Source organism: Astatotilapia calliptera, chromosome 5 (assembly GCF_900246225.1).
Source record: "Astatotilapia calliptera chromosome 5, fAstCal1.2, whole genome shotgun sequence".
In the NCBI taxonomy this organism is placed as follows: domain Eukaryota; kingdom Metazoa; phylum Chordata; class Actinopteri; order Cichliformes; family Cichlidae; genus Astatotilapia; species Astatotilapia calliptera.
The window spans coordinates 31,330,833-31,619,190 of NC_039306.1; the positions used below are offsets into that span (position 1 = coordinate 31,330,833).

At 42.5% G+C, this 288,358-nt stretch overlaps 5 protein-coding genes across 13 annotated transcripts; 2 read left to right on the plus strand and 3 right to left on the minus strand.

The window, feature by feature from the left end:
- Positions 1-3,008: 3,008 nt before the first annotated feature.
- Positions 3,009-21,855, minus strand: rybpb (RING1 and YY1 binding protein b). Its single transcript, XM_026168904.1, has 5 exons — positions 21,652-21,855; positions 20,915-21,040; positions 5,393-5,698; positions 5,206-5,304; positions 3,009-4,873 (listed from the first exon to the last, which is right to left on the minus strand). The coding sequence occupies exons 1-5, from the start codon at positions 21,675-21,677 to the stop codon at positions 4,624-4,626; spliced, it is 807 nt and encodes a 268-aa protein (XP_026024689.1). The 5' UTR covers positions 21,678-21,855; the 3' UTR covers positions 3,009-4,623.
- Positions 21,856-49,733: 27,878 nt separating this feature from the next.
- On the minus strand, positions 49,734-96,483 carry shq1 (SHQ1, H/ACA ribonucleoprotein assembly factor). 7 transcript variants are annotated; one of them, XM_026168910.1, is made up of 13 exons: positions 96,426-96,483; positions 94,160-94,326; positions 93,961-94,025; positions 89,305-89,433; positions 89,028-89,188; positions 88,841-88,953; positions 88,655-88,752; positions 82,103-82,260; positions 81,923-82,009; positions 81,551-81,604; positions 68,957-69,080; positions 60,836-60,956; positions 49,734-50,945 (listed from the first exon to the last, which is right to left on the minus strand). In XM_026168910.1, the coding sequence occupies exons 2-13, from the start codon at positions 94,300-94,302 to the stop codon at positions 50,303-50,305; spliced, it is 1,896 nt and encodes a 631-aa protein (XP_026024695.1). In that variant the 5' UTR covers positions 94,303-94,326; positions 96,426-96,483; the 3' UTR covers positions 49,734-50,302. The 7 variants fall into 7 exon arrangements, with proteins under 7 accessions (XP_026024695.1, XP_026024697.1, XP_026024691.1 ...); XM_026168912.1 differs by having other exon boundaries at positions 94,160-94,321; positions 96,426-96,447; XM_026168906.1 differs by lacking the exon at positions 96,426-96,483 and adding an exon at positions 95,228-95,287 and having other exon boundaries at positions 94,160-94,321.
- Positions 96,177-113,856, plus strand: gxylt2 (glucoside xylosyltransferase 2). Its single transcript, XM_026168913.1, has 7 exons — positions 96,177-96,657; positions 104,659-104,857; positions 105,842-105,973; positions 108,216-108,467; positions 108,796-108,919; positions 109,739-109,911; positions 112,659-113,856. The coding sequence occupies exons 1-7, from the start codon at positions 96,371-96,373 to the stop codon at positions 112,833-112,835; spliced, it is 1,344 nt and encodes a 447-aa protein (XP_026024698.1). The 5' UTR covers positions 96,177-96,370; the 3' UTR covers positions 112,836-113,856.
- A 3,667-nt stretch (positions 113,857-117,523) lies between these two features.
- On the plus strand, positions 117,524-125,395 carry ppp4r2b (protein phosphatase 4, regulatory subunit 2b). Its single transcript, XM_026168915.1, has 9 exons — positions 117,524-117,695; positions 118,335-118,416; positions 120,211-120,381; positions 121,342-121,435; positions 121,517-121,554; positions 121,667-121,741; positions 121,831-121,971; positions 122,056-122,357; positions 123,953-125,395. The coding sequence occupies exons 1-9, from the start codon at positions 117,662-117,664 to the stop codon at positions 124,321-124,323; spliced, it is 1,308 nt and encodes a 435-aa protein (XP_026024700.1). The 5' UTR covers positions 117,524-117,661; the 3' UTR covers positions 124,324-125,395.
- A 16,237-nt stretch (positions 125,396-141,632) lies between these two features.
- On the minus strand, positions 141,633-240,378 carry pdzrn3b (PDZ domain containing RING finger 3b). Of its 3 annotated transcripts, XM_026168916.1 has the most exons (10): positions 239,500-240,378; positions 232,639-232,725; positions 230,679-230,786; positions 147,888-148,141; positions 146,633-146,717; positions 145,028-145,126; positions 144,875-144,937; positions 144,670-144,771; positions 144,365-144,481; positions 141,633-144,004 (listed from the first exon to the last, which is right to left on the minus strand). In XM_026168916.1, the coding sequence occupies exons 1-10, from the start codon at positions 240,211-240,213 to the stop codon at positions 142,499-142,501; spliced, it is 3,135 nt and encodes a 1,044-aa protein (XP_026024701.1). In that variant the 5' UTR covers positions 240,214-240,378; the 3' UTR covers positions 141,633-142,498. The 3 variants fall into 3 exon arrangements, with proteins under 3 accessions (XP_026024701.1, XP_026024702.1, XP_026024703.1); XM_026168917.1 differs by lacking the exon at positions 232,639-232,725; XM_026168918.1 differs by lacking the exons at positions 230,679-230,786; positions 232,639-232,725; positions 239,500-240,378 and adding an exon at positions 162,533-163,868.
- Positions 240,379-288,358: the final 47,980 nt, after the last annotated feature.

A 288,358-nucleotide genomic window follows, 5' to 3' on the forward strand; every position in this document is an offset into this window, starting at 1 on the left:
TATTTTGAAATAAATAACTTTAAGGAACTACTAGAGGTCAAGATTTCACAAGCGTGACCGTTTTCAGGACTGGTTGGTTGCCACAACAAATTTAGCCCAATCGCAGACTATAAAAAGAAGTCTGCAACAATCCCAGAATCTCATTAGAGCATCTGCAGATAACTCCTACAGCTGATCTTGGTGGTGATTCATCTACAGTCACAAAGATATTTTTACAGAGTTCAACCACATGAGAGGTGCGCTTAAAAAAGAAAACACAGAAAAGAAACTGAGAAAAAAAACAGATTTGAAGTGAAAACAGCGGTGCATGCTTGAAAATCGTCAGACATATCGCAACTGGTAGGGAGGCACCTACAAGTTACTGCTGTGAACTGGGGCAGAGTTACAAGCTTCTGAAGCCAAGGGTGTATTTTATTTTTCAAATATCACATCATTTGATGTTTTTGACAAAGCAGTAGGTGCGATCAAAACGTTTTAGGATCATCTTCATAAAAATCAAGAACCTAGACTGAAATATATCGGCCCGGTCTCACAGTCAGGGTCACCTTCATGGGCACGTCCAGACGAATTCCAGCACCGCTGCTATTTTTAGGTCTTTTCCTGGAAGAACCGTTTTACCACCACAAACTGCAAACTTGTACAGAGAGGGAATATAAGGTGTGTGCTTAAAACCCACTCGAGTTTCATGTGGAGTTCATGGAAGCGCTGGTCTCCAGTTACGCATGAGCAGTTTTCAGTTTCCAAGCCAGAAGGCAGCACCATCACGTGAGGATGGAGACCAGGAGAATATTTGCGTGTATGTGTTGTATGAAATCATCCCTCAGGCCAAGACTATCAAGCAGATTTCTGCTGTAATGTCCTGAAGCATTTAAGGAAGAACATGGGGTGCGCGTCATTGAGGCAGTGTGTGAGTGCATTGGAGTTTCTTGGCCACACCACTGCTACGTTCGCTCTCCTCCTGCTGGACTTGCCAGATTTGCCTCCCTGCAACTTTGTCTGCTTCTTGAAGATAAAAGGAAGCTGGAGGATTCTGAGGCAACGGAGGCGACACAGTGCAGAGGAACAAGTTAACAAGGAAGACGCTGGCTTTCCACAGGCACATCTAAAGATAGCACCAGCACTGAAAACGATGATCTTTAATGGCAGACTGGCCAATGTTTAAGTTTGGTATGGTTAATGACTTTTAGGCTTTTCTCACATTTAAAAATGTGTTCAAAGAGCCAACATTTTTTTTTTTGTCCTTTCTCAAGAAATTCCAATCAACTCGATATTGCCACTCTTCAGAGTTTGTAGAGTGCTTTGTTCCCGTCACGTGAACAAACTAAGATCTGCTGACGTTTGCTCAAACGTGCATGAAAGGTTTTTTTTTTAATGTCCAGTAAGTAAAAAAACTGAATAATCACTAGATCAGTAAGTAATGTAATGAAATCTGATTACTGACTTAAGGAAAAGCAATGTCGTGCATTTGCTGTAACATAAGCACTGCAACGTGACTACAATGCTTTGTAACCCCGAACACTATACAAAGGACACAGAACAGCCAGAAAATAGATAACTTTAACAATTTTATTTGTGAAAAACTACAAGCAAAATTCATAAATAGACATTTCTATTTGAAGCAGAGGAAAATGATCGGGTTAGCCTATAAGCGCAAAGTCGTGCACATGCCAGAAACATGTATTAGTTCAACATTATAAGCTAGACAAGGAGCTGTGATCTGCTGAAAATGCTGAGTACATTTCCACACCAGGAACATAATGTGACCATTTCACAAGGGAAAACAATGACACATCAGCTATAAGTTTAAAAAAAAGAAAAGAAAGAAAGAAAAGAAGAAAGAAAAAACTAAAACTGGATTAAACAAAGAATGGATTATTGTTCTCTCCCTACTTTTTTTTTTTTTTAATTTTTCTTTTAAACAGAGCAATAACTTTAAAAGCATTGTACAAGACATCGTTATAGGAAGAAATGAGTTTGTATAATACACGTAATTGGAATTCACGGTTAAGCTTATACAGTCAGTAAACAAGCATTCTATATTTGGGTCTGACAAACAAAGCTAAAAAATGTAACCATCTTTACACAGTAAATTAAGGTTACTGGTCGCACACAAGAACAGAACTGCTTGCGCGGGAAGGAAACAGGAAACAAAAAAAAAATACTTCAGCTCCAATGCCAGTATTCATAGTGTTTGCTTTTGCACCTTTTTAAAATTCTATATACAAGCAATAATTCATATACTCAGCAAATGGCCCATTTGTCAATAATTTAACCATGAATCCTTTCTGTTGGGAGTACTCAGTCAAAGTGAATGTGGTTGCAGATAAGGCAGGTGAAAAGATGGCTTTTTAGGCCCATTTCTAACCGATTGCATTACAAAGCAGGGTTTCATTCTCTGTAAAAATTGGACAAAACATTTCCCCTCTGACCAGCAGTCCCACTCTTTTTTTAAAGTTCTATTCACATTGCTTTTCCTCACTTTGAACACTGATTCCATATTTGAATGCAATAAAGTACATAATTACATATTAACCATCGCTCAGAAGCAGAAAAAAATAAACACATCTCCTGGACTGACAACACACATGATTATCATCCCTACGTGTGACTCTGGAAAGCGTTTGAGTGTACACAGATCAAATCCTGCCCCTCACTTCCTAGGAGGGTTTTTTAGTTTTGGGGTGGAGGGGGGGTAAAGGAGGGGACGGTTACCTCTCGTAACCTGGCTTTTAGTTGCTCTGGGAGCGGCTCAGTTTGTGAGCTGGGGCCTCCGTTAGGGGAGCTGCATGTACAATGGTAGTCCAGCAGAGCGAAGAGGGGCTCGCTAAGGCCAAAGTCTTAAGACCCAGAGCTCTTCCCACGCCCACACTGCTTCTCACTGTGTGCACGACGAGGCAACATCCACCACTGCGTGTGGAGCTGTGGTTTTCCCTCGACTCCGCTCACAGCATGATGACCTCTGCCCCAATTTAGCCACGCACAAAGATGAGTGGACAATAAGAACACCATTTACATGGATTATATTAGTCTTTATTTAAACTGTTATTCATCTCACACATTAGATAATTGCATTTCAAATTGTTATTCATCTGTCTATGTATCATGTCATTATGAAATTCCTTTGGTCCTTCAATAAATAAAACTAAGATATCATATACACATTTATTCTTTATACAATTTCATACAGTTAAAAGGAAATTATGTTGGTCTAGTATCAGCTAAGGTGAACGTGAATTAAAACCCTTAAATAAGCCTTGCTGCATTAAAATTGAAAGAACAATTGTCTTCTATTTAACTACTGCAATATTGTTTTGCCTTCAATGACAGGAGTCTTAAATTAATACAAATAAAAACAAGTCAATTGAATTGTCAGTCTTTGTAAATTGTTCTCGTCTCTGCACTCTGTTTTCTGGGTGGACTTCAGGACCACAAAAAAAGAAAAGAAAGAAGGTGGAGGAGGAAAAATAAAATAAAATCGACTCACAACAGCTTGACACAACAGGTCTATTTTTACAGCTCGATATGGTTTTACCAAGTGGAACTGCTTTTAACCATCATTCAGTCACAACAGAAAATGCTCTGGCTCCTCACCAGCTGAGAGGACAGCTCTGCCTGCAGCCAGAAAACTCAATATTTAAGTACCAAATGCAGAAAAATATTGACAGCTTTTAGTGTTTTACACAACAGCCTACACTGTACAGTTAAAGACATAAGATACTGTATAAGAGATCTGCTATAGCATACTAAATCATAGACAATCTAGTTGAAAAAGTCAGGTGTCTGAACTTTAGGTGACCTTCTTCTGATGCACAATGACCTGTACAGAAAAAGTAGACGGACCTGGAGGTCCCGACAGTGTTCAGCGAGACAGTGTTGTTGAGAAAAGTGAATGAGAATTTGATTCATCAGCACTTTGTCACATTGAGCGAATGGGCAATCCCAGATCTGCAAAACCGCTTCACAGTGTATCTAGCACCAGTGTGTGTATGTGTGTGAGTGTATATGTGTGTAGTATCTGACGTGTGTGTGTGTGTTGTCCTATTGTTTTCAGACTGTAGTAAAAACACTGAAGGAACGATCGATCTGCAGAGCTACACAGCAAAGCTTCAACATAAAAAGGAGAATATCAAAGTATACAGGTGCAACAGGTAATAAATAAAGGTAATAATAGTTTTAAAGTTATTAAAAAAAGTGGTGGTTATTGTGCCCAGCGGAGAATTCTTCTTTACAAAAACAAAACAAAACAAACAAACAAAAAAAAGTTGACTTGGCCTCACATCCACGTACAAATATAAAACAATACATACAAGTGTCTGGATGCTACTGGGGAGGGGGCTGAGGGGAAGGAATGAGGGTGTTATTCCGTGTAGGCCACCTCTCCTCGCCTGTGCCACAGGTGTAACCACGAGGGATATTCGCCAAGCGGGGGGCGCTTGTTTTCCGTAAAAGATGGCACCTCACTGTTCCTCTTAGCATCCAGGGGAGATCGTGGAATGAAGGCGGGTCGGCGATGGGAAAAGGTGAAATCCCTCCCCCTGTGGGATCCATAGTGTCCAGAAACATGGGGAAAGGGGGGAGCGGTGCAAGGGTGGGTCATAGGTGGTGGAGGATGGCAGCGGGACCTCAGAACGATTCGTCATGCCCCACAGAGAGATCCCCTTTTGGGGTGGAGGCGCGTGACGAGCCCTTGTCCATGCTCTCGGAACCGGAGCTCTGGTGCTGCTGTTCGGAGCCCGCGCTGGATGTGACGGTGGATGAAGATGTGGAGGAGGAGCGGGTCTTCTCCTTAAAGTCTGTTATGATCACCGTGACGTTCCCTACGGTGATAGCCAACTGCTGGGCAGTACTCCGGTCAATGTTCTTCAGTTTGGGCCTGAGGAGAAGAGAAGGAGAAAAACTAAATATTAGTAGTCACAATTGCCAACTACAACATGTGCATCTCAGCAACAACAATGGGAGGCTTCCAGCACTGTGGGGGTGGTTACACTAAATTGCTCAATTCATCGGGTGACACATGCACAGTCAGAACAAGTGCATCAAAAGAAAGAGTGGGCGTTTAGTGTAAAAGATCATTTGTGAATCAGCTGAGCTTTCCCACTAACCTTGTGCTAGATGAGTTTCTCTGACCAGAACTACTGCATAGTCATACAAGTTAAACCACGTGCTCTGTGAAACACATGCAGAGCAGGGGAGTGGGCTACGCACCTGGAAATGTGAGAGTTCTTGTTGGTCTTGGTTGCTGATTTGCCAGACTGTATGCTGTGTTTGTCACTGGGTGAACTCTGATGGCTGTCAGATTTGGGTCTGGAGGAAAACAAACGCACACAAGTGAGGATTGATATCAGCACCACTGCAGGCATGCAGAAACATGCGCTGTGATTCGTACGCTGACCTGGTCTTTTTGCTGCTGGGCTTCTTCGTCAGAGCTGGGCTGATCTCCTTCTCTCTGTCGGGTTTGTCTTTGATTGGCTGCTCCTTGTCGCTCTTTTCCTTCTCAGGAGTGTCTCCCTCTGGCCTCACTCTCTCTGGACGTTCGACCTGTGGGCGTCCTTCTCCGTTGGCTCGCTCTCCTTCACCCTCCGGGCGCTCCTTGTCTATGCGCTCGCTCCTCTCTCTCCGCTCCTTCTTGGGTGGGGGAGGCATCGGGTATTGCTGAGCCACCTGCTGGGCAACCAGCTGGGAGTTGATCCGGGGTTTCCTGTGGAGGAGATCCAAGGCACAAACATGGATTAGCCTTGTAGTAGAGCTGTGAACTGACTTTGGCCACAGACCAACGTGGTCATGCTACAGCTGACGAAGAGAAGCGACTGAACGTGGAGGTCAGCGGGGGGGAAGGCTTGTTGCTCCCAGCTGCTGCACAGGCAGGTTTGTGCAGCCGCTTCCTGGCGGAGCAGCTCTATTTTAGGACTAATCTCATTAGCTCACGGTCATAATAAAATGAATGCACAGGATCACAAGGTGGGACATTTGCAGCACGTCACTTAGGTCCTCTAATCTGATTACTGTAGGGTTGGCCCAATTTGTCACAGATTGAGATTCAGCTGGACGTGGTATTGCTGCTCCCTCTCAGTGAGCTCACCAGCAACCACAGAGCCCTTTTTTTTATAACTCATTTGAAAACACAAATAATCACAAACCGCAATCTGACTGAGCATTCTTATTCAGCAGAGACAATAAACGCAAGGAAGATAAATGTCACAAGCAACTTCTAATTAACCAGAGAGGGAGGTTCACATAAAACAATTTGTTCCTGAAAACATCTTTTCTGTGGTCTCACGCCACAGAACTGCTGAATAGGGAAGTTGTGAGGTAACCCAAAGTCGGAGGGACTGAGCCAAAACACACACCTGCTGCATGATGAACATCAGCTGACAGCATCTGGGGGGGGGGGGGGGGGTACTCGGGGGAGAGGGAAAGATGCCTGTAGTCTTCCAGAGACTCAGCAGAGACCAAACCGCAGCCAGCAACATGGATAATCACAAGCCAGCACTGGGCAAGCGTGGTGAGGAGTAAACCACAAGTACGATCACACACACACAAACATGCACTCGAAAAGCTTAGCGTGCAAACAAACAGCCGGGCACAGCTTAATGGCTGCTCAGGGGCCCTTTCAACAGGAACAAGTTCTACTAGTTAGATGTGTATACCCAACCTTTCCAAAACCATTTCTAATCTTGGCAGGAAGTTTCTTTCTTTCTTTCTTCTTTTTTTGCAACAATACTCCAGCAGAGCAGAAGGCAGCCCTCATCCCTTGACCTCTGACTGCTTTAGTAAACCTGTGGTCACGGAGTGAGGCTTGAAAGTTGTAGAAACTCTGCTGGTCCAAGTATCAGTCCAGACAAACAAGGGTTACTGCTGGAAAATGAAGCTGTAGTGTGTCAGACTGTTTTAAGTGGCTTGCAGTAGAGAGTGGTTTTCAGACAGCAGCTTAAGTGGCAGGCCTCAGTGTTTCAATTTAGCAACATCATATTGCCACTCCTGTTACTCTTGTTTCTGCACTTAAATCCTCGCACATCTTTCACAATTGAATCTCCGCTCTCCAAGTCTCCCAACCTTTTAGTGGCCCGCTGCTTATAAACTCAGAGCTGTGTCCATCTTTTCTGTTTTTTTTCTGCTGATTCGCTCCCAATCCTCAACTGCTCCATCAAGCTCGTTTATTCTCCTCCTGCTGTGAACTATTACAGAGTGAGAAGGAGAGGGTGGGGACCCGCAGCTGATCAGAAGACAATCAATTGGGGTATAATAGAGCATCATGTTGTAATGCTTGCACTACATTTCAATCAATACAGCAGCTGTGCTGAATGCTGATGAGCCCTGGGCTGCTGATCCAGGATCCATTAGCTGCTGTGGTTCTCTGGAGCCCGTTTTCTTTCCCCTCCTACCTGCTGCCCCTGTGTGTGGCCTCGTTTTGGGAGTGTTCTGTGGGTGAAAATTAAAGCTGGGAGAAATCTCATCTTTATAATTGCCAACCCTATCCTATTCCCATCAAAGAGATCCCAATTCCACTTTAATTTGGAGTAATTACTTCCTGTGCTGAGTATGAGAGGTCCTAATTGGAAAAGCCAAACTAAACTCAGCAAAGCTTTTAAATACAAAGTGATGAATTTAGTAACTACAGTAATGGACTGGATGTTGTGTGTCACATCTCCAAGGAGATAAAGCGTAATGTTCGATGACATTAACATGAATTCCTGACATAGGATTTTCCTTGTCCTGTCTCGATGGTTCTCTCTATGGGAATTCAACAGATCTCTGGACCTCATTCAGTATCATCATCATGCTGGAAATATGCACAGCTAACAAAATATGAGAACGTATTGAAGGTTTTAAATCTACTTCTTTAACCCACCGCCACGAGTAAACAGACAGGATCCAACAGGACCAGATATCATTCTTTGTGGCAGCCAGTGCTGTGAGTCAAGGAGGTGGTGAATGAGTGAGTGACTGATAAGCCCATTGCAGAATTGATGCCCTGGTCAGAGCTTGAGATTTGTGTCGACAGCACTGGTGGCAGCAGAAGCCGTCCTGCTGGTTAGCCGGTGATTCAGTGCCAGCTGTAAGTCAGCCATGAGCTGTTGCTGGCATGACAGAGCCACTGCTCTCTTTACCCCATTATTTATTCACTGACCATACATCGTGACTTTGCACACTGCTGCTCTGTGGCTCATTAACACGCCGCTCTGCATGACACTACGGTGTGTGCTACTGGATTTCATGAAATAATAGAGGCCCTGAAAAAGTCTCCTGCTTAAAAACCATTACGGTTCATTACTGAATTATTCCACATTGTTGAACATGGGAGTGTACTAATTAAACTACAACACCGCTAAAATTACTTTTACAAGTGAATATCCAAATCAAATAAGAAGCATCTATATAGCACAAAGGAAAATGGATACTGGGAGTAGGACCAAAAGTAAACCCCAGGGTCCAATTGCAGAAATTGCTCCAACCTCCCACTGCTGCCAATATATTCCTGGTAAAGTGTGTGTGTGTGTGTGTGTGTGTGTGTGTGTGTAGGTGTCAAGTGTGTAAAGCCTGCTGTTGAATCATTTCCCACTGTGAGGGCTTACAGCATATTACCTCCCCTTCACACAACAATAGGCTGTGATTGACAGCTCTTCCCATGCTTGTCTCCAAATTTCACAGACCGGGGGGGAGGGAGGAATGGGGAGCCTCCCTCTACGGGATGCCCTGAAATAACTATCATCATGCTTAAAAGCTCCTAATTCAGTCAGACTGACACCCATAGTTAGACTGCTCCACTCAGCCTGAACTGTCACAGAGGCAGACACACCTCTGCTCAGCTGGTGCTCTCACTGGTCAGAAGCAGCCGATACTTGCCAGCCAGGAGCAAAAGCTGAGGCTGCTATTTCAGAGGCAACTCTTTCTACAGAAACTAAAAACAATGAGCCTGAGCACTTCACAGAGAGAGACTAATGAAGAGAGGGAATGAGCGATGGAGAGTGCGATATACAGACGGACACAGAGAGTGAGAGAGAGAAGGAGGAAAGCCCTCATTAACACAGCTCTTTTATTTGAAGTGCTGTGGAGGACAAGCAATTATTTCCTGCCAAACTGAGTGAAAGCAGCGGCAGACAGCTGAGCGAAGAGGAGAGAGAGAGTGAGACAACTAAGAGACAACAGAGTTCTTTGGCCAAGGCCAGCCCGCTAAAGAGCCAGGCTATTAAACGTCACCCACTCCCTCATTCAGATATCAGCGCAGCAACAATGGGGGCTTCCTTTTCTTCAGTGATCTACAAAGTTGTTCTGCAACTTGAATCCTGCATACATTCATGGCCAACCTGAGTTTCTCCACTCACAGCTGAAAGACTAGAGAGCCTCAGCCTGGAGCACATGTTTCAGATCCTGCATCTGAGAAGGTCACGGGCTTTTAACATCTCGATCAATGGAAATCACACCTTATTTTTAAGTAATCGATTGTCCCACTCTGTTAACCTCATTATTCTAAATGATTCACAAACACAATTAAGAGGCTGATATTTGCTACACGTTAAATCATATTATTCTAGTTATTTTATACATAAATGATAATAGACCCAGAACTAACAAGATGTCGAATGCACATCTTTATGTGCTTTTATAAAAATAAAAACTACATCAACTGGTTATCCCAGCACTATAACCACAGAGTAATAACCAACAGGCTTCATGTCCTGAGCAACAAATTCCACTAATCATCCTGTGACATCACCTTCACGTTTTGATGGGAGAGGAGGCTTCGAACTAGTATGGTTTGAGGATAGCTGCTGCAGCCAAAGCATATTCAAATATGCAAATTACAGGATGTTCACACTCAAAGTAGATGAGTTAGTATTAGAGCTGGGCGATATGAGATTTTTTCATATCACGATATGTTTTTTTCATTTCAGGCGATAACGATATCTATCACGATATAAGCCAAATAACTATATTTGTAAGATTTAAATGTGCCGTTGCTCACAAGTAAAATGTGAAATAATCAGCAGCTTGTTTTTATTTAAATATTTATTTCCCATAATAAGTTCAACAGGGTAGATGTACTTAAGGAACATGAGACTTTTTCAGATAAATAAAGGCAAATATTGCAAACTTCAAAAGAAAGGCAGCCGCTAAAGCGTTTAAGTTTCAAAATAGAACAAACGAAACAGACTAAATTGTCAATTCCACTTAGAAACAAAGTATTAATTCTAAAAATAAATCTTAGTTTGTTTTACAGAAGAATAGACAAAACTGACTAACTTTTGTCAATATCAAATAAACTGAGAACTAAAAGGAAATTCTCAATCTCTCCTTGTTGTATAGCTGAGCTTTTCAAACAGTTTTAACAGTTACTTTAGTCTGACAAAAGCCGAATGACGAATTAGCGCTTTCAGTCAGAGACTGAGGCTACGTCCACACGTACACGGGTATTTTTGAAAACGGAGATTTTCCGTTTTCGTTTTAAAAAAATAATCCCGTTCACACGTAAAGGCAGAAATGAAGGAAAACGCTGCTATGAACATGCCAAAGCAGCAGGTGGCGCTAGATTCCTAACCGTGCAGAAATATTGGCCAATCAGAAGTCTAGAAGCCTCGGTGGGAAAAAGTAAACAAAGCTGGGGCATAGAAGCAGAACCGAGTCGTATGTGTGGAGGGACAGTAACTGTGTGTATATGTAAGCATTTAAACACTGCAGAGAGTAGAATTAACAGTATTGTAGAAATTCATTTCACCGAAACAATAACGTGGCGCACAGTGTGACGCATGCACCAGTTCATTGTATTTCCAGACTTGCTTTCGGCACAATTTACAGTGCACGCTACTCTGTTTTTTGTCAGACTTGAAATAGCCGAAATACCTTCACACTACGGAACTTCTATGGCTCTTCCGTTCGACAATCTCTCCGGCATTGGAACCGTCATCTGTTTTCTCTTCGGTCACGCTCGGTTGATTTTTCTAGTCGGTACACTCATTTCCTCCATTACGCGCTGGCTCCATTACCCGCTGGCTGCTTCCCAAACAAACACACGTGCGGCTTGGCACTTGTGCTGTACGTAACAAGTCACGCGACGTGAAGTTGCGGCTGTGATTGGTTCGGCTCTGCGCTACTTAATTTGGATCGGCCGACCTTTTTTTTTTTTTTTTTTTTTTTTTTAAAGAGGACAAGAGCGGCGAGGTCTATCGCGATAGCTTAATTTCTCTATCGAGTAAAAGTTATATCGCGATAGATATCGTTATCGTTCTATCGCCCAGCTCTAGTTAGTATACAGGTTTCTGATGATATGACTGTAGCATGCAAATTGCTTGCAAAGTTTTATTCATTAGTTTATTTTTTTTTTTTTTAGACAACCCCTTTTAACAAAATGCAGCCACACTGACAGGAGAAAAAAAAGTTTTGTGCTCCTCCCAAAATGAAAAGTAACACAATCATCCTGCAAGGCTCCATCCATTTTATTCTTGTGAAAATGAGAAGGACAACTGTCTGACTAATAACAGCTTATGACAGCATACTGCCAAGTAATCAACCCCAAGACCTGGAAATTATAGCCCTACTGATGCTCTACATGCACACATATTTCTCAGCAGTTCCTTTATGCTTGGATCTTTCTGTAGACTCAGTGTTTGCCACCCCTGACTAGAGTAAGCACAGGCCAAGAGGTGACAGTGCTGCCATGAATGTGGTTACTATAAGATGGTGATTTGTCTGCACAGTTTCTCAGTCTGTTGTTTAATGCTCGTCAGTCTCTCTAGACTTTCTATGACAAGCAGCTCATGGGACCTGCCTACTAAACTGTTTGGTCTAACTGCTAATAAGATTTTCTCTGAAATGATGCGTAAAGTGGTATCTTCATGTCTAAGGTGATAAGGTGAAAAAAAGTCATAATTCCTGTGGATTGCATGTTATTCATCTATAGCACATCCCACCATTATATTTAAGGAAAGTTAAAGCAAATTCAAACATAAAATCTATCAGCAAGATTTTTTTTATTTTAATGAACTGTCACTTTGTTTGGCTGGAAAGAATTTACTTTAACTAGCAAATAATTCCTTCAGGCAAAAAAGAAAAAAAAAAACATTTACAAAAATGTGTAATAAATAAGTAAAAGTACAGGGCGACAGCTTCAGATTTCAGAACAAAACCCAAAGACGTTCACTGCTTAGCACTTATTAAAGTCACCTCATGCTTTATAGTGTTCTTGTTCCGCACAGCTGCCCCCATTGAGCACTGCATGGTACCACATGAACCAGAACCCAACCTGCTACAGGTTAAGACGGGAACTGCAACTCACAGCAAATCTTTCAGAGGTTCTGAAGCAGTGAAGTTTTCAGTAACCAGACGGAGACCGACTGAAGAGGCAGCTGACTAAACACTGATCAGAAAATCTATGCAATCACTAAAAATGGCATTTTCAGTCTAAATAATCACAAGATCTGTCACCAATTGCAAAATATGTAGTTTTCCTTAGTTGCTGTAGTAAATCCAACTGTTGGATCACGCATCCCTGGAAGGCTATTCCAGTGAAGTTTCACAAAGAACGTGACTTTTGACCTTACAGATTTATCAAAAACATGACAGTATCATTTATCAGCAGAAACTGGAAGTGGGCGGCACCTCCCTGCCTGCGAGTACAAGTGAACCTTGGTGCCAAGAACACCTCTCTCAAGGCGTTTCTGAGATATTGCATTGACAAGAATGATCAGCAACCTGAAAAATAATGCCTTCAGCTCACGACACTCTTGCATAAATATGTGAAAGTGGGACACTGAATATAATTTGATTCCTTTTAATATAGCTTCATAGCCCACCATGGTAAAGAATGTGTGAGAAACACTGGCCTTAACTGACCCAAATACAGTACGTACCTTATTTAATGTGAATTTAAATTGAGAAATTACATATACAAATTCCACTGAAGTGCAGAGCTTAGGCTCCCAGTGATGAAATTTTGCACCTGAAGAGACTGGAGCAGTGCTGTCACCTCCAGCCATCCATGGGTAAAGTAATGTGTGTAAGTGAGTGTGCTGCAGAGGCCGAAGCACCTCAAGAAGAGCCTGGGGCTATAGCACTTCTCAAATCATTCTCACTGCCCACCAGAAGCATTAAGCATTCAGCCCTTCATCTGCTCCTTCCACTCAGGATTTTGAGGGCTTAATGTTCGAATCACTTCTTCACTTCTTGTCTCTACCACAAACATCTTAAGAAAAAGCAAGCAGCCAGAAATAGTATTTTTCCCAGTGGTAGCTACCATATAATGCCATATCATGTCAGTTAAACTACAGGCTGCAAACAATCACAAGGAACTCTGATTCAACAACCCACTTGTTTTTCAGTCAGCTTTGACTTGACTCTAGCTTGTGTGTGTGTACACAAGCAAGTGTTCAGATTTGAACATGACTGAATACAGTGAATACCTGTTTTTATTCAGTTTACTTAAAACTACTTTTCAGTTCAACTACTTTCACACTTTGTGTTGGCACATAAAGCATAACTAGTTTTGTTTGATTATATTAGAAAAATAAACACAGAGAAGACAATAAAAAGGGAGGAATAAAACGTTCCTGCAGAACACTGTGATAACTGTTAATAACATGAACACACAAAGAACTGCCCAACATTATTTAGCTAGTGCAATGATATTTTACAGCCTGCAGCTACAATCTGAAATTACACGAAGAGCAGTAGATATGAAATGTTAATTATTGATAGTTAAGCTGGAACATACAGACTTTGCAAACAAATTCTACACAACCCATTAATCTAAATTTTAAAAGCCTCTGATTCACAACTAGGAGATAAATTAGCACAAAGGCCCAATTAGACATGCATTAAGAATAAGGCTGCCTGTTTTTGGCAAAAAAAACATAAATGGTATGATATAGCACAATTTTTCATAAACTTAAAATTCAGGCAGTTACTGATGTTTAAACAATTCTCTAAATATAATTAAAATGAAAAGTAAATGAATGGATTATGGTTGCAGAGAGCTTTAGTCCTGGATTAGCAGGTCTTTTTGACAGTAAAGAGCATCTCCTAAGGGCAACTGCCTATCCCACCCAATCTGCTTCTGTTATGGGGAGTCTTGAGGGTAAAGACAGGAATGATGAGAATCCCAGGCTACAAAAGGCTTGTGTTCCTCAGGAGACCTGCACTGTAGCCATGGGGCAAGAGAAAGAGATGAGCCGGCAGCCAACTGCTGCGCACCGCTTAAACTGGACTGCATGAGAGACCCTGAGCGATCCAGACACAAAGACAGCTGCAGGCAGCTACAAATCCTTCCTCGGGTTCAGCTACGAAACCCTGAGAGTTTTACTTCCTCTAGACTCATCTTGTTAACTTTCAGTCAGCCTGACTCAAGCTGTAAATAGAGTACGTTTAGGCTTTTAAGTAGGGGGCAAAGTACACCTCTGTGAAGGAAAGGCATGCACTTGATTTATAACAAGGAAAAAATCAAAAGAGCTTTGCAGAAGAAGAAAATCTGTTACTTGGAAAATCAGAGCAACAGATCAGCGTTTTTTTTTCTAGTTTCTTTTAAATTTAATCTATAGCTTAAATTAAAATCAGATTTCTCACCTTACTGAAAACTTTAAAAGTGTCCTGTATTTTCTTTTGCTATAAATACCTGAAGATTTGCTGTTTTCTGTGTATATACACACATATATATGTGTACACACAGTGAAACAAAGAATGCTTTTATTGTGGGTCTGGTCTCAGTTTCAGAACCACAGACATTACCCCCCTAGTTTCTATGAATTAAAAAAATAATCTACTCATGGTCCTCTGTGGATTTGCCACTGTGTTTCTATCAAATTTTATTAGGTGTTCTATATAGACATTGGGTTTCTTGAAAGCACTGACACCTTCATCCTCATACAACAATAGAACAACAAGAAATGACATTCTGAGAAGAATTCACTGAAATCACTCCAAGATGTCTCAACTTTTCTCCAACAAGTGTTTTGCACCATGCTGACTGCTGTGGGCATGGCATTTCTGCTTCTCCCAACAGCCCAAAGAGAGTCTGTATACCTTTATGTGTGTTTTAAAAGATAATATAATGGACAAATTTAAAGCACAGAAGTCTAATATGTGCAAATAATGCTTTATCTTCACTTTAACTAGCCTTTCCATGACTGACCTTTCAGGCTATGAACAGCGAGGCATCAAGCAGACTGACAGCAAGACATTGCAAAAGCACTGAGCACATATGAGCTTCCTCCATCAGCAGCACTGTCACATTACCCTGTATCACTCATTTGTTTTCCTCTCCACCACCTCTCAATCATTCTCTCTTTGCTCTTTTCCCCACTTCCTCGTCACTTTCTCCTCGTCCATTATCCCCCTCCCATCCTCTATAAATCCTGCAGCCTTTAACTACGTCTCTTCCTCACCTCACCTCTCTTCTGTTGCTTTGCCACGACTGTTACCCGTCAACTGGATCACTGTATCATTACTGCTGTCCTATCATATTCTTACCCATTCACTTTAGAGAAAACACAGCCTGGTTTGGAATTTCCTGAGGAAAAAAAAAATCACTGCGCTGCCAAAGGGGACACAACACCTTCACAGCAGGCTTGTGTTCTCCTTGTGTTCTACAAAGGGAACAACAGTTATCAAGCAAACAAAAACAAGATGTGAGGGAAACCCGACATCAAGAGGGCAAAGGTTCTGCCAAGCACGGCAGCCAGGACTCTTTCTGCAGGATTTATTATGCACTATAACCCGTGGCTTGGCAAGACCAAACAATCAACAAGATCAAACCACTAGTAAGGCAGTCGATTCTTAATTCGCTCTCAAACTCGTAAAATTTTGCTGTTCTCTTCCCATGGATGAATAGTGGTGCTAGTGGAAATGGAATAGGCTGTCCAGTCTTTCCCTCCCTGGGTAATGATGCGCTTCACTCTACTTTATCCCCCGGAGACTCTTGGCTCAGTGAGCACATCCCCCTTACAGCCAAACCCCCTCTCTCTTAATACACACACATAAATGTCCAGACATAACGCTCCCCTTCTGTCCCTTTACTGGTCCATTTCTCTCCTGTCCTCTCCTTCTCCTTACTTACACTTAACAACTCCCCCTCTCTTTGTCCTCACATGCTTTCATTCCTGTATTTTCAGAGGACTCCTCGCTCCCTCACTGTCACAGTCATTTGCGTGCCTCGTCTTTTTCCTGAATGGGAGGAGCCCCTGGATTCAACAGCTCTCTCAACATTTCTCCGTTTTGTCAGATTGCCAAATTGGCTATTGTATTTAATCACTCACACTGCCAAATCCCATGAAGTAATTAAGAACTTTTAAATCCGGCAATTAACATGTAAAGATTAGGGCTACCCGCTCATGCTCAGGGCTTTGGTGCAGATGCTGATAATGCTGGATAAGCAAAAGCAGTTTCCTCTGAGTGGGGGCTGCAGTGGGGGCTTGTGCGAGGGAGTGCGGATATAAATTGAGCGCCCTCTTATGTAATTCCATTATTCCAGACAATCTGCCTTAATGTGACAGTGCGAAAATCCACGCTTTATAATAACCATTTCGTCATAGCATAAGACAGACAAAACACACACAGAGACACATGCAAACGCACTGACATAATTATACTATGTGTGTATAACATATACATATACAAACACTGATGGACTTTCCTCATTTTTTAACCCTATATTAAGATTTTAGAGCTAGATATCATTTATATTCCAGCCACTCTGAATCTCCTTGAGGACAATAACTGAGAACATTTGACTTAAATGCAGCATGTTTGCAACAGTCATAAGACACAAGACGAGGTAACATGAAATGCAGCTGACTGGAGAGAATTAGCTTGTTTTCACTTAGAGCCTCACTTGTAAATGTGTGTGTGGGGGTGTGTCATATTTTTAGCTAAATCAAATTAAAAGAAAACAGGAGTGTTCAAAAGAGTTTACATTTTAGGCTAAATACCTGGCTACTAGACTCAAAGATATGTTTTACTTGGAACGCATCACAAAGGATGAAATTTTTAATTACAGTGCTATACTTTCTTTACTTTCATGCTTTAACTTGTCCATCTGCAGTCGCTGCGTTTTAACTAGACTTAACCCAAGTTGAATATTTTCTTTTAAAATGATTCATTAGAGTTTGAGAATTAACTTGTAAGACCTTTGAAAACTACTTTTAAAGGTTCAGGTTCTGCCGCCTTGCTTGAGTCTACGCATCAAATAAGCTGCACATTTGCATTTAAGCTTTTTTAAACCAAAACGCAGTACTGCATTTTGCTTACGTGTCAGAGACACCCATTTATCCTGTTTTATACAAAGCAGAGATGAAAGCTGCTTGAAATGGTTGACTACAGAGTGGAGATAACAGCGCAGCAGTCAGAGACTGAGGTACCTCAAGACTTCCTGTGATCTCCACCATCAATCAACTTTAGAGGGCTCCTAATGGTTTCTCTCTAGGCCCCGGGGCTGCCAGAGGTTCATACCAAACACAACCACAAAGCAAACTGATGCACAGCAACACAGTGTCACATTCACACAGTGATCAGGTTCAGATGCCAGAAACATTTAAATATGATAGCGGCCACCACAAGGGATGCTAATGCAAGACCTACTCCAATTACCAAAGGAGCGGGCACTGAATGCAGAGGCTGAACACCCGGGCTGTTTGGACTTGTAGATTAGCAGAAGGTCAGGTGCAAAAGCAGGGGTGCTTTTTGTTTAAGAGTCAAGAGTGGCAGAGGGTACATTTAGCCTACTTGGGTATCATGTTTCAACACTGAGCTGAACTGGGTCAACAGGTTCGAGTACTCGACTGGGGAAGACGGGGCCTCTCCCTGCATGCTGATGCCACAGTCTTGCTCTTGTTAATGCACATTTTTGTCTCCATTAGCATGAATCACAGGTGAATATCTCACAGCTAACTACGTTTCCTTTCGCTGTCAGGGGACAAAGTGTGATTCAGGTCACCATCTCCAAATCTGCAAGACCCATGTCACTTGCGTGTCTCCCATCAACACCAGAGGGGTGTATAACGAAACATGATTGACACGGCCAGGATTTTTTGTATTAGCCGGTTCAACGAAACCGTAAAACCACATGTGCAATAACATGTATCACAACAGTGACTAATAACTTTGTTAACCCAGGCACTCTTCTTCACTGTCTGTGGGTGCTCACATTAATGGGGCTGTCTTATGCGTCATTTACTCGTCCACAGAAGTAACACAAAATGGATCAACTATGCGTATTTAACAGATTTATAATGAATAGCCTACACCCCCCCCCCCCAAAAAAAAAAGGCAAAAGCCAAGCCAACACTGGTACTGCAAGTAAGGAAAGAAGGCAACAGAGCAGAAAAAAATATTAATACGTAAATATATTTATATCTTCACTCAGTGCACTGTCAGTGCTGGATTTTAATTTGTGATTTGACAGCTGCACATTAGAGCTCTGACACTTTCAAACTGACACATTTAAACATCAGTGCATTCAGCTCTAACACGGTCTTATAGCTGAATGTTAAGAGATGTAGAAATCACTAAGGTTTTTTTTTTTTGCCAGATTGTAGCTAAATAATTTAAAGTGATTTATAAATCCTGCTGATAAATAGCCTATAAACAAACTGATTAATTTCTAATCTGTGTTTTATGAGCTGTAATTCCTGCAGTGTAAAATGGACTTGGCAGCAAATTAAAAATCTACGTAAACACATATATTATCTCTGAATTTTACACTGAAACTCTGAATATAACCTGCATTGGACCAGGTTGCATGCTCAGCATAAGTTGCTATGGTGATCTAAGCAGGCAAAAGGAGAAACACGTGCATGACACTGAAAACTCCCAACATCGATACTGCTTTGTAGTACAGCCCTCTGGTGTCTGGCTTCGTGCACACTGTGAGGATAGGATGCATCAAATTCAACAGAATGAATTTTTCTGATACTGGATTCCCAGACCCCCCAGACTCAATACGTAACTAGGAAATAGATACTTTGTTAGCTGGTTACTACCTGTTGTACCCAAACATATTCAATAACAGAGAGTTTTGTGACTGACCAGATGTTGATGGCCAGGACACAGAAAAGGAACTCTATATCGTGGAAGGAGTGAAAAGAACCAGCTTATGCACAATCACCCTGCGCAGAACAAGCTTTTTCAAACTTGCTTTAAAACACAATCATGTCACACTGACTGAATAAATCAATACCCAGCTTCGCTCATCTTGTAGCAAACACAAACCGGCGATCCAAATCAAACTTCAGCAGCGAGGAGCTCTAATTAGCAAACACGTGTGTCCTCATGCATAAACACACATCCAAAGTAGAGCCCCAGATAAAAGCAGCAAGACAAACATCCACACACAGCCTTAAGTGTAAATCATTTAGCTGAGAGCATTTTGCTTCGTCCCGAGCTTTGCCGGAATACATCAAACAGTGAAGAAAAAGATGGCTAATTAGTACTCATTAGAATAAGAGGCAGCCCCACAACTACACAGCTGCATTAATCAAAGGTTAACTATTCAGATCAAACAGGAATGTGTGACAACCACACCGATGATGTCATGCGCTTTACCAAATAGAGAAAACTGGACTGTTGCCAAAGCTTGGTAAATGGGGATGGAACAGGAAGGCTATGACACACTCGTCTCCGCTTCCTGCTTTCATACAGCGTGCTCAGCCTACATCATCAGCTGTGGTCTTAAACTACACGCTGCTGGGAAAAAAAAGATCAGGGGGGAGGGGAGACTTACAATTAAGATCGGGCTCAATCTTTTGGATTCTCAGCAAACCAGTCTAGTGTTTTCTCCCCATATGTGCCAGGAGTGTCAGACAAGCCGCTTATGGTAAACCACAGCTGTAAAGGTTAGAATGCGAGGGAACTTGTCAACAAACCCACAAATGACTCATCTGTCTCTCCATTACCACCATGCGACTGGTGACATTAGCACACAAACACAGGTCACGGCACACGCAACTTATCACCAAAAACATTCCCCAGAACAGAAAGAGTAGGCGTGAGTATACACAAAAACGAAAGGGAATCCCGTCAAGAAATTCAAGTTACACAATGATTTCATCTCAGTTTCCCATAAAACAATGCCTTCTGCTGACATCACAGATTTTATTCTGAGTTAAACTTAGGGGAAATGTCTGGAACAGTCACACAAACCCGTTACTATAAATGTTGACATTCATCTAGAGCAATATCTGAGAGCAGATTAAGGAGAAATAAAACAAGTTTGACTTCTGGTTAATAATTTACATGTTTTAGACTGACAAATATGATTTTCAAGACACAAGGCCATGCTTTGAAATCAGAGTGCCTTAAACTACTTGGCACAGGCAGTAAAAAAAAGTCTGTTAAGACTTTTGAAATGCCAAAAATTCATGTTTAGTTTGCATCCAAACGCCAATCATAACCACAAAAATAAACTTCCCATCAGTCTCAGGCTCAATAAATCCGACTGTATGAGTGTTAAATGACAATCTGCAATCCTACAGGTAGGTGAAAGGCGCGCAGACACATTCACCTTGTTTGACTCGATGGGGGGTTAACAAGGGAAAAAAAACAAAATACAGCTCCTTCGATGTTGTGGATGCATCGTAGCTGTACAGCTATCATCAAGGACGGTCCCTCTTCCCCACCCCACCCCCTTTGGCTAGTGAAGCACGCAGCCTACCTAGACGGATGCATTAAAAAAAAAACGCGAAATACAATGTTTAGCACGCATAAGACGAGAAACTACAGATAATCCAGACAGCAGCGGGATGTGTTTGCAAAGACTGTCCATCAACAAGTCCCCATTCACTCACGGACAAATAGGCTGTCGATCAAAGTTGTCATTCCCATAAATTGCGATGCAATGCTGCTGCAGCCAGGCAAGGCAAGGCAAGGGGGGGAGGAGGGGGAGACGAGACGCTCAGACGAGTGGGAGAGCGAGGGAGAACGAGAGCTACGTTACCTTGTGGATGTGCCCTTCCTCACATCGCAGATGCTGCATTTGAAAGCCTCGGCGGTGTTCCTGAAGGTACAGACGCTACAGTCCCAGTAGCCGTCATCAGCGGTTTGTTTGGCTTGTCTTTTTGGCCTTACAAACGACACAAATGTTAAGGTCAAGTTAGTTTCTGAAATACCACAGATATAATTCACGAATAAACAAGAAAGGGGATTGTGACAAACAGAGCGCGTTGTGTAATAAACGAGCTCCTCAGCAAAGCCCGGGGCATGGTGGTGTTGTCATTAATATTGGGTTCGAGTCCCGGCAGTTAGAGCTCCTTGGTTCATAAATCTCCACAGCGGCGGAGCGAGCGACTATCCACAACGTCCGATTGAATCGCCAGCTAGGCTAGCGGGCAGGCAAGCACTGCTAAAAATTTCGGCATCGAAGCTTAGCATGTCGGCTAACAAAACCAATATCAAATAATGCCCATTTCGACATTGACCCTGCAAAAGGCTTCGTCGAGACGCAAGAGCGTTTCAGGGAATGCCAGGCGTATCCTCGGAAAAAATTCCCTTTGTCTGTTAACTGACTGGGCTGTAAAGCAGCGAGTAGCCGCCATAGTGACTGCACTATTCTAGCTAGCTGTGGCATACCAACTGAAAAAGGGAGAAACGATCCCTGTGTGAGAGAAACGCATCCAAATATCGAGCTCAAAACGCGCAAAACAAGTCGAAATCGACAGCGAGCGGTCGCATTACCTGGTAGGGCTCTTTTTGTCACCCATGGTGAAGAACAGTCCTCGAAAATAAGAAGAAAAAGGGCCTCCTTTAATTGTCAGTGAGTGTAGTATGGTCCTGGTAGAGCCGCTGTTGAAGCTGTTGGCAGACAGGCTCCACTCAGTGCTGGCTCGAGGCACGGCACAGCGACTGACTGCACTTCAGCACGTGACCAGCAAACATCCAATCACATCTTCCATGGGTTTAAAAGTCTGGCTTGGATATTTAGTAGCTATTTTAATAACTACTACAGATATTTGACAGACCGCTCCTTTACCCACACACATACATATCTACAGATTGCAGCGTTGCAGCGCTGATACAGCTTGCAACTCTTGTGATTAAACAAACATACACAGAACTTGTAAAGCGCATTAAAAGCGCTTCAGAAGTTAAATGAGGAAAGAAACAATACAGGGAAACAATAAAGAAACGGAAAGAAACGTTACACTGAAGCTATTCACAGAAAAAAACATATATATACACGACATAGGTTTGCCAAATAGACAAATGTGTGTTTTTTCTTTTTTCTTTTCTTTAATCATGTCAACAATTTGATATTTGCTCCATTTCAATCAGTTTTCACCTTCACCAGGACTGCTTGCTGTTATCTGAATGAAGAAGCCCAGGTACGTGCAGGTGAATCTCCATGGGCACGCAAACATCATCACGTAATTAAGCCCTACACTTAAACTCTATAAAAAGTGTTTTCACATACATTATGTCCACTTAAATGTGCACTGTTTGTCACAAAAAGCAATGCTCTTGCATTTAAAATACATCCACTGTGAATAGCCACATTTGATCATTCAGTCTCATGGACCGTATTACTCCTCATCAGAAAATGCCTAAGTGGGAAAGTTACTGTTTACTCATGCAGGCACAAGTAACTCTCTGGGTCTCCTGACTGATTCTAAACTATACAAAGACACAGAATCCTTATACAAGAGAAACTTTTATCCACTGTACCCTCCTGGCTCTAACAGGCTGCATCCTGGAATGTGCTGGAGCAAGCAGTGCACCTCTTGCGCGCCTCCACTCTGCCCAGGACAAGGCTCTCTGTGGGGGAGGCCAAGCGTGAATCATGTAGGCTCATTAGCTGCTCTCCACGACTCCAGGTCCTATTGTGAATCCCTCGCCTTTTCTGTTTGGAGTGAATATCCATTCCTCCACGTTAGTTTGCCCTCCGCCCAGTGATTACCTCTGCTTAGCTCATAGCATGCTGCTCTAATTGAGCTTCATCACGGTGGCCTACTGATAACTACAATTCAGTCAAAACAACATTACGCATTGCCTCGCTGCTTCTGTAATGAGTTCCTGGAAAAAAACTGGGGTTTTTTTGTTTGTTTGTTTTAACTTGCAAGTTATACACCGCTCACTCGCACAGAGTGTAGTGAGTCGAGTTCATTTGTATTCACTGTATGATTCCTTGGAGCAACGTTTTTCTTTTTTTGGGGGGGAAAGACCACAACATTTGTGCAGGCCCAGCTAATTTATTGATACAACACAGATGAAGAGCATATTAAAGGAGGTGTTTAGGAACAGAACATCTGGCCTGAAGGTGAGAGAAGTGCTCTTATGATGCAGATTCTTCCCTCCCTACCTGAAGGAGATTAGGAATCTGGAGAACTGGTGCCAGAGGAACAACCTCCTTCTAAACGTCAGTAAGACAAAGGAGCTGATAGTGGACTTCAGCACTAAGCAGGAGAGGAACTACCAGACCCCCGTCATCAACGAGTGCCCAGTGGAGAGAGTGGACAGCTTCAAATACCTCGGAGTTCACATCACGCAGGACCTGTCATGGTCCTGTCACATCAACACCGTGGTGAAAAAGGCCCGTCAGCGTCTCTACCACCTCAGACGCTTGAGAGACTTCCAACTGCCCTCCAAGGTGCTCAGGAACTTTTACTCGTGCACCATAGAGAGCATCCTGGCGGGAAACATCTTAACCTGGTTCGGGAACAGCACCATGCAGGACAGACGAGCTCTACAGAGGGTTGTGCGGTCAGCTGAGCGCACCATCCGCTCCGAGCTCCCTGACCTGCACTCAATCTACAGCAGGCGGTGCTGGACCAAGGCCAGGAAGATCGTGAAGGACCTCAGCCATCCCAACAACAGACTGTTCTCTCTGTTGAGGTCAGGAAAGCGATTCCGCTCCCTGAAGACCAACACAGAGAGACTGAGGAGGAGCTTCTTCCCGCAGGCGATACGGTCTCTCAATCACACCATCACACAGTACTGACCCACACATATGGTTCTTACACACACTGGACTTTCTGGACATTGTTTTTGCACAACACTGGTCACTATATTCTTCATTTCCAGTTAATACTTGTACAGCTGCTGTTATTGTGTATATATTTATTTAGATTTAGATTTCTTCATACATTCTTATATAGTTCTATATTGTGTATTTTTTTGTACAGTTATTTTATTTTCAACTTTAATTTATATATTTTATCTTATTCTCCCAGTTAAATTTACCCTTCATTCTAATTTGTGTTGTACAGTTATTTCATTTTTAACCTTAATTTATATTTTATTCCTTCCTAGTTAAATTACCCTTTTTAATTTTGCATATTTATTTCCTATCTTATTCATAGCCTTTCCTTTTTTTGTTTTCTTTAGGTCACGAGCAGTTGTCCAAGCATTTCACTACATATCGTACTGTGTATGACTGTGTACGTGACAAATAAAATTTGAATTTGAATTTGAATTTGAATTTCCCTCATCAACTGCAACCTTAAGCAAGGCGCTTGCATTACTCGCAGACGATTTCACAAAACAAACAGTTAGCCCTCATCCATTATTTATGAGAGGTGAGGAGCCGAGTTTGAACAGCATGGCATTAAGGTGGTGAAACAAATCAGGGGTGAGCTACGCAGAAAGAACTTTGAAGGCATTTTATGATGCCGAGGAGGATGACAGTCATGCCAATCACGCCGGTGCAAAACTGCAAGAAATCTAATTCCACCAGGCTCGAAGAAAGTGCGAATCGCTGTCAGATTGTTGGTTTACCTGCAACTCAGAACTGTTGAGACTCGATCTGACTGCATCCCTCATCTCAAACAAGCACTTTGTTTGAAGCGTGAAGCAGCCTTGAATTCCAATAACTCCAGAGAGCTGCAGAGCGTCTGAGAGTAAAAGATTGGGGTTGTACTGCTTCTAGGCATGAATGTGTAAAATCTGAGTAATGTCGGGTGTTTGGAGGAATCACGGGTTCAGTCTCTGCAGCAGCCAACATGCTCATCAAAAATCATTGCTCTGTGACACAATACACAAAGACACATACACGCCCAAACCCCCAAACAACGATGTCCATATTGAAGAATTCCACACCTCTTTGTTTACCTCTAACACTAAGAGTTCTTGCCATGGCTGAAATCAATGTATTCTCTATGTAAAAAGGTGGAATGATAGGTTATGAAAAAGTCACTTGTAAGATTTGATGTTCTACTTTTTTGATGCAAATACTCATCCTTAAAGTGGACTGAATAGCCACGATAGAAAGATGAGGACATGGGATAGAGGGTTAACAGTGCAGTGACCTGTCCACGGTGTACCCGCTCTTTTACACTATAACAGCTTGGATAGGCTTGAGCCCTGCTAGGATCCTAAACTGGATAAATGGTTAAGAAAACGGATGGATGGATAATGGGCACATTTTTGGACCATCCAAAGGGCAAATGGACTGGTTCTTATATAGCACTTTTCCACCTGAGCACTCAAGAGTATTTTATACAACTCACTCATTCACCTCATTCACCCAAGCACTTTTATCTACACCTAAGTGCTTTCTTTCTAACATTCACACGCATTCACACTCCAGCAAAAGCATCGGAGAGCAACTTGGGGTTCAGTATCTTCAAGGATGCTTTGGCATGCAGACTGGAGCAGCCAGGGAGCAAACCACCAACCTTCTGTTTAGTAGATGTCTCTTGTGCTGTTCACAGCAGTGTAAGAGGTTGTAAAAATGGAAAAAGAAAGAAACAGTTGTGTCAATTATGACCAAAAAAAAGGAAAAAGCTCTGAATCCTGGCTCTTTTCTCACCTATCAGATAGCAGCCAACCGACTTGTTGAAAATGTGGATTTGAGTGTGGTTTAGAAGCTATTCGTCCAACCAGCCATCACTCACGTGAAGCCCAACCCGTTGCCAAACACACTCATCCAGAAAACTCTAGTTTGCACAAACCTGCTGTTCTCGTTTGTCCTTTTTTTTCCCCTCGCCACAGTCGGACCTTAACCCGGTGTTGTGATTGCCTAGCTCTAATCTAATCATCATGCAACAGTTTTCCTTTAACCCTAAAGGTCTCTCCATGTTTGAAGTGAACTACTTTGTACAGTGTGTCATCCGACCGCATCTTAAGAAAAAGATGTTTATAGCTGTTCCAAATGGCTCACAGTCAAAAACAGGGTGAAAACCCTGCTGTCAGAGAGAGTGGTGAGACATGATATGCATTTAAACGGGGATAAAAGCATAAACTGTCAGAAGGTTTTTCTCCTCATAGGCATTCACAATATTCTGCCCATTTGGATATTTGAAAAGTGAAAAACGCTTCAGTTCAAACACCAAAACGGGGGTCAGGGATCTCAGATGTTCCGCTATCCAACAAACACAAGAGGAAAGCCTACGGGACACCAAATAGTAGCTGCTGTGGCCAGATACTGCATATAGAGAGAATAAAAAAACAAACTGGCATGGCTGCAGTAAAACATGTTGAAATCGAATGTAATCCACAGCTTTGCAAAGTGTGTTAGTGGTACCGTTAGGGTGAAGGTGAATGTGTACTATGATGTAATGGTTGGAGCTCTGCATGTCAATTCAAGGCTGGACAAGATATCAGTGCACGAGAGAAAAACAGAACAAGTTCTCACTTGTAAAAGAAATATTGGAGATGAAGTCCTGTTCACTGAATCCTTAGACTATCCTGCGTGTCACGGTGTATTTAAGCTGAAAGATTACACCTTTATTAACAGGACAAAAACAAATCAGATGTCTCCAGGAAACCTGCCCAAAGCTTGAGTAGCAGTAAAACACCATCGCACAACAACTGCAATTGCACTTAGTGAAAAATAAACCTTCTTTTGTCTCAAGCACTTCGGTTTGCATCGAGGATCAGAAACTCCTCTGCAATTTCACCACAGGAGCCCACTGTGCAATTTCAATATGCCACTGAACCGTTTATGTGTGGGCACACAGAAAGACGTGCACGCTGGTGAGAACAGCCACACAGGAAAACACACCAGAAATCAGTTTCTGAAAATCTCTGTATGGGCCATTTCACTCTGTTTACTCATTCCTTGAGAACATTTTGAAAGTGGGAGAAAAGATAAGATTGAGATAGAGGGACAAAGTGGGAGAAATGGCTGATAAAAAAAAAAGGCCATGGGACTGCAGATTAAGGACACCTCTTCTCTTTCTCGCTTTGGCACTGTTCCATTCACATAGAGGAGAAAAGTGACTAATGATCATCTATCACAGAATTCCCTACTAACATTCCTTCAGTCATCCACACCTTGCATCCCTGAAAAGAACTTTATTTTACTCATAATTCAAGAAATTTTATCTAAAAGTTGTTCTCTGTTACCAGTGACTGCTGCCTGATCCACTCTCTGTGTGGGGGAGGGGCCCACATACACACATACGTGTTCAGCTATCGCAGGATGTTCACTTAAATGAAGTTCAAGCCTTTTGTCTTTTCTTTAAACCTAAACTAAACCTAATTCTAGTTTCATAACATCAAATACAAGCTTTAGTAATGAGGTTCTTTACATAGCACTTCTGAAGGGGAAGGAAGTCACAAAGTGTTTTACAACAAATACCAGCCAATGCCAAAAAGCAGAGTGGAACCACACAAACTGAGCCAAATGACACAAAACATAAAAATTATACCCGTCTGACCGGGATGACTTTTAAGCTGCGTTAAGCCTTTTAAAAGAGGAAATTGAGCCAAGGGTGCAAAGAGTGAGTGGCCAGTTTTAGCATTTAAACGGGTCTTTGAAGAGGTGTGAAAATATAGGTTTAGAAAATACATATAGGTTTTTATTAGATTGTGCTTAATTGTTTTTATCCTTGGTTTCCTCTGCTAAAAGTCTCGATGCATGCTCAAGAGAAGGAAATCCCAGGAAATTGATTCTGGTAATCTGGACGTAGCGTTTCAAAGCAACTGAAGAAGAAAAAAGTCCAGTCTCAGTCCGACACTGAAGAAACCACTTAGCTGAGTGACGAAACTTTGCTCCCTGTGAACATCCAGATGACCAGAATCAACTTTCTAGTTCAGTCATGAAGTTTGGACGAGAGGCTCTTGAGAAACCTGCAGTTCACAATCTCCTGCACGATCGCACTTAGAAAAAGTACAAACATGCATGCAGTGAGTGTATGCTTCTGGCGGTATTCTTTTCAAAAAACTAACTTCACGTTTTTTGCACGTGATGCGTTTAGGGCGCACCTGTAAATTGTGGCTATACTAAATTAAGCAGACGTAAACTCTCCAAACAGGCTCTGCACTAGTACATAATCATTTAAGTGATTTAAAGCCTTCTTTCTGCTCCCCACCTCCCTTTAGTGCAGATTCCTTAATGGATATCACCACAAGTCCTCTTCCCACTTTGCCATAACAGCTTTTGGACTCCTGTTGTGTCTGTTCCATTTCCACTATGTTACCACGATTGCATGTAGTTGACCCATCACCTGCAGGCAGTTCCCAGGTGAGTCTTGTTTCTGCTTCTGTATTGTTCTCTCTTTAACTCGCCCCATTTATCAAAATTACCGGCAGCACGGCCGTTGTTATTACTGCTTTTACCCAGATCTGCCGTCTGGTTTTAAAGAGCGCTCGTGCGATGTTAAACAAATTTACTCTTGTAACAGGCGCATAACAGCCCTCCAACAGCTCTCTCAGCGCTCTTCAGTGTAATGCTTGCTTTTCTGCGAGCGCTTTCATGGACTACTAATAAAAAAGAAATAAATTTTGAAAAACACATATAGTGGAAGAACCTCTCCAACATCTTACACGCAAGTGGGGTGAATGAGCACACTAAAGAAAAGTTGAGACTCCTGCTCTCAAGCCAAAAAATTGATGTGTGAGCACATGGTGATAAATCATGTGGAATAAGCTTATCACAGATTTCTTTACAACATTAATCTTCAATCCTTCTGGTTAATGCTCTCTCTTTCTCATACATTCCCATGCACATACTCTCTCCCACCCCTCTCATGCATAGTTATGCACATACTCTGTCTCCCACAATTTCTGTTTATCTCTCTCACACACACACACACACACACAGATGCATGCACACACCCAGACTTGCAGCCCTCTTCATTTCCATCTCCATGCCTGTGCTGAATGGTTGTAGTCTGTGCCCGCTCTTGTGGTTTTTGTGCTTGTTTGTGTGTGTTTATGTGTGCTGATTGTCCGATGGTCAAGCCCCGGCGGGGCTGTGTGGGTTGTGTGGAAGACTCTTGGTTGGGAGGGGCTGGGAAAAAAGGGGAGTGAGAGGGGAGCTGCGGTTGAGGACACTGTTTCCTTCAGTGGTGGAATGTCTTCATGTTCCTGTTTGGAGAGGCTGCTCACAGCTCCCAGAAGTTGGCAGGAAACCACATGCTGCTTACACTGGGGCCGATAAGGAGGAGGAGGAGGAGGAGGAGGAGAAGGAGAGAAGAGGGGAGGAAGAGAAGAAGTGGGGTTGTGATGGGAAGGGAGGGAGGGAAGCAGGGGTGCTTTAGCAAACGTTCAGGAAGGTAGATTATCCCACGAAATGCTGGCAGAACTTCAGCCTTTGTGTGTGTGTGTGTGTGTGTGTGTGTGTGTGTGTGTGTGTGTGTGTGTGTGTGTAGAGGAGAGAATGAGAGTGTGACAAAAAAAAAAGCTCCAGCTCCTTCAGCTCACTCAGCAGTGGAGAGTTTCAATGAATCCGGGGCAGTCTCCACAAAGGGCTGCAGAACAAAAGGCCTGCAAGCTGAGAATGTGCAGCGTGGAGGCACGGCCCAATCTCACGCTTTGTTAACTCTCAAACATAACACTGAATAAAGACTAAGACAGTCACACCTCACTTGTCAATTACCTGCCTGTTGATTAAAAATCTGACAGCTCAACACCTCAGACTGGAGGACACGGCGTCTGGCGGCTGCGCTGCATCCCCTTGAAAGCTTTTTATGAGTTTTACAGCATTGCGTTCATGTCTCAGTCTTCTGATAACTAAAGGCTGAAAAAGATTTGTGCTTAACTTGCAGACATTATCTTTCATAAAGAAGTTATCTATTAAAGAATAACTATGCCCCCCGTCCTTTTGCCTTGACGTGTCTGCTGTAACTTCATCTTGCTTGCCTGTGTGCTAGTTTTTGGTTAAAGAAATGCTTTTCTAAATGTGTAAAAGCAACATGGAAATTATCATTGAGGATAAAGCTTCTAAATTATGACACTATTTTAACCTTCTCCTCACATTTGTTTTTCAAATTAGATTGAAAGAAAAAATACTGAATATAAACTTAAAAATTAGTAATGTATTGGGCTTCTGCAAGAAAATAAAGGTATATATTAAATATTATTATTCTGTTTTACTAATGTATTTATTTGACAAGTGACATGTTAACTCGCAGTCTGTGTTTTGTCATTTTAAAGATATTTTAAGTATTTAGAATAACAGATTATTACTGTGTGCATATAGTTTTATTTGCTGTGTGTTTTTTTCAGTAGCTAATTCTTAGTGTCCCCGGGGACTGCAGTCCTTGCATGTTAAATATGTTGGAAGGATGAGCGTTAATGCTGCAGCTGCCTTTGGGGACAATTTTAATTACTTTCTGTAATTTTCCCTGGTGAATCCAGTCTTAAACAATAATAACACGTCTTGCTTTATTGATTCTTTGTATTTTGTATATAAACCTGAATCAGCACAGGAGCTGGTGAAGTACCTAGAAGCAGGAGCTAGATATCTGAGGAATTTTCATTCATCCATCCATCCATCCATCCATCCATCCATCCATCCATATGTCCATCCATCCATATGTCCATCCATCCATCCATCCATCCAAATTCCAATCAAATTCAGAGTCAAAGAAGTTTTTGAGCTTTGGGCAAGAGGCTAGGAACTCCCTGGGCAGGTCACCAGTTAATTACAGAGATTCAGACAATCACTGATGCCTGCAGCACAGCAAGCTCACTGTGGCCAATTTAGAATTACCAGTTAACCTCACATGCACGTCTTTGGGAGAACATGCAAACTCTACACAGAAACAACCAAGCTGGCCGGCAGATTTGAACCAGGAAGTTTCCTGCTGTGAGGCGACGGCGCCAATCACTGCTCCACCGCGCTGCCTCACAAACTGTTTATATGCCCGTAAAAAAAAATACAGACTTTAAACCTGAAATGTGCCACCACACACTCAGGATTGAAAGCCAAATGCCATTCAGCAGTCTATTAAAAGTAAATCAAATGAAAAAGACTTCATAATTGTCATGCAAAAAGATGGCGACAATTGACAAATGACTGATCGGATAAAAAGGTCTTCATGGGTCATTTCTTCTAGCTTTGCTGTGCAGCCTTTGAGAAAGTAGATGGAGCAAGAAAAATTGCAGAGACATGACTGAGTCCACTCTCTGACCAAGCTTATCAGAGTGTACGACCCTTTATACCCCTACAATACAAGCACATGGGTTGAGCCCTACATGTTCAACCACGGGCTATGGTAATTCCCACAAGTGTGCACATACGCATGATCCAAGGGATTATAAATCACAGGCGCCTGGGAAAGGTTTCAGCTGACTATGGCTGGTGTTTATGGTTTTCTATGACTGACTCCAGCTGTTTGGAAGCGCACAGTGCTCTGGGAGGTGAAGTCAATTTGGCAGATTAGTGTATTGACAGATGGTGAGCCATCCATCCAGCAATCAATATGTTTTATTTTAATCCCTTCAATTGTTTTCTCAAGAATCTGGACACTGAACATCTGTCTCATCAGCCTCCTATTGGATGTTTACAGTACCTGCATCCTCCTGTTACACCTCTTCCATCTCTCTCACCTTTTTTCATCTTTGATTTTCTTTCCTCACCTCTTTGGAACGACTTTTCAGCCACTTTTCCACGCAAAAGCAACACTCTCTCCAGAGTGCAATGGGATACGCTCCCCCTTCGTCAAGTAGGGCAGCCAAATCGAGCAATGAGACAAGACATCCATCACTATGTTATAGGGTGGAGTAAATGACCTTGATGCAGTCTTCACACTCAATTTCAGATACCCTTGGGCTCCATTATGGGGAGATTTAAGCAGGAAAAGCGTGGCCGGCCTTCACATTTGATTCTTATGATACTGGATGTGATAAGTGTGCGATGCAGCGAAAGAGAGAAAGAGCAATATAGGAGGCACAGAAGGTGGGGAGGGTAAGGATTGTAAGGTGGAAAGGGTGAGTCAGCAGGTGATGAAAGGAGCAGAAAATTAAGATGGAGTAACAGGACTCCAGGAGATGAGAGGAGGAGATGGTTGAAAATAGCTGCGGGAGCGAGCAGGTAGGAAGGTGGCTGTGAACGGAAGAGGATAAATTGCTTTTCAAGGACTTTCTAACCCCCCTGAATAAGAGCGCTACCTCAAAAACCAACAGTACTCCACGTGGAGTAGACACAATATAAGGGTAATTTTCAGAGGGGGAGGGGGGGGGGATCTCAAGAGTGATACATCACAGTGGAAGCACATGAGTGATTTCAACTGTGAGTGTAAAAGCCCGGCGCTCTCTTTCTCTGTTTCCGCACTAGCTGGTGGAGAAGAAAGCCAGCCTATGAAAGGGTAAGTATAGTCACACCCCTCCCCCTCTCAGCTGTCTTTACTGCTGGTGGGAGGTGGTGCTGCTGGTGGGGGTATATGCACAGATGAGCGCTCTCCAATGAAAACATGTTATCATGCCACGCAGGAATTCGGTGACATGGTCTCCATTTTGATGGCGCAAACAAAAAAAATCAATAGGGAGCACCCGCTGAGTTTTGATGTAAAATGATTTGGACCGTGCTTTCCCTATAGTTTCACTTTTTGTCCTTTGATTGACTGCGTGTTCCTCCATCCCTTCCTACCAGTCAGGAGCAATGAGCCGCTTTAGTGCGGCAGCCGTGCACGCCGCTCCCCTGAGACTTCATTTGAAAAACACCACCTGCAGCTTTGAGTGGCATCATTAACAAAGGTCAGATGTGCTCACTGTGAAATTATACACACATGAATTTCTCATTGACTTGTTAATACACCTGATTTCCTTGCCCAGGGTGACAGTTTGCCCTTTGCTGTCTGCCAGGGGGGAGAGGTAGTCGAGAGTGCACCACGTGGCTACTGTGGATTTGATTCAATTAAAAGGCTGCTGATAACACTCTGCGCTTGAGTTAATCGTGCATGTAAATAAAACTAACGGCATTAACAAGCCAAGTGGCAAAAACAAATCAATATAGAGAAGATTGTAGTGCTTCAATCCCCATCGGAGTTCTTATCCGCCCTTTAGGAATTGGCTCTGCCTTGTCAGACTAATATTAGCTGTAGATTAAAATAACTAATAACTATCTTACAGTAATGTTTGATGTGAACTGATACACGTTTCTTTATGTGTGCACACTCATTAAATAAATGATACGATTTTACCAAATCCAGGCTAAAACAAACCTGTTCACTGCCGTGCAGCAGACCTCTTCAACTACTTCAACGACTCAATTGTTTGCCTACTATAAGCTATTCTGAATCGCTTGCCGGTGTATTTATTGGTAATACTAATAAAAAACTACAAGATAATACACATTTTAGGAGTTTTAGCTCAACAATCTCTTTGACAACAACAGTAGAAGCACTTTAAATCAGTTTCAGAGAACTGATCAAGACAGAAATACTGGGCCACCTACACTTGACGTCTACAAGATCTTCTCAGCCGTGGATACCCGTGCTGTGAAGTCTCTGGTCCACAGTTTTATGTGCTGATTTTAATGAGGCAGTTTGGAACAAACTTGAGTCAGCAGAGCATTGGCTTCTTTTACAGTCTGTAACTTTACGTGGTCTGCCTTCTTATCTGAGTTCCTAAATGTTTCTACTTTGTAATAATACAACTTCCAGCGGATTGTCGAATAACTGACTTTTTACAACAAATTTCATCCTATTACACTACCATGCTCGAATTCAAAGCTCTAAAGATCGATTCAATCTTTCACAAATGTTCATAAAGTCACATTTCATGGCTAGGTGCTTGATTTTCTACACTTGTGGCTATGGGACTGAGAGAAACTGAATTAAAAGATAACAAGGTGTGGTGTTTACCAGTATATTTGTCCATGTAGCATGTGTTCACTACGTTCTAAACAAGTAAGGCTCATTGTTCAGTTACTCTGTGGGATCCACATGCCTACACGTCTCCCGTTGGCATAAACCTCCTGTGACCAAGGAAGTTATGACTGGATGAAGCCTCACTGAAGAACTGGGCAGCTCAGCTTCGATTCGCTGTTCTTTCTCGAGTTATTGCTTCATGTTGTCAACGTCCAGTGTTGACAACTTGCAGTAGACTTGAGAAGTCTGAACACCCTTTAAAAAAGCTAAACTGTAAGGCCAAAAACCAAAACTGGTAACTCGGTTTCTGAGGCAGCTTCTTGACATTTTGACTCCTGAAATCACACAAGAAATGACTCGGTGAGAGGAAGCTTTGCGTTATTGGCTTTGTCACAGATTTACGTCAAACCTAAATAACTTTTCTTCTGTTCTTCTTCTGTTTGTTTTGTTTTTATTAGAGAAGTTCATTTTGGGGGGAAGAAAATGAGAAATGTTAAATTTACAGGCTCAGAGTAGCAAGCTAGCTAACCAGTACCACCACATTGCAACAAGACTTCTGGTTATATGGAAGCCTTTGGGAAAACAGCCCTTGGCGCCCTTGTACTGTGACCGCTGTAGACATTTTCCTAATAAGTTTATGGCTTTGACTGCTTGCTCCAGGTCATAATGAAGAAAAAATGACATACATTTTGTAAATTATGGTCCTTGGTAGAGTCAGAGAGGAGAGTTATTCAGAGTATGCTTATTGCTGACGACTAGCATCAGTCACAAGAGGTGTCCTCTGTTTCAAAGTAGTTCCCACTTTTTTCTTTTTATACCTTCTTTTAAACCTTCTGTGTCTTAATCGTAGCTTAACATTTGGCTACGGACAAAAAGCCAGTGATGAATTTCAGTGGTTTTCCACTCAACAATCAAACACAATCAATGCCAGCCTCATATTGATGATAGAGATAAGGTGATAGAATCTATCTTATGGGACCTTCACAGTCTAGAAAACCTCCATCATCCAGATCAAAGACTGGACTACAAGGATTCCCACACAGAATAGATTCTCGAGTTTTGTTTCAAGGGGAAAGACATCCATAAGCTTTTTGCACATTTCTGTACATAGCACAAAACATATAGCTTATCACCAGAGAGGTCATTGTGGTAATTCCACATACAGTATCTGTGCATCCCTCTAATGGTCTCACATAACACGAACAATTTGTGGTCATAACATTGTGTGAAGGGCTGTCGCGATGTGAAATGCACCATTAAGATTCAAGCAGCTGTGTCAGATCAGACTTTTACGCTGCCCGCTGCTTTCGTGTACGAGAAGGTTGCAGCTTGTCCTTGTCCACTGAAGCGAGTGTTAGCACAGTGGAAACAGGCCCAGGGCATGCTGCGTGTGCTCCACTCATCCATGTGACTGTAACACATAAAATCCTCCACGGTGCTTCTACTTTTCTGCCCTGTGAGTAAGTGTAAAGCGTGGAGGCTCATGTGGCTGAGATGTAATCGCAGTCTCACGGTGGAACGAGATCTCTGCGTTATCGCCGCGAAGCTTGTGCCGAGCACACGAAGCGTGGCTCGTCCCGCAGACGACACAATCGTCATTTGGATGCAAAGTATGCAATGACATGAGGAAAAATCATTTGATCATTTGAAAGCACAGATATATATACTGCCTTACTGATGTAAGTTAAATCAGACATCTCCTAGCAACTACTCTGAAGGCATCCACCAGTAGGGCTTTATGTCAGGTTAGAGTTCATTAGGGTGAAGATTACGATCTGGCAGGATGACTTTCTTATCAACAAATCCATTGTAAGCTCTGTCAAATAGGAGAGCTGCATGTGTTACAGCACAGAAAGAGAGGTACGGACACTATGCTCCCACTTTCTAAAACTGAATGATGCAACTGGGATGAGGTTTTAGATTCTGTGCTTCTGACATCCTTCCTGTCCAGAGGATGAAATAAAATGTACATGTTGATCCTTTGACTTTTACTCCAGTGTTACAAATGGGTCAAAGCTTTCACTTAACTTAACTTTCACTTGATCTACTGAGCTACGGTCAGCCTGTTCTCACTACAAACCTGTCACACACTGATGCCTGGTTAGGATTCACAATGTAATACAATAATACAATGTTAACAGTGTAAGCTAAAGTGCACTGCTGCTGTTGTCACTGTCACAGAATTTTGACAATCAAGGAAATGGCAAAGATGCTTGTCGCAGATGAGAGATGTTCAACTTATAACACGTGGTTAAAGGTGTGAGGTAGTGCTCTTTTTTGTTTTTGCCCGAGCCTAAAACAAGTACTTGTTGAGCCTAACCGTGTGCTTCTGATGCCTAAAAGTGACGCTAAAGGTTTACTAACCTGAAAGAAATAAGTATAATAAAACATGAAAAAAGGGGGTTATGAAGCGTTCTCACAGATAAGTGAGAATGTGTTGTTCTGGTTGATGGTTTGCCACACGTAAGATCAGCTTTGCATTGTGTTTAGTGCAAGTTAGCAAACAAACAGGTGGTGAACACACTGCAGTGACACTGTGGCATGCTCAGTGTATCGCAGTGCCTACAAACCGCTCTAGATGGCTATTGGCTTGTTTAAACATGTCCTTTGCTGTACTTGGTTGCCTCTGACAAGCTCCTGTTGGTGCCCTGAAAGCCTTTAATCATGTACCAAGTTTCAGCTAAACAACTTCATCTAAACATAAAATCAAAGTGATGGATGGGTGAAGAAACCATCCGTTCAAAGTCTGCAGAGTGTTATGTTTTACTGCACGCTGCTGACACGGTTGAGTCATAATTTTAAAATGGCCAAGTCATAAAGGAAACAGCTTTTCTCGATATTGTTGCTAAGTGATGCTGTCAGGAGAAATGAACCTCCAACACAGTGGCCACACGATATGCTCATAAAGAAGTGCCCACAAGCCAAGCAGCCTACCTGCTTTCTGATAATAATCGTGCTGAACAAACACTAACAAGCTGACACGAGTACAGCGCACTTTCTCCAACAGCCTCTAAATAGAAATCTCACAGTTTGAATGACGAAAAGACGTTTTTTCTTTTTCCACTCAAAACTGTCCAAAATCAGGGTCTGTTCTCAGTTAGAGGCTGTCACGATGCCTTCTGTCACAATCCTGAAACCTCCAGCATACTGGATAAATTTGTCAAGACGTACGTTTCCAAGAACGATCGTGCTAGCAGTAGATTCCCCACTATATGTTGTTCTCCACCTTTCTCCTTCCTTCCCTCAGATAAATACTGAGAATCATCCACTCCCGTGTTTATTCACCGCAGCCTCTTGACCCTTCAGAGTGAAGGAATGCTTCTGGTCGAGTTCAACGCTGAGCACTTATCGAACTCCCCCGCATGTACAGAGAGGAACGTCACACAGGTCTTAAGATCCAAAATAGTGTGGATGGGAGAAATTTCGGTTTTAGTAACACTTAAAGGGTATCGTCCTCTGAGAAACACCTTTGGTGCAAGCAAGCCAGGCTAGCTGTTCCAGCCCTCCTGGCTCTAACGCTGAAAAGCAATAAAAACAAGCGTGTGTCAAACCATTCCTCACCCATTAAATGAGGATAAGTATGTTGACAAGGTAATATTAGCTCATCAGTAGGTCATTCATCAGCTTAATGATTTCATTTGCATAAGTCATTATGTTGTGGTGATTTTGCTGGTTTTTACTGCCATGGAGTTGGCAGCGCACGGTGCCTTTACTTCTGCTCAATAGCAGAAAAGGTCGCCCTGCCGCACTACGCATTTGCATGGATGAGAGAGAGCAGCGGTTTGCTCTAAATAATCAGCATTTGTCGTTAGTTCCACTTGGGGAAGTGACATATTATCTCATATTTGTGGGCTCTTGAGGGAGGTCCTGTTGTCTTCTGATAAGATTCACAGCAGAGTATGCAGTGTGTCCTGATATTACCCCCAGGCTCGGGAGAGGTGTGTGAATGAAAGTGCATGGTTTGTTGGCATCCTAGTAAATCCACGAGTGACGCTAACATCCCACAATACGTGAAGGCTGGAGTCTCCTGAGCTGACAGCGGGGATGAATGGTGGGCGGGTGCCTCATTGATTTTTCTGTTGGTAAGATTAGTGCAGGTTAGCGTTACACACGAGGGCTGGGGTGCATTAAAAAAGGCATATACTTTTAGTTTGAATCCTGCACGCCCATCAGCCTTCCTCTCTGTTCACTGACATCAGAGGCTGGTTGGACCAGGCTGCAAGTAGATGGATTACCAAAAATATACTTTTGAAGTCTTTTGATCAAATAGTGAATGCTAATGTTAGAAAATGTGGGTTGAATTCTCATGTGTCTCATTTAAAATGAGATCCTTTGGGCATGATGCGTTCTCTCTGGCCTTTGCAAAGAGTAAATGTAACAAAATAGGTTAAACAAACATAGACATGATCTCATCCACTGTATATGTTGTATGTATATATATATATATGTTGGATGTAACACTGCATAAAATAATACATTCCCTTAACCACATTACATTTTTTCTAATCCAAGTAAGTAAACAAATAATCAATTCAGTTGCCACATTATGGTTACAACTATGAAAGAAATGAGAAATTAGACAATTAAAAAGGGGAAAAAACTTTAAACATGTCAAGTGTCAACTTTGTCCAGGAAAGAGATAACAGCATTATACTGCTAACACAATACTGGTTAATTGCAAACATCTGCACAGACAGCATGCTAACACAAAGCAGCTTTGAGTGAAGATAAAGCAGAGTGTATGCTGACCGCAGCACGGCAGCCAGAGCCTGAACTTCAACAGGTAACAAAGGCAGCCAGGTTTGCAACACTGTTGCCTCCATTTCTTCTGTAAATGTTTCTCCAGTAGAATCGTACTGTTGATTGTTTCCTTGGGCTGATTTGTTTACTTTGTGTTGTTGTTGTTGTTGTTGTTGTTGTTGTTGTTGTTGTTGTTGTTGTTGTTGTTGTTGTTGTTGTTGTTGTTGGCTTTGTGTTCAAACTGAAACACTTACAGAAAAATCTATGTGTGTCCTCATTACGATAAAAAATTTTAACTTATTTTTAAACTATGAAGCTCAGGGTTTATATTGCCAATTGGTAATTATGTCACAGTGCATTTCAGGTCATATTAGGCAATAAAGTAATATAACAAGTAGTGTAATAAATTACTTTCCCATGGAGTATATAGGCAATAAATACTTATTTTGGGTAATAACCCCAGTGCTGGTTGTCATGTCACCCACTGGTTTCTGGACTTTCATTGTTACTGACATGGCCATGGTGTTTTTTGAACTCTCAAGTGATAACATTTGGATACGAGTAGCAAGCTGGCTGAACAAGTCGCATCCTGTTTGGGTGCAAAACAGATATTATCACAGCTACTTAGGACACTACACTTTTACTTAGCAGTGTTCAGACCTTTCATTTTATGACCTTCATTTAGCAAATGGTCATTGAAAAGCCGATGAGCACCAGCCAGTAAAATCATATATGGGGAAAAGTTCTAACTCTGTCTTGCATGGATGTTGCTTTATGGTGGTTGTGAATAATTAGGTCGTGGAGTTCTTCCTTACTAGACCTACGCTGAGCCCTAGTAAGTAGTTTTTTTCTAAACAGGAATGGTGGTGTGTTTAACACGCTTTGCATGTTGAATCTAAACAGCTTGCGCTTCCTGGTCGTCAATGCCCTGTTAATATGCCATGGTTTCTATAGATGTTATGGATGACTGGGTAACGCAAAGCCACTTGCACCATCTCAATGAACCCCACTGTTAACCTGGAAGACTGTATACTGTTTTCAAATGGGACATGAAACTTTTGGTCTGGTTCTTACTGAAAACTAATGTTCGCTGCATTTGCTTTCTCATTCACTCTTTTGCCATGATAATAAAAATGGAGTAAAAACAAGGGGGTAAACTAGATTGTGCAGCTGCTGTGGAAATTTCAGTTAGAATTTGGTTTACACAAAATATGATGTTGCTTTTGAAGCAGAATTCTGGCATGTGAGGCAGTGCATCTGTATGACATTCATTATGCTTCAAAAGCGTACGTTTGTATGTAGTCTCATCAAAGACATGCATGTTTTGTAGCTGCTCCACATGCCCACATTTGAACGTGGTGCAAAGAGCTCAACATCACAGATAGGTGTGCAGTGGTTCAAAGAGGAGACCCCAAACACAACACACCAGAGGGAGATTAAATACAAAATCAAAAACTTTATTGGCCAAAGGCACAATCAAACACAGTCGGCGAGGCAAACGTGGCAGCCAAAGAGGCAAAAACCAGAAACTGTCCAAAAGTCCAGATTAGCAAAACGCATCAAAAAGTTATCGTCAGAAGAGAGTGAGGAACAAAGTGAGGGTATAAACTAGGAAAATAACAAGGACTCAAACTGAGTTAGTGACTGGATAACTTGATTGCAACAAGTTTGATTTCCAGAGACAACTGACAGAGATACATAATGAACAGTAAAAGGCAAATAAACTGAAAATACTGACTGACTAATAAAAAAAGAAAAGAAAAAATGGTGGAAAAGGCAGAAAGATGAGAATAAAAAACAAACAGTATATAGAGGTATTAGAAAAAGTGCAGGGTTGTGTGGTAGCATTAACATATGGGCCAAAACATGTTACTATATCTATATCTGCATTCATTACTTATAGAAGAAGAAGGTGTAGCTGGTGAATCCATTTCTCTGAGCATTTCTCTGAGCTCTGTAAACCCCACAGTTTAATGAGAAGTGAAGACGAGCCATCGGAGGTACAACCATAAACTCTGCCCCCACAAACATCTGGAACATTCAACTGGAAACTTGGAAACTGGAAACCAGGTCAGTGTGACACAAAACCGGTTTTCTTCACAGGTTTAAGGTCTGCAGTGATGAAGAAGAGTAAAGAACAGTCTTCAAGCAGCACTGGGAACAGTCTAGAGGTGCGAGAGAAGATGATCTTAAAAGGGAAACACCGAGCAACATTGGACAAGTTGAAATCAGGGAGGTTTTGAGTCTTTCAGAACCTTATGATGACACCGTTTATGGATATTTAATACCAGTCCATCCATGTGTGCAAGAAGCCAATGGGAAGTCAGCCAGACTTGGTCATGCATGGGCTTGAGCTTTACGGCCCAAATTTGCAAAGCGTGTTGAACATCTAGGCGCCTCGTGTAGGAAGCTTTGTAAACTCTAGGGTATGTGCCCACGAGCAAGCCATTTGAATGAATTAGAAATTACAGCATAATTGGTTTCTGCTTCTCTTTAATACGTCCATGGAGGCAAAGCAGTCATTCGAACACTTTCAGCCATTCCTCGTGCTGCTGCTCCTCGGGGGTGCAGGCGAAAGGTGACAAAATGTGAAGAATCAAACACACGAGCTTTTCAGAGAAGCTCAACTACTGGTTACTTTTTCACTTCAACAGGCGCACACAATCTCAACATTAATTCCAACGTTGGAAAGAAATGAGGGCAATTTCAGCTGGAGCATGTAGTTAAAGATTTCCAACATGATAGCGATTGTTTTATACTATCACCTTAGCTTTTATATTCTTTGTTAGAAATTCTTAAAATAAAGACGGAGATAATTCTTCATTTCAAACTCCCACAAAACCAATGCAAAACACTCAGCTGCTATCAGATCAAATCTTTCAGCACACTTTCAGAGAGATCAAAGTCCCCACTCAGCACACACACAGGTACTCTATAATCATCCCACGCCATTTGGACTAGCTAAAGGTCATTTACAGCAGACACTCTGCCGGGGTGCAAAGGTCAACAGCCTCCTAGTGTACAAGTAAATGGATCCAAGTAAATGGAGCCTTTATCTTTTTTTAAGTGCTGAATCACTCAGCCTGTAGGTCATTTTAACCACATTATCATTTCTTATCTGATCAGACGCTGTTCCCAGAGTTGACACAGCATTAACGTGCAACACGCATATTCTGTAGCTCAACCGCAGGACAGTCCAGCAAGCTGCCACTCACACAAGTGTAGAAATCTCGTCAGGGCCAAAGCGCCACAGTCTGCAAACCTAATGACACTTTAGTGATGCTCTGCTCTTTGTTAACATGCTTTCTGAAATGTTTTAGCCTCAAATCAAATCGTTTGTGAGAAGCAGCAAAATTTCTCTCCAAGAAAAGTGCAGGCAAGAATGTCTTTTTTAAAGCGTGCAACCCCGACAGTGATTTCCCCCCCACCTAAGCCCCCACTTTTTTTCCTACGTTGATGCCGCGTGTCAACTGGGAGGCACAGCTCGATACCACGACGATGTAATCTACACCTCTCCGTGCCAGAGAAACGCGGCGGGCTGCCGATCCGTGACATGCTGACAGGATCGGCACAGCAGCACATGTGGGTATCTGCTTTCATGCGACACATCCCGGGGGAGGCCAAGTCATTGCGATAGCGGTGAAAGGAAGAGGTGCTGCACAACTGGGTGGGACTGCACATGCTTCGCCTGACATCAGTGTTACAGATATTTGGAACGAGAGCGAATTTAAGATGGGAGAGGATAAGTAAGGAGGCCATAGGCAGAGATGAAGTCCATCACATTTCAGCTATAGTGAGAAAAATGCAAGAGGGCCTACTTTTATGAGTGAATCGTGGTATTAGATACATGAGTGTTTTGAGACAATCATAGAAAACAAACATATACTACAAGTCTTTTCTGTTTCTCCTAATGGGCTGGATTTAAGTACATGAAATAATCCCCTGCACATTTAATATAATCAATATTAACAGGGGTCTTGTTCCGGAGTCTGCCGTGTTTATCTGCGTGAAACACTTTTGCAACCAATTGAATTGAGACCGCCAGTTTTTAATGAACAAAATATACTGTTAGAATGACTAAACTACGTAATGTGTTATGATGCGCTAACGGGGGAGCAGAGCCTGCAGACAGCTAAGGCATACAGCAGCAGACCGAGATGTTCTGTTTTTATGAGCCGGGAACAATGAAGGCTTCAGTTTATATTACTGACAAGCTCTTAGGGTAGTGTTTACCGCAAGTTATTAAAAGCGCAATAATTGAACACAGTGTTCATGATAATTAAAAATTGGAAACGGTAATGTTAACCCTCTGGGAAGGGACCTGCAACAGGAATTCAAGCAGTCCACGCAAAGCCAGTCTGACTGGTAATTCAGTAGAACTAAATCTATGCATTGATTTTACCACACAATTAATGTCGCCATAGGAAACAGCTGTATTATACTGTGAAATATCAATCACTAATCTTCACTAGTTAATAGAGCATGGCTAATATAAGATTTGTAAGGCTGTTACAGATGTTTAGTGATTTAACACATTTCTCTAACAATGGTTATGTGTAGTTATATAAAAAAATCTTGAGGTTGATGCAAGACTACCTATACTTTTGTCTGCAATGTTTTGTAAGAAGAAACTTATCCTGATGATAAAACAATAATTTGACTGACCAAGAAACCTATACGAATGCTGAATTTTCAAGGTATGCTTTAGCTATTGATCCATCCAGGGTACACGCTGGAAAGGTCGCCAGTCCGTAGTTGAACCTGGAAAAAAACTTTGTTTATTAGTTATTAGACTAACATGGATAGCCTACAAGACACACAAAGCTTAAATGAGCATGACTGAGCATGAAGCAGAAGCCTAAAGAAAAAGCAACTTCACAAAAACATTTTAATTAAAGCGAACATATGCTACATCATTGCAGTGGAGATAAGCATCTTGTTTTAACTACCGTTACTGACTCAGGCTTTGTAAGTCTGGAGTTTTATCCTGTGGTTTGGTTGCTTTTCACAAAGAGAAAAATCCAAGTGAACACCAAGCAAACCAAAGTGCGTCACTAGAAACCATGTGAGAATGCCCAGTCCGCTCATTGGCCAGTCTTGGGCTGGAGCAAAAAATATAAATAGGAAGAAGGCACTGTGTTCTGGACTACTGAAGAACATGGAGAACATTTACGCTTATTTCACGGCTCGTTGCTAGTCTGTACTGACCTTTGCACATCTACGGTACCCTGCAGCATCCCAGAATACAAAGCATATGTGTTTAAACCAGGAAGGTGTTTATCTCGAACTTGCAATGCGTACCAGAGTGGAAAATGAGTTTGATTTAAACGGACTAAACATAGCCGGCGTGAAAACACCCTTAGTCTCTCTTTCGCTATGGTCTCTTTTTCTGTGACGGTCCATTTCACTGTGTAACTTTCAGCAGTGAAGCAAGTAGATGTCATATGACTTGACTTGAGAGTCTCTGCTGACATCCACACCCACCTGCCATGGAGCCTATGGCAAAAGCTGACAGTGTATCGTGCTTGCTGTGTGGATTCTGGGAGGTCGGCCAGCTCATTCCTGTTTGCTATTTTATTCCTGCTCAAATGGATCATTTGTCACACGTCACAGTTTGGGTCAAATTCATGTGCGGGTAATGTCACTTGGCTTTAGGGAGTTTTGTTTTCTTGTCTTGCATCTGTGTGATGTCAATAGGAGGCGCTGTCCTTAACGCAGTGATTACACAACGTGAACTGTCAGTCCAGAAGCCCCTCCCACCACGAAGTGGGATGGGTTTAGAGAGAGAACTCCTAATTTAAGCCCCGTCCACCGCGCAGTGGGAGGGACTTAAAGAGAAGTCAAAGCAGCTTCACACTGCAGACGAAAGCGCATCAAATTCGACTTTTTTGACCCTGTGCGACCTATATCCGATCATGCTATGACAGTGTGAACAGCGCAAATCTGGTATTTTCAAATCCGACCCGGGTCACTTTCGTATGTGGTACAGAATCTGATACATATCTGATGTTTTAGAAAGCGACTGCTGTTTGAACGGTCATGTCGCATTAAATCCGTCTTTTACGTCACCGACACAAGACAGACGCCAATTATCAGCGCCCGAGAAGACATTGCGAACGCTTCCTGGCCATCCAGTGTAGATTTTAGTGAAACTGTTGGGAAGACAACGTTGGAGGAATGTGAACATTTTATTTGTACTGTATAATCTGCAGATTGTGACAGAAATCTGTAACTATCCTTTGAAGCACCGCTCCTCTAAAACAGCAATAAGGATCATTATTAGGCCATATGCAAAGAACAAAATAACTTTATAACTTAAAGCAAAATTGGGAAACGTGAAGTCTGAAACAAGTCTTTATATTAAGGGCCATCAGTCAAACAATAGTGTTTGGTCTGGATCTAAACAGAGCGCGTTGTGTGTGACGTCTTCTTTTGCGCATGCAGGCCGCTTTGAGGGTTCACACTAGAGTGCGTTTGCTGTCACATTTTATTTGTAGAGTGAACAAAAAAAAATCAGATTTTGATCAATATTAAATATTCAATTATTCTGAACTGTGAATCATTCATTTTTCAGGCCAAACAGTCTATGCACGTGTTCGCTTGGTGCATGCTAGCAGAGGCACTGGAACCAACGGGGAATTTCTTTTTAAAAAAAGTACCTGAGTGTGTTTCTGTGTTTACATGTAAGCAGAAGCTTTTATCTGTGTCAAGATGTTGTTGCAGGCAATAGCAGGGGAGCTTGTCTCGGAGTACAATCATGAGAAATCTTTGTTCCTCGTCTGTTTGTCAGCGTTCTTATATCCGTGAGGCATTGTTAGCTCGCTCCGCTCTAAAGCGGGACGGGGAAGAAACACGGACATCACAGAGAGGCCAAAGGGCACGTCCTGTGAACAGAGCAAACACCGTCTTGTGGAAGGGGTTTCGACGGTGGGGGTGGGGTTCAGCTCAGAAGTTCTTTTTACCTCATCTCTGGAAGGAAATATCAAAGACCCTCCACCTGTGATCGTTCAATCGACAGCGTATGAAGTGATACACCTGGCTTATTCTGATTTCACATCACTTCTTCGTTTCGGGGAGTCACGAAAGACTTGCTCAACTCCATGAAAGCCGAACCGAGGAGGGGGTCGAAGGCGAACGCATACAGCAGACAAAGCGGGAGAAGACCAGAAAGCAACAGTGTTGGTTTGTTGTTTCCAGCTCCCCTAGCACTTAGACTTTCCCTCAGGCACAGTCTCTCGCTGAAATATTAATCGTGTTTGACAGCTGTTTTAGCTCCGAAAACAAACACAAGACCGAAGCTTGTTTTTTTTGGAAAGCGCAGAGACATATGCACGAGCGTGGACTGGCTCAGATAAGGAACAACTGTTGTGGACAAAAGAAGGAGCAGGCTCGAGACAGCACAATGTGGAAGCAGCCTCATTAGGAATGTGCTGTTGTTTACAAGTGTGAAATTATGACAAGCTGTACTGTCTCTCAGCTGTCATGTCCTTGGGGGGAGCATTGTAATGCAATAAGCGGAGGAGTCGAGCGTTTATGTTCGCGTATCAGCGGGTCGGAGTCGAGCCTCGTGCCTGGCTACTCTTCCAGATAACTCTCCTCTACCTTAACACCTTAACAACATCCCTGCAACCCCAACGCACTTAACAAGGTGGTACAACGATGAGAGGCTTTCTCGCTCTCTCTCACACACACACATACACAAACACGGCTCTGGCGTGGTAGAGGCAATTTGCAGCATTAAGCTGCCTGATAGCACATGTCCACTGAGAGTTAGGGAGTGATTTAACGGACATTGCTCACACCAATTAGAGTGAATCAGCCAGGCAACGCTACTGACGACAAGTGGATGCCGGCGCTGTCAACACACAGCCACACACACACGTACGCTCCCACACACTGCGGAAAGGGGGGTGTTTCAATGTTTCTTTTGTGATTAAGAGCATGAAAATAGCCCATTTAGATAATCCCTCCCTGTCAGCACTGTCAGCCTGAGAGACACATCCCATGCACTCATTCCCTCATTACCATACGCCAGTCATTTTAAGAGGACCGAGCACAAAGCGGGAAGACTCAGCCGAAGGGGAAATGCTTCTCTTGCGGTAGTGTCCGACCGCCGTTCCCGTTCTCGTCGCCTGCCAAGCCTCGGAGCGACACCAGTCAGTATGGAAGGCCACAAACGGGAGAGCTGCGGTGGGCCGGGCGAGACAGAAAGGAGACGGTACACAAAAGGGGTTTCTATTTGCACGCCCGCTGGAGGAGTCATACCCTGAGGAGCACCTGATTCATTTCTTCTAGAGGGCTATTAATCTTTTCAAGCACCAGAATCGCTTTGCCTCTCAGGAGCAGGAGTGGAGATTGAGTTTTCTATTACAATCAACCAGAGGCAGTGTGTCACGGGGAGAGGGGGGCCAGTGACAACACTGTCCTTGGCGCTGCCTTTCCCACATAAAACAAAAAGCAGGGAAGGAATCCCTACCACATTAGTGAGATTATTTTTATATCTGTATTCACAGTAAGGCCAAGCAGGGTCACTGACGACCAGCTGCTCTAGAGCTTCTTTATATAAAATGCCACATGGTTAGTTTAATCTTCACAGATTAAACTGCAAATTAATTCACGTGTTAGCTCTAGTCTTCTACAGAGGGCACCTAGGGTTCTCACACTTACTGTTAGCCTTTGCGTCACTTTTCATGAAATGTCAAGGCATGATGTCAATGTGAGCAGGAACTAAGGTACACGATGGTGCATTTAAGTTCCACATATATCGGAGTTAAGCTCCAAACCTACCTTTGCGACTTCATCCTTAAGGGGTATTCTGGAGAAGAACTTTCAATTTCCTTTCTTGCTCTTGGAAAGATCAGTCCAACATCATATCTGCCCACTAAATATAACGCTACCCCAAATATAACGCCAGGAGATGGTTAAGCATAAAGACTAGAAGCAGGGAGAACAACTACTAAGCTGATGAGTGTGTCAAAAAGGCAGGCATGTTTTTAAGTTAAAGTTAAGACAGGCACTTGATTACTGGGAAGAAAGTCCATGAGCTTGGGAACAGGAGATCAGATGGAGGTTTTGGGAAGCTCCATCTGTACCTGCCCCTGCTGAAGGCTGCAGCAAGAAGACACTGATATTTGCCCCTGCTACATGAGTTTTGCAATCAGAAAATACTTCCTAGTCTAGGCCTCACCCCTGACACCTCCAGCTAAGTGAATCCAGGCAGCCGGCTCCAGAAGATGATGGATTTAACACCAGAGTGTTGTTATTCCCAAGTTCCAACACCTGAGGTATCTGGAACGTGATGTTATCTGCCATCCGTCTTAGACTACGTGAAGGACGAGTCATTCCCAATGATTGCACAGGAAGGGTGTACTCGAGTAAGACATTCAAACTTTTCATTGATGGCTCAATGAACGCAATCACTGGATGGGAAGCACTGGACAGGTCAGTGTGACCCTCTAAAGCTCAGAAACAGAGTGAATAAACAGAAATAGCAACCTCTTCCTTCAAGACTACATCTGTGCGTTAGAATCAGCTCCCACTCCCATTTACTGCTCATGTTCATGTTGGGATAATAATTTAAAGCCTAGCAGGTCTGGACTGTGAACAGATGATTTTTTTTTTTTACTTAAAAAGATAAGTCGAGTGATAAGGGCATGAGAAATGGTGCTTGTGCAAGATCCTCTTACTTAAACTTATACTACTAGCTTTAATAGAGTTACCTTCACTATTAGTCATCGGATGTTACTAATTGGCTCTACACAGACCATCCTAATTAGTCTTGCAGGTTTTTTTAGAGCCCTGCAAGTCAAAGGGCCACACTTACTACACTGGTAAGTGGCTGATTCATCAAATTCAAGTCAAAATAAAGCACACGTGTCACATTAATTATTGCCTTGTTTAATTAATCAGATCCGTTCACTTAACCGCGGCCTAGCCTCTTGAAAAATGTCTGTCGGCCGAGAGTATTAATTGCAAAAAGAACCAACTGAAGTTGCGAGCTCAGCCGCAGGTCTCTCAGTCAGGCTCCAGAACGGCGGCACTAATGGAGGAATACGGAGGCCACTTTAAGATGAAAAATGGCAACAGAGCCCCGTGTCACTTAATCAATATGAAAAAGCCAGTGGGGAGAAGGAAACCACCGCCTGCAGGGGCCACGCGGTCCCAGGTCTCATGTCCCCAGAATGATATGGGGTGTTTAAAATGGGCCCAATTTCACACCGTAACTCATCTCAGTCGCAGTGATGATGGCGCTCGTCCCCAAGGGGGTGGTTGCGAGGGAGGCGATGCCGTCTTGGGAGGTGCTTAACAACAGCATCCATCTCTGTAACATAATACTACAGACAGCTCCAACCAAAGGAGCCACCAGCACCGGTGGCTCTAGAGTTGCCTCCAATCACACTGGATGAGATTCCTCATGAAATCGCCTCGGGCAACGCTGCAGCTGTGCCACATCAGTCACTCTGCTCAGTTATAATCCGAAAGGATCACAAAGCCTGATGAATTCTGCTAACGTGGGTCATTCCTGCATTTTTTCTTCCGCAATTAAACTAATCAAGTCCCACTCGAGGGAAATTTATTTCCACACAAAGAGCGCTAAAGCAGAGAGGACACCGCATGCGGACATCTTCAGGGCTAAGAGTCCGGAGCGTCAGTTAGTCTCCGCTGGCCCTCTGCCCCTCTATCTTGCAGCTCCCTCTGGCCCCAGGGTGCTGTTATCTCTCAAACAAACAGCTCCTGTGCCGCAGCCCCGCTCGCAGACCTCATCTATCTGCATGACATGTGCTTCCCTGTTTGTTTTGTCTCGCCTGTTAGACGCGGCCGATGATATTGAGCTGTGTCGACGGCACTCTTCCGTTCACACCAGATGAATCAATCACTCCGGCGTGCTCCGCTGCCCTGTTTAGTGCAGGCAGAGTCTTTTCCACTTCAATCAATGCCGAGGGTTTAGGAAGAGGTTAGCGCTTTTCCTGCTATTTGTTAGGAAAAGAAAAGATCTCAAAAAGCAGCTCTGGCTGACTGACACACACACACACACAAAGTTTGTCAGTTTCCTGCAGTGTTTTGTTTATTCAAGCCCGACAGGAATATGCAGATTGACTGTGTAAATATGTAAATATACATGGTTAATAGAGACCACTGTTAGCAGATGTCAGCGCACTGAATTGAGCTCGCAGACGCTGTTAAATTCCATGAATAATTAAAAAGAAGCAGAAATTATTCATATAAAATCACACACTATGTTCAGAGAGCACGAATGTATTTGTATAGCAAGTGTGCCGCTTGGATAGTAGACAGATAACAGGCCAAAAACAAAAAAACAAACAAAATAAAAAGTAGGTTCGGCTGCCTGCAACTATCCTAATAAAACAAGATTATTTTGCACGTTTGCAGCGTTAAAGAAGAATTGAGACTTTGCAGTTTTATCATTAACAAAAAACAAACACTGTACAAAAATATTCCTTTAAGAGGGTTAAGACCCTAAAATTACACGACAAAAACAACACGCAGTAATTTCAAAAACAGAAAAGAAATCCTTAAAAGCAAAAACACTTCCTGAAATCATCTGACAAGGAGTTTAAAATGAAATCCTGGAACTTTCAAATTCCTTTCCATCAGCTGATAGAGTCCCCTTCAAGATCATCGGGATCTTGCTGTGTTTGGACAATGAGCAGAGGGTTTCTACAAGGACTCGGCTCTAACAAAGTCCCGCCGCTGCTCCTCCCAGACGTGCCTTCAGTCTCTGTCGCAGCGCTGCTCGGCTGTCTCGCTCCTTTGTGGCTGGAGTCTGGAGAGATTCTCAGCTCCTCCGTCACCCGTTCTCCCAGCACCTGAATCAGCTGTCTGAAGCCTTCTGAGGCTGAGGGAAGGGCATCCTCTCTCCTTTTTTCTGCTGAAAAGCTCGTGGGTGCCTGGGGGGTGGGAGAGACGGAGGCGGAGGGTTGGGGTTCTGGAGGGTTGTCCTTGAACATCTCTCCTCCTCCTCCTCCCTCCTTGGATTCGGTGCAGTCTTCTTCAGCCTCAGATTCCTCGCTCTCACTAGACGACTCGCTGCTGCTGTCACTGGAAGTGCTGCTGCTGTCAGAAGAGCTGCTGCTGTCGTCGCTGGATACGGGAGCCCTCTTGGAAGCTTGCTGCTCCTCTTCGACCGCCACGATCCTCGCAGCGTCCTCTAACTCGTCGATTTCCAGCTCCAAGTCGGTTTTTTGCAGGGTTGCTTTTTCCAACGTTGCTGCCAAGTCTGCCACCTTCTTGGACCTGTGAAGATGAGGAAAAAAAGTAATTAGGAAGGCAGAAAGTTTCAACTCAATACGACACTTACACACAGGGAAGGGAACGGAAAAAAGAGAGAGATCCAACTACCACTTCATCAGTGGTACCTGGGAGAGAGAGCGGCATGACAACTGACTGATCGACTGGCTCTGCGTACTAAAGACATAGCCACAGGATAACCATCTACAAATCTAATACCCATTAACCAAAGCCCATTCTCATATGAATGCTAAGTAGACCGCGATTTGCAGAGGCGACGGGGGCTCAATGAAATATGGAAATATGGATGTTTAATAATGTAGGAAGATGAGCGCTGCTGATACACGAGCCTTGGGATCTTCTCCTCCCTCCCCCAACTGCTGCGCTCTCTGCAAGAGGTGATAAGAGACCGAGAGGGATTACAGAGGGAGGCAGACCCCTCCTATTCCTCCTTCTCTACCTCAGTCCGTGCATGCAAAAAAAATCACATGCACACTTCCACCTATAAATATGAAATGGCTAAGTCAACCGCTGCGTATGGCACGATTAGTCGAGATGAGGTCAATATATCCTGAGTGTTTCGATGCTGGAGAGGAAAAGGAAAAAACAACAACAAAAAACCCCCCGAAACATCCAATAATAATGCTGCAGCTGGAACAAACCAGAACAAACACGAGCGCTTTGTGCATTGTGCGGAAGCAAATCAGCCCTAAGAGGCTAAAGACGGTGGAGTTGTGCTCCCAGTCACACTGCAATACAGTCAATAAAAGCGTGGATAGAGAGAGCGCGCAGGCTGAGGCCCAAACAGCTAAATGTCGCCAAAGATTAAGATGAAGAGAATGCCCTCATAAAGCAATACATTTAACAGAGTTCCCATCCCGCCACTTTAGTTTTATAGTTGCGACTGCTTGAAGAAAGACGCGTTTTTATTGCTGATGAATGTCCTCCTACAAGGCCCCGTTTGTGTAAAGGCATACAATTGTGTGGAGGCCCCAGCCTGCACATTATTCACGCTGGGAAAGCATGCCATGCTGCCAAAAACTTAAGTGGTTGCCATTGGGCTCCCCGGTGCAGTTAGGGCGTGTGTGCCCCCATCCCCTGTCCCTCCTCTCATTGCCATGGTGATTACGAGCTGACCTCTGCGGGTTACTGCGATTCAGACTATGTCCATTCAGGGTGGGAGAAACCATGTGTGTGTGTATGTTTAGAGGGGCTACTCTTTTTCTCACACACGGCTGCTGTTGCTCTCTCTGGCCCAATTAACCCACTGCTGAGCACCAGGATGGCTCCTCATTACCGTGCACTCCTAATGAGCTCCCCATTCTGGTGAGTAAAGTGTTTATGGAAGCAGCATGTAGGGGCTTTGCATTCATTTAGGACCTCAGGTGGAACTATGTTAACAGATCTCATAGTTGTGCTGTAGCATGAGGACACCCGTTCTCGGCACCACGACAGCCAGAAGAGAATCAACTGCAGATTGGTGGGATAAGTGATCCACTTGTTCTCAGCTGCACCTTCCCAGTCCACACTTAGGTAACGTTTAAACTGATTGTTTAAAAACAGAAGTTGTTCTAATTTCAATGGAGTGAAAATCATGGTGGACAGACTCTGAGGGCTGTGATCATTGGTGGATTTCTTGCAGAAGCCCATCCCAGAGTCATTAATGTCAGTGGCTCCAACTTTGAGCCCAGCAATTATGCCCAGCTGGTGCCAGCATGTTGACAAATGTCAAAGTTCAGGAACATTCGAGTGGGGCTTTCGCCAGGTGACAGTCTGGTTGAACATTTCAGCTCGTCTCACGGTCATCTCTGCAATACCTCGCAAAAATCAGTTTGCCAACGTATGCTGAGAGACTCTTCTCATAAACAGAACTTGGCTGCTTAAGAATAGAAGTGGTGTTGGCAATAAGTGTCATTTCAGATCCACAAATCACAAATAAACACAGCCACACCACCCCACATCTCTGTGAGAAGGCACCACATTGCCAGATGTGTCTCAGCTCCACCCACCAGACAGACACACGGACCCACAGCTCTGCCACAGAGAGCAGAGAGACAAGACGGCAGATGTAATGCCATCGTTTTGTTTTTGTGTAGTCTCAACTCGCCTCATCTTCACAGCACCGAGGAGCCGCAGGCAAACTATCAGAAGGGTCTTTTTAGTTCATTAATAAAAGTCCCCGGAATTTCAAGATCCAGGTGCAATTAAAAAAAAAAATCGCTTAAGGAAACCATGGATGACCACCTGTCGTCTTGGAGTTAGCATGTGTAGTTGGAGTTTACAGACATCCACACACAGCCTCGCGTTCACCCTCCGATGATGATGAAATCCGTCACTCAGACCTAAAACACTTGTGGATGCGGATATTGCAACTCGAGCGCAAGACAGCTGCGTGATGATCTTCACTGTCAAGAAAGCTGCATGAAAAGAAAACCCCAGCTAGGAAGTGATCCTACTAAACAAATGTCACCTGTAACATATTAAATGCTTCAGTACCCATTTTAACAAACTTTCAAGGCTGATTGGGTCTAACTCACTAAAGCTGCCATCTACAGACACAGACACGTAGAAAAGTGACGAGCTAGGAGCCAACATGCCAAACTTTAACTGTATTCTTCTGCTGTAACTAATAAATTACTTCAAATGTGAAGCGTCTGACTGAAGTCTGGTTAATGCAATTGAAGATGATTTTCCAGTTTGGGCAGTAGCACATAAACGCACCACACGAGAAGAGCTTCTAAATACATGCAAGCGTTTAGAAAATTGAAAAAAAAAATCAAGACGAGCACCAGAAACTGTTTGTTGTGGGCACTGCTCACTCTAAGTGTACGCTGTCTGAAGCTGTCACTTATGTGTGAACACAGACAACCACTGCATTCTTTGGAAAGCCGAGTTTAAAAGTCACTGTTTTTGTTTTAAACGATCACAAATAACTTAATGTAACCTCATATAATTATGATGATGATGATGATGATGGAGCCTGTTCAGGGTCCCAGGTTCTGCAAAACCGACGTGAGCGCTTCCTGTAGTGAGACTGTGGCAGAGAAGCCTCCTGCAGCACAGCCACTTCAAAGACTGCCCTGTATTCTCTTTCCCCCGTGGGAAGTCATTATTGCGTTAGCGTTGGAGAGGCGCGCTTGTTTTCTCTCCCCTCCCTTGCTCTGTGGTGGGAGAAGCTCGGCCTGCAGTGAACACAAAGGCCCTGTCCAGGAGGGGGGAGGGATAATGTTGTACACAATCCAGTCATTACTATACTGCTGTTGTGGCTTGCCTTCATTAAACTGAGGAGGGGCGCCTTTTTTCAAGGTTGGAAAACTTCTGGCGAGACAAAGACGCCTCCATCTGCCAAAGTCTTTAGATGAGAACGTGAAGGGAGAGAGAGTGTGTGTGTGTCTGTGCGTTGTCTGTGAAAGAGCCGAGCTAAATTACAATCTGACATTTCTTTCATCAGGCTTGTGTTCAGTGAAAGAGCAGCTCATTCAGCGTGTCTGTGCTCTTGAAAACATCTCAGATAAAGCTTGTCCTCAGACGCAGAAATCTGTGTACGGTAATATAAGCACCAGATTTCCTCAGAGTAACTCGCAAACGCATCATTCACCGGCTGAAGGGGGGGATAAAAGCCGACGCTGGGAGACGCGATCCGTCAGTGTGACTGAATGCTGAAACGGTCCGAGGCGCTGTAGCCTCTCCCGTTCCAGAAACGAGAAACACAGATGTATTTATCCGGGGAACCAGTGTTTGAGACCCCAATTACAGCTGCCTGAGGACCCTTGAAACACTGGTAGATGGTTCACACAATTGAGACAGGTGTGGAGGAACTTTTTCTAATTTTTATTTTTGCCTTTTTCTTTCTCTTTGGTCATATAATGGCTTAAAATGCTTATGAAGACAACATATTTACTGCAAGGATGTGAGAAGAGCAGAGCAACAGATGCTGACATCATAAAAAGGTTCCACCGAATTGTATCAACTGGGAACAGAAAATTTCAACCCTAAACACTGGTTGCAACTGCCTGGTAACTATTCCACTGCATTTCATGGCTGGTTGGCGAGTGGTTGCTTGCTTGTGGTTGCTATGTCAAATTGCTTGCAAACAGGTATAAGTTGCTGCCCTGAAAACCCTTTTGTGATTGCCACAGTTGCCCATAGTTGGTAGGAAAGTCACCAACGTTTCTGCAAAAACCAGAAAAAGAGACTGTTTGCCTTCAAAGTAAAAGTTGCACCTTCTGAAACATGTTGGTGTCAGTGGTAAGACAGAACTTTGACTTGCGGTCTCCGTTTCTGGTTTGTGTCTTTCAGATGTTACTCATCAAGAGTCATGCTGGCATCTTCCATGCAAATTACAGCCAACTGTAGCAATCTGCTAACAACTAAAGCAATCACAAGGAGGACAATAGGAATGCTTGCCAGGAATGTGAAAGTATTGATGGTTGGTGTCACAGAGGAGGCAATTTCACCAAGTGTGAGTCAGCAACCACTCAACAGCTGGTCAGGGTATACGCATTTTTCCTCTAACCGACCGTGGTTGCGAGGGTTGGTCTCCATGTCACAGTCTGAGACCAAACATCAGTCGATTAGTGGGAGAGCCCCCAGCGTCCGAGCCCGAAGGTGGTGCATCACATCCCTCAGGTCACGAGTGTGATCAGAAGCATGCTTGTAGTTTCTTTTCCAACATCAATGAAGATTCTGTGCAAATAATCCATTTACATCATGTTCCCAAAACTGAAATTCATATTGGAAAATCATTGGTTTGACACATTCGTGATAGGTGGGAAAGATTCTATCCTGTTCTAAATCCAGCTGGAAAATTATTTCCTGTTCTGACCACTTGGTCAAGAGCACAGGAAGGGATTTAAAAAAAACGAAAAAACGAAAAAACAAAAAACGCAGGATCGTTGGGAGTGGTGTAGTACTGCACAAAGACTCCATCTTGAAAGGGAGATCAGCCAATGATGAAACTATTTTGTGAAGGTTTTGGGGGTTGTCATTAGGGATGGCAATCGAGAACCAGTTCCCAGTAGTTGAATTCCTTGGAGTTGTTGGCCTGCTAACCTATCAATCCAGCTTATTGGCTCCACTTGTACTACTATCAGCTGATTTAATCTGATATGGACATTACATCTATTTTTATTCCACAAGAAGATGACAGCACAATGGTAAAGTAGAAACTGCATCCAGGAACAGGATGCAGAAACAATACACTACTAAAGAAACTTCAGCTCTTTGCAAGCACCTGGATGGACAGCGTGCTAACGCTAAGCTAGCCAAGACCCAAGAGTGACATCAAAGTGGACTGAATGCTGACCAAATCCAGCAGCCAGAGCCTGAACTTCAACAGGTAACAAACTGAGTAACAGTCAGGCTGCAGCCTCCATTTCTGCCTGTTCATGTTTCTAAAATCGAAATCGCCCTGACGATCACTTTAAATAGTCTTTGTGCTGGTTTGCATCTTTGCTTGTACTGTTGGCTTTGTGTTCAGGATACTAAAGGAAAGATCGTGTGTCCTCACTTGGGTAGGGATTTGTGTTGGTGTGTCGGACTGTAGCCTCATGTTAAATGGTGTTAAATATTACTTTTTTTGAGTAATGACACCAAAACTGATCACAACGAAAAGGTTAAATAGCATCAACATGCACAAACATTAGACCGCACAGGATGTAATTAATTTGTCTGTGATCTACTGCTTAGAGATGGTGGTGACTCTTAAAGCGGAACCAGTTAGAATCCATAAGGATTCTCACTGGGTTGTCATGTTCCCAAATCTCAAGAATTAATCTATCACAAGATGCAGATTTAGAAAAAGCATTCTCTTACTCTTTCTTAGTCCTTTGTGGATTTGGTGGCAGATAAAAAGAAGCGTCTCAAGTGACAAGTTTCTATTCCTACATCATCACTTAGGTTTAAAAGGAGGATTTTTAAAAAAAGCTCCAAGTATTGCAGGCTTTAGTTTGGTCTGAGCTCAAAGAAGTTAAAGACCTCACGATTGACTTTGAAACTTTTTGTCAGAATGTTCCAGTTGGATTTACTCTCTACTTTTGGGATTATGGGATCTTTACTACAAATGCTCAGCTCTTTACTTTTTCTCTGCTTTTACTGTCTCCTCACTTACCATCTGACTTGTGTAATCACAAAAAACGTTCAAGTCCTCTACTTCTCCAGCCTGTCTGCTTCATATCCCACTGCTAACATCTCTTTCTAGTATCTCACAATGTGACACAATTCAGTGTTAGACATCCTTTTCTGATACGCCTGTAGAAAAAAAAATACAATAATCAATTGAATTAACTGGAGTGAACACTCCACACGAGGGTTTAGGAAATTATGCAAACACAGTACTCTGTGTTTATGATGAGCTGTGTGTTCCAAGACAAAAATCTGGAGTGGACTCCTGCTGAGAGGAAATCTGTACTACTTATCCCTGTTAGCTGGGAGACATTGGTGTCTTTGTTCTGCCCAGTGGGGCCTCTAAGGATCTCGTTCAGTGATGCGGCTAACGGCAGATAGAGCAGCTCCATTATCTGTTTCAAAGCTTTCAGGACAGCTGTTTGACAGTTGTGTGGTGCTGTCTGCTGGAAGTCCCTTCCCAACAAACATTTGGGTGTCAGATCAGCTGGGAGATTGACACGTGAGCTGTGTTAATGTGAACAGAAAAGCTTTGAGCACAAGTGAAACAAAAACATCTGTAAGGGCCAAAGGCTGAAGGGGAAACCTGGGTAGTATTTGACTTGTGTGTTACAATAACACAGAGTTACGCTGAGGTAAAAACCACCAGTCGTCCTAGGCAGCGTGGGGAGAAAGTGTTGACACTGAGCACAAGGGCACTTTCAAGGTGTTTGACCCACACGCCTCAGCTGACACACTGACCCCACGCTTGACCTCCTTGCCCTGAGACACTTGCAGTTGTTAGAGCTCCAGAAACTCCCCCACCCCACCCGCGGGGGAGCTTTTGTCAGAGCTGCTGACAAATCTCCCCGACGGCTGCCGCCGAGGACACAACGCTGAGGTTGAACAAGGTGAGGGAGGCAGGGCGAGGGAGGCATTGCGAGCGCGTAGAGCCAGCGAGGGGCTGCTCCGCTGTCTAAAAACAAAAGACTGGTCTGAGGAAGGAGAATGCCTACAACTTTATTTTTCGACAGTTGCCCGTTGTTGCTTTTCATGCTTTTCTGTGATGCACTCTCTTTTCTACAGTTGAAAACAACACCCATTGTGTCTCTGAGGACTGCTCACTTCACACCTACCATTCACAATTATTTGAGTCTGTCCATTCAGCTGCTGTGGTGCGAGGCTCGGCCCATCCTTAAGCCGCTTCTTGTCAATTTTCCAGTTTTTGCAGCAATGTGTCAATGTCCATTTCACACATCTCAGAGGCAATTCACACATTTGCTCCACAAAAGAAAAAGACTAAATTTTCTTGCTAATCACTTCATCCTCTCCTCAGACTAACCCTGAAGCGCTTGTATTCTGTATTCTCCGCGTTTTTCTTTTTTTTTGTCCTGCTATAGACTATAATTGACCCAATTAATAAGGGTGGGTGGGTGGCTGCGAGAGAAACCTGTGTGGTAAAAGGAAGCTGCGGCCCTTCTGATTCTCTGAGGTACTGTAACACAACAACAGGCTTATAAAGCTTCGTGTGCGCTGGCTGCCGTGGATCTGTGTTGGCCTGTCTCCAAGCTTTTTGATAAAGGCAGGCAAAACAAAGAGAAAGAAAGTGAGGCGACTCGCTTATTTCCCCCCTCTTTTTTTTCCTGTGCAGTCCAGCAACTCTGCGGGGGTTTTGGCAGCTGAAGACCTTCAAAAGCATACAGTGAAACTAATGGACTGGAGAGGCTGCTGCTCCATTTGAAATAATACTGTCTGCTAACAATTCAGAGATAATTAGGATTGGACGGATGTGTGAGGGCGGATTAAAAACCATACCCAACAAAAGGATGTTTGTGTGTGTTTGTGTGAAATGGTGACCGCTCCAGTGAGGGGAAAAAAAATATAGCCCAAAACAAAACAAAAAAAGTTCCTCATTAATGAAACAACGGGAAGCGCAATTTGCTTTGAGGTTGCACGCTTGATCTCAGCGCAAAGGGGTTCTGCTCCGAGTGTCTGAGAGCGTAGAGGAGAGCGCCTGCCCCGTGGCTTAAATCATGATGAAGTCTTTACGAGGTTGTAAATCTGAGACCGATGTCTCAGCAGTCAGATGAACTTTAGGAGTAGAAACGCATGTGGGACACAGTGAGGAGATTAAATAAATCAACCACCCCCCCTGCAGCCAGCAAACATCCATTAATCGCCGTGTCCATCACGTATAGCTGATCGCATATGCCCCGGCAGCAGCAGCGGAGAGGGAGCGACAGGATACGGGGATTGCACCGGGGGGTGGGGGGTATATAGATTGCATCTCATCTAACCGCCTGGGCTCCCAGAGACGACTCACTTAGCGGAGGATGACAAATCCTGCGCGGGGGAATATCTCGCACTGTGGGAAAACAATGCCTACACGATCTGTCATCAAACCTGTCAGATGATACAAAGGGGGCCGCCACAACAAACCGCATGTATGATAGAGGAGGTTGGTCTGTGGAAATCACCGCTGCCGCCTCGCTCTCCTGCGCTGCTGCTTTGCATTCTGACTGCAGGCTCCTTTTAATATTACACTGCAAACATGGGAACATAGTTTCATAAACCGCGAGAGAAGACTGTATGAGGTTTCTATTGAGTGTGAGCCAGCGCGCTCATACATAAAGAACGACAACAACAAAAATCTGTTCACGCTTGGTTGCTCTCTCAAGTGGCAGGAGGTGATAGAAGTGCTTCTACTGTCTTTTTCACATCATGACAAAAAAAATAAATACTGTACACTTTTATTTAGACAAGAGAAATGTAATGATTCAATCACAGGTCAGTGCTAAGAGATCACGGGGCCAATCCGTTTAATGATCGATGAAGGGTGCAGTGGCAGCCAGCACGTTTGGCCAAGCTGACATTTAGTTCCAAAGTAGAGCAGGGAGGGAAGGGAGGAGGAGCAGTGCTCCGGTGTGCCTCGGAAGAGACTGATCGACTTTCTCTGTGAGTTGACAAGAGCTTCAGAAGCTCCGTGCGCTTACAGACTAAGATCGAGTGCGCGTCTTCTCTCTGCTCTGTGTCTCAAACAGCCCTGAACCCGACTCCTTATTCCTCCCACCCTTTACGAACGCAGCATCCGCTGCATTTTCTATTTCTTTAAAAGAGCAGCATTCAAGACTTGTGCTGGAAAAATGCAGAAATGAGAATGCGAGGAAGGGAGGTAGAGACCGCTAAATCCCTGCAGACCTTTTATCGTGTCTGCATCTGGGCACTGAGCCTACAACATCAGGCGCGCATTTTTCAACTGGGCTTTTTCCAGACGAGCACACCACTTTGCTGAACCTTGGCCAGGAGTAAAACTGAGCTCATTACTCTGTAATGTGCTCGCAGGCTCGCATTTAAAATGTGACTAATTGTTAAATATGAACTAGGCGGGGGGAGGGGAGGAGGAGGAGAGAGCCATCAGACCTGTGGCATTTGGGAAGAAAGTGCAGATCTGGCATCTTTGGGCTTGCAGTTCTAGGAAAAGGTCGCATCCGCCATAGATTGGAGAAGCCCACGCAGACGCGCATGAGCTCCTAAAGGTTTCGTACAGAGTGAATCCGCTGAGTGCAGCTGGCTCTTTTAACACCCACTGATGGTACTTTGACCACATAAACTGCATCTTTCGCAGGCTTGGTCGTGCAATTGGCCCTGCTGTGACAAAATGACACTGAAGCATCGCGGGAGGGGGCAGTCTGAATGGCACAGTGCATGGCTCTGAAGGCAATTCTATCTAGATTGAGGCCTCTGAGGTGTCTGCATGTGTGTGTGAATGGATTTGTGTGTGCTGGTGGACTTACTTGACTCTCTGGATCCAGATGCAGTAGTCTGTGATGTACAGATCGTTCAATATGTATGCCGGCTCGTTCTCTCTGAAGACTCTGTGAATATCCAGCAGGCATTTGAGGACGCAGGCTTTCCCTGGGCACGGCAACACAGCCGGGGTAGGCAAATGGAAAAACAGTGTTATTCGTGCTCACTATTAAGGATGACAATGCACTCCAGCTGCTGGCAGATGCAGCATGTGTCTTAAGGCTTGCAGTTATTGTTCCATACATAAAAGCCAAGATACAGGATCAGAGGGAAATCCCAGCGAGCAGCAGAGTAATTTCATCCATATGGGTTTTTTGTTTTTTAGGAAAAAGAAGTGGTTCATCTGAGACAAAGATGACAACTCTATTTCTGGAGTCTGTCAAATTAATAGTGTTTCTGCTCAAACTCTGTCAAACACTGCTTTGCCTTGATTTATCAAAAATAGCTCTGAATGTTTCTGATGATTTTCCACTTGACATAAATCTTAAGCCTGCCTGTTCTGCTACTGCGCTGCATCCTTATCTGTATCCATTTTGCTTCTGATTTGATGTTACATCAATTAATTAGACGTAGCATGTAAAAGCTGAATTTTTTAGAAATCTGCATCTTGTTGATTTTTCCCCCCTTTTTTCCTCCACAGCGCTCGAAAAACTATTTCTTTCCAAGAAATCCTGCCTGGTCCTAAAGGAGGAGGATCACTTTCTCAAAGTCTTTCTTTGGCAGTTGGCAGTACATTTGGTTTAATTTACATTTCTAACCTTAGAAATGCTATAACTTCCAAAACTGACATTTCTCATACTGAAAACTACAACAAGCCCGAGGGCCTGGGGGGAGGCGGGGTTGCAGGGGGAGACACTGGAGTCGCGTCTATGCAGCTCTTCATGCACACAGCAGATGTGGTCGTTCATTTCCTTCTAATCCTGTTTGTTTCTTATTTTTCTCTCCTAATTTCTTTCATAAAAATCTGTCTTTGCAAAACTTTAGAAATGTCACTGAAAAACAGATATGACACTAAAGCTTATGCTTAATTAGATTTTAAAATTAGGCACAAAAATAATTTATTTGCACTAATGACTTGTGGTGCTTTCATTAACACTGAGCGGCAACAACATTAAAGTTGCAGTGATGCCAGTAGATTCCAGATGCAAGTCCGTAATCCCAGCTATGATGGTCGTTATTGCACAAACAACTCTAAACGCCGTTCATCTGTAATGAGTGTAGGCTGCCAGTGCGCTGTTTATCTCAGCTGGTGTCCACGTCTATTTACTCTGTAAAAGGAGTCCAATATGCATCGATAAATCAGTGAAGCTCGCTCCTGTCTGATGAAAGGTGAGTTGGTGAGAATGAATGAACTGTTGTTTTTGCCCGTGTTAGCCGCTGTAAGCAGAACTGTCTTAAAAGTGGACCTAATATTGTTGGACTCTGATGCTTAGTGCTAATAAGCTCTCATATGTTCTCGTTATTTGAGGGGGGGGAAAAAATCTCATCAGCTGCCATAATGTTAGCTTATAACCAGCTGTTATTGTTATTTGGCCACTGTCAACTGTCCGGAGATGGAGGGTCGCACGTCCAGTCTGCTGACAATAACTGTCACAATACTGTTAATAAACAACAATGTTTATGTATGTTTTTGTACAGTTAGAGCTCTGACTTCAGTTTAGGAGATGAAGCTCGATGTGAGGAAGAGCATGATGTTTTATCCAGATGCCGGTCGTGTTGGCCCTTTTGCCTTTGTGAAGGGGAGCCCTAATCAGATGATATAACAAAAGGCATGTTTTCAGTCTAAAGGTGAAGAGACAAATTAAAACACGTCTCCACAGCATGTGAATGGCTCCTAACTTTCTTCTTTTCCACCTTTGATGTATTACGGATGTGACCGGTCTCTAGCCACATATATAAAAGTCCATCTTGGTCACTGTTCATGAATCCAGGGCAACATGCCGGCTTCACAAACTCTGCATTTTTAATGGTTTAATGTGGTCAGACACCGCAACACACAGTAAAAAAGTTTAATATTGTGGCTGTTCTCTGTGCGTAAATATACTGATTTTTATATTCTTGGTTTATTTTGGGAGGAGACAGAAGAGGAGGTGACTGGATTGAGGTACCCACAAACAATAAGCCAATCAGCAACAAGGAGAGAGATTTAAGTGATTGATTTAATGTTGGAGAGAAGGACTGTGTGTCATTATGACTGCAGAGTTCATCCCAAGAGGCTGCTTTGGAAAAATGTTTGCTCTCATCTATCAAAGCAAGAGCACAGAAGATGTATGTTTACAGCCACCAGAAATATCCACCAGGAAGCCACCAGAGCTGTGTAAGCTGCAAAGTCCCAATATGCAGTTGATGTCTAAGAATAGCAGCACCTCATAGCTCTTTATTTGCCTTCATACACTTAACTGTATAACTATTGCCACAACACATTAAACGTGTTATTTAAATTTAATATAAACTTTTTAAGTGTTCATTTGTTAATGTTAAGCCAATAGGATACCATGTGCTTTATTTAATGCAAATGATAAAACATACAGATGGTGACAGAAAATGTCTACTGTCAAACTATCTACTAAAGAATCTGTACGTTCAGTCCTTATTGACATTTTTGACAGTGTGTTTTGAAATTGTTTTAGAAAAACCATTTCCTCTTTCAACACCCCAACTGCATCACACACAGAACCACAGTGGTTCATCTGGACGTAGAGTTTTCAGTGGGAGAAACGTTTCGTCACTCTAACAAGTGACTTCTTCAGTCTCAGCTGACTGCAGGTTTCCCCAACCTTACAAACAGTCCATTGCATAATGACTGAAACTAGCACCACTGAAGGAACAATGGGATGTGAGGTCAGTTCCTTGATTCCTTCCTTATTTTGCAAATTGCCATGGCCGTTGATTAACAACCACTGATCAAAGACCATGAGTACCATCCACAGTGAGCTGATAGAAAAAGACGTACCTTTAGGCCCCCTCCTCGATTCAGAGACGGTCTTTCCCTTTTCACGTAAATGGCCTCCTTGACTCCCCGCTCAAACCAGCGTTCCTCCCTGTCCAGGATGTGTCCAGACGTTGTTTGGTTTCCCCAATGTATAAGTCATGGCAATCCTCCTGGCACTTAACAGTACCTACATTGCTCTGTTTGTGTCAAGGGATCATTGGCATGGACCATTTTTGGCGGAGTGTGTTTTGGCGTTTGAAAGCCACGCAGTCTTTGGAGAAAATGCGTCTCAACTGTTCCGATACTCCTGACACATAGGGAATCACTAAGGGTTTTCGCTTAGGCAGCAGTTGTCCTTCTCTCCTGGATCCTGACCTCACAGCCCATTGTTTATTCAGTGGACTGGTTTCAGTCATTGTGCAAAGATACTGCTTATAAGGTTGGGGAAACCTGCAGTCAGCTGAGACTGAAGAAGTTGCACGGACGAGTGACGAAATGTTTCTCCCACTGAAAACATCCAGATGAACAGAACCAAATTTTTGGATTTAATTACCTGCATGATTGAGCATGCATCAAGACGATACACTGAATACGTGTGTTATTCTGAAAGGAATTTTCTCCTGAAGCACATAGCTAGTGCTGCAGCACTTATCCTTCAATCAGGCATATAAATAGCCATATGATGTGGCCAACAATCCGCTGAGGGCAAGAGAAAATGCTCCTCTCCACCTCCAGAGAGCTTGTTGGCGTTGTCCAGAGACATTCCAGACCAATCAAAATAAACAGCGTACTCACAGCGAGGAAAACCTTGAACAAACATTTGGTCCTCATTTAAAGCATGGCATTGTATACAGGGAACTGTGGCCTAAGGAAAAAACATAAAAGAATTTTTTTTTCTTTTTTAAAGAAAAAAAAAAAATCAAGGCTTGGATTGTGTGAAGCAAAAAAAAAAAAAGGTCTTGCTTCCAAGATTTGATTTTTTTTTCCAGAGAGAAGCTTTCTAAGTTGTTTGGAGAAAACTGGAGCAAAGGTTGAGTTTAACATACTGATTGTTGGTGAAGGGTTTAGCACAAGTGAGCGAGGCATTTCAATTAGGTATCATTGGGTTATCCAATGAGTGGGGAGGGGGACGCATTCAAAACGTAGAGCAGTAATTCCTTCATGGCTGCAGACTGGGCAGGCATGCAGTGTGGTGGTGGGTGTGAAGTGGACCAAAAACAAAAGCCTGCTGTGTTTTCTAGACACTGCAGCAGCAAAGTAATCTTTTTTTTTTTTTTAAACAGTTTTTATGTTTTTTACATAAACACTTAATGATGTATGTGAGAAACACAACCTCAGCCATCTTTGTCACAGCCTTTTCTGATGAGGAATTTAAAGTATTCTTATTTTCAAATATCTTGAAGGACACTGACAGCCCACAGCATTTTTTTTTAATTTATTGCTTAAAACATGTTGAGTAAAACTTCACAAAGACCAGTAAAACCACTGCATGATAACCTAAAAATGGTCCTCGCCACCTTGTCTTCAACTAAAAACAAAGCAGCTTCATATCTAAAGGAAAATGAGTGCAATTTCAGCACCATGTCTCAGTTTTGTTTTGTTTTTTTGCATTATAAAGAAGCACTAATGTCAAAAGTCAGTGGCAAATTGGTGCAGCACCTTAGCTTAACCACCTTACTCTGGTGTCGTATGGCAGCTACAGAGGATGTCATAGCCAGTACGAAAGTTGAAAAACTAGACTGTGTCGAAAGACTCAGACCTGTGGCTTGGAACAAACACTCATTACATTAAACATTTTAACTTTGCAACACAATGGTTCCCAGTGTATTTTCCGCTGGGAAAGTCCAACAAGTATTCCCTCCTTCTCAGCAATTTTCACACTAAAAAGCCATCCAGTGGTCCCTTATGCAGGTGGATATTTTACTGTGCTGTGAAAAAGTAAAATGACTTAACAAGGGAGGTAATTACTTGCTCCCTAAATAGAGCCAGGTAGATTTGGACATAGGTTTCCCTTTATACAGTCAGAGGAAAAAAATCATTTTAACACTTGCTTAAGTTTTTTGGGTTTGAACAGTGAGAGACAGAACAATAACAAAAAAATCCTGAAAAACGCATTTCAGAAAGTTATAAATTAAGTCACATTTTCATGAAAGAAATTGCACCAACTGTTGTCACCTTCTCACCCAGCTGCTTGGTGATGGTCTTGTAGCCCATTCCAGCCTTGTGTAGGTCCACAATCTTGTCCCTCATATCCTTGGAAAACTCTTTGGTCTTGGCCATGGTGGAGAAATTAATTGCTCCAATGGGCAGCATTCTTTTATACGCATAACAAGTTGTGAAGGCTCCCAATCGCAGCTCGTTGCCTGTATAAGATAGACCTGGGGGCTAGAAGTCCTACTGATTGATGAAAATGCGAATTCATTTATAACTTTCTGAAATGCATTTTTCTGGATTTTTTTGTTATTGTTCTGTCTCTCAATGTTCAAATAAACCAACCATTAAAATGATAGAATGACCATTTCTTTGTCAGTGGGCAAACTTACAGAATCAGCAGGGGTTCAAATAATTTTTCCCTGAATCAAGTCAACATTTAAACACTGCATTTGTAATTACTCAGGGAATCTTTGTCAAATATGAAAATTTGTTTAATTATATGAAAAATGCAAGTGTGACAAGATAAATAAATAAATAATAATAATAATGATGAGGAAGGGGGTAAATACTTTCTCTGTTTGACAGACCTGCCATCATGAGTAACTTGGGGAAAAGGAAATCTACTAAAGGTTCTTTAGCTCATATCAATAACATTTAAATTATATCTTTTTTGCTTTTAACTTTTCAGAGTAAGAGCAGAGGCAACAGGAAAAGCAGCAAAAGCAGCCGGAAGCATTCTGCCTTTGTCAGATTTACCACTAATGATGATATGCTTGAAAGGCTTCATCCTGTGGCAGGTCTAATGTGCTGGGACAATTCATCCCTGATGGCACTTTTCCTCCCACCCCCACAGACACATGTGGATATCCACTTCTTGTGGCTACGTCCACACTACGCTCCGTGTCCACACTGGCGTTTTCAGTCGGTTTTACAGAGTTGTGCGTCCACATTGAAACATCCGTGCGCAAAAGCGAGTGAGAATTAAAGAATTTGAAGAAAAGCTATCTGGAGCATGTACAAACGGATATTCATCAAAATTGAGAGCAATCAAAACAACTGCTGTATAATGCACTCCGCTATCTTTGTTTATTTGGTCACATGACTGCATCACATGACTAAAATGCGTCATCGTTTTAGCAAGTCTGCGTTTTCGAGTGTCCGCACTGCAATGGAACAGCTCCGTTTTGAAATGTATTCGTTTTTGAGAGCGTTTTCAAAACGCTGCGTGTTTCCTTGGGGAAAACGCCGTCTCAGTGTGGACGGGAGGCCAAAACGGAGAGAAAACAATGCGTTGGTGTGGACATAGCCTGAATCTCATCCAATAAAATATCACCCTGGCCTGAATGTAAAATTTCATTACTCAGACCAGAGCGCCTTACTCGACCTAAAACTTGACTTCCACAAATGTAAAACTTTCCCAAGAAATTCCAAAGAAACGTTGGCTGTAAAGGTGCTGTTGTGAATGAACAACACAGGAACATGGCGGACCTTTATCGAAGGACACATCTGACATTTCCTGTACCGCCCTTTCTGTTTGATCACGACAGCAGCACGACAGTGGTGCCCACCTCGACACTTCCTAACTCCGACTGGCTTTCTGCTCTTCTATACCTGCCCGGTGGCTCTTTAGTTACAGCCTCTTAGGAAGCAGGTGGAGGAGCTCCTTGAGAATGCTCACCAAACTGCCAGAAGGTTGTTTAAATATTTACCCCTGGATAACACTTCCTCTGAGGCCTTAATCTGCTCGCTGCCATTAATGGGTTTGTTTTGCTAATATGAATGTTTGCTTGTACAGACAGTTAAATGAAGTACCTCGAAAATGGAACGTGCATTTCCATTCGCCTTATCCTGACAAATTAATTAGTGTCTAAAGTAATGCTGGGAGGAAAGGCAGCCTCACACATGCAACAGAACGAATTACTGTAGTGTTACAGTTGATTAAGGAGAAGCCCTTTTACTTATTCTTCATAATTCTTGTAAATAATGAAGGTTATGAGCCGGGAGGGAACATTATTGCATATTAAAAAATTAAGTCCCATCCCTCCCCCCTCTAAATTTAAACAAATAAACAGACGCTTTGGCTTCTTATTATGCACAGAGTGGAGTTGGAATAAGATGTTCTTTCAGGTGTAAGGAGATGGAACAATTTCCAGGTTTGGGCTCAACAAGAGAAATCTCTGCTCTGAGGTAAAAGACAGAAAGGAAAGAGCGAGTCTAACTGCTGTTTCCCTGGCTCTCCTGATCAACTCATCTTCCTACTTAATGAGGCGAGGAAATGCTAATCTGGGGCTTAAAAGGCCTTTAATTTTCTGTCGTTTGCTAGTGTTAAAATCATCACAAGCTGGATAATCTTAGCCCTCACACATCCTGAGTATGTTTACACTGCTGACTCTCAGCTGTCTGCGGGGGCTTTTGATTTAAAGATTACGTGCAGCTTTGAGATATCAAAGTCAACAGTCCGTTTTCCTCTAATCCACATTTCGCTCCCTGAGGGGGTGGGAGCCCGGCCACTCTCGCTCTCTCGCGTAGCTGGAGGAATATCATTTTCAAACACTCGCTGCTGTCTTCTCATGGGCTACTTTCCATCAGTGGCAGGCTGCTTCTGCTAAACAATACTCCATGCAAAGCACGCTATCAGGCTATCATGCTGGCTATCAGGCTGCCTTTTCAGCAGCACGCACTCTCGATCGAGCAGCATCCTACAGGCTACGGACGCGCAGCAGACTCTGACTGCACACGCTAAAACCCATTTACATATGAAAGCGCTGCTCTGCAGAAACCACGGGGTGGGCAGAATCAATTAACACTAATTAGCCAAGATCCCGTGTTCACAGTGGAAAGAAATTAGAGTTGATTTAGCTTCTAGTTTTAACTCAAAACCACAAAACCCACAAAGAACACTGCAGATCATGTGGCAGATGTCAAAGGGTCACTACCAGTCTGCAGAGGTAATAATGGTCTTTATGAGCTTTTGTGCATATGTGTGCGTGTTGCCGGTGTAGGTCTGGTAAGCGTGTCTCACCTGAATGCAGAATTTTAGCCGTGTCATGAATCGCAAGAGAGACCAACGAAAAGTGTCTGTAGAGCGGGTAGCACAAAACCCTCCGTCCAAATGACACCAGGACCTCTTGCAGGGAGCTGTATGTCTGCAGGAAAGAGAACAAGACATTTGTAAGAGTATCCTGCACAGAGCCAGAGCACAGAAAGGGAAACAAAGATGCAATTGGCTGAAAGAGCTTGAGGTTTTTCCATCCCCTCTTATTCTTAGACTGAACACTGGCCCTTGTTGGTGAGAACTGCAGTTGATGGTTCTGTAATTACTCCTAACAACTACTCATTTATAGAGCTGGCAAAATAGAGGCTTGCAACTCTTAAACACCTCCACAGCCCTGGACTGTTAATTGCTGCCTCTCTTTAATCACTGCTATCACTCTCTGATGTTCTCTGCACTAATGGACATGGCCTGGAGACAGAACGAGAGATTTTTATCCCCCCCCACCCTCAAATTCCCTCGTTTTTTTTCTTTGTGGCTTGTTAAGGATGTATTGCAAGCTTGCAAGTGCATGTCATTGGGGATCATGCTTTCCCTTGGGCTTGTTTAGCAAGAGTGTAAATAAGGTCTGCTGCAGCCGCGGGGGGGGGGGGGGGGGGACTCACAGTCACACCAGCACAGTCGACTGAGGACAAATAAACAGGCAGCAGATGGGGGGTGGGGAGGTGGGATAAGGTGGCAGGGAAAGAGGAATGTTTGGCATAAGCGAGGAAAGAGAGAGCGAGTCAAGTCAGAGCATTAAAAAAAGATAGCAGACAGCAGAATGGAGTGAGGCAGCAGAGCTGTATCAGCAGTGACAGACAGATAGACAGGCAGTCAGAGACGGAGAGTAGAGCTGGGCGATAGAACGATAACAATATGTATCGCGATATAACTTTTACTCGATAGAGAAATTAAGCTATCGCGATAGACCTCGCTGCTCTTGTCCTCTTAAAAAAAAAAAAAAAAAAAAAAAAAAAAAAAAAAGGTCAGCCAATCCAAATTCAGTAGCGCAGAGCCGAACCAATCACAGCCGCAGCGTCACGTCGCGTGACTTGTTACGTACAGCACAAGTGCCAAGCCGCACGTGTGTTTGTTTGGGAAGCAGCCAGCGGGTAATGGAGCCAGCGCGTAATGGAGGAAATGAATGTGCCGACTAGAAAAATCAACCGAGCGTGACCGAAGAGAAAACAGATGATGGTTCCAATGCCGGAGAGATTGTCGAACGGAAGAGCCATAGAAGTTCCGTAGTGTGAAGGTATTTCGGCTATTTCAAGTCTGACAAAAAACAGAGTAGCGTGCACTGTAAATTGTGCCGAAAGCAAGTCTGGAAATACAATAAACTGGTGCATGCGTCACACTGTGCGCCACGTTATTGTTTCGGTGAAATGAATTTCTACAATACTGTTAATTCTACTCTCTGCAGTGTTTAAATGCTTACATATACACACAGTTACTGTCCGTCCACACATACGACTCGGTTCTGCTTCTATGCCCCAGCTTTGTTTACTTTTTCCCACCGAGGCTTCTAGACTTCTGATTGGCCAACATTTCTGCACGGTTAGGAATCTAGCGCCACCTGCTGCTTTGGCATGTTCATAGCAGCGTTTTCCTTCATTTCTGCCTTTATGTGTGGACGGGATTATTTTTTAAAACGAAAACGGAAAATCTCAGTTTTCAAAAATACCCGTGTACGTGTGGACGTAGCCTCAATCTCTGACTGGAAGCGCTAATTCGTCATTCGGCTTTTGTCAGACTAAAGTAACTGTTAAAACTGTTTGAAAAGCTAAGCTATACAACAAGGAGAGATTGAGAATTTCCTTTTTGTTCTCAGTTTATTTGATATTGACAAAAGTTAGTCAGTTTTGTCTGTTCTTCTGTAAAACAAACTAAGATTTATTTTTAGAATTAATACTTTGTTTCTAAGTGGAATTGACAATTTAGTCTGTTTCGTTTGTTCTATTTTGAAACTTAAACGCTTTAGTGGCTGCCTTTTGTGTAGTTTGCAATATTTGCCTTTATTTATCTGAAAAAGTCTCATGTTCCTTAAGTACATCTACCCTGTTGAACTTATTATGGGAAATAAATATTTAAATAAAAACAAGCTGCTGACTATTTCACATTTTACTTGTGAGCAACGGCACATTTAAATCTTACAAATATAGTTATTTGGCTTATATCGTGATAGATATCGTTATCGCCTGAAATGAAAAAAACATATCGTGATATGAAAAAATCTCATATCGCCCAGCTCTAACGGAGAGGAATCCATTGTAGAGCAGAACAGAGCGAGGAAGTGGTGGAGGAGAGGGAGACTGAGTGAGGTGGCCCCTCAATGGGAGCTGACAGCTCTACTGACTGACTGACGAGCAGCAAAGGGCTGTCGTGCAGGTGAAGACTGTTCTGTGCTTCCCTGTCAGCACAACAGGGAAACTACTTCCTCTCAAACCATGGTCTAGGTCTAGGCTCCCAAACGCCTCCAAGAACCCCCACAAGACTTGTTTAGAACTGCATTTTGATCACAAGTGGTAATCATGTGTGCGTGCCTGAAGCCTAATGAGGACGCTCTGGGATCCCGTCACTCACTAAACAGTCAAATGCCCTCTGGGACCCTTTAACCACATGTGCAGTGTAGTGTGTCCCTAGCGTTAATGAAGGATCGTATATTCAAGTGAATCATCTGTTTTGGCAGATGTAGGATAGAAGCATGTTGCCCTAAGTGCGAGACAACTGGCAAGAACAACCCACAGGCCCTATGCGCAATAACAATGACTGAGCAGCTCTCGGGGTGTGTAGCAGCAACTGTCAGTCGAGGTTTAAGCTTGATTTATAGCTGTGTGTGAAGGGATAACAGTGGAGCAGATGTGCACCTCCTCAAAAATGTGACTTTATCTCTGTAGTGTTGGACAACTGAGATAACATCCTTCCACTCTGTAACTTTAAAATAAAGTTGCATTTTTCTTCCCTCCATTGGCAATGTAAGTGACAATTTAGGAGTTCTGATTGTTGATTAGTGGTGGAAAAATTTTAAGAGCTCAAAAGAAAATAATCCAAAGAGCAGCTGGACGATATGAGGAAAATCTAATATGATGATATTTTTTTGGCTATATCGCGATACACGAAATATATCACAACATGTTTAAATAACCTCCCAATCTGGTCATATATATATATATATATATATATATATATATATATATATATATATATATATATATATATATGCTCAGCGCAGTGTGCCAGGTAGAAATTTTCCAGTTGGGAGGGGGTGATTAATGATGCATTAATGTGGGAGAAAATAAAACCTCACAGTGAATTACATGGAGACAGCTTAATACTAGAGATGGCAGATACCACTTTTTTATGTCCGATACCGATACCATAAATTTGGATATCTGCCGATACCGATATCAATCCGATATAGTGTTTTTTTAATCAACAAAACTGTTTTTTAAATATCTTGCTGCATTTTGTATAAGTTCATACTCAAGTTTAAAACAACAACTACACTAAAGCTATTCTGTTATACCTGTATGCAAAAAAAAAAAAATTTCATAGTTCAGCAATACTGATCAATCTAATAAACTTAGACCTACACCATCCTCCCTATTCTGGTATTTTAAAGAGTACTTAGCGTAAATATTAAGCAACCTAACTAATAGGGTTCCAACTCCCAGCAACAACAAAAATAAATAAATAAAAAATAGGGAACCACCCCTCATGATGCTTAATCGACGTGATCAACCTTAATTTGATGCATTGTGAAAAAAAAAATGCACAGAAATCAATTCTTTTTCAAGAAATATTAAATAGATTCAACATCTTTCTTCAACAAAATTGCAGACTGCACAGATGGTACCTTCCCAAAGGAAAAAGTACTATAGCTTACTAGGGTATATTAGACTTAATAGTTACTATATATAATTATTTATTAAAAGCTAGACATTTTAAATGAGAATAAGAAAGAAAAGTATGTCTTTGTGCCCCCTTTTCCCTGTTCATGCCCTATCGGCCCCCCTGGCTAAACTTTGCTAGATCCGCCCCTGCACAGTTACCAGCCGTCAGCTACGTAGAAAAAGATCCTCGAGTAGAAAGTAATATTAAATAAATTGTAACAACAGCTTATCAAGCTTAAACGTGCTGCTGTTGTTCAGCCGCTGGTTTCCTCTTTCTGGTGCAAAGTGGGCCAAAAACAAACTAGAGAGACGGACTCGCGACAGAAAAGCCGATCAGCTGATCATTAAGCAGTTTCATGATTGAAGTAGCAGCCAGAAGAGGCAGTCGCTCCATATATCGTTTGTTAAGCTTAACGCAGGAATGCTTTACAAACATTCAGAGATGGACTTACACACTTGCTTTACTTCTCTCGGGATAACTTTGTCGGAGATGAAATGCCGGGTTGCTAGCGAAGCTCCAAATGCTATCCAGACCACCGACAGGTCCCGCATGCCACAGCCGCTCTATCACGTGATGCATACTGCTCCGACGTGCTAACGTTCTGAGGTGAGTTACGGCGTGTTGCAAGTTTTGTGAGGTGCTTTCGTGATATTTAATGGATCGGATTACATTTTTTATTTTTCTCCGATATCCGATCCAGTAATTTAGGTCAGTATCGGACCGATACCGATACGTAATATCGGATCGGTCCATCTCTACTTAATACTGCCATGGCAATTTATACTCGATGGTTACGGTAAAGCCATTTTGACCATCATATGTGGAAAAACCTGTGATACATCGAGTATTTTTGATATATCGCCCACCTCTAATCCAAAGTACAAACCAACTACAATTTAGTGTGGACTTCAACAACGTTTCAGCAAGAAACAGAGTCCCGTCTTTAAATCTAGTCATGTGTCCTGTTAATGGTGGACAGAAACTAAAATATGCTATTCACTTTGCCCTGAGGGGTGTACTGTGAGGTCAGATTAAGTTTTTTGTGAGCTACGCTGAGTCTGTTAATAGAATGGCTCTCTATTCATCTGGTTAAATCACCACGGTGAGGATATAACCAGGTCGGGACCAGGTTATGTTCTGAGTTTTAGTTAAAACCGTCTTAAAAGTATCCCGTTGTCACAGATTCTTTTATTTACAGCAGGTTTTAAGTGTGTTACAGATTATCTGCAGGGGGAATGTGTTTTATATGTGCAAGCTGTTAAGCCATATCTTACTAAAAAATACTGAGTGAAGTGTCACATTGTTGTGGGACAGCATAAACGTACTCTAATCTGCTGGAACTGCAGTGTATTTTTCCATTATACTTTTTACATTCTTTAGAGATTTTCAATCACCATTTTCTTATCATTGTCATATGATCATACATCATCATAACTTGTCTGAGTGGGCTGCAATTATAGGGACCATTTTTATATAGAGGAAGAGTTATTTTTTTTATGTGAGTGCACACAGAGCCAGAACCAAGGAGCCAGACTTAACATTGATAGCCACTGTTGTGGTACCATTTATCTCCACCTGGGGTTTTAGGATTTGTCAAACCAGCTAATGCAAAGAAAACCTGGCTGTGTAGAACTTATATTATATACCTCTTTGGTGTTGTTGTTTTGTTCTCAAATGTAATGACAAACTTTTAAATTTACTCTCTGTGGCAACAATAAGAAGTGGCTTGTGGGTATTTAGTAAGGCTGGATATTACCACCGATTTCTAAAACTCAATTCTGATTCACAAGGTCCCGATTTGATTCGTTTCAGTTTTGACTCAGACAGTCAGAAATATAATAATTCTGATCATTTCTCACTACATATCCATATTTTTATATCTATGTATAAAAACAAAGCTGACACTGTGAGACTTCATCAGAGGTGTGAGCATCACAGCAGATGTCTTTGTGTCAAAGTAACTGAGGATAAAACATGAAGGAGATTTTCCTGGCCTGGCTTTTTATAGCAGATAACCACCTTAAAAATATTCTGCAGTAGATCAAAAACCATGAATCAACATTACCTGATGCTGCTGAAATGGAGCAGAGCAAAGTTACAAAGGTTTATTAGAGACACAGCCAAGTGTTTTGTAATTTGGCAGAATTTTAAAAAGTTTAAATTTCTTCAGTATTGAACAGCAGAAATTGTTCTCTTTTAAGGAGTAATTTTGTAAAAAAACAAAATGGTGCGGCCAACATAGCTGCACACAACGGTAGACTGGTGCGTAATAAGCAAATAATGCAGAAAACAGATTTTTGATTAGAAACTGCTCTTGACGTACAGAGAGAGCTGTGCAGGAAGTGTGATTTTATCATGGTGGAAACAAAACAGCAAAAGTAAGAGGGAACTAATGAAGATGTTTCTCGAATGTGAAGCGCAGTTTTGATTTTCTTTTGCTGCTGGTTCAGTCAATTTTGGTTGGAGAGAGACAACCTTTCAGCCCTGACGGCATGTCCATGTACATGCCGTGGGGCTTTTTGTGTCCATTTTTATGTCTTTTTGTGAGTTTAACCTGAGATTCTGGTGTTTCTGGCAAAATACATTTGTAAAAAAAATCGATTCAGGATTTACTGAATCGATATCACTTTACGGGGGATAGGTTAATTGAAAAATCTAAATTGCCCATAGGTGTGAATGTGGGTGTACCCCGCCTCTCGCCCTATGACAGCTGGGATAGGCTCCAGCACCCCCCCGCGACCCTGAAAAGGACAAACGGAAGTGAATGGATGGATGGATATCGCTTTATTCAAACCAAAATGCCAAACAAAGCTAACACAATAACAACTGTTGGTAATCTAACTAATAATTTACCAGTCTCGACAAACATTTATTCAATCTACTTCAAACTTGGCTCATGTGTTGCTGAGTGAGAGTGGGCATTTCCCCTAGAGTGTCTTTCTGAGGGCACTGACTGATGAAGCTCTCGCCCCCATATAACAACGTTTAAACCCAACCCTACTTTGAGCCATACAAAGTTTGAAACAACACACCTAAACGGATGCAAAAAAAAAAAAAAAAAAAATTCCAACTTTTTCCAAAAACTTGATCGCTGTGATGATCTAAAAATTCAAACTGGTTCTTGTAAAGTCAACGGAACAGGTTTCCATTGTACTTTTTTTTTGTCTCTAGTTTCCTGTGGCGAGTGACTTCAGTCACTGTTATTTGGAAGAACTGTTGCAAGAAAGCTGCAACCCGCAATCTTCTCGTTATGCACAACAGCCATGTTTTAAACAGGAACAGTCTCAGAAACAGCAGTGCATCCTTCTAGACGTCCCCTTTGGAACACAGTAATGTTATGAGTATCTGCATTTAAAGCATATCTGCAGCTGCAAAGACACTGGTTAGTGTCTCCTTGAACGGGCTCTACTAGTAAAATAGTTGCTGGTTGTTAATAAGAAGCCAGTTCAAGGTTTGTGTTAGCGATGTTGTAATAATGTTGTAATAAACAAATGAACTTCAGCACGGCCCACATCTAAGCCAAACAACCACGATTTGCCGCCTGTTTGCAGTCACACTAATGTTAAGTGCGCTGAAAAAAAGAGTAAGTAGACTTCCCTTTTCCGTGGAATGATCTCTGCCATCTCAGCACAATGGTTTCTTTGCATTTCAGTGAATGAATAAACCTATCACTGAAACTGCAAAGGAATAGTCTCACGTTGAGTAATGAGATGAGGTGAAACAAGGTAGCTGCATGCAGCAATATAAGTATGTCCACAGTCTCTCTGTGTCATTGTTAAGCGCCTTCCTTCACGTGGCACTGGTGTCTAATCTAAAGCTAGTTCAACACACAGACAAGAAACTGGTCCTATAATCATGGGAGGCGTATGTACTAGCAGTTTATTAATATGACCTGAAATGCTTTTTGACTTTCATTTCTTAAAATTTCGAAAAAGCGGGTCACTTATGAAAAGGTGTCAAAGCCAAACTAGCTGTGCCTTCCCCATTTCCTCTTGGCTGCCTTCAGCCACATCCAGTAGCACAGTTTCCAGCAGCACCTACCAAGCCTCAACCAATCCGGTATTGAAATCTCGTTTCAGATGATCCACATGCTTGATTCAGCAAAGATCTCACACCAAATGCCGTTCCTGAAACAACCTCCCCTATTTATCCAGGCACTAGGAGTACACTAACTTGTGTGCACCCATAACTATACCTTCAAAATGACTCCTCACAGAAGAGGCTTTTTGGTCACTTCCACCTCTTCCCATTTGACAATATATTGCACAACAAAATACTTGATCTTGTTCCAAGAAGCGGCGTTAATGTGTAATCTGGATAACAGTGCTGAGTAAAATGTGAAAGCTCTGAAGCAAGCATATCTGTTTCAGGTCAGGATTTACTCAGCAAATCTATGCACACTTCTCAGTGAACCGGTTCCTTTAAACAAGCCAAATGAGTCAAAACCATTTTGCATTTCTCTAATGACTTTATCAGTCTGATCAAGAATCAGTGGTTAACAGAGTATTGTACTATATCATACTTGTGAAGTCTAAACTGCACACAGACAAAGACATCTAGAATTTGCACAATTTCACAGAAATACTTTATATGATAATGTAGCCCAGAAAGCAACATAACTAACTGTGGTGTAACTGCATGACGCAAAATACAGCAAATGGAATTTCTGCCCAAACATGGCCGAGCTGGGTTGTCAGGGACCATGCACCAAGGTTATTATCGTTAACGAAAACTAACGAAATACCGAAAACTAGAAGTGAAAAAACATTTTCGTTAACGGAAATAAAAATAAAATAAAAAAAAGCAAAACTAACTAAAACTGTAATGAGTGTTCACAAAACTAACTAAAATTAACTGAATTTATAGCAAAAATGTGTTTAGTTTTCATTGATGTGTGCGTGTCATACAATAGAGTGAAAATGAAGTTTAGTTTCCAGATTTTTTTTCTTGCCGTGTCTCATTATGCCAGCAGGTGGCAGTACGTTAGTCGAGTCGTCTGTGTCGCTGCTCCGTCCACGCGCAGAATCATGTCAGGAAAAGTCGGGAGAAAGCGCCAGAGTCCAATTTGGGATTACTTTGAATATGACTGTGTTTTGGATAAAGCAAGTGTCTTGTAGTGGAAAGAGACAAATTATGAGGGACATTTCTAAAGGGAAAAAAATCCCACAAACCTTAAAGTGCACTTGAAAAGCTCACACAAGAAGGCTAACCTAGCTTACCTTGAGAAGGTAAGGGAGCACACTCAACCCTCATCCCCAGAAACAGACGCTAACAAGGCAGCGTGATGCATCCCGAGACAACAGGATGGGGATATCTACATAACTGTGTGAGTCAATTGCCTTCAAAAAGTTTATCAATTCACTTGAACCAAAATTACAAACACCTGGTGCTGCAAGAGTTAATAGTCTCATTGGGGCCAAGATATACATTTTATAGTTGCCTGGTATCAATGGTTGTTCATCTGCCTTTATTTATTTATTTGTTTAAAGAACCCATAGGTGGGAATGTGAGTTGTCTGTCTCTGCGTGTTAGCCCTGCGACAGACAGGCGACCTGTGCAGGGTGCAGGGTATGGTAGCTGGAATAGCAACATACCAAGGATAAGCAGAAGAGAATGACTGATATGATGAAACTGGGATTTTGTTACACTTAATTATTGCAAACAACTAAAACTATAACTGAAACTAATCAAAACTAAACTGAAACTAAGGATTTTCAAAAAAAATACAAACTAAACTAGCAAACAATTGGTAAAAACTAATTAAAACTGATATAAAATTGAAAATCTGAAGTCAAAACTAAATAAAAATAAAAACTAATGAAAATTGCAAAGCTATTAAAACCCTGCCATGCACTCACTGCTGTTTTGCGGTGTCAATGTGAAGAGCAAACTTGTCAGAAAACAACAGACTGGATGGAGATTTTCAATTTAGACAACTTAGACTCCTGTGTCTGATGCTGTTCAAACACCCTCTGTACACTAAAGCGATGGTCTCATGGCAGGTTGTGAGAGCAGACAGTAGAAGACAGATCACACACACTCAGAATTTCAGCTGGGAGCGCCTGTTGCTGCTGTAGTAAATGCCTCTGGTTTGACAGATAGATGGAGCCTGGGCCCGCTCTGTTTACTTCAGTGCAAATATCAGTAACGGAAAAGGCAAAAAAAAAAGAAGAAGAAGAAAAGAAAAATCAGCCAGGGTATCAATATATTTACACAAAGTGAAACTTTATATGCAACAGACTCGCAGATGCATTTGACATTCCCCTCAAGAGTCTAATTACTTTTTACCACATCCAGCCTACCCGCCAGACAGTAGCTGCTGCGGAGCTACAAGCCTGAGAGGATAACAAGAGGAGCTAAACTTTTATATTTATTTATGGCGTTCTTAGTTATATCCAAATTGTGTTGTTTCAACAACAGCCTGTGGTTCAATACAGGCACAGCATTTTATTTATTTATTTAATCGTTTTACAAAGACTGCAGAAAATGCCAGACAAGGTTGGCCTGTCACTTCTTTTTTCTTAACACTTGACTTTCCAGGAGGAGGGTTTGCAAGAAAACTTCAATGCCATTATTAACTTACCATGGCGTTACCATAGCGACCAGAGAGCATTATGGGGCAGAGAGGAGGATGTTACTCTCAATGTGGTTGGTGCATTTCAGGAGGACTCTGCTGATAAAAGTTACCAGCGGTCCCCAACCTTTATTGTGCCATGGACCGGTTACACAGTGAATTCACGTTTATTATTATATTTACAAATACCACAGTTTTTGTCTTGGTCGTATCATTTTATTTTGCTGTATTTATCCACGACACCTTAAAGGACCGGTCTATGAAAATATTGTCTGACATTAAACCGGTCCATGGCCCAATGCAGGTTGGGGACCGCTGGTCAAAGACACAGCTACAAATAGCAGCTGAAATAGGGCTGTGCGATATGACCAAAATCTCATATCCCGATATAAGACATCTGTCGTCCCGATAACGATATAAATCACAAAAATGTAACGTTTTCTGTAAATTCTGTGAATCTCGGGCAGCTCGACTTGCGGGAAGTGTTTCCAGCTGCGTGTCATGTACCTGGAGTCGAGTGTTTTAACAGATGCATGAAACAATACATTTTAAGACATAAGTTGTAAAGGCCGCCGTTTTCTTTGTGAGTATTTATTACACGGCGTGCTGCGGGGAAAAGCCTGTTCTAGCGTTTGAGTCTAAGGTTTATTTTTTTAGCACCTGGCGGCTCTTTTTGACTTCTCATCCGTAAATAATCTGCTCTTTCACGTGATTCAGTTTATTTTGAAAAGTCTCAACAGGATCTTGAGCTTTATTGTGAAAGGTTTACATGGAACATAAACAAGCGGACACGCGATGGTGTTACCGTCGTTGTTGCTAATGACAACGCATAAAAACAGGCGCTTGTCCGTCCGTAGTGTGGTTATATTAAATATAAGAGAAAGAGAGAACTTTAAGAAATTAATATAGCCACTACAGTGACCATCAGAACGATGAAAAAATATTGCTGTAAATAGTTTATTTTGCGACACCACGAAACAAACGATAGCGTAAAATGAAACGATAGACGTTTTTATATCGTCATCCAATATATATCGTTATATCGAACAGCCCTAACCTGAAATACAGTTGTGCCATGATTTCTGCCGCTTTGTTCTTGGACTGTGGGCTTACTTGAGTTTTAAAGTAGAATGGGAGTCAGAGCCTTTAGCTTTCAGGCCCCTCTTCTGGTTCTGCTAGTGTGTCTTCCTGTTAAAAGGGAGTTTTTCCTTTCCACTGTCGCCAAGTGCTTGCTCATTTTAGGTGGTCTGATGATTGGGGTTTTCTCTGTATTATTGTCAGGTCTTTACTTACAACATACAGCACCTTGAAGCAACTGTTACTGCTACAGACAGTCGTTGTGTAACAAATGCATGCGGTGCTTCTCGAGGGTGTGGGTAGCATAGAGGCGCAGCGGTTAGCACAACAAAAAAGTACTGGGGTTGAGTCCAGCGGTCGGTTGAAGGTTGCACCGCATACATCTCAAAACCAATCGTTCTGTCTGTGAACACGACAGCTCAAAAGGTTTTGAATGAACTCTGATGCAACTTTGTAGGGGTGCAGAGTGGAGTCATGTTAGCAACCCAACAAAATTTAGCTTACAGCAACCGAGGTCTCCAAGGTCAACTTCATGATTTATTGGTGGGAAATTGACAAAAGGCCTTATAAATCAGAAGTGTGGTGTGGTATCGTCAACATATAGAGCGTGACCTCTGACCTCTCCTTCAAGGTCAAGGTGTGATCTGAAGGTCAAAGTGATAATAACGCTACATAGAGCTATATAAAGCTATTCCTACTGCCATTGTTTGCATTGAGAGCATATAGAGAATGATATACGGGGATTCTACATATCACATTAACCTTTGAGCTCATTTTCAACGTTTCACATCTGCCAACTTCATCAAATATATGAAATGGGTTTCAACAGGCTAAATAAGAAAAGCCCTGCTCTGGTTTTTACTGCACTGCAAACTTCTTAAAGTGCATTTAAAGAAAACAAACAAACAAAGAAAATAAAATGAATACATACAAAATAAATACTGTTCCCTCAAAAATGAATACAGGCCAGAGAGTGAGTTGTCTTGGTGAAGGTTTGCGCTCTTGAAGTGCTTCTTGCTGCGTTATAATTCACTCACCTCCAGCCAGCACAGAGTCCCACTGAGTTTTCTGATAGTCCACGGTGTTTCCACCTCCAGGGAAGAAGAGAGAAACTTGTCATCGGTGCAATAACAGACAGGAAACGCTACAAGAACATCCACTGAAATAAAGTGAAAGCACCACAGCGAAGCAGATGCTCAGAGTTCTGTAAAGAGCAGGTTACGAACCATTGGAAATAAAGTGGGGGGAGGCTCCACATTATAATACCGAGTGGAATTAAAATATTCACCTATGACAGATTTTGTTTTCATAGCTGAGATTTAATTCAACATTAAGGCTGTATCAAATATTTACCACATGGTTTAACAAGGCAATCAGATTTGTTCCTCTCGCCTTGCTGCAGCAGCTACCTTTAGTGAAGTGACACAGGGAGACCTGGACTGAGCTTTAGGATCTGCTGGTAATCTCTTAAGGCTCTGAACAAAATGGAAGGCGGTCTAAAGGATGTGAGGATAGAGGGCTTTGTTATCCAAGGATAAGTGCTGCTCAGGAGGAGTTTCCTCTTCACACATATCTACACACACACTCACATTGTGTTCCCCTTCCGTCGAGCGCACTTCGTAGGTGTAAGCCAGCAGGATGTCCACGAGGCTTAGCCACGCTTGGTAACGAGACGCCTTGTCCAGCAGGTAGGAGCGGTTGGTGAATTTCCTCAGCTGCTCTTTCTCATCATCAGTGAACGGTACAGCTGCACGAGACCAAAGATTAGACAGTCAAAACACACGAAGCAGTCTAGTTTTTAATGCGCAGACAAAAAGAATCCAGCTGTGGGTGTGAGAAGAGGTCACAGTGGTTAGGCTCCTTCTCACAGGTAAGCTCCCTGCAACGTACTGTCAGTAAATGACTTTACAAACAGTCAACAGACACATCATTTAAGAAAGCTCCTCGGCCACAAGTCAAAGACGCAAATTAACGATTTTTCACATCAAATACATACTGAAACCAGCACGCATCGAGGTGAGGCACATAGTCTCACTGCAGGGATAAACAGCTTAATAAAAATAGGTTTAGTGCAGTAAGTCTTTAAGATTATGTCCACACTAAGCCGGATAAATATGAGCTGCATGCCATTTTGCTAACCTCGTGTTGTAGTCGTGTTGAACACACAAAAGAGAGCCTTTGAATTACAATGAGACGTGAGGTAGGGTTAAATATGGACAGATTTGTGACCAATCCTGACGCATTTTAAGAGAAAATAAAATACACACACTACCGCACGTCCGTGATAGACATAGCACGTCGCCGAAATACTGGAGATTACAGTCCAGCTGTGTGTGAGAATATGTCAATGAAAACTAAAACACCCGTCTTATTTATTCTTATTCAGATGATGCTGGATTAGATTTCCATTTTTATTAACCAAAAAAATAAATAAATAAAAATCACAGTGTAGTGTGCCACTCAATAAGATCGGACAGCAAGAGCAAATGATAGTCTTAACAAGCAGGAACCATTGTCCACCTCCTCAAATCCCAGAATCCACACAACAAAACGACTGCATCAAATGGATTTTCCTCTCCCTGTCTTACTACATCCACTGTGTCAGGGCAAGAAAAGTCATAGTCTTCCTACCGCAAACTGATATACAGTTATGTCTCGTTGCATAAACGCTGTGCGCACAATTATAAGGCAAGTAAGCATTTTGACTATATCATCAGTTTCAATGTGTAGCTTCCAAATCCTAACAATATAAACAGCAGTGGCTCGTGGTGTGAATTGGTCAGCTCTAGTTCATGTCCAAGACTGAAACCTTCCCACCACTGACCAAGTTAAGTTAAAATATCAAGACTGCGCCAAGAAATATCTGAAGACAGATTTTTGTAAAGGGTTTTATGGACTGAAGAAATGAGAATCATTCTTGAAAGGCCAGATCAGTATCAGTAACAGGCACAGAGCTCCGCCAGATGCCAGCAAGGTGGAGGTAGGGTACTGGTACATCTTGGTGTCATTAAAATCGACCTTTTGGATTAAAGATCGCCTCAAAATCAGCTCACAAACTACTGCCAGTTTTTAGAAGACACCGTCTTCAAGCAGGTGCAGGAAAAGATCTGAATCTGTCAAGAAGAGAGTGGTTTTTATGGAGGACAATGCTCCATCGCAAAAAGATGAAAGAATAATGACACAGTCCCCTGCCTCACCTCACCTAAAATCCTATCGAGAACTGACAGGCTTTATGAATGGAAGGCTGATGACTGGAAAAAAACAGAAAAAAAAGGGGTGCTATACTGGTCACAGATGTTGTTTTAAATGTTTATTTGTAAATTTAGAGTTTAGAGTCAACGCGGGCGTTCACACCAACCACGTTTTTCCACAGTAAAATAACTATTTTACCTCAAGCACATGGCTAGACGCTGCTCCGGGTCGATCTCTTTCTCTCCGAACGTATTTCTCCACTTCCACAAATGTGGTCCCAACTCTACCAGCAAGAGCTCAGACTGACATCCTGAAATATGCACGAAAGCTTCGACTCCTGGATCAAACGGTGAAATTCTCCATGCTGCTGCTTTCTTGCGACAAATAAATGAATCCAGAATCTCCATTTCTTCCTTTTTTCCTTCGGAAACATCAGGACCAGCTCACGATGGCTTGATGTCGACTTCATTTTTTTCTCATGCATTTTCTGAGGATACATTTTTCGCAAAATTGCAATGCTATATGACAATTTCACATCCAACATATCCAAAATCTCATGTCCTTTCTTTGTGGAATGTAGTTGTAAAATGTAATTTAGTTGCACAATAATTCTAAACACCAATAACTGCCCAACATTCACGTACACACAGATATTCTCTACAAAAGCCAAAACTTTTACTGTCTTAAATAATCAGGTTTGACTTTATGTAACGTTTTGGATTGATCGCGAGCGCTGTAGTTGCTGATAATCAAATTAATCCCCCAAAATACGACATGCCTAATAACTGTGCACAGGTTATACAAGAGAAAAAGAATCTGTCATCTGTGACGGTGTCTTCGGATGAAACCCAGACTGAAGGTTTGCACGCTGTTTTCTCACACACACATTTTGACTGTTGCCCAGTCCATGGCTGTGGCGTGATTGTTGATTAGATTCTGTGTTGAAAAGCAGAAGCAAAATAGGACAAATAGGCCCATATTAAATAAGCTAAATTAGCAGAGCTGATGTTATTAGTACTGTGCGTGTTTCAAAGTGGCTTTGCATTAAGAAAAATTGGAGCTCTGTAACATGAAAATATCTCCAAACCTCAGCTTCCTTTCTCTCTGCAAATTCGCTAACTGTTGTCTTTTGAAAGAGACATCTGCTTAATGGGGATCTGTGGCAAGCCTAATGGGGCGACACAAACAGACTTCAATCCCATTTTAAGCGATCTGCGATCATTCAGTATTGAAAGGCATGCTGAATGTCTGCGGCAACATGCTGTAACTCCAACTCCCCCCACCAAGCAGCTTATTAAACAGCTGAAAGCAATCCCTCTCTCTGCATGAGAAAAAGAGAGTCCCTGCTCCGAGCCCTTGGTGTGCAAGGTGTGTGCTGGCTGGAGCAAATGCACACACACAAACACATTTGATATACACAGACACACACAAACACACACAGACACACACGCACAGGCAGCGCTTCAGAGTGATCTCCTTGGCTGCAGTGGGAACTTGGCTGTGCTGCGAAGGAGATTCCTGCTGCATTACGTCAGGTTTCAGCTCCCTGCAGACACTACCCGAGTCCCTCGTCAGTGTAGCTGCAGAGGGAGAGCTCAGACACAAAGATCTGCGTGCATGTGCGCTTTTAACGTAACCGTACAGGCACCGAGATAAGGGGAGAAGCTATAAATATGAAACACCAAAGTGACTCACTAGCTTAAGTAACAGCTATCTAAGTGAATGCGCATCTGTGTCGCTCAAACACATGCGTGCGTGCAAATGCAAGGATGCGTGAGCACTTGAGGAAAAACAAAGCAGCCTCTCTCTCCTTCAGCACAGACCCAGCAGCTTCATGCTGCTGATATATTTTCTATTAACTCCGCGTACCCGATTTACCCACCGCCACGTTCATTCATCTCCACTACGGAGCCAGTCGATTCTAGTGGGTATTAGCACACAGCCTATGAGGGCCTCTGCTGATTGCAAATTAATTTCTGACCTAAATCCTCCTGTTGGAACGGAAGCCTGGCTCGTCACTGCTCTCTACAGGTCCAGATGGCCGGATGGCATGGAGCAAATATGCCTGGTCAAAATACTGCTGAGGGCTGGAAAATGCTCAGAATCACACAAATGCTAGAGGTCAAAGTTTGACCGTGCATACGAGAGTCGGTTAATTTTGCGCACTCACACTGTGATGATGTCAAAGATCGAATCAAAGGGACATTTAATGATCAGTCTGTTCAGACGTGAGCAGTGTTGCGGCCTAAATCAGCAGAAGACCATCTAAGCTGGTCACAGGTCCGGTTTCTACATCTAGCCATAACAAAGACACAAAGAGTGTCAGGTAGAGAGAGAGGCCAAGCTGTCAGGAGCATTTAAGCTGGACCAGTGCGTTAATACAGGCCTCCAGTGGACAGCTGTGGCCTGTCAGCACGCTGGCCCTGACACTGGAGAGCACAAAGGGGCCGGTTTTCTTGTTTTCTACTTCATTAGCACTTGGGTCCACATCCATCTGTCAGGTGACATATATATATATATATATCAGGCTTAGCAGAAGCGAGGGGGGGGGGGGGGTGTCTAGTAAACCCAGATAGAGGAATTGGAGATCTCCGTTTGAAAAATATGGCAAACAGTTAAAATCATGAGCACGCTTTCAAGATTTGACGGCAAGCTGCTTAAATCTCCTGACTGACGCCATTCTTCACACTCGGCTGAGGCTAATGCTATTCGAGCTGTCAATCAAGCCATTAAGTTTAATTTGGCCCATTTATCTACGCCCAGGCTCCCGACTGAGCCACTCTGTCTTAGAATGCAGAATGAGGAGAGGGAGCCGGCGGAGCTACAGTGAACCGTAATGTTCGTCAGAGGCTAAACTCCAAGATGAGGCTAATGGCTTTTGCCGCGCTGACTGATGGCTGCTCGTCAGCGCTGGTAAAAGCACGGCCGGCAGCACTCCCTCCAGCAATGCTGCTATCTGTTTAATCTAAATCCTCCCTTAAGCGTACAACATCCATTCACTGCACACAGGCTGTAGCTGTGAGCCGCAGTGAAAGGTCTGGAATTAGCAGACTGTTAGTGAGGCTGGATGGCACAATTACACGGTCTCTCAGAGTGCTAGGGTTCACAAGCTATCACTCCCGTGGAAGTGGCTGAACAAAGAGAGGAAACCGGGACCCCTCCGGACAACAAGCAACTCTTCTCAAACTAAATTCATAGACTATTAATGTAAGCAGACGGGAAATGTTGAGAAAGGAGAAAAAAAATGATAGTTTAAATTAGTCAGCAGGCAGCAGACGGATGGAGAGATTAGGGAAAGTCCAAGTTCAATCCTTCATAATGACAAGTGTCTTTCCTGTTCAAGTGCCCCGCGGCACTTTTAGCAGGGAGCACAAGCTGAGGTCTGTCCTTCTGTTAGAAGGGCCCGCTGCAGAGACTTGTGCGTCCTTTAGGATTTCATATACTGTCAGTGTCTGACAAGCTCAGCAGTAACACTCTTTTTCGCCCTGATTCAATCCGCAGAAGTACTGGGGAGACGATTTAAAATACAGCGAATGGGAAAATGATCAGTGAGAGGTTAAACTTATATAATAAACAATGCACGATTGCTCTCTTTATTTTTGAAATGTCATGCCACCTCCTGGTAGCATTCAGTAATTACTTTGCTGCTGTTCCAATAGCTTGATGAATGATCCGCATTCAGGTCACAGAATGTGTGTGACATTGTTTTAAGTAATTGGACATAAAGGATGCAGACTGAGGGCGGTAAAGCATGCACTGCATATGTAAAAATGCAGATGTGAGTTGCTCATGATTAAAAAATGCAGATGTGAGTTGCTCATGATTAAAAAATGCAGATGTGAGTTGCTCATGATTACCTTGCAAACACATTACAGCACACTAAACTACTACAAAACATTGGGTATCAGGTCTGAGTGTTTCTAGATCAGTGATGGAAAGTAACTGAAAACATTAACATGATACTTTCAGTACTTATTTAAAATGCACATGCAGGTTCAGTTTTAAAGTACTCAGATTTTACTATGCAGAGTATTTCAGTTTAATGTTTTTTTACCTTTCCACTCTACTACATCTCCTAGAGCAGGGGTCTCACACTGAGATTCAAACCAGTCTGTGACCTTTAGTCAACATACCTATGGTATCAGTTTCAAACTCCTATGTTCCTCGTTCTTGAGTTATCGCATTCACAAACTTATGCGTCCGCCCGCTCTGCAGGGTGATGACAATACCCCATCAGCATCGTATGGCTGAGTGATAGAAACTGTTAAAACTCCACCTCTGTTCCTTGCCTTAAGATATCTCAAGTATTAAATATATAGTTAAACTTCCGTACAGTGACAAAACTGGGACTTTTACTGGTTTATTTTCCAACTTCGTTTCCTTTCACACCATGTAAAAATGAAATTTGTGACTTTGGACCAATCACAGAAAAATGTCCAATGTGGGCCAATCACAACAGATCTGCAGGATTTGTTAGTGGGATTATTGATCCTGATCCAACTAAAAACTCTGGTTTTGTCATATTTTACAATAAATCTAACATTAAAAAGACAAATGTAAACAAATCTGTGTGGCAGGACTTTCTCTACAGTAGACAAAAAACACTGTGTGTCATCCAGCTACAATCCTGAAACGCTGCTGACACATCGTTATGTATCAGTAAGAACATTTTAACATTTTCCATAACAGTATCATGCCATGTTCTCAAGAGCAAGTCATCTTTCTTTAATACTTTTAAGTGCATTTAGTGAGTAATGCACGTGTTCCTTTACTTTAGTTTGATTCAAAGGCAGGAGATTTACTTGCTGACATGAGTACTTTGTCACCCAATGCTTCTTATTACAGCACGTTTATCTTATTAATTTATGTCTCCTTTTTAGAAACAGCCAAAGCAGAGACTTATCTCAACAACAGTAATTAAACAGATTTAGATGATGACATAAACTCACCAGATTCGCCCTCTTGCTCTGAAGAAGGGCTCAGCTTTGTCCACCATGGCCTAAACTTCAGCAGCCCCTTTATCTCACCATCCTCAAACCAATCAGCCCTGCAATTACACGCAGCTATAACTGAGTAAAAACAGAAGAGGATTAAAGATGCTTTACCTGAGAGGTTTTTAGCCTTGTTAAACTTACAGGTAATGGTCAGTAGAGAAGGCTGATGCTTCTGCCTCCAGCCGAGCCTGCCTCCTCTCTGCTGCTGATGTTCCTTCTGGGTTCTTGATGTCGATCACGTCACTGAGCTCTTTCTGAAGAACATTTACAGCACGGGTGAGTTAAAGTCCAAATCTGTAACGCACCTTCATCTATCCATGGATCTTACCTGCAGTCGGGCAAATACTCCACACCTCTGATTGCCAAAGCCGTATTTCTGCAGGGCTCTCAGCTCTTCCTCAGACTTCTCCGTGTAAATCTCCTGCTCAACTTGCCAATCAAAGTCTTCTTCATCTTCGTCTTCATTATCTCCCACCCTTTCACTGCACTCTTTAGAAATGATAAAAAGCCACCACATTGTAGATTGTATGCCATCTTTTCCACCCGTGTGCACAAACTGAACACTGTCTGGACAAGCGAGGTAAGCAAATGAATAAATGACTTACCAGTACTCACTTCTTCCACCAATGGTTTGGCTGAACGGGAGCCCTTTGGGGCGAGGAGACTTGTTAGCATCTGAAGACCTTCGAAGTGCTCTCCCGGTGTCTCCTTAGGGACCCAAAGAGTGAAAAGACCTATAGCAACATAGCACGTGTAAGAGATCACATGTTTAATGTATTGTGTGTGTCTTTGTCATGAAATGTACTTGAAAATGAAGGCGGGAAGCAGCAATAACACCCCCCAGGAGCCAGAGGCAGACAGAAATAGATCTGAGAGGACTGCACCATCCATGATGCAAGAGGACTGGAGACCTAAGACCACACATCTCTGCGATATCTGTGCACCCATCCCACCAGGAGAAGGAGGGAGGACCTAAAAGGGCGCCAAGAGGTGTTAGTCCCAGAGGCAATGTGCAGCCGACTCCATTAGGGGCCTCCCTCCCTGGTGTGAACAGAGATCAGGGTCCAAGGGCTCCAGGTACCCAAGAACCACCCAATACCCAAAACGCAAAGATGCACCTGCACATACATTGACCTCACGACCCTCCTGGCGAGCAGAGACCCCCCCCCCAGCATCTGGCAGAGTGTGTGAAAGGGGTAGGAAATACGTAGCTTGTTTCAGCTGCTTGAACCGCCGCTGTAGGAAAAAGCACCTACTGTGGGGTATGTACTTGTTAGCATGCCTGAAATACTCACTGAGTAGGGCTCCACAGTCGCAGCAAGCAGACTGTTTTTCCCACCCTGCAGTGGAAAGGCAGCCACTGCCCACACAGTCCAATGTCTCCATACTTTAGATCACAAGAAGTACACAACATCTAAACAGCCTCCAGCCAGACACAAAAACTGTTTTCCAACCGACACTACTCCCTACCCAGGCTGAGAGAGACTGTTCTGTACCTTAATTCAATGTTTTTTTAAGATTTTTCAAAACCTGCAGTTTCCTTTGGGGAAAAAAATAAATCATAATAAGGAATGATTAAAATTGTAGCTATGATTAGCTGACCCGCAAAGCTAGATAATTAGCATTCCTCAAATGAGTATTTACTTGCTTTCCTGCATTTCATAACATTTTAGACTGAGTGTGTGCGACTGCTGATGAGCCAAACAAAGCTGCTTTTAGACTTCACACTGCGCTGGGGTAACTTTTAGATGAGAATTTAGATCACAGACATTTTAAAAGAGACACCACAATAAATATCAGAGAAGATCTTAAGTCCTACATAACAACATGACAAATACCTGATACCATACAGCATCAAATCCAACTCAAATCATGGATTACTGAAGTCAATGATTCCATGCATGTTTCTACAACAAACCATTGCTGATCAACCAGGCCATCTGTCCGCACCGTGCCTCATACTCCAGGAGCTGCTTCACAGAACCGCTATTAAAACTAAATAGGCAACACATGATTGATGATTTGAACGGCTTGGCAACGACGCAGAGATAATCTGATGGTTGCCTAAAGACCTCATAAACTTTCAATACACCCAAGCGTTAGGGCTTTGAAGTGCTTTACAATGGGAGATGACTAATTGCTCGAGTTGCAGGCCTTGCAGAATGGAGAGCCCGGAAGAGGGATCTTAATGATTGCTCATTATAAGTCTAAACAAGGACACTCATTAGCGGAGCTTTATTAGCAGATGTTACAGGCTTATTTGGACGCTGCGTGTTAACTGGGGCCATGCTGACAGACAGGCAACGAGGTGTCAGAGTCCATAAGGCAGATGTCTGCGTAAAGACGGCTTCATTATGACTGATTATGGGCAAGGGAACGTCAAAGACAGACCACAGCGATGGGAAGTAGTCAACATCACACTCATAAGCATTATGATTTGCTCATTAAAGAATTAAAGAAAATCCCACATGAGCTGTCACAGTCAGTGCAACAGAGCTTCCTGCACTCTGTAATCATTATGACATTAAACATGGCTCCAGCATCCATTTAAATGGGATAAAATAACATGACCAGCTAAGGCTAATTTACCATTTATCGAATGACTGAAGCATAAAGGGGAGATGCCCCCGAGGTACAATCGGTGACTGCTACTGGAACTGTGACAGTGCAACATCATCACCAACATCATGTGAAGCAAACACAGCAATAATTTTGTCACAATATGCCATGAAGTCCAAATACAATCAAACATAAACAAAATTGGTTTTCTAAAGTATGAAAAAAATGTTATTTTTGATATCCACTTAACACCCTTCTTCACCCAATCTGGAGTCATTAAAAGGAGATGCAGAGAGGAGAAGGTCAGAGCCTATCCCAGCTGTCACAGCACAAGATGTGAGGTCTGTCTGCTCAGTCATCACAAGGCTAACACAGCGAGGCGGACTCATGGCCACACCTACAGCCACTTTAGACTCACCGACTAAACTAGCATGCATGTCTTTGGGCTGTGGGAGGAAGACTCCACACAGCAAAGTCCCCAGAGAGCCAGCAGGTTTAAAGCAAGAACATTTATACTGTGAATCTCATTTTTTCCACCTAAAAAGATTAACAAGGTAACGTGTGCTGAACACCGAGGTTCGGTTTAAAATCTACAGGAAGTGCCACATTGTCACAGAATCACATGTTCTAAAAGTGATCTAGATCTCAGCTGACAGGAAAAATTGCATATTCATAACGTGTTTAAATGAGGCTTTCTGAGCTCTAATGCATGAAACACCACTGCTCAAGCAATAAAACCAAAACAACATTTTCCTGGGAACATTAAGACAATCACTCCCACGTTTTCCATGTTAAATTAGAACGGTGTCTGTGATTATATGTTGAATCCAGCCTCTTCTTCTGCTCAAATTTCTGAGTTATCCTTAAAAAACAATCACACTAAAGGGGTAAAGCAAATACATGACAGAAGGGTCAAACAATGTGTCAAAACCCCTTAAGTGCGCTCACATTCTGAAGCAGAAACAAAGAAATCACATCCTGAATTAACTACAGACGTCGTGTTACCAACTATGTCTCCAATAAAAAAATCGTAAGACCACTACTTCTGTGTCAAGCTGACCTTGCTGAATGAAAAGCTCCATACTGCCTTATTCTGTCTCCATGTTATCTTTCAGATACATCACACATTTTCTAAAAGTTATCTTTTGTACACGACGTTCTGAATGTATTCTGTGACCATGGCAGACAGATAGCTTGTGTCTACAAATATTCTACGGCTACAATCCCTCTTTGTCAGAAACATGCAGACTGCTGTCATGCTGTCTGTACTTTTGTCTGACCCCTTTGCAAAGGTAAACAAAACTCACACAGACAACCAGGATGTGTGCACCTCAATTTATTTCAGATTTCCACAAGTCTTGATTAGGGTCTAAGGCTCTGTAAGGCCAGTAAATGTAAAGGAAGCATGGCTGTAATAAACTATGTACATACATAATACAGTCTACAACCTTAGCATTTACCAAAAGTACCACTTGTAAGTTGTGTTCACATAGACACCTCAAACAGACATTTCATAGCATGCTGCTGCCACATTTTTGCTTTGATATTTCATTCCCCATGGTGAATATCTTAAAGGTTCAGTAAGTTTTCCTTGGTTTTTTTATACATTGATTCGTGCATTATTACATCTTCCAGCAAACTGATGCCTTTTAATAAACTTAGAAAGAATCCATAAAGCTAACGTGCTGCCCCAACATCTCGCATACAGTGGGCAGGATGGACACCGCCGTTCCATTTAATCGCATTTTATGTATGTAGCTATACACCGGCCACAATCATAGTATGACTCAGAAGTTATTTGTGATCTTTAAATGAAAAGTATCCATTTCAAGCTATACATGACCATTTAACATCTATCTGTGCATATTTTCATCATCTCTTTCTCATCATGTCTCTCTCATTCATCTCTACCAAAGCCTCTTCCTCCTCACCTCAAGCCTCATGTCCTGAACGGAAGTCGGGCTGAAACACATAAAACCGTGCTTATGTATTCCCAATATTACTGCAGTTTTTTTTTTTGTTTTTTTATTGTCAGCAGATTAGACGTGCGACCCTCCTGTCTCCAGACAGCTGACAACAAGCCAGCTAAACAACAACAGCTGGTTATGAGCTAACATTATCCCAGCTAAACTTGGAAAGCAGTTAATTGGTCACAAATAAAATCTGCAGCCTGACAAAGCACCCAAACACACAGCCAGGCTCCTACAAAAAGAAAAACAGGGCCATATAACAAGTGAATATGTGCAACGGGACAGTGACAGGTTCTCCCAAGTACTTGAAACACTCTGTGTATCCCTCCACACAGGGACACTGTGTTTCATACCAGAGGTCTTGTGTCTGAATCGTCATTCAGTCTACGAATCCTCCTCGCAGCTCCTATTCAGTTTCTGGATTATTGGAAATTATGGTATAATTCAGTGGTTAATATCAGCAGGTTAGATGTTTGATACTGAAAAGAAATGTTGCATGTTTTTTTTTTAACAAGAAGCTTTTTTTTTTTTTAAACAATGGAAAAGACAACAGTTGCTTTTTCCCCCTCTTGCCTCATCGAGTGCTGATATTTTATTCATTGCAGAGTGAGAGACATTCACAAGCAGGAACTTTACAAAGGGGGAGGTGGTCCTCTGGTACCCAATTAAAGCAGCTAAAACACCCAAGCAAGCTTTTGATTTGCCTCATACTGTTAATGCCGTGCGACCTACCTTTATCTATGTCGAACTTTGCCTTTTCCCTTCCATCCTCTATAATTCTTCCAGGAAGAGTTAGCCTGAAAATCAAATATTGCGTCCCTTTTAAGTTCAACATTGCGATTAAAAAAACAAACAAACACTCTGAATATTAATTTAGGCGCGGTGTAGGTGGTGCCATTTGAAACAATTAACTGTACATTGCTTAACTCACCTCAGAAAGTAGGGCTTTGCAAAAAACTTTAAATCTGTTCCATCAATGTAAAGGTCAAAGTCTGACGTTCTGGTGTAGGGCACACGGATGCTGAGGATCAGGTGGTCAGGCTCTTGGCTCAGGTCAAACGCAGGCGTTATCATCTTGAATGATGATGTAATACTGCTCTGCAGCATAAATTACAGAAATGACATAAGCGTCAATTTCACTGTATAGGAATGCATGCCCGACCGTGTTAACACGGGGCAGCTGATTATAGCATGCCACCTGGTGGATAACTCTATTAAATGTTGCTGACCACGTGACCAGACCACGTACGTCCCACTGACGGTGAAAACTGTCAACACAGGTCACGTCAAACATAACGGGCAGCTTCTTGTATCTTTAGTAACTTACAAAAGGGGTCTTTATGGTGGCTTAATGCTAGCTTTTAAGTCCTCCTTCATGTTTTCGGTCGCCTAGACGCAGTATCACACCAAACTACGTTAAAGAAATCTGGACATTTAAACTGGTACTGCTTTTTGGCAAACACGTGAGATCTCTACATTTTGCCTTATCATGTTCTTGAAGCTGGAATGAAAAACTTGTCGCCGGTGTGACAGCTGAAATTCATTTCTTAATCATCTGTAAGCAATTCATTAACGTGACATTACCGCAGTCTAAGAGCGAAATTATGAATTGGGTATGTACATACAGTGTATAAACAATAAACATTTTTTTATTCAAAAACTTGTTGTTTATTAGCTTTCTAACTGCCCGAATTTAACCTCACACCATAACAATTACGCGACATTAAGTGGTAGTCAAAGAGGCGAGTGCGGTGTTGATAATCTTTATGCCAAACAATTTTGACAAATTTTTAAACGAAGTTCCGCTCGTGGTTAGCATGCTACTAGCCTGTATAGCAAGCTAACACATGTCTGGGGCTGCTGTAGCACGCAGCAGTACTAGCCGCTACAACACGACTTTTAATCTGCTGTATTTATTGAAAATTGACTTGCAAATACGTTCAAGTAAATCGCTGATACAACGCATGTTGAAAAAAAGTTAACACGCAGCCACACTCACCCCAAATACTGTGACTTATCCCAAAAAGCAGTGCTGGCAGCTCTTTGATGTGGCGTCCATCTTTTACCGTAATACAGAGTTGAAAACGGCAGTTAAAAAGTGCTGATTTTAAAAAATCATTACTGTCAACAGTTGAAATGAAAAATCTAAGGTTTTATCAGAAGATGACATAATCAATTTATTTAAAATCATTTATAACTTATAACTTATATATTAGTAGATATATGCTGAAATTGGGAACAATGAGGACATTTAGCCACTCTTGATACTTTAATTAATATTATTATTTCAAATATTAAAATAAATAATAATAATAAGCAGTTACATTATTATTAAGTGACGCACATGTTTATCTATTTTTCATTCCCTTAATTTTGGACATGATGAAAGCCTCCACTGTAGGTGGTGTGACACAAAGAGAAACACTCCCTTGTCAATGCAAACTTGTAAGTATTCTAGCAGATCATTTTTGTTTGTCCTCTTCTATCCCCAGTCATCTGAAGCACTTTTAGCTAAGCGTGGTTTTAAATACAGGATCTGTGAAACCCAAAGTCAGAGCTGATTTAACTTTCATTAATGGTTTTACATTAAATGTCTATGTAAAATAAATACATAAATAACGAACACAAAGACAAGGATTCTGCCGATCATACACAAGAAAGAGAGCAGCACGAATCTTTAAATTGAATATTTAACCCTCAGTTCTAGTGTAGCACAGCGAGTTAAATTCGCTGAAAATTCGCATCCCCTGAATGAAATTACTCCCATGGCCAAATCAGCAGCTAGTCTGACACCATCGTTAATCTATTGCATTCATTAAGATTTAAGCATAAGCATTAGCATTGCCTTAGGAAGGTAAGCTGTGGCGTAATAAAACAGACAAACATTTCAGATACTTTCGGTCTGGTCGAACTATCGTGTGGCGCTATTACTTCAATCATTACGGCAAGGCTGGGGAAGCCACGCCTCCGCCGTATAATCCTCTATGGACGATGAGAAACAGCACTCCGCTCTCCATCATCATCTGCGGAAAAATGCGAGCGGGGAGCGGTAAGAAAATGTCAGCTCGCGCTGCCCTCCCTCCGCCGCAGACATGAGCGCAGTCCCGACCGCCTCTTCCAACCGCAACAAGTTGCTCTCACCATGCGGATCCACTGCAAAGTAGTTGTGATCGCCGTGTGTTTTGGAGTTTTCTTACTTTTGTACTTTTTGGGGGGCAACGCCGCGGATGATCCGCTGTTGAAAGAAGTTGGAGAGGAGCCGGAGGAGGACAGCAGCTCTTCCCAGTCGCCCTCCCAGCTCGAGCACAACGTTGTTGCAAAGTTTCGGAGGAAATCGCCCGCAGGAGTCGGCGTGCGTCCGGAAGAGCCTCTTAAGGGACGAAAACAGGGGAGACCAATTAGTAGAGGGGCCAGCGTGAATGCAAAGAGGTGAGGAGTGAGGGGGGTGGGGGGTGTTTCCGTTTAAGAGCCGATTTCCTCAAGGCTCTCCCTAAATGAACGTCTCCGCTTTCTCATCCCCATCTTTCCTAGCCTCTGGGAAGTTTCAAAGTGAGGGTGTCGGGTTATAATCGTGCTTTGAGTGAGCCTTATCCTCATCTATCAAACTGCCTACGTTGTGCTCAAGGACGCAGGCTTCACAAAAGCCAGATCTTTTAAGGGACACCCCATCATGCATCTGCTGGGCTGCTTTTCGCTGTTGCAAACATGAGTTTCTCAAGTTTGTGGCTGAAATATGGCCAGAGAGCTTGACTGATGTGGTTAGGTGGAAGTGTTGTCAGTATTTGCAAAGAGGAGATCAAACACAAAGCACAACAGGGTGATGAATTGTCACGTGAGCTCAACATCTCGATCATTTGTGCCTTATTATATGTGAAAGCAGGGCATGGTCTCAGTCCTCTGTTGGTGTTAAAGGGGGTAAAAGGTCACCTTGAAAGACACAAAGTGCACTTCATAAAGGCTGCTACTGTGTACGGAGCAGCTCGGGCTCCCATTTGGTTTCACTTGAACATGAGTCAGACATTATGGGAAGTAGTCTGCTAGAACTATTTACAGAAAAGCTTATCGGGTGTGATTTTTATTTTTGTTCGTTACAAAGAAGCTGCCACAAAGACAGATGACCTGAATAAATCAGCACCGTGGCAGTATCTCAGATATCGGCAGCTGCTATTTGTGTTTAAGATTGAGGGCATTTTGTCTTCCAGCTTTCTAATTTCAGCCTTGCATTTCCTCCTGTCTTGCATGCCAGCTGTGCCATAATGGCCACTATGTGGCCGTGGAGATTACCCACGCTGGCAGGCTGCTGTAATATGTATTCCACTCCATAGCCGTACTCAAGGTTGGGGACACTGTTCGGCAGATAAACGCCATCAAGGCGTTACGCCGTGAAAGGACCTTTGCGTCTTTGCAGAAACCACGCTCCTCCATGTGTGCTGCACGCTGATAAGGAAGATGGGGTGGAAGGGGTCACCGGTGGCCATTAAACAAACACGAACAGGTTGGAAAATGCTCAAGACTGACTGCTGCGATTAGGGGAAGAGCACTGAGCATCTTTGCCAGAACCTCTAAAAAAACAACTTTGTTTTGTCTCATTGCTCAAGCTGAGAGTATCAGACCAGAGGACTGGGAACAATTGGGAGTCGTTTTCAGGTCTGCAGACACACTTTGCAGACTGTAAAGCTCTGATAGTGAATCATAACGACACAAACGGAGAGTTAAGTTAACACTCTCTTTTATTACAACTGTCTGTTCAATCCATGCTTCATAACTTGTATCTCTCCCTTTGTTTGCGAGTCTGAACCGCTGAACAGATTTCCTGTGCAGCTTTCTTATTAGACAAACATGCCTTTTTTTTTTCCTAATCATATAATTTCCTCTTGACACATCACACCGTTTCCTGTGGCCAAAAATAGCGAAGAACGTCCTCTATGTCGCCCCAACCCACACGTACTGGAGGCTATAATGCGTTGTTGTCTTTATCACTTCAAACGCCCAACGCTTGCGAGGTCCACACACCCAAAATGTGAAGTGTTTTTCCTTTTTTTTTTTTTACGATTTTTTAAACAGAGCGTGATTGGTTAATGTGCTCCCCACCCTCAGCTTAATTAAAAACAGAATTAGGGTTTAGGTCCAGGCTCTGTGACTTACGATCCTTACCTGTAACTTTCCCGTTCCGTCACTCTGACGTCTTCATTACCGTCAGCGTGTGTTCCAGATGCTTTGTTGCACTGCGTTAAAGCGTGAATCTGCAGGGTGAGACTGGTGTTGATACTCTGTGTCGAAACAAATCCCCTGCCCTGTCACTTCAGATATAGCTAAGCAGCATTCTTCCCAGTAAAGAAGTCACTGCCTCGCGGTGGCATTATGCATAGCTATAAAAATGTCATCTTGCATGACTGAGCACTCACTCAGCTCGGAGTGGTTTTTGAAATCTCCCTGCTTGCCTGTGCAGCCGACGTGGCTGGAGAGGGTGCTTGTGTGAGCCTCATCGGAGGGAGTTTTGCTTCTCTTTTAGTTTGGCTAACTCACTTTTAAATTGCCAGTAAATGAGTCATTCTGAGGCAGAAAGATAGCGTGGGGCTGGGTAAAATCCCTCATCTGTAAAGAGCTGGGTTTGAAAGTCATAGCTTTGAACTTGACAGCAACAACAAAAATAAAGATAATAAATGATTAATAATAGAAGCATTTACTGAGCACTAAGCTGATTCATTGATCAGCCAAGCTGCAAAAACTTTGATCTACTGGGATGAGTAGGACTCTGATGCCAGATGTTTGCTTTGTATTCGTTTCTGGCAGCTTGACATTATAGGGAAAAAAATCTTTTATACCTTTACACAACTCAATAAAGCTATTTGAAGATGTCACTTTGGGCTCAGGGAGGTGGTGATTGGTGTATTCAACTCATTTTTGGAAGTTTTCGTGTGCACATTCCAGCTTTCACAGAAAGTCCTTTATCTTTTAACGTCAACCCCGCATTTGCATTTATTTTCATGACTGACTACGCTGTTAATCGCATTTACACATGCCAAAGTTAGAAAAATGGATTTTTGTGGTAGTTCCCACTTTCACTTCATTTCCAAAGTGTCTTTGAGCTGCAGGGGTGTATGATACACAGGCAGTCATGGCATAGGAACTTACCATGCTGGTGTTTGATGGTTGTTATCACTGTAAAAGAGGTGTTTGCGTGGTGCTTTTTTGGTTCTTATATACCACTGGTTTCTCTTACTGGTAAAAGTTAAATAAACATTTCATATATGCTTAAAGATCTGGGATGTTCTGATATGAGATGGAGATACCTGCTGTAAAGATCTCACCAAACACTCATTTGCTAAACTCTCCACTAACATCCATCAGCCGTATCACTCTGCTGAAGGAAGCAGCAGCATACCCATGACATATCTATCACTACCACCTCATCTCCTGAAGCTATAGGCCAGGGACAAGATGTGTATTTCCAACGTTTAGTGCAGTGTGGAAAATCTCACCATTAGACGTCCATAGATTACAGAGCGTAGTCGTAGCTACAGTAGGATCACCATTACTCTTTAGTGAGCCCTTTTAGTCTGGAGGAGGTAAAAGGAGTCGAGGAGTCAGCGAAGCTCGCTTCTGTGCACTGACAGATATACTGATGTTGAGGATATCCTCAACGTTTTCTGTCAGTAAGCGCTGGTGTTTTTGTCAGTGTTAGCTGCTGTTAGCTGGCGTTCGTGGGTCTAACATTGCTGGACTTGGAAACTTCAAGAACTCACACAGTATGAGAATGTAATCAAACAGTTGTAATCAAGCTGTTTTTGTTATTTAGCCGACTTAACGTCAGCTGCTCGGAGATGGAACGGTCACATGTCCAATCTGCTGACAATAACTGTCGTTTTCGTGTGTTAGAGCCCCGACTTCAGTTCAGGAGATGAGGCTTGAGGTGAGGAGGAAGAGCGTGACGTTTTATCCAGATGCCAGCCATGTTGTTTCTGTCCTTTGCATTTTGATTTTCAGATGATAAACCATTGGTATGATCCTTCGTATCTTGAGTCTGAAGGTGCAGGCTTGCATTAAAACTTGCCTCCATGCACACAAACGCCTACAAGTTCTGCTCTCTTCCGCCTTTGGTGTTCTACGCATTTGACCTGCATGTAGGCGCGTATATAAAACATGATTAGGCAGAATGGCAGTGTACTTTTAGTACCAGTCCAAAGCAGAGATAAATGGAGAGGGTTGTGTCATGGAGTGCATTTGGCATAAAATCTTAGCTATATCAAACACGTGGTTCATAAAATATGAAGAAGAAGATTCAGTATGGCATGAAATAAGCAACTTACTGTTTACAGACATCAATCCGAGGACCCCAAGTCCTTTTTCAACCACCTTTTGCAACCATCTTGCCATTTTGGTTATTAGACATTTGTGAGGTGGCTTCAGTTTTCAGACCCAGAAGCCGTTTCCTTCTTTTTAACCGTCTATGTGTGGGAATCACATCACAGTCCCAATGTCCCCACTTTTTTTTTTAATCTATTAGAAATGTCCATATTTAGTACCAGTGCATCCTACTGCTGTATAATACTTTGATTTGCATTTGCAATTTAACTTTAGAGAACTTGGTCAAGGTTTGTGGTGGACACAGAAAAGAGGATATGATGATGGCAGCAGTGCGTGCGTGCCGCTCTCTGTTCGGGTTTCTTTGCATCGGCCTCTCTGATGAATCTCTTACTGGGTTTTAGAGTTTGTGAAAGTGAATATCTCCGGCCTGAGTCAGCGCGTTTTGGTCGTTTAAGAACTGCGCATGTTTATTTTAGCACGTTCGGCTCAGCATGCTGATGAATGCAAATGTTCTGAGAGGGCAGCTGAAATGAACACATAAAACCAGATTCTTGTGGCAGCTGCGTCAGTGATTGTTCATGAGTGGTCACATGCGATCTGAGGTTTTCTTCTGTTTTCTCTTGTGCCCCAGCTGAATAACATTCAAGCAAAGAATCCAGCGGATCAGCCCCGAGAAGTAGCTCTGGCACTCTCTGTCGTATAGTCTCAACTTTAATCAGCTGAATTCTGTTTAACCACTTGAGACGGGCTTCTTCAAACCAATGCGAACACATCGGTCAGAAGTCCACCAAACAGAGTTACATTCGGATTAATTAAATGTCTTCAAGGTGTTCTCTGGGACATCGCTTGTACATTTTTCTTTTATCTCTAGAGGCGCTGCCTTTTTCCTCTCCTTGCGTGCTTTGAAAGGGTCGGTGGTGGTGCTTTTGTAGGCGAAGGGTTCCTCTTGTGCCTGCTATGCAGCCGATAAGGAATTCAAGTCCTTTTGTACCTCGTCTGTGCTTTTTGACTGCTTCCAGATGTGAGGAGCGGTGCCATGACACAAACCATTATGTGAGCAGCCCATGCTTAATGTGGCAAACACATTATTAACGTATTTTTTATGTAGGGTTTTTTTTTGTCTTGTCATTCAGGTTTATGCAAAAAAGCCTTTATTTATTTTGCATGACTAAGTGCAACGCGATTGCATCCTTGCAGGGGATAGGGATTGCATTTTTCTGTGGGGAAATGGGTTGTGTGTTCAACAACCTTGACAGAACATCAGCCCCTGAAGCGTGGCGGACAGATTTCTCAGCACCTTCTCGTTCATCCTAATCTGCAGTTCATCATTGTCCCGCACCCATGCAGAAAACGAAGTGTCACGCTTGAGGACTGCCCCGCAACCCACCTGTCGAGTTTCACTCTTCTCCCTTCCTATCCATTTTATGCTAGGCTCCCGCTTGTTTCAGACGCAGAGGAAATGCATGTCTTCTACAACTGTCTTCTCCATTTTGCCTTCCCCAGCTCTCCTCCTCAAAGAAAAAAACAAGCAAAAAAAGCTATATGTTGAAACAAAAGGTTCTTTGTTCTTTTATTCGTGCCAGACTTTTTCCTCTTTGGCTAGGTCAACATTCATGTTGAAGGTATTGTTATCACAAGCGGCCCCATGTAGTGCTTACACAGAAGAAAAATAGATGATGTTGACCTTAACTTTAGGCTGCCCCATTACATAAATGTTTCCCTATCATAGAGCAGGCTAGGCCGCGCTGCTCTGCAGAGAGAGCGCTTAAACCCGATAAAGAACCCCCTTCCCTTTGAACATGGAAGAGCAAAGTCCAGTCGCAGAGGTAGTCGTGTGTGAAGGTGTTTGTTAAATGATATACTGAGGCGCACATGTAACATGACTGAGAAAAATAGTTGACTTTTCATTTCAATAGGAGGATGGCTGCTTGTTATTTTTTTTAAATTCTTCACTTCCTCCTGTTGTCATCCATATAAATCCCAAATGATGTTTTTGTTGTTGAAGTAAGAAGCCGGTACTATTAATACTGACATCCATACAATTGGCAAAAAGAGCTTAAGGCTGAATGCATTTGTTTTTTAACAGATATAATTATTCCCAGTATCACCCAGACGATTTGCACCGACTTTAAAAAGATAACAGCAGGAATAGAAACAAAACACGCTGTAATGAAGGGAAAGTGGAATCACAACCTTTTACTCAATACGCTTGCATCATTCACCTGAACCTAACCTTGCTTAAACGTTATATGGTGTGATGTTATTGCTTAGCTTCTTTTTTAAAGCTTTGATTATTGATTCAGTTCAGTTTGTGGGTATTAATTCATGCACAGCTCTCTTAAAGTCTAGGTCTGTCAGGTTGAGCTCTGGACTTTAACTGGGACATTGCAACACTTTGATTCTTTTCTTTTTCAGCCAGTTGTAGATTTGCTGCTGTGCTTGGGGTCACCGGCCTACTGCATGACCCAATTTCAGTCAAGCTTTAGCTGTCAGATAGTTGGCCTCACATTTGCCTTGATTTGTTCAGTCTTTTGATAAATGTGCTAACATGTTAACCAAGGCCTTTAGTGTCTGAATTTGGGGGTTTTTTGTTGGGGTTTTTTGTATTTTCTCTGAGCCTGGGATGAATTTGCTGAAGTGTGGACTCCTGGAAAGGTTGTGCCATTGTTTTAACACACATCTGAATGTTTGCTCCCAGCAAACTGTCAAAACTTGTGCTTTTATAGAGGCGCTCACCGCGCCATGTATTTGATTAGCAGCACCTGCTAATCAAATGTAAACAACTCCTATGTAAGCAGTGAGGGTATACTTAGTTTTCTTTATAACAGGACTACACAGTACATCTTTTGAAAACGCTGTTTTTCACTTGACTGTGGGTCTCTCAAGTTTTTTTTTTGGTGTGGTTTGTGTGCAGCTAGCTTGGTAGCCATTGAGTCTGGTAGAAAATAAACGGTAATATCTTTAGTAAAAACCTTTTGCTGACTAAATAAATGACAGAATGAATCTAAAAATCTCAAATTGGGTTGATATTTTACATATGCAGTGTTTTGTTGTTGTTGTTTTTTTTTAAATTTGTTTTAAAGTCGGGTTTTGCAAATCTTCTTTGTGAAATATTAGAAAACCACTCTGTTGTTAACAGACCCTATTGTGCCCTGAATATTTAGACATTTTAAAAAATGCTTTTTTCTATAACATAAAGGACATTTTTAAATGCCCAGTGTGGCTAAATCAAACTGCTGAAGCAGCCTTCATGCTAAACACTGGAGCTAAGTGGAGGTGACGCTAAAGCTCGAGGTTAGCATTTTATTTCTGGCATTTGCATATTTCATTGAAAATTTAACATTTTTACTTTAATTTATACAGCACCAAATCACAACAACGTTTGCTTTAAGGCATAAATGTGAATATTATCTTGCTGAACAAAAACCTAGCATCAAATTGTCTTGGTGATGAACTATGTTCTAGCAGTACAATTACGTAGGGTTTATAAGGTTAAAAAAACGTAGAATTATCTTAATAATTATTATCTGTTTATTCACTTATGGGCTTCCCCACCAAGTAAAAAGTAAAAAGTGTCATGCTTAAGTATAATATTATTTTGGGGTATTTTCATAAATGGTGTTCATGGGGATATATGTGTAGTTATAACCAAAAGCCATCAGTTTATGTTGGCTTACAAGAAATATAAATATAGGTGTCAGCTTTCCAAAGACCATATGGGTTGGAGCTCTTGTGGAAGTCTGAAATTATGGCGTCCGTTTCAGTAATTTCATTTTTCTGTGTATGTTTTGGTTCCACTGTGCTGTGGTCCATCTGTTGAGCACAAATTGCTCTTCACAGGCTCTGCAGCTTGCAGGCCAATTTGCTGGCGATGAGTGAGGGGAACAAGGTTTGTGATTGTCAGCACATACACCCCCACCCCGCCCAAACGTGTGGCATTGGCCCATTGAAATCTAAAACGGACAGCTAGGTGGAGGAAAAACTCGACATCCGGCACATCTTTTGTTGCAATTACGGCCAGCTTTTGATCTCGACATAGTAATTTCATTATACTGAGGTGTTATTGTTTTTCTTTTATACAAGACTGCCAGTGCTTCATCTTCTACATTTACTCTTTTCTAGTAAACCACGGAGTAATGTAGCCCGACCTGTAACCAGGCGCACCAAGGCGGAGGACGTCATGCATTTGGCCGTGGTGGCTTGTGGGAACCGTCTGAACGAGACCCTCACCATGGTAAAGTCAGCCCTCCTGTTCAGCTTAAAGAAGATCAAGTTTCACATTTTTGCTGAGGACCCCTTGGCCCTGCAGTTTAAAGAAAGGGTAAGAACCCTGTAATGTGTTTTGAGCCAAAAACCTGTATTTTCAATGCACCTTGCTGTCTGCTTTGCTGTTCAGGATCTTACTCTGATTTTTGAGCTACCACAGCACATGTTAAACACTCCTCCTTTCTTTGTAATAGATGACACCGAGATCACAGCAGTTGTAACTCGGAGCCTCTCTTAGACTCACTCTTGTACCCTTTTATCTCAAGGCCGGGGCGTAATATATCACCGAGACACGCTGCGTTATTCCGCCTCCCCCCGCCTCAAAGTCACCTTTACGGAGGTGCGTTGGCGTGACTTTGATTAGTTCCACTGATACTGTAACTAACAGCCTTTTAACATTGCTTCAATTGATGGGCCACAAATATCAGCAGAAGTACCTTTAAACAGCTTTAAATCTTAATCCTAAAAGCCCCGTGAGCCAGCGTTCCTGTATGCGGTGAATCACTGCCATGTGTTGAAAATTCCCATGAGGGGGGAGTCGTGGTAGCTGAGGCCTGTAATAATGTGACACATATGCCAGAAAGGAGCCACAGGAAAGGTTAGTCTCACCTCCCTTGATCTCTTATGCTCCTCCTGCTTGTGGCGCTCTCTCTGTCTCTCTCGCTCTTCCCAGGGCCAAACTGTTGAACTGGTGATTATGGAGAGATTTAACGCCTAACTGGTCAGATAACGCGAGCTTCAGCAAACCTCGCCATGCTTTAAGATGGTGCCTTCCCTTGTTTAGATTATTGCGTTTTAATAAAATAGCAGCTGGTTGCTGCACGCGTACCAAAAAGAGCCAATCAGCAGCCGGAGACGTGACTTCATTGTTTGAAATGGCCACCTGCACAAGCTGATAAGTCTGTGAAAAAAGCAAAAGGGAGATTAGCTTTCAGTCTAATTGTTGTTTATCCTGACTCTTTCTCACGCAGCCTGCCTTACTCAAAGTCAGTTAGACGCTTTTTTTGGCGTAACACACCGCATGTTGCTTTACTTTCAGCTGAACCAGTGGCCTCGCTCTGTCGCAGCCAAGTTCCAGTACAGAATCTACTCCATCTCCTTCTCGGTGGGAAACGCTGACGAGTGGAAGAAGCTCTTCAAGCCCTGCGCTGCTCAGAGACTCTTCCTCCCCGTAAGCCTGCCACACTTATCTCACCTAATATCCCCACCATGCTTAATGTCATTAGCCGGTGTTAAGAAAAAATGTTAATCCATCTCTTTTCTACTTAAACAATCTTATTACCCTCTTCACTGGATGATTACAGCTAGATACTGGCTTGTTTATTGATGATTTCATACCTTCTCAGCAGCAATTATGTAACAAATAAGAATTCCCCAGAGAACAAATCCAGTAATTCCATCAAGTGAGGCTCATGCCGCCTATTGATTTCCTTTTTCTGACACGGTTCATTGCAGTAACAGTCAGCGTTCTTACCATGTAATGAACATGTGGCAGATCAATAGGTGTTTTTTTTTTTTTTGTCTTGCTGCAAGGCAATCAATAGACATTCACTATTCACTTTATTAGGAACACCTACTGAGCACCTTTCTATTGCCTTGTCAATAATCTGAATTAAATAGAACATGCCTCTTGATTCAGTGTTATCACATATTTCCATATATGTTACAGTTAATGCTGTAGAACTCCCTCATTACTAGAGTCAGACTGTATGGACATAACCGCATCATGTCTCCTGTATTTTGGGAGGTTTGGGGGGGGGGTTAAGGCGTAACTTGCCATATCTGGACTTCACCCACCAACACTGTATAATCCTCTAGTAGGGTTTGCTGGAACACACAGCAAACTGTACTATTTGTCAATTAATTCTGCTCAAATGTACAGTGGCCCTGAGAGGTCAAATGCATTAAAACAAATAGAAAAGGCTGCAAAAAAGGACTCAAAAGCACAGTGGAAGTTCAATATAAAAACCTCACAATTGAAGCAATTTTGGCATACGAAGGATGGCACTGTGACATGCTTAGAATAAGCAGGGGACTCACTGATGTTGTTGGGGAGAAAAAGATGAAGTTTTTTAGCATCTTTCTCTTTATGGACATTTTCTTAAGTTGCAGTCCGTTTGACCGCTCAGGGTCGCCGTGCAAAAAGGTTCAAAAGGCAGCAACATAAAAAACATTGTGGAGAGCTCTGGTTCAAGTCTAACCACAACTACAGCATCTTCTTTAAGCACGTGTCAGTCAAAGCAGCTACATATCTTTACCAGTATCCAAATGGATGAGGTATTTAAAGGAAAAAAAATATTTACAGGTTCTGTGTTTTGTTTCATTTATCCTTCCATGTAAACTCTAGTTTGTACAGATTGGATTGGTGCTGGTTTAATTGTTTTTCCAAGTAACGTTGCTTGACTTCGCAACATTCCTGTAGCAGTGTAATGAAACCCAGATTTCCTCTTGAAGAACTAAAACTTGTGCACTGCATCCTCCACTTTGTTCTTTAGCATTCTTCCTCTGCATCTTCCTGTCAGCTGAGCCAGGAAAAAATAAAGCAGTAGTCTGTTTTGCTGCTACAGAGCAGATACTACAGTATGTTTTGAAGGAAATAGCTATCTTCACGTGTTGGTTGGGATAGTTGGGGTTCATTAATACTGACATTCATTTATATGTGCTGTGCCGTCTGATGATACTGCCTAAGAGAAGCCTGTATAATGTAAACAGAAGTGGTCCTAGCACAGAACCCTGTGGTACTCCATAGTTAACTTCAGTGTTTGAAGAGGACTCTCCATTTACATAAACAAATTGGAGACTATTAGATATACATGATACAAACCACTGCACCGGAGTACCTGTAAGGACCCGAAGTCTTTTTGCAACCGCTCTAACAGTAATTTTCCTCCAGCCCAACTGGACAAACGAACAAACTGTATTATTGTAGGGTCTGTAACTTAAAATATAAAGTGCTTTGAGGCAACTGCTGTTAGCATTTGGTACTATATAAATAAAATTTAATTGAATTTGGGGGTTAATTTTCCCTGTATTCTTTTTTAGTACATATTGATAATGTGTGGCATAAACCAGCGGTCCTCAACCCCTGGGCCATGGACTGGTACTGGTCCATGAGTCGTTTGGTACTGGGCCGCGAGAGTTGAGGCTCAGGTGTGACATTTATGGTTTTCAGGGTTTTTATCAGTTTTTATTGTAATTTTCCGTCGTTTTTATCGTTAACTCGGTTTCCCTGGGTCTTTTCCCGTGTGTTATGAATAAATCTTTTTTTCGGTTTTATTTTGTTGTATTTATCCGCGACACCTTAAAGGCCGGTCCGTGAAAATATTGTCGAACATAAACTGGTCCGTTGGTGCAAAAAAGGTTGGGGACCGCTGGCATAAATATTGTATTTACGTCTAAAATTGTACTTCCAGGTCATCTTGAAGGACGTGGACTCTTTACTCTATGTGGACACTGATGTGCTGTTTCTGCGCCCTATGGATGATATCTGGAATCTACTGAAGTCCTTCAACAGGACGCAGCTGGCAGCGATGGCCCCAGAGCACGAGGTACCCAAGATTGGCTGGTACAGCCGGTTTGCCCGCCACCCTTTCTACGGAGTCACGGGCGTCAACTCTGGTGTCATGCTGATGAATCTCACACGGATCCGCAGCACGCTGTTCAAAGTAAGGTCAAAACAGTACTATTTCCCCACACTCTGATCGGTAGAAAGCTAAAGTGGGCTGCAATTTCCTATTTGCATTCTGAAGGGCTGTTTCCTTGAGCTCAAGTGACAGGCAGAGTGCTATGAGTGGGCTGTGATTAAAGCTTTCCAGATTACCATGACAGCATCACAGACTTCTGCCCTCAGAACTCAATTTAACAGCTCTAATACTGGCAGCAGATTGCACATGGAAGCGGGAATGTAAATGTGCTCCGCCTTTGATGATTTTTTTATTTATTTTTTTTAATGCTCCTCTTAAGCTGTTCTTTTTATTAATCCTTGTATTTCAGAACAGTATGATCCCTACTGGCCTGTCTTGGGAGGATCTTCTTCATCCACTCTACCAGAAATACAAGAACCATATCACCTGGGGAGATCAGGACCTCCTCAATATCATCTTCCACTACAACCCAGGTACAAGCTCCTTTTTCAAGTGTGTGTGTGTGTTTGTCTGTATACATAAGAAATGCATTAATTGCACTATGTTACGTTATGTTTAAGGCCTAATCCAAACTGCTTATCCATGCATATGAGTGCACTTTGAAATACCAGTCTGCAGACAGCCCAAACAACAGCTTCTCACCATCAACATGTTTCCAAAAATTGCATCTTATTTTCACTTTTGCTAAAGTCTGCTTCATGAATCTGGCTGTGTAAACACCAAGGCTGTGGCTGCAGGCGAAAGCAGACTGAGATCCAGCTGCAGCCGCCAGATGTAGGCATCAAATGCTCAGAGCCGTCAGCAGAGCTGGCATCATTCGCATTTGCTCAGAGCCAAATGGAGTGTCTTGTTTTTGTATATTAAGCGCTTTGTGTTCTCTGCTGTCTGAGTATATTCATATATTCATGTTGGTCCATCAGCGTTTTTCTGATCTGTGTTTTTCTTGGTGAGGAAACTTTTTCTCCTGGTAGTAGCGTACATACCAATCAAGGACCTCATGTTCTTTAAGCTAATGCACCACTATTGAGGGTTCAGAACAAATAAGTTAATCAATATTTGTGTTTCTTTTTCTATTGATTTTTATCATGCAATTCAATGATCAGCTCCTCTATTACAGCAGAAGCAGGTTTTTTGTTCTTTGTGCTGACATTAAAACGATCTATTTTGCCAACTCTGTTTATTCTATAATCTTCTGGTATGTCTGGATGCATATTTAGTTTTCCCTTCAAGAAACACATTGATGCAATTACCTGATTAAGAAATAAACCATTTCATCGTTTCCCCCCCTCCAGAGCGTCTATTCATCTTTCCATGCCAGTGGAACTACAGACCTGACCACTGTATGTACGGTAGTAACTGCAAAGGGGCTGAAGAGGAAGGCGTGTCCATCCTCCATGGCAACCGTGGCGTATATCATGATGACAAGCAGCCAGCGTTTAAAGTAGTCTATGATGCAATCCATAATGTGAGTATCCCAGGAGGATCTGAAAGTTATGTGTGACTTATGCTTCTGAGGGAAATCTTAAATTACATTTATCCCTACGCCACAACCTCTTACGTAACGTTATCAGTTCAGTTTTATTTACATAGTGCCAAATCGCAACAGCAGTTGCCTCAATAGGGATGGGTATCGAAAACCGGTTCTTGTTGAGAACTGGTTCCCACTGTTTCAATTCCTTGGAATCGTTTGCCACTTTTAAAAACGATTCCCTTATTGATTCCAGTCGCCCCGAATGACGTCATCACGTTGAGTAGCGTCTTTTACCCAGTAGGAAACACGGCGCCTGAGCGGCACAAACGCTCAAAAGTTTGGTTACACTTTATGAGAAAGGATGACAACAGGGCAACGTGCAATACTTGCAAAGTAGAGATTTCATCAAAGGGAGGAAACACTACGAATATGCAAAAGCATTTGCTCAAAAAACACGCGATTGCTTTCAACGAATGTCGTGTTTTTGATCCGCTCCGGACTAGCGAAGCTCAACCCAGCAGCAGCGGTAGCGTTTCCACGTCCTCTCCCGTTAATACTGCAGGTAACTAATCAATTAGCATTGCATATTATGTTAGCGCGATTTACCTTATTACAAAACCTGCTATTACTGTGCGTTGCATTTAGATAACCATGATGAGAGAGACAGAGTCTGGCTGGCTCAGATGCTGGCAGTTCTCGCTGCAGTCTACTGGTAGCGTCTCCTTTCAGGCCAGGATAGACGAATGTCAACCAGCAGTGTCTAAGTTTGTGGTCAAAGGCTTGCACCCATTTGCCACAGCAGATGCCCCCGATTTCACTTTGGTAAGTGAATGTGTTTAATTGTAGGCAGGGACATTACTGGATATTCTTGTGTAATTGCTACAGAATAATTTATGTTAAACTTTGTTATTGCTACAGGAGAATATTTTTTTTATTATTTTACATATACGTTTTTTTTCCTGGGGACCCTGTGACACCCCATTGAAGAGCCGTAGGCTGTGGATCTCTTAAGATCCCACTGTTGGGTTTGTAAGGCCATGTTACTCCTAAATTTCTATCTTGTTCAAAGAGAAGATATAAAACAAAGTTCTAAGCTAATCGACCTTAGTATTCTCCTTTTTTAAAAATAAGAATCGATAAGAGAATCGATAAGGAATCGAATCGTTAAACAGAATCGAAAATGGAATCGGAATCGTTAAAATCTTATCAATACCCATCCCTATGCCTCAAGGTGCTTTATATTATACAGTAAACACCCTACAATAATACAAAGAAAACCAGAAAAATAAAAAACAACAATCAACAACAACAACAATGACCCCCTGTGAGCAAGAGCTTTAGCAACAGTGGGAAGAAAAAACTCCCTTTTAACAGGAAGACACCTCCAGCAGAATTTGGCTAAGGAAGGAGCGGCCATCTGCCGCGCCCGGTTGGGGTGAGGGGAGGAATAGAATAAAGACACACTGTGGAAGAGAGCCAGAGATGATTAATAACTAATAAATAACTGATAACTAATAAAAAAATTTTTTAGCAGTCTTGTAGGACTGGGACATGTTGGTGTTTTGAAGGAACCTGACGTGCACCTCCTGAGAAATGTAGCTACACATCAGGTTGCAGCATACCACAATGGTTTGAATAGCATGGAAGGTTGTGGTGTGGGGATTAAAAGGAGTTTCCAGTTCCTACATTAGTTAGGATGTTGATTTCACACATATAAATCAAGCTTTACTGACTCAGTATGGCAGTGATGCACAGTGCCCTCTGTTGGAACACTATGTCCAGTAGTAACTGGACATAGTGAATCGCAGGGCTAACACATAGACACAGACAACCATTCGCACTCACATTTACACCTTTGGGCAATTTACACTTTCCAATTAACCTATCCCCACTAACTACATGTCTTTGGACTGTGGGAGGAAGCCAGAGTACCAGGAAAGAACCCATGCAAACTCCACCCCGGCCTGATGGTGGAATTGAACTCAGGACCTTCTTGCTGTGAGGCAACGGTGCTAACCACATGATCCGTCAATATGCGCAGGCAATCAGCTGACCTCATTTTTGGGGCACATAATGTTGCTGAATCTGATCTGAAGCAATGACAGGTCATAGCACTTCCACCACAGGCTCATGTGGGTAGTTGTTGGAAAATACCTCAAATTCATTGGAGCAAAACACACATTCAGGTAGATGCACTTGCTCAGTACAAATTTCCATTGTGCTGCAATAAGGCCTGAAAGCTGTAGCATAGCTTGGCGTCATGATCGGAGGAATACTTGCTTAGCTCTGATAAAGCTGCTAAAATACAGAATGGAAGTCATGCAAATGAAAATGTGTCCCAACAAGCTGCTAAAGGAGCAATTCTACATATAAGTGTGTGTAGACCTGTTTCTGTAGCAGCATTGTTTAGCTCAGAAAAAAAGAACAGCTATGACTATTTATTTTGTGATTTCAAATTCTCTCCCCTTGCACTCATGAAACAATCTGGGTCAGTTTAAAATTAGAATTTGTTTTCTCCGGCAGCAGAGTCGGTTCCCCCCCTGCTCTGCTGAGATAAGCCTCTTAAAGACGAGCAGGGTCGTAATTTATGATTAATACCGAGGCCCGCCCCACCCCTGCCAACCGAATGTGTAAATATCATTTAGCCTATGATATGTTCTAGATCAAACAAAAAAAACCTGCGCAAACGCACAAAACTTTGGGTTTGGAACTGACATGGGCCGATGTCTCCGTCTCTGCAGTTTCCCTTTGAGGACAACATGTTCCAGTCGCTCTTCTACCCCATCCAGACCAAGTTCCTGGAGACGGTCAACACGCTCTGTGGTCGGATTCCCCAAGTCTTCCTCAAGCAGATCGAAAAGACAATGAGGAAGGTGTTTGAGGACAAAGTGGTCCGCCACGTCAGGCCACATAAATAACTGATGGAGAAAGTGGGTGTCCCTGTGGATTCTCAGATGAAACTGGTGGCTCTGCATTTGCAGTGTTCAGCGCATGACACTTTCTGGAATAAGGGTCTCGTGAACATTATGAGCCTCTGGTAATTAGTAATCACCCTATGCATACAGTGCTGGTCAGTGACGTCGCCGAATAAGTTTGCCTTATAACCGTCTTTATTTTGACATCACAAGTGATGTAACGTATAAGAATGTTGGAAAACTAGAAAGTATCAGCTCATCTCAAGTGTGTAAGACAAATTTAAGCCGTGTTTTTGTCAAGATTTGTACAAAGGTGTCTTGTCTTTTTTTACTTTTCTTCTCAAGCATTTGAAGTTCTCCTCCTAACCATTAGGGAGATGTGTATGTGCTACACAGAGTCAACTTTGGACAGCGTTACTACCTTGAAGTAGTAGATTTATAAACCACTCCTCTAAAATTGTGAATGTTTTATCAGCAAATAACTTGAAGTGTGAATCTGTGTAAATGAGTTTGTGGTCTGTTTTGCAGTTGCCAAATGCCGCTGACAGTATTACACACAGCACAGCAGAAGAAATGTAGACTTTTGTGTTGAATACTGAATGTCACAATGCACTTTGACATTAGGACTGGAAGGTTGTTGTTGTTGCACATATGTCTCCATTAGATACAACACGACTCGACTGAAATCAAAACCAAAAGTGCTAGATTTTGGAAAAAAAGGAAGGAAAAAAAAAAAGGTGTCAAACCACAGCAGATCATGTACCGTATGAATATTCATGTCTGACGTTTTCTTTCCTGGCAGAAGAAAATAAGTGCTGTAGATTTGTGTGTTTGAGAGTCTCCGAGCCTGTAATCTGATGTGTGGTGTACGTACCATGTGATCAATGATGAACGCATGGGCTGTATATTTTAAAGTTGCTTTTAAAGGGGTATAAAGCGCCAAATGTATCAAATCATTCAACCTGGAAACTGAATAGCTGTACACTCAGCGTGTGTTTCTTAATAAAACAATGCAATGTCCTGAGTTTACCTTAGCCTCATTTATGCTCATATAGTCTTGATGAAAAGAACGTACCGCATCTGTCAGTTCTGAGGTTTTTACACATCACAACATCATAAAAGGAAAAAAAGTATCTAATTCTGAGCAGGTCTTAAAGTAAGGACAGGAACATGTGACATATCACTCTGTGTTGTTTATTTAACAAAAATGAAGCCAAAAGGCAGAAGCCGTGTGTGGAAAAAATTGAGTAGCAGTAATAACTTCCTGTGCGACTCCGACATCGTTGTGGAGGACTTATGGCCCAGTTTTCATTACAGTGTTGCTTCAGTTCAGAGGTTTGCACACTTCTGTTAATTTCAGTACGTTTCAGGTCTGAACTTTGACTTGGCATTTAAAACACCTTGATTATTTTCTCTTTCAGCCATTCTCTGATCCTGTTCCAGGATCCAGTTTAGGCTAAGCTTCAGTTGTTGGAGATGGTCTTGACTCTGTAATACTTTGGTATGCAGAGGAGTTAACAGTCTGCTCAATGACTGGGACTTCAAAACAACCCCAAATCATCACCCCTCCAACACCATGCTTGAGAGCTGGTATTAGGTGCTTTGTTTGGTGTTTCAGAATCAGAATCAGAATCAGAATACTTTATTGATCCCTGGGGGAAATTATTTTTTGTTACAGTGCTCCATTTTAAACCAACATTAAGACAAGACAGACAATACGCTAACTAAGAATAGTACAATATATACATATATATACATACATACATACATACATAAGTCACTTATAAATAAATATTTGGAAAAGAAACATGTGTAGCTGTAGCAGCAAACAGTGTGTTAAGTGGAGGAGTTGTACGGGGAGATGGCCACAGGCAGGAATGATTTCCTGTGTCGTTCAGTGGTGCTTTTCGGTAATCTCAGTCTCTCACTGAACGAGCTCCTGTGACTGACCAGCATGTCATGGAGTGGGTGGGAGGTGTTATCCAACATTGTCTTTATCTTGGACAGCATCCGCCTCTCCGACACCACCTTGAGGGAGTCCAGCTCCATCCCCACAACATTGCTGGCCTTACGGATCAGTTTATTAAGTCTGTTGGCATCTGCGACCCTCAGCCTGCTCCCCCAGCATGCAACAGCATAGAGGATCGCACTGGCCACCACAGACTCATAGAAAATCCTCAGCATTTTCTGGCAGATGTTGAAGGACCTCAGTTGCCTCAAAAAATAGAGACGACTCTGGCCCTTCCTGTAAAGTGCTGTGGTGTTTTTAGCCCAGTCCAGTTTATTGTCAATGTGTACTCCAAGGTATTTATAGTCCTCCACAATGTCAACACTGACCCCCTGGATTGAAACAGGGGTCAAGTGTTTCCTGGTCTTCCTGAAGTCCACGATCAGTTCCTTGGTCTTTGCCTTCCTTGTGGTCAAAAACCTCCACTTTGGTCTCATCTGTCTAAGAGACAGTGTTCCAGAAGTCTTATAGTTTGTTCAGATACAATCTTCCAAACATCAGCTGTGCTGCCTTGTTTTTCTTTGGGGTTTTTATTATGGAGAGGAGACTTTCTCCTGCCAATCATTCCAAACAAACTCATTGCAGAAAAATTAGAAAAAAAAACTAAACAAGTGTTTTTTTCTAATTGTACTGCAATGAGCTTTGGTATTTAACATGCTAACTGAGGCCTGTAGAGATACAGCTTGGGTTTTTTTAACTTCCTCCAAGCATTGCACATTCTGTTTTGGGGTGAATTTGGGATGTGCACTCAGTGGAAGACTGGCATTTGTAATGAATGTTTTCCACTGGTAAATAATCTTTCTTACAATTATTTGTAAATGGCCCCTTCCAAGACTGATGGAGAGCACCAATTGCTACTATAAGAACATTGCTGATCTCAGACCAGCAAACTGCCAAAACTTATATATAGGTTGCTGATGATCAATGATCAAATGCATTTCATTAGCAGCACCTGGCCACTAGAAAGCAGTAAGGGTGTCCTTAGTTTTTATACAGTGCGTCTACATTTTGGCCTTATTTTTGTTAATAACACGGTATAATAATATGTCATGTGTTGTTGTTCATCTCATTTTAAGACCTATTAAAGACCAGATAGTTTTAATTATGTCCTAATACAAATGTTTGTTGTTGCTTTTTTGTGTGTGTTTGTTTGTTTTCACCATGACTGCATAATAATCAATTGTGTTTTAATATGTTTGAAACAATAAACGGGGATGAATTATATTCTTTAAATGGTGACAGAGAGAGTACAGACGATGGTTACTGAAGATTTGTTTCAACAAGATCAGTAAGTATCTGATGTCAGTATATTTTGATCCAAATATGATAATACAGCCCAATCTTAGCGATTTGAAAGTGAAGCTAACACTCACCTAACTCTCTATCGTGTCTGTCAAACTCAAGGCCCGGAGACCTTTTAACCCACTTATCAGGGCTCCAGAAACCTGAAAAAAGTAGATTGTGATTTGTTGCTTATCATGTGCCTTTTTTCACACTTGAAGGCTATATTGAATATGTAAACAAGCGTCTACACGATGAAATATCTTTTTTCTTTTCTTTTTTAAAAGGCAGTTTCTCTTAAGAGTTGAGATGCCATGTCTGGGCCCTTAACAAATATGTAAAGAAATAAAGATTATTTTGTTTTTACATGAGGATATATTTCTTTACCTCCCATACTTTGTAAATGGTAACTGGTATTCTTGAATAAATCATATAATGGTAAGCAATATGTTGAAAATTATTTACAGAGGCCATTGTGTGCATAGACCAATTGGATGTAGGAAGAATATATGAGACAATAAACAATATTATCAAGGATTTCTTAAATTATGGACTTTTTCTCAGTCAGAGTATTGTTTCAAACCTTCCAGTGACTTATGAATCAGTAATCATCCAAGACCTCCCAGAATATGCAAAACATATTGCTGGAATATATTGTCATTGGCAGGGATGGTGTTAATTAAAGAATGTCAGCTGTCAAACTCACATATACACATCTGGTCCATGTGTTCACAGCTTCACAGTGGGTAAACCTAAATTTGACACCCCTCCTAAATTTAGTCTAAATTTAACTTAAGATACAAAATCTATATTTAGAATCGACATTTTAAGTTGTCAGATATCATAACTAATGATTCAGAAAAATATCTTTGTAAATATTCTCTGTATGCAAATGGTGATGAGTGCCTCTCAGTCCCAGATTGTATCTGTGCATAGCATCTTAATGTATCGATATTTCACATGCAGCATCTTTTTATGTTCAGTGTACTTTTATAGAAATCATTCTGATTCACTTGTTATTAAAAAATTATACAGCTGAGCTTGAATTTCCCACGTCTAAATGTGTATATCATAATGTTACATAACGCAAATAGATTGGCATTCAGCCAACCATGCCTTTTTTCACGAATAAAAAGAAATGCACATGCATTGTATTGGATAGCATAAATCCAAAACTTGTGCTGATAAAGACATTTAAATTACAAGTTTGGTTCACATTTTTCTGATATACTTTTTTATGTTTAAGATGAATTTGTTTTGGTATAAATTCTGTTTTAAGTCGATATTGTGTTAAAAGAATGTCGCCCCTTAAAACATTGTCTCATTTTCTCCGTCTGTTTGTGTAAATCCACCTCCATTCATAAGTGGAGCGCTTGTCTCCCCCCGTGTGTTTCAGCGAACAGGCAGTGACCTCACGGCGCCATATTAAAATGCTTCCTCCTCTTTGCCTGTCTGTGAGGTTGTAGCTTAGCAGCCGCAGCTAGCCGCCAGTCTGCTTTTTTTTTTTATATCTACAAGACTGACAGAGGGCAACGACGTGATGGAAATTGATTCGCTTCAAGAAGCTCTCAGAGGTTATACTCAGTTTATTCCTCTTGTTCTTTCATCGGCCGAGACCACACGATATTTGTGTCCGGCCCAGATTACTCTTTTGTAACAAATGATCGGATTGTATCTCTCACGCTAATGGCGCTAGCTAGCTGATACTCGAGGCTAGCGTTAGCTAAGGCTAGCATTATAAGCGGTTTCACGGAAATGGTTTAGTCATGAAAGAACGACGAGAAAATACAACTTATTCCTTTGGATTTACTGTAAAGTTCTTATGTATTTGCCCTCAGTAACTGATAATATTCTCACAGATATGTGTTAAGTATATGACGACTGTCACCGGCTTTTTGTACAGTTATTTGCCGGCTATGGTCTTCTGGCTAACTTAACATGCTAAACTTAGGCTAGCCAGCGAATTAGCAACACTGGTTATGTAAATAGATAACTTTAACGAGATAGGGTGACTCCTCAGGGATCTGGTACCAGCTTTTTACGTGTCGGCTAGAGTAGATTATAACTGAAAGTAAACAAAATATCCAGGTTTATTGGCAGAGTTATCAAAACTGTTGGGAAAGCTGAGGTAAATCAAAGCCTGTGCACCTCCACTAGTTAAATGGTCATGTTAAGCCACTCAGGGTTTTTTATTTTATTTTTCATCTTAACAGATTTCGACAAGAAAGGAAAGAAGGAGCCATCTCCTCTACTGGAACAGTTTCTATGCCATATCGCCAAAACTGGCGATGCCATGTAGGTGAAAACTACAGACCTATTTATTGTATCCCTTTGCTCTCTCTCTTACTCTCTCTCTCTCTCACACACGCACACACACACACACACACACACACACACAAATACACAAGTGTTATCATTTTAAATAGGCCCTGTATGATGACATTTTATAGACTTTTTGGACTTGAGATAACAGCCTAAAGTATGTGTGGCTCAAAGCTTTCATGACTATAAGTAATTTCAATTTGCTGTTATATTAGTTAACATGTGTTTTTATAATTGGATCATTTAAAATCATAAGGGTTTCTTACTGCAGTATCCTGTAGTAAGTACTGTTGAAATCTAAGTGAGTTATTCTTACATAAGGCATAAGATTAAAGAAAATGGGCCAAATAAACACGTGGGGTTGGGTGATTAAAAAGGAAATGGTAAACAGAACAATTATTAAAATATTGTAATGAGAAAAGTTTAAGGTACTAACAAAGACCTATGATGGGAATTCACCTGTATTTTGGGGATAGGAAGTGAGTTTGTTTGTGGTGGGTCAGCATTGACCTGCTACCAGAAATTCCACATGCTGGTGCAGACAGCAGCCCCTCAAGCCAGCAGGAGGAAACGGTGGCAAATGACAAGAGGTGTACACAAAATGACCACTAGCTTTCTTTTTGTAAGTGTTGTAAGAGCTTTTTCAAACGGAGATGTCAGATGTCCAGGGCCCTCTGCAGGGATTTGAAGCAGCTAGTCAGTGTGTGTGGTTGTAGTTTTGGTGTCAAGCTAAAGATGTTTTGGAGTATCTAACTTTCATACATTTATAGTTAGTACAAACTGATTTGACACAACAGATAAACATCAACCACAGTGTTTGCCTAATGCCTTTTTTATTTTTTTATTTTTTTATTTTTTTTTGCAGCTAGACCTAACCTTGGAAAAATTGTACTACACACATAAACACATATTCAGTCTAGTGGTGACATGTTTTTAAGGCCATGTTAAAATTACTCTTTTCACAGAGTAATCAATAAAGTTTTTTTTTTTTTAACATTTTTAAAAATTGTTTATTTGACCCTTTTTTTTTTTTTTTTTTTTTTGGACCTTTTTTTGCCTTTTTTGGGCGGCACGGTGGCACGGTGGTTAGCACTGTTGCCTCACAGCAAGAAGGTCCTGAGTTCAATTCCACCATCAGGCCAGGGTCTTTCTGTGTGGAGTTTGCATGTTCTCCCCGTGTTTGCGTGGGTTCTCTCCGGGTACTCCGGCTTCCTCCCACCGTCCAAAGACATGCAGCTTGTGGGGATAGGTTAATTGGATAATCCAAATTGCCACTAGGTGTGAATGTGCGAGTGAATGTGAGTGTGAATGGTTGTCTGTTCCTATGTGTTAGCCCTGCGACAGACTGGCGACCTGTCCAGGGTGTACCCCGCCTTTCGCCCTATGACAGCTGGGATAGGCTCCAGCACCCCCTGCGACCCTGAAAAAGGATAAGCGGAAGCGAATGGATGGATGGATGGATGACCCTTTTTTTAATATTGCATTTGATTTCCAAAATGATTTGTGGTATCTGACATTACCTGGTCTTATTAGATAATCGCAAAAATACAAAAGTGTGGGGTAGATTTCAGACTGTAAAAATACAGTGGAAGGGTCCATTTCTTTCATATAGCATAGGTCTGTTAACTTTAACAACATTGCAGTTTCTAATTTATCTGCCATTTGTCACAGTGGTGGAAATGTTGAACTTTGACTTGTTTTAAGCTTCTAACATGTCTTCTGCCAGTGTGTTGACCTGTTTCTAATTATTCACTGTATTTCCTTTAGGGTTCAATGGTCTCAATTTAAGAACTACTTCCTGTTTAAATTGGAGAAAGTGATGGATGACTTCAGAGCCTCAGCACCTGAGCAAAGAGGTCCTGCAAATCCCAATGTGGAGTCAGTTCCATTTGAAGATATGAAAGAGAGAATTCTAAAGATTGTGAAGGGATACAATGGGTGGGTACTGAGCTGAAGTGGAACACGTGAGGCAGAAGTGGTATCAATAGAGAAGCCAAGCAAGGTTACCCTGTGTGTTATATGTGCACATATACACTTTTTCTTTCTTTCGTGTTTTTTTGCTTGTTGTGAAAGCATTTCCTATTGCCCAAGTCTTTTCAGGCCAGTCAGTTTGCACTTTCTTTCAGAATTTTGCATAATGTGTGTCAACAGTACTTTTATTCATCAATTTTGGATACATTTCAAGTTAATTTGTGGTTGGCAGCTTTAAATAAATGAGTGTACTGAGCAACTAGTTCAGTTATTTGCACAATTTTGCTGTTAAACCTATAGTTAAAGGAACCATGCTACTACTTATAACCTACTTTCAGAGTTGGGATTTAGCCCACCTCCAACCCTTCAGCACCATCTAGACCACATAAGACCAGTTCTAGATGAAAAACCATGCTGTAAAACTAGATTAAATTAGCAGAGTACAAAGATTGTTCAAAACCTGATTCAACTAGAGCTGTACCCAACTAAGTTTGTTTCTCTTCATCTCCTCTTCAACTGGTTGCCCAACTGGACCCTCTCTTAGCCTGGTTCTGCCACAGGTTTCTTCCTGTTTAAAGGGAGCTTTTCCTTCCCGCTGTTGCCATAAAACTTGCTCGTAAGGGGTTGCCTGATTGCTGGGGTTTTCTCTGTATTAGTGTAGGGTCTTTACTCTACAGTATGAAGCACCTTGAGGTGACTGTTGTGATTTGGGGGTATATCAATCAACACCGAGTTGAATCTCATTTCTTAAAGGGAGACTATTAGAGCTCAGAACAGTGTTTCTCAATATTATCTGTCCTTCCCTGTTGATTTTTATAACTGGTGACTTCCCACTTACGAACCACATAAAATAGATTCATGGACCTTCTGAAGGACACTTGTCCTGGTCACTGTATGGTGAATCTGTTGCTCTGCTTCCATTTGTAGAATCCCGTTCACGATCCAGCGCCTGTGTGAGCTACTTACAGAACCTAAGAGGAACTATACAGGAACAGATAAGTTTCTTCGGGGGGTGGAGAAGGTAAGACGTGAACAGAAAAGTTAGGTATTTTTCAACTAATAATGTCTGTGATTAACTTTAGAAATTTTTATTTCCCTCTAGAACGTAATGGTGGTAAGCTGTGTCCATCCAATCTCAGAGTAAGTGATGTGTTCAAGTTTAGAGTTTAATAGAATATTTATCTGCATTCAGTGTCCATGCAGAGGGTTTTAATAATGCATTAATATTTTTTTCTCTTTCATGCTTTTGCAGAAAAAATGGATGCAGTGCTGTGAATAGAATGAATGGAGTAATGGCTCCTGGAAGCACATCTGCGTTTACAGAGAGGTTGTGTTGAGGACAGATTATTGACCTGATTTAAAAAAATAAATATGTATTTTCATTTATTTATTTGTTTTGGTTTGCTTTTGTGATAGGAAAGTGAATGGTCCAGGAACTCCACGACCACTGAACAGACCGAAAGTTTCTCTGGCCAGCTCACTAACAGCTAATGGTCTGCCAGACAGCACAGACAACAAAGACACTGACACGGACCCAGATGGCGACAAAGATTCCAGGTATGTCCGAATTCTTAACACACCAGGAGCGCAATCAAAGCTGCTGGTCTCACGTGTATCTCTGGTTTCTTATTTCATTTTTAGTGAGGTTTCGCCATCAGGCGGATCCCCGGGAAGCTCGGTAAAGAACAAACACGATGAAACAGAAGAGGACATGGAAGCTGAACAGCAAGAGGTGAAGAGACTTAAGTTCAGCAAGGATGAAGAGGAAGAAGATGAGGAGGAGGATGAAGAGGAGGAGCATGGGGTGGATGCATTGAGGCCTTCAGATGCCACCTGCCACTCAAAAGAAGCAGAAGCCATGGTCCAAGAAGAGGAAGAAGAAGAAAAGGTTGCATATAAGGAGGATGAAGCCTCTAGCAGTGCTGCTGCCACTGAAGACCAAGGTAGGTGTTCTTCAGTGCTGTTTGTTCATTGGTTGTGGACGTTAAGGCAATAAATTTAGTACTGAGCAGTTTGAGGCTACAAAGTCGAGCTGACTCTACAAACGTAGATAATGAAAAATACAAGCGATTGTGCAAATGTGCAAATGTGCTGGCTGTATTGGCTGTTCAGGTTTCTAGCGTACTAAACCAACCCCAGTTAACAATCAGATTGCAGAGTTTAAAAACAGAAACAGCTCAGATGCTTTGTGATAGTTTACCTTGTTCAAAAACATGCTTCAGAACTTTACCATAGGGAACCTGGAGAACAAGTCTTGGTACGGCAAAACAGCTTGTCACTATTTTGGTTAAAAAGTAATTGTTTTTATGTTTTAAGAAAAGAAAAGCGAGACTACTCACTTTCTTACAAATGACATGCTTGCTCTGACTTTACACTGCAACATGGAGCATCAAAGTCAGAGTTGGCTTAAACTCTGACATATATAACTATAACACGTAAGGTGTGAACATCTGGTACTTTTTCTTTGATCTCAATAAAGGGACAACTTGTGGCTTTTAGATTTTCAAGGGTACTTTTCACAAACACATGTTTTGGTGTCTCTTGTTGGTTGTTGAACAATTCAAGCAGTACTTTCTGTGTAAAGTGTGACTTTACTGCCCAATATTCAACATCATGACTGAGGAATTGATATAGATTGTAACCAGTTTCCAGTCCAGTTTCACAAATTGTCGCTACATTGATGTAAGCTGTAGTTTAACTAGTTAACTAAGGAATAGCGTTGAAAATAAAACTGACCCCATGTCCTATTAATACCATATAATTTGATGCACAGTGTGTGTAATTTGGGCAGCTGGCAGAAGAGAGGGACAGCCGAGCTGAGGGCCGAGTGGTGCTGGATTTGTTAACGATGAAGCAGGGATTACTCTGCACCCGCAAGTCTGCGAGTTCCACTGGTGTAAATGTCGTCATTACGCAGTTAGCAAAAGGATTCATGCAGACGTCTCTGTGCCTGTTGTTGTTGTTGTTGTTTTTTTTTGTGGTGAACTTGCATTACAATCCAGGCATCGGACTTCAAGCAGATATCAAACGAGTATAATACGAATGACCACTTGGCCGTTGGGTCTCCAGCTGTATTCTCAGCACAATATAATCCAGGTTTAAGAGGCCAGGTCTGCTGATACCTGAAGATGCTGTCAGTACCTTTTACTGCAATGACAATGTGGTGGCTGTGGTTCTTGCATTACGTAGTTTAGACCAGAGTGGCCTACAAATACCTCTGCATGTGTACTCGTAGAGCAAGACCTGAACAGATGGTTAAGTAAAGTAAAAAGGAATTATTTGTAGGCACGAAAGGATAGTTTTAAATGATGTAAACCACATAAAGAGTTCATTTACTGATACAAAAGGTAACATTTCATTTATTATAATGCAGAAGCATTATTGGAGGTGAGAGTGAATTCTCAAGAATATATAATTTTCTTTCTGTAAATATCTTCCTACTGTACTCGCCAGTGTAATGTTGGGATCGCGTGCATCCCTCCCCCTCTGGAGCTACTTTTGATTTAGTTTTTCCTCTGCTCTTTTTCACTTTTTACAGAACCAACTAGCAGCACGGCGGCCGATGCATGTGCAGACTCGGGCCAGGAGGCCGAGCAGGCCGAGAGGGAAGTGCCGTGTGGCTCAGAGGACGAGGGCAGCGACATGGATCAGACAGAGCAGCAGGCACCCACAGGCGACCTGGAAAGCCCCGAGACCAGCAGAGACAGTGAGGAGAGCAACAGTGACCCAGTCATCAGCAGCAGTAGCAGCAGCGATAGCAGCTGTAGCATAGAGGAGAGAGCAGAAGCGGCCAGTGAAGATGTAGCTCTCACTCCCTCCAGCAGTACAAGTGAACCTCCTACAGAGGGCGATATGGGAAGTGCCATCTTAAACACTGGGAACACCGAGGAGCCTATGGAGCAGGACTAGACTGAGAGCCTCCCCCTCCCTTTGCAGCCATGTGTGACCATAAACCAGCTTGTCCTTGACTCCAGCTTGACTGTCACTGGGAACGAGGACAGCACCTCAAACACAAGAAGAACGCCTCGTTACGCTTTGGACACTCCTCCAAAATGGCTACCTGGCACTGATGTGGGCATCCCAAAAAAATTTTTTCTTTTCCTTCTTTTTAACTGGAATATTTTATTGATCTTCCTCTCTTCTGTTTTTTAGTTTGCTTTTAAGTTTCCCCTAAAAGGGGTTGGTTTCTGCAGCTGTGTTTTGGTTTTTGTCTCTTTCACTGGGGTTGTTTGAGTTCTGTGGTGGTCTGGTTGTTTAATGCCACTCACTCCAGCCATTTTGACATTATTACAGGATTGGTAGTCTTTAACCGTAGTGTAGCACACTGCCAGGGTCAGAACAGAGCTGCATCAGATCTTCATTATTTAAGAATTTCACATGTAAGCTAAACAAACCAGCAAATCTGTTCCTGACCTAAACTATGGCAACCAACTAACCAACGTGTGTTCCACCAGAGATGTGAGATCCCCCCCCCCCGGTGTCCTGTTTAACCCACCCCACATTGATACACTACCAATCCTACTGAACAGTACTATGACGGTCTACCTTATAGAGGCGTCCTTTGTAAAATGATATTTCGGATGCATAAAACCAACATAATTTATGATCATTTCAATGAGTTATTTTGACGTATATTTGTTTTTTGTTTAGTTTCGTCTGCCAGTTGTAGTTTCCAAATACCAGCTGTAAGTACAAAGATCAGATGCTTTCTTTGTATTGTGATGTCACCATGTTGTTTCACCAACCGATATCCAGAGCAGTTTTCTGGTTCCAGTTCTACACTTGTTTCTGCAGCTGTACTTTTTGATATTTAGAATTTTAAATTTCTGTAAAGTAGATTTTTTTGTAGATTGTAATACAGTATGTGTTCACTGCCTTTGTGAAACCATATCTAATTGTACAATTTCTGTGTATACTCTGAATGCTTTTGCTTTCAATGGGGTATTCAGAAACAGCAATAAATGTTAACATTTTTATGGTTGGTGGTCTTGCTCACTTAACCATTCATGTTGTGCATTAATTATTTAGGAATATGTAGATGATGTGAACAACAAGCATATATTTGATGGCTTTAGTTAATTTAGGGGCGAGTTCTTTCCAGGGTCCAGTTTGGGTGTGTGTGCGTGCTCATTTGTGAATGAGCAGGAAGTCCAGCCCACTAAATGGTTGTGTAATATTTGGACTTAACACTGTCCGTATTTTTTTTTTTTTTTTTTTTTTTTCCCAAGCCCAGTTTTACTGGACATTTCTTCCTGGTAAAAGGGAGTTTTTCCTTCCCACTGTCACCAAGTGTGATTGCTGATTTTCCTTTCCAATACTGTAGGTCAGGGGTGGGGGAACTCGGGCCTCAAGGGCCGGTGTCCTGCAGGTTTTAGATATGTCCCTGATCCAACACAGCAGATTTAAATGGCTAAATTAACTCTTCAACATGTTTTGAAGTTCACCAGAAGCCTGGTAATGAGCTAATCATCTGATTCCGGTGTCTTGATCCATGGTGAGATCTAAACTCTGCAGGACACCGGCCCTTGAGGCCTGGAGCTCCCCCACCCCTGCTGTAGGGTCTTTTCCCTACAATATAAAGTGCCTTGAGGCAATTGTTGTTCAGAATGTGTTTATACTTAAGATCAAAAAACAAAACAATTGTTTTTATACATAATATAAAAACACTTGATCAGACGTGTGGCCCTCGAACTAAAATGAGTGATGCACATGGATGCCTGGTTTTACAGTAGTTTCTGATTTGGAAATAATTTTCGTACCCTGGTTTTTCCTAGCCATACAAAGTTCTGCTCTACTCTAATTCTGCATCACACACACAATGGCATACCATAGTTCTAACACTAAAGGTAGGTGGATCAGTCCAGATGTTGATAGTTGGTTCCAACGGTGGTATTTGTATCAGATCGATACTTTCGTTCTGTCCTCTTATTTTATTTATAGCCTATATCACATTTAAACAACACAATGATCCAAACTGCTTTGGATCAGAACCCAGTTTTCAAAATATGTGGAAAGCTGAAAGGTGTGTTTTGTTGCGTTAACTAATTATTGAGGAAAGTCAAATTCATAAATCACAGCACACTCTCTCTACATAAGCTGCAATACTGGCCCTGTATTTACTTTGTATCAGATCAATACTAACTAAAGTATTACACAGCACTACTTAGTATTAAAGATAGTCATGTAATGATAACTTATGTAAATTCATCAGAACAAACGAGAAGAAAAAATCAAAATTGTTGTTTACCCTGCATTGTGACACAACTCTGTTCCCATTATTGCATGTTGACTGATGCAATTCAGCCTCAACACAGGCTGCACATGCAATAACATGCTGGGATCATGAAAAACAGCTGGTGCTAAGAACTTTAACAGAGCTTCTAATCCTTTTATGAGCCGAGGTAAAACGTGCCACGTAGCCTGCATGACAACAGCCTGTAATGAAATGCAGCTGTTCTGTTCCTCCAGCAGTTGCTTTGTTAGGTTTATTCCTCCGTTACATGCGCAGCGGTCGACTTTAATGTCCAGCTTTGATGCCATCATGCGCACATGGTGTACGAAGTGTAGTTTGTAGTTCTGTTAGGTTCCTCATAGGCCAAGTACAAGAATCATGTTTTCTGTTCACAGGTGTACCCTTCCTCTTTGCCCTGTGAGAGCAGGGACAGACTCCTGCCCCCACTGTAACGCTGAATTGGATAATGATGTTAAAAAATGGATGGAATTTTTCATTTTACATAAAAGAGGAAAAAAACATGATCTGTTTGACTTTGGAGATATTAAAGACATGTTTTCTGTTAAAGCTCACAAGCATTTCTGGGCCTATGGCTACAATGGAAATATAAAAAGGAGTAAACCTTTGACTTTTAAATAAAGATGACCTTTCACCTCTCTTTCTTCGTTAAACCCATAAGAATAAGAGATGCTTCTGCCTGTATGTCCATATTATCATCTTTTGCCGCTGCCTTCACTGCTGAAATTTACCCAGGCTCACAGAGGAAATAAAGAGCGGACTGCATTAATCTGTGCAGCTCTGATTAAACGGTGGGCTTTGAAGACTAGTCTCCAGGGAGACAAATGCCAGATCCGGAGGGATATTAAACACAGCTTTGACCCAAGATGATTTTTAATCTGACCCGAGATTCATGAATGGCAGGTGCTGTCCACAGAGGAAGATGGCAGTTTTCATAGGTTTTGTGGTTTTCATAACTACTCTTTAGTGCATATGTTATTCTCATAGACTGTATATAAATGTTGGAATAACCACCGTCATGTAACCCATTGGTTGTTGACAGTTTGAAACATCAATGTCAGCATTTTAAGATCTGCCGTTATGAGTTTTGGAGCTAAAAGTGAGACTGGAGCCTTTTATTGTTAGCAAATGCTGGTATTAGCAAATTGCATCAGTATTTATCTGGTAATTAATGTTAAGCAACACACTAATAAAATACTTGAACTTTACTCACCCCAAATGGCAACCTGCCCTTGAGCTCAGATATTAAAGGAATCAGTTACCATGTTAAATTTCATGACAGTACAGAAAAATACAAAACAAGTACGGCTGCCAAGGGTTGCCAGCAGGAAGCGTCTTCTCTCCAGAGAATTTGGTCGCATGGTTTAAGCTTGCAAACTTGCATCTGAACAAGCCACAAGACCTCTGGAACAATACTGTCTGACCGTTGAGACTGAAGTGAAGCTGTTTGGTCATAATGAACAGCATCACATTTAGGATAAAGCAAAAGCATATCAACACAAAGACCTCATACCAACTGTCCTGCACGGTGGCGGAGGCCTGATGATTTGGGTTCATTTACTTGGGCGACTTGCAGTCATCGACTCAAACAAGAACTCCTCTGTATAACAAAGTATTCAAGTCAAATGTGAGGCCAAAAAACGATGAATGAAGGTATAGCAGTCCAGCCCTTACTCTCAAATACTAGTGCTTCTACAGGCTATTGATTCATTTTATATGAATCACAAAGCCCCTGTAAAAACTTTGTCTCACATAATCAGCAATAATAGTCATAATAACAACAATAGTAGTAGTATTACCATTAGTGTTAGCATTATTTAAACTGCTGGAATAAAAGAAAAGAAAACACCTTTCAGATAAAAAATATATATTTCGAAACCCTTCGCATGGTGTAAATTGTCTCACTGCCGGCAGACTTGTTGTTAGCAAGTAATTATAAGAGTTTATGTAGAGGTTGGAGTGATAGGTGGAGCGAATAAAGTGGAGCCTTTGATCAAACTCCTCAGTAAAATAACTATGAAATTAAAATCCAACCCACTCTGCACCCCACTGGGGATTGGGGGTGTCTTTGGAAGTTTTTGTCAAATCATAATCGTTCCCTTGAGTCGTCATGTTAAGTGGAAGGAGTTCAGCGTTGGATACAGTCAGCGACAGAGACAGGATTAAAAGAAGAAATATACCGAGTCTTTTGAAAGTCATTATAACAGATTGGAGCATGCGAGTGGCTCAATAGGATTGAAAGTTCACAGATGGAGCAGCAGCAGTGTCAGCATCACTACGTCCTTCCTGACCAGTAAGAGACCGGCAGACGCAATCTCCGTCTCATCCAATAGAGGGTACTGTTTAGTTTCGCAGGCAGACCAAACATGCTTATATCCTCCTCTAAGATCAGAATGCAGCCCAGGTTTTCTTTCTCCCCCTCCTCCCCCTCGTCCTCTCGCTGCTGCTGCTCATGGTGACATAGTCAGTATGCCTCCTAATACACTGCCTTGAATCATCATGACCCCTTTCAGTTCCATCCAGTGCTGTCCGCACAATGAACCCTCGCCCGTCTAATTTTCTTTCTGTGGGTGCTCAGTCTGCGATTGCTTGTGAATGAAGATGACACAGCTGTCTTTTTCTTCACCGTCTAACAGCCAGACAGCGTGTTTGCTGCCTCCTTCTACTGATGCGTTTATCACGCCTGTTTGAGAACCGCATCAGATCAACTCCCATGTGTTGATAGCAGCATATTCAAATAAAATATTTGAATATGCTGCTTGTAGCTAGTTCGGTGTCTTTTTGACTTTCTGTAAACAGTTAGTGTAGATTTTCTGGTCTGCAGGTTGGTGTCAATGTCAGGTTGCATTATTTGATGCACAGCAGGGTTTAACATTCTGAACCCCTCTGTCAAAACGGCATGCAGCAGCAGTGGTGGGACTCTGTTCAGTGTGTTGGCAGACTAGACAAGTCGCTGGGGAAAAAAAACATAAAGTCTCTCCGTATTTCAAGAACACGAGGCATATCTAAAAATGGATTTGGTTCAACCACAGGAGGCCTCCAGACAGACTTCACAAGAAGCGCTTAGCAAAGTGCGGACACTGAGAAATACTATGTAATGTCCTGAATGGGTGTGCTGAAAAAGGTAGGGATTGATGCCCAGACTGGGGGTTTTTGCAGAGTGGAGTTTTATGCAACTCCTCGTGGAGGCGGTGCACTCTGAGGGCACCATCCTCAGGTGGCTGCTGTTTGAATTTCCACTTTGCTGTCAGAATGGCATCATCACAAAGCGACAGTATATGGGGTTAATGCTTTGATCTAGCCAGTCTATTTGTGTCAGCGCCTTTCAGCATCATCCTTCTGATCGGCTTCAAGTCCTGTCAAGAACGCCAAGGCAGGAAATTGTAGGACATTACACATTATGTGAAGTGGTGACATTTATGGCTGGTGATAAAATGCTGGCAGTGAGCCTGGCTGGGGAAAATCAGGTCAGTGTTAAAAAAGAGATTGTCGATTTGACTCGTACTGAAGCGCTTAACCTTATGTTTGAAAGCTGTGCGTCTTAGTCCCATAGACACTGCAATATTGAGAAATATTGAGCAACAATGATGCAGCTTCGCAAATCTTTTATGTAACACTTGAAACAGTCTGAAGGCCTGTGCCTGACGACCTGAGCTGTCTTCTACAATATTTGATAAGCAGTCCAGAGAGGCACTGCAGAGTAAGGTCACATGGGGTGTTACTGGCAAAAAGTCATAGAAACAAAACTGAAAACAATTTGTTGAAGAAAACTTGGGCCACTTGTTTAACTAAAGGGCGCCCTGGAGTGGCACAACCCCACAAAAAGACAGAAACATGGTGTGATGTATGGATGGTAAACCTTTCATGGGAAAAACGTTGGTCGTACACTGCAAGCTCACGAGAAGTCTACATAGAGGGGGCAACCCCCAAAACAGGAGTGGTTTTACAAGTGAAGGCCACTGACATGTCTTTGAATTCTGCCCTCTGTAGGTCGATCATTTTATTTTCTATTTGTTTGTTCCTAACACATTACTTAGTCTGTATATCAGTATATATATCCAGCATGACGTTTTTTCCTCATTCAGAGTGGATGTTTTCAAAGTTTTCCTTCACTTGCAACCAGGCTGTATTTTGTTAGCGCCATAACTACAAATCTATAATTTGCTTCCGTGCAACCACCATATTTGCTATGGGGCACCCATGTCTTATATGCATGTTTATAGAAGTGGAGGTCTGCCCACAATTAAAATCATCATCTAGGATGTGCTACATCCTGGTTAGATGGACATAGATAGAATTTTATGATTTTCTTATGACCCTGATGGGTTCTCGGTCCAATCTGTAGCACTTCAGCTAAGATGCCACCAGCTGACATCCAGTTCTTTACCTTAAAAAAGCATCACGGGCCATCCAGTGTAATAGAAAAAAGTTTCCTTGATAGCCTTTCTGCATGTGACACTCCTATGAAGTACACTTACTGACTTTACTCACCATGCTGGCAGCATAGGGCCTGCCTGCTTCCCTGAGCCACTCAGCCTAATGGCACTGGAGGGTCTTGTTTATAACAGTCCCGTGCTTTTAGAGGCCATTTCCAGAGATGCGATCTGCTCTTTGCGCCGGGTTGTAAAAAGTGTGAATGGGAGACTAATAAAGGTGCAATTATAGCGATTGTGTGTGTGTATGCGGTGATACTGCCTCTGAGTGGGTCTGTGCATGTGTGCGTCCTGTGGCTGAGGAGGCAGGTTGCCTGGATGCTTTATGAGGATGATAATGGATTGTTTGGCCACAGTGAAGAGGCACATGGGAGAGGATCTGCCTGAGATACCTGTCCATGCAAAAAAACAGACATATAGTAATTGTTCTAATGGCCAAAAGCAAAAATAAGCAACAAACTGAGTGCGCGCTTCACTTCAGCTCTGAAAAATAAATACATTCAGCATTTCTCTGTCTGAAGCCTTCAAAAACAGCTAAATAACACAAGCTCCTCTGTTGTGGCCACTTAAGCTTTATTGGTTTAAGCTTCAGCTGGAAGAACATAAAGTTGAAATGTAGCTTGAGAGAACATGCTATGCATGGCTGAAAACTGCTGCTGTGGGAGGCCAGAAAAAAACAAAAATCCCGTGCCACAAGCAGCGTGCTTTCAACACAAGAATAGATCTCCTGTCACTATTTTAAATCAACAGGCAGGACTCACTGAGCTTGCTGGAAAGGTCTAGAGAGCTGCATTCTAACGTGTACGGGACATGAATTACTGAGACATGGCATATACATTATAAATGAATGCACAAGATGGAGGGTGCAAATATTAAAAGAATCAAACCTTTCTAAAGATGTGAACTTCAGGTTTACCTCATGCTTTCAGAGGAGATTAATAAAAGCTAACGGCCTATATAAGCAAACCACACACACACACACACACACACACACACACACACATACACACACACACACACACACTTTTCTCTTTTTAGCTTATTTTCTGTTTGAGGTTGAATTTAAAATGTAAACTCAACAGTCTGAATTTAAAGTGATGTCTCGTCTCTCAATAACCACTCGTACCATGCTGAAATTCTTACTTGTTTTACTGCAGTGCTTCTTAATGTGGGAGGGGAAATGCTTTGAAAATGAAGAACAGATTAATTTTATTTTTTCCCGCCATTTCATTTAGTACAGTGGCGCTGTTGGTTTAGCTCGCAGATGTGCAGAATCAAAGCCAAATGCTAGCATAGTTCCTAAGAGAACAAAAACAACAGTGTTTAACGATGGAGAGTGGGGTGGATTTTAATTCCATCATTATTTCATCAATCATTTTGGGAGTTTGGAATATTTAAGGCTTTGTTTTTTCAAAGCTGTATGGTACTTGTGACTAAATTGTCTTTTGGCAAGACAAAGTTACTGTATCTGTGGACTCCTTCAAAGTGCACTTTCTGAACTGACCTGATCAAACAATGTTATTTGACATAACAAGACTGAAATTCTAAAGGCTTGCTAACAGCCTCTACAGACTACAGTGGCAAGACTGTGACACTGGAGTATTGGGGGTCTACTTTTCTACTTTTTAGTACAATAGACAGTGAAGTGGTTACACATCGATACCTACCCTGCTGAGCAATAGTTTGTACAGGGACAAACGTTTAGACAAACCTCCACCTGTAACCTGCATCAAACTGCTCGACCCAGGAGTAATATGAGGGCAGCTAGCTTAGCTAGCTTCATGAATAGCTGTTAGCTTAGCTAGCTTCATGAATAGCTGTTAGCTTAGCTAGTTTCATGAATCAGATTTGCTAATTTCTATTTCAGGGGCCGTAGCACTGCAAAGAATGTTAGTTCTTTGTAGAATTTTAGGAGGGTCGTATCTGAAGCTTTATAGCGCTCAAGAATAGCTGTTTAAATTAAATTTGGTTTTAAGGAAAATTGACAAAAATGAAAAAGAGTTTGCTGACTTTTGATAAATGCTTTTAGTTGTTTTTTTGGTTTTATTAGGGTTAGATGAAACTTTAAAGCCTCGGTGTCAAGTACAGAACTGCAGGGAGGTGGAACTGAGGCTAATTAGCTAGGTCAAGTTAAAAAAAAAATACACTTACTGGCATCTCTAAACCTCACTAATTTGCACGTTCTTCCTTTTTTTCTTATCATTCAGGGCTAATCAGGTGTTCACCACCTGATGGCGAAAATGGCAAAAATGTCAACATTTCTCTATTGCAAATATAACTATTCCTAACTTCCTAACTATCACACAAAGTTTTTTGAACATCTAGAATGGCGTGGGGAGCATTAACACTTTAGTCACTGGACATTATACCCGCTTGTCCCCCATATAACATCAAGAACCACTGAAGAAGCTCCAGGGTCATGAAGAACCCCGGAGCTGCTGATGAATGATCTTGCATTTGTTACTACAATGTGCATGAAGATGATATCAGTAATGTTAGTGGGTGGTAGAAGAAAAACACAAGTAGAGATTCTCTAACAAGTATGACTCAGGCAATGATCAAAAGCTCTGATTCCTTCCAAAGCCAAAACCTCACTGGCTGAGCCTGCAAACATCAGGCCCTGGTCAGGGGTGAGATGAGTCCTTCGGATCCAGTGGGTAATGTGGTGGACAGCTCGTCTTTCCCGTTCTTTCTCTTGATCCTTGCTCTTTTGCCGCCATCCTGTTGACCGAAGCCTATAATTTGGAATGTGTATAATGGATAAATTAGCTGTCAACCAATAAATCTGCAGAAAAGGGAGCCACAGAGGTTCATGCGATCTGACCCAGGAACTGTGCGGAGAGAATAGTTTAGCGGCTGTGGGAGGACGGGCTGCAGTGAGTTACGGCTCTGCCGGGCCATAAACAAAACACAGGAAAAGGGGCCTTTGAAGCTAACAAGACCACGCAAGGGTCAAAAACGTACTCAGAGGAATTTAATGTGTCTTTAGTATTCAAAGAGTTGGCCCACATTTCGTATTCATTCAAAGGACAGAAGAGGAAAGGCTGTTAGATGGAAAGCAAAGATACATTTCACATTATAAAGCTCTCATTTGGCCAAAAGCTATAATACAGTGTTTCATTCTAAGTTCTGAATTTTTTCTTAAATGAAGAAATTATATTTCTAGGTTCATTGGCAACCCCTGATAGTAGATGTCACTTCTGAAAGTCAGTCCTGTTTCTGCCGGCCGTCTGTCTAATTAAAGAGAAGATTAGGTGGCACACCGGCTTTAGCAGACAGGGAACTTGCTGCCTTATTGCCCGTCCTGACCTTTTAGCAAAAGTGCAAAGAAATGACTTGAAGACAGAAGCAGGAGCAGCAGGCAGTGATGGTGCCACGGTGCAGCTGTATCAAACCCCGGTGAAGGTTTCTTAGAGTTAATTAAGAACCTTTCAAAATATTCTTCCTTCCCTCTTTGACTCAAACCATACAACTTACTTTTTATCTTTTCCTGTTTCTCTGCGAGTCTCTTGACAGCCCTGTCTTGCTGCTGGATTTTTATATAAGAATCCAGGGTTTTGCAAAATATTGCCTTCCATTCTCGTCAGCCTCTTTGACTTACTGTGTGAGTAAGTTAGTTTTCATTCCAAGCATGTATAATTTATGGCTTTAAGTAATAGCAAGAGGATCTGTCACTCCTAAATCGTTACATATGAACACTTGTTAATATATTTGTTTTTGGTAACACATTGGGTTAGTGTTATCTTTCCACATCCACTCTTCGTGCTGAGAAAGGAGCATATTTCAACCCAAACCACAATGTTTTCCTAAAGCTAACCAAGTAAAGTAAGAATTTGTTGAGGATTTTATACTAAACTAACATAATTTATATGTACAGACTTGGATGAAATTCCTTTGTCTTCACTGATGAATGCCTGGAGTCTGGAACCCATGGACATCCCAAAATGCTCCGTTTTCCATCCCTTGAGATGACCTGCTAAGGCTATAGCCACCTTCAGTTGCTGCTTGTTTATGGGACTTTCTGCATTGATTTTTGTCTTCAGTAGCTGGAAAGCATGCTGTACTGGGTTGAGATCAGGCGTCTGATTTGGTCATTGAAGAAAACCCATTTGTTTGCCTTGAGAAACTCCAGGTTGCTTTTACAGATTGCTTTGAATCAATATCCATCTACACTGTGACGCTGTGGCTGATCTGTTCTGCAGCATTTGGCTGAATCTGAGCAGAGTATAACTCTGTATACATCAGAATTCATCCTTCGATCTGTGTCATCCAGGAACTGCAGCCATACATGACCAGTCCATAATAGTTTATTAACACCATGTTTGACAGATCATGTGTTGGGCCGTGAGTTGTTCCTTTCCTTTTCTACACATTTTCCCATCATTCTGGTACAAGATGACCTTGGTTTCATCCCTCCAAAGTATTTTTTTCATGACTGGATGGATTTGGTTTTCTGGCTAGATCTGATCTTATTTCCTAATCTTGAGTGTAACCAGCAGTTTGCAACTTGTTGCTCTTTTTAAGAAAGTACAACATAGCTGATTTGGCCACTTCTAACATTTTTGCTGTCTCTTTAGTAGGTTTATATTTTATTGTCTTATATTTTCAGTCTCAATACAGAGACAATTCCTTAGGTTTTCGTATGTAAAATAACACAAATTCAACAATTTGAACCAACTCCAGATTTATTATCTGCCCAGTTTGCCACTGAATGATGAGGGAGCTGGTCTCACCTGACCATGGAACTGCTTCTCTGTCAATTATCCAGGTCCCTTTGAGCCTCTAAAAGTGGGGGACTACGATTCTTACTGCAGTGCTTTTCAACAGAGGTGGGTGGATCAATAAAACAAATATAGATAGATAATAAAATATAGATATGCATAGATAGGTTTATACTTTTTGTATGAACTTTTAGACACATTCTTTTGAACAAAACGAACATTTTATGTCACTTTAATGTAAATTTATTTTTTAAAGTCACATAATAAGAGATAAACCAATGATTACACTGGGAATAGATGATGTTTCTTCCAAATTCCCTACAAATGTCATTAGCATGGAGAACAAAAAGTGCATGTGTGTGTGGGAGTGATGGGGCGACTCACCTCACAGCTAGAAAATCCCGGGTTCAAAGAGCAGTTTGTGGGTTTTCTCTGGGTGCTCCAGTTTGTTAGGTTAATTGGTGATTCTAAATTGGCCATCAGTGTGGTTGTGAGCGTAAATGTTTGCCTATTTGCGTTTCCCCCGCAATGGATCGGCAACCTCTCCAGGGCGTCTTATAATTCAGTTTAATGAACTCATTATGAATTAACTTCACGTCTATGTTTGTAGTTAATAAAATGTAGGTGTTACTGCTTTGTGAGCACACATTCTAACATCCGTTCCCATATTTCAGTTCAGTTCCATTCAGTTTTATTCATATAGCGCCAGATCACAACAACACTGACCTCAAAGCCCTTTATATTGTAAAGTAAAGACCCTACACCATTACAGAGAAAACACAAGAATCAGACAGCTCTCTATGGCCAAGCTCTTGGCAACAGTGGGAAGGAAAAACTCCCTTTTAACCAGAGCCAGGCTCGGGGAGGGGGATGCATCTGCTGCCACCAGTTAGGGGTGAGGGGGGCAGGATACACTGTGGAAAAGAGCTCGAAATCAAACTGTCAGGTTCCTGGATGCTGTCTGAGCTCATATCCTGAGGAGGTAAATGACATACATCCTTGTGGATTTTATTATTCTTTTTATGTACCCGATCACTGTCCACCGTATGGAGAGTGATTCATCTCTCCTGACTGTCTCATACTGCATGATTTCACAGCAGATGCGTTGAAGTGATAAAATGCATTTAAAAGCAACACACAAACACATGTCATTCGCAATTCCCCAGCTCACTCAGAAAAATTATGGTTATAGTTTTTACACAGAAAAACATCCACTTCTGTGTGCGTTCTTCTTATTTTTGGCTTCCGGGACCTGTCTAAAAAACTACATATGAGTTAATGGTAAAACAGGTCATTCCGTCAAAGTACATAGTAGCAATAACTAAAAAAGAACCCACATGAAACCATAAATCCACTTTTCTTAATATCTACCAGGGTTAGCGCGGTAATCTTAATGATCAGTCATGCAAGTCAAGGTCAGAACAATCGCTCTCAATACGGATGCCTACTTATTAATTTAAAAGAAAAGCACCAAAAAATTTTGCTGGGCTCCAGTTTCACATCTGCAGTACTTTTGGGGTTTTAGTTTTAAGTTTTATTGTGAAAAATCAAAGTCCCAGAGGGCACGATTCGACAATTGAGCGTTCCCTTTTTTCCACTGATGTTGAGACACAAACATGTGGTTCAGCGATTCTTCCTGTTTATCCAGCAGCTTGTTCTCTTTAATCCAACATGTGCAAACACAGTCTCAGCACATGCTGAACTCGCTGGAGCGATGCCGTGCCTCCGAGGATCGTCACACCGAGCAAAAAGATGGAAAAAGTTGGCCATGTTAATGTAGGTCAAGTACATGGTTTTTGTGTGTGTGTTCTTTTTTGGCAAGACGTGAATGAGATGAATTCTATTGTTATGTGTCAAATCTCATATAGAGGCAGTATCAGTCTGCTTGTAAATATTGGCAAGCTGAGGTGGAGTTTCCAGACTTATCGAGCAGGTATGACCATTTTCGTCTCCATAGTGAGACAGCATTGGGATCGGCAGCGCTCGCAGGAAGCAGAGGAGCCGCCTCCTTATCAGTTAATGGGTAAGTGCACTGGAATGTCGGCCTCTTCTCCACGCTGACATTTAAACTGATGAGTCCCTCAGTCCAAGCCAAACACTGGACTGTCAAACCATGTGGGGAGGGGAAGAGCAACACTTTCATCCCAACGATAATAAAAACACATGGAGGTAGCAAAACAGGTACGTGATCAAATAATCTCCAAGGAGTCTGTGATGCTGGTGGTGGGGCAACCCAGAATTGATGCTATATCTTATAGTTTGCCTTGCATGCCACATTGTTATCTCCTATTAAAAGAGTGTGCACGGAGATTTGTACCCAGACATAAATCACGAGGCTTGGGTTCGGTCAAGTGTAAAGAGCTTGGAGTCATCAATTATACTCTACCAGACACAGAGGGAGAGGCTGAGCTTGCACCCCTCATTATCATAATCATCCCTCATAAGTGATGCAGACTGAAGAATGGAGACGAGAGAGATTCATGAACTATCCAGACTGACTAATAATACAAACTGAAGACAGCACTGCCAGTTCATAAAGGAATTTTAAGTCAGTCTTTTTGTGATAGGCTACAGAAGGGAGGAACATGTACACCGATAAGGCACAGCATTATGACCGCCTGTCTGCCCGCCCCTTTTTGCTGCCAAAACAACCCTGTAGCTGGCCTCCAAGATGATAGCAGTAAATCCTGTAAGTTGTGAGAGGGGCCTCTATGGATTGGACTCATTCGTCCAGCCCATCCCATCCCACAGAGGCTCGACTTGATTGAGATCTGGGGAATATGGAGGCCAAGTCAACACCTCAGGGTGAACTATCCTGCTGAAAGAGGCCACAACCATCAGGGAGTACCAATGGTAAATAGACTTGTTCCTTTATACTGCTTTTCTACTGTTCTCGAGCATTTCATACAAGCTTCATTCGCCCAATCCCTCCAAGCAATTTTTCTATACCTGAAGTCCTCACACACATTGATGCCGCCAATGAATGCATCAGAGAGCAACTTGTAGTTCAGTATCTTGCCCAAGGATAGTTTGGCGCTACTTTGGAGCTGCCAAGAATTGAACCACCAACCTTTGGTCCTTGTCAAACTTGTTCAAATCCTCACGTCTGCACATTTTTCTTGCTTTTAACATGAGATTTGAGGACAAAATGTTCATTTGCTCCCCCATATATTCCCCCACCTCCACCAACAGGGGTCATGATGTAGAGATAATCGGTATCATTAGGTTGTATCAGTATCACCATGATGTGCATGTTTCTGTTAGCTTGACACACTGACTAAGCAGGGTTTGGCAGGACGTACTATGGGGTATATATGAAGTTTTGGAGCTTGACGAATATTTGATCCCCTAACAAAAAGAAGATATTACAACCTTTGTTTGCAGTTTTGAGCACTCTTTTATACATATTTGTTAAATCTCTTGGGACCAGCACAACAAGCTGAATGTTTGCATATCTAAACCCAAATGGAAGAAATTTCTTTAAGTTATTGTTTAGATGAAGTCTCCTCCAGCTGCTTTGACTGTGCCAGAGGTGTCATAGCTTTGGAAGAAACAGTGGCGAAAACACACATACTCAGTATTTTTTCTAAATCATGTAGTCTACGTTCATCAGACAAGACTGTATGTTTATTAGATACTTGCTGCACAAAACAGCTTACAACTGAATAAATATCTACATTTTAACAAAGCGAACAGAGTTCAAATGGCAGGAAAATGGGCTCTAGTATTCACTTTCAGACCCTACACAATAATTAATTGACCTGCTAAAGTAAAAATATCTACATATTGAATGTCCAAACCCTCAAATTGATCAGTCTTTAAATGGACTCATCTGTGAGTAAACACGTTAAATGCATGTTACTCCTGCCCTTGTTGTTGTCGTCTCATTAAAAAACAACGGTGCACTGAACAACTAAGGTGACGACAAAGTGGATCAGCAGAGGGTGAGCTGCTTTTGTCCTCGGTAACGAGGCGCTGAGCTGATAATTGAAGGATCATACGGGACTGAGGCGACAAGGTCTCTGTAACAGATGGTAGGAGTCCGGCGTCAGATAAATAAACCATCAGCCCAGCATGGGGACATCTCCATAAGACAAAGCTTATTGCCAGCATTACAGACAGCGTGAAACGACCCATCAGATCTGAGCTACGAGCTGATGGACCACTTTTCTTTGGCTGAGGAAAAGATAATGGAGGGAAGCCACTGTGAGATATGTAGAAAAGGCTGTCAGTATGTAAATCTTTGTTGTCAACCTTGAGCCCTGTCAGACTTGGACAGCAGGGATCTCTACTGACTGGACTGTTTTATGTTAATGCCAGCCTGTCATGCTGTTGCCCTACTTGGGTTCTGATATGAAACGCAGACACAGCCAAAACACTTTTTGCCTCAGGACTTCTGCTATCATTACTACTGGCTGGCAGATGAATGGATGCTTCTGTGATACCAGTAAGACTTCATCCTAGATTGAAAAAAAAAATGTATTCCAAGAGAGGGAGGGTGCCTTTGATACCACATGCTAAAATCAAAAACGTGTTACTCGAGATATTGAAACGGACTAAGCAGCACAGCAAAGAAATCTATTTAAAGTTGGATTTGAACTGAATGAAATTCAGCAGCGTTGCAGCCTGAGAGATCTGATGGATTATTAAGCTCTCCAGCCTAAATGCACTGCTGTGTGCCGTGAAGTTGAAATGTCTCTGATACTCTTTGTATAAACATCAAAATGCTATCACTATCATCGCTAATATCACAAGGAAAAATGTAAATTACAGTTACTGACTAACAGACGCATTGTTCACAAATCATTAACAACTTTAGTGAAATAGCTACTCAAGCTTTTAGGAGCAGATTTGTAGCAACATCACTCTGTACTGGTGAGAAATTAGGTTGGGCTGAGATGTTTTAAATAAAATAAAAGTCATGTGCTGTTTAAACAAACTATTGTAGCCTTTGTAGGTTACAGTCTCCAAACCAAAAAACTCAACTAAACAAAGAACAAACGTAGTGCTGCCAGTCAGACTTCTAGCCGATGCATGTGTGGTATAAATCTGAAAATCCTACGTGACTTCCTTTAACACGATTTTTGGAAAATGCAACCTCTGACCTCGACGTCACTGAGATTCAAACCTGTCTGAGATTTTTAGTAGACTGATCTATGGTAGGAATTTCAAAATCCTACATCACCTTTTGTTGAGTTATTGTTTTCGCAAACTTTGATCTCCACACCACCAACCTGTCCGCCCGTGTGGTGGGGTAACAACAATACCCCATCAGTAAAAACCTCAAAAACTAAAAAATAAATGAATAAAATTAACAAAACATTTCTTGTCAGAGTGTTTTTGCTATACGTTATTAATTAGTGGACCTTTTAATAAAGAATATCACCAAAACAAAAATTCTTTGCTTCCACAAAGAGAGCTGTGTAGAGAACTGGCTCTACACAGGAAAAAAAGAGGGGGAGACAAAAACGAGCATGAGGACGGGAACATCCAGGCTCTAGTTTGAGAAAAAAGATGCCTCGTTAATTTTTCCAAATGGTAACTTTTTATTGAAAGGCACCTGTAAGAGCCAGAAAGGGAGTAGCACGTACTGTTGTGTGGAAATGTCCCGTTTTCTTTCATGTCTTTGAACAAAAACACTTTCTGTGCATTTTCAAACTTGGTTCAAAAACCTTAATCGACATGAATATTTTGACTGGAGTCTTGCACCATCTACTTTGGTCCAACCTCCCCTTATTGAGTAAAAATACTTAAATGCTAAAATGCCAGAAGGAAATAAACAACATCTCTTATAAATGACAAAATTCTCACAAGTTTTCAAAGCTCGTCATATATAAAACAATAATTTATTATTTCTCTCATTTTACAAGACATCAAATTGGGTGGTTAACTAAAGATTTGCTTAAGCTGTTATTCTGACCAATACATGAAACCCTACCAAAGCAACTACAGTGTGTGCTTGAACAAACAGACATTTCAGTTTCAGCAACGTGAGAAATGTCTTTCTCTAAATATACGTACATACATGGTGATATCACGTTATGATGTTCTCTACATTATGTAACAGACGGTACATCGCTGGTGGCTTTAAACTTTGGGAGATCAGCACCATTCAAGGGAAAGCAAAACAACAAAGTGAATTTGATACAAAAGTTGGATTTTTTTTAATTTACAAAAAGTCCTTTTGAAAAGGTTAAGCGTTTCACCTCGCAGGAAAATATTGTTTTGGTAAAAGCATTACGTACACATTACAGCAAAAATACTGAAGAGATATATAGTACGAACAAAATAATGTAAAATAGTGTAAATGCTGGCTTTTTAATGTATGGCACACTGTCTTTACACACTTTCAAAACCTTCCAAAAAGTCAAATATTGTATTTGTGTTTCAAAAAAATCTTCAAAAAAGCAGGCACAAAGGTAGAAGAGATTATTGAATTATGCTTCCAAAATCTTCCTCATACACGGTCTCCTAATCCAACTCACTCGAGGTCCAACCGTTGTTTCAGGAGCCCTCTTTTCACTGCAGTGGGGAAAATGCTCACACAGAAAAGATGTTTATTTCCTATTTACACGTGTTGCCACCTTGAACGAGGCAGGAATCTGTACCCCAGCTGTTAGAGTCCTATGTACAGACCATTACACTCAAGTCTCTTCTCCTCTAGCAGGCCTGAACAGGACTTAGACCGTAGTCACAGACAGGAGGGAGTTGTACACCCTCGTGCCATCTGGTGACTTGGTACCATGGGTGAGAAGTTCTTGAATGGTCATCCAGTTGTCAAATATTTTCTTATTCCTCTTTTTCATCATCTTTTTGTGGCTGAGTTCGATGATGTTCGGCTCCTTTTTGTCCTCCAGGGTGGCCTGCTCCTTCAGACAGTCGGCTCGGCTCTGCTTCATGAACTCGCGGCGCTGCCTCTGCTCCTTGGCACGCACCGCGTGCTGCTTCCTCTCTTCCTTGCTCCAGTAGCGGCCCATCTTCAGCTCGCTTATGGCGTCGTCATCTGTGGTCATACCGCTGCGCTCCTCGTGAATCCGGAGGGCGCGTTCCCTCAGCAGCTTGTCCCGGACGGGCCTCTTGGTGATGTAACGTGTGCCGTCGCTGCGGATCTTCACCTTCCACTCCATCTTAGGCTCCAGGTCGCTGGGGGTAATGGGATCCCGACACATGCTGACCAGGCTCATCTGGCTCTGAGCGTACTCTACGGCTGACTTCTGCTGGATCAGCTGCATGTAGCTCTGGTAGTGCTGGGCATGGGCGGGGATGTGAGCGTGCTTGTAAGGTGAGTGCGGCTGAGAGAAGCCTCGCCCGCTCTTACTAGACTCTCCGGGCTTTCTCTCTTTGCCCTCTGCCTGCAGTGCTCCATCTGGATCCTTGGATGAGCTTCTGCTCCGGCTCGGGCTGCAAGCTTCCTGCACAGGAGACAGGAGGGGCTTCAGCATCCTGCCGCTGGAGCCCGACGGCCCAGCTTGGTTTTCTGCTACTCTACGGAGCGAATTATCTGGAGACAGTTCCAGAGTCAGAGGGGTGCTGCGGCAGCTCTCACCAGTGTTATAGGCACTGGAGCTGTCCTTGTCAGACTTCTCTGGCAGCTCCGTGATGTCTGACAGCTCGTGGCGGCGAGCATCTATGCTAGTGTTATAGTTGCGGAAGCCGCTGTTGTGCAGCATCCAGGATTCACGGCACTGCTCCCTCAGCTGCTGCATCTTGTGGGCGCGGACGATGTTCAGGCACTCCAGCTCTATGGTGCGCAGCTCTTCATTGAGCATCTCAAGCTCCTTGTCCACACCCTCCTGGTCCTGACCCACCGCTCCACCGCCCTGCCCATAGAGGCCCTGGGCTCCACTGCTCCTCATCTGGCACTTGAGCTCCAGGAGTTCCCTGAAGCGCTCGCACTCGTCAACCGGAATGCCCAGGAAGTCGGCGTCGGCGTAGTCGACCGACATGAACGACTCGCTGCTGAAGGGCAGGTCGGTGCTACCGAGCGTGTCCTGGCTGTAGGTCAGCTTTCTGCAGCTGCCCAGCGTGTTGGAGGCCGTGGTCTGGTCATCGCCGAGGTTCTCCTGCTCAGAGCTCTCGTCGTTTCGCGTGCTCTCGTCCGTGCGGCCGACGCCGCTGTCCTTCTCGTGATGGTTAGAGAGCAGCGTGGCTGTATCTGTGGTGCCCCCATCCTCCTCGTGCTTCTTCTAAACAAAACAAGCAAACAGCCCGCACAGGGGGAAGAAATAAGCGTAACTGTTTCACAACTGTTTTTCACATTTGGACAAATATGTGCAAAACTGTTAATATCACATCTGCTTTAATTATGAGCATTCACTGCACTTTTAGTCACAAATGGACGAATAACAAAGGCTGTGTCGCTGAGCCTGAGGTTCTCCATAACAAAGACAATTTCTGTTAATGGAAAAAAACAGTTGGAAACCGCGGAGCATCTGTTCACCTCGCCAGAACGGGCTCGGCCGACATAATCTATTGATGGACATATGTGTTAGTGGAGATTGATTGTGCGTGCTCACGCTCTTCACGCTGCGCACATGTGCGCGTACCTGCTGCAGCATGCTGGCAGTGAACTGCATGGCCTGATGGTGCTGCTGCTCCAGCATATCCATGTGGAGGTCATCCAGGAAGTCGTTCCTGTCATCATCCATCCAGCCCTCATCCAGCTGAGACGCGGCGGAGAGAAGAGACGCCTCATTAGATGCAAAGTTTTACACACACACACAAAAAAGACCATCTGCTATTCAAAGTCCAAGTGCTGTTTTCAGATTTGAATCAATTTGATGTGAAATCACATTTGGTTCCAAACTAAAACCTTTATTGAGTTGACACCAATAACAGTTTGTGAAATTACCTGGATCTCTGGCCTGGCCACCAGCAGGGAGATGTTCTGGTTGCTCTCACTGGTTAGCAGTGCCACGGCATCCTCTCGATTTTGGATCTCAACACCGTTGATCTTATTGACACAGAAAGAGCCATTTAAATAAAAAAAAGCTGTTTTTGTTCACTGTCATGATATGAGATCACAGAAACATGCACACACACACACGAAATCATACCTGTATGATTTTGTCACCTTCTCTAATTCTGCCATCTTTTGCTGCAATGCTGTTTGGATCAATCTAAAGAGAGCACACATTACATTTGTGAGTTAAAGTGAGCGTTATTGACGCCGACAGGCAAAGAAATCGCTGTCCGCCTGCGCCACATACCTCACTAATGTAGATCCCAGCCTCATCCTCATCGTCAGTCCTGTAACAGATAGTCAGGCCGAGCTTGTCTTGAATGTTGTCTCTGTACAAATCCACCTCCTGGAAGGACACATGCACAGATTAATAACCTACATAGCTGGAATTATTTTGGCCCATAGAGCAGAGAAACACTGTATTTATACGTCTGTGTCCCAGGACTATCTAAATGGGATCAAAACTGGGACACCAGAGAAGGAGTGATCCATCAATCTCTGTAATGAATCTTTCAGCTGGAGGCAGCAAGGCCACAGGCTCCTGACAAAGCCCTCTGACAGAATGAGAGATGATGCAGTGGACTGCATTTGCTGAGAGTGCCATTTTTCACTTGTCAACACGTGTAATCTCACAGATACAGATAAAGATATGAGCAGCGCTCGTTTTTGGGGGCAGAGGGCAGATTCTGAAAGGGGTTAGCACTCTAAAAAACTCGCAGCTAAAAAATGGAGACCATCTTTGAGGAAAAACCTCTGGAAAACACCAAGAATTAGATGACTATTCTTATTCAGTAAATATGATGCTATAGTGAGGTATGGTAAGCAGGGGTGATCCTCGTGAATGGCTGAAACCGACACTAGAAGTTTAGATTGTTGCTTCTAGCTGTTTGTAGCAGTCTTTCTTCTGGATTTATTAAATACCTGCAGCTTCTGCAGAGGTTTCTTCCTGTTTAAAGGGAGTTTTTCCTTCCCAATGTTGCCAAGCGCAACATAGTGGGTCGTATGACTGTTGGGGTCTTCATCTTACGATACAAAGTGCTTCGAGGTGACTGTTGCTGTGATTTAGTGCTAAATAAAACTGAACTGAATCACAGGGATACCTATAGGATTCATTAATTTGGATTATATTATACAGGATTCATAACACTGACTGTGTGAATCTATTATTTTAACTAGCAAAAAAACAACTAAACAAAACAATAAATATGATTTGGGAAGAAAAGTAAAGTAAACAAAAAAGCTTCTGGTATTAATATAAACAAATTAGCGGTCAACCTGTCGGATTTGATTTAATCGCTAATTTGCTGTTGTGTGAATTTAAACATTATGAAGCAGAGTCATTCTTCAAGAGCACCTCCACAGATATTATTAATATCAGGCAGGTGGTCCCTGAGGTTTAATAAGAGGGGGAGCGAGGGTTGGCAGAGGTCAACGAAGGTGCACGATGGAGGTTTGATCGTGGCCTCTTCCAGCCTCTGTTAGCATCGTCAGATTCATCACCGCAGCCCTATTATCTTGTGCCATCTAATTATCCGCTGGGCCTCATCTCCACTGCGTAGGAGCAGAGGAAGACTTATTAGGCCCTGTCACTAATAAGTAATGATGTCACCGTTGTGCATCTGCTGGAACAAACCAGCAACTCGATTCCTGTCTGGCATGCATCTCGGTGTCTCCGCATAGGGAGACTGCTCCATCAATAAGTGCAATATATCAGGGCTTGGGGTCGCTAACAAGGCCATTGGAGCGGAGACGCCGAGACGACCTCAGGTCTGCTTATGGAGCAATAATGCACTTCTGCCCAAAAGTAGAGCTTCATTGAGTGGACGACTAAGAACGGAGATGGTGTTTTTACCTCATATTCCAGCTCCTCCCGCTCTATGTCCTGCTGTATACCCTCAAGGAAATCAGGGTCAAAGTACACGTGCCCAGGAGGATGCCTGAGGAAAGGAAAAAAAGAGAATACGATAAATTGGAAAAGAGTGGAAGTCAAATTGAACACACACATTAGGAAAGGAAACAAGAAGTAGTGACGCGTTTGTCAATCTGGATTTAATTTTGCCCCAGAGTTGGAAAATTAAATGGAGAAGTAGTGGGAAAGTAATAAGAATTCAATGAAGAAATCACTCTTGAATCAGATTCATTGAAACTGCAGCCTGAAGCTAATCACAAATTAACGCCGTGTTATTAATTTGTCTCGGAAATCAATTAAATCGCTATTATTCATTAAAGGGCGACTCCTGCTGCCACAGAGTGGAAAGTATAGCCAGGCTCCAGGGCTCACACACACACACGGAGTCAGAAACAAAAGATGCATTTTGAGAATGTGCAAATGAGCACGGCCATCATTTTAATGTGGCTGCGTGCCCCGGAGGAGCTGTTATCTCCCGTGAGTGACAGGGACATTTTCCCTTCAAACTTCCACACTGGTGTTACACGATCGCAGCGGTGCATTCTGCAGAGCAAGATAAGCTCTTTCAATTAGCATTTGAGGTAAAACGTTGGACGGTGACCAAAACTGGCATGACCTTTCCAACACTGCCGAGTTCTAACAACAAAGATTTCGACACTCTTCTCCATTTGGCAAAAGGAATTTCTGAACAAGCAAGTTGTGAAAAAGGCGTGAGGGGTCTTTAGCAACTGAGGGTGAGTGTGCTTAACTGCAGCTGGCCTTGCTTTAAACTAAGGAAACAGGAGAAGCTTAAGAAGCTTTTAAGAAGATGAAGAAACGTGGTCCAGAAAGGCTGGCGACACATAAAGGCTTATGAGACCCTTTCAAATGTGTCCTTTTTTAAAACCACTGGTAGACGGTTTAATTAACCACCTCAAATTTGAGATTAGTTTAATGTGTAACTTGAACACTTTGAATCGGTGACAGGGGAAGAGATTGTTAGCAACACAGTTTCATTGACATGTACAGTTATTTAATGTTCAAATGTGTGTCCCACACATAATTTACAGAATAAACTGCCTTCTCTATATTTAAAACAAGAGTTCTCTGACTACTCTTGAAATAGTCTGCCTCCAGTTGTTCTTGTGCCGTTCTGTGCTCACTAACTTGCAAGGTTGAACTCCTTGAGTAAAAAAAAAAAAAACGAGCTGGTACTTACTCCTCTGGAAGCAGATACTCCTCCAGCTCTGAGATTGGGGGTGAAGAGGGGGGCAGATTGGTGAGGGCCATGATGTGCTGGAGGGTGATGTCCGTCTGGGTGCTGATGTCTGTGACTTCGGTGTCAACGGCAGGGTTGGCCACTTTGGGGTAAGGGGCCCGACGCAGAACCTGGACCACGATGGGCTCCTTGGCGGTGCGGAAGGCCTCCACCGCCTGGTCGTGTGTGGCCTTTGAGAGGTCCTTTCCATTGACCTGGAAGGAGGAAGGAGACACCAAGGTCAATAACCATGATAATAATGGAGAAGGTTATTTTTCTATTTGGTGCCGAGCTCTCTCTGTGAAGCTCACGTCACACTATGCCCACACAAAATCAGAAGCAATGTTCTGTTTGAGAAATGACTCATTACCGCCTTCAGCTTGTTTTACAGGGTCACAGTTGGACCACGCAGAGTAAGACCTTAATTAGGAAGAGTCTCTCTTTAATTAATCGAGGTTATTATCCGCGGCTGCATGAAGAAGCCCTTGTTTAGCTAAGTAATTTCTTAGCAGAGGATAAATTTGACCTCCCGTCAGAGACAGTGGAGTGGGTGCCAGGCGCTAACCTGAGAAGATTAATTTGAGCAAAAAAGCTGCAGCGAGTCGCGAAGAAGAGGCTAATTAAGTGTGGCTGAGCCACTTAAAGTGTCTGAGTGCTGATGAGAGATGAGCACAGACCCTCAAAAGAACATGTCACCAGACCCAGTGTGACTTGCACGCAGATCTACGCTGTCCAAGAAGGTCACGGCTGGGTGTACAAATTAGATCTGTGGTTTATCGCTATAGGCTAAATCTTACAGGAAATTTACTGGAGGATCGACACTGGGAGCGAATCCAAAACAAGCGGCGGCTCGCTAAACTTTATTAACAGCTGAGGTTTCTTGCATGTAATCCGCAGCCTGGGTCAGTACACTTTATCAGGGTTTACACACAGCTGCCGTTCCGCTCTCAATCACCACGTCATGTGGAATTTTTTGGTCTGTGATTCCCGGATGTGTTGAGAGCTTTGATAGAATCTGAGCCTGAGGGTCTTCTCATTTCACAGGTCTCCTCCTCCTGCTTCTCTGCTGCGTTTGCACACACACGCACACACATGCTCATTTCTACCTAGAATGAAGGTACTTTCTCACATCAGTATCTAGTTTGCAGGTCATTAGGCATGTCATGAATCTCCAGCATCCCTTCTTCACTCTTCTTCACATCTGACACACGTGCAAGTCCCCGTCTGAGGATTAATTTTCTGATAAACATGTAGGTGGTTGCTGTGCCTGCCCCCAGCTATAGTAGTCTCATTCCAATTCATAGCACAGTTTGCAGACTTAACTGTAGTCCGACACATCAGAAGTAGCAGCAATATTAAAACACCTCCAGGGGGATAACGGTGGTATATACACACAACCCGACTTTGACCCACAGAACGTGAAAAGTGAAGGTATATTTTTATAAAAGGAGGACGTATACCAAAAAGCGCTAGGTGCTGAAAGAGAAAGGCTGGAAAACGGAGGAAACGCTGTGGGGAGAGGCCATGTGCCTGCTAATAACCAGAGCAGATTAATGCTAATCCTGGGTTTGCAGGATAATTGGATCATCACAGTGGACTTTAAACTTTTTCTACATTAAAACTTGGCCAAAAAAAAAATTAATAGCTAATTTGGGTTTGCTCAGAATAATTCAACAGTGAGAAAAGTTTTATCATAACAGAAAATGCTAATGTAAGAAATTCAATCAGTCCAGACCTGATGTCTGGACTGATCTTTGTTTCCCACAGCAGGCCACGATGTTGCACATCAGCTGAGGAAAACAAGCGCCTTTGTGCCTTCTCCCCTCTGCACGCAGGCTCCAGCAGTTAAACCTGGTTGCCAGGAATCCCGAGCCTACTTGAAGGCAGTGAACCAGAGACAAAGCCTTTAGTCCCCTTCTTGTTGTGCCTACAGCATTCTGCCTCAGTGCTCTCAATGGGGGGGGGGGGGGGGGGGGGGGGGGCAGAGTGTCCTCCCAACTGTGGAGGGGGTCCCACAGCCTCCATTCACTAGGCTCACCTCTGACACGGAGCGACCCTTTGCGGCACACTGGGAAAAAACCCACAACACTCTCCCGACACAATACACAATGCCTCGGCACCGCTGAGACCCCCAAACTGCGCCGTGTCAAGCCCCAACTCAGCCGCAGTTCAGAGCGCACAACTCCGTTTACACGCACAGCCAAACAAGCCAGACTTTAACAGGTTTAGCAGCTGCTCAGCTGCAACTGAAGGCCAAGTTCGCCTTGAGATGTGTTCTTCACGCTGACACCACGATGACTGACATGCAGAAATTACTCCGTCATCCTCCGGCGCATCCTCTGAGAGGCCTGGCTTAAATCCGTTTTAATGACAAGAGGGCGGCAAAGCCCCACTTAAAGGAATACTAATTAGTTTGAAATCAAACGACCGTTGCAGTGGTGGAATTTACACAGCTGTGGCTTTGTTATTCACCGATTTTCCTTCAATAAATGATCACATCTGAAGCAAAAGCAGAGCGGACGACCTGTATCACAGGACTTTCGTGCTCCGGAGCGCTCTTCCTCGGTGCTTCGTGTGGTAGCTGTGTCAGTCTTCAGCCTGCTGGGTAATAATAAGGGGCAGCAGGTGTGAGCCATCGAGCTCAGATGCTCTGGAAGGCAAATCAGGCTGGATTGAGATGTTGATGTGGGACTCTCTGTGTATTGTCTCTTCAGTGATTGGCAACCTGCTGCCAGAAATGCTTATCTGCCAGGCAGTGGGCTTCATCTCTTTGATTATTATATTCATATTACACTGCATGGAGCGAGGCGGCCTCTGTTTTCCATTTCTATTTAGTTTTTATTTAATCAGATATCCTCAGTGAAATCGAGCTTCTTTAAATACGAGAATGATTATGATGAAAAACAAGGGAAATAACTGTAATCAAGGATAATAAATGTAATAGACAGGACGGTTCTCTAAGCTCTGCTGTAACTCAAGCTTTTAGTTCATGCTTGCCACATGTGTACTGCACCACATCATCGCTCATAAGGTGAAATGGGTTATCTGCTAATTGAACGGTGGGTGCTTCTGCAGTCTAAGTGTTGCCGGGTAAGATACTAAACTCCAAACTTTCCCATATGCATCCATCAGTGAGGGGTGTGTGTGTGGGCTTAAAGACACAGAGTAAAAAGTGGCTTTATGAATTTTTGCTGTGGTGGAAAAAACATAAAGGGCACTCCACCGCAAATTATAGTCGTAGTTTTGAATCGGACACTGTTATCACTCATAATTTCAACTCGCCAATCATGTTGATGTGATGTCATAGCTCTGCAATTCAGGGAAAAGGCTGGAAAAATACTAAATGCTTGCTTGTCAGCGTTGCCTTCAGGGGTTTTCGCTTTAGGGGAGTCAGCTCAGGGAGTTTAAAGAGTGTCAAAGTTTGCATAAGGAAGAGGGCAAGGTGGATAAATATGTCAATAATAATATTAATGAGCAGCTTGCTCTAAGTGGCTGGTTGCAATGACATAAATACTGATGTTGTAGGAATGACACCAGTAGTGATGCTTTTTTTCCCCCTTCCTGCAGGCTCACATTACATTCAGCCGATTTGAGTTTGTATGTGGGAGGAGGAAATTGATATTATTATTATTTTTATTGCACAAAAGAACAGGAGTGTGATGCTAACTGCAACCTGCATCCAAGATAGAAACAACCGCATTAAGATGCTAACACGACTTTGGCTCTTTGCAAGCTTCTGCACAAACAGCATGCTAACACTTTGTTACTTTTAATAAAAGTAACAATAAATGTATAATACATTACTTTTTTTTGAATAATAATCCCAACACTGGACACCAGCATGGCAAAGTCTACTGCAGCTAATGATAAATGGAAACGCTATGCTAACAGTATGCTAACAGGAGCATTTTGAATCAGCTAAAATGAGACTAAACCAGCCCGATACACTACAATGCCAGTAAGACAGCCCCCCCTCCCACCAGTTCTAATCATCATCATACAGGAAAGGTTTTGCAGGATATTAAGTGAATGTAGCATTAGTCTTTGATATGGCTATTGAATCACCACATAATCCTTTAATAAAGAGGACAGCCAGTGTTTCTGTTCCTCGGGGAGATGCGGCGAGGTGAGCAGAGTGGAAACTCTGCCAGACACACGGTGCCTTTGACAGTGTGGCAGAGGAAACCCTGGGAACTTCACTCTATAGTCGAGCATTTTCAAGCAGTTTGAAAGCCGGAGCACTCGTCTTTCTGGTTGGGTACACTTCTTAGACAAATTCTTCCAAATCTCTATTTCCCAACAGAAAGGAGCGCTGACATTATAGAGAGCATGAAGGCTTATATTCAGTGGGGCCTATGCTACGTTTGAGTGGCAGCCTGAATGTAGGTCATTCTACTCATAAAGCACAGCTAATCCCTCTTTTATTTCACTTTAAAGCATCTTCATAATAATAATAATAATAATAATAAATTTTATTTATGAGCGCCTTTCAAGTCACCCAAGGACACTTTACAATAGAATAAAACACTTAGTAAAACAATGGCAGAATAAGAACAATAAAATAAAGCACAAGATAAAATGAACAGGGATAGCTCAGTAGGTAAAGTGGTCGCCCCATGATCGGAAGGTCGGCGGTTCGAATCCACTTAACGGCTACCCTGAGGTACCCCTGAGCAAGGTACCGTCCCTACACACTGCTCCCCGGGCGCCTGCTTAGTGGGCTGCCCACTGCTTCACTGAGTGAATGGGTCAAATGCAGAGAAAAACAAGTAATTTCCCCATGGGGATCAATAAAGTATCCATTATTATTATTATTATTATTATTATTGAGCTTTAGAAAATTAGGGGTAAACCAGGATTTTAACTCGGATAGACATTCTGTAAGGGAAGAAGGTGGGAGGGAGGAATCAGGTTTTCAAGAGAGATATAACTGGGTGTCATCAGCAAAACAGTGAAACTGAAGATCAAATTTGCGGAAGATGGTACCTAGAGGGAGGATGTATATTATAAAGAGAAGAGGGCCTAAAACTGAACCTTGGGGTACACCAGAGGTGACGGGGAATAGGCGAGAGCGGAATGATCTTAGTTGAATAAACTGGGAACGGTCGAGGAGATATGATTGAAACCAGGCGAGGGGTGTGTCAGAGATGCCGAGAGAGGAAAGTCTGCTTAGAAGGACAGAGTGAGAAATGGTGTCAAAGGCAGAGCTCAGATCTAAAAGGACGAGAATGGTGAGAAGACCAGAGTCAGCTCCGATTAAGAGATCGTTAGTGACTTTAAGTAGAGCAGTTTCGGTACTGTGACATGAGCGAAAACCAGATTGAAATCTCTCGTAGATGTTATTATTAACCAGGTGTAAATGAAGTTGAGCTGCAACCACTTTTTCGAGTATCTTAGAAATGAAGGGTAGATTGGAAATCGGACGGAGGTTGTTAAAGTTGTTAGGATCTAAAGAAGGTTTTTTCAGTATAGGAGTGACTAGAGCAGTCTTCAATAAGGAAGGAACGATACCGGTGGTGAGAGAAGAGTGAATGATAGCACAGATGAGTGGGAGTAAAGAAGAGAGACGGGATTTCACAAGCCCCGTGGGCATGGGGTCAAGATGACATGTGGCAGGCTTTGATTTACATATTAACTCGGAAATATCAGATAAATCAGGAAGATGAAAAGTGGAAAACGGCTCAAAAAGGAGAAAAGGTTCTGGAGAGGGCGTAGACACAACATTCGATCTGAGTTGCTGGTGGATGTTATCGATTTTCGTAGTCCAGAACAGCATCAAGGAGTTGCATGTTTCAGAGGAATAGAAGTGCGGTGGTAAAGCGTTGGGGGGTTGAATTAGTTTGTTGAAAACTGAAAACAGAGTCCTAGCATTACCCTCACAAGAACTGATAATACCAGAGTAGAAGCTTTGTTTGGCCTTGTTAATGGAGTTTTTATACTGAAGTACATGGTATTTATAGATTTCTGAATCAACAGTTAAACCAGATTTCTTATATTTACGCTCTAGCTGCCGAGCTTTGGCCTTCAGAGCTCGGAGGTCAGAGGTAAACCAGGGAGCAGAGCGAGTGAAGGAAACAGAGTGGGTTTTTACAGGAGCCAGAGAATCAAGGACAGTGCGTAGACAATCATTATAATATAACAACAAATCATCAGGAGTAGAATAGAAGTCCGGAATCTGAACATTGTCCAAACTGGTAGTGAGAATGTCCATATCAATGTTCTTGATGTTGCGGAACGAGATGAGACGGGTTGGCTTGGTAGAAGAGCAGCAGAGAGTGAGGTTAAATGAAAGGAGGAAGTGGTCAGTTATGGGGATTTCAGTAGCAGAAAGATTCAAGGGAGTAAGACCAGAACAGCAGACCAAGTCCAGGGTGTGTCCTTTAGAGTGAGTGGGGAAGTCGATAAATTGTTTAAATTCAGAGCCTTCGAGAGAGGAGGAAAAGTCTCTGGTGAGCAGAAGGTCATTATTGTCCATGTGAATGTTGAAATCTCCCACCAAGATCACATTTGGGGAGAGAGATGAAAGATGGGTTAGTAGATTAGCAAAGTCACTGAGGAAGACAGGGTTAGGTTTGGGGGGGGCGGTATACAGTAGCTATGATAGTGGGAATGGGTCCAGTCAGCTCACATGCAAGGACATGCAAGGACCTCTTCATGAGAGGAAAAACCTAAAAACTGAGAAGCAATTGATGATTTTTGTGCACACTTAGTGTTTTTGTTTTTTTAAAGTCTTTAAAAATCTGCATTTTGTTTTTTAACTGACCAGGCAGGAAACTCTCCACAGCAGGAGGCTTAGAAACACAGCAGTCTTTATTTACAGCAGCCTGTGAGCTTACAGAGGATTACAGAACAAACAGCTAAAAACTTAATGCTGGCTGAAAGAGATACTGCTGTTTACTTTCACCTAATCTGATTGAAGCATGGGACATTGACTTCTTAACTGATCAGCTGTGGATAAAACAGATTACTTCAGTACGCTTTCTGCTCCCCATCTCAGGCCTAATGAGCCCAAATGAAGGTGTGATGTGTGTCTGATGGAGATGCTGAACTTCACCGCACTCCATTTGTCTTCTGCTTTCAATCTCTTTATAATAAATTCTTTTCAAATAGACTATTAGACATAATTTTTTAAATAGCTTTTGCACGCCTGTATCTCCCACTGTGTGCTTGTGTAGCCCGGCCTGCCTGAGCAGAGTGTGGGGAACATCGCTCTCTGCCCCTCAGCACATGTATGAAATTAGAGGTATAAGACAAAGTGAAGGGTCAGGTTCACGGGGCTGCTCATATCAGCAGTCAGGTTGAAACCTAAGGATTGTGCCATGTTTCATTTACGCACTTATCTCACACCAGTGCCTCAGGCGCCCCCTAACTGTCCAGCTACACAGATGTCGACCCACACTATAAACACACACTTACCCCATCACAGCTCTTTGCCAGGGCCAAGTCTATTTGTCCATGGCAGCAAAGACATTTTTGCTCTTAGGGGAGAGGAGGGGGTGGGGGACAGAAAAGTAAATACGAAAAGCCACAATCTGCGTCGAGATAGGACATACTGGAGCCATCCACGGCCATAACTACATTATACTAGGACACTAAATCAGAAAAAGAGCTCTTAGTCAACGTCATGCTGGGAGAGGCCAGATAATGAAAAACACCCAGAAATCAAACATCTGCTTCCAAGGTCCTGGTGCTGGATACCAAGACACCTCCAGAGGATCTGCGTGACCCTGAGGGGATCAGAGCTGTTTTGGCTAACAGCATTAAGTGGGTATTAAGTGGGCAACAGTATTAACTGTTGTGGCTGAGTGCTGTATATAAGTACATGAATAAAGCTCTGCTTACAAGGTTCATGAACACTTATTATATAATCACCAATCTTTTAATCATGTACCCGCTGTGACAATCAGGGTGAAGCACTGCTGCTCCTATAAAACAACAGCTGAGTGAAACTAATTAGGAGACCTTTACTATGAGCACACACACCTAACTAATTAGAAGACAACCTATTCAAAGCTGACTAGGACCTATTCTATCGTCTTATAATGGCATCGGGTCTGTGGCTAGTGTTTGTCCATAACAATGACGACAGTTTAAGCCAGTTCAACTTGGTAGGTTTTACTTTAAGTCATTGAGTGAGCAAAGACAACAGTCATTTAAAAAAAAGAAAAAAATTACAAAATTGTTAAACTTTACCTGTTTGTCAAAGTCAGTATCAATTTTCTTTATAGAGCAAACGTCACTGTACTAAAACACAATGTGCTTGAAATATAAATCTATGTAGGTTTGTGTACTCTGTTATATTTTTATATAATGTGTATAGGTTATAGCTTTTAAGTACCATATGGAGTTATAGTTGTGAGGAATTTGTCGAAGCTTTTGGTAACTGGTCCTTGTCTTTTTAAATGAGAAGAAAAAAAACATCATGCCACTAAAAGAGAAGAGTATTTTTCTGCAATTACAAACTGTGTAAAAAATCTTTGTATCAAAATAAAGCCACACTTGTGAGACTTAATCAGAGGTGTAAATATTACAGAAGATGCTACTCTGTCAAAGTAACTGAGGATGGAAATAAGATTTTTCTTGCCTAACTTCTTTTTTTGGATTTTATAGCATAAAAACTCTTTGAAAATATGCTGCGGTAGACAGTAAACTCCAATAAAATTGTGAATCGACATATTTACACTATCTGTGCAAAGACTGATGCTGGTGAAGTGAAACACGGCAAAGTTGCAATGAAGACATAGCCTGGTGTTTTGCACGACACTCGCAGTCAATCAGTCAATCTTTTAACTGTAACTGGGCAGAAAATGCTGATTTTCTGACAGGAAATAGATCTAAGCCATTGTGGGAGATGGGAGTTTTTCAGGAAATGAGACATAAGCGCGATTTTTAAAGTTTTGGAAGCCTTGCTACCCTGCTGTTCAAACCTTCTGTTTGCAAATGACAAACAAATAACGTATACTTGCTTTAAGGCATTCAGAAGGAAGCTAAAATGGGCTCGTGGCTGAAATGAGAGACTTCACCCTGACTGCAAATAAGATAAAAAAGGATTATTCTGAACTGTGAATCACACAAAGCCACTCTAGTAGGGGTTGGCAAAAGCATAAGAGCATGACTTTAATTAGTACTTACTTGTCAGTTATTTCCACTGGTGGAAAAGCTACATCAAAGTAATGATAGCTTTGTAGGGGATTAGCTTGTAGGTTCAGTTTCAGCTAAATCTGAAGTTGGCAGGCTAATACATCCCTTCTGGTTTATTCAGACCACCAAGAAATCAGCTAACATAACAACGATATCAGGTTAACCCAAGACTGTGCGTTTGTTGTGCTTCCTTTGACAATTGCACCTAAAAAACAAAAGAAAAATTGTTTCGGCAATTGTGTGGCAGAGACTGGTTGAGTTAATCTCTCAAGAAATATCTAACACCATCTCATGCTACACCTATTAAGTGTGCCAATATTCTGTCAAAGTCCATTAAAGGTCTGTTTGAGAGACTCGCAGCTGGCTCGCAGTGTTATACTGCTGTACTGTCAGCATCGTGTTATGTCTCTGTGATCCCTCTCTGCCATTTGCTTTAGGCTCACACTAAGTACACAGGCTCCTGTGAGCGCTCCACCGTGGCAGTCAGCCACCTGCTCCAGTGTGTAACAGATGTGACGGCACACCGGGACCGATCTTCGCCGTTATTAAAAGCCGGCCATGCTCAAGCGCTGGCGGTCCCTGCTTTGTCTCTGCACGCTGTCCGTGTCAGGCTTCGTTACGGGGTGCCAAGGAGCAGGCAGAGCTGGGTCTTTGAAGACAGAGGGGGTCTCTGACAGCGGGACAAGGGGGGCGGAGGACTGACTGGATGAAGAAAGTGTTTTGTACAAATATTTCCATCTCATTTTTTTGTCTGCTTGGTGGAGAAGATGTCGCACTGAGACCATCTGGCGCTATGACAACTTGGCTTCTTGAGCCGAGCGTGACATCTTAGCAGCGTTCAATCAGAAATGTGGCTAATTAGGCAGCGGTGCGTGGAAAGCTCCGGATAGGAAATGTTCCAGCGGACTCATTTGCAAACTTCTTTTGCTCAGCAGATCAGTCGCTTTTGGTTTAACATGCATGGAACAGAGGAAAATAAAAAAAAATACAGAAAGCGAGAGCTAAGAAAGCAAAAGATTTAGCAGGCAAACAACAGTCCAGATCAGTTCAGCATGGATCTGAGCCACAGTGGGCAGTTTGTGCTGAGGCTCTAATTAAGCTCGGGTCTCATAAGAGCTGCTGCACGGCGCCACAGCCATTACGGAGCGCTTCTGAGAGATTAAGTGCCGTAGGACTGTCAAACAGAGTTTCCAAGGCCTCTACCTTCTAGTCTCTGACAAAAGCAGCTGAGCTTACATCTCCACACGGCGCTTACCTTGAAGCTTTGAAGAAAGGGGCCGAGGGTTCAGCGCTGTCAGAGGGGTCAAGTTGAAAAGGGAGCGCTGAGCCCACTGCAGCTCAGGCCTTTAATGATCGTGACGAAAAGGGAAAACACTTCTACAGACTGCAGCGTTGGCTGCGATTGATAGACCCTAACCGTGTTTGATCTCCAGAATGGCTCTATTGACAGTCAGCACTGTAAACAAAAAAAAATATCTGCAATTCCTTGGAGACGGTAATGTATGCAGATCCTCTTAATGAATTCTTCCCAAACAGATTGCTCGAGTTACCAAGTCAACTGAGTGTTTCGAATCCTGCCAGGACTGCTTAAAAATGCCTCGAGGTAGGAAAAAACAAACAAACAAGCAGAAAAAAAAAAGATGTGCAACTCTGCTGACTTTTATAGAACAGTGCAAAACCATATTTCTCATACTCCCAACATGGGATTTAGAGCTAAGGTGTTTAATGAACTGGAAAGATTTCAAGTGTTCATGGATTATTAAGTCCTTGGAGAGATGACGAGCAGAGTGGAGCGGGCGCCGTGCCAGGGCCGCTGATCAAGAGGATCTGCCTGTGTGTTATCAGTGAGGAGAGGGAGGAAAAAAACGGCTTCCCAGAATCGCCCCCTGAGGTACAAGCTGAGAATTTGCTCACATATAATATTTCACTCATCGCCTTCTACTGTACTATGAAAGAGCATGCAGCGCAAACATGCACTACATATTCATTTTACCGAATGGTTTATGCATGAGCGCCAGAGCTATGTGCCCGCCTTCAGTGAGACTAAGCTCTAATGAGCTCGCAGCCACCATCAGACTGCAGAGACAAAACATTCAGAAACCAGGCTTCAGTGCAATCTGCACACTTTACATCAAATATTGCAATAAATAAGTAAATAAATTGAAAAAAAGAAAAGAAAAATTAAACAAGTTGCACAGCAGATAATTATTTCAATCAAAAACAAAGTCCACTTGTGGTCTGATCCCGGTGGAGATGTTTACCAGAGGTATCATTACTCTGAGGAGAGGAGCTGAATCACTGAATCAATACCGAAGCAGTCTGAATCACTCGTTTTGACAGCTAGCGTTTCTCAGACCGCCTTTCGGAGCTCATCGTCTGTGACAGACGTAATTCTTCTCCGCCCGACAGATTTTACCCTCTCTTCATTTCTGCAGTAAAGGCGTTTCAAGAAGCTGTAAACTTGTTTTTATTAGCTGTGAATTGATTTACTCAGTGGAAGCAAAACAAGTCATACAAGCCTTCAGGAAAAAAGCTGCAGGTTGAAAGAGACAAACACAACACCATTTTAGGGCCTGAAACGCTCGCTTTTAGTCAACAGACTGAAAACACTCTGATACAGCGACACTCTCTCCTTCCAAAAGTGATATCTGATGTTGTAAACCTGACATTTTCTGGGCCTTTAAATCTAAGATGACACTAGATAATCTGATCTCACAGCGAAAGACGAAAATGGTTATTACAGGGACGCTGCAAGCATGAAATACCATTCCATTACCAGTCTATGCATCACGCTGGGTAGGTCTCATGAGACACTGTCACACTAATTGGACTGACACTAAAAACTAAAAAACACTGTTAACCACATGAGGTAACAAGTGACAAGTAAGCTTAAATTTACAATATGTTTTGAAGAAAACCAAAAAGGACAAAACAAGCCCCCCAAAAAATCTTGCATTCTGACAGTTTAGGATTAGTGTGATGATCATTCATGCAGCAGATCATCACACTGATGCATATTTAATGATTTAACCCCTGCAATAGCCTGCAGTCAGGTAGCATGTGTCTCAGCTTGGCTATCATTAACTAATGCTAGAAGGAAAGTTAAAGACAGTGGATCCCCCCACGCCAGTAGGACACATGTAATGATTAAACACTAAATGTGTCGGGACGGGGGGGACGGGGGGTTGGACTAAGTCTGTCTGTACTGTAAATAAATACTTGACCCGATCACAATCGACTTTTCTTTAGTTTCAGGACAGACAAGCAATTCTTCTTAAAAGTTCCTTAAGTACTAATGATAGAGGTTAAAGCATTTACAGTCAGTGATTGTTTAAGCAATGTTGGCACTGTGAGACTTGGCTCTTTTTGTCTGTTGTAGGTGAAAATAAAACTAATATTTTTGACATTGGAGCCACTGGTGAGGCAACACGAAACACAAAAACATGTATTTTTCCCCCTTTTGTTTTAAAGTTGCAAACAACAGTAACCTGTAAAAAGCAAGCAAAGTCTCAGTACACCACAGAAAAAAGTATTCCTCACATTTTAAAATATGATGTACACCAGAAGAAGGAGAAAAAAGGTGAGATCTGTGCTGTCATGTGAGGCAGCCGATTGGCTTGTTAGAGGCACAGACGCCTCAGTGAAACAGAGATGATCTGTGCTGCTGAAGCCGGCACGCCGACTTTCTCCACAGACTGACTCACTGACATGAGAGCCGTGAGTCGGAAAGGTGGGTGAACGCTCTCCCGATCCGGAGCAACTTCCAAGCAAGATGACACAAGGATGGAAGTTAAAGAAGAAATAGAAGTGATGCACATTTCCATAAACTGTGTTTTTGGTTGGTGGGCTTTCTGACCTCAGTATTAGCACTCATAATCCATTTATTATACCCCTGAATACAACCCCCCCCTCCTTCTTTTTCCTTTCAGAGAATCAAAACCTTTTAGTCTTTTTTCCCCCAGAACAGACCTGATCAAAGCCAAACTATTTGCAGGCACAATGTAAGACTCCCTCCTGTTATCTACCCTGGGAGCTTTTTTTTTTTTTTTAAAGAAAAAAAGAATTAAAAAAAAGGCGAGGATAATAAGTGAGATCCACAGAGAGCTTGATCATTACATTCATTTAAACCAGCCGCTAGCCACCCGGCACCCTGTGCAGTAAATGGAGATGTAATTTGGTGTGATAGGAGGATAACACTTGGCTGGGCTCCATTATAGATGAAAAGACAGTCAGGGAGGGAGGAAGAAAAAAAACACAACAAAAAAGCAGATTTGAGTGTGTTACAGAAAGCAGCGCTCACAAAGATGTTCAACACAGTCTGTCAGAGTCGCGCACTGTCTGCTGTCAGATGGGTCAGTGTTTTCACTCATTAGAGCAGACTGACACTTGAATCCAAACGCTCTCACATGAATACACCAGCACTCTGGATGTGTCGTCTCAATTGAATTCGACACCGCAGGAAAGCTCGCGGGGATCAGAGAACGGCAACATGTTGTAGGGTTTTGTCCCGAAGCGTGAACAGCTTCTCTGCTCAAAGAACAAGCAAACACACTCACACGATACATCCGGCTAAATTTCACAACGGTACTGTTTTTGTTTTTGTTTGTTTTAATGCAGAATTGCTTAGATCACTTTCAACAACAAAAAAGTTATGTTTCGCATACTTTTTCCACATGAACCCAAAAAACCAATAAAAGTTTAACACTACAAAAGCACTGAGGCAACTTTATTTTCTTCATCGATTCTTCCCTTTTCTCAGCCCAACAGCCAAAAAATAGATAATTTACAACATTATGAGATGGAATAAAAGTAGCATATGCTTATTTTTTTGGAAGTGATACTTAAGTGGGAAAATCCTGAGTATGTTAAGGAGCAACTTGGAGCCATAAAAAGTGCTAAAAAACAGACAAGTTCAGGGCTCTTGGGAGAAAATGCTCTCCCTGCTTGTTAATGATGCATCTGCCTGGTCCAGTTTCTTTGGTGGGAAGAAAAAATGCACAACAAGCACCCGAGTGTTAAACATAAACTTTAGTCAAAGTCAAACTGGGGTTAAAGCTCGGAAAGCTCCGAGTCAGCATTCAACTGACAATGAGGAGGTGGGTTAGCGATCGACACACACTAGCAGACACACCGAGGGAGCCGTCGCCTCTTCGTCACCCCCTCCTCCTTTAAACCACAGCGCGCCACCTCTCACTGACCCCTGTGACCGGCGTTCAGGCTGCTCAGCTGCGAGAGCTCCGGCCGGCAACAGCTCAGCTCCACTCCACTCTCTTCCAACTCCCACTCAGCCAGTGACCTTCCCCCAGAGACGCAAACTAACTGAGCTGCACTTCAACAAAGTCTGGGAGCTACCAAACCAGACTGTGGCTCTTAAAGAAACTGCAAAAAACAACAAAACAAACTATAAAAAGAAAGAAAAAAAGAAGCAGCTCCTCCTGAGGCTTGCAGAAGCTTGGTCACAGTACCTGGCACACTTCGTAGAGTAGTTTATATTGCTCCTCGGGCTTCTGCAGGGTACAGAGGCTGCATCCCATGGTGGAGGAGATCACACCATCCACGCTCTCCCTCGAGCCAAGAAGAAGAGAAGCAGCAGTTATCTTGTTTCTTCTTCTTCTCCTCTCTGAACTCACTCCCACTCCAGTGCGATGTGTCTTTCTTCCACAGCCACACGACAACTTGGGCTGACAGGATTGACTTCCCCCTAGCTTGTGGCTCTATCTCGCCACTCAGCCTCGTCCTTCACACACACACACGCGCACACACCACACACACTCATGCACACACACATACACACTGACCGCCCCCCTTCCTTCTTGCTTCACATGTCTCCCTCCCACTCCGTCGCTCTCCAGCTTCCTGCTCAGCTTTTGGAGGCCAGCAACTGAGATCGGCTTTATACGACCCTCATGTTTATTAAGCAGCTGCTCATTGAATATTCATGAAGGGTGGGGCTAGTTCATGAATGTGAGGAGGGGAGTGGTGGTCATCAGGCTAGATAAAGTCTTAATTAATAAGCATAGTTGGATCCTTTGTGTAGAAACAAGCTGAGTGATGAAAAGCATTTTAATATCCCGGCAGGACAAATATACTAAAGAGACTCCAGGAGCTTCTTTCTAGCCAGATGTAGACTTTTAATTTGAAATTCAAAGCGCTTCGAGAAAGCCTTCATCTCTGACAGCAGGACGTACACATCCAGCGCTGCGCTTTGCAGCTTTTACCCTTTCTGTGCCCCTTGTTAAATTAGCACTTGGTGACCTCTGGTATACTAATCCAGCATTCTTTCCTCGTGTTTTTCTTTCCATATACACAAGGCCCACAGCCAGTGAAAACAAATAAACCAGATAAATATTTATGCTGGCCCTCTGTGGCGCGGTTGGACAAACTTTACCCAGCGGAGCATCTGAAGCGTAGCGACATACAGTTAGTTCTCGGGGTCCTTCACGGTGTCCGCTACCCTGCCAGCGCACGGCGGGTAACGGCTCCATAAGCCAGACCTGGCATCTGTCCTGCTGTTTGCTCGTGTGCCACGCAGCCAAGCACAGATAAATGCTCACAGGGGGCAGCAAGAGGGGCAACCAAAGCGTTCGAGTGTTATTTGCAGGCATCACAGTGGAGAAAAACATCATGCGTGTGATAAAAACGATCATTGCAGGACTTCACTGTATGATATCGTCACCTCTTCACGATCTGATCGCATGGTTGATGTGAATTTTCAAGGACTTAAGCGCTAAGCCGCAAGCCTGGATAGATTTCATGGCAGTAGTTAGGGTTTCTCCTGTAAGACCTACCACTAACTGCTGGCGGTTGAAGGCATTTCCTCCAGCCAGATGTGTCCAGTGATCTCTATCAGCTTCACCACTGCTCCAAAACCGCTGCAATACAAGTGAGCAGACGCTGGGCTTGTTTAAAAAAAGAAAGAAACAGAAAGTAGCTACTTTTTTTTTATTTACCTCCTGGAGAAAGTAATTTGTTACAGTACTTGTTGCATTACTTTTGCAGATTTTACTTAGCAGCCTGTTTAGCACAAAGCAGATGAAAACCAGCCGATAGAGGCCGTCACACAAAATGCACTGTATGTCTCTGCTTCTGTTACCTGTAGAAAAAGCACGTTTTTGCTGCTTAGTTGTGGTTGGCATACACTGCATTTGAGATTCAATCTCTTTCCCTGCTGGCTTTGTGTTTGTAACATACAGTAATTTGGATAGAGAAGAGGTTAACGTGGAAATACTGTTCCTGGACTGGGCAAAATTTGCTCTTTATCAAATACTTTTTCCATTTGTGCAATAATTCAGAAGTAGCAGTGTGGATATTGCCACACCTTCAAAATTTAGATTCTGCTCAACTTTTGTCTCGTCTCCCACATGTCACGCGACTTATTTTGGAAAAGTGTGCATACAAAGTAACATTGGATGATTTTTTTCTAATCCAGGCGTCCTGCAGATATAACAACATACACCTTGTCAGGCATAACAATATATCAGATTTGTTCGTCCAGCGCGTCCCACAGATGTTCGACAGGATTGAGATCTGAAGAATTCGTAGGCGTTGTGAGCACCTCGCATTCGTTGTTGTGCTCCTCGCACCGTTCCTGAACCAGGTTGTGTTATCCTGCTGACAGAGGCCACAGCCATCAGGGAGTACCGTTTCCATAAAAGGGTGGGCATGATCTGTAACAATGCCTAAGTAGGTGGTAAGTGTCAAAGTAACATCTACACGAATGGCAGGACGCAAGGTTTCCCTGCAGACGCAACACCGAACTTACATCCAGCTGAATGCTGCATTTTTTCCATCAACTAATACAAAAACTTTTCAAAACAATAAGAGCATGCAGCAGTTTTCAAGGTTTTCATCTTTGACAGTTTGTTGCTACAAGCAGACTCACTGTATTGTGTTAAATGGTACGACTGGTCTCGGCAAAACCGTCTCCAGCCAACCTCACATTTTTGTTTTTACAGAATTTCCCATTTTTATTCACTTCCTCTAATTTCTCATTTACATACGACCACTTGGAGGGGAATCTGACTAATAAGATTTGACTTATCCATTTAATCTCCGTGTTTGTATTCCTTTCCAGCGTCTTCCAAACAAAGCCTTGCATTAGATAAATTCCTCTTTCCCACAATCTTAGCTGCACAGAACTCTGGACAACGTTAAAAGGAGTTCCTTAAGGCAAGAGACAAAAACTTGCCTCGGGCCAACCAAGAAGGTATCTGCGTAAATTTGACAATTGTTCATCATCACTGCAGGCTTTTGCTTGTCTGGGTGCTAAAGGCTCAAAACGTTGATCCAGAGAAGCATGAAAACTCATTCTATGCTCACATTAGCTGTACTGTTGTGCCTGGGGCTGGGATCAGTGGAGGGTTCAAGCCGGCGCTGTTGCCTGGATAATCTTTCTTTCACACTGAGATTATCCCATTCGCCAAGTCAAAACGAAGACAGCGCTCCGCGACAAACAACTGCGCTAAAGGTTGCGGCAGCTGGAGGAGAAATAAAAAATGTGCATATTAATAAACAATCAGCAGAGGTGAAATATAGAGTTGGGAAGTCAACTGAGAACCTGTTCAACCACAGCTGGCAGGAAAAGCGCCTGCACATCGTCTTTGTGTCTGAGATTTAATTTTGTCATTGCTGATTGAATTTCTCGCCCTCTCTGGCAACAAAGCCGTCCTCCATCCGTGTGCGGTGGTCTGATCAGTGGGCTCGGCAGGCAGACACACACATGCACGCGCACACTCTTCAGCTTTTATTCATTACTGGCCTAGACATGACACGGTATCAGAGGTTCTATCTCAGCGGGATCGAGACCAAACAATAATAATGTCATACGGTTTGTTATAATAAACATCAACATTTTTTCATGGCGACCAGAGGGCTCGAGGTTACCACATCCCCTTCCAATTACCAGCGTGCTGCTTTCATAGTGTGCGGATGCTGCTGTGCACTTGATCAATGCTCAGTTGAGTCATTCATATTCATAGAGGCTGCCTGGCAGTGTGTCCGCGTCCCACTGGGCCCAGTTTAAAAGTCATGACTTTAGCCGGAGCCACCGAGGGATCAGGTGGCGATCGCTGCAGCGTGCACCATCCCTATGTGCTTTATACCGTTCTAATGCGTCGTCTCCTCCTCCTCCTCCTCCCCCGGGCCACTTTATTCAGCTCACATAACTTCAGAAACTGACAATTTTTCTTGAAGTCACAAACTAAAGCTTACACAGCTACAACTGCAACTGCTAGCATTTTAATGTAGCTTCACTAATAAACTCTATCCCTGCTACTGCCATTAAAATTACAATCCGATGACAACGACACATATGCGATTTGCACAGGCTGTCCTTTAATCTTTGGTCTTGTGATGCACGTCTCACAGCGTTAATGAATTCTACCTCATCGTGTTATAACTGAAACCACACTCCTTTCCTGCAACTCGACCAAGTAGTGTCTGGAGAAAAACATAGTGCAAGTGAAGCTGAATATAAACCATGCTCAAGTCTTGTGATTTAAGCACCCACCACATCACCTGCTCTTAAAAAACCCATCAATTACAACTTTATTGTTGTCTTTTAGATGACTGTGTGATCAGAATGTAATGTGCAGTCTAGGGGGTCAGTAAATACTATATAAATCCAAGTACATTGCATTTAGATGCACTAAGCAGTATTCTTTAACCTCGTGCAATAATCCTTCAGATAATGTCCATAGATTAGTTCAGTCACGGTTACTATAAAGTGAAATGAATGACTGCTGACATTATTTCCTTGTTTAACCACAAAATCTAAGTAAATGGCAACTTATCATTAACTTTCTTCAAGCAAAACTAAAACTACTTTATGACCTTCATCTCATTTTTTAGACATTAGTACATAAACTAAAAGCCTAACGCAGCTTTGCACTTCGTATGACCAGAAGCTAAGCAATTTATGCAGTATGTAGTGAGTCAGACCTACTGCTGTACAAAAATGCACACTGTAGTTTTAACCTTTAATCCCTTTACTGTCTGAATATTTACTGTACACTGTAGTTGTCACACATGCACCTTGGTGCTGAACTTTTCACGACTTTAAACAAAGACATGCAGGTGACAACGTAAATGTCTGGTTTAAGTGGACATTAAACTGTTTCCTTGAGTGAGACAACGTCCAGACCTTTTCCGCCCAACGCCGTCTCAAGCTCATACGTAAAAACTGCATCTGACTGAGAAGTAACGGCACACAGTGTTTCGGTTCATATGCAGGTCCACTGCTGATCTATTTAAAATGTATGTAACCTGACCACATGTTTCAGCCTACCTCACCAAGCCAATTTATTGGCCATTTATCTTTCAGTCATCAGAGAAGAGAAAGGATTAAAGAAAAAAGAAAGAAAGTGGAGGTAAGAGGGTGTGGAGAGGAAATCTACAGAAGGTGACGACGTGGCAACATGCGAAGTAACTGGAAACTGATGGCTAGGAGTGATAACACAAAGGGAAAAGGCATAATAATGTCCAGGTCCTCTCACACCACTCTAATGTGCTGTCCAGACAGCAGGATGAGGGAAACAGAGAGAGAGAGGAGGGGTGGAAGACTGGGAATGATAGATTGATGGAGGGGAAAACTAGACTAACGTGGCTTTCTGTTGTATAAAGTGTCACTGTTCTGTGCGGCGATGGAGTCTGTACTAACGTCACTTCACGTCATGTTGCTCGAGGTCAGGCGAAGACTTTCCGCTGTCTGTAACTCCTCGTGTTTTTGTGGTGAGACGCCACAAATGCTGACTAACATAAACAGGAAGACACTCAAGTTTTCCAACAAGAGCGGATAATGAGCTGTTTGGGTTGCTTCTTACAGGACACCACTTTCTAATAAGCACACATTCAAATCCTTGTGCACACCAGACAAACCAGTACCGATTCATAAAGACATATTTTTATAAAAGCAGCAGTGGTCAACGATGCTGCACTGTACCTGATATGGGATATTTAAAACACCTGTTCTTTATACGGCAAATGGATTTTGCTTTAATTACCATGCAGCCCATCGACAGGGAAATTAAATTATATGAAGCAGTCGTATATCTAGTGGAGGGTTCAACAAGTGAAACTGAATCTGTGTTTCTCACACTGACTTAGCTGCACAGGTATGTTAACAGGGAACCGGCTGGACATTTTATCATCAAAGTTGATGTTAGAAGCGGGAAAAGTGGGCAAGTGGACAATTTGAGCGAGTTTGACAAGGACCAAACAGTTATTACTAGAAGACTGAGCATCTCCAAAACTGCAGCTCTTGTGGGGTGTTCCTGGTCTGCAGTGGTATCTATCAAAGTGATCCAAGTAAAGAACAGCGGTGAACCAGGAACAGGGTCAGCAGCGGTCAAGATTCATTAATACAGGTGGGGAGTGAAGGCGGTCCGATTCAACAGATGAGCAGAGGTAGGTCAAACTGCTGAAAAATTTAAAATGGTTCAGGAATGGTTTGAGGAGCACAACAATGAGTTTGAGGTGCTCACTCAGACTCCAAATTCCCCGGATCTCAATCCAATCGAGCATCAGTGGCATGTGCTGGACAAACATGGACTTACAAACTTACAGGATCTATTATTCTCTTGGTGTCGGATACCACAGCACACCTTCAGGGAAACAGAGTTAACGATAAAAACCCTGAAACCATAAATTTCACACCCGAGCTTCCACTCTCGCGGCCCGGTACCAAACGACGGACCGGTCCATGGCCCAGGGGTTGGGGACCGCTGGTCTAGTGGAGTCCATACCTTGATGGCTAAGGGCTGTTCTGGGGGGACCACCACAACATTAGTCAGGTGTTCATGATATTATGGCTGATCAGAGTCGACGTCTGTGGGAAACACTGCTTACTCATCATAATTAGTGCTGCTCAACCAGTGAAAATACTTTTCTAACATCTTCCAGTCCTCTGGATAAACCGCAGCATGGCATGAGCGTTCCCAGGTATGGCAGCGTCATAGAAAAGCTGCCATTTGATTGATTTTGCAGGATTACATGATTTTGTAACAATTCCCTTTTTTGAAAAGATTACTATGAATAAAGTTCAGGCAAACGCAAAACCATGTTATTAAAATTCTATACTGAACCATGAAATTTCTCTGTCAACAGGTTTGGCCCAGCATAGATGGACTCTACTCAGTGGATTTTGGCCACGGCTCTGTAGCCCACCCCCTCCACCCCCACACTCCATTTGGCTGCGGCCTGAGCCCTCATATCAGCCCTGTAATCTGCAGAGGATATGAGAGGAGAAGGGAGCTATAATACCACCGTGTTAATGGAGATGCCAGATGAGCAAACAGGAGCGCCAAGATGGAGCGAGAGCTAACACGAGGGACGCTAAAAGAAGGTGTGAAGAAGAGGAAGAAGACAGACACGCGAGACAGAATCCACAGAGGAGGGGCAGAAACAAACTAAATGTGTGGAGGAGTTTAATGAGTCTCCAGATCCTCTCAACAGTACCGCTGGGGCCTAAGCATGCGAGGATCAGTGTGTGTGTGGGTGCAAGAGTGTGTGTGTGTGTGCCTGCACCTCTGAAACACAGGGCTGTGCATAATTTATCAGACAGCTGTCAGCTTTGTACTCCTATTTACTTTGCGAGCCAGATCCCGTGCCAACAGGGACCCGAGCCAGCGGGAATGACAGCCACCGAAACGATTTAATTGGAGACTTAAACAATTAATAATGCCATCACTATCTCTTCAGAGTAATTACTTAAGTATGGAGGGGATGTTAACAAGACTGATATGCTAAAATGCTATGATAATGCCCCTTTCATACACAAACAGCCGTGACACTGGATGTTTTTAGGATACAGTTTTTTCCCCTCCTTCTCTTTTTTTTTTGTTAACAGAAGATATAAATCTGTAAACCTGGTGTCTTCTTTCCAGGCTGCCCAAGGCGGTTTCCCATTATCAACAACTCGACAGTAAAATGCACATAATTTTGCTCCAGGTTGGTTAAAGTCACCTTCACTTTCCAGGGTTTGGAAAACAGCTTCAGGCAGGCATTCGTTGGTGCGCTGCACTCACTGAGATGGTTTGAACAAACATTGCGCCACAAAAGCAATTATCAGTTTTTTTTGTGTGGCATCGCTGGAGTGCGACAAGTGTGAAAGAATCCGCGTTTTCCCAAAAAGATTTCTGTCGAGCTATCCCACAAACAACTCTGGCAAAAAAAAAAAAAAAGAGAGCAAAGAACAGCTTTCTGGTTCTCTGAGCAAACAACTGACAAGTGGATGCAGGCATGGATTTGAGTGTAAATTAATTGGTCTCAGTGCAGGCAGTGAATCTCTTGGCTTGGTCCCCTCCCAGCTGACTGGCCTGTAAGCTACCACCACCACCAATGAGAGACCTGTACTTGGCTCCACAAGAAGGCTAGTAAAATTACCGCCTAACCTTTGCCACTATAAAAACGTCTCCACCGCTGTGTTATAGCAGGGTATCACAAAATTCTATTTACGTGCTAATTATCCAAATGCCACGACATTCCTGCAGAAGGTAACTCATGGCGCTTGTCAACACAGTTATTAGGTGGGATATTAAAAGGAGTTCATATTTCATCCCCCTCTCCTGCAGAGAGAGCAGGGCTTTGCGGCGACGTGACTCCGCTCTGAGGCTCCCTGAAGGGCTCTGCCAGCTCGGCGGTCCTCACAGAGTTCCTGTCACCAGCTAATTCCCCCCCAAGCCTTCATCACTCCTGGCTGTTCCAGCATGTTGGCAGCCAAAGTCACCAACAAAGGCCTCCAGCTAAACCGGGTGCAGAGTGAGACAGTGTGGGCAAACACAGCGAGGATACAGTAGGCAGAGCTGGGAAGCTGACAGTGAGTGGATTGGTTCTGGACTGAGGTTCAAAAGAGACAAGCGGATGAGTTGGACAAAAACCCCCAAAAAAAACCAACCAAAGAAAACCCAGTGTCCGTGCAGATTTAACAGCCTTTCCCTTTGGAGATCAGTTTCACAGCATCAGAACTGGATTTGACAGCTGAGTTTCTCCAGTAACACATTACAGTTGGCGCTTAAAAGGCTGAGGAGATCCTCCGTTACCTGCAGGGCTGGTAGATAGATCATGTGTCCACAGCTGTTGCTGATGGTTAGGTCAGTGTTGTAACTCATAGCAATGAGATGCAAGCTGCAAAACACTTTGGATAAGGGATATAGAAACACAATCGAGCCTTAGGGGATTGAAAACTTCTTCCTCGTGTGCTTACAATCACAAGCTCTGAATCTGAGAAGTGCTTTATTCAGCAAGAAAATGATTGGCAATGGGAATAATAGTGCCCACTCTCACATTGTTTACACGTGACAGTAAATGTGTTTGGGTTCCTGTACAGGAAAGGGGGAATAAATCAGCCTCTCTTAGTGAAAGGTTCTGAAAAGTGACTTACAGCCTACGGCCTTATCTCATTACATTACAGTGCTCTCCCAAATGAAAGGCTCTGAGTGGGAGCTGAGGTCACTGAGAGGTAAGTGACTGACATGTTGCTTGACATCACTCACATGTCTCAATACCCAGAAGGACAGCTGAGTTTAACAGCCTGAAGCCTGCTGTGATAAATGAGTCCACTACCCTGGAGGGGAAAATATTAGGTTTTACACACACTGCAGTCTTTAGCAGTAGAAGGAAATTGAATGAAACTACGAGTGATGCTAACTGGATGTCTTGGCCAGTCGGTAAATCTCTTTACAACGTGACCTGTGGCCCATTAGTCAGGCCGAGGCAGTGACCTCTAAGGCCTTGGGGGGGAAGCGACTCGCAGCCTCCCCGATGTTCTCGCCGAACGAGTGAGCAATTTCAAAGTGAGACGTCTGCTCCTCCTCAGTGTCAAGCTCCACTGGCTGCCTGATGGCACATCTTAAACATCACTTTGACTGATGGTTAGCGCTTCACATGTGGCTGAATAAACCTTTCTATAAAAAGGTAATACACAGGAGAAGAACAGTTTCTTATGTTACAAAAGAAGAAGAAACACCCGGGGCCATTTAATTCCTGGGCCTTTCAATAACAGAACACATTTCCCATCCCACAGAAAGACACGGAAATAATTATATACAGTAAAAGTGGGCAACTTTAATGTGATGGCAGGCACACTATGGCTTAAATGGGCACTGTCTCTTTAACCATTTTAGAATTTTCAAGTGGTGTGAAATGACAGTGAATGTTGTACACTGAAGATCATCATTAACGAAGAAATCCCACAGGGTCTCTGAGACAATCTGGTTTAATGATGAAGGCTGACCTTTTGGATTAGATGAACTACAAGATTCATTTTCTTCGTCATGGCTACTTTGAAAGTTAAAACGTCTTTGAGAAGCACATTTACTACAGACACGGTGAATTCTGCTCTTTATCGTTTATCCTATCCGTACGGCCGTATAGTTATCCAGGTTATCCAAAAGGCCGATTCCACAGCTTTGCCTGCAACTGCTTATAAATGAAGGAAATGTTTAAATCTGTCAATTATAGAACATTTTAAAGATAACCAAATCCTAGCTCAATGTTACCGGTTTTATCAAAATCAGTTTAACAGCAAACTTGTAAAACATACTAAATATCTGGTTAAGGACTGAAGATGACACAATTTCAATGTTACAGGATTTTCCATCTCTAATTATGTAAAACAGTCATGAGCAGTGCTTGAGGCTTCCCATCACACATCTGCTCATGACAATACAAACCAGGTTTGCCCAAAGTTAATTTGATTATCAACTTCTGAGATTTCCAAGTGTGAACAATGCCCTGATTCTCCACTGCTTCCTTGGTGATTACCCAAAACAGTGAGGCTTTTAACAAAGGAAATGCTAATGCCATTAGCACTAATGGAGGTTTCATTTGTGACACGTGTCAATTAATGTACTAAAAGGATTGTGTGGAAGGGTTTCGTCAGCGCAAAAAATGTGCATTTAAAGCGTTGGTATAATGCTTAGCAAGTGTCCTAATGCTGTGCAACGCATGCAGAGTTAGAAATTAAAATGAAACATGAATGGAAACTGCAAAAAAAGAGGCCTGTGTGTCATTTTCCTGTCTATTTTCCACATAAACAAAGCTATTAGCACCATTATTAACCAATTCAATGGATCAACATGATGCCCTTTCTTAGTGTGTGCTTGTTCAAAAATGCATTGGAAAATGGGCCCATAGTGCAGGTTTGTCTTTCATGCTGAAAGCATCATTAACCCAAATATAATTTCTTGAGCAGTGTTTCCACTAAAACATCTTTAGAACGAGTGCATTTGATTGCAAATAACAAAACCTCTCTGAAAATTCAGCCTCCTGCCCCCAACCCTTCACCGCCATCCCCATTTACACCCCATCCCCTTCCAAATGGAAGGGAAGAAAAGAATGCTTTTAAGGAACCGAAGCCTGTAATTTCCATCTAGCTCCAACTTCATTTGCGCTGAAGTACCCCGCAAACGCTGCCTTTACTGAACATAGTGCTATGGTGATGCTGAGAGGACCTAGTCCATTAAGGAAGACGGGCAGACAGAAGCATGCTCTCTTTTAAGAGGAGCAGAGAAGTGGAGAGGGACAAAAGAGCAACAGACTGAGGGGAATGGTGGACAGCGACAAAGCAGGAGCTGGGGCTGGAATCACGTAGAAAAGGAGGGATAAAGACAAGGCTGTAGTTTAATGAGGAGACAGTGACTTTAGGAGCAAGCAGGGGGATGGTTTGATCTCTGACCTCTCAAATCCCTTGGTGTGTGTGTGACAGGCCTGAGCTCAGACGGCGGATTAAGGTAATCAAGGGTAGTAATAAAAACAGAGCACACATTCATGAGAGCGGATACTCCCTGAAAGCAACAATTATGCACCTCATTCCCCCGTCTACTCCTAGATGGACAGACGGTGTGTCCTTATACCTACACACTGATGTTGCCTGCAGTGTCTTTGTACCGTGTGACAGAAGGGGGCCAACTACAGACAGATACAGATGTGTGAAAAACGCCCAAGGAAATCCATCCGCACATTAATGGGATACGCAGCCTTTGTCCCACTTTGCAAGAACATTTCTTTCTTCTACCATCGTACAGACAGCACTTCAACCAAGCTGTTTGAACAAAAATGCAAACTTGAAAACAACAACGTGGCAGCTTTTTTTGGTTTCAGTGGAAATATTGTATCTAAAATTAGACAATAATAAACTGTAAGAGATGGTATGACTCAAATCTACATGGAATTGTGACGCGTGTTGATCTGGGATGCTGGGCTTTCAACCATATTGCTGAGTAATATCATAAACAGTTCCAAGTTCAGAGCGGAACTGTCAAAATAGGTGAAAAAAGAAGACTGGCTACATACTAGCTGTTTACTTTATCTGAGTTGAATGTAAGGATAAATAAAAAAACAACAAGGTATCTCCTCCATAAAAATGTACGAGCTAGTAAGAAGACACTGTAGTCCTGTTTCCCAGCAGACACCCTGACAAGGCCAAGAGGGAACTTAAAAGGTTCTGCTCTGTCTGCAGCAGACTGCTGGAACATGACTTCATTTTGAGGTCAACACAATCCCCTTCAACCGTATCAAAGAGCCCGGCTCCACTCTTAACACCTTAACAAAGAGATGTTTAAGTCCTCATAATGAGGATGCCACATGCCGATATCATCTTTCACAGGCTCTGACTGTTGCTCCTGTTGGATGGAGTCACGTTCACTGGTGCAAATCCCTGCCTTTTTTTAATCACATGTTTTCAATTACTTTGAGAGTGCACAGAACCAACTTGTCCTGTAATTCAATGAGGACACAAAGAGGCAGGTCAGGCGGGTGGGGCAGCCCAGCATTGTCCTGTGACAGCTGAGTGGCAGGGGTGAGTTTAGGACCTATGAGCACACAGTGGTTACTTTGTACCTGCCAGTCAAGCTGTGACACAGACAGCCTGCTGGGGGATGCCTCAAGAGGCGAGTGAGGTGAGAGGTCCTCAACCAAAGGGCAATCCCCCTCTAGCAGGTGACTCCCACCCGCTGTTTTTGAAAGAAAGAAAAAAAAAAAAGAAGGCTCACAATGACAAAACGAAGGGCAGAGCTTCTGGCTCCTTTAACGCAACAGCTCAATGTGTACGGAAAAACACATTATAGAAACTGAGGTTATGAAATATGTCAGAACTCTTAAACTCCAATCTATTTTCTTACTCCTCCAGTTCAATCAGTTCCATATAGGCCTCTTAACACCGCTGCCATTCGCAGCATCCAAATGCACAACTCGATGATAGAGTCTGAGCTTTTCTTTCCACCAAAGTTCACACTCTTTCAGCCCCATCTATCTCAGTCAAAGCCTCTCACTACAAAGCACTCCCTCCTCAGTCCTCCACTGACTACTTCCTTATCTGCGAGCCAACACACCATCATTCAGACTGCTTCCGAGCCAGTGGACGTTCCAGGCTAGGAAAAAAAAAGATTGATTTTTGCAGCTGAGTGGTAGAGGTGAGGAGGTATTATGTGCCAGTCACGGTTGGCTGTGCTGCCAGCTGAGTGAATGCCTGTGGACAGCTGATCACAAGAAGTATTTTATATATAACCTCCACAAAAAGAAAAGAAACCCAAATCAAAGCATGCTAATCAAAACAAGATACCCCACCACTGTCCTCTCTCCCCCCTCCCAGCAGGCTATCATTAGCTATCCCAGGGTAATACTCCCCCCCCTTCCCTCCGACAGTGAGCCACAGGTTGACATGGTGCCTCACTAACACCTCTGCTTTGATGCTGCCCGTCTGACCACAGACAGGCTCCTAATGGGAGAACCAGGTGAGCAGGGAAAAACATTAGCCGACCTCAGTATTGGCATCTTGAAAGACAGATGGAAATAAGTAAAGAAAGGCTGGCTAGTTTTAAACTAATAACAGAACAAAACATGGTACTGCAGCAGGCTGGTAATGGTGCTGCAGTTTGGTTTTTGGTTCGAACACCTCTCTGCCTGTGTGTGACTGTGAGCAAGGCTGCATATGAGAGGACGGTAACAATGAAGCTAATGCGCACGCTGGGCAGGACCTTCAGTCACCAAGGAAACAACCTGTTTCCGACTGTCACCATGGCAACCTTTATCCAAAAAGTGGTGAAGGCTCCCTCTGAGGGATGACGTCCTGTTGGTGAAGATTCCTCTCCAGAGGCTACAGTACAACACTCAAACATGCTAGGATTATTATTGTTATTATTTGCAGTAATTGGGTGAATGAAAGAGACTGAACCAGCCTTTCGAGGTCATAATCTGCATTCACTTTTTACCCAAAAGAACAAGGGAATGATTCAAATGTGCCAACAAATGTTAGATAACTGTTTCTGCTCCTAAAGTCATGCTGAGATCTTTTAGCCAATAAAGTACAACCCTGCCTACGTTAGCGGCTTGGCCAAAAGCTCTAGTTCTGGTGATGGTTCAACCAGTACGGCTACGCAGAGCCATGTTATGCAACCTGAGCCGGGTCAGGAATGTGATTTCGCCATCCATTGGGCTCTAATGCTGCTCTTGATGTGTAATGAGTATGAGGGTTCAGGTGAATTGGAGGCTTTTGCTCTCTTGCTTTGGTAATGGGATTAGCAGTTCAGCTGGGAGTTAAAGGGGCTGAAGGATGGCAGAGCTGCAGATGCATGGAATGTGCGTGGGTGTATTTCAAAGGTGGGGCGGGGGGGTGCATGCACGCCCGAGTTGCCATGCATGCCCCTGTGGGGCTGATCAGCAAGCAGCAGGGTAGAGATTAACTCCTGATTACATCACAAATTTGCTCCAAGCTCCTGTCCGCTGCCAGTGGACGTAACACGGAGATTTGGACCGTGGAGTCCACCTCCCATGGCACACATAGCCAACACACACACGCGTGCACATTCTCTTACACTTCCTGATCGATGGGGAAATAACAAACCGCTTCCCCGAGCAAAACATTCTTGCAGATAGAGAAGGAAGTGAGCCTACTGAGACTTCAGCCACAGTCCAGACCAAATAACTCTCACAGAGCTGTGATCTAGGCTACAGAGAGGGACCGATAGAAAACCACCTCAGGGTTATATCCACAAGGTCAGACCTTTAACAGACAGGAAAAAAAAAAAAAAGAGGAGAAAACTGTGGCAAATAATGACAGTAACATCCCCTTCACAGGCTGATTCCCTGAGCCTGGTTCTGCCTGACGATTCTTAGTTTTTCCTTCCCACTGTCGCCAAGTGCTCGCTCTGATTGTTGGGCTCTCTGTTTTTATTGTAGGGACTTTACTTTACAACATAAAGTACCTTGAGGCAACTGTTGTTGTGATTTGGCGCTATATAAAAGATCTGAACTGAACTGAATACAGGAGTCTTTCTCAAACATATTTGACTTGAAATGTTTATCTTGAAATAGATTCTAAAATACCAAAAAAGTGATCCGCCTTGAATATCCAGTGAGGCAAAAACCTTATTCTCCCATCAGTGCAGTTAACCCACTGATGTAAATAAGCTACGTTTTTGAGAAATCTGCTGTAAATATAACCGTGCAAGCAATCTTGGCAGGAACAATCTTCTTTTGTTCCTGCCTAAAAGGGAGCAAACCATCATTCATCCTTCCTGCATTATTTGAGGGTGAGATTCCCTAAGCATTGTACATGCCCCACTATCGAATACATATTCATGTGTCTCGTTAAAAGTAGACGGCTCAAAGAGTCAGAAAAAAAGGAAAGCGGTTTGAAACCTCCAGGTTCCTTTCTTACGGGGGAAAAAAAAAAAAAAAAAATCACACTGCAGTAACGAGACATTGTTTTGCTGAAGGGATGTGGGATCAAATAATGCCATGTAGGAGAGGTTATTTATTTAGGAGATCTCTGAGGCAGCTTTTAAAGAGTCATATCACCACCTACTGGTGATATTTAAAAGGCCATGAACATAGTGATGCTGAGGAGCAAAGGAGCTGCACGTTCAAAGCACAGAAACACTGCAATGACTTTCTCAGGTGTCGAGCAGGAAATGAAAAAAAAAAAAAAGAAAGGTCGGTAAATAAATAAATGAAAAAACATGTAAACAAGCTGAGACAAATGAAGGGGTGGTACAAGAGAGAGTGAGCGTGACGTTTAGCAAACAGGAAACCTCTTTCAACAAGTGGCTTAATCCCAGAGAAGCTCTGTGTGGGGGAAGAGGAGCCACACTGGTGTTTACCTGCTAGATTCTACAGCAGCTCATCAATCTCAGTGTGGGCCTCTCGCACCGGCTGCCCCTGTTCCTTCTGCCATTTCATCACTCCTCCCTCCCTCTGTCCTCCCATCAAGCACCTCTCCCAACATGTGTTGGGTTATATGTGTGTGTTTGGATGCATCAGGAGCCCAGCTGGTTCTGTCAACAGTGGGAGGAGAGTGAAGAGGGAGAGGAGCTTAAGGAGCCAGAGCTGTGGCTCCAGTCTAGCATGACTCAGTCCGGGTGTATTCATTGCCTTGGGGGGAAAACACAAAGCATGTACCAAACACGGCTCTCCCCTCTCCTCGCCCTCTGTAATCAGAACGTTCAGATGCTCACTTTCCCCCATTTAACGAGCTCTTCTGTGTCTCTTAGCCCAGCTGTTTTGGAGTAATAACAACCGAGACAGGAGGGCGATTGGAAAAGCATTAGTCGGTTTAGGCTTCCCTGTGTGAGGTTGTTGCCCTGCGCCGTGGACTGATGAAAGCAACGGCCCGAGCTGGACAACACGAGAGGATGCTGGAGCCTTTATATCCCTGGGGCTGTGGGGGAGGCGGCTCGCACACCTGTTCAAACAGCCAGAGCTATCCTGAGGAAATGAAGAAATGAAAACTTCCATTTCTGCAGAGCTGTGCAGACCCTGCACACCAAATCCCTTTCACTTCCTCTCCAGCTCGCTCGCTGTCTTCTGTTTCCACAGCTGGCTGCAGGAGTGTCTCTCCCCCACCTATCTGCACATCTAGACCCAACACACAACCAAATAATACATATCTTAAAAAAAAAAAAAAAATCAAACAAACAAAAAATACCTCTGTGGATTCAACTGAAAAATGAAGGTCATGAATGTCACTGCTTTGTTTCCTCCTTCCTTTTTTTCTGAATGCCTGTATGTCTGCAACAGTCGGGCTATGTGAAGAAAACTTAAAAGTGGCTGTCTGTTTCAGTGAGTCTGTAATTATTCACCAGTCCCCTTCACCCAGAAGGACACTGAAGCTTTGAACTGGCTGAACCTCGGCGAGTGCTAAAGAGCGCCATGCATGAGTGGCAGCCAAGGGGGACAGAAACAAACGTGAGCAGGTCTCACGCTGAAGTGAGGGATGACTCCTAAGGTCAAAGCTGGGTATGATCCATCTTACCTTAAAGTATTGCTCTCTATTTAGACAGCCAAGAAAAAGGTTATGCATAAAACAGAGAGGAAAAATGTGCACATACATGATGATTTGTGACTTGACAGTATTGCGCACCGTGTTCATGCAGTGAACTAGTTCATAAGTGTGGAAGTACAGTAATTTGCCCTGCTGCCGTTTGTCCAACAGCCTAACAAAGCTGCTCTTGCACAACATTAGCCTAAAGCAAAAGCAAACGTCTCCCAGACTGTGCACATTAACCTTGAGTCTGTCTCTTCCCAGCCAGTCTCGCTCCTTATCAGCAGATGCAGACTCCTGGCGTCGTACGAGGGAGACTGCTGTACCTGGAAATAAACACCACCTTAACTGTACCCAACACTATGGCTGTACCCTAAGGGAGGAGGGCCAATGAAATGCTTGACAATGAAGAGGAAAAACCTGCAAGCAAGAGCCATCTTTTTTTTCTCCTTTTTTTAAATTTATGAGCAGCTAATGTACTTTCATGCCTGTGTCAGGGCTGCCCATTATTACCTATGTACACCTAGACTCATCTGATGACTCATGCTACAGAGCACAAGGAAGGTGAAGAAGAAGAGTTGTAATTAATGTATTCTGTTGCCGCTTCTCTTCACCACAGGTTGGAAAACCTGAACGTCTGTGTGGGGGAAGAGGGTGCAAACAATCACAGCTCCGTCTCTGCATGATATGACAGTTGAGAGATATCCAGTGGGGTTTTTTTCCTGAGCTCCCACCTTAAATTACAGCTTTTGGAGGAGTCATAAATCAGAGTTTGCTGGTCTGTCTTAAGCGTGACAGGAGAGTCTGCTCACAAACAAAGACAACGAATGCAACTGCAGTGGAGACTACCTGTGACGTGTTCCCCTCGCTGTGGCTCCACAGCTGGCTCTGAAGAGGGGGAGAATATTTCTGGACCTGTAGGTGCACACGGCAGCCACCAGGGGTCGCTCCATCCCTCCACTGTTTCACAGATTAGGGCAAGGGCAGCTAAATGAAAGCCTTTATAGAAATGAGCCCCTGTCCAGATTCAAAACCCAGGCTGCAGCTCCTGCAGTTTGACCTGCGCTCTTTACACAGACAACAGCTCCAGTTACATGTAAAACGCAGATTTTGGGGGGAGCGTATAAAAATACTTTATGGAGCTGCCACAGCTGCCACTAAATCTTGTAAATCCTTTCTCATTTGGGAAAATATCTGCCAAAGTATTCCTTTGTCTTGGGATTAAGACTGGAGTGCACCTCTAGAACTCCTTTGGAGAGCAGTACACAAGTAAAGCAAACAGAATAACACGCTGTCAGGCTAAATTAGTGTTTGAGTATGAAATCTGCTTGTTTTGCCAGTGTAACAGGCCACACCTGAGAGGGGGGGTGCATAAGAGGAGAATTGTAAAGCTCTTTGCTTAGGATTTAAGTCTCTCTGCAGATGTTATATTACAAGAGATTGAGAACAGCAGAAACAGAGGGAGCTCAGGCAGTGGAAGACTGGAAAAAACAGTAGGATGTTTAAAGCCTTTCTGCTGGTCCCACAGGGCACCGTAGGAGCAGCAACAGCACAAGGCTCACGGCTGACTCGGCCTATCACGTGGTTATTCGTACTTTTCCAGCAGGCAGACAGGAAGCACCTGGGTCCGAGGGCCAGAGAACGGCAGGGGCCACCGGCTCCACCCAACAACACCTCATCACTCCGAGCCCGGGGGTCCTGCGCAGCCTTGGTGGCTCTAAACTGGACTGCCAGAGAGTAAACAAGCATCCTCTCTCTGTGCGTGGCACCGGGGGGAGCTCTTTCATTCTACGTCAACCCTCAGGCGCAGAAAACGCAGAGGAAAGCAGCATGTGGTAGAACTGTTGGCTCGGAGACCTGCCTCTTTACACTAAACCATTCAATAAATTAAATGCTTTTCCCTCAGCTGGGCTGGAAATGCAAACTGTAGTGAGCTGCCACTGGAAAGGAGGAGGAAAGGGCTTATACTGGGAACATGACTGATGGAGTTCTGTGGCTTTAGGGGCGGAGCGTGCGTGGCTGGGCGGGAGCCTGGGTGCGCTGGGCACTGGTCACATTTTGGTGACTGCGCAATTGCTCCCGCTGTGCTCGGTGGTGAGGGGGGCGCAGCCCACACCAGCCAGAGGCAAGTGGCCAAATGTAAACAGCTCATTCTGGCGGTGAGACCAAGAAGCTGCTGTAGTTTTTGCTGGTCATGAGATGATGAATAGAGATTTAGAGAAAGGGAGGAGAAGAAGCAGCAGACCAGGAGGGAGGGAAACAGGGCCATGAGGGCTGGAGCAAAGGGCCGGGGTGGGGTGGGGGGCAGGTTTCCAACCCTCACATCGATCTTTATCTATCACATATTCCCAGGGAAAGAACGCCCGGGGCAGGAAGCGGAGTTCACACCAGCGGTGCACTCTCAAGTCAAACCCTTCTTGTTACATTCTCCATTTCAGAGGCCCTTGGCAAATCATCTCCAATGCTACTGAGAGCCAGAGAGCTGAAAATGAAGTTAGAGGAAATTCATTTTCCTCTTACAATGGAATTGCATTAAAAAGAAGAAGGAGAAGAAGAAATCTTATCCAAGTTTTATCTGCTGATCTCTCTGCCTGTGACCTGAAGTGCCTGAAAGAAAGCTCCGTGTGGGCTTATGGCTCATACCTCTTCAAGTATTCCCCATGCTAACCTCAGGAAAATAAAACATCTCTGGAAGGCAATGGAAATATGTTCCCGTTAACATTAAAGCTTTGTGGGCTAGCCTGAAAAAAAGTACACCGACGTTTGCACTTCTTCTGTTGTTGTTGATTTTTTGTTGATGTCCTCCTTCGCACACAACAAAGGCTTTTTAACGAACCCGACTACACCAACCAATTAGCGCCTACTTTTTTCCCCCCTTCATGAGCATGCAAACCTTGACCTGAAGTGAGAAACCAGTGAAAACCACTCAGGGGGGCTATTATTTTTGAAGGGCGCCTCTGCAGCAGTGGATAGATGTTACTCTTTAACTCCAAGTACAACTTCTGTGTAAATGATACAAGAAGCCCTCTGTCAAACATTTCTCTGAGTGAAGAAGTTAAAAAACAACACAAATTGCCTCGCTATTGTGCCAAACGTTTAGTCTAGAAAAGCCCGAGATGGTGTTTGGCTCAGGATAACTGACAAGTCACATTCACGGGTTTTGGTATATTTTTAGCAAATGTTTTGTCCTTTTTCAAACAATCTGAGTAAATGTGCGTCTCTCTCTGCCACATATGCCCTCACGCACAGGTCAGAGGTACTGACTCCCCCTATAACTAACATCTACTCTGACTCATCCTCTGATCCCTGCCAGGCCTTCCCTCTGACCCGGCTCCAATTAACAAATTAACGAGCTCGGGAATTTATCCAGGCTTCGGGCAATGGTGCACGAGTACATGACCCGACTTTCTTAGGATTAAGGCTCCTTTATACCCAGATTATGCAACACTTAGCTCCAGTGGTGGGGACGGGGTCGGGGGTAGGTAACAGTGATTCAGGGGAGATTGTGGGTTTGAGGGGAGGGGTGTCAGGTGTGCCGCTTCAGATTAGTGCAAAGCTTCGGGTAATGAAAGAAAGGATGACTGCCACTTCCCGTGCTGCCTTTGAAGTCTGATCGGACTACGGGAATGAAAAGCAACTCTCTAACTTCGCAAAGAAGAGACTCTTAAAAGATTAACACACACACACACACACACACACACACACACACACACACACACACACACACACACACACACACACACACACACACACACACACACACACACACACACACAGATAAGGAAGACCTGGATTGGAAACATCTGACCTTGATTTCTCTCTTCCCTTATGTCACTCAGTCATATACAGAATTCCCGCCTTTATGCCAGCTAACCTCATCTGATTTCTCATATCGGAGCAAAAAGAAAAAGGTCAATAATGGCATGGAAGGTCTTGTTCTTTACCTTCTTTGCTCTTCGTTGAGGTTTCTGATTGCAAAAAGGTCAGCTTAGACCACTGGGGTTTCTCAGCAGTGCTGAAGGAAATAAAAGCACTCGGGGTGTGTGAGAGGAAAAGATTCAAACTTGAGCTGGATTCGTCATTTTTGTCAGTTATAGCAAAACAGGAAGAGAAGGTCAGGAAAGGAGCTCCCGCTGCATGCTCACAGGCATTAAATAAGCATTTTTTAAAAAAGGAAAAAGACACCTGTGAAGGCTTTGTGAACCCGGGGATGCTTTATAATCAAGTTTACCTCGCAAGGCAAAGACGAGGGGCCAGGACACAGAGCGAGAGGCAAGACTGTGAAGATGGGAAACTCGGAAGGTAATTGAAAAGAAAACGCCTAAGGCAAAGAGACAAGGAGATGGGGGTGAGGAGGTAAACATGGAGAGGAGGGTGAAACGTGCGCCAGAGTTGTGGCTTGGGGCGCGCCCACTGAGCGGCGAGGGATGCTACTGATGGACGTGTCTGACATTGCACTAACAAGCAGCCCTGAGAGTGCACAGTGCACTTATATATAAAATCACATGTGAAAACATATTGCACAGCACACAAACAATTGACTGTATTTATATCTCTGTGAGAACCCTACACTGCACGCAGTCTGGAGTCAGCTTGATTTGGTCAGTTGAACAGTTGTGATCAAACCGGGCCTGTGGAAGCTTCAGGATGACAATTTGACAACCTTCTGTGTTTGAACCGGTCCTGTTGTGCTCAGTTCTAACTCCTTATGTTTAGCATGTGACTCTTCTAGGGTAGCTTTGCATGATTTACAGCCAAAAATAATCTTTACTTGACTTAAACTGAACCCTCACTTCATCTGCTATTTGAAAACAAACAGCTTCTATTTCAGCCTTGCCGTTGTTTAAAGTCGTTTTGGCTTTTTGTGCATCTGTTAATTTTTGTAAGTGGCTGGCGAGGCTGGATTAAAGAGTGGGTTGGTCTCCAAACTAATTTCAGTGATAGAGTGAGTCCAGGACCTCTGTTGGATGTTTAAACAGCATATGGGTGAGGCTTCTGTCCTCGCAGCCAGCGGCATGAAGGATACCCCTTTTTAATGTCATCACATAGAGCGAGCAGTAACAAAACATATACATGAAGAACGAGCTGCTGCTGCAGTCTGAAGCCTCAGCATTTTGCTCACAGGGATTGCATGTACAAACTCTGACCTCATTTGAAAGTTTGGCCATGTTTAATAGAAGTATTCACCAGCATAATAACCCACTTTAATGCTTTGATCAGAAAATTACCAACAGCAGTCCAGACAGGGAGGGTTTTTTGTTTTTTCTTTCAGTTTTCATCTTTCCATCTGGTTCTAATAAAGACAGGCAGCGAAAGAAATACAGAAACCAAGAGATTTTTCTCTCAGAGCAACTTCTACCTGACTCAAAGCTTGCATCAACTCGAACATCAAGGGCTTCAATAGGGTAAAGGATCGTCCAGCCAATCGCCATCCTGGTTAAAGCAGGAATACACCACGGTGTGCGAGCCACTCTGGAGGGGGTTTATGCAGTGTACGAGCAGAGGATTTGTATCCAGTGAACGGGGTTCCCCCTTCAGCTGTGCAGAAGTCCAGTGGGGTTAAACTGAGAGAAAGCTACACAGCGCTCTGTGTTGGCACGCTTGTTAAACTCAGGATCTCCCAACAACCTGGCTTGTTTCTGAAGTGGTCGTATCCCTGATAAATGTCAGTGACCCCCAAATTCATTTCCATCAGGCTTTAACGAGTGACACGTCACGGGCTCCTGAAGCTGGATCTGGAAGTTTTTGAAGGGTAAAGTGGCATTTTAGCCAGTAAATGTCATCGTGCTGCCAGCCAGTTACAACATGCCGTCATTTCACCCCCCCCCAAGAAGCGCTGATGCCAAGGCTCTGCCATCATTCTCCCTGATAAGCTGGAGCTGCTAGCTCATCATGTGCCAGAGCTACAAGTCATGTACTCATGACCCCGGGGAAAGTCATCAGCTGATCTCAAACCCTCTTCACTGCCTCCATCTGCAGATTGCATCCCAAATGAGGCCTTTTTTTGAGAGAGAGAGACGGATAATAAAAAGGAAGAAAAAGAACACAATAGGTGAAAAGAGGGAAGCTGATGAAGAACACATGCTCACAGAGATGACCCAGAGGAGAGAGGAAGGGCTGCCAGCCACTTAGTCAGTGGTAATGTAGATGAAGCGCAATCAGAGCAGCAGATGGCACTGATAGCATGGCAGCGATGGGGACATGGGGGGTGTGGAACAGTAAGACAAAGCTTATTTGCACCTCTCTGCATCACATCACCCACTACCCTTCCACCTCTCGCATCACCATCTAATAACAAACAGTGACTTGCTCCCCATGTACGGCCCCACTGTGAGCAGAATGGATCTCTAACGCCAGCGAGGAAGACATTGTTGTGTCTTTTATCTGAAAGTGAATACTCCCATCTGTTTCTGACTTTACACAGCATTCGCATCATAAGGAAATCTAAGACATCAGCAGGATCTCTGTTCGTGCCCTTGACAGGCACTTTCATTCTCTGCACAGAAGGGCCCAAAACAGGCCCCGGATATATCAGTGGTAGAAGAGCCCGGTTGCTCTCTACCGACTGCCCACATGATCCATTACGGCTGCAGCGGCAGCCCTTTGTAACCTCCTGCTCAACCCCATCCACTCTGCATTTCCACTGGCAGCCCAGCCAACAGCAAACCGCATAAACAGCACGAGTTCAGAACACGCTGTGCAAATTCAATGTACTTGTCAGACGTGTTTCTGTTGACCTTCTTAGAAATATACTAATTTCAGATCTTTTCATTGAGCAAATGCGATCGGTGTTTATAAATACTGAGGGGTACCTCAAGCTCAGCTCGGTTGTAAACCCTAAATGCGACTGAGGGTAGTTAGCAGCCAAGCGAGGCTGAATGTGATCCCTATCTGAGGTCGTGACTGTGTGGTTGTGTGTTCAGGGAGAATATGAGCAACCCAGCAGAACTATCGACGTTTAAGGATGTGTGGTCTGGCCAAAGTGGATGAAGGTTTGGAAGGGAAATGAGGTTGAATGTGAAACTGCACAACGCGCTCCGTTCCCCAGCCCCGGCGTTCGGCTTGGCTGCCTGCGCGAGGAACCCGAGTTCAAATGTTCTTTTTAACCGAGGAACCGAAATACACCCTCAACACGGTCTCTGGGTGACGCAGCTGTTTCTTCTCAAGAAACGCGAAGCTAATGGGCAAAACAGTGATGATGTCAGTTATTGGAGGCAATGCAAGGATAGGGTTTGATCGTGAGGAGAGGTCAGCGGGTTTGAAATGTGGTGAAAATCAGAGGTTAAAGCGATGGATCTCGAAGGGTTCTTTACAGCACAAGTGCACTGCTGCTGCTCCTGTACTTGGCACCCTAAAGACGTGTTATAGCCAAGCCGTAATTTCCGCTTCTGCTCTTGAGGTTTAAGCGACACACCTCCACGTCACTACTGTGCACCGCAAACTTTTTTTAATGCCAGTTTCCTAACGGATTCTTTTTCACTCTTGTCCTCTGAAGACACGCTACTGCACTGAACAAAACTTCAACTGAGAATAACATCTGTGTAATATACGGACATCTTTACAATCATCCTCTGTTTTGTTTTTTTGCTTCCCATTTTCTTTAACAGCGATTCGAGCCGTCGATAAAAACACAGCAGCAAAAAAAGCATTAAAAAAAAAAAGAAAAATCTATTGTTGACTTTGTTCATTCTACGTGATCAGTGTGTCTACAACTTCCCTACAAAGTTAGAGTAAACACTCTTATCTTTAACAGCCCCCCACCTCCGTCTTACACCCCTCCTCCACTCCCTGTTGCTCCCAGGATGTGGCTGAGGTCAAGGAAAGGCAGGTGGGTTATGTAAGCAGGAGCCATGGGCTTAAGAAGAAGTGTGTACCTGTGAGTGTTTATGTGTTTGCGTGGGAGGCGTGTTTGAGTCTAAGATTCTCCGCGGTCCAGTATCGCGAAACTCCCACGCCCTCCCCTCGAGACTCCCTTTCCACTCCATCCTTCTCTTTTTTCTTTTAGATATTCTTGCAGATATTCTCTTTCGTCTAGAGGAGGGATGTCAAACTCATTTTGCAACGTGGGCCAAATACGGCCCACTTTGATCTTAAGTGGGCCAGACCAGTGAAACTCCCCTTTCTGTCAGTGTAAAGAAGTTTAACTACACATTGAATCCCTGAGATATCTAATTAGAAGGAAAGGAGGTGCAATCTCAACAGTATGTCTCAGTTTTTCTACACGATAAAGAAATGCTGATGTAGTAAATGAAAGAAGTCAGCATGACTCCTTCAGCTTAAACTGTAACAAATAAACTTGTAAAATCACAGAAAAAGGTCTGTTGGCTTACTCCTGTAATTATAAAACAGGACGTTTTGTCAATTAACAAAAAGAGTCCTATTTCTTCACTGTGGATCTATTTTAAAAGGCATAAATTTCGATAGTAGATTAAAAAAAAAAAGTGTTACTTAGTTACTTTGAAGCTGTATCAATAGCCATGGGGAGGTCTTTATCAGTAAACAAATAAGCAATGAAAGTTATAAAAATACAGTTGAAAGTCCAAAAATGTACGCCCTCCTTTACATTTCACAAGACCGCCCAGTGGAGCCGGATTGGAGTCTTTGCCAGTCCAATTATGGCCCCTGGGCCCTATGTTTGAAACCCCCCGTCTAGAGTAATGCTCACCATTAGCTTTTTGAAGAAGTGACCAAATGTCGCTCATCTGTTCAAATTGCCACTTGCGACCGGAACTTACTCTCGTAGTGCTGGGATTATGCAAAGGACTGAGTCAATACAGGTTAAGTCGCTATTATCACACAGCCAATACTCTCCCTCCTGGCGCTGAACGGCCAACAGTAAGTGGCTCCTTTTGTGGCGCCTGCACTGTAGTAGAAGGGAGAGAGATAGCATCGGCTCACGCCTGCAATCAGCGGCCAGGTTTGACTGACGCGCTGCATTATTAGCATGACACAGGCTACAGGAATGAGAGCTCCCAGATCACAATTTATGCATTATCTTCTAACGCTGCTCAAGTCAAGAGCCTGTCACAACAATAGGTACCCTGGGGATATCTCTCACACACACACACACACACACACACACACACACACACACACACACACACACACACACACACCAAATAAAGATGCATCCAGGAAAGGGATGTCAGGAAGTAGGCAGGGGAGAAAGGATAGAGAACCTAAAATTGTTGGCTTTCTTTTTTACTTACTTGGCAGATCACAAAGGTTTCTGTAGCACTGAAAAATCTTTCTTACCTGCAGAGAGAAAGAAAAAAAAGAGACAGAGACAGATCATGTTTAGTGGATTTCTTTAGCACAGAGGGTTCATGTCACTTGTTGGCCAGTTGGATTGGGTTCATTCCTCTTTCCCCTCAGAGACAGAGGATGACTGGATGTCCATATTTGGCCACGTGGGCGCTCTCCTAGACGGTCTCTGTTTAATAATACAGTGCCTGGTCTCAGCTGGTTGGGGTGATGGGCACAAACCCCCCCCCCCGCCACTCTCTCCACTCTCATCTTCAACAAAGCTGTCCACGCAGTCACCACAGGCCACAGAAGCATAATAAACACAAATAAAAACTGCTGTCAAACACTATTGTTGCTACTAAAGTGATGGTTACCCATAATGCTTTTTGACACCACTACTGTCATAAAACCACAACAATTACACTGATACTGCCAACATTATGACTTCAATCACTTCTATTCCTGCTCTTGTTATCCACAGAGAATTACTACTAATAGTTTTCTACGGGTAGTAATGCACTATTTGAAAGGACAGATATTGCTCCTATCGCTTACATCCTCCATTCTAGTTACATTAAAGGTCATTAAAGACTGCCTGCTACGCTCACTTCTAACTCCATGTACTGTAAGTCTTTCTCTGAGCAGAGTTTATCTGTCTGAAGTCTATTTTCCATTACCATTGACTGGGCTTGGCTCTACTCAGTTTTTAGGGTTTCCTATTAGGGGGTAATATCTGGTACCAGGTACTTTTATAGTCCCGACTCGGCCGATGTTTCAAGCGAGCTGAGTCAAACCAAAAACTGTGACGTCAGACTCCATGCCATTGACTGGCTAGGGCAGGGGTGGGCAATTCCAGGCCCTGAGGGCCAGTGTCCCTGCAGGTTTTAGATGTGTCCTTGAACCAACACAGCTGATTTAAATGGCTAAATTAGCTCCTGCAGTTCTCCAGAGGCCTGGTAACGAACTAATCATGTGATTCAGGTGTGTTGACCCAAGGTGACATTAAAACCTGCAGGACACCGGCCCTCGGGACCTGGAATTGCCCACCCCTGGGCTAGGGACTCGACAACAAGGGAAAGAGCAGCACACAAACTTTTTTTTTTTTAACCTCAAGTCTGACAAAAAGCTATAGACCGAGTAGCAGGTTGCTTTAATGTCCTCTATTGTTGTGTTGTGTTGCATACATGGCTTTCGGTCCACCTTGCTATAACGACCACACCCATATTGAGGTGGTATACAGTTGAAATAGAGTAGAGTAGAGTAGAGTAGAGCTGGGTAGGTGCTGGTGGAAAAGAGGACTAAACCAGCTGGTGCACGTCTCTTTAAGCCAGTTTTTTGGGTAACTGGTTGATTCTCATAAAGAGAAGGTAGGCGGGGCTTGTGCTCTGTGTGGTGCGGTTTTCTAGTCTACTTGAACACTCAAAGCTTTGTATCACACATTCACACATATATTCACACCCTGATGAACACAGTGTTCAGTCTGCTTGCCCAAGGATACTCGAGCAGGCAGACTGGAACAGCTGGGGATCCGAACCACCAGCCTTCCGATTAGCAGACGACCTGCTCTACCTCCTGAGCCACAGCCACCGGAAATGACATGTGTAATGAAGCCGAAATTATGACATTATTAGTTTTTTGTTTTTCAGCAAACAAGCTCTGCGACACTAACCGAGCCACTGCAGATGTAGTAGCTGCGAGAGTAAGCAGCTGTCTCTGAGGACTTGTTGAGAGACCTGAGCATGACTTGAAAGGAGAGCAAAGATTGAACATGTGGTCAATATCAAATTTTATAGGGCGATAAAATGTCAATTCTGTGTTTACGGCTTCTTCCGTTGACTCCCTTTGCCAAAAAAAACAATTATGTTGCTAAGACACCACCATTTTCTCCTTTAATTCAACATTACGAATGCAAAATGGTAAAAACAATTCCACAAAAACACAGCAGGCGGTTTCCAATGCAGCAGGCGTACAATTCATGAGAGAAACAGAGCAAGGGGCTGGGCTTCCTCTTAATTCCCTGTCTAATTACTCGTCCCCGGCTCACCCCCGGTCAAAGACCCTGCAGGTCCCACTCTAATCCGTCTCCTCGGCCCACTTCAAAGGGCCCTGATTACAGGGAGGAGAAGAATGAAGCAAGAGAGAGCGAATGAGAGAGCGAGAGAGAAACAGGATAAACGGAAAGACAGAGGGATAAAAAGAAGGAAGGAGGGAAGGAAGGTGGACAGAGCCAGAGTGGAAAGTAGGGCTGTGCAGTATTTATTTACTCGCCGATACCGATACTTTTAACCTATAAAGGCAGCCCATGTAGGGGAGCTTCCGGGGATCTGCTCATCTTCCGACTGGTGCTTCTTCACCGACTTAGCTCAGCCCTTTAAAGTGCAAACCATGTGAAACTGTGCTCAAATGTCTCGCCTTTGAGGCTACGAGCATATACACTCAAAGCCCTTTTTCCATCATAACATGAGCAGCAGACTGATTCTCAACGTGGCAATAAAACCACGCAGACAAATGTAGCATAATAGAAGCACTGTTTCAGCGAACATCTGCCTTTCTGAGCATTTTCCAGTCCTCCACCAAGACTGTCTCAACTCTCCCATCTATTACATGATTTGAAGAGCCGGTGAGTTCAGAGAAGCGATAAGGAGAAGCAGCACAAGCACATGAGGGACCATGAAACAGATCAACAGACCGCTATTATTATAACCCTGAAGAAGTTTGTGTCTACTTACCCAGCAGAATAAAAGCTAAAAAGCCTGATTGTTGGATTTTCTTTAGATGTCATCATAGATTGTTTTAGAATGACAGAAACAGCAACTGTGAGATTATCCACTGGTTTCTGGACAGGACATATCAAACTGTTGCAAAGCGCCAAAAACATTAAACAAGTGGTCTAGTTCTGTGACACAAATTAGCAGAGGTGGAAGCCTAGCATGCAATTACAGTAGGGGTTGCAAGTGTACACCCCAGCAAAACTGCCAGCTAGTAAAGCTGTTCCGCTAATTTTAATGCTCATCAATATACAAATATTTGGGTTCTGAAAATATTCACTTACTGTACAGTGATTATAAATGCTTAATCTAGCTATAGAGAGCAAAGTTTGATTTGACCAGTCCTTAAATGTGTTAATTTATACTTTTAAGTTGGCCGTTTTAGCATGGTAGCTTATGGGGATTGACTCACTTCTCGAGCCGGCCCCAAGTGGTCATCAGAGGAATTGCAGCTTTCACCAAATCTAACTTGGCTTCATTTTTCAGCCCTTGTAGTTTTTCCAAACGTGTACCAGTCTATTTGCTCTCCAGGCACAGTGTCAAACACTTCTGCCTCTTCCTCGTTTTATTTACTTCTGTTCCAGACAAACCAATTGTTGAGTTAAACACTATAAAAACACACCACTTCCAGTGTAGTTTAAACTGGGAACATCACATCATTTCCCTGTACCCATCACAACAAAGAAAAACAGCTTTGCTTCAAATTAAATCGCTCTGGTGTCACATCCATCAGTAGCTGAAAGAAGCCAGATGTGACCGTTGGAGAATTTTGTGAATAATTAATTAAACCTGACAAGTTTTCAAAGCAAAAAGAAAAGTCCAGAAGGGACTGAATAGCAAGCGAAGCCTGTCGGTTCCACTATATTTCACCTCAGCGATGCTTTAAGTACTCTGATATATACAAGTGTCTCACCCACTGGTAGAGGGTCGGTGAGGTTAGAGATATTGTAAGGTATCGTATCAAAGCAGGAGTTTAAAGAAAGTAGAAGAAAAAACAGATGAAGGAGGTGAAGGAGACCAGGGCAGGGAGTGAGAGGTGTGGGAAGACGGACTTAAAAGGCCTGAGGTCGTCTCTCTCTCTCTGTCTTTGTCTCTCCGTGATCAGTGGCTGGAATGAGGCTGGCTGCTGGCTAGACTCGTCTGTCCACAGGTTTAAATTTAGGCTGGATCAGACGTGACGCCTCGGCCCTCGCAGCCAGCCAGCCAACGAGGAACTTGTGGAAGTTCCATCGCCGACCGCACTGCCGTCCCCCCGCCGCCTCACCTCTTGCTGAGAAAGATACGACCACCCAACATTAAACTTGACTGGGTGCATGAAAAACAAACCTCGGGAATTAAAGAGTTCTATTCATAAGTCGGTGCATTGATGTTACAACGCAATAGTTCCCACCTCTAAATCCAAAACCTTAGCCTCCTGTATGTATTCCACTCTAAAATTCCACCTTGTGGAAAACAGTGGCTCATTTTTTATTGTTATTGTTTTTACTTTGACAACAATAAAAACAAAGTTTTTAAAAAGAAATGAGCAACTCACTCTCAACTTGAGGCAGTGATCGTAGTGAGATGTCCTATCAGCGCATGTGATATTCGGATATTCGAATCAGCAAATAAGGCATAATTGCGGACAGTCTCATTCTCTGAGGTGCGCCATCTTTTCCCATCAAAAGTGCGCCGGCAGGAGAGGATCTGTTTACAAGCTATTACTCACTTCCTTTCTCTTTCCTGCTCCTTGTCCCGGCCGTGTTATCGTTTCTGTAATTGTGCCTCATTTTGCTGGCGCGATAAGGGGATGATGAAACAGGGACACCGCCTCTCATGTAAACATTTGGATGTGATTTTTGCCCCGTGCTATCTTGGCTGTTTTCTCTTGGTGTCTAATGCCTGTGTGTGTGTGTGTGTGTGTGTGTGTGTGTGTGTGTGTGTGTGTGTGTGTGTGTGTGTGTGTGTGTGTGTCAGGGGGGTGTAAAATTGTGACGGAAGAAGAGCCGCCGTGGCCTTCTCCACAACAACTGAGGGGAACAGACAGCACGGAGTCTGTGCAGCTGTTTCTGCGCGGCCACAGAGGGGGAGCTTTTAATTGAACGTGAATGCAAGTTGCCAAGGCTTTTAATTTGGCCTTGAGAGACGCGCAGACCCGAGGCAGGTGGAGGGGTTGTGGGTGGGTGCAGGGGGGGAGGATTGTCAGGGGGGGTTCATCCTTACCCACCTCACCTAACATCCACTCCTTTTCCATACCTCAGGCCTTTAAAATCTCTACACCGGGAAAAAACAGCAATGACCTATAGCAGCAGCTGAAAATCAAATTAGAGAGCCGAGGCAATAAGGAGGATAAAAAAAGAAAAGAAAAGCTGTGCACAGCTGTATGCTTGTGCAATGAGTAGAGGGGTGTACACATGATCGCTACGATGAGCTGGGACTGAGGTCAGAGCATGGCGGCTACATTACAAGGCCTGTCTATGTGTTTAAAAAGCTATTATTGTGCGATAACTCCGTCGGGCTGCACGGGGGGAGTGGTGACGTGGAGCAGACGACCAGGGGCCTCCGCTCCTCTGTCTGTCTCCCCCACCACACCCACCCTCATCTGAGTGGGAAACATTGCATGAGGAATAGATAGGTCTGTTTTGTTTTTTTTTGAGATTCGGTAAGTCACACTGCCTGTTCGATTGGCATATGGGTTTCATTCTGAGCTCTGCTGTAGGTAAAAAGACAAAAGGAAGCTGGAGACTTGCCTGACACAACTAAGCTCCCGTCACCGATCTTTGATTCTGGATTGAGTGTCCTTGCACGGTGGGGGAGGAGGGTTGTTTTTAATTTTTCTGACTTGCAAACGCAACAGCCAGTCCTGTTTGACTTCTTCCTAAAATACGGGGACTGTTTAATGTCACGATGAGCCCAGTTTGTTGTTGGAGCATGCATAACCAAACAAACACAAGCAGACAAGTTAGGGGTGGAAGGGAATTGGAGGGGGGGGACGTGAGCCTTGTGTATCCATCCATGAAAAGCACACATAGACAGCGCCTCTCCACACCGCTGGGCCCTGAAACAGAGCACCTTTTCAACACAGCACTAACTCATGGGTTTTGCAGTTAAACTGCCCCGGGCCATGGCAGTGGTGCGAGGGCCAAAGGCATGTAAACACCAGACAACAATGAGCAGACTGACCAGAGTGCACGCTTCTGTCATTCAAAGCCTCTTTACAGCCCTGTTCCCACAAGCCGCAGAGCTACGCTGGAAAACAATACACTGACTTTGCATCACTCACATTTTGTCAGGTTTGTGCTCACTAGGACCTGAAGGGATAGTAGAGTCCAAAACTGGAGGAAGGGGGAAGAGAGAGGGGGAGAAAAAACTCCTGAACTCAGTGGAATGCTGCCCTGCTCCACAAAGACGAGCCATTGAGAAGTTCTGGGGTTTTTCGGTGTCAGGAAAACAAAAAAAAGGAGCAAATTTACTGTAAAGATTATCTCTAAAACATGATGCATTGGTCTGCTACAAGGAGGAAAAATATCATCTTTAAAGCATCACGAGGCATTTGTTTGGACTCATTTCAAATTACATCTGGAGACGTTTAAATGTCATTAAAATATGCGCTGGCTGAACGGAGCCGGGCTCAAATTACAGCCCCGAAATGGCTGGAGAAACAAGCGAGTCAAGCATCTCTCCTCCTCGTCGCAAACTTTTCCCAATCGTTCAGACTTCGTGAGCGCATTCGGCGATTATCAGCAAAATACTCAGGCTCCGCAGGTGTGAAAACTGGTTTGGAGGCAAAGCTGATAGATAAAAATAAATACATGAATAAATAAATAAGGCCACGCTTCCTTGTACGTTGCAGATGAGGAACAGAGGTGGAGGGAGGGAGCCGGGGAACGACGGTGGGGTTGAAATTGTTGGGGAGACTCGGTTCTGAGAGTGTCTGTTTGCAGCTCTTGCCAAGAAAAACAAGGCCGGAGCGACGCTGGGATCTGATTTCAGCATTGGAGGCATGGCAGGAAACTGGTTCCTCTGGGGTGAAGGGGGGGGGGGTTAAACATCAGAAATGGAAAGAGGACAGTCATCCGAGCTAGGATGGCTGACGTGTAGATGGATCTAGCTGTTCCGCGTCACCTTTTGCAGCGTTCACAGAGGTGGGCACGAGCCCCTGATGCATATCCTTAATGCCACACGGGGGTCAGCTCAGTTCAGTGATTTGTATCTGCATCTGCATCACAGCTCGGCTGGGGAGCTGGAGGGATACTACTCAGAGCACATGTGCAGGGAATTAGCTCTGGATACGGAGCGTTCAGAGGCTTAAAAACCCTTTGTTACTTAGCCTCCATGTAACACGCTACTCTGCACATGCACAACTGTCTTGATCTTATTTGTCACTGGCTCGGTTTTTTTTACTGCTTCTAGGCAGCTTCGCAGTGACATCGACTTCCAATGCGCTCTGCGGTAGCAGCAAGCTGCTGGCACTTCACTGCGAGGGTCGAGTTCAGCTGTAAGTGGAGGTGGGGGGGGGGGGGGGGGGGGGGGGGGGGGAGATGATGGAAAATAAAGCTTTTTTGTGTCTCAGAGGGTGTGAGCTATGATGAGGTTTTCTTAGAAATGGAGAAACTCGTGTGAGGGGGAACGAGAAGCCAGTGTCAAAGGAAAGTCATTTCCTACATAAACAAAACAAGTAGTCTCTTGCTTTTGTTAGTCTTGCACCACGTTTCATGTAAATGTGCTCACAGAGAGCTGCCACGGCACAAGAACCGTTCTCACTATAAAGAAAAATTAAAACAAAACACACAGACACACAAAATGCACCATTAAGGCTGTAAAAGGTTTTGCAATACTAGTTGCAATTTGACAGCAGTTACATTCAACACGTAACAAAAAGAGTTTCATACTGGGAAGAGATAATGGATTAAGGATGGATTTCTATAACAAAAGCCTTTTGTTCGTTTCACAAGGAAGCCGAGCTTCTCAAACGCTAAATGTCTAAACAACATGAGACCAATAAAGAAAATAAAGAACTGGAATGACAAATTGTCCCAGTATCACACATGTTCATGCCATGTGTTTGTGTAAGAAGGTATAGTCCCCGCTCTTTGTTGTACCTACCTCAGAATTAAGTGAATATCAATGCCAATGACCATGCTCCAGTCATTTTTAATCAACATTAACAGCATATTGGATGTTTGTCCAAACATAACATCAATCGTTCTGTTTGTGCATATTATGAATTTGAGTAGAACTCACAAAAGGATCAGTTAAAAATATAAAAAACATGAAACAATCCTACAGATCCAGTGGATACTCACTGAAGTCTAAACGATGGTAATATTCGGGTAAGAAGTTATCTCTTCGTTAAAGAGGGTTTGTGCCTAGATTAAGGTAAAAGCTAAAGCACATTCTGACCAGAACTTTCATTTGTTTCATTGAAGCCTTTAACACTTGGCAGTTTTCAATACTACAGAAACATTTTGGCACACACCAAATATCTTCTGATGTCCACTAACCAGTCCTACCTACTGCAGCTGCGGGTATCTACTGTGGACTAATAGGACGTTTTGCATTATTTTCACCAAATTGGCAATTCCCCCCCCCAAACACACTGTGTGTATGAGGCCTCAGGAAGAGATGCATGTGAGTGTGAGGAAACTTGTGGCCCAGTCTGCTGGAAAATCCTCGAGGGCACGGAAGGCAAAAACAAACAAGGGGGGACCAGCCAGCAAACACAATCAGAGCCATGTTGCTTTTAGCTAAAGCCTTACATCCAGTGCCATGCCCCTGTGTGGGTCTAACCCTAACTCCCCTTTCCCTGCTCCCCACCGGACAGCACAAAGGTGGAAGTAATGACGCCAGATGTGACCAATCAGGCTGATAAAGAGCAGGGTCTGCTGTGGACCGACGCACAGCTGTAGGTGCAGCTGTGCATGGCTGTCAGGCCAGCTTGCTTGCTCACAGAGAGAGAAAGTGAGAGAGGAGGGGAGCTGGGGGAAAAAAGAAGAGTTGGAGAAGGAGGGAGATGAAAAAGCCATACTGTCCTAAAATGATCGACTGAGATCAAATCACAGACATCACCCGACAGATTCATCTTCCACCCTCCTCTAATGCTGAACCCAGTAAAGACTTTCCCACTGGGTCTCAAGTCTCCTTTTTTGTTGTGTTCTCCTTCTTTTTCCTGTCCCTTTCTCCCTCCTGCTCGCTCTCTATTGTGCCAGGACTGGGCCTGCTCAACACATTAGCAAGATATCCCGTTCTGACAGCAGCTTTACCCAAATCCAGCCATCATGAAGAGTTATGCCATCACAGAGAGCTGTGCATTTGGGAGACGTAATACAACTCAAACCTAGAGGGACCTGGTGGGGGTGATGGAGGAGGAGGAGAAAAAAAAAGCTACTACTCATAAAAACAGCAACAAAAAGATGGAAAATTTGGAGGCACGGTGTACGACGTGTCGACTGCATTTGCGTGCATTTGATCTCGATCTGATTAAACGGCGAGGCGACATTTTTTCTGAATAATACATAAGTTCGTGGGAAATATGCACGCGGTATGAACTGCGACAGTGTTTCTCAGAGTTATTATTTTGACATTCACTCCCTCTTACTTTGTAAATCTTTGCGAAAAGGTCAAATAATTCCCTCGCCACGTATTTCAGGGATTCTCTGGCACCTAGGGAGCTTGAAACCAAGGCAGAGGAAGCCAAACGACTTCAGTTGTATTAAGAAAATGTCACTTGACTCGAATAAGTTTGCAGTTTGGTGGAATTTTATTTTTAATCCCCCTCCCCTGCCCCAACTCTCTAAAGGCAGCTCTTTTCACTTGTTTTGTTTTGTAACTTTCTCGCAGAGGGCTCATATCTTCCCTTGGCCTTCGAAATGGAAAAGTAGCACAGACGGCTTGCTTACTTTTCCTCCCGTGTTTATTTTCCTCTTGCCTTTGTCCATCCGTCTCCCCCTGCCGCTTTCCCTTCCCCGGCCATCTTAAGAGCAATCTGACCAAATTAAGATAGAGCTGCGGCAGACTGACACAGCGGCACGTTGCCAGACAGTTTAGATAAAATGATGTGATGTTTCCTCAGGCAAAAGGAGATGCAGAACAGAAAAGATATTAAATCTCGCCCTACTTTATTTAGGTCAGCCAAAAAACAAAAAAACCCCAAAAAACTTCCTGGACGAGATGAGCCGAGTGTACCTATATGGACGATTCTGCACTCTCTCAACTTGTACTCCAGCCAAAAACGGTGGATATTTAAACCAGTGTGTTTGCTACAGTGCACTGTTTTCACTGTGTCGTTCTCCCAGTGAATTAGAGAGTGGGTATGTACCTCTACTTCAAGGCAATTATGGTAAGACTGTCGCGTCGGTTCTTTAATCCAAGTAAAATCCACCTGATTAAAACATCTCATTTCGACAACATTTTTCCTGTGTAATAATTACATAATTACATTTATTCATTTTTTTCATGTTGCATTTTTTTTGGACAACACAGTAAGTAGAGACGACAAACAACTCTGCTGTGAGAAATCAGTCTCGCCAACGCAAGGGAGAAGCAGTGATCGATGGCGCATACGGGTGAGAGCTGCAGCAGCTTTTTGGCTTCTTTAAAAACTTGAAATAAAAAATTAAATGCTGTCATAACCTAATCGATGGCAGTAATGACCAGCACTGCATGACCGCAAGTGTAACGAGCTATGCACCTTCTTTTGTCTGTAAGGAGGAAGAGTAGGTAGGGAGGGATTTTGGCTACAATGGGAAGTTTTTAATAGCTGACCAAAGCACTTAATAAACAAACATTGCTACTTTGCTCGAGGCTGTTGGGCCAAATCTGTGCAAATGTCACTCAGACCCACTGTGATCGACTTGGTATCATCGCACTCCGGGCTTTGGGGTGGACTAATTCTTGCAGAGAGAAATTGGAGTCTTGACAGAGGCCATTTTTTAACGTCTCTCCCCAAAGGAGCTGACGCAGCTTCAGACCTATCACACAACAGGCACTCTGTTGTGCACTTGGCCAGCTCCTGGCCACCACTGAGCCTGTCTGGATGAATGTGGACCTTTAAAAGTAAACCCCACACACACACACACAGGAATGAATGGAGGCAGAGAGGCACACACTCTGTTTGGAAGAGGAGGAAGAAGAAAAAAATGACAGCTACGACTTTTCATAATTAAAACCCCGTGTCACACGGAAGATGTTTGAATGTGCGGGCAGCACGCCGCTCATGAGGAACACATAAACAAGCAACGCAAGCAGAACCTGAGCCGTGATGGGAGAGAGCAACCACACGCCGCGACTCCAACTGGAAGGCGGCGTGGAAGAGAGAAACACTTCAAACGCTTAGACAGAGGCCTCTCTCACTTTGAGCCACGCCGCTAAAAGCGGGCCTCCGAGGTGTAAGGATACAAATGACCTAATCCAGGATAAACATATAGCTGGGAGGTAGAGAAGAAAGTTTATATGTCTGCTCTACGGGGCGAACAGCAAGCTAGTGTTTTAGGAGGCAACACTACCCAGAATACCTCCTGGTTGCTCCAGCCCAATTACACTGCAAATACCTGAAAGACCTGCCTATTAATAAAGACCGTTTATGAGCCGTTGCACAGCCTCTTGGATATGTGTTTTTTATGCACTCAGCACTAGTTTATGCAGGTAGTTATCAGCGTAAATCCACACGAAGGCATGTGCAGGCTGGAGGATGAAGTTACACGGCTGCGTGCTCATCAGTGCTATTAGTTTCCATCAATGCTGATTGCTTTGACACTCTGTGCCGTCCAAGCGTGGCGTTAAACGCAGATCAGTTTCTCTCGTGCCAAATTAAAGGCTGATATACAGCTACTCGTTCGACGTGAAGTATCGGTGCTCGCCTCAGAGCGTGCGAACCAGCCGCAGACATGTAACTTCAGGATCCGAGGGAGATAAAGCTGATGTCTTGAAGGCGGCGAAACCGCACCCAGGGCCTGATAGGGTGCTCTGCAGTAACATGCAAGGCTGGTCACGATGGAGCGAGAGCACGCTGAGAATAGCAGCCGCACCTGTTGGTGGGTGGGGGCAAATTCTGTGTCGTTCCCCCAACCAAAAGGCCTCGACCAAAAACGGAACAAGCTTCCATGCCTCGTGATAATGTGACACTTTAACTGCTTTAAGCCGCCTTTCAAAGATCACAGACGCTTTAAATGAGAGAGCTTTCCAAAGTGGCTAATGTTTAGATAGATACCACTCAATGTCCAGGGACTACAGGTGCTGGTGTTAGGCTATCATTCTCTAAATTGCTGTTTTGAGCCCTGAGTGCTTGTTTTTCACACATCATCTTGTATTTTGTTTTTTTGAAGATTAGCTTAATAAAAAAAACAAATAAAAGAAGTGCATTCAGTCCCGCAGCCAGGATGACTGCCAACTAGAGCAGGCATACCAAACACGAAGCTGCACTAATCAATATTTTTACATCAACAGTGGATCAAATGGCCGTGTGTAACGTGAAAGGTGAGAAGCCCTCAGAGAATTATCGCCAAACTCTGTAACTGTGTGGGGCTTTTTAGTCATATTTAGACTCTCTTGCAGCATGCAACAGTCCAGACAAACCCACCATCCACCCCGCCACCCTCAGCAACAACACAGAGCTTGATATTTCACCCAGGAGTTGGTGGAATGAATATCGGGCTTAGGCAGATGTGAAAATGTTCCAAGTTTCAAACAGGATGGTTTTAACTTCAGAGGAAAATTGTACTTTAAAGTAGGAGCCCATCATTTTTTTTTCTTATAGTCGTGTTTCAAAATCCTTCACTGACACTCTGAGAGTCCAGATTTGTATAAAGCAGCAAAGTGTGCGGGTTTTATGTTTGGTGTAACGAGCATAATTTGAAGGGACGGCTGGAGAAACACTAGAAAGAGATTTAGGTCATTGCTAACAATCGCTCTCCCTAATCCGACTGATGATGCCTAACTTCAACAATGTGACCACACGGGGCAGCGAGCTATTAACAATGTCTGTAAATACACCTCTGCCTAGTGTAGTCCCACACATGCACGCACACACAAACACATCATCTGCTTCTTTACTCAGACCTGAGTCAGACCAAGGGGATGAGCTCAGCTCCAGCTGGATGCTGAGGCAAGCTTTAACTCAGTCAGCCATTCCCTGAGCCCAGCGCAGCTCAGCGCAGGCCTTTACTGCCAAGTTTAACATGGCTGCCTGCTACAGTACGTAAAGCAGAAGCCCTCTAAATCAGCTCCCGAGAAGATGCAATAATTCACTGCATGTTGAGTCCAGCGGGATGGGCAAACGGAGGGGGAAAACTGAGGCTTTATATGCAGTCTGCTAATGAAATTAGAAAGGTTCATCTGTGTGGACGTGAACACAGCTACAGTGCACGGATCTCGGCGAGCTGCCCGTGCTCTGACTGGGCCGGTTTTAAGCAGATTTATGGTCTCCAGAGGGGGAACAGGGGGATTTTTGGTCCGGACCTAAAACATGACTGAAGCTACGAGGAGCTAATTAGGAGAGCGGTGGAGCAGCAGCCTGGGGACTGTGTGGTTTTCAGTAGGTCCACCACCACTCAGCATTGTGCCTCATACGACAAACCTCTCCCTGCCATGATTGGTAGCTAGCAGCAGTGCAAAGCGTGCCGAAATCCACGCTGAGCTTGGTTTGGAACATGAGTGCAGACTCGACTCCAAGTCAAATTCTTCTGGTGATAGTGAAGTAGCCATCTGGGCAAATTTCACTAGGCACAGCGCTACCCGGAGAGCTCTGAGCTACTATTTGTTCATGGTTTCGACAAATGTGTGATGTGAACTGGGACTCATGTGTGCATAATGTTAAATGGCAGTTCTGCTATGCTACTGAGAGCAGCAGAAAAGTGTTTTCATCCGCACTGCGGCAGAATGAAGGAGGCACTGATTTTCAGAGGAAAGAAATCTATCAGCCAATAATTATCTTTCACTCTAGTTTATTGAGGCGAGGCATGAAAATTGCTAAACAAATAAACATCTACAAGGAAACACAAAGATTTAGAAGGCATGTCAAAGAAGTGACATTAAAAAAAAGGAAATCAAAGACGATACATAAATCAGTTCAAGTTACAGTGTGTAAAGTTTTTACCGCTGGATCTCAGATTGCAGTCAAATGAGTTATTTTTTCTATGGTGGTTCCTACAGGACAAACTTGTTTTAGTCACCCATGAGAGAACTGAAAACCTTTTGTTTTAGACTGTACCGCTAACGGCCATGCCTGGCCGGCATGTTTCTGCTACTCTTTGCATCAGATCTGCACCAGAGTTTTTTTTCCTGTCTGTTGAAGGCTGTCAGTCCACTGTTGACCTCAGCTGTCAATAACGGGTGAGAAACGTCTATGTTTATTTACTCTGAAAATAGACTGTAAAACTTTGTGAAAGAGTCCAGTACAGCTTAAGGAGTCAAAGAGGCTCTTTCTGACTGAAGGCTATGGTGCTGAGGTGAGCTGCTGAGGATATGTTGAATTTTCCTCTCAGTAAGAGCTGCTGCTTTTGCTGCTTTTAAGTCTGTGTTAGTTGCTGTTAGCTGGTGTTTATGAAACTGTGTTTGAGGCTGTCTTTTTTGGAGACTGGCGCTTTGTAAATAAGCTCTCATACAATGAAGTATGAGTTTTATAACAATCAAGCATTATAAAAAACACACAAATACCTTTTTTCTTTTTTAAAGATGAAGATGTAAGATATGAATAAAAACTTGTTTTACTTTACAAATTTGTTTTACTTAAAAACAGAAAGAAACAAAGAAAACTAAAGCCCTGTTCTTTAAAACAACCAACTTTGGAGCCCAACTGACTGCTGCTTCTCCAGGATGTTTGTCTTGACACCAGGGATTGTCAGAGTTCCGGTTGGCTCATAACTGAACAGCAAATCAGAAATTAAGTTTAACCCTAGAGTTTAAAAGAAAAGAAAAAGAAAGAAAAGACAGATAACGAAATACAGTCCCACCCTGCAGAACACACATTAGTCAGTCAGTCTACATCTCCGGCACTAAGCTCAGGCCCACAACCTACATTAACCAGGCAGCATGTGTGGGTAATTTGCAAGCAGTTGATGTTGATTAGCTAGGTTATGACACCCTGCAACCTTGGCTCTAGCCAAGCACACAAACGCACAGTCTCCAATTAGCCCTGTAGCGTTTGGCTATCAGGCATTACAGGGGCCATAAGAGGGGGTGATGTGTAAAGTCTACAGGGCTTCACTCAGGCCCACACACACAACACACACAACACACACACACACGAGCAGGAATAGACAGTTGCACATGTAAAATTAATGTGCAGAATAAGTAATGCTGTGATCTCTCCTGTCATTTGCATTGCTGAATGTAAGCAGCAACTCTACTTAAATTCGGAATTTCACTGAAAAACTCTATCCACACAGCTAATGATGTGTACAGCATAATGAGTGTACAGCGTTCCTCTTTTATTACACCGCTCCCCACTGAACTGCTCTTATCCCCTACATAAATGAAATATGAACTCATAACAGCAAAATTGTTCTGAGGGAACCTTATTTTTCCAGGCACGCTGTTGCTGGGAGGGTGAAGTAATTCAATCTGCCAGTCAGAGTAGTGGTGTGAAAAACAACAAGAACACAAGGCTAAGCAGTACCTGATACCCCTGCTTCACAGCTTAACTAACTTTTCATTGCGTGGTAGCGATTATGCTCCAATTTGGTGAATGTTAAAACATCTTCGGAAAAAATGTCTGCAGTGTGGAAACACAACTGAGTCACACAATTAAAAAAAACAACAACTGCTTAGTAAGTGTGTAGGTCAGCACATCTCCGGTAACGAGTTGTGGTTTGATATTGATAAGCCTTTGGGTCCTGCGGGTAGCAGGGCTTACACCTCTGTGGTTATTGCTTATTATCACGTATCCCACAGCTGCCTAGTCGGGTTTCTATGTTTGGAGGCTGGGTCAGCATCCTTTGTCATGTTTACTGCCATCACAGGGTTGCCACGGCCACAAATCGAATCAATTTATAATTCTAATTATGATAGTTTTATGTGTCAAAAGTAACAAGATGCCACAGGAAACCCAAGATTTCCAATCAGAACATTGCATTTTAACAAGATATTCAATGCTGATTCATTTATAATGAAACTTATTGATTCATCCAGGTTCATGTTGATCATCCTAATAGTTTCACAATGTGCCATTATTTTTGTATTAATTTCATGACATTGCCATGCCTGTGGTTCTATAAGCTTGTATTTAGACAGAGGAGGCATAGGTGAGCTGATAAAGCTATTTTCGGTTACTCCCTTTCCCCTGCAGGGAACAAAAGTTACTACAACTCATCAAATTCTGGGGGTGACCAAAGTCGGTAGGACATATCGTCTGTGAATCCTGGATGTCTATACAGATTCACTTTGTAAAGCTTGTGGCATTTCACTGGGTAAATGACAAATCTGACCTGCCAGTAGCACTGGATGAGAAGGCACTCTCATCAATAAAGCTATTAGAATTCATCTTGTGGGAGTCAATCAATAGCCATCTAAACATTCAATTGAATTCCATTAATAAGACTCTCTCAGACCAAAGGCTGGTCTGACTGAGCAGGAAACAAAGTGGAATTTCCATCCTCACAGTCAAAGAGCTAGTGAGCTTGCAGCTTAAAACGTTAGCCACGGTTTTGCCAGAATGTTTTATTCTGATTGAGTCGGGATAATCCAGCTGGAGTTTTTCTCGAGATATCTGGTGAGGCCAAGAAAAAAAAAAATACAAGCAGATAATATTTGCTAGCATGTGTTGAGATAGCTACCAGATCAGATTAGCCAATCAAACCTTATAGTCAGGGCCACCAGCAGTAGACTCCCTACCTCGATTAACATCCTCGAAATGACTCCATTACCTTTAAGGGGGGTAATAATCTAGCAAAGCAAGCTCAGTGCTTTCTTGGCATGCTCTGCAGACAAATGACAGATTTAGTGCTGTTCTTGGATCCTGTGCGGCTGAAATGGCTTAATAAAGTGAAGTTGACATTTTGAGTAGAGAAGTGGAAGCCCGAAGTTGAGGGGTTGGAGCAGAGATGCCTCGGCTGTTTCCTATTCAGTCAGACGTGTTTGAGAGTCTCAGAGCTGCTTAAACCACCGGCTCTGATCTACAATTACAGATGAAGCAATTGTCAGGACCCCTCTTCTAATGGACGGGGACGGAGCTGTTACTATGGAGACGATCTTGGCAGCCAGTACAGAGTTCTCCAGCGAGCTTCCAGTGCGGGAAAGCCCGGGGCGACCAGAGAAACCAAATTAAAGATGGGATCGTTGTCCACAGGAGCCACCTCAACCCAACTGGAACCTCAAGTTTTCATCATGATGCAAGAGCTTGCTCGTCGGGGGTTGACATTAACCTTGAAAGCTGTTAAATGTACGCTTGAAAACAATACTTATCGAGTTCATTTCCATTTCTGTGGTAAAACTGCATGTAAATGAAGTCCTGAACCAAAGGATTAGTTCTAAAATAGGAAAATGTTGGGAGTGGGAACCGGCCAAAATGACTTCACTTCATAAAACTCCAACTCAAAAAAACAGGACTAAAGCTCAAACTGGCTCTCAAAGATATGGAAAGACAGGAACACACACACATGACTGAAAGCACAGCAGTAACAGACACACAAACGGACCAGTGAAACAACACTGAGCCAGTCCTGTGAGTCTCCTGAGCTCACCGACAGGCTAGGCTAGTTTGTGTGTATGAGATACCACCACTCCACCCCCTCTTTTGTCCCCACTACTCTCTCCCTCCTCGACATGCTCTGATGGAGAGATAAGTTGAAGGTCATCCCGAGAGAACAGAGACTCCGCTCAGGAATGTGAGGAATGACACTCGTTCTGTGGACAAAAAGCACACAGAGGCACATATGGGAGCATATGGGCCCGTGTCATCACTGCGGTCTCTGAGAATCTGAGACTGATGTCTCGATTATGCAGAGCATGGAGGGTGACACACACATTCTGCACCTACTAACAACCCAAAATTTCCTTTGATTATCCCGTTTTGCTTTAGCGTCCTATGAGAACAATTTCAAGAAATACGTGAGATAAGCCTGAGTCTGAGGTTGGGATTACTGGACTGGCAAAGCTTCAGTCTGAAAGTTAAATAATTTTAAAGGGGTTGTTGCGGTGCTGAAAACAAAGCGATGCTGCTAGTAAATAAACTGGAGTGAAAAACTTGGGCTGAAGTTCTGAAAACAGATCTCTTTAAAGAATCTTGTAAAAATGAAGCGCCTTAAACTCCCTGCCAAGCTGCTTCTTTTCCAAAAATGCAAATTCCAGATCCTGATATCACATGAACTTATCAAGAACAGCTGACATCAAACTGATGAAATATGAACAGACTGCAGCATATCTAGTATGAAATCTGATGTTTAGATAGGCAACAGAACTTGATCCCCCCCCCCACAACAACATCCATTAGTCTCAGGGCCATTACTCAAAACTATAAAGAGATCCAGCTGATACATCAAGGATATGGACACAGTGATAACTGAGATCTCCATTGGCAATGTGAGTTTTGCTCTGCTTGTACACATTAATAATGTGTTTGGGACATGTGAGCCTCCCAGCTGCTCCCATCCAGAGCTGTGGAGGCTGGATGAGCCAGCATGTGTGCTGGAGGAAAATGAATATGGCTGTGGATCTGTAACAGAGCATGAGAGTAACCTTGCCAAGTACACTGCTGACATATTAAGATCCAATAACCACCAAAAAGTACAAGCATGGACATTATTATGGAAATCAGGTATGGATGGCTTCAGGCGTAGGAATTAAACATGATATGTCATAGATTATCTACAATGTTTCCATTAGCAAGGATGAACTACTTTCCTGCAGTTTCAACTTTGATTTACAATAAGATGGCTTTACTTTAATGACTTTTTAATATTCTCTAGTGTGGCTTCAATGAACCAAGTTAAATCTTCGATCACTAGGGGTGCAATATGAAAACAAATGAATATGCAGATGACATGATTTGTAGACCTGGCCAGTGTGGTGCAATCTTCCCATAAAATACGGGAAATAATAAACAATAACCCTTACATTAAGTGCTCTGAAAAAGTCTTAAGCCAGCCCTCATTTATTTACATTTTGCTTTGCCTTTGCTTTGCTAAGGAGCCAGACTTTCTTCATATTTTAAGGGGTCTTGAGCAATAGTTCTCCAGGCTTTGTCAAGACCTCTTTTCTGTGGGCATTGGCTGCTTTTTTCCTCATTTTCAGTACAGCCATTGCACCTGATAATTTTCAGTGAAATTATTTAAGCCACCTAACACTGACCAATGAATCATTAAAGCATAATAGATGAACCAGTATTGTGTCTACATATAACAGACAACTTAGCAAAGAACCAGTTTTAAGTTGGATCTTTGTTACTAGCACACTGTCGCAAAAACTCATTTCCCCATTTCTTTGCCAAAGACATCACAGTTTGTTGGTGCACAAATACTGCTTTATGCCTGTCAATATTATTTCCATTCTGGGACATTCTGGGAGGAGTATAAAAAAATAAGTTGTAGGCCCAAGTAAATCCAATTATTTCAAGTTGTCCTCAATATATATGGCACATGTCCGGCGAAGGAGTATAACAGAGCTACAATAGCATTTAAAACATGGTGGAGGCTCTATCATGGTTTGGGGCTGCACTTCAGTGGTAATGTCTTGCCAAAACCGATGGAATTTTGAACTCAGAAAAGTACTGTCAGATTTTAATCAAACATGAAACACCATCTGGAACATGTCTAATTGGCAATGTTTTCATTTTTCCACATGGCAACAATCCCAAAGACACTGCCAATGCAGTAAAAGCATATCTGGATACAAAAACGAACAATGGAACACAATCAGTCATGGATTGGCGTTTACAGAACCCCGACCGCAACATTATTGACGCAGCGTGGGATTATCTTGACACAGAACAGAACAAATAGCAGCAAATATCCAAAGAAGAGCTTTGAATGTCCTTCAAGAAGCTTGGACAACTGAACTTTCCTATTTCCAAACCTTGAAAATCCAGGGCAGTATAATTTCCCACAGTTGTTGTAGCTCTGTAGCAAACAGCAATCGTCCACTTTGTGGTTGAGGCGAGGGAGCTGACTGTATAGAGTGTGCAGGAGGCAGCTTGCCTGATAGCCACTCCCAAGCAGTAAATGCACTGGAATATTAGCTGCACTAATTGCGGATTGGTACTATCAGATATCCAGTAACAGACTTTGTCTCAGGGGGTTGGTAGGTTAAAGACAAGCTAATGTCGGATCGCATTGCATCTGAGATTTGTGTTCTCACATTCCCCTCTGCAGGGCGATGTTTGGAAAAGTTCATTGCTGCAGTGGTCATTAGTCTGTCTTCAGCAGGTCACGACAAGAACCGGAGACTCAATGTTTACACATGTGACTTTTAGTGGTGCTCTCAAAATCCCAAACTACAGCGTGGTATCAGATACACTGGATTACATTCATGAAATCATGACGGGTCCCCATTAGCTGGAGAGAGTAACAAGATTTGTTTTGGGTGTTTTTTGGTTGTACTTACACATGATATACGATATCTGACCAGAACATACGAAGCATAATCGAGGTAGATATTTTTTGCTAATAAATGCTGACTGAAAAAACAGAAAAACTGTTAAGTGCACCTTTCAGTTTATCCAGCACTAGTGGAAACCCGCATATTAAGGCGAAGAGGAAGACAGAGGACAATGTTCAATATTGTCACATTTGGTTTTAGGTGCAGGCCTGCTGACACAAGCCATAAGGCTTTTCTATCACTTTGGTGGTCTCTGTGCTGCCAGTTCTTTAACCACACTCACAATGGACCACACATCCAGCTCAAAGGAGGAAACATCAGGCCTGAAAGTGAGCAGCGGGTCAAAAACTGGACCAGGCTGGATGTGCTTAGATAAGCGGAACCGGAGGGGATCTGCCCCTTAGAGCAATACAGCATAGCCGGGTGCCCAGCAGACAGCCCCGAAGAAACGCAGCTTTTGAATTGACCAGCTGGAACTGGAAGAGTTTTAATTCCACTCCCTTCTTTGTCTCCTTCATATTTTCTTTCGCCAATATGGTTCTGTAGTCTTTTTCCAGATGGGAACCTGTGCAGGAATGTTTTCTCAAGCCTTCTCTACGGTGACCAGACATACACTATCCCCTCCTTTGTGCCTTCTTGTTTTACAGTGTACAAAGCTCCTTTCAGTGCTTCAACACAATCTTTGTCCACGCTTGACAGGAGAGTGATGTCACACTTGCTAATCAGTGTACAACTTTGTGCAATCTTTCACAGCAGAAATGTTGCACCTTTAAAAAAAACGAAAAAGGGAACAGAAATGAACATGTTAACAAGTTGGCTCTTTCCAGTCATCAAAACGCTATCAGCCCTATTTTTCATTTGCCAAAACCCAAGTCAATGTATATTCTTTGTTTAACCTTTTAATCAGATCTTTAAGATTATCTAAAGAAACAAGACTCCAGTGGATCTACAAGCAAGCAGTCCATGTTTTACACCAACAAATCCTAAAAAGCCGAACAAAGAGCACAAACTTCTGTATTCTGTACTTCTCAAAAAGATTGTGACAAAGTTTATCTTACTAATAACTTCAGAAATCTCGGTTCATCTGTCCATCTGTTCTTTGCCTGTTTTGACAACTGCTTATTGGATCTGCTTTAGACTTGGCAAGTGTGATGTTGGGGACCCAACATCACAGCGCCATGCAGCGCCAAGTTTGAGGTTGTTTGGATGAGCAATGCTTATATTTTGGCTAAAAGTTGCTCTCTGTTGCCAGTGTTTCCCCTAGAGTAACTACTACCTGCTCCACTATATATGTAAATGGAGGGAGGCATTATATATACATATACATGTTACAAATATGAGTTCCCAAACCTCTTACCCCTACAGTTTTACCATTAAAGCTAAGAGCCAGAACCTTATACTCACTTAAACCTAATTCAAAGTCTTTGTAGGGTGTAAAAATCATGAGGGCTGGTGAAAAAATTCAAATTTTTAGAACCAAATCATCCCTAATTTTATTTATGTTTTAAACCTAATTTTAATCATTCTTGCGTTTTTGGTTTCCTGTGACTAATAACATCAGTTACTCACTCGCTCATGTTGTTTGGACGAGTGGTTCTTGAGAAAGCCGCAAGCCACAATCACACTGTTCTGAACAGCCATGTTTTAAACAGGCACACACACATTCATTGAGTACACCCTTCTAGATATCCTCTTTTCAAAACAGTAATTTCTTGATTGTCTGCATGTGACCATATATTACAAACTGAAGCTATGAAAAATGAAGCCGGGCTACACTCTCCCACAATGGCTTCTGCACCAGTGCATTATATGCAGGGAGCACAGTGAATGTTATGTGGCAAAGGAAAGGAAAGAAGAAACAGGTTTGTGTTCTTACTCATTTGCTTGAATATTAATTTTATGACTATAATTATTCTCAGGTGCTGCTGGATCTTTGCTGAAACCCCTTCAGCTCCTTGATCACTTCCTCCTGACATGCCTCATTCCTTTGCAAGGTTATTGCTCTTCTCCTTCAAGACACGCTTGTTTACGATTTACAGATTAACCTCTGGAATGAAGTGCACAAAGGCTGGATATTTTCTCGGAGGTATAAAAAGCTTTGTTGAGCGAACAGGCTAATTGACTAAAGCGAATCATGTGTTTGCGGGCGAGCGTTCCTCCTCCGGTTCCAGCTGGATGACTCTTGTTCTTGTGATGAGGGGAGTGCAGTTTTTCCTCTGCGTGTTGACTTTTCCTCTCTTGTGTAGGAGCTGGACAAACAGCTCAGTCAGCTGTGAAAGCTCGTCTAGCGGTTTCCTCGGGAGACACGACAACAGCGAAGTGACACTATAGCCAGGTGATGCGGGTTGAAGCTTACGGTAATCCCTGCTTAAGGGAATGCAAATGACATGCAGCACACAAGCCGGGTGTCTCCCCAAATGAACTCTGCCTTTGGAACTTGAATCTCGAGTTGGCTTTTCTTTCCCACAATATGTAAAAAAGTGAAATTCATGGAGCGTTGTGAGGTACTAGCCCAAGCAACTCCAATGTAAGATTACAGTGCCATCATTTACGGTTAACACTCCAAAGTGATGACACTCACACACCCCCATCGTGAAGTCCAGACTTAATATTTAGCCGTAAACATTCCATATTTGGACTCTGACACAAACTAAGGCATCAAAACCACCGAGTTGCATATTTTCCTCGACGAGTCATACTTGATTAATCAGAGGTTGTTGGGGGGTGGGAATAAATGTGTGCTCAAGATGAGGAGTGAACCATCTGAGAAAACATTTAAAGAGACACTAAAGGCTGGAGGAGAGAGAGAGAGAGAGAGAGAGCACGAGGCTCTCAAAAGCAGCCACTTGTCATTTCAGCAAGATGGCAGAGAATCCTGCTAGAAAAGGCAGACCAGGAGAGTTATTTCGCCGCCCCAGTCACCGCTGAGTGAGTGGAGTCTCCAGTCTGGCCCCCTAGAGTTTCTGCATCATGTAATTTCATTCATGGGCTGTGAAACACAAGCCCGAGTGAGGCTCAAACAGGACCGAGAGAGTCATAACCGCAGCGCCTGTTCACAAACGGCGGTGATTTTCTGCTTTTACTGCCAGACAAATGGGTGCAAAAATATTGGAGGAAACATTTCCAGGGATTCTAATAGTGAAGTTAATCCCTTTCCTAGTCTATAAACATGGGTTTCTAGAATATGAGCTGCAACTACGGCTTGCGGTGAGAGCTTATATTTAGGCTGTGCCATACCTGTACCAGCGGTGGCCGTTTTTATAGCCCTCGACTTCATCAGGTTGGCATGCTCGTTCTCAACGCAAAATGGTGAAGGATTTGTTTCATCCTACCCGTTTTAATGGCATTATAGTTACAGAAAAATAGCTCAAAGACAGCTTTGACAAACTACAGCTATCTAGATGAATCATTTATTTAGAAGCATGTGATGGCCACACGGACAAACACAGTTGGAAATGTGAGCAGAGCCAAATGTCCTCTATGGATTTGAACGTTTCAATCCTGCCAACAGTCTTTGTCCCTTGTTATGTTCTAAACACTGAGAGGAATTTAACTTCTGTCACTGCAATGTGTCACGGTGAAGTGAAATGTCGAGGACGGTCAAGCTGAACTGGAAAATCTTGCGAGGATCATGTCGGGACATTGTCTGCAGCTATCTTTTCTCACACGCGGCAGTTCTCAGGTCTGAAAATACTCTGTTTGGTTTAAAGTCCCGACACAGTTGTGCATTTGTAGTCTGTAGGTGTTACAAAGTGAAAATAAGTTGAACTGGCAAATGTGGGCTGCTATTGTTCATTTTTCTGCTGGAGTTGGCTCTTTAAGCTTAGCTCTTTCCTTGATGAAAACCTAATTCACCATACATAAAGAATATCTTTGTAGTGAAGTAGAACTGACGAACATCAGTCCCACATTAAGCAACGATGCTGTCTGGAATAGACCACGGAGGAGGGCAGGACTCGTGACACCCACTCAGTTCTGTGAAATCTCTGAACAATTGTTCCTTGGCTGCGATCAGACATCACATGAATTTTGTACCGAGAAGCTGGCAAATTGAAAACAGTTAAATGTCCCAATTCAATTGCCATTGGATCACATGCACTTCTGCTGGCTCATGTCTAGAAAAGTTCAAAAGGTACAGTAAGTACTATTTAGGTTATTTAACAGAAAACAATATTGTTGTACTCATAAACATATATTGAGTAGAGCAGGGGCGGGCAACTCCAGGCTTCGAGGGTCCTGCAGGTTTTAGATATCACTGTGGGTCAACACACCTGAATCACATGATTAGTTCTTTACCAGGCCTCTGGAGAACTTCAAGACATGTTGAGGAGGTCATTTAGCCATTTGAATCAGCTGTATTGGCTCAAGGACACATCTGCAGGACACCGGCCCTTGAGGCCTGGAGTTGCCCCACCCTTGGAGTGGAGTCTAATTAACCCTTCAAACAAACTGATAGATATCAGTTTATCATAAACTTTGAATTGATTCATTAAAAATTCTTAGGAGTGGGCACCTGTTTGTTATGTCACCTACTGTTCGACTTAAGTGTCCTAAAAATCATACTTTGGTGTCAAAGTCCAGCAATGTTAGCAGAGGCTAACAGCTGCTAACAGAAGCTAACGGCAGCTAACAGGGACTAACAGACTAACAGCAGCTAACAGGGACTAACAGCAGCTAACAGCCTCAAAAACAGTGGGCACTTACCGAAAGAAAAGTTTGGTAAGTATATCTCAACAACTCACCTCAGTATCAATGTCACCAGACAGAAATGAGCATCACTGACTCACTTACTCTTTTCAGACCACAGCCTCCTTAATAAATAGACGTGGAGACCTGGCTGTGGTAAACAGCTGACTGACAGCCTACACTCACTGCAAATAAATGGTGGCCAGAGTTGGCAGTAGCCACAATAGCAAGAATTGAGCACTTGAATTGCTCAGGAGTAAAACAACAGAATTCAGCTGCAGTCTACAGAATCTAAGCAGTTATATCTCTATGTTGTATCGTTATAGTCTACAATGCATTTGGTTCCCTAAGGCAAGCCAATGATGGTAATAGTAGTGGAAAGGGGTGGGTACATGCAAAAAAAAAAAAAAAAAAAGTTAGCATGAAGTTCACTTTCCTAGCAAACACCCAGAGCACTCCTGATTACCCTCAGCCTGGTTAAAGGCTTCTGTGAGTCTCGTCAGAGGAAGGTCGCAGATGAAAGATGTTTGATCAGAGATCCGTCTGTCTCCCTTAAATGTACACTCTTACATAAATATTGACAAGGTTTTTTTTCCTTTTTGAAAGGGCCAAGTAATTTGTCGAGTGGTAGAAAACTGCTGGGATAGCTGAAGCATGTTTGGTAAATTCCTCTAGGCTTTAAACATGTTTGAAAAGTGTTGACTTTCACCAGTTGATGAATTACTCACTCTCCAAAGAAACCCCCTCCCCCCAATTTAACGAACCAAATTTGTCCACTTGAATGGCAGCGTACATGCCGATGTCCGCTAGTTCCATGCAGCTGCGGGCAACATCAAAAAAACGAAATCCACTTACTCAACACTTGTAAATGCCCAGTGATCGATGACAAAGGCATTTGTCTGGATGCACTTTGAAGGAGCCTTCAAATGTTGGCTCAAGTAAGGATTTGTATATTTGTCTAAAAACCTGCCTGATAACTCCCTGACAAATAGCGACGGCACATAAATGTCAGTGTGGAGAAAGCCAGGTTTGTGTGCGGCACCATTCTCAATGTTGAGACAGTTTTTGGACAGAGAAAAGTTTGGAAGGAGAGCGACTGTGGGGGGAAAACATACAAAACAAAAATGCCTATTGTTGCTCACAGTCAGCTACTCTGCACAGTCAATTTTTCAACAAAGTTCACAAAGTGCAGCACATTTGGTTCAGATCAGTAAGGTCGTGACCCACATAGGGTTTATTTGGACCTTTGCACTAAAATAATCACACTGTGCTGACTTCTGCTGTGACAGACATTAAAAGTCTGGAACCACTTCTCTTTCTAACCAAGCCCTAAATGAAAATGTGAACGTGGGGGGGTGGGTGGTTGCCTGAATTGTGTGAATTCTGGACGTGGAAATGTTTCTCACAGGAGCTGAAATGCTTTCCTGGGGACGAATGACAGAGTTAAGAGCTGCAGTTGTGGTCCCTTACCTCAAAGAAGCTGACTCGCAAGATAGAGATTTTTTTGGTGAGGGGGTGTTCATTTGAGACAGAGGAGCTTTTAGTTTACCTTTATGTGCAAAATGCAGACAGACATGCGGTTCTTATTTTCACAGCACCAGGCAATAATTTTTGAAAAATATTACACCAACCATCAAATCTGGTAGGAACGTGGAAAAAAAAAAAAAAAGTTGCTGCATGCCAAAAAAACAAAAGTGAGGACAGCAAAATGCTGACAGAGAAACTACAGATGCTCGGGGAGTTTTGTCTTGGGAGGCCGTCCCTGCGGCATTCGCCCTGTATTGTGCAAGCCTGTTGTCTCTGAACAGGCCGAGTGCTCAAACAGCACCAACTCTCCAAAAATCAGATAAAGGCCTTGTCTAGATGTGCCAAGGGACAGCTGGAGGAGGGCTTACATTTCTTTGGCTCCGATTCAAGGAATTTGAGTTGAGGAGCACAACGCATACCCTTTACCTGAGATACCTTGTTTGAATCTCAAACTCCAGGCTACGACAGCAGCTATGCAGCACAGCATAACCTGTCATGTTGAACATGAACAAATGCTTTTTTTATTTCTTCTACCGAGTCCGGGATCGAGCTGGGCCTCTGTGTGTGTGTGTGCTTTTTCTAACTCATAAGCCCAAAAATAAAGGGCCTTGTGTAAGATCCGCTGTGTATGGAAGCCAAGCTCCAGCAGCCAGCATGCCTTTGCTGAGAGACAGCAGCTGTTGGCCTGATATAGCATGGCTAGAGAGGAAAGAGGCCACGGTGCTACAACCAGCCTTGTTCGTTCACAGGCTTGCCCTCCCTTTCCCTTCAAGGGTCTTCTTTAACGACAACAGCAGAAAAAAAGTTAGCTAGCACATTTGGCGTACAACCAAAAAATAAATAAATAAATAAAACTAATTAAAAAATGATTTCTTATTTCCATGCAACGATTTCAAAGCCAAGTAAAGTGAGGCAGTTTCCCCCTTAATGTGGCCCAATTCTGCTTTATCTACATCAGTCCTGCTTCTGATGGCTGGATTCCTGAGCTCTCATATTTTCCTTTTTTTTTTTTTCTTCTGTTATCGCCCAAAGTGCATGCCCTGGCAGAATAAGGCTTGATGATGCTGTACGATATGAAAACAAAAGAGGAATAGATATCTGGTATAAATCTAAGCTGTGTCTGAGATATGGCGGGTCCTTATGCTTAGCAAAGCTAGAGAGAATTAAAATTCCCTTGCAGACATGCACTCCCTTAATCTGACAATATGTGAACATATCTATTCCGTATACAAATGCACTCATGCGGTATTTTTCCATAACCCTGGACAGCCATCTTGCCAGGTCAGACCGAGTGTCTGCATGTGTCTCTCCTTTGTCCTGAGTTGGTCATATTGTTAAAGTCCATGTTTTTTCCCCCTTACACAAAGGATATGTATATTTGTCATTTTCTACACTTCAGTATCATCGCTGGTCACACAAAATGCCGAGACATCTTTCAAGTATCATTCACTGAGCTCTTATAATTCCACACTGATAAATCAAAATGCCCATAACATATAAACTATACTAAACCACACCACCACAATATTCACAGTGTCTCTGACAGGCTACACTAATGAAGTTTACCAGTAAAGACAAGTTGAGTGTTGACAAAATGTTAAAAACCTGAAGTTTGTTCACCGCTTCCGTCATCGTTTCTGAGTTTACAGCAGCATTATTCATAAATGGCAGTTTCCAGCAGGGTTATCCAAAAACTTTACTCGATATACTAAAGTCTACTTTTGGCTGCTGCCTTATTCACAACGTGTCACCACAGCAGGTAGCTCCAGGAGTTGTATTTGGCTGATTTTTTTTTCCATGCTGGATGCCGCTCCTGACACAATCCCAAAGGAATCGAACTGTGGATCTTTGCCTGCTGGATGAATGTGTAAACCACTATACCATTAAGCTAACCAGCACTAAAAATCACTCCTGGATTAGATCACTACGATTTGCAGCGGTACAATACCAACAGTGCCGTGTTCATCCCCTCCAGCTGACATATAACTTCACACATCAGTGCTGCAGACAGGCAGTCACACGGCCCCTCCCCTCACTAGTAGCTGAACACATTAACAGTAGCTGACAACACTGAGCAACATGTTATAAGGAATTCTGAGAGTTCAGTAAAGCTCCCGTTCAACAACACTAAAACATTTAAAGCATTAACATAAATGATAACACTGCTGGTGCATACGTTAGCATTAGCCATTTAACTATTAGCATTTACCCTTCTATTAAGTTCTCATTAATGTAGCAAGAACTGGATATAGCTAATGGCTAACAGCGTTAATGTGGAAGCTAGGCTGCAAATGCTATCAGTCCGACCTGTCATTAACAAAGTCAGTAATTTAACACGATAACACAGTTAAGTGCAACTAACAATGTTTGTTTTTACATGCACTTAAGTCCCAGATCTTGTCACTGGTTGACTTTTATAAAAATGAATAATGACTCTTTTTTTTTTTTAACGATTTTTTTCTCCTACGGGTATCAGTATCGAGTTTCAAACATCATCAATTGCTTTTAACAAATGATCCCTGACAATGACAAAGGATAAATGAATCTCTAACAGTTATTTTATATTCTTCATTTGAGAAAGGTGAGCTCTTAAAATCTACAATTCCTAAACTGTGTATGGATCCACTGTCATGACTACATATGTGCGTAGTCTCTCTAACTGTGTGAGTAACTTAACCAACGAGTACTGTGGCTCTTTCCATTAGTTTTGTGGAAATGCTGTTAGGCAAGTTGCACTTAACCTTTGCATAGATTAAAATGCTAAAGACTTCTTAGAGAAAAACTAACATTCTGAGTAGTAGACATAAGCGATTCAGTCTTCTTCTGAAGCATATCCAAAGATCCTGTGGCCTCTTTAAGAAAATACTATCTAAAGTAAAACATGATTTCATCCCTGCTCAATGTTCTGGACTCACTGATGTACACATAGACCTAAATACTTCAGAACACTGCAGACAAAAACAATGTCTGCCTTACCCTGCAATAGTTTTCCATCTTCCCTCTTGGCACATGCAGCCTCCTTCCATTTATTTTCAGGGTAAACCTTCACAGATGGAGCAAATGTGGAAACTGTAGTGACAAAAGGCTTAATATCCCAGTATTTAAAAGTAAGCCCAAGGCAGCTGGGCTTATGGTGTTATGAGTGTTAAAAGAGCCTACAATGGACTTACAGAGGCCTATTGTCCAAGCAGAATTGGCATGACGTTAGAGACATTACACATTAAATTACAGTTCTTTTTCCTTTCTTGGTCTTTCTGACTTTCTGCTGTGAGACTACTGTTTTCATAAGATGGTTTAAGAGGGAAAACATTCCCTTTCAAGTTAGCTGGGAATTCTTACCCAGGGGAATATGCTTTACCACCTGCATATATCAATCACACAGCGAGAATATGGAGGGAAGAAGAGGGGAAAAAAAAAACAAAACTGCTTGGATCTCTCTCCAACAAGCAGACAAAATGGCTGCGACTGCACGTCTTCTGGCATGTGGCAAATGCAACATATTCTCGCGGAGGTTCTAATCAAAGAAGCGCTCTGTTAACACGGAGTAAAGGTATTTTATTGATATCTTGGCGTTGACCTTGGCACGGGGCTCTGAGCTCTCAGTCGGTGGTCCGGGCCTTCTCCTGAGCTTGCCGGTGATTTTCTCTGCCTCAGAGCTATCGTATGTCATAATCTACAGGAATTTGTGGATACAATCTATTCAGCCCCAGATACACGGTGCACCGTTTTCAGGAGAGCACAGAATCCGTAGTGGATCAGGGTTAACAGAAGAGACGAGTTATTAAACATATGCTTTTAATAAAGAAGAATAACAGAAGTGCCAACTCAAGCCAACCCAAATTCCTTTTTTTTTCCCTCCCCCAACTACATAACTAAACACCTTTTCACAGATGAGCTTTGAACATTGTGACTAAGTTAAATGTGCTTTTTTTAAGCCATCACTAGAAATATATTACTCTGTGATACAGAACATGTGGGATATATATTACAGCATAAACACAGGTGGAATCAGAGCACAGAGAATTGTGCACTTGGAGGGAGAGCACCTGTACTTTCTCAGAGAAAAGGGGAGTATCAAGAGAGAGCACACTGTACTTCCCGCTATAGAATAACTCATCCTCTTGAGAGCAGGGAAAAAGTAAGACATAAGCAGGGATGTGTGAGGGAGGCGCCTGCAGAACATCTCTCTCTCCCCATTTCTCCACGTCCCTGAAAAGCTTGCTCAATGAGCCGGTTCCGACCATTCCTCCGGGCTGTTTGTCAAAAAAGGAAAGAGGAAGTCTTGAATGAGACAGAGAGGTAACACTTGAAAGGGAACATCTCTCTCAGGGGAACAAGAGAAAGGCCAGAGCAAAGCGGCGTAACTGAGATGGAGAGCCACGCCGATGAACAATGCTTTCTATTTGCACACATTTGCATAAGAAAAGGCAGCACAGCAGCCACCAGTTCCCCTAGTCGGCTGGTGAAAGGATGGGCACGCTAGACCTTCTAAAGAGGAGCTGGGGAGAATGGGAGTGGTGAAAGTGGGGCGTGTTGTCAGGATTAGCTGGTAGAGTGAAGAAAACATTTTGATAAGGGACGCCAGGCTTCCACTTCTCAACTACTGTTGTGAGTCTAACTGAAGGCATGTTGTACCACAACAAACTGCTGAACACCTCACACTGAGGGGAGGTGCCAAACATGTTGAAGTTTAAACAGGTGTACAGGTGTAGGTGTAATGCTAATGTTGCACTGCATGACTGCTGTGCGCAAAAATGTTATGGTAGGTATTTGCTATTAATTCTGTTAAAGAGAAAAATGATTCCACCTAAAGTTTCATGCTTACACTCTTGGATGAGAATAAATTGCAACCATTCAGTCCATCCTCTGTGTGAAGCAAGCCATTTTAGCTTCCTTCACTCTCGTTTTAAACCAACCATCTTGCAATTGGCTGCCCCTCGTAATCAAGTTTTAATCAGGAGGTGGGTGGGGCTTCTAGGCTCCAGAGCAGAGTTCCTGAGATGGCCATATTAGGGATATATCCTTTCAAATAATCCCTGGGATTATTAGCTCATTACTTGAAACTCAAATAATGTTCAACATGAGCCTCCACTTTCATAACAGTACATATGTGACAAAGTATAGGGGGGGAAGAAAAAAAAAAAACAGACAATAGGTCTCTCTTTAAGTTGGCATGTGTTGTTATATCCCAATTAGCCCAGATATTACAGAACATCTGTCTGTACAGGAGGGACAATTATGCACAGTGATGTCAACCTTGTGTGTTTTGCATCTGTTAAATCCTAATGGAGCCTCAAAAAAAGAAAAAAAGGAACCTAACATCTGCTGGCAGTGCTATCAACGGCCCCTAGTGCCGCAGCAGTGTGCAGTGCCTGATTAGGCTCACTTCAAAACAGCTTCAGACAAAGTTGTTGTCATTATGCAAGGAAATGTTATGTAGTGTGACTAATGTTGGAGTGACTGAGTCGATCTGGTGGGTTAATTAAAATGTAAGCAAATTTTCGATGCAATTTGGAACATGAGAATAGAAGTCGTGAATATGGCACAATATGAGAACTGTTAAAAAATAAATAAATAAAATCACACACTGCAAGCTTACTCTGACATGCTCCTGAATACATACTTTAATTATTGGCAAATGCAATGGTTTAATCCAATCACATTTGATCTGGAATACCAAGACTGACAGCACGACTGACGCACTTGATACAGTGCAGGCGTGGACTACAGCTCGCCACGCTACATTCATCATGCGCTGCTGGCCGTTATCGGTTGAATGGGCAGCCACCTAAGGCACGTCCCTCTCACCTCGCCAAGAATGTAAAGTCTCAGAAAGCCAGGAGGCTTAATGCTAAAATCAATACCTCTGACCCTGGACTCCTCCTGTGTTGTCCTTGCTGATGGTCAGTCGTGGACCTTTTAAGTTCTGGGGAACCATTAAGTTTAATGATTTCAGGAGTTAAGAAGAGATGAAGTGTTTCAGAACGTAGGGAGATCTTAAAGGCAGGCAGACTTGGAGACGCATGAAAAACATCTCTGATGTCACCACACAGAGGGAAGTGAGCATGATTAACAAGCAAGTTGAGATTAGAGTCCTACAGAGCTGTGGGAAAAGAAATGAAGTCCGCTTCATCATCTCGCTGGAACGACGACTGTAATCCTTCCATATGAGAGGAAGACAAGCATACTCTGGCACTTTGATTGATGAGCAAAATCTATAGCCTATAATCTGCAGGAGGACCGACGCTGGATCACACGGTGCCACACAAACCATGTTTAAATCACTGTCAGTAGCAATTTCCATAGAAACAAATATACAGAGTGTCTGCCGCCAACAAACAAGGGATGGAATCCATGTCATAAAACAGGAAAGTCCCTGTGTATCAACGCACCGGTCGTAAAAAACAGACTTGTGTCAGGCAAGAAACAACTGCAGGCACCGTTTGGCTCAATTTCTACTCTACAAAATGGAACAAACAAAAGCTGCATGCATAGGAACACCTTACCATGTATTCTTAAGTTTGCTGCCGGAGCTCAGCAGCCTGTTTCTCCACTTAATTGATTTCCCTGCAAGGAGTACTCCCTCCCTCGCCAGTCCCCGTTTATTTTATTATTTATTTGCCGTAATGCTCCTATCACAGTTCACTGGAGTTCACTATAGAGGCCTAATGTTACATGTTACAGTAAGTACTTTCAGCCTTTTTTTTGTCAAAGACTTCAAGACTTCTGGCTTCTTTGCAGCAGAAACCAAGCAGAGAGATTTACAACTTCTTAAAAGTACTAACAGTAAGTTTTTAAACTGTGGTCTGCACAATGAAGAATAAATCTGCTGACGACTGTCATCGCTTTCATTAGGCTGATGGTTTTAGGACTGTGCCACTGTTTCAGATCTGCTCTCTTGTGAGATCCCTGCTGTGATCATGTCAAATATTGAGAAAGCTACGCTGACGCGTGGCGCTATTTTTGGTGCAGCTGAATGGATGACGGGAGGACTGAAGTTTGAAGTGGCAATGTGCGTACTAAACTGTGGTCTTGCAGTCTCCCCGGGGAAGGAGTTACATGTTTTCTTGAACTGACTGACTATTTCCAGTTTGGAGGGGGAGCGCTGCTGTTTGATATGCAATAGAAATGATTAAATTGTCGTGCTCCAAAAGGGAAGAAAAAGGCAAATCACAAAAAAAAAAAAAAAAAAAAAAAAAAAAAAAAAAGTGTGTCGTTATGGTATAATTACTGTGACTCGTGTGCCTTTTTGTTGCTATTTAACAAGGCAATTTCATTGATAGTCTCTACTATGGTAGAATGCGAGCGTGAGAGAGAGAGACATTGGCAGGAACAGTGAGAGGGAGTGGGCGGTGATTAACATGCTAGAGTCAGGATGCATTTCAGAGGGGCACTGGGAGGAAACGACGGGCCATTACAGCACAACTAAGGGTCTGTTAATCAGCCTATTAGGGTTTAATTGAGGGTAGTTAATTAGGAGTCGGTGGGCAGTCTGTGCTCGGGGGTCAGGGGCTGACATGAGAAGCAGCTGACAGAGCAACCGGAGCTGATTGTTGCTGATGTATTTGCACAACGCCAGTGATTGATTGACAGGAAAATTGGTCTAAATTGCACCTATCTGTCCCTACCCGTTCTTAAACCTTTTAGGAACCATAAATTAAGCCCACTGTAGCTGTGAGCGAGGGAGCCAGTCGGGACTGTGTCGGAGCAGAGTGAGCGCGTTTACAGTGTGCCCCAGACTGTATGTCTCCACAAAAAATCATCACGCGCCCGCTCGCCTTTAAGGGCAGAAGCTGTTTAAAGTAAGTGGAAAATACAATTAATAAAAAAAATAAAATATAAAAAAAAAAGCACACAAAGGGAGCAGCTTTCTGGCTACAGTGAAGTTTAAGCACACCTCACACTAACGCTACACTGACATGACTCCACATCTTAAAATCTAATTTTTTTCCCTCTCCCCCAATATGGAGTAGTGGAAACAAAGATGTGCTTGTCCTTGTTTCTTAAAGCCAGCTCTGCATAGGGCACTGGCTACTACCAGAAGCTGATTATGGACTCTTTTAAAGTTAGATTTGATTTAATGTCCTGCTCTTGCCTCAGCTGGACCACGGGGGCACAGGAATGCGGCCCGCTGCTAGGATTGGCCCACGTAGCCTGTGGTGGATTCATCCTGTCCAGGGCCAGTCAGGAGCAACAGAGCAGGGCCACATTCAGCTCGCCTATCTGGGGAATAAACACGTCGTTCCCGCACAGGGGCCCAAAATCCAATAAAGGGCCGGACAAAGGCCCGTTTCTTGCCTCAGAATGCCAAACAACATGTGATCCCCTTAAGGGAAATAACTATGTCTGCTCCTCATAGGCCTCCGGGTCAGAAATAACGCCTGGGGAACTTCTTAACACATGTCCTGTTAGAGAGGCCATGTGCAGTTTCAACTGGTTAGAGACAATAAGGGACAAGCCAATCATACCGGTCTGTCATAAGATGGCATTTAAAAAAAATAAATCCAGACATGAGCAACAAGCCAACAAATCCCACAATTTTAATCGCCTACTACATCAACTCCAATGAAACCAAGCTTTGCCAGCAAACAGTATCTGAAGGGAAACGAATGACAGGGTCGATGACAAAAGGCAGCATTTTGCTTTTGCTGGTCCTCACACCAAGGAGGAATAAAGGGCCATTGACACCCGTGCTTCGAACTCACCTCCAACAGAGCTCACTTCACATTTCATGTCAGTCACTGCTAAATGCTATCTGGCTGGGTTTTATGCTCTCTCTGACCTGGTGACTTGATACTCAAGGAGCTGCGGGGAGGCTTTAGGTGTTTAATGCTCGACTGTGGGCAAGCACACAACTCATACAGTGTCAAGGCTTAAAGCAAGGAGTGTTTCTGTGGCTGAGATATATTTGTGGTGCTGGTGGTGGTCAGGGTATAAAACAAAGACGTTTTTCTTTCAGACACTGTGTGCACAACAGAATGTGACTGAATGCTTGAATAAATAAATAAATCAGAGTTGAGGTTTTGGAAAAAAATATAATTTGCTTTCACTCAATTAAAATAAACCAGTTGACACATATTACAAATATGTTAAAATTGTCTTTATAATTGTAAAGAACATCACAAAATGAAGACCAGTGCTGATTTTTTTTTTTGTAGATTTCAGTTTATTGTTCTCTTTAGTGTCCTCTGCTTTGAAAAATTTGCTCAAAGCACCTACTGGTGTCAAAGATTCATTCATTCACTTTTAAACTTGCACACTTTGATAGCTGCAGAGTGTTTCTGTGAGATTTCTGGACTCGTTCCAAACTATCAAGTCGCATCTCTTCGTCTTGGGTGAGTTTTTAATGGAACAATTTTATCTCAACCTCCTTACTGAAGCCAACCAGAAAAAAAAGGGCGCATAGCCTGTTAGTTTAATTAGTAAGCTATCAACGAGACTTCTAATCTAACAAACCCCTACTGGGTCATGGCCTACTTGGTCTCGAGACTATAAGATAAATGATCCTGCTCCACCTTCAACCTAATCGCTCGGTTACTCTTGAGTGATAATAGGAAAGTAAACTGAACTGAATTTTTTCACATTCGGTGACAGACTGCAAGTAGTTATGGTTGCCCAGAGATTGAGCGTGTGACATCATCACCATGTGGGCAACCACGTTCGATTGCAAGGTGACTGGGCTGGTCCAAACAGTCACGGTCTGACCTGACTGACTGTAATCACTCTGGTGAAGGTTTGCAAATAATCGCTGACTAATTTATAACCACAGACAGATTGAGTGGAACGCGTTGGCAAAGAGACAGTCTGCAATAACGAGCGCAACTCATCTGTGACGTGTCTTCTTGCAATAGGGGACTACGCTCCACAGGTTGCAAACTGTTTGGGTTGCTATCGAAAACCCAGGTTGCTAAGAGCGTCTGTAATTTAGCAGTTAAATTGTGGTTGTCACCATTTCTTTATTAAGAATTTATTTTTATTTTTTAAATATGGATGGACTCTGAATGTAAGCAGTTAAGTGAGTTTGTATTTTATGTATGTAGACAGTAAACAGATTATCAATTTTTGCTGCACAAACAACGTAATTGCTAACTTGAGCTCATTCAGCTGCAAACTTGTAACGGACCGACTCAATCCTTATCGCCGTCTCGACACACCAAAATCACTTTGAAGACAGAAACTGACTGCAATTTGTCACAGAACTGGACCCATTTGGGAAACAACCATTAACAACGGCAACAAGATTACAAGTTCATCATATATGATGACAGTAATGTTGGTGTAAAGGTGTGGGAGCTGGAGGTGTGGATGTTTTGATCATTAGACCTAAGCATCAGACTAATATTGTGTTAGCTGTTCCTCTCCAGCTAACACAATATTTATATGAATGTGTAGAAGCTTTGCTTTGAGCTTCTGGTGCCTTTTGGATCATATTGTGTTTATTTTCTAGTGAATGACACTCTAATGTTTTATTAATCTGTTACTAAGACTACAGTAATTAGCCGCCAGTTTATGACTTCTCCATCCGTCCACCTCCACTCTCTCTTCTGGTCTTTTTTAATGTTATTTTTATTTGTTTTAAACAGGACTTTATAATTTTCACAAAATAAAGACTTCCTGTTTTTATACATAGACAAACAGCCATAGCATAGCTGTGGGAAAGGTAAAAAAACATAACCAAGATTTACCATAGAAATAATGATCTACAGTCATATATTATACAACCCAGTGCCAGAATTCTGGCAAAGTGTAGGAGACCTTTGAGCCCTGCAGCTAGTACCAAGTAAGAAGCTGCAGATGTGCTGCCTTAATAAGCACTACAGTTCTATATTCTAAATATTGAACTGAAATTAATTCTTCAAGCTGTAGCATCTACGATGCAGTTAACTTCAGCTCCAAGGCCAAAGCCCATCGATTATTCCAACCTGAAGTAACATAAGCTTGTGTTGAACATAATAAATATGATACGGGTGTTTTAGGACTAGTGCTCAAGTTTACACATTGTTACACATTCATATAAATATTGTGTTAGCTGGGACACATTCCTGCAGGCTAGCCACTGCTCTGATCAAAAACACAACAGGCGTAACACGTAGAGGCGGATATGTCCTAGTGTAGGGCTGTGCGATATGACCAAAATCTCATATCCCGATATAAGAATTCTATCGTCCCGATAACGATATAAATCACAAAAATGTAACATTTTCTGTAAATTCTGTGAATCTCGTGCAGCTCTACTTGCGGGAAGTGTTTCCAGCTGCGCGTCCTTTACCCGGAGTCGAGTGTTTTAACCGATGCATGAAACAATAAATTTTTAGACATAAGTTGTAACGGCCGCCGTTTTCTTTGTGAGTATTTATTACACGGAGTTACACGGCATCCGATATATATCGTTATATCGAACAACCCTATCCTAGTGTCTGTTTATTTTAAAGTAACTGTTTCTGTTCACCTTCTGACCTAAACAAACAAACAAACAAACAAAAAAAGCCTTGCTGAGGTTTTACAAGGTGACATTTACAACAGCAGCCCAGGCGTCTCCGTTCTCTTCCTAGCTTCACACTTTGGAGCCTACACAGAAAACATCCCGTTCACCCTGAGAGCTCAGGGGCAGCCATCCTGGGATTGTGACACTGGCTTAGTCACGTTGAATAGCAAAGAGGCTTGAAGAGAGTGGAAGTTCATTTATGTAGGAAAACGCACAGCAGCAAGAGGCTCTTTATCTGTGTGAAGTGAGGCTGAAGACAAAATGCTGGGATTACATTTACACGAGAAAAACATTCTTAATCAGATCTAAAAAGTCAACTCATGCCCGAAGACATGATTAGGGAAGTCGGGTACCAGTGCGAGGTTCAATCAGAACTTATTTATCAAATCCTGGCACAATCCCAGCAGATCCTGACCAGAGTGCTAAGATTCTGCAGCTTGCAGAGAGGTGAGCCAAAGCAAACACAACTCAAGGTTGTTTTTTTTTAAAAAAAGAAAAAAAAAAAAAAGAAGTGTCTGAACAAGAAGGTACTCGTGTGCTGATTCATACCAGCCTGCAGCTCGGTTAGAGGACAGCCATCTGCTGTCGCACTCCCCCGCTAAGAGCCTGTTATAGCAGGACAAGCCACGAATCATCAGGTACATGTTACATCCATATAGATTTACTGGAACTAACACTTCTACTACAGGTAGAGAAAAACAGCGGGGCTGATGACAGCGCTGCCTCCACAGGTGCACGAGCATTTCACTGCTCCGTAATGTGATTGGTCCTTTACAGAGCAGTTGAGCCCCCATGGCAGGATTTTGAAGGGCTGTCAAAACGATCCCATCTATAGGCTTGCAAATCAGATTTCATGAGTTAGGATAAAAAAAAAAAAAAAAAACAAAAAGCTATTTTTTTTCCATTTCCACTATAATGGAAAATGAGGGCACTGATGCTAAAAATAAAGGATTCCACATTTATTAATTATTTCTTATTAAAGCTGTATTAATCAATATTTTTTCCCCTCTTAGGGCAGAGGAAATGTGCAAAGGTGCATTATGAAAAATCGTTTATAGTTACAACCCACTGAGAATGACTGAGGCTTTTTAGAACCTCTTATAGCCCAGAGTTTTGATATTCAAACTCCAGTACTTTGTTTTGCAAGTAGCTTATCAGACTCGCAAACAACACATGAGAGTGTTGGTTTGTTGATGAACACAGCAGAGCATCAAGCAGTTAAAAAGACCGATGGCAGAATTAAAAGGAAAGCAAATGTGAGACTTATATTCTTAAGGCTGAGCCAATTAGAGTAAAAAATAGGACGGCAGCCTCCTTTTGAAATAAATTAGCGGTTGCCTGGTGACTGGGCTAATTTGCTTTTTGCTGCTCTCGCCGACTGAGAGCCAACCTGCCTCTAAACAACACATCCCAACTCAGAGTAAGTGCAATCGCTCTCAGACAGATTGGTGACGGTTTGCAATCAATCTGAGTCAGATTCTTGTTACATTCCTCTGTAAAAGTAATGTTGTTGAGCGTCATCGTTTTGCAGACATGTAGCCATCCTCTTCTCTCTTATTCCATTTCAAATCTATGAGGGGCTGCTTGGACTGTGAATGAAAAAGTTAATGTCAATTTCTGTATGTGGGCACAGCAACAGGTTTCCATCAGATGGCAACAGGCAGCTTTTACCAGTTTATCACAGTTAGTTACCGTGTTAACACAAACAGATTGCGTCTCACTGCCAACTTGATTCTATTCAATTACAAATACACAGCAGAACGATAGACAGACTCATTCTTATTGTTCCGTTGCCATCGTCATGCATCAAAACGTGCTTTGATGCAAAGTTATCCTTGGACCACTTCAGTCAAAAAAAAGATTGTTAGTTTGTCGTCTGCTTTTCACTTTTCCACCTACTTGTCTAAGAAAAACGAGCTAATTTCAGAAGTAAGAACATGGATTTAAAAACCAATCTGAAGATATCACCTTGGCCTCGGGGAACGTTCGGGCAGGCAGGAGGATTAAAAAGATAAACTGGAAAATTACTCGTAAAAATTGAGCGCCGATGATTAGCTGTGGGCCTAATCAGAAAAGGAAACCTCACACCCTGCCTGATATTTACACATCCTGCAACCATACTGAAAAGCAGCACAGATAAAATTAAACAAAGGTCTTAAGCAAGCATGATTTCCACTACTACTACAAAAAAGGATAACACAGCAGTCACGGATATCATATTTTATGTGCATGAAAAACAATCTCTGGTAAAACATGAGATAAACCAGGTTTGACTGTTCCTGCAATTCCAGCATACATCACAGGATGCTAAACAGGACACAGTTACAGGCTGCTTGGTTTCTACCAAACACCGTGAAACTGCCTTCAGGCACTTGGGCTTCATCGTCTTTGATTCTTGACAGCGAACAAACAAAGTTCACAGACCCAGTCACCTCAGGTCCAGAATAAAAGCTGTGCAACAGCAAATTGTGTTTTGATGTCACATTTCTTATTGTGGTCCAGGAATCCGTGACATTGTACTTTCTTGCTTCAACCAGTCAACCAAAAAAAAAAAAAAAAAAAAAAAGCAGCCTTGGAAATATAAGCTGCCTCGCTCTCAGGTTTCCCTTCCGATGAATGGCGTAAATGTGAAGTATCGGCCTTTAACGGTCTATTAAATCTGATGATTTATTTGCTGGGTATTGTATGGCAATCCCTCACTTCTCGTCAAGAAAAGGTTACTTTATAGGAACCTGTGCTACCTCCTTAGGCCTTTCCTGCACTGGAGAGATTCTGTGGCTTCACCTACAATAGCGCGAAAACAATATGAAAAACACGAGGGAAGCATTATCCTATAGCAAATTCCATCCTCTCCGCTCCGGATTGGCTATCACAGCATTAAACCCCATAGATACACCTTCTCAAGTAACCAAATACAGCGACATCTGGCCCATTAACGCATGCATCCTGTGCTTACACGCGCCCAGGCAAACATGTGCACGCAAACTCATAAAGCCAAGCAGGGCAGATGCTCGCAAAGACACACACTTGTACACGTTCGTGTGACATATGAGCTAATCTCCCCACACATCAACTAGCAGCCCACGGCAAGTCCCTTTAGGTCTCGAGTCGCTGATCTCTGAGTGGCTTTTTTGGTTCAACCGGCCCTCGTTACGAGGTCTTAAGTTGCAGAGAGCACCAAGACACTTGACTGTGTTAGCTCAGGAGGTCTAAACCAAAGACAAGCACATCATAACCTCTCAGTCACGACGTCGCCAGATTTACAACCATATTATTTGGAACAACAGCGTGAGGCTTTCTCCAGAGGACTTGTGGCATTTTTTTTGCAAGTAGTTAGCATTCGACTGCATAAATGACAGGATAGAGCGATCAGCGGAGTCCAGATGTTGGGAGTCTTCTTTTTTTCGTGTGTGTAAACACTTTCCACAAGCGTCTCTGTGAGCAATGAGCTGGTCAAAAATGCTCCGGGGGCAATTTCACTGAGGTTTAACAATAAAGCCAGCGACAAGCCATATTTGTCATCTTGCGGCCGGCGGTAATACACACTTGCAATTGACATAAACGACTCATTTCAAAGCAGCCGTTGTGAGCGATTCTGGTTGACAACCATTCTATAAAAGCAACCTTTGTGATGCTGAGTTTTTCAATGGATCCCTCAAGTTGACCTCAGGGTGAGCTGGCCTTTCCACATCAAGTTCTGTTTAGAGACGAAAGGGGGACGCTTCATGGCTGCTCTGTCGAAAGGGATTTATTTGCTGGGACGAGAGAAGTAAAAGACATCTTTTCCTCTCCCTCGCTATCAGCCAGCAACAGTAAAGACAGACAGCCTCGCCTCAGGTTTATCTCGGCCTATCTGCAATGATGCCCTACTTGACATCGCCAATGTCGACTGGTAGAATCGTATCAGAGACGTTCACCGTCTGCAGGATTGACTTTCGGGAGCGCCAACAAAAGGCCAAGATGCTAATTCAGGTTCCATACGTCACGCATTGCGTTCAGCTTGAGCTCAGAGCTCAAACATACACAAAGATGGAGTGATTCTTTGGTGTTTCTCCCTCTTTATGGTGCAGACAGTCATTACATCAGTAGTTCCCCCCCCTCCCATTTACATGAAGCATTACAGAGGAGGACACACATACCTCTATTATTCTGTCGTGGATCTGAAGGCCTCCCTCTTTGTCTGCTGGACCTTTCTCCACGATCTTGGACACAAAGATTCCTTCATTCGAAGTGCTGTCGTTGTCGTCCTGCGGGAATAAATTGCAGGCATGTTCAGCGGATTAATGGAAGCACAGCGCTCACAGGGCTCGTTAAGGAAAGGAAAGCCTATAGAAGTCTCAATAAATCGCGCAATAAAAGTACTTTTAAAAAACACTGGAAACACTGGGTTTGGTTGTTGTGGGCAAAACCACATGAGCGTCTGTACAACGCTTTGCAAGCCTACAAAGTTGAAGGTTTAGTTCACCCAAATAACAAAGAAAAAAAAAAATCCCAAGCAAACTATTGCTGCCACCCCTATAAATGACACAAACAACATTTAGTTTGGCCTTGAGATTTAAGGGAGATTTCCAGTGAATCCACAAAATTTTACTGCCAGCAGTTTCTTTTACTGGCAGCAGTAATTTCCAGGCAGATCTCTCAAATCAGGGCACACAGAAAACAAAAATATCTGGAAGGCTCAACAGCAACAAGACTAAGTGAAAAAATATGGCTTTTTGCAATTTCTGTGAAATGCCCTTTTAACCCTACCCTTGAGTGTGGACTTAGGGATAAGCTTTAACTTCACATGCTTCCCAGGCCTTAAAGGGTTGACCCTGGTCTACAGAAGGGCCTAAATGTTGACACGCGGACATGCTGTAGGGGCATGAAGTAGCCTACATCAGACTCTGTGGCCGTGACCCCAGAGTCAGAGCTAAGTCTGGGTTAACAGCTATGTTAGTACTCTCTTTAAAACCACATGTAAATGTGTACCACACTCCTGCTGGGCTCTGTGACACAACTACATTTTACTAGGTACTTAAAGAAACCCCAGAAGTTACAGAACAGATGCTAATTAATAATTTCTGGTCTGCTTCCTCTTTCAGGGACATCGTGTACAGTGTTAACACTGCAGTGCTTTTGCTGCAAGTTCCACAACATGCCTACTACTACTTTGCCTCACCGCTATCACATGAGCTGCAGACAAACAAGCTCATCTAGGAGACCACAAATCCTGGCAGTTGATTGCGCTCACCATGCCATACCAGTATAACAGCCACATGAAACACACATGTCAAAGGCTGCTAGGATATTAGCCACTTCCAATTCTAATGAGTAGCTTCTTACACCACCTGATGATTTGAGGCTCACTAGGAAAGCAAAAGCCAAGTATTATCTCCGCTGTCGTACAAGTTTGATGCATGGCTCTGTCACAGCAACTCCACGAGCAAATCTACGGTTAAATGTCGATCTTTTTATAGCTTCCTGCTATAAAAAGTTTTACTGCGATAATCTATGTCACTGCTGAAAAGTGCGTCACTGTGGCTGTGGAAAACCAAGTCTGCAACAGTGGAAGTGAAACAGATACGGCGTTTCAATAAGACCTCGGCTGCAGAAAGAAGCTCCGTGTATGGGAGATGCCAGCGTTGAGATATTTTCCAACCCTTCACTCGGCAGAGCGCGTGGCATCATTAATGACTTTAACTTCAGGGGCCTCGAGGCAGAAAGCGGCTGAGAAAAGTTCAGTCTGGGTTTAAAAGACCCTTTCCTCTCCTCTGTGTTTACCTCACCACCAAAATCCCCTCAATTAGAGACAAAACAACTGTGGTGGAAGCCATAATCCCAGATTTAACTCCCATAAAAGTAATTATAGTTTTTTTTAATCTGTAATGCCAAATCCGCTAAACCAGACCAATATATAAACACAATAAAACTTGATAGATGCGGTCCATCTATCCACAGTCAAAAAAAAAAAAAAAACCATGCACGACTGTCTAAGTTGCGGCAGTCAGCACAGAGGAGGCTTGTGGTACTTCCACTATTTGCCATTTGACACTTGGCTGATCACCGGGGAGGGGGTGGGGGAGACGGAACCTCCAAGTTGCTCAGCTTTCAACCTACCACGCATGGCCTTCCTCCTATGATGTTAAAACCCAGAGAGCCGCCCTCACGAAGAAGGACAACGGTCACGCTTTTAGTCTCGCCTTCCTACAAACAGACAGGAGAGACACACGTGAGCAAAGAGATGGCAGGAAGTTATTCAACATAGACAACAACTCAATATTAATCTTAATTAATCTTTTTATTCTTTTAAATTCAAAGAGTGAAACTTTCAAAACACAGGGGCTATATTGTACTCATATTTTGATAGCATCTGTCTAACTTTCAGGTTGTATTCACCAGCTACAACTGCTGCAAGCAAACAGATGTTCCTAATTCTCTGTGGTAGCCCAACAACAAAATAAGAAACTATTGACTGCTCTATTGTCAATAAACTCTCTTCATGCCGTGTTTGTCATTAACATCCAGCCAAACATGGTTTCTTCAAAAGAAAATATCACTTGCTGCTCAAAATGGCCAAATACTCACTACATAGCAGAAAGCAAACAAACACTGTTAGCTTAGTAGCCAGATCTTTTCAGCAGTTCCTTGAATCTTTTGGTTAGACATCTTTGTATATTATGGTACTGCTTCTGCTGTGTAACTATTAAAGGAAATCTTACGTGTAAAAAGTTCAGCACATGACCAAAAGAACCGGGCTGTCAACACATTACACCATGAAGCTCCCAGCGCACCATTTGTGTGCTGGTGTTAATGACTCACCAACCTCGCTCTGTAATTTTACATAGTCTGCCACAGCTGCTGGAATATGCATGTCCATCAATCTGCATGTCAAAGTACCCTGAACCTCAAGCTGCCCCCAATGTGCCATCAAAATGTGAGTGTCTGCATGAATCTTAGGCTACATCCACACTAGCCCTCCGCTATCTTTGTTTAATTGGTCACATGACTGCATCACATGACTAAAACGTGTCATCGTTTTCGAAAAGGCTCCGGGTTCACTGTCACTGCAACGCCAAAACGGCGTTTTCAAATGTATCTGCTTTGGAGAGCGTTTGAAAACGCTGCGTTTTCCTTGACCGAAAACGCTGTCTCAGTGTGGACGGAAGGCCAAACCGGAGAGAAAAAGATGCGTTTTCAAATGAAAACGTATTAGTGTGGACATGGCTTCAGGCAAAGCACTTATGTGTATGTATATGTGTGAATGAGTGAATAAAGACTTGTACTAGAAAATGCTTTGAGTGCTCAGCTAGAGTAGAAGCACTTCACAAGTACCAGTCCGTTTACAAATTAAGCTAGTCATTATTCAAGTTAACTCTGAATTACTTATCATAAATGATTTGATTACAAGTAACAGTTGTGCATAACTAAAAACAGACAACTTCAGTCTCAGGCCCACAACCATTTTTAAAAAAAATGCCAATCCAGTGCTAGCCAGTGTTGGTGTAACATATGAACTACAGCATCCATGTATATAGATTACTTGTTCGTTGTAACTTTAAAGTCAAAAGGTCAGCTTTGTAATTCAAATACTGTTATTTTATTCCAATGAAGGAACTGGTTGCTATTGAAGTGTTCCAACATTTCCCTGCTCCTTTTGTTGTGCAGAGTGGAATCTGGCCATTGAGCCGGTCAGCATGTGAAGGTCATTTAGTGAGATGACAAAGAGATTTGCAGTTACACAGTTGGAGCATTCGCATTGTCCTGACCCAGGGTGATAATAAGAGTCTGTCAGCTGCTACAAAGCTCAATTCCTCTTGTTGAAGAAGTACCTGCAAGCTAAGCACAGCTCCACAACGTCGCTGCTGAGGAGGACTAAGATGCTGGTGCTACAGTTCAGAACTGCAAAACTAGCAAAAGCGAGTTTCTTTCTAGTTAGGTGGTGGACAAACTGCTGCCTATATCAACCTGTTATGCAGTGAGCTAAAGTGGACAAACTCGGGTAAATTTACAGTGGGTTACACACCTTCTGGACAATATAAATGAGCACAGGATGGTACAAATTTTTCGCTACAACATAACAGCTGGTATGTAGTTTCTAATGGCCAGAATCTTGTAATGTAACAAGTTACTTTAGCTTCTTCAAATTTCACCATTCTCCAGGGCTTAGCCAGCACACCCAGCCTGAAATGATGACCAGGTCAAAGAAGAGAACCGCTCTCTCACGAACCGTTGTCCTATGTAAATGAATACACCAGCGGGCCTTTTGACTCAGAAGCTACATGACATGAAAACCTCTGGGAAACTCGCAGAGTCAGCCCTTAATCTGTTTTTTTAAGGAGGACTTAGAGGGGAGCTATGAGGTAACATAATTTCAGCTGCCGCTCCAGTATTCTGCGAAACACTGAGACTAAATATAAAGCAGATATTACTGGCATGTACAGCATCCTGACTGCCATATAGCCTAAAAACACCAGCATGTGCAAGTCTGGCCCTGCAGGAATGTGCGCTTCTGTCACGACAGCATTAGTGGCACATGCTTCCGAATTATAGTGAACTACAGCCGTCGCTGTCAACAAGAAGACAGTTGGGCATTATGCTTGTTGAGACAAAGTGGAATTAATATGACAAATGAAAAAAAGGTACAAAGCAATTGGCTTTTCCATCCTCTTCACTTATGCTGAATGTGTCACAGGCCTCAAAACAAACTAGTCTTCAAATTTCATCCACAAGAACCATTAAAATGAACAATTATGAAGCTTTTCTCCCCCCCTTCCCCTCTCTTCCCTTCTCACCACATCTGCAAACACTCTAACAATGATCCAACCCCCCAAAAATGAAGTAAACGTCTTCAGGATGAGATTGCAAATTTACTAAAAACATCAGGTGTGCTTGAGTTATATTAAAGACTAAAAAGAAAAACTGATGTGCTAAACACCACCAAAACAAAACCGTGGAGACACAATGACATGGGCGCTACAGCAAGTAAACAAAAGCTCCGTGGGGAGAAAAAAAAAAACAACAAAACTTTGTTGGTGAGGTAAGAAATGGCACGCTGGCAGTGAAACTTTAGTCTGCTGCTCACTTGTGACTTGGCACACTCACGGTGAGCCTTCACCTCAGCACTCGTCACACTTTCCGAGTCTGTCCTCCATCAAGCTGCCTTCCCCCTGTCTAACTCTTAATATAGTTCACCTAATTATAGTGTAGGTACTGTAATACAGAACAAAAAGGGAACATATTGATTTATAAACTACTGGCATGTGGTCAAGAGACAGAAACTCAGTGACCTTGTAAATGTAGGGCAGTTTACCCCATTAATGAGGTAGTGAAGTCTATTTCAAATCAATGACAAGGATTATCACTCAATGCTAATGTATATACACAAAGGAACCAGCAGCCTAATGCATTTTTATTAGACGAAATGGGCATCTTCAATGAATACATGATGGCTTTTATTAATGTGATCTGTCATGTTCAATTGATAGCCATGCTTGTGAAATAACTAATAGCTTCCTTTGTTCTGTTAAGCTATCTCACAGAGCCCTGCTTTAAAAAAAAAAAAAAAGTCCACAATTAGCCTAATCAGTTTGAGGTCACAATTACTCCAATCAAATTCAATGCAGGATCGATCAGTTTGATGTCTTGTGATTTTAAAAGACACTTGTTATTAGATCAAGAACCTTTAATGCTGTCATCTGCAGCCAAAGGGGATCTTGGTTCAAAAACACAGATCCAATCTTTTATGGAGAGTGTGACAACACTTCTAACAGCCCTGCAATGAACCACAGTAAAGATCTGAGCTTTTTGTTCATTGATTTTCCATCAGTTTTATTTGTCTTTCTTGCATTTAGTATTAAATAATCTTTCTTTTAAATACCAGTCAGTTACTCCTCATCTCCCAGTTTTTGGCATTAAAAGACATTGAAGTTGAGGAGTGGTGGAATCTCTAAACTAAAGTAAGTTGCCAGTCAGCTGTAACAATGGACTTGCATTCATCCTTTGGTAGTGATCTGATGATCAGTACTGAGCAAAGGTTTTGAGCCAACACTCTGTTTGCTAGGACATTGGGAAATAGGAGGCAGCGATTTATTGAAACATGTGCAAACATACAGGAAAACACAGTTTATAAGGCAAGCACAGAGTTAGCGCAATTCTAACGAGCTTGAAAACTCGAATTTGCTAAGACCACCTTTATTCTTCAGCACACCCTGAACTAGTTCTCCAGGCTCCCTGAACAACATTCAGAGCTCTTCTTTGGATGTTGGCTGCCTTTTGTCCTGTTCTCTGTCAAGATGCTTCAGTAATGTTGATGTCTGGGCTTTGGGGTAGCCAATCCATGACTGACAGTGTTCCACAGTATGTTTTTCTATCCAGGTATGTGTTTGGGAACACTGTCATACTGAAAAATTAAGTTGTTGCCAATCAGATGTTTTCCAGGTGGTATTGCATGGTTGATCAAAATCTGACTGTACTTTTTGGAGTTCATAATTCCATCAATTTTGACAAGATCTCCAACACCACCAGCTGAGATGCAGCCCAAACGATGACGGAGCCCCCAGCGTGTTTTACAGGTAACTACCGGCACTCACTGTTATACCTCTTTCCTGACCTTTTATTTTTGGTTCAATAATTTGAAACAAAATTTTCAAATCTGAATTCCACAGCCCAGAAGATGATTTTCAGCTTTTCAGTTGTGTAATTTAGCATACTTCAGTCTTTCGTCCCCGTTTCCCTTCCTTAAGAATGCCACCCTCCACTGAGACCATTTCTGATGAGGGTTCAATGAACAGCAGATGGGTTAACTGCAGGGCCAGATGCATCTCTCAGGTCCCGTGTCAGGACTTGTTATATTTTTAATATTTTTTTAAGGACATGATTTTCAGCTGCTGCTTGGTTAGTTTAACAGGCTTCCCACTTCTCCCTTTGTCTACTTTCAAAATCTCTGAAAATGGTCAAGTGCAGAGTTGAAAACGAGTGAAAATACCACAAATATCCAAAGAAAACTTTACAAAGCCTGGACAGTGCCAAAAACTGCTTTAAAAAAGAAGAATGCCACAAAGGTTGCAAGAAAGTCTGGCTTCTTTAATATAACCTAAAATATAAAGAAATATCAGGTAGCCTGAGACTTCTGCATAGTACTGCATGTCATAAAACTGCATTAAAACCTTTTTCCCCCAATGATCTTTTGAATTGTGAAATGCACTTCCCATTGGATGCACTCCATTTAGCGCGTTCCAGGTCCGTGGTATTGTGAATGCTGGCTCACTAGCATGGCTTCAAAGGAGTAGGTCCATCAGACAAGTCATTACCTGGGCTTTTGCTGCTTTGGCATGTCAAAATATCCCTTTTCGGAAATTACCAATAACACACTGATGTAATTAGGCTCTTGATTACTGAAATCATGAGAAAGAAAAAAAAAGGGAGCAAAGATTTTGGACAGACTGCCTCTAACAGCTAATCCCAGTTCGTATTCACATTTGTGAGAGAACCTCATTCCTGTTCACTGCTTGACTGGATCCAATGAAAGGCCTTTCGAGATAGAAAGAAATAAAGAAACCTCTTCTAACGAGTTGCAATATCACCCACAGATATTAAATCTCATCCTCAGAAAAGTTCTCAACCATTCCTGTATCTCATACATATGTTCAAAGCATGCCTCAAGTGCAGACGTTATTCCTTCTGTTTTTACGTTAGAACAGCCACAATGGCAATAACACACTTAATGTAGAGCTCAATGGCAGGACTGAGATGCCGCTGTCAAATGAGCTATGATAACTTGCTGCGCTACAGGCCCAGGAAGCTTCTTTATACCAGCATGAGCGATTTCCCGATTTGCCTGCATCGGTGCTTTTGATGCGCAATTTACCAGTCTACTAGAACACATTTTACTGGGAGCTGAGCCCGTAATGAACAAATGAAAGCACCCAGCAAAAGCAGGGGGAGGAAAAGAGAGTGAAATCTTTGATAGGTGATTTATTAAAGAACTTCTGGGACATAAAAAGGGTGTAATTTTTTTTTTTTTTTTTTTTTTTTTTTAAAGGCACATCCCATTCATCCATATTTCTACTAATAATTATTTCTCCTCTAAAACAAAACCCTGACCACTCCCATTTGCTAATCCCAGCAGCAGTGCAAGCACCATACACTAATTCAATTCATTACCAGATTTATGAACTCCTGCATCCTTTATGATGTTGATAATGGGCCACTGGGTTTATAAATTTGAACCATAAAACATCCTTACATCAGCTCTTCCTCAGCCCCCCCCCCCCACCTCGCAGGGGCCTTGCACAGATCAAGCTTTACTGTTTTTAAGGCCTTTTGGGACCTCATAAGCCCTTACTAGCTCATTCAACTTTGGTGCCAGCAACTCTGCTGCAGCCCTGATTCTAATTTGTTATGATGGTCTCGGGGGAAAGGGCGAACATCCGATGACAAAAAGCCTCAAACAAGCATGCTGTGAGGGGGTGAGGCATTATAACTGGAACCTGGTTCTTGTTGTGTACAGAACTGCAGTAAATATTTAGCCCTCCCCCCACCCCACATTTACTGCCAGCTGGCCAAGAGGCACAGCTGACATCCATGTCTCAAAGCAGGCAGCCAAGGCACGAAGTTCTCCTGGAAACACCAGGGGGAAAAAAGAAAAAAGCAGAATCGCCAACAACATTGACTTCCTTTTCCAGTTGGGTTGAAGTTAAACAAAAAGGCAGCCACCCAAACAACAAGGAGGCCCAGTTAAAGTAACATTTTAAGAACTCCCATAGTGCCGACAAAAACATGCTGAGGAAGATATTTTACAGCCTATAAAAGTTGGCCTTAAGGCAATTGCCTTATGCGCAGTGCATGTCAGGATCAACTTTAAGTTGCAGTGGAATTATTTTATTCTCACAGAACACAGATTTTCCAGGCGTCACACTGTGGATGACAGCAGGGAGAAGCTACTGGGAATCACTCAGAACAAAAACTTTTCCTGCTTACCTTGCAGGAGAAAGCCACGGTCTTGGTGAGGGAGTCGATCCTCTCGCTGTATTCTGTGAATTTCTTCTGATACTTGAGCGCTGTCATCTGCAGCTCGCTGTGCACGGCGGAAAGTTGTGCCAGGAGAGCCTTCTCCCTCTTGTTTGCTTCTATGGTCTGCTTCTTGAACTCCCTATCCAGGATGATCATTCTGCACTGCAGCGCGCTGTTGTGCGCCTTCAGGGCTCTCAGGCAGCAGTGGCTATTTGATTTCTGCTCCTTTTGGGTGAGCATCAGCCCGCAGCCGCTCTCGCAAACCTCCACCGGTCTGTAGTCGCACGTCTCCCGCATATGAGCATCCACGTCCCGCAGGTTGAGCACCTCGCTGCATCCTCTGTTCCTGCACTTCGCCGGGGAGTAGTCGCACATCTCGGCGTGCTCGGCCAGATGCTGCAGCTTCACCACGGCATCGCAGCCCCTCGTATGGTTATCGCATTTAATCTCCAGCTTCAGGATGAGGTTCTTTAGAGGCAGGACGTGGTTCAGCTCTTTGGTGGAGATCCGCTGACATTTGACCGGGCAGCTGCTCTGCTGGACGACCCAGGGCAGCACGCAGCCAGAGCAAAAGACGTGACCGCACGGAGTCGTCAGCGGGTCCTCCAGGACTTTATTGCACAAGTTGCATTTGAAATCCGGGTCCACAGTCCCCTTGAAGCGGTCCAACTCGAATCCCATGGTTTCCCTAAATCCAGAGACAAACTTGTGGACTCCCCACCCCCGCAGATCTAAGTCGGAGGAGCAGTGGGGCGTTTTTCTCTTAGCTGGTCATTGGTGGAGCGTTCGCCGAGACCTACTTGCTCCGAGCTCTCCTCACTGTCTAAACTCTACTAATTGACCGAGACTTTTTGGTGCCTTCAGGAGCGCCTCGTACGCGAACTCTCTAAAGTTAGAAGTTAGAAGTTTTTCACCCTGAAAAATAGATATATTTCGTTTCCTTTGCACGCAAAAAAATGTTTTTTGTAACTGCAAAGGAAAAGGTGAAATCAGGAAAAGGTGACAATTTTTAGGGCCGTTTATGACACGTAAAAGCAACAATTTCTGAACCAAAGTGTGAGAAACGGCAAACTTCTTTTATTCCGTCACAATTCAGCCTTTATTTCTACATTTGGAGCAAGTTACAGGTGATCAGTGCATGAAAAACATCAAATTCGAACGCATCTTCACTTCGTTTGCGTGACTTCAGCTTTTAAAATCTACACTTCTGATAGTCAGTGAAGGCGACATTCCGAAAGTTTTCTGCCGTAACTACTCTACTAACGGCGCACAGAGTACTCAGCCACTGGGATAAAAAGTAGCTTGCGCATTTCTTTTCAAATAGAAGAATGAAATAAAGGATGTCATTTGTTTATCCATGTAACCAGTGAAAATATTTTTTTTCTTATTTATTTCTATTTATTTCTGCAAAAAATAGAGTCTGACTAATAGTTTTGGGAACTAAAACTATTAGTCTAAAACTAAAGTTTTCAAAGTTTTATTGTCATATGCACAGTAAAGAAACATGTTTTCCTATACAATTACATTCTTCCTTTGATATCCGTGACGCTAAACAGCAAAAGAAATCCCATATAAAATAGGTAAATAGAATAAATGATCATTTAAAACAATACAAAGAATTATAAACTATAATGAGTAACTGTGCGGTTATGAGTTCACCTACCAATGCCTTTAGGTTTTTTTTTAGTTTTTTTTTTTACTTATATACAAAGTCTGAATTGTTTAAAAAAGAAAAAACAAACAGAATATATCATTCAAATGTTATATAAAAACAATGATACAATGCTTTATAAAATCCCATAAACCTATAAAGTCTACGGCTGTATATTTAGAGGATAAACAGCCATTTCATTTCATAAATGTTAGTTTATGAATGTTACTCACCACACAGAGGGTGAGCGTTCAGGCATGCACAACACTTGTGAAAACAAGCATCTTTGGAAGGACATTACCCAGTACAACCACAAGAGAGACTTCAAGTTACAACACACTTTAAGAGGGGGTGAGATCAGGTAAAAGTTGGGGAAATCAACACAGATCACAATGCGAGGTATGACAATGAATATCTGAGGCGCCGCCGAGGGATTCGTGTTTGAACACACCCCTCACCAGAGGCCTTACCTAAAGAAAGCGTGATATTGTTTTACCACTTTGACACTCTGATCTGAGTCCACTTCCAATACCAGCAGGAGGGCATGTAGCTCTGAATGCGTTTGAATTTTAACGTAAACTCCAGTGGACACACTGGTTTCGCCCTAGAGAAGGAAAATAATAGCCTCTGTTGCTAAAGCAGACAGTCTGTGTCGGACCTGACCCTGCCGTGATTAGATACCCATTCCTACTGGTTGCCTCCTCTTTCGGAAATCCAGTTTTATGCAATGCCATGCTCAATAAAACCTTTCCATATGTGCGTTATCCAGAACTAAAAACACGGGCTTATCAAAGACTTCATGGACAACGCGTGATAGAGAGAGTCTGAGCTCGTGGGTAATCCTACACTGATGTTATGGGATGGCTTAGATGGAGTGGAATAAAAACTCCCTGTGCAGAACACCTCGAAGATTCTTGTACTGCATATACTACAGCATGTGATTATATTATATATTTCTTAGCCAGTATTCTTCAGGTCATGACTTCATTTTTTTTTAAAAAAGATCATCTTTTTTTTGGATTATTTTATTTTAAATTTCCAAAATATAACACAGAAACAAAAACAAAAACAACCTCCCCCCCCCAAAAAAAGAAAGAAAAAATATATATATACACACACACACACACATCTACACATATATATACATATATACATACATACACATACACAAAAACCTGAAATTAATGAAAGTTTACAAATCTAGTTTAGCCCAGTCTGACTTTTGCAAAGTGTTCCAAAAAGGGGTTCCAGACAGTCAGAAAAGAGTCTTTTGAGTATTTACTGAACCTTTCCATATGTATTATGAACATCATGTCTGTTACCCACAACTGAAAGGAAGGAGGGGTGGGGGACTTCCATTCCCTCAGTATTATTCTCTTGGCAACAATCAGGCCTAGTTCCAGTGGCCCCTGCAATCTAACCGGAAGTAGCTCTGACGTCGGAGAACATCCAAAAATTGCAAGTTCAGGTTCAGGCTGTAAAGGTTTCATATATGCCTTGGAGTACCAGTCAAATATTTTAAACCAAAAGCCTCTTAATGAGGGACAAGACCAAAAGGCATGAAACAACGTACCTTCTGCTCGTCTACACCTGTCACACATTGGGGAAATAGAAGGATAAAACTTGTGCAGTCTGATCTTAGAATAGTGTAACCGGTGGAGGATTTTAAATTGAATTAATTGATGTCTACTGTTTATAGAGCAGGAATGAATTTTGGACAGACGCTTACTCCACATAGATTCGGGCACCCTCATGCCCGATTCTTTCTCCCATACCTGCCTAATCTCAACGGTATGCACTACAATAGAGTCGCCAAATAATTGTACAATTTTTGTGATAAGATGTCTGGAATCAGGTTGGCTCTTGAGTATTTCATAGATTCATAGAAAAAAGATCATCTTTAATACACTTAATGCGTTTTGAGTTAAGAAATGTTTAGACAGATGTGGAAAAATGAATGGATGAGAAATGAAAAATAGAGGGCTGGGGTTTTACTTTAGCACCTGTTTCTTTAGCAAGTTTTCACAGAATAATTGGATTTTTTTCCCATGCTGTTACACATCAGCTGTATAAAGCCATATATTATTTCACAGTTCGGAGCTTGAGGTTGCTATTAAATCTTGTGCTCGGAACTCTGCAGAATTTAACCAGCAACCTGCCGGCCACGCTCGGGGTTTTCAACCTGTGGACCAAACTACAGGCTGTGATTTATTATTTCAGTCCGGGAACAAACAACCTGCCCGTCTGTGCGTGGATGTTTACTGTGAGAGGTTGTTTGGTCTGCCTCACTGGCAGGAATGTTTGCTCTCAAAATGGAGTGAGAATAAATTAACAGTTGTTTGTATGGGCTTTTGTCGGAGCCGGGGCAAGCTCAACTTCTGGAATTTTCATGGTACAGTATGTTAAAGAAGCTGCTATCTGGAGGACTTGTCCGCTAAGGAATGCTTGTGAATGTGAAGTGGCAACAGGGGCGGTTTAAACGAGTCCATGTTAGGCTGCGCCAAAAGACAGACCTCATCCCTGTGGAGATAAGAGTTAATCCCACTCCTCCAAGCTAAACTGTGAGTGAAGCATCAGGACAGACTGGGCCTGAATGCTCCCACCAGGCCTCCAGGTTAAAATAGTGCTGGGAGATAAAACCCAAGCTTACACTTGCTTGCCTCTATTGTGACCCTAATTCCTATATAAAGAAATAGTTTTTGAAACATACTCATTCTTATGAGAATAAGAAAATAAGCAGGCAGCAACTTTTTTCATGCAACTCTGGGCTAAGCTACAGCTAAGAGTCAGGTTAGCTTAGCAAAAAGACAGGAAGCAGGGAACCTTTCTAATTTAGCCAAAACAAACAAACAAAAAAAAACAACAACAACCAAAAAAAGCATGGAAGTTCAAACAAAGATAGAAATCAATAAATGTACATCAGCAGAAATAAGATAAGGGTTTATACAGCAAACAAGACAAAAATACAACAATAAGTAATCAGAATACTTATGGTAGAGTTAAAAGAACATTAACTAGCATAATAGGAAAGCTTTCACTCACCTTTGAAGCTGAAACAACACAATACACTTATACAGTGTGTAGACACACACAATACATTAGACTGCGGTTACTTTTCAGGTTCTTATTGTTTTTATGTTAAACAATAACTTAATGTGTAAAGATTTTATATGTAATGTTTTAGCTAACTACTTAGCAGGCTAGCTGTTCTTACAGTCCTTAGGCTAAACTAAATGATTGCTAGCTGTAGCTCCAAATTTAGCTGCTATTAGCTATTAGCTCTCAGCAACCAAGGGAATAACGCTACTTCTGAAGATGACATTGGGCAGCACTCACAATGGTCGTGGCAGTTTTTTTGTGTGTGTTGTGTATTAATATTTCTCATTGTTTATGTTAGCAATGATATATGTGTACATTGTAGATTTGTATTTAGTGTACAAACATGAGGCAGCAGCAATATTGCCAACTGCCGTCAAGATAACAATAAGCCCCAAATGTCAAATTAGTAACTTAAAATAATGTCACCACAGTTTTGTTCACAAAAAGCCACAAATAGTCTGAGCGGGGAAATAAATAAAAAAAAGTGTACAGAGTAATGCACACTCTGAGTGCCGTGAAGAGTTGTCCTGGTGTCATTGTTAATCCTCTGTACTCGAAGCCTTTGTTGTAAAGCAACAGAGGCATGTAGGTTTTAGCATGTGAGATGAGGGTGTTTTGTGTGTGCTTGGGCTTTGGAGCCGGGCCATTTAGTAATCATCACCACTCTCCCCTAGATATGTCAAAGACATGAGGGCCATGTGGGAGACTGCAAAGATGAGTTATTGCACTTCGGGATGCCTTTTCATGTTGCACTGAAACATGATGTTCCTACAAAAGGAATACACTATCCATCTCGCTGTGGTTTCATATATGCCTCCAACTCCCCTGGGAGTCGGTAATATTGTCAAAACTGAGTGTAACCTCCAAATGATTTATACATCAATAGTATGGTTTGTTTTTCTTACAAACATCAGCAACGTATTGAGCTTTTTGCAAGGGTTTGCTGGAGCTTTGTGGCCCCTGCACATTGAGTGGATTAGTAACTTTAAAGGCTGTTGGAAGAGGTCTCACGGTGACCCCATGAGTAGGCTGGGCTTGTGGCTGGGAACCAACAAGGCTACAGTTGCCTCCACTTCTGACAGATGGCATGAACCAAACAACAACTCTAGCCCCGTCGAACTGTTATGACAGAGAACAGCAGCTCAACCGTCACAACATCCTCGCAGGCATAAACATGTAAATGTGCGAATGATTGCACAACACAGGTGTCAGCGGCAGGGTGGTTGAAGTTAACTCGGAGCAGTACGCGGACACGGCGCTCCCGATTGATTGTTTACACGTCATGCCACATGGCCAACTTTTGGCCAAGCTAAATCGATCGTGAAATGGGGAAAAAAGGCTAAACAGATCTACAGTAGAGATAACAATGTGCAAAATATTTGCTGTTGCTAAGAAGATCTTTATCACAGATGGTTATGTGTAAATGAAGAAAAGCCAATAAATGCTTTGCTTCGCTTCTCACAGCTGCCTGTTTTGAATTCTCTCAAGGAGGTTAGAAACAGGATGTGGGTCAGTGGAACCCAGATTTACACAAAAGCAAAACTGCACAAGGAGAGGAAAAAAAATCCCCATTTTATATGACCTCAGTCAAACTGCCAAACTAAATCTGCTTTCACATACAGTAGCTAATTAAAATGTCATGGCAAAGACGTGCAGATAAAGTATAAAGACTCTGTGGCTTTGCCCTTTGTGGCTCGACTTATCTTTTGGACCAAATAAAAATAATAATTTTCTTTATCACACGATGTATTGGCTGCCAATATGGCAGATGCTGCTATTATTATTATAATCATTGTGAGAAAACCTGCCCCCCTACACCTCGGTTTATGCATGAATGAACATGTAGGTTTCTTTATCACCGTGTAGGTGCTGTTGGTTGGCGCTTTGTTATAGTTGGTTTCCCAAAGACTAATTTGACTGCATGAAAGGTAACATTGCTAAACAACAGATTTTCCCAGGATGGGGAAAAAACCAAGAGAAAGAAAAGTAAAGGGGGCTTGATAAAGAGCAGCAATTCATCATTTTACTGCTAGTTCTCACACAATCTATCTTTACTCTGTTTGTCTCTGCACCCAGAAATATTCAGTCAAATGTTAACGGTATTTTAAAGGTTTACCGGGTTCACGGAAAAAAAAATCTACATGGAAAATGGTGTATAATATACAGATGTTACATTTAGCATGCAAATAGAGAACTATAGGACAAATGTGCCCCTAAAGTCAGATTTAAAAAAATAAAAATAAATACTTTGAATAAATACAGCCTTGAGACTTGTACTACTAATGTCACGTAAAGAGAAGCACTCAGACAAAGGGTTCTGTGGCCTTTACCACAGAAGGGCCAAAAGAAAAAAATCATCCTTAAAATTCTGACCAAGTTTTGATTTGCTCCTGTAAGTCTGTTAACCTAAGGTTACTAAGAAAAACGGTGTCTGCCCAAGGGTAAGACTTTATAACTTACTCTTGAAAGAGCCATACTTTCTAAGCTCATGTAAAATGTGTGGCCATCAATGAATAATGTGAATCGAATAGCTATCCCTTATGTAGCATCAGAGCGCATACACTCAAGGACCGAGAACGTGTAATCACAAATTCTCTACCTGACACTATCTGCAGACCGTGTTTCGCTATAGATCTTGTAAAAAGCCTTCTGCATTTTTTCAAAAGGACTAGCATAATGCATTAGTTACAGAGGTTTCCAAGGCACAAGTGTGCAATATTAGGAACAGATGAGTCGCTCTGCAGGGGAGAAGAGGGGAGGAAGGCACTTGAGAATCTCCAATCAAATCTTCCTTTCTGAAGCCTGTGAAGCACTGCTGATTTTCTGGAAGCTCTGTTCCCAGTGAGTCCATAAATAACATTTAAAATATACTTGGCGTATCTTATCCCTGTGGCTTATTAAAGAAAAAAAAAAGCTCAACGAAGGAACTTTAAAGATAAACCACACAAAGTTTAAAGGTTCTGATTTTACATCTATAATAGACACACTTAATAGTTAATATCTTTCATTTATTTTGCACTCCGGAGGGCCTAGCAATTCAAAGCTTTGTCCTTTACTTGTTCGGTCCATCCATTACTTTGATCAGTACAAATATACCCTGGCAACTTTGCCTTAAACACATTTGCAAAATTCAAGGAGCTATACAGTCGTGGAAAAAGAAAGTTTTCACTGGATTTTTATGAAGCCCTGTGGAAAACTGAGTACACCATTACTGCTTCCATAGCAATTAAGAGGGTAAGTAGCAGCCAGGTGCTGCTAATCAAATACTCTTGATTAATTAATCATCAGCAAGCGTTCACACCTCTATAAAAGCAGATGTTTGGGCACTTGGCTGCTCTGGAGCATTCAGGTGTGTGTTAATGCAATGATGCAATCTTCCCAGGAGGGGGCGTCCCAGCAAATTCAACCCACACTCAGAGAAACAGCAAAAAACCAAAGCGATAACTCTCAGTGTGGCCTCAGTTAGCATGTCAAATGTTAAAGTTCATGAGAGTACAACTAAAAAAGACTGAGCAAGAATGGCTTTCTTTGAAAGGATGCCGGGTGAAAGCCTCTGCTCTCTAAAAAGAACGTGACAGCACAGCTTAGCTTTGTAAAGTTGCATCTAAACAAGCCACAAGACTTCTGCTAAAACATCCTTTAAATATACAAGACCAATATGGAGCTGTTTGGCTATAATGCTCAACACCATATTTGGTGAAAAGTAAACACAGCACATCAACACAAACACCTCACACCAGGTGTCAAACACGGTGGTGGTGGGATGATGATTTGGGCTTGTTTTGCAGACGCCTTGTAGTCACTGAGGCCATGCCTACACTAATAAATTCGAAAACATCGTTTTCATCTCGGTCATTTTCATCCACACTGAAAAAGCTACCTTGCTGTACCGCGCATGCATGAAACGTAAGACGATTCGACCGGCGTCATTTCCGTCTGCCGTTTGTTTACTTGCCGGCTCTTTGAAACGTTGCAGCAAACTTTCAAGGAAAATTGCCGAGTTTTATCTTGAGCTATCTGGACATTGTACAAACTGATATTAATCTTTAATAGGACTGTTAAAATTGAGATCAAACAAAACAACTGCTGTACAATGCTGTCTGCCGTCTTAATTGAATTGGTTGGTTTTTAAATTTATCCACTTTGGAGAGCGTTTTTAAAAAAGCTCAGTTTTTCTTGACCAAAAAAGCCATCTCAGTGTGACAGAGAGAAAAGATGCGTTTTCAAACAAAAACCTATTAGTGTGGACATGGCCTAAATCGACCATCCGCTCTTCTGCATGAAATGCTGTTTGTAGCACTTCATGCAGAGGAGCAGGTATTGCCACATGATTGCAACCCCAATGGGATTTTAATCTTCTTCTGGGATTGAACTGGGGATTCTTTTTATGTTAGGTGTATGTAAAAACTACAACACCATAGACTAAAAAGTGAGGTCTGACAGTTAAAGTTTGGCCCAGACTCAGTCATGCAACATGACAGTGATCCCACGCACACCAGCAAATCCAGAGAACTGCTGAGGGAAAAAAGGAAAAAGAATCAAGGTGTTGCTAGTTAAAGTCCAGACCTCAGCCTGATTGAAATGACGTGGCAGGACTTTATGAGAGCTGTGCAGAAATGCATGCCTGCAAACCTCAATGAACTGGAGCAATGTTGTAAGAAGAGTGGGCCAAAATTCCTCCACAATGATGTGAGAGACTGATAAAATCATACAGAAAACAAGTCCTGCTCAAGCTGGTCTTACAAGCTGTTGAATCATGGGGTGTATTTATTTTTTCACAGGACTACAAAGAATCTGGTGAAAACTTTGTTTTCAAGTATTTTGCTCATTTGTCACTAGAATTCTCGCTTTCAGCATTCACAATCTCTGCCTGATCTTTCCTGCAGTAACAGCATCAGCCAAACGTTCTCAGCAAAGCAAACATTTGGCTGATGCAAGAAAAATCACATTTTCTAGGCGCAGTTAGTTTTTTAGAAGAAGGGCAGCTTTCCACTTTGCATACTCAGTGAGCTTTCCTTTTTGTGTAATGCAGTGTTTTTGTATTTAATGATCCTCATATCCTCTAGGGGGCACTGGAATTTACTCAATCTTTGCATGAAAAGTCATCTAATTAAACAAATTTCAACACCAAACATCAGACACATCAGGTGAATATAAGGGAGGTTTTAGCAGCCAAGGAGACACATATTTCCCTCAGGTGTTGGCAGAAATCAAAAATAGAGTTAAAGTAGTGTGGAAATTACTGGTAATGTTGAATGTGCAAATTATCAACTGTTTGCTAACACAGCTGCCATAAAAGGTGATAATAATACAGCAGCGTAGTCTCCACACCTTTAGCCCCGCAGTGGCCACAAAAAAAAGCAAAAAGAAAGACTGTAATAAACTTAAGACATGCTCATATTTTTCGGCGAGTGTCACGAGTGTCGCTTGATTTCACAGAACTTCTCTGTTGAGTGAACAATGTGTGGTGTTGGAGAAGCTGTTCTTTGCTCTTGCCTAACACCTGAAGCAGGGTGACAGCAGGGCTGGAGCTGCAGATAAAAGCTGCTATGCTGAAAGCTTGTTGATAATGAGAGCAGCGACCATGAACCAGCAAGCTGTGACTATAGTGTTGACAGGTCGTCCAACAGGCATAGTTCACACTTGCACACTCCCACAAACCACGCATTCGTGGAGCATGAACAGGATGTGAGCTTTTTTACTTTGCAAGTGAACTGCTAGGTTCTTTTTTAATTTTTTAAATTTTAACACCACAAGTTAAAAAAAAACTTAATTATGCACACAAGAAGCCCAACTAACAAGGACTTCTTGCATTGCTGCAGATCGCATTTAAAAGCTGTGGGAAGGGTTAAAACTGATAGTGGAATCCTTATCGGTTGCTTTTGCTGATCCAGCGAGAGTTTGCTGAGTTCCAGCAGAAAGTGAAGCCAGATTTCAACTCAACCGAAACAGACGATCTGACGGCATGAGAGGAAGTCACATTTCTCTGGCACTTGTTCACTGCAAACACTGCAGGCTCTCAGTTCAGTGGCCATTCTGCCTCCATTTGTGTCACATCATATGTGGGCCAGTGCCGATGGAAGTGACAGTGTATCCTCTCTGTAAAGCAGCCGCTGGTAGACAGGATCGGACACATGCAGATGCAGTTGAGTTTTAGCTCAGGCATGCAATTTTAAGCAAACACAGACAATTCTGAATATAGTAGCTGAGCGCTGTCAACATTTCTAGTCCTTTATTATGCAAATCTACAAGTAGCTCATTAGATTAGCTATATTTGAATAAGGCAGTATATATGAATGTGACAAGACAAACACTGCATATAAACAATTGACTGCAAGCTTCTGTTATTTATATCTTAAATATTAAATCTACCACAGTTGCAAAAGAAATTATTCACATTTGTTTCTGACGGTGCATTAAAGGCCTGTTTTGGCTTGAGTTTGCTTCACATTTATCTTATATCCCAGGTGTATAGTGCAATGGTGTTCCAAATGGGTCAGCTGAAGATGAATATTGGGATCCCATTAAATTTAGTGCACCGATCAGCTTTTCACTGAGTTGAAAGGGGAAATAAGGACACACTCATCCTGCTGGGACCTCTTGCTCAGTATGTTTTGTGGAAATATAAAGCAGTTTTCCACAACAGTAACAATGTGTCTTTTACATTAATGATCTATGCAGTCTTCGTGACCCTGAATTGGATAAGGGGAAGAGAACGGATGGTGTTTCTAATGGAGAATTCTCCTGCCAAACAAAAAACATTCCTTCTTTGTTCACTTAGACGCCAAAAGTCATCAAAGTTGGCTTTTTTTAAAAATTGAATCTTAACTGTTGTTTCTCATAAAAAAATGGGCATGATGCATGATGTTGGAATAATTTATTATAAATTCAGTCCAAAGATACTTTGCAATGCAAATGCAACTTCAGCCTAATGCAGGATTTATAGTCCCCCAGAGAGTGTAATCATGAATGCACAACCATGGGCAAGAATAATGATTGTACATACTTTTTACACCGCCCCCTGGTGACAGCTCATAGCTAAGACATCTAGAAAAGACTTTGAACATCTCTGTTATCTGTAAGTTGGCAAACTAGTCCTGCCATCAACATGGCAATAGGTGATTAAACCGGATTAGACTATGATTCCTTGGACTCTGTAGATCCCAACTTCCCCAGGCTGTCTCTTTTAGAATGAGTAGTGCATGTTGCAGATGGTATATTTCAGTGAAGTTTAAGGACACATGGGAAAGTGGGTACTGAGCAAGGACTGGATGTGACTGAGAAACCGAGTGGCAAGTACACTGAACGCTAAAATTAGACATTTACAACCAGAAGAGTCAAATTCTGCTGCCTAAAGAATGCATGTTTAAGGCATTTCTGCACTGACTGCACTTTACAGACCTGGAAGCAACCATCTTTTATTTACAGTCTATGGACTCATTGTAACTGTTAAAAACTCTGGCAAAGGCATATCATGAATTCCCACTGCTTAGTCACATAGACCAGCAGTCCCCAGCCCCCGGTTCATGGACTGGTACCGGTCTGTGAGTCGTTTGGTACCGGGTCGCCAGAGTTGAGGCTCGGGTGTGAAATTTATGGTTTTCAGGGTTTTTATCCTTATTAGTTTTATTGTTTTTATCGTTAACTCAGTTTCCCTGGGTCTTTTCCCGTCTGTTATGAATAAATCTTTTTTTGGTACCACTACTGGTTTTATTTTGTTGTTTTATCTGCGACACCTTAAAGGCTGATCAGTGAAAATATTGTTGGGCATAAACCGGTCCGTGGTGCAAAAAAGGTTGGGTACCGCTGACATAGACAACAAATTGGTACCAAAATCAGTGGTTCTGGGTTCAGTATAACTATATTAGTGAAGAAATGTGATTCAAAAACTATTTGGTACTACAGGAGGTGAACAGTTTATTCGAATAATGAACTGCTCTACAACAAGACATGAATAAATGGTGGGTGTGGAAAGTGGAAATGTTAAAAAAAAGCATCAATAAAAGCAGGATGTGAAGCAACCAACACAGAGGAGGTCAGCAGCTTTCCAAAACTATCAGCACTTATGGCAAAAAATGTTAACATACAAAATTTATGACTAAATTCAAAAGATGAATGTGTGTACTTGGACAGAAAGTACTTATCATATATTTAAAAATTATGAAAATTATTCTTTTATACTTTCATTCTGAATTATTCTATCTGACTAACTGAAAAAGAAAAGGTGGTGCCCCGGTGCCCTGTAGGAACCAACAGCCAGGGAGGTGGAGACATTCACTCCGATGCTATCCAAGAATCTCCACACAACACTGACTGTATTAAAGCACAAAGAGCATCGTCTGAGGCAGCAGATTTCTGAGAATAATATCCAGTGGTCAAAAGAACAACTGATAATTACTTTCTACTTGGTGTAGATGTTTAGTGGAAGCTGATGATTGCAGCAGTACTGCTGCCTTTGAATCATGATAATTGTTCCCTAAGTAGTTTCAGTTGCCTAAACACAACCAAACCCCAGTCATAAAGGTGGCGGGTCTGGTTTCTGTGACAGTCATGTTTGGGTAGGCACTGATAAAAAACAGACTGGGTGCTAGATCATAAGTTCTTTTGGAAGACAGTGATAAATCCGTTAGGGAGGAGGTCCCACTTATTCTAAAGATTTACTTCTATTATAGTTTCTAATCGCCCAGTAAAGAAAATAACACGTAGAAACGGATGCAGAAGAACGACTTGTTCGATGATAAGCCAAATCACACTTTGCCAAGAATAATTTATTCCCCCGGAAACTTCTCAGGATCACTTCAGAGAAGTGATTAGATTAAATGAGAAACATACATTAAAACACAAGGGTTTGAAAAGCAAGAATAATGGACTGACAGTGTCATGATTGCGTATGTGATCAAAGACATAAACAAACAGCCTGATTGGAACAGTCAGACCAGTTATTCCTGTAGCACAGCAGCAAGGGGGGATAACTCAATATACACGGAAACAAGGCAATGGTCTGTGTAAGTAACATTAGGAGCTAATCGGAAACAAGCCCCCTCTAATTAGCCATTACCAAAATAACAGACTGAGGTCATAGTTATTGCTTTCCCTTATGGGGAACACTGGTCTGGGTTTGACTCAACGCCTGCTGAAATTAAGTATTTTTAGACTTTTACTTTTAACACATGCCCACATAATCAAGTGATTGATGCAGTTTTCTCTGATGTTACTCTCATGAGAGTTTCATAAATGCACATTAAATAGGTAATTTAAGGTCATTCTGGTGTTTTTATTGATCCATTCATCAAAGACACTGTTTGGATTTTCTGTTGATTAAAAAAATCCCCAAGGACCTATTTTCTCTATCCACATATTGTATGATTGGCATAATCTCGCATGGACATAGAATATTTCAGCAAAAATTTCAGCAGCTTCCTGTTAAATGAACCGATGCCACATATTTGAATTCATCAAACAGCAATGATTGCATCCACATGTGGTGAAGCTGTTTGCTAATGTCCAATAACTGTTAATGAAATCTGATCAAATTACAAAATTGATTCCCGATTTGTGTTTCTGATAGCATAGCTCAATAAAAATGTTTTATTTATTTATTTATTTTTTGAATTATTCAGTCAAGATGTGAACCACACAAGAAGATTTTGTTTGCCCAATAAATCCCACCTACAATAAAAAAGATTGTAAAGATTTTCTACTACCAGACAGCTATAACATATGGAGACTTATAACTGAATATGATGAATTCTAATCAGTGATTACCTTAAATTACTCTCCTCTGATGGGGAATGTGTTAATTTAGCAAAGAAAGGGCTTGATTGAAGGAGCTGCATACACACCTCTCACTGTCCTACTTCAGATGCCTTAGAGGCAAATACCTCAACTCCATTTGGTCCAGAGGAGTCTTTGCCTGCCAACACTTCTGCTGCAGCTTTACCTGGCCAGATCAGATGGGAATGGAGATAGTGTCTCTGCTTATATTCTTTGGAGCAGTGTGAAAACAAACACACCTCCACTCCACAGCTGAAGACAGCCTTCTTGTAAATACTGTCCAAGGGGGGGGGGGGGGGGGGGGGGGGGGGGGGGGGGGGGGAAGAACCACTCTTTTATTTGGCTATTTTAGATTGTTGTTCTGCAAGATAAATCTCACAAAGGAGCAGTGTGTGGGCCGGTCCCGAAATAACATGCTGTCTCTTTGGTTTAAAAATATTGTGTGAAAAAATATGTAAATTCTTTTTTTTACACAAGTATCCTATTTAGCATTTCAGCGTCTGACCTACTTGGTACACACAAATGAGACAGACTTGAATTCTGTACTTTGCAGAAAACAAATCTGAAAATATTAACCTTGAGGCTGTCCAGCTTTGTGGCTCTAAAAATGCAGGGCATCTATTTTGGCTGATGTAATACAATAGTGTAGAATAGATGTGCAAACCAAATGACAAATAATAATAATAGTGCAAAAATAACACAAGTTGTACACATGAATGGGAAAGAAGACAATGCTAATTTTGCTCCCTGAGGACTGTTGGTCATCTTAGAGTTACAGGCACAGTTAGTCATTTTTTAGGTTATTTAATAGAAAAAAGAATTAGTACTTTAGAATGTAGATTGATTAGTGTGTAATTATGTCTTCCAGCATACTGATGCATTCTTATAAAGAATTAAATACACAGGAGCAGGTGCTCATTTGCGAAAGTATTGCCCAATTATCTTGAATACAGTGACCAAGATGGACATCTGCGTTCTTACCTAATGGTGTTTTATGTATGTGGCTAGAGACCCATCCTATATATGGTACCCAAAGTCAGAGGGACACCAAGAAAGTGAAAACACAAAGGAAAGAGACAACACGTCATTCTCTTCCCTCTCACCTGAAGCTGTATTGGTGTCAGGGCTCTAACACACGAAAAGGTGCATAAACATGCTAATTTATTCCCCACATCAATGTAATTATTGTCAGCAGATTAGACATGCGACCCTCCTTTCTCCTTATGTGCCAGTTAATGTTTGGCTCAAGTCACACTTTCCCTCTTATAAATAGTTGGATTACTTTGTCACATGGTATGAGAGATCCACTTCAAAGAAAATTTCATTAGCACTGGCTAACAGCAGCTAACACTCGCTAATAGCAGCTAACACTCGCTAATAGCAGCTAACAGCAACTACTAGTGGCAAAAACAACAGTACTTACTGACATAATAGTTCAGTATATCCTCAACAAGTCGCCTCAGTATCACTGCCACCAGACAGAAGAAGTTTCACTGTCTCTTTAATTCAAAATGGACTCTTTTCTCTAAGTTTTACAGCCTTCCCAGAGTAGATAAATCTGGACATCTCTCACTTGGCATACTGACAGCTGAATGACAGCCTACACTCAGTATAAATGAACAGTTTTTAGATGACCGTGTATAATATTAAATGGACATATTTAAAATATTTAATATATCAAAATATTTAATGACATATATTCATTATTTAAATTCCCAATTTATTGCTAAGTAATGTTGTTATTCAAATATGTTCTCACATACAAACAGTAGGAGAAACATTCTGGCTGGCCACATTCAAAGGTGCAAGTTATGTATGGAAGTAAGTTTGAGACACAATACATCCAGCCAGCATTCCTGTTTAGGATATCTGATAACTAGAGTAGGCTTCTTGGTGCAGCATGAGAAAAAAAAAACACTAATGTAACTTTATAATAGCTACACCTCACAGCATTGCACGGGGTTTTTACTCTATACAGCATGGTATTGTATAATTCTTCATAAGCTGACAATACAACCTGCCAGTACTTTACTGTAATTTAACAGGAGTGTCTGCAGTACGGGCTGGACTGTTTTAGCCCATATATTACAAAACACTGACATTTGACCTTCTGTTTTTATTTACTGTTTTAAGCCATTCATTTTTGTATAATTTAAGAATCTATTAAAAGACTGTTGAAATGGGCTTGAAATTGTCAGGACTTCACAGCGAGCATCATCGCTGCATTACTGTCAAAGTTGCAGCATTATTTGAAGGCACTTCAATTCAATATTCAATATTCATTGAAGGCAATTTAGTGTATAATTTTTTTTCCATTGATGAGCACACAATAATAATGTACCACAGATAAAAAAGAATGCAGACTTGATTTTCATTACACTGGGTTACTCTACAAATCACTTGGATCGGCTACAAAATCGAATTTAACATTGCACATTAACATTGAAATGCATGGTTTTGCCTTTTTCTAGAGATTTGATTCACAGGTTAAGTTTGTCTCTAAGTGTAAACTTACTCTACTTACCGAAACAGCTGCTGCTACTGGCATTCTTGGGAGGTCAGTTGTTTGAACCACACTAATAGCTTAGCTCACCATGATGCAGACATAGATTTTGAGTATTTCAATACATACATAAACGAGATCATTTACCTTTGGCAGAAAGCTCTCCTATTATGTGCTCAGTTTTTCAAATATCCAACTCGGAGACAAACAATTTTGTTTGCAAAGCACTTGAAAAATAATCAATAGCACTCAACATGAGCAATTTTTCAGTGAAACTGCTTTCTTTAAGAAAAAATTGCTGGTATAGTTGCTTTGAAAAGTGTTGGCGGTGTATTCTATGGGTTATCTGGGACAACAGTGCCATTATTTCAGTAAGGCTTTATATTAAAGAAGGAGGTATAAATTTCAGGATCTCAAGCCCATTACACATACAGCATCAAACTGTTTACATGACTGATACATCTCCAGGTGAGTAAGAAAGGATATAAATATATATTTTTAGATATTTTGTCATTTCAGCGAAACCGTCCTTTAAGAAATCCAGTACAAACAAATAACAGACTCCAGGAAACTGTAGAACTTTTACCGTTATTAAAAACTGGTGTTTGACAGGTAAGAATAAAGAGGCAGAGGTGAAGTCTGTGTATTAAGGGTGGGGGTGGGGTGTTGTCCTGATCAATCAGGGTTATATGATGAGACAAGTTGAATGCTGAGCTCAGCTGAAGCAGAACTAACACTACTCACAGAATCACAACTCCATCGGGACATCATTAGTAACTTTGAGAAAGGCAGCTTGAATCTCTGTGATGCTTATTAGAACCAGACCTGCTTTTTAAACGATATGTGCAGCACTGAATCAATAACACATTTTTCATTACGCTTTAATATATATGACACCTTTTGAGCACTCTTCAGCGCTTTTGTTTTCAAAATCAAAATTATGAGCATGTAATGAGCTTGATAATGATCACCCAGGAAAGTCTCTTTTGTGTGTGTGCTTGAAATTGAAGTTCCATCTGACTTCTTTTTGTTTCAATCAAACTGATATAAACACATTCATATTTATGATCTTGTGAACTTACTTCACAGGGGGCATTTTTAATCTATAATTAAATATGTTCCATATGTAAAATCTTTAATGATCAGTATCTCAAGAGTTTGTCATTTCACGCACAGCCACGATGTGCCCTGATGCCCTCCAGGTCAAATGTTGATTCTGCAGCAGGTCCAAATCAGTCATCTTCAAGGAATACTAAATAAAGCATTGCGCTGTAATCCTTTTATGCCACATATAATAAAACTCTGAGACTGCACACACAGTCTTCACACCAGATGGGGCTTAAGTGGCTCGCAAATCCTGCCACTTTTATCTGGACGCTCTCCAGTGTAGCTTTAAGTTGGTCCATGATGTCATGCTTCTCAGTGATGTGGCCAGACATGTGATTGTGTTATAAAGAACTATGAGAATACCACAGTGAAACCACAAAAAAAGGTATTGCTTTGTCGTGAAACAAGCTTTTTCAACGTAGATCAACTCTCCATTTCTTCTTACAAATTGGCTTAAGTTTACCCATTTGATCTTTGAATATTGCGGCAAAAAACAACTTGATGGCATCTGAAACATTTAATGGCTGTGGTCTGTATAATAGAGAAACAAATCCCGGAACTGCGACATGATTTAGAAATGCTATAGCCTCTCAACCAATTATACTACATATAAACAGGAACCACATGCACCTGCCAAGGGACTGCAGATGCAAATTAGCTTTAAGCTAACTTTGGTACAACACATCAAATGGTAACATTCACGCTAATGCTGTACATCAAATAAAATCAATAAAAAAATAATATGACAATGTAAGCTTAAAGCAAATATTTATTCCTCCAGTTTTCTTCCCATCACAACCCCGTAGCCATCTCCAGGCTGAAAAATGAAGCCAGCAAAGAAATAACAAAATCTAGAGTTCCATAAACACTCGAGGCTCTAAAAGCAAGGAAAGGCCCATAAACTGCCATGCTAAAATGGCCAATTTTAAAGCAGAAATAAATACGTTTACAGTCTCATACCAAAATATCCGACATAGCTGGAATTACTTTTTAAAAAATTATGTCTTTACATTTTTTTTTAGGGTGAAGGTTTTCAATATTATGCAAGTGCCAGCATTGCCTGACAGTGGATGGCAGCTACACAGGCAGCTGTAGCTGCTAGCTCTTAGCTAATTTGAGACACTGAACTGAACATTTCAAGTGTGCAGCTCAGGGATGCTCCCCGACCAAGAGGCTGGTAGATCATACTTTTACTGACCCTTATAGTTTCGACTCTTGTATAGTTTTGTAAAATATTTAGTTTCGGAAAAGATAAATACAGGCATGTAGTCATACATATGCCATGTTACTCCTAGCTTAAGCTATGAGAATATTTATTACACAATTATTAATAGATCTGTATTTCAGTATTACCAGAAAAATAGTAACTAAAGCTTTATAATTTAAACTCACTCCCAACATGTTGCAGGTATTGCTGCTAGAAAGAAACAAGGCAACTGCTGTCAGCTTGCAATAAAGTACAAGAAAATTTGAAGATCCATCAGTTTATCTGAACACAGACGGATTTCATTTTAGTCTCTCATTAGTTTAGTTTTGTTGCCTCTGTGTAAAACAACACTTACCAGCTACATACAATTATAAAACCTACATAATTTAGTTGTATTCACCACACATACATAAGTGGTTTAGCTCTCACACATTCATTATTCAGGGGACACAGCAACCTCAGTACATCAGTCTTCAACAATGTATTCATTTTTGTCCAAACTTAATAACTGTTACAGTGACAAAAATGGGCATTTAATCTCTAGGCACTTGCTGCTGTTGAGCATACAAAATGTATCAGATCACACATCTCTTTTGTCAGTTAAATGCTGCAGATAGCATAAATGTATGGATGAGAAGGAGGAAAATTTAGTGCAATTATTGCAATTGTTCCATTGTTCAAAATATGCTGTATACCAACCTTTTATTCTTTGATAAAGAAATTAATTTGAATCCAGGAATTGCAAATATCAGTGAATAACTGACAACAGTCTTAACTGTATTTTGCATTTAGTGCTAATTAGCACATTAAATAAAATGATAAATATTATACCTGCTAAACATCTACACTAGCTACTATCAATGTGTTGTTGCATGTTGCAGCTAGATCTTGCAAATAACCATCACTGTTCAGTTATTAGAGTGAAAAAATGTGGAATGATGACCCTTCCAAAGCAATCACCAAATAGTGAGTATGATTGACAGTATCAATAAGAACAAATAGGTGCAGAAAAATAGAGAGAATATGCATGTGCATAAGATAAAGTTTTATTTTGTGAGCAAAAACAGCATAATTTCGAGGGACTCATAGGCATGTGTAGTCCTTTATCTGGTAATTTTGCACTGATGGCTTTTCCTTTGGATACACTACAGGGAAAGTTCTGCTTGGCTTGGGACAATTATACGACAGCACAAGCTCCTTCAAAGGGTCTGATTATAATGAATTAGTTAATGTAAGCCTAGCTTAAACACATTATCCTCCCTGTTGGATATGCCTAACGTACCTGCTGGATGCAAATCAGTGTTTTCTCACAACTGAGAGGGTTTGGTAGAATCGTAATTAGATTATTTACACATAACCACGGACACATGATTTTATTAATGGTGAATTTGCGATGCATGCCTGAAGAAAATAAATGCAAATTCTGTTAAAAAGACCCATATTTTATCAGCCCACCAGTCTCTTTTAATAATTCCAATCAATTTTATATATCCACACCAGTTACAGGGCTGTCAATAAGCTCATACTAAATAAGACAATTAAGTGGTTGCCTAGTTCCTCAGTCACGCATCAATTCTTGATGCAAGCAGTGAAGGAAAGAAGAAATGAAGGATTCCTCCAAAGCTGTTCTCCAACATTCAGTAGTTGCTTCCCTACAATTAGTGTTTGACATTTTGCAGCTGCACGGTTCAATGCCCCCCCCCCCCAATCCCCCCGATCTCCCATCCCTGCCCCTTCTGTTCTTTAATCTGCCTGTGCACACTGAAACCACTTCTGCATGGGGCATGCAGGAAAGATGTGGAGTCCCGACGTTCTTCAAAACCTCATCATTAACCTTCTGGGATGACATGAGCAACAGCTGAATGCCACCAGGATTCTCCACAGTTACATAGTGATGGACAGTTGACCACACCAAAACTGGCGTGCATATCAATTGACATGGATCGGCTATGCTTCCCCACACGTTGACTTGCAACCAAGAAAGTTTATGAATGAGGAGTTTAAAGAGTTAATTAGCAAGTAAAAGTGCAGCAGTGAGCACTGTGAGTGCAAGAGTTGAAAAGACCAAACATTTGTAACCATTTTAGAGCTGCTGCTGCTGGAGCATACAATACAACAGATAAGAGCCTTTTAGGACTAAAAAGTCATTTGTAAATGGATTTTTTCCCTTCTTTTCTTTCCAGATTTGTGCAGCTTTACCAGCAGTGTCTGGAGTCTCTCTCAGATGGGTTAACCAAACTGGTGAAAGCACCAAACCTCCGGCCCAAGAGTTTATAAACTATCCCAACCACACATGTAAGGCTGTGCATCTGTTGTTGAAATGTAGGCCTTGTCATGCGCTAAGCCCTCAGTTGATAGCATAATTAAAAGGGCCCTGATGAACACGTGACATTGGTTCAAAAATATCATCCGCAAATGCACTAGAAAAATACACTGAGCAGTTGAAGAAGTAGAAGAAAAGAGTTTCTGCTGAGCGCACCACACGTGTTAGCTGCCTGCTGAAGGAGAAGGCAGTGAGCTGAATAGGATACAGGGCTCCCAGGGCACTCTGCTGCATGACATATGTGTTCCATTACAGTTCATTTTCAAACATTTCTACAGGACTTGTGGCTTCGCAGTCTGCTAGAGCAGGAGGATTAGCCCCTCCTGAAATTGATTTATTTCTGCGCCCTAACTGTTTATTAAATATAATTGACCATCAAAGTTGTCAGGGGAGAGGAGGGAGGAGGGAAAAGGAGCTGTACCACAAAAAGGGGAGCTTTTTTTGAAAAGCTATTTATCTAAAGAATGTCTTAGTTAGAGGCTAGGCCGGGAGGCAGAAAATAGGTCATATTTCAGCCACTAATACTACCATACTTGGTGGTTGCAGGATTAATTAGAGCCAAAGTCATAATAAATGTGATTAGTTGTTGTAAATGACATGGTAGACTTACAATGCTTTAAAAACCGATTCCTTGAAATAAGTCTCACTATTCAAAATGTAGCTCACATTACAATAAAACAAACTCGCCTTCAAGTGGCCGAGGCTTCACCACATTTCTACTTTCAGTAAATATAAAACACAGATTACACTGTGACTGTGCGTCTTGCCATTAACAATAGAAACAAATCCCAACTGACTCACGTCAGCCATATCAGCCTTCAGTGTGTCACACCCATGGTGGTCTAATCACCATTATCTGTGTCTTAAACAGACATATGTCTGGTGTCTTTTAAATGCCACACAGATGTCAGACTCACTATGAATAGCCAAACAGTTTTTTTTATCATTCTTTGTCGTAAGCTTTCTGTTTAAAGAGAAAAATGAACAAACAAAAAGCCAAGCGAGAAAACTAATAATGTTCATTATGTTTCTATCATGCCTCAGATTCCATTTAGCAATTAGCAACAACATTTTTTTTCACATTTGCAATTTACTGAATACTTAATTACTATAACATCGTGGCAGTTTGAACAGCTAAATGCAGCTTTTAGTAAAGTGTCGATGAAAATGGAAGACAAGTGCAGATGAAAACAAAAACAGCTAGCATGCAGTTTTGTGAGTTTGTCATCAGTCACAGTGCTGAAATAGAAACATTAGAAGCCCTGACTTGTGCTTGTTTTTATTTTTAAACACATGCTAATTAATTCCCATCATCTTATATATCAGAAAGCTGATTGGATTTTGAGGAATGTATGAAGAGGTGGGGAAAGGTTTACCCGACGTTAGCATTTGCCCGTTAGCTACATTGTTAGCTGTGCTTCATTGATTTAAATTTTCCTGATACCCAATCAGACCGTGCCTCTACAAAAACAGATAAAGTGACAACACATAAGTAGTGTTGCACCTGGAGAAAACAGAAACTAAACTTCTACTTTATTATTGGCAGCTGTTACAAAGAAGCCCTTCCTTTCTCCTCACTGTGTCTCTATCTATTAAGTGAAGCATGCAGTGCAGCTGAGAAGTGAAGGTACGAAGCGAGACTATCTTTAAATGACTGTGTTCCATTAGCTACACCTCCCCAACACACAGGTAAGGTTACTCAGATGGTTTTCTTTTTTTCTGTTTGTGGGGAAAGCTAATGTGCCTTTGGAGAAATAGAGCAGAGAGAAGCTGTATACTTTAACTAACATAGGTTAGCTTATAGCGGCAGTGAAAATGATGAATTGGGTACTGTGGTTTTGATGTTGTTTCGGCACCCACTTAGCCCTAGCTTCTTCTTTTTAAAGTATTGATTTGGAGGAATGGGAGAACGTAGTCTGAGCAGAGGTATTGTGTATATCTGACTGCTTTTGTGCCACTGGAGCTAAAACAAGTTGAAAAATGGTGCTGTCCTGCATTTGATGGGTAATACGGGTTGAATTGTTCCTGGTGTTCGTGAATTTATGTGAAAACTCATAAATTGAGGTAAAGTAAAGCCAAGCTGGTCTTTGAAAGGACTTTCTTCTCATTTTCCTTCAATTTCCATCCTGCCTCATAGTTGAGTCAAAGCTTGTGGAGTCCCTTTGTTCCTTTAAGGTGAAGGAAGAATAGATGTGGCTTGTCTATGCCTTTAAATAACAGGTTCTCCATTTGGTTTTAATTATGCGCAGTAAAAACACATGATGAAGGAGACAGTGTATCCTTTAGATGATCTCTGTGGTCAAAATGAGCTGTTACCTCCTCTAAAGAAGTGCCCAAGAGAGTCACATCCTGGCAATAATGAATACCAATAGGACCCTGAAATTTGTTGACAGTAGGGGAGAATCAGTGTGATTTATCCCTATGCATCACCATCATCTGGCATTTCTTGACTCTTTATCGGACGACATCCACCCTTTGCCACCGACACAGTAGCAAATTGAAATTGTAATGATCTGTGTTATTGATGAAAGCTTCCCACATAACTGAGCTGCAAGTGATTTCTCAGAACACTGACTTTCAATCATTTCCAACATCTGGAACAACTGTCGAATACATAAACAAAGGGCTGGCGTGGGGGTTGGAAATGGGTGCCATCATCACATGGAATTCAAAGGCGAGTGGGGCAGTTAGACACGGAGTTAGTTCAGAGTTTACAAGATGGAATGTAAACAGTGCTGACGGATGGGTGAGCAAAGCTCTCTGTTGTCCCGAGGAAGTCTGGTCTGGAGCTCCAGGACCCCCGCTAACAGGCCCAGATTATGAGGAAACGGGATCTGTTCTCTGCGGAGAGCATTCTTTTCCTTGTGCTGCTTCTTAGAGTGTATCAAAGTCACATCTGAGTCTTCCCCTGTTGGTTTTCTTCCACTACATCCTGACCTATTGCCTCTCATGCTGCTTGGCTTGTAGGTGATGTACATGCACTGTTCAAATAAGGCACTCCTTCTGGCTGAGCTACTTTAAAGCTTACCTCACTTAGCCATGCTAAGGGCAAGCGCCAGGGGACTTTAGTCAAATAATGAAGTTGGGAGACATTTCAAGCCTTTGGCCAGGTTTGAGATGATGGATGGGAATGTGTAATGAAGACTGATGATTGGAAATGTTATTGTGAAACTTAGAAAAGTTTGCTTCAGAGAGAATAAACATAAAGCATTTAAAAATGTGTCAGCGCTAATCAGAACTGGACTAAACCAATTGAATAAGAAATTCATGTTTCATTCAGTTCAGTTGTTCTTGAGCTCAAAAACACAGGCCTACACCTTGATCTTGATATTCTGCCTCTTTCAATTAATATGAAACTACCATAACAATTAGAGACTAGTCATTTCTTTGTAAGTGAGCAAACTTTGCTTTCTTAAGCAAAATTCACGTCATTATATAATTATTTCCCCCGTAGCACTAATAATTCGCCGATCCATTCATTTCAAAATTTCAACGAGCAGAACCGATGGTTTGAGTGTTATACAAAGCAAAATAATATAGTGTAAGCACAGGTTTTATACATGTGTTCTTCTCTGGAAAGAGTGGGGCAGTTCAGATCATTGAGAGGCAGCTGAAGGCGAATCAATATGTGTTTGATATGAAGAAGAAGAAAAAGAATTTGCCGGGCACTGCGTGGGCTCCTGCGGTTTTGAGACAGCTGTTCTCCGGACTGATGTGCAGAGGGCTGCATTATTCCAACTATCGCAACATTAAAACCTGAAATCGGTGTAATGGCCGGCCTGCACGATGAGTAGAAATGCACAAAATATTACTTATTGTTGGATCCTGACCCATCGCTGCGTTAATGAAGTTGATGTTTTGGACTTCTTGTTCTGCATTTTTTTGTCAACTGTGTGAGGTCAAATTAAAGTCATCAATTAATATTTCCATCTGAGCCTTATTAATTAGTGCATTTTGACAGAAAGATCTGAGAAACAGAGGAAAAATAAAAAGTAACTGCTTAAAAAAGCCCAAAAAAGACATTTCCACTGTGGACTAGTCTCTGTGTAGAAATGCGACTAAAAGCAGAATACTACACACCTGTTGACTTGCTGTGCAATCTAAAAAGTTGTCTCCCTCTAAGGCAAAACACATGCTCATGTACGACTCCCTCCCTCAGTTCACTTCAGTTAAACTGTGTTCTGTTTCATCCAAATACCAGTATTACTGAGGAGAAGAAGTATGCGGTGCTCAACTCTAAAGACTCAGGGTGAGGACTCGGTGAAGACTTACAGGACAGCAGCAGAGTTTTGGCACTCCACATTCATCATAGTGAGCCACCCACCAGTGCCAATTACGCACTTGCACTGACAACCTGTTCCCCTCTGATTCCAAATAAATGAGGACTCCTGGTGACAACTATCACAACTGTATTGAGCGCAAAGTAAGACGCTTTATTTTTTGTCAGTGTTACATTCGAGGCAATTTGCAGTAAACTGCATGCTGCAAACCTTAGTTAACGCATTTGTCTGATTCATCTAAATACTCTACTCTCTAAATTTTGTGCTCTGAAAGGGAAACTCCCAATACGCGATAAAGCCGCATGAATGGAGCTGACACTGTGCCTCTTTAGTAAATATTGACAATGGCTTCTTAGCATCAAAAGTGGGTTTTGCGCTGAAGTAGACCAATAGTTTGTATGAGCCTCTCAGCATGAAGTTACAATGGGAGGATTAAGCCCAAATTACCAGTATGGCGACAGGGCTTATAATTAAGAAGAATTTATGGTTCAGTGCAGGTAGCATGTTTGCAGTCTGCTGGTAGTCCAGGGATTGCCCGTCGGCTTGCAGAGAGCTCTGTTATTGATAGAGGCATCTATGTGGTTCAACCGGTGTGTGGTCTGTTGTTGGTCTGTCAGCCAGCCACAGAGAAGCACAAAATCCTAATATATAAAGTGCTGAAGGGAAACAGAGTGTTAAAACCAATGAAAAGTGTCCACTACAGCCACTGTCTGTGCTTTTCATGCTGTACTTTTTAATCGTTGAACTTTTTTTGACGGTTCTCCTGTTCCCAACCAGTCAGCATTTGGCAGATGCATAGGTCATCCGCGTCCAGTGATGTGCAGTTGGGATTTTGGGCTATTCTGGAAAACCCCTCTCCGCTCACTGTCCGAACTGAAACGTGTATGCCGACGAACATATTTCTAGGACCATAAATTACACTTTACTCCCCTAGTTTCCTACCTCCCCTCTGAGTAGCTGGTCAGTAAAGGTGGGAGGTTGTAGTTCTAAAAATTGAAAGCACATTTTAAGACTAAAATGAAAACTCTCATACTTTGCATTTGTGGAAGAGATATCCCTGCAGCACCAGCAAAATGAATTACTTTGAGTTGGACTGTATAATGGAACAAACAGAGGTTGAACAGTCATGAATAACTATAGCTGGAAAACCTTGTTGTTGCTGTTATTTTATCTTCTCGTTGAATTAAATAAATGCCATATTACAACGTCCCATCTGCCCACATTTACTCTCCTAGATATTTTGGGGGGGATTTGGAAATGCTGTTTTAGCTAATTGCTAATATGGCCATGGACTCAAGTGTTGTTGAAATTGAATTTGTTTTCTAATGCAGTTTCTCAGAGAAATAATATTGTGCTAAATCTTCAAAGTTCCTCTCTTAACTAATTTGTTTCTAGTTCAAGGTTTCTGTGAAGCTAATCAGCAACCGGCATTAGAAACTAAATGGAAAAAGATATGGGGGAAGTTTACATAGAAAGGAAACAAGTTTTCAATATCAAAAGCTAATTTCCCCTCCAAACCTAAATCCTTCAGATAGTGGAAAAGTGTAACCCTCAGCATGACATATTAAACATTAAGCATGGGAGAAGTCGGCACAATAGAGAGCAACCTATTTTAAAAAATGTTTGTTTCAAAGTTGGTGTTTCCTGTGATTGCGTGTCCTTATCACAGCTGGGTTTTTGACAGACATCGACACCTACTTGTAATCACTTGCTCATCTGTGTGCTGACTGTATGTTATCCACTCACATATGCTGGGATGCACGCAGGACAACCGAGGCACATCTCCTCCTGTCGCCTGAAAGCTCCTTGTCGGGTAAGAGTGAGCAGGGAAACAAGAAGCTATCAGTCAGGTCCTGACCCGTTTAATGAGACATTTCTGCTCCAGAGAACTGTCACTGATATGAATGATGAAAAATCTTCACTGTCACTGCTCTATTTTTTGGCCTTGTCATAAAATGTTGAATGCATGCGAGAGGAGATTCAGATTTAGAGTGGCGAGATATGCCATCATCTCCACTGTGTGCAATACCAGATTTCATTCTGAGCATTATGGGCATTTATGATGTCGCTATAGCAGTGAAATGTGTTTCGTTCCTTTATGGCATAATAACAATTTAAGATTTTGATGTAAAATGCAGGTGATTGCCTGAGCGCTTTATGCCCCATACTGTGCAAGAATATAGCAGAGCTCACATTTGCAGCTGCTTTTGCCAATACTTGGTGATTGTTTGCTTTTCAGTCAATTTAAAAAACAAAAAAAAAAAGCAAACAAACAGAGAAATATGTCTTTGGCTGTTATCTGTGAGACAAAACCTGGTGCTGCTCCATACAAGTAGTAACCAGAACAAAAAACCCAAAACAAAACAACAACTTGGAGGCTAAACCTGGCTGTACTTTCCTGCGGTGATAACGGTTAGGGAACAGGATGTGTTTGTTTTCTTGTTAAATTGCAGTGGCTGTTTGCACTCTCTTCACAAAGCTCTTACGTCCTTAGACAATCAACAACTATCATCAAGAAAGTCTATATTTTGGTGTGGAAATGGACGGAGACTGTCCACGGTCATGATTACAACATACTGTACACACACTTGAATTCGACAAATTTGAAGAACAATGGAAAAGAGCTGGAAAACTGATTTATCAAAGGTGAGTCACACAAAATCTAACATGTCAGTCAGTTTACTAATGGACCTTATATCCAGAATGTATCTGGCAGCAGACACTCTTATGCTTTATATGACATATATGATCTAAACCAGGGGTGGGCAACTCCAGGCCTCAAGGGCTGGTGTCCTGCAGGTTTTAGATGTGTCCTTGATCCAACACAGCTGAATTAAATGGCTAAATGACCTCCTCAACATGTCTTGAAGTTCTCCAGAGGCCTGGTAATGAACTAATCATTTGATTCAGGTGTGTTGACCCAGGGTGAGATCTAAAACCTGCAGGACACCGGCCCTTGAGGCCTAGAGTTGCCTACCCCTTTTCTAAATGAAGATTTGATGTTTAGTTAAGTTTAGCGTCAAAGAAAAAAATCTCCAAGTCTCCAAAACCAACAGAAATAAGTTTTAGTAATGTTCACAATTCAGTTTAGCCCAATTTACATTAAGCAAATCATCTAGTTTACTTATTTCATATGTATAGTGCTTATTCACAGTCAACTAAAGGTGGTTTAAATTATAAGGTAAAGATTTCATTGTTCTCACAAGTCTTGGCAATCAGAGAACAAAGAATATAACCATCCTAAATGACAAACATCAAAAACTATTCACAGTGAAAAAAGAAACTTAGGGTTACGATTAGCACCTATGCGGACTCAGAGCTCAAAGTGTTAGCTAGCGACCTCAGGAAGGGTAAGCCTTTAGTCATTTACGTCCTCTCATGAAACCTTGGGTGGTGTGTTTTGCATGTTGCTGCTATGGTGTTGTGAAACTGGACGTGTTAAGTAAAAGGCAGACTTCGAGATCACTGTTCGCTCATATTGTAGTGACTTGTTAGTGACAGCGTTGACCCACCCTGCCTTTTACCCTCTGTTATCTGCCCATTTTGACTCTAATATGGATAATTTACAAGTTATTCATAATGATGTATTAAACAAACCTGGAAACCAGTAACCGGGACCATAAGCTCATCAGAGAACTGTTGACTCTGTTCAATAACCTAGTTTTGGAACCAGAAGAGTCCGTCTCCGCTGCCCATTAGCAAAAATGCAGATTTAAGGCACTTCTGCATTATTTCCCTTTTCAGACACAGAAGCTACGCCTCTGCCCATGTTCAGTATTTGGTTTTCCACCAAGAGTTTACAGTTGGGTCTGTACTTAGCTCCACTGTTGCTTGGGCAAATTACCATTGTCAGGACGCTATCGTGCTTATTATGGCAATGCACAGTAGCATTAGCTATTCTGCAGAAAAACCTACTCGCTTTGCAGTTATCTTGAAATTTTGAAATTACAAATTTGACATGGTAATGGTGCTAAATGAAAAGTCATTTTGGGTTAATTTTGAGGTGAGCAAAGAATGTTTGCTGCAAATTTTATAGTAACCCAGGTAAATAGTCAAATTCCCATATGTCAATGTCATGTTGGTGCATAAGGAAGTGAAAGTTTTTGAAGGTTTTATGAAGCAGGAATCATCCTTTGGTGATCATGAATAATTCGTATGACATTTGTGGGCAATCTGGGATATAGCTATTTAGATATTTCAGTTGCGATTAGGGTAGATTAAGGACTAACAGACAAATCAGTACTGCTAACTATTGTTAAGTCACTAACAGTGCTTTACAAATCACAGTTTTTGCAGTAACACATGAAACATTGTCGAATTTGATGACATTGGCTGATGAGAGCAGAATAGAAAAATCCACAGCATTGCTTTCTCAAATAAGTGACAGCCTCCCTAATCCCATAATGCAAAAATCCTTATTTCTCAGTCTTATATCTTCTCCACATTGTACTGTCCAAATCTATATTACATGCATTCTGTAGCTGACAACATAACTGCAAACAGTCTCCTGTGTCAGAAGAGAGGAAGCTGTTAAGATGGGAAACAATAGTGAATATGGTATAAACATTACAGTCAATTTCATTTAATGAAAATCAGTTTCATGTAACAATTAGTGTTTGTGAAGTTCTGAGACTAATTTATTTTTTCTTATTATGTTTACAGTGCAGTATATGAGCACAGTAAGTCTGTGGTGCCCTAGGGATTTGAGTGTAATATTGCTTCCAAAACCCCCCAAAGCTCTGTCTCACTCACTGTTGTATTTCAATTGCATTCAACTGACAAAATCAGAAATAAGAACTTGGGCATAAAATGTATCAGCAAAAACCACAGTGGACAGTCTATGTTAAATATAGAAACATGGCTGTTGTGATTGTTAAAGATCGTGGATTTGATATGAGGAATGCCACTGATAATCAGCACCATGATGGAGTAATGTGCCGCAGATGCTCTCTAATGCCTTGCCCGAAAATTGTTTTATTTGGCACTTTGACACGACTAAAATAGAAACTCGATAAAAAACGGCTGACTCTGTTGTCATCTTATTTGTGGGAAAGAGTTTTAGAACTTTTTCTCTTTGATCAGACATCAATTGTTGCCGTCATAGGGACACCATTTCTCTGTCTTTCAAGCTTAGGGCAAGGAGCCAGAGAGGCGTGGTGAGGGGAATTGCTTTTTTGAAATTATGTTAAAATCCCTGAAGATATATATATATATATATATATATATATATATATATATATTACTGTAGACCGTTTGTATGATCACAGTTTGGCCTCCCTTTTCACTTTTTGTTCCTTCAGGTTCTTTCAGTATTTGCTTTTTTGTCATGGATATTTTGTAATTTTTATTTGTAGACTTACAGAATTCCTCACTCATTAAAGGTTTTTGAAGTTTACATACATAGGCATGTAGCAGTTTGCATATAAACAAAAATAAAAGCATGGGCATGTAAACATGAATGAAAACAATACAGAAAAAATATTTATAGGTTCAACATAAAAAATATATAATAGCAGTGCACTTGTGATTTTTAAGATATTTACAAAAATGACTGATTCAGTGTGCTCATATAACCTGTTTTTCAAGCTTAGTGAGATCATTGCGTCCTAAAACCAAACACTGAGAAAACTGGTATGACGTGCAGATGAGTTGAAAACTTTAGCAGTAACTTCTGAAGTAACCACCAGTGTGCTTATTGGAGAAGAACCTGGCAAATAGAAAGATTTAAGATAGAAGCTGATGCTTTTTGAATGGCAGTAAAATCCAGCAATGTTTGGATTTTTTTTCACCAGCATCTTGTGACCAGTGGTGGTTTTGCGCATTAACATATGGTAAATGTTTTTGCTTCATGCAAAGCCATTTTATAGACTGCGTTGCAAAGTAAGCTCTTCACATTTTGAAAATGTTGAAATTGTGTTTTTCATCTGCTAGAACAGTGATTCCGAACCTTTTGGAGCCACGGCACATATTTCACTTTAGAAAAATCACACAGCACACGACCAAACAGAAATGTCACAAAAAGCATCTTGATAATGTTTCTCTATGCACCAGGTATAGCGGAATTGGCTTGACCTGTCCCTTTTTTGCTTTCTTTTGACCACTACTCATGCTAGGGCCTTCATTTGGGTCAAAATTTTCTCTAGGACCCAGGTCAAACTGACTACTTCTCTTTTCAAATGATTATCTATTGATATTGCGTGCTTCACTCTTGGCATGACTATTATGTCATTTCTTCTTCTTCGTCTTCTTCTGTTCTACTGGCAGTTGGCAACCCATTTAATTGGAGGAAGAAATTGCACTGCCCTCTAGTGGAAGAGAATGTAATTGTTCTGCCTGTTACTCAGGGCGGTCACTTAAAGTATCAATCAGGTGAAACCAGACAATCTTCCACGGCACACCTGATCATTTCTCACGGGCACAGTGGTTGGGAAACACTACGCTAGAAGACATGAGCACTCAGTACTATGATACATTTCTGCCTTGAAATTGGGACTTTTTTTTATAAAACAAACTGTACCCAAGCAGTTAGTCCAACTAACTTGAAAGTTGTAGCTTACTTGTTCTTCTTGGTGATCAATAAAAAGGTTGATCTAACCTAAGCAATAGATTATCAGCTTGCTCCTTACCTTCACCTTCAACTGGTCGTATAGCAGATGGCTGTTCGTCCATTGGCCTAGTTCTGCTGGAGGTTTCTTCCTGTTTAACGGGAGTTTTTCCTTCCCACTGTTACCAAGTGCTACCTCATAGGAGTTCGTCTGATTGGGGATTTTAGGGTTGAGTGCTGTTGTGATTTGGTGCTACCTAAATAAAATTGTATTATTTTTGTTAGAAAGTGATGGATAAAATACAATACTATGCTGATATAACAACTTGTAAACCATGTAATACTCCAACTATTCCAATATTACAGCTTGCCACTGTGAGGCATTATAGTAGTTTTACGGTGTCTGAGCAGATTCGAAGGTAAGCAGCCTCAAACTGAAAGCAGTGGTGGTGAATGGGTTGGATGAAACGAGCCTGGGAGAAATTTCCATATTCCGAGGTCACTCATACTAAAGAATGCAAAGCATTACATCTAAGCAGGCTTAGGGCATTGAAGGATTGTTTTCATGAAGAACAAACTTTTATTAGGCCTGTGCTGGGACAGAAGCTCTAAAATAAATGTATTTAAATTGCTTCCTGTAGACTTAGAGCAAAATAAATGGTACAACTGTTAAAAACATTGAAAATTTGTTAACGTTTCTCCCCACGTTTCTCAGGATGTGCTTATTGTATATCAAGCAGGGTGTCATCCTGGAAAATGAACCAACCTTTGTTTTGAGCATGAAACATCTGAGGCCAGATGTTGAGGGTGTTGATGTTGACCAGGCAGCTTTACCAGTGCAAGATGATGTGATCCCCCTTGGGCTTAACACCAGCATGACTCTGCTTCCTATTTGAGCCCCTCAAAACCTTTTTGGAGCAGCATCTGTTCCTGTTTAGTGTCAACACTTGCAGGTTTCCATTACCAATATGAGACTCTTACCCACCATCAAACCTCTCGACTCTGCATCTTTCTCAAACATGAGGCTCGGGAAGCCTCATGTTAAAGGAACTACACGGCTTGACAAATGTTTCAGGCGGGTGAAGCCGTGTTACAAACTGTACTTGTGCATTATTTAAAGAACTAGACCCCCACAAGACTGCAGCTCTACTTCTCTCAGCTGTCTCCCAGTGTGGAGTTTGTCGTTTCAGAAATCAAACTCGTAGAACACTAATGTAAACTGTATTCCGTTATTTTGTAGCTGTGCGCTGACATGTTATTGTCTTGTATTCTGTTGTGCTGCAGGTCAGCTACCCACTGGGAGCATAACAATGCGTAAGCTGACTTGAGAGGCAGCAGAGAGGTACTGACCGTAACCCAAAAACGTCTCTTTGTGTTAGTCTGACCTGACACGTCTCACTGCCGGTCATGGTGCTGATGAGTCGGAGGCAGCAGGAGCACAAAGGCGGGCTGAGAGATGACTTCTAAAATTCCTCCGTCCTTGACTTTGGGGACTCTGTCAGCGTTTATTCATTTGTCATGCTATCTCGTCTCACAATGTAAATCTCCATAGGGCGACTACATTGCTGTTCTTTTTCAGGCGCCACCAGAACTGCATCCTTGCTGACTTTCTGACCTGAGGTTTAAACTGCAACTAGAAAGTGAACATAATGTAGTGCAAAAGAGGATTCTGTAATCTAAAAAGCTTCATTAGGAGGCTGGCCTTAATCCGCACTGGCATGTTTTTCTTTTCAGTATAAACGCAAATTTGACTCAAAAAACAAGCGGCATTCCTCATGGGCTGAACAGCCGCATTCACTAGAAACCCTTTGTAGTGATTTTAAACAAAGAGAGGCTTAATCTAATAAGATTTTCTGCGGTTACTTCACCAAGGTTTGCACTTAGGCATCCAGGTCGAGTGAGACCCGACATCCAGCAGCAGCCATCTCTTTTGAGAGCTCGCGTCTGAACAGAGATAGGACAAAGTAAAGACAGCTAAATTAGACCGTGCAGATAGCGGTGGAGGAACTCTCCGCAGCAGAATCAGCAGGGAAATGAGGAGTCAGAGAATCAGATGGAGTAGATTAGCAGTCCAGAAGCCAGTGCGGCTGGGGAAAAATGTGCCTCTGATGATAATGAGTCTAACAGGGCATCCACTAGACCCTCGCTGCCACTCTGATGTCGAAGCAGGACGGATCGACTAAGGCAGGCAGTTACCAGAACTCTATCCAACAGGAGTCGTGCTGTCGCTGCTGCTTTTGCCTCAAAAACTTCTCTCCCAGAGGTATTTTACAAATATCTGCGCTCAAAGCTGTCTTTGTGCATCTCTGTGCCTCAAACAGCATGGGACCGACACCATTCCAGGCGCTGTTTACACATCCGAGAGTCTCCTATCAGATGAAGGAGGGTGAAAGGAGAAAAAAGACACAATGTGAAAGTGGAGCTTATCAGCCAACGTGCTGCGATTGTGACAGGGCTCGCTCTCCAAACCCCCCTTCTGGAAGGCTCTCAAAATAAACAACCACTGACCTAAGAGCATTCTCCCTGTCATCTCACACATCACATGGCACAGCCCAGCAAAAGTCCACAAACCACTAAATTACATACCTAATATTCCCTCCGCTGGACTGTCTAACGTTGAATGTGTTGTGAGTGAAAAATCGTTGAGAGCCTTAGACAAGCAGGCACCAAATAATTGAACGTCGTGACTCAATTAAATGTCTAAGTTATGTCAGCGTAGGTTAGCAGCTGAACTCTGAGCATTAAAAAAGAACATCTGGATGACCTGCCTCTTCTTGTTAGCATTGGATTTCTGCTCAGGGCTTTCCCTCCCCTGTTGTTATTTACAAGTGCATGTCAAAGGAACAACAACAATTATTGCACAAGCTGGCATGATAGAGCAAGCCCTGTAATTGCCCCAAAACCACTGGAAGAGGAAATATAATCATATACAGAATACAAATTATGGCCCAATAAAGATTAGGTAACAGCATGAACAAATTAAAGTGCTGTGAAAACGGAAGGATTAGCACAATTACACTCATTACACAACATCCATCTCTCTGACCTGAGTCTGGGTCGAAAAACACACAGAACAGGAAGGCAGAATCCATAAAAGTAGAGAAGGGAGGGGGGCGTGAAAAAAATAGAGAGGATTGCGAGGAATGCTGGAATTCCATAATGCTTACATCCAGTTCGGAGGCACTAAATAGCAACATGTCTGAACAGCAGTTTAGAGGAATCACAAGTGGGGCTACAATACAGTTGCGTCCGCCTTGCTGGAGGGCTGCTATAAAAATGTTAAGTGGCACCACGGAGCGCTATGGAGAAAAGTCAAGTGAGAAGATAATGTTTTTTTAAAAGGGGGAAACATCCGCTTCATGAGTCAAATTGGTGTGTTCTCAATCTTATCCGGGGCCAGGTTACTCGACGACAATGACGAGGAGGAGGCTCGGGGAAGAAATAAAAGCCCCTGCTGGCGTTGAGCCAGGCGTTTGTTGTTTCTTGAAATTAAAATCAGTTCTGCACCGTTAAACAACAGGAAGCCTTCCCAATCAGCAGTCGTAATGACAGAGCATTATCTTCCATTTACTTTTGCAACTTTGAATGCGGAGCTGGAAAACTGACTTATTGATCATCCGTGCGCATCAAAGCGCCTAAACATCTACATTTGAAGCAAACGGCGCTGCTGCATGTACTTTGACTCTGTTTTGAGCGGCCACTGGCTCGGTGCTAAACATAATTAGACTGTGGCGACAGAGGTGATGATGATGGCAGTAGCGGTGGTTTCAACTACTGATTGGGATAATGAGGGTGATAATGATGATAACAACTATTACAACAATTAAGTGAAAGGAGAAAGAGAGAGACAGCCACAGGGTTCAGTGTTTTTGTATGGCCTCATCTCATTAAGGACTTATCTCATTAAGAGCTTATATTCTGGTTGTGCTCACTTGTGCAAGCGGAATTATTTTGAAAGGTTATGCACACATAATGAACAAAGCGATTGTGGAAACGTGTTAGAGGAGAATAAAAGGTGATGAAGTCAGGTCACAGTTTGGTCGTTTTATGTGATTTTACTCATCTTGCACTGGTGCAGTTGGTTTCTGCAAGCAAAAATTAGCCAAAAGGCCTCTCCAGGGCGGAGCCAGCTGGGATAGGCTCCAATCCAACTGCAACCCTGAACTGGATAAGTGGAAGAAAATGGATGGAAACCTGTCAGAGACAAAGCTTAAAGATAATGATAAACGCACAGAAAAAGGTAAAAAAAACCCAAAAACAAGTCCTTCCTCCACACTCCACTGAATCGCTGGAACACCAGGACAGTGACTGGTTTTCATGTTTTCACCCTCTCTCTGGCTGGGGCAGTTAAGCTCCTGCACATCCTTCAGAAGTTCAAGGAGAGAAAAAAAAGTGAAAGGAAATCTGAACACATGACCCTCTTAAAGGATACGCCTCAACTGGCCTTTTGTACTGGCTGCGCTTGACAGACACCAGGTGCAAAAGGAAAAATTCTCTGCGGTGGGGGTGGGTGGCAGTAGTAGAGGAGCTGCATTAGACTGTAAAGCCTCCAAGAAAGATTTTACATTCGGGGATGTCTGATATTCAAATCAGGCAAAAGACGGAATATTTTATCATAGTAAACAGGCAGCTGAGGGGATACTTGATTGAACTGAAACTAAAATTAATTTTTACTAACAAATTTGGGTTCAGATTTATTTTTCTGCATGAACATAAGTAGGATTCAATGTGACACATTTCAGCAGCACTACAGATGTGTACAGATGCAGTGTTATTGTTGCAGTCATTCGTTACGATCAAGCAGCTGTATTTTATTCTGTACTGTATCTCACTACATGCCCTGCTTTTAATCGCCAGTTCGTATTTACAGCGTGCTGAAATTACAGACCTACTTGTTTGTGTGAGGTTTGACAGTCTTGCCACTTGCTATGAAAGGTGGGAATTACACAGCACGATCTGAAATAACATGAATGAAAAGTGCTTGCATGGGTTCAGTTTGACACATTTTACTGACTTGATTTTTTGACTGCTTCAGTTTACAAAACAGAACATATTTTGATATAGACAAAATATCACAGAAAAACTATCCGTTGGTCTTTATATGTTTATATCCCCACAATATTTTGTGGCTGCAGCTGTTGCTATATTTCCAAACCCTGCTAGCTTAAACATTAGCACTGGTATTACCACGCTTAATTGTTTTCTCTATTAAAGAGCAGCAATCCATTCATAACATAAAATCCTTTTCATTATCTGGCCCATATTGGAGAATATCATTAATCTTTTTTGTTTTTAGGAATCTAAAGTGTGGCAGTGAATCCCGAATGGCATTCATTCCTTCTGATAGCCACACTTGACGCATCTGAGTGAAAGCAATTTATGACATGTGTTAATAAGGCATTTAATTATCACTGCTTTTGAATGCTAGTGTCCTTTTTATATTTAGTTTTTATTTTCCTAATATGATTCTTGATTTTCATAGGAAAAACTAGTACTGTTAGCATCTCATTAGCCTTGTTTTTATAGCTAGTTAGGCCCCAGTCACACAGCCTAGTTGCCTGATAACAACAGTCAAAAGTTACCCCAACCAGAAACTAATGGTTGCTTGGGAGTTGCTGTGAAATCAAACCCCAATTATGTAGGTCTACACTCTGGCCAGACTCTGGTAACTAACGTTCGCTAAGGAAAAATATGTATTATTGACTAGTCAGATGGTGAGCGAGTGCAGGTTGCTGTTGCTAAGTGAAACTGGTTATCAAAAGGTGTTCCACGTAAGCCTCTATGCGATTGCCTTGGCCACAACACTCGCCAACAACTCACTCAGCAGCACTGTGAAGAATGCTACACAAACTGGAAAAGGGGGCCATTCACTTTCAAAATAAAAGTTGACCTTTTGAAATGCATTGGTTCAATGTTGCACACTTGGACAAATGACACTTCCAGGTGTGCATGAGTTCAGAATCGTTCTCTTTACTTGCTCATTTGCAACTGCAAATACAAAACACAAGCACTTCAGTTCAGCATAGCTGCACTCTGCAATATCTATTCCAATACTTCCATCTGTGTCCACCCATTACATGAGTCCCACACTCTCCCCTCCAAAAATGAATGTTGTCCCGAGATTAGAGATTTCCCAGAATACACGTCTTTAACAGAAGGCTACAGCAGTAGCTTCACTGGGAGTCAGCCTCTAAACATACTTTCGGTCCGGTAACAGTCTTTGGCATGACATACATCTCCCCCTTTATGTCATGTACCTGCAACAGACACTACTGGCCAGGCAATGTCTGTAAAGTCTCTCCGCCACTCAGGCGTGCTCTGTATCAGACTGAAGGTGTAGACCTAACAATCTACCATGTAACCTTTTACATAGACACACATTTACTGCTGTATATCTCACATACAAGCCAGTATCTCTCTATGTGTAGCTAGTCTGGTTCTGGTACTCCCTGTTTAACTCATGTGAACTATTAAACTAATATATACAGTTGTTGCTCTGTCAAATTTGCTCTTTTTAACATTTGCTACTGTGAACACTTCCCTTTCTGTTTAAACTTTCACCACAGTAAACTCAACATGTGACAATGAACTTAGTTTTTTTCTTAGCTGTGGACATCATTTGTGTCTGTTTATGACTGTGTACTCGCTCCTCCCAGTAAGACCTTAACTTTCCGGGCCCACCCCGGTCTCTGAAGTTACGTACTAGCACTCGACATCCTGGTTGCAGTTCAACTCCATGAGCCTTCCGATCGTACTGCCTTTTCGCTCTGTTCCTCTCTTTCTGAGCTGTTTCTGATGCCAATCTGTATGCCTCTTGCATCCTACTTCTCCACTTATGGACATAATCACTGTGAGAAGTACTCTGGTCACCTGGAACCAGACCAAACATGATGTCCACTGGTAGGTGGGGGTTTCTGCCATAGAGAAGATAATATGGGGCATATCCTGTTGCTTCATTGCGTGTGCAGTTATACGCATGCACCACTTTGCTCAAGGAGTTTTTCCAGTCTGCCTTGGCTTCCTCTGCTAGGCTCCTCAACATGGAAAGGAGGGTCCAATTAAATCTCTCCACCTGACCGTTCCCCGCTGCATGGTAAGGTGTTGTGCGTGACCCCTGGATTCCACAGTACATTTCCAGGGCGGCAAACAGCTGGTTCTCGAACTCCTTTCCCTGATCATGATGTAACTGGGCAGGGAATCCAAATTTGAGCACAAAATCTCCAAAGATCTTTTCTGCTGTTCTTGCTGACTTGTTGGTGCATGCGTATGCCTGTGCAAACCGGGTGAAATGATCCATCACGACTAGAATGTACTCATATCCTCCTTTACAACTCTCCAGATGCAGGAAGTCTATTGAGACCATCTCAAAAGGGTATGTGGTGACAATGTTGACCAACGGTGCTCTGGTTGGTTTGCCTGGACGTTTCCGTTTCAAGCAACTGCACACCTTGGTCACATAATGTTCCACGTCTTTGCATATGTGGCCAATAGAATCGATCACGGACTAAGGCGAGTGTCCACTACACTCCGAGATGTCCCATTTCCTCACGGAGCTCCTTGTACACCAGCTGATGGAATTTTGTGGGTAACACTAGCTGAGCTCGAGCAGCGGATTTCCTCTACAGGATTTCGTCTTTGTCAAGGTACAGCTTACTCTTTTCCTGGCTTAGAACTGAAGTGTCTTCACTCCTGTCTCTTCCTCTTCGAGGAGGCCATTGTCCTGCCATAACATATTCTCGCACCCTGCCAATGACTGGATCATCCTCCTGTGCTTTCTTTAGTGTCTCTTTGGAGATCTGTGTCACTGGGGCCATTACTCGTTCATGCTCTACATCAGCACATGCTGTGGTTATGGTAGCCGGACACATCCATGGCTCATGTTAATGGGATTTCAGCTGAAGATGTGATTGCCTCTGGTTTCATTTCCTGCGAGCATGTGCGCATGTACTCCTCCATGTCTAGTGGCATCCGTGATAAACCATCAGCATCGCCATTAGCCCTTCCCGGCCGATACTTGATTGAGAAGTTAAAATCGGCTAGCTCAGCAACCCACCGGTGTGTTGTAGCATTTAGCTTCGCTGTAGTAAGGACATAGGTCAATGGATTGTTATCTGTATACACTGTGAAAGAAGGTGCGTAATACAGATACTCCCGAAACCTGTCACAGATTGCCCACTTCATTGCTAGAAACTCTAGTTTTCCAGAGTGGAGGTGCTAGTTAGTTTCTGGAGCTGTTAGAGTTCTCGACCCATACCCAATGACAACCAGTTGGCCCTGCTGTCTCTGGTACAGGACTGCACCAAGCCCTTCTTGAGAGGCATCGCAGTGCAGCACAAATGGTCTTTCGAAGTCAGGGTATGCCAGGAGTGGTGGACTCGGCAGGTGTTCTATAAGCTGGCATAGTACTTCCTGGTGTTGTTCCGTCCATGTGATTGGCTGGCTTGAGTGGAGTTGGTCTGATTTTCCCCCTGTCCTTTGTGCCGGATTACCGTTGATCTTCTGTCAGTAATCACTTGAATCTTTCCGGTCGATAGCAGCTGGTATAGTGGCTTGGCAGTGCGTGAGAAGTTTGGAATGTAGGGGCGGTAGGGAATCCTTACCCACTCATATAAGCCCCAAGGTGTAATAAAGGCTGTGAGGGGTCTGCTACTTTCCTCCAGGAAACTCTGGTGGTACGCCTTGCCCTGGTGCAACACTGAGAACCATGCACTCCCAGTCAGGCTGTTTAACATGTCTTGAACACGAGGGATGGGGTGACGGTCAGGAATGGATTTCCGGTTCAACTCACGGTAATCCACGCAGAGACGCAGACTTCCATCCTTCTTGCGCACGCAGATGATAGGTGATGAGTAGGGAGATCGGGATTTCTGAATCCATCCTCTGTTTAACAGGTCCTCCAAATACTCCTTCACCTCCTTGTGGAGTGGCTTGGGGACTGAGATGTATGTGCGTCTTACTGGGGTTGTGTCATTCAATCTGATCTTTAACTTCAGGGAGGAGATGCATCCCACATCGCTCTCATCTTTTGAAAATGCAGCACACTCTTCACGGAGGACTTTTCTCACCTGCTCCTGCTGATCTGGGGTCAGGTGATCAACTGACACAGGTGGGTCCCATAAATCTTGGCTGCAACTGCCCACCTCTTCATACTCCCCTTTGTGCTGTTCTGGGGCGCTGACGGTGCTCCCCGTGTTTTCACTAGCACACGTCAACTTGCCCATTTTTTCAGCACTTACTGGTCTTACGTCTACTGGGTAAATAGCCTTCACTTGCTGTAGTCGTCCCAACACTACATGAGGGAGGAAGGTGATGTCATGGCTGCTGCCATTCGTGACTGGAATAACCACCCTGGACCGGGTTCCCCTCTGCAGGCACAGTTTTATTCAGGTTAACCCCCTCTGGTAGTTTTGAAATGTCCTCTGGTTCGAAAAGATCCTCCTGTTTCAGGGGGAGGGGACCTGTCCTCACACTGCACTTAACCTCCCTGCTTTGTCCAGCTGGAATCACTATCTTTTGTCTCCCAACTTTCACCACACCCTCCTCGTCATTTTTGTAGCAGCGCTGCACGATGTTAATTAGCACTTCTGCTTTCTTACAATCAATCAAGAAGGCTTCCTTTACCACAGCAGGTGTAACGTCTGGACGCTGCTCCATTCCATCCTTTACAAAATGCTCAATCACATTATAGCCAATGATAGGTGGCTCTGCTACTCCTGGCTCTTTTGAGACAAGCACGGGGACAACTAACTCTGGCTGTGGATCTCTAGTTGACCCCAGTCTAAATTTTAGCTCAACCCAACCTGCGAAGGGTATGGGTGTTTGGTTCGCTGCTTTGCCCACCAGAGCCTCATCCTCACCTAGGAGTTCACTTATGCGTCTCAGTTGGATATGTGGAAAACAGGACTTCCTCCATTTCTCATTAATGATAGTCACCTGTGAACCTGTATCCCACACTGCTTGTGTTTCTACACCTTCAAAGAAACAATCCGCCATACACTTCCTCCTGATCAGGGCTCTCAGCTTAGCCTGACAGCGTAGTGAGAGATGACTGGCATACGTGGCACCCACAGTCTCTTTAGCCTTGCCACTCTGCTCTAATTCTGCCTCCAGCTGTCTTATTCGATTCCAAAGCAGTTCATGCAACTTGTCGTCTGCTTCAGCATGGATGGAAATTAATGATTTGGGAGGGGCAGTGGTCTGGATTGCCGCTTGAATGCCCTCCGATCTTTCTGCTGCCCCCCTTCGCCCTCTACAGCCTCTGGATAGGTGTCCTGGCTGGCCACACTTGAAGCAGTGTTCACATCCATCATTGGTTCCCTGCTCCTGGCATGCCTTACATCCCCTTCTCCCACTGGTTCTTAGTGGGCGAGTGGGGCCTTGAGGGGTGGTGATGCTCCTCCTTAATTCAGCCATCTGCTCTCTCAGCAGCCTGACCGTTTCATGCAGCTCTGACTCTCGGGAAGCAGCTACAACAGGTGTTCGGCGGCTCTTGGGTTTCACCACTTCAGCTGATTGCTCTTGAGTCCCCAACCTAGTTTCGGCTACACCCAGACCCAATTGACTGGCTGGCCTTTCTGTCTGGAGTTCATTTACTTTTACAGATTTGCTGCCTGTAGTTTTCTTTTGCTTCAATTGCCTTTCTGATTCAACACTAGCTGCTTCATTCATCTTATCAATGAGGGTTTCATCTGTCTCCCGAGGGTCATCCAGATAGGGCTTGAGCTGAAAGTTGATAGGGTCACTCAGTAGCCCAGTACTAACCGACTTCAAGAATTTCTTCTGGATGAGCTCAGGGCTGTATTGTTCATCGGACCCTGTGTCTTCCGATGCGAGCAGCAGCCTCTCTTTTAACTCAATTGCTCTGAAGAGGAAGTTTTGGGAAGACTCACGGCTGTCTTGTGTGATGTTCACTAGTCTGTGATACAAATCTGTGGTGCTGTCTTCTTTAAAATGCTCCTTTAATATGGCCTTCAATTGGGGGAGGGGGAGGTCACGTTTTATCTCAAGCATGTCTCTACGACTCAAACCTGGGCTGACAGACTTCACCACAGCCTCTATAACCTCCGCTTCACTGTGTCCTTTGTTCAGACCTCTGTCAATGTGATGCATCAGGTTGGTGTATGAGAGTCTCTCCTTTTGGCCCTTCTCCCCAATTTGACCACAGATCTTGAATTCCCTCCTTATCGTCACTTCCGAAAGGTGGTTGGCTGCAACAGGAAACACATTTTGTGGGGTGGTTGGCTGACTTGGTGGTGTCCAAGAAATCAGCCTCCTAATTTCTTCCTGCAGCGCTTCGCTGTTTCTCTGGAGCTGTGTGAATCTCGCTACTAAATCAACTTCTTCCCTTGTTTCCTGGGTTCCCTGTGGCGAGCTTGTTGTATTTCCTCCACTTTCTGTGTTTCTGGTGCTCCCTATCGCTGGGTCGACACTTTCTAACATTTTCTTTAGATAGTAGAGTCCAACATCCTGCTCTTCATCATTAATAACCTTGTCCATAGATTCTGTAATTCATTTTATTAAAGCTCGTCTTGTTGTGACATTTCCACTAGGGATTTTAGCTTCAGCACACACCCTTGGAGTTGGTCGAGTTGTAGGTTCCAGAGTGTTTGGGACACAGTCTCTGCCAGCTCCTCGAGGTCCATCGTGGTTGCTGTAGCCACGCCCCTTCCTTATTTTCATCACACTGGACACGACGTTAATAATGCCAGCGGTGCCTCCAATATTTGTTGCACACTTGGACAAATGACACTTCCAGGCGTGCATGAGTTCAGAATCGTTCTCTTTACTTGGTCATTTGCAACTGCAAATACAAAACACAAGCACTTCAGTTCAGCGTAGCTGCACTCTGCAGGCTATCTGTGCAGTAGAACACACAGGACCCCTTTTACACATAACTACTGAACACGTGTTAACAAAGTACTCATTTACTCAGTATTTTCCTACCAATGTTCATATTACAATATTCTGCACACTCGCATGCTCCTCCAACTAGTATTGTTGCGCATGGAGACTACCCTCTCGAGCCCCTTATTAATCATTTGCAATGTGACGTCCTGTTTAACACCAGTTCAGGTACATCATGTAAATCACAAACTCCGACATTAGCGTTGTGTTCCATTAATGACAGTACCTTACTCTAATACATTTCTCATACGTCAACATCATTGGTTTATCAATACATTACTTGTGTTCACCTGCAAATACAAAACACAAGCACTTCAGTTCAGCGTAGCTGCACTCTGCAGGCTATCTGTGCAGTAGAACACACAGGACCCCAAAGCTGCCCGATTCAGTGCCTGCGTGAGCGCCACCCGTGGGAATCATCATTGATCAGAATATCCTAGCTGGATTGCCAGTGACCACAGTATGTGTCAGAAATAGTAATAAAGAACTGAGTGCATAACGTAACAATGATAAAATTATGGAGGGGGGGGGCCAATATCTATTCCAATACTTCCATCTGTGTCCACCCATTACATGAGTCCCACATCAAGCACTAAAGCAGAATTTTTACTTTAGATATTTTTCATTTAATAAAGATGTTCTCCATTTACATTCTGCATCACACTTTTCAGTCCCACTCTGTGGTTAGTGAGTGTTTGCAGAAACAAACATTGCATCTTCCATACAAAGCATGGATGACCATGGCAATCTGCTAGCAACCAAAGAAATCGCAAGGAGATTGTGGTACAAGGTCTTCTTCATAATCGATTACACCCAGGGACAGCGAGCAGTCACTCGCCCACCACCGGGAAATACACATTTCCCCCTCACAACTAGACTCTGGGTCTGAGTGATTTAACCCTAACATGCTGGGCTCTACTTTTCAAGCAAGTTAGCAAAGCATTTCTAAAGAGAACAACAACAATAAGAAAGCATTAAATGCAAAGTCAAATGTTGAAACGCATTTAACTGGCATCTAGCAACCATGAAAAGTAGCTGAAAAGAAAACTTTTAATTTTGTTTATTTCAAGCTAGCGATATGCATGTAAGTATGTTATATAACTAAATCTTTTCACGTAACAGTCCAAAAGTTTTATACTGCAGTGCTGATCCAAAAGTATGCTAATGGTTAAATGCACTTTCAACTGACTTCTATCATACTATCATACTTTTGCAGCACATTGTAGCCTGAAATAGATAAGATAGGTAATGTTTCCATAAATACAGCCAAAAATACTTGTATCCTGTTTGAAAAATGTGTAAGTTATGCACAAGAGTTTCACTGTCATACACACACTGTCTAGGCCTTCTATGTTTCTTATTTTCCTCAGCCTACATAAAGGTGAGTGACTGAGTGTTCAACTTAAACATTTAGAGGAATATTGAGCAACTGACAAAAAGCACCAGCTAAAGAGTGCACAAAAATGCACATACACAAACACATGCTGACACAAAGAAAAAAGAAAGACAGGCTCTAATAGGAGATAATGGATTCTGGGTCAACACCTGGTAATCCTTACATCAGTGAAAGGGAGGGCCTTGACATTTTCCAGAAAGTGCCATACAACATGCCTATAATGAGAAGGTCAACCAGATTTCACGTAGGGGCACACTGAAACAAAGACAGCACACAAACAGATTATTTGAAGCTTTTAGGGTGGAAGTTAGCGAAGAAACCCAACCAAAAAAAAGCATATTTCTACATCAGCTATTGGAGCCAAGCTGAAAAGGAGAATAAGTTGTAAAATAATGTTATTATCTGTGGCAGCTACAGTGTCTGTTGGAAATTTTGAATAGATTTTTTAATAACTGGGTTGGTGATTTGAGCTTCTAACCAAAATTTCTTGCTTTGGCAAAGACGGTAAAGTGTTCTGCCTCAGCTGCATTTATAGGTTGGCTTTGGTTGCTTGTGTGTTTGTGTGTGTGTGCGCCTGCATGGACACGCATAACCACAGTCATTAAATGAAATAGCATATGTAGTCAATGTTTCAGATGATTTCTCTATTTATACGCAGTAGAGGATTAAGTTGACCCAAAAGAACTTCTCTTTCAGGGAATCCTGCTTTATGTCCAGAGACAGTAAATTTGGCTCCGTGTAATTCAGAAGTCAGATTAGAACAAGCAAGCTTCGAAGAGCACAGAGGTAGTAACTTCAGCCAAGTGTGTGGCATTATTTTTCAGTCTCATTCTTGATCTGATTGGCTGCGGTGCAGGTTTTGGAGTGAGAGGCCAGCGAAGTTGAGAGACTTCATGTACTCTGACTGTGAGTCTGGCAACACAATAACGCCCCCTGCTGTATGACCAATCTCACCCCCACCGCCCCTGTCTCTGCCCCCACCCCCACAACACATACACTCTGCTGCCCCTGCCTCCAACCTGGCTGCAGAGAGCCTCGCCCAGCTTGCCGTACGACCTCACGACTGCAGTTGCTCTTCGTGTTGTCCCATCCCAATAATGAACTCCTCGACCTTCTGACCCCTTCTCCCCACCACACACACGCACACACACACTCTCTGACAAACTCGCCTGAGCTGAGCATTCCTCACGGTTTGGCTTGGACAAAAACCCTGCGAACCACATCTGGTTTTGCTTTGCTGAGCTCTCTCCCCACATTCAATTGGGTCTTAAAAATACGGTTTCAAGTAATAAATGGAGGGTTGTGCTGCTTATTTGTACACTGTACGATGAAATTACAAGGACTGTAATTGGTTACTTCCATAATTGCATTGAAAGTAATTTATGTAGTGCCGTGGGGACGCCAAATGAGATAAAGTGGAATGATGATAACAGTAGAGTAAGCAAACATTTATTGGATCTTCTCTGCGGATCTTGTCATTTCAGCTCCAGGAACATTTGTGCAAGTGAGCACTGATGGAATTGGTTAGGGCGGTGGCATACTGGAGTAAGCATGTGTGTGTGCGCGCGTGTGTGTGTGTGAGGCACTGAGTCGTATTATTATTAGAGAGCCACTGGAGGGCAGTGAAAGTACTTTGTGTGGCAGAGGGGATCATCGTCGTTCAAGTATATGCATGTAAGCCCAGTAAACAATCAGCTGGGTGTGAAAGAAGGGTCATGCACCATTGGCCTAGAAACACAAACATTGAGCTCTGCTTTGTCTGTTCCCCTTTGTCACTTCTTGGGCTCTCTGCGTTTGTGTGTTCCCGTGTCCTGCTGCCATGCAAATTCAGGAGGCTGGAAATATTCCGGCTGTGATAGACACGTATGAAATTGGCTTTGAGCTTTGTTGTTTGTGCTGTGATACGCCAGGTAGCGGCTCATGCAGCATGTGATGTAAGGAAGAAAATGGTTCATTTCTACAGAGCTCCTGAAGAGAGACTTAACAGTATGGCAGTGCCTGTACAATAATAACAGCTTGTTGCTGCTGTTTCTCTGGGGACCAGTTCTTTTGTATGGAAATTAAGCGAGACAACTATAGAAGGAAATAATCCTGCTGTAATAATAACAACATAATGGAGCCATGAAAGTTAAACACAAGCACAATATACAGCTGCTCTGCTGAACGTAGTTTTTGTCACGGGTGTATGACTTGTCCTGAATTTTTTAAACCGATATACAGGGTGGGCCATTTATATGGATACACCGTAATAAAATGGGAATGGTCCTGTTAAAGTCCTGTTTGTGGCACATTAGTATATGTGAGGGGGCAAACTCCTCAAGATGGGTGGTGACCATGGTGGCCATTTAGAAGTCGGCCATCTTGGATACAACTTTTGTTTTTTCAATAGGAAGAGGGCCATGTGACACATCAAACTTATTGGTAATGTCACAAGAAAAACAATGGTGTGCTTGGTTTCAACATAACTTCTTTCATGAGTTATTTACAAGTTTCTGACCACTTGTAAAATGTGTTCAATGTGCTGCCCATTGTGTTGGATTGTCAGTGCAACCCTCTTCTCCCACTCTTCACACACTGATAGCAACACCGCAGGAGAAATGCCAGCACAGGCATCCAGTATCCGTAGTTTCAGGTGCTGCACATCTCGTATCTTCACACCATAGACAATTGCCTTCAGATGACCCCAAAGATAAAAGTCTAAGGGGGTCAGATCGGGAGACCTTGGGGGCCATTCAACTGGCCCACGACGACCAATCCACTTTCCAGGAAACTGTTCCTCTAGGAATGCTCGGACCTGGCACCAATAATGTGGTGGTGCACCATGTTGCTGGAAAAACTCAGGGAACGTGCCAGCTTCAGTGCATAAAGAGGGAAACACATCATCATGTAGCAATTTCAAATATCCAGTGGCCTTGAGGTTTCCACTGATGAAGAATGGACCCACTATCGTTGTACCCCACATACCACACCAAACCATCACTTTTGTTGTTCCAACAGTCTTGGAGGGATCCATCCAATGTGGGTTAGTGTCAGACCAA

Bases quoted from the DNA above. Each gene is read 5' to 3' on its own strand.
- ppp4r2b (XM_026168915.1), top strand. From the start codon at position 117,662: ATGGAAATTGATTCGCTTCAAGAAGCTCTCAGAG. The intron at 117,696-118,334 runs GTTATACTCAGT...TCATCTTAACAG, and splicing joins GCTTCAAGAAGCTCTCAGAG to ATTTCGACAAGAAAGGAAAG. The intron at 121,972-122,055 runs GTATGTCCGAAT...TTTCATTTTTAG, and splicing joins GATGGCGACAAAGATTCCAG to TGAGGTTTCGCCATCAGGCG.
- shq1 (XM_026168907.1), bottom strand. From the start codon at position 94,522: ATGTTTGACGTGACCTGTGTTGACAGTTTTCACCGTCAGTGGGAC. The intron at 82,010-82,102 runs GTGAGTGTGTGT...CACATCCTTTAG, and splicing joins CGACGGAAGGGGAACACAAT to ACCGCCTTCCATTTTGTTCA. The intron at 60,957-68,956 runs GTGAGACACGCT...TGCCGTGCCCAG, and splicing joins GGCTAAAATTCTGCATTCAG to GGAAAGCCTGCGTCCTCAAA.
- pdzrn3b (XM_026168916.1), bottom strand. From the start codon at position 240,213: ATGGGATTCGAGTTGGACCGCTTCAAGGGGACTGTGGACCCGGATTTC. The intron at 146,718-147,887 runs GTAAGTACCAGC...TCCTTTCCTCAG, and splicing joins GAGTATCTGCTTCCAGAGGA to GCATCCTCCTGGGCACGTGT. The intron at 144,772-144,874 runs GTATGATTTCGT...TGTGTCAATAAG, and splicing joins AAGGTGACAAAATCATACAG to ATCAACGGTGTTGAGATCCA.
- gxylt2 (XM_026168913.1), top strand. From the start codon at position 96,371: ATGCGGATCCACTGCAAAGTAGTTGTGATCGCCGTGTGTTTTGGAGTT. The intron at 104,858-105,841 runs GTAAGAACCCTG...CTTTACTTTCAG, and splicing joins CCCTGCAGTTTAAAGAAAGG to CTGAACCAGTGGCCTCGCTC. The intron at 108,920-109,738 runs GTACAAGCTCCT...CCCCCCCTCCAG, and splicing joins CATCTTCCACTACAACCCAG to AGCGTCTATTCATCTTTCCA.
- rybpb (XM_026168904.1), bottom strand. From the start codon at position 21,677: ATGGGTGACAAAAAGAGCCCTACCAG. The intron at 21,041-21,651 runs GTAATGCGACCG...GTCGTTTGTAAG, and splicing joins GACAAAAAGAGCCCTACCAG to GCCAAAAAGACAAGCCAAAC. The intron at 4,874-5,205 runs GTGCGTAGCCCA...TCTTCTCCTCAG, and splicing joins AAGAACTCTCACATTTCCAG to GCCCAAACTGAAGAACATTG.